The sequence below is a fragment of the Indicator indicator genome, chromosome 33 (genome assembly GCF_027791375.1).
Source record: "Indicator indicator isolate 239-I01 chromosome 33, UM_Iind_1.1, whole genome shotgun sequence".
In the NCBI taxonomy this organism is placed as follows: Eukaryota; Metazoa; Chordata; class Aves; order Piciformes; family Indicatoridae; genus Indicator; species Indicator indicator.
The window spans coordinates 7,097,155-7,368,458 of record NC_072042.1 but is presented as its reverse complement, the minus strand read 5'-3'; the positions used below and the strand labels follow the sequence as shown (position 1 = coordinate 7,368,458).

Genomic DNA, 271,304 nt, shown 5'->3' with positions numbered 1-271,304 from the left:
ACATCTCTCTTGAATTGAGGAGCCCCGAACTGGACACAGAACTCAAGGTGTGGCCTGACCAGTGCTGAGTACAGGGGAAGAATAACCTCCCTTGTCCTGCTGGCCACACTATTCCTGATCCAGGCCAGGATGCCATTGGCTTTCCTGGCCGCCTGCGCACATTGCTGGCTCATGTTCAGCCTCCTATCAACCAGCACCCCCAGGTCCCCCTCTGTCTGGCTGCTCTTCAGAGATTCCAAGGGATGGAATAGAGTGATCCTCAAAAACACCCATTTGGAAGGGAAGCACACAACACAATGACCATGGCCACACAATGAGCCATGGACCTCGCTCACTGACAGAAACACCCCCCAGAGCTGCTCCTCCTCCTACATCCTCCTAGCTCTGCATTGAGAGAGGGGAGATAGAAAATGCTTGGTCCTCTCCAAAAAATCACCAGAGTTCAAGTGCTGTGCATCTTAATAAATTATAAATCACAAGCCACTGCTGTAGATGTTTGCCCTGAGCAGAGAAGCTAAAGCGAGCTGGCATGGGAATTTGGTTCAAAAGCCCCTATCAGAAAGGCAGTGGGGTCTGAAGAAGGATGCCCTGGAAGGGCATCGATGGCTTCAAACACATCCCAATCCCCCCCCCCTGTTTTCCTCCCTGTGGAACTGCTTCATTAAAAAACAGATTTGCTCTGTCTACACAGCTGAGTTAGAAGTATCTGCTTTTGGTACAGAAGGTTAGCAGCATTACACAAGCAAAAACTCACATGACAGCAAGCACGCATAAACAACCGACCCAGTGTAAAGAAACTAATAATATTAATCTCGATTAAGTACAAGCCATGAACATTCTAACCTAATCCATCCGATGCACAAAGATAAATCCCTGCTATGCCACATTCTACAGTTCGTTGCAACTTAAGGAAACACAGCACTCATCAAAACAGCAGAGCAGATGAGAAGTATCAAGTAAAATCTTTATGTATAGCTGTCTGCTTAATCTACACAAGATTACAGCGGAAGCCAAGCACCCCAAAAGCAGAACAACCATTGCAAAACATCACCAAGCCCAGAGTGCAATTTCCACTTGAGATGCAAAGCTTCACACTGAGCTTCCCCAGAGAGATGTACAACAGCAGCAAAACACAGCTCTGAGACTGAACAGTTTGGGTATCTGCCATTCCTTAAAGCTCCAGAAAAGTTGCAGGGGTGGAACTGTGGTTAGGAAGAAGCCAAGAGATATGCAGTGGAGTTTAAAAGCTCAAAACAAGGTTTATGATAGGAAATTATTTGCATACATAGGGCTGCTGCAGACCCCTCAACCTTATTAAAGCAACACCTCTGATTCATGACAGCTCCATGAATGTAAAAGCAGCTTCAGCAAGCAGAGCAAGTCCAGACAGACCCACCGGAGCACACAAATGCAGCCCAGCCTGAGCTCCTCGTCTGCAGACTTACACAGTGGGGTGGGAAGCACCTGCTCTGCTTCCCATCTGCCCAGGTTTCTCTGGTGATCCCTGACCTGGATATCTGGAGAAAGCCCAGAGCTCACTAGCGTCTCTGAGCTGCACTAACTCCTCCAGCTTTTTCCCAGAAATGATACAATATGGCAGCAAGAGCCTGAAGAAAACCCCGCTCTGCTGCTAAAGGGGTACAGTCAAGGTCCCTCCCCAAAGGAAGAGGCTCTCATCAGACACCCCTCCTTAGAGAACCCATCAATGGAAGGTGTTTGACTCACCAGCTCCTGGCCAGGTGCTGTGGACATGCAGCCTATACCTCCATGGACTGCCCTGAGATGAAGAGCTGAAGGTTTACTCAGTGATCCCAAAAATCCAAGATTCATCAGAAATGCTAAATAACTCCTGATGAACACCCAGTACACAGCCACTGCCTCCCATTTGTATGTACAGTTCCCTCCCAGCACATTACACGTCACCTTCCCAGCATCAACACATCAAAGCACTCGAAGCATCTCGACATCCTGTGGCTGGAAGCCTGCAAGATACCCTGGCACAGCAAGGCTTTGATTGCTTAATGAATGAATTTGCAATCGTGGTTGCTTACCAGAGAAGCAACACATCCACCAGGCTGCTTCCCATCAATCCCAATATTTGCTCAACAAGCAGTAAATGGGGCATCAGAAGAGATCTGTTCTGCCACGTTCCAAAAAATCAAGCGCTGTCAAGTGAAAACATCGCAGCTGCTCAGGTGGAGCAGCGGAGAGCTGGCAGCTCACTACTGGAGACAGAAGCTGTGCCTTTGGAGCATCATTGGTCTAAAGTACTGCCGGGCTCTGGGAGCAGACGGTGTGCTGGAACAGGCTGTGCAGAGTCCTTCCTCCCCTCGCCCCAGCTAGCAGTGCCCAGGAGTCTGCCACTGCCTTCCCAACAAATGCTCCCCTGAGAAAGGTTGGTTTCAAATTGCATCGAGACCATCAGAGCAGAACACAGGCAACTCCTGTTCCTCTGATCTGACACAACTGATGTCTTTTTTAGGAGGTGGGGGGAACAACCATGGTCTACTTGAGTTTTAAAGGCAAGGAGCACTATGTTTATGCTGATGTTTAGCTTCTGCAGCAGATGATGTTTGTCCACGGGAATCCCAGAAAATCCTCACCTTCTTTACTAAGGCCATGTCAGCAGAGATACTCAAAGGGCCCTACTGCCTTTTACATCACACCCAGCACTCCAAATTGTCACCTTTTGGAACTAAATATGCCAGAGGCTGGCAACATGATGTGGAAAAACAAACACCAAGTCCACAAACAGGATGGCCACTGGACATGCACCGAAAGCAGAACACCCCCATCAATGACCCCACAGTTCCATTAACAACTATCACATCCCCATCAACAGCCACCACAACACTGCAGGAAAACCTTCAATGAACTAGGATACACTTTTGTCAGCCATTACCAAAACCCCAACCTTTCACTGCACCTCCACAAAGCAACCTCTCCAGCCAAGGGAACAACACATATAGCAGCAACATTGCACATCGGCTAATTGGGAAAGAAATTGCACTAGTAGCAACAGCAGCAGGCTCAGAGCCCCTCCATCCACACAGAGCCTCCTTCCAATGCCTCACAGAATTATTTTTACCTCCAGCAACTCACTGTGAAATAAGAATCAACTCATCAAAAGACCATCTCTTCAGATCTATCCAAGTTAGGCAAACAAACCCCAGCACGTTTGGAATGCCTTCTAAAGAGCAAAGTAAAGCAAAAAGTTGGTTTGTGCTGTTGCTCAGAAGTAAGATTTTCTTTTGTTTCTCCATATCTTAATTAATTTATAACACAGGGAATTGAATTATAACTGAGCTATCATTTCCAGCACAACACCTGTCTCAGAAATTGGAGTCCCAGACAAATTTTCCTTTTACCGCTGGGCATGCAACACTTAAATAAACATTCACACTCCCAGAGCTGGGAGAGCTGCTGGTTCCTGCCCAAAATCAGCCTCCTCCAACCCCCTATCACCTCAGAGCACAAAGCGGGAGCAGCTCTTCGTCCCCAAGAAACGCTCAAGGCACAGGACTCCAGCTTGTGGACACTCACGGATGGCTCAAGGTGCAATTTTAATTCCTTTCTGTATCAAACTGCCTCGCTGGATACAAAATAAAAACACAGCGTGGTGGCAAACCCCTTTAACTGGAGAACACTGAGTCCCAGCAAACTGGGATCTCTCTTCAGCTGAAATTTGGAGGGAAGCAGGAGAAGAGCCTTGACAGCACCTACATTCAATCCATGGGTGGGCAAGCGCAGTCCCAGTGTTTTACCAAGCGCAGAGCTTTTCCTTCTCATGTCTCCTTCCTTCTCCTCCTGCACAATGGACTCCATGCAAAGCTGGGAATCCTGGTTTGGCCAGTGGCAGCACCAGGCACCTATGGCCCCAGCAAGGAGGGGACATTGAGTGCCAGCTCCCTGGTGTTGTGTCCCCCATCCCGCTATTCCCTTCTGTTTCTGGCCTCCTCCACAACCTGCCTCCAGCCAAGCCTCAGCATTTCAGCTTCTAGTCCTCCATGACACTGCCACAGAGAGCTCACACACCCTGTGCACACACACAGGCTGCATGCATGCAGAGAGCACGTCTGGGACACACCATGCAGCCCCGATACACCACACCTATCACGTACCCCAAATATGCCACGCACACCATGCACCCCAGATACACAATAGTGTGTGTAGACCACACATGTACACTCACACCCTTCGCATGCACACAGGAACACATGTAGCATGTATGTACGGACAGACTGTGAACAGCCCGTGTACACACAAACGTGTGTGTGCGCTCACTGTGCAGACCATGTACACATGAACACAGTGTGCAGATACACTGTGCACACTGTAAACACACACAAACTGGGCACATATGCACGTGTGCACACACCAGACCACACACATGAACACTTGCAGGGGCAGACACATCATGCACAGACTGTACAGATTAACACCATGCACAGACTATGTACAGACGAACACGTGTGCAGACCATGCACATGTGAACATATGCATGTGCTTGTAAAGATGCATAGATGATGTACACATGAACACATGTGTGCACAGACACATTGTGCACAGGCTATGTGCACGTGAACACCTGCATGTGCACGCAGATACACCTTGCACAGACTATGAGTATGTGAACACAGGTGTGCATGCAGACACACCTTGTACACATGAACACGAGCATGTGCACAGACAATATGCACACAGACCGTGCACACACAAGCACACGCACGTGCATGCACACATGAACACACGTAGCCCGTGCGTGCGGACATAACGTGCACACACACGGTTCAAAGACGCCGCACACGCACACCCCGCGCACACAAACCCCTACACATGCCCAGGCTGCCCGATAACGCCGGTTGCACACACGCACACACCGAGCAAGGACCGTGCGCGCAGATAACGCTCTTCACTCAAACACACGCACCGGGTGCACACACAGTGGACACACGGTGCACACACAACCGGTGCACATATACCCGCGCCCTCTAGCATTTACCCACCCGCCAAGAGCGCACTCAAGGCCTCCTCCGCTCCCGGTGCCGCCGCCCTCTCGCCGGGACGCGCTGAGCCGCTCTCCCCCTCCCCGGTGTAGCTGCCTCGGAGTCGTGCAGCTCCTCTCCTGAGCCCTGCCGGACGGGCTCGGCTAGGCTCCGCTCCGCTCCGCGCCCGCTGCGTCGCACCCCGCCCGCTCCCCTCCGCCCGCCGCCACCGTTGCCGCTCTGGCCCCCGCGCGCCGCACCGCCCGGTCCCGCCCCCGCCCATAACACTGTAGTAAGCTCCTATTGGCTGAGAGCAACGGGCGGGGCGCCAGAACTGCTTCTCTATTGGTGGAGGGGAAACGGCGGCTGGAAGGGAGGGGGGAAGGGGGGGCGTGAGAGCGCTCCCCCTCAACGCTTCTCGCCCCCTCAGCTCCCTGCTCCCTCCCCCAGGGCTGCCCGCGGGCGCCGAACCCTGGCCCTAAGAAACCGCGGCCCTTCCCCGCCTCGGCCGCTTCCCTCAGCCCGGCAGAAAAACACCCGGGAGTGGGCGGTGCGGGGAGATTGAACGGACAGGATTTCTAGCGGCCCCCCCGCTAAACCGATGTTGAGGGGAGAAACGAAGGGGCCGGAGTTATTTGGTGCGGCCTGGATTCGGTGCAAAGGAGGCAGGAGAGGCCTTGCCCGCAGGCAACGGCGAGATGCAGCGGGCCGCGCTGTCCTCCCGCCGTGACCTAGATTTTAAATACAGGTCGCTGTTTCCCGGAGAAAGTCGTGGCCCAGCTCCGAAGGAAAGACCCAGGGCAGGGGGGGTGGGGGAGTGTGTTTGGGTTCTCCTAATATTTTTTTGAACACAAGGGCATCATCAGCCGACCAGGGCCTGGCTCAGATGATGTGACAATCATACAAACATAGTCTCATGTGGGTTACCGAGATGGTAGGTACTTGGTCAACAAGAAACCCCCACATCCATACTGGTGAAGGTGCAAGAGGAGCACCAGCACAACCCCACCAAGATCAACCTGACCCCCCATGCTGAAACCAGGCCTATAACAGCATGAACTGGCTTCTCCTCACCTACAGCCCAATTATAACGAGCTGTCCAGCGGCATAAACGAGAGCAAAATGCTCCCCAGCTTCTTGTCAGCCCTTCCAAGGTTGATGCCACAGCCTGACCATCTCAGGGGGGAGGAGGTGTACCAAATCCCACCTAAATATATACACAGCCCCAAAAGACACACAGCACTGAAGCTTCTCTGTTTGCCTCCCAAGGAGAATTAAGTTATCGGGCACATTATTCTGCTCCCATTAAGAGCAACCATCCTTCAGCAGCAGATAATACCCTGGGCTGATGGGCAGCCTGGATGGAATGACTTCATCCTGCCCTCACTAGTACTGGCCTAGCAATGGCCAGTCACACACTAAGGGTATTTGTGCTAAATGGCAGCCCAACAAACCGCATCTTCCAGAAAAATTAACATGCCTCGCACAGCTATGACACTCAGTTCTGCCCACACACGCTGAACTGGGCAGCTCCCTCCTTGTTTCAGTCTTGGGATCACTCACAAAAATGCTCCTTAACGGGAGCAAAGAGGGGTATTTTCCCCTGAAATCTGGACTGTCTGGTGATTTCCTTGGACTCAGATGAGCACATTTGATTCAAAGACACAAGCTGGTGGCTGGAAGTCACTGTTCTTACACCAGAGACAGGCAGCTCCCACAGAACCCTGGCTTCACTCCCCACAGCATTAAATTACCACATTTTAATAGCCCAGGCTGTGAATTGAAGGAGGCTCAGCTGTTTGGTGCTGACCCACCACAATACACTGCTGCCTTTGCTGCTGCTCACCCACAGATGGGCTGGAAGGAGACTGTCAGAAGAGAATCCAAAGGCCTTTGAGGACAAAACCACTGAGCAAAGAAGCCACAATTTTTGGATGCAAGGGGTTGGCAACAGCTTTTTGCAGTTAGGTCAAACAAGCAAACAAAACCACACTGCTTCATTGTAACACAAACACAGGCTAACCAGGCAGACTGCAGATTACAAGAAGAGACCAGGGCAAGAAAAACTTCACATCAAAACACTGATTTAAGACCATGCAGCATGTGACCCACCCTGCTCAGATCACCAGATGATCCCCAACCCCATCTGCCAGCGCAGAGTATTTTGAGTCATTATTTCCCAGGTGAAGCATTTATCCACAGGGAACACCAGTCCAAGCTGCTCTACGTGCAGGAAAAGGGCACTGTTACTCTTCAAACACCAAACAAACCACTGAGAGCTCAAATGGCAGGAAAAAGGAGCAGTAGAGTCACCAGACATGGTCTGTGCTGTGAGAGTGCCTTGAAAATGCCCTTCTAAGCCAGAGAGTTTAAACCTAGCCCAAAACAATCCTTTGTAGGGAGAAAAAAAAATAAAGAAAACAAACCAAAACAACACTCTTCTGTACATGGAAATGACAGAATCATCAACTGGTTTGGGTTAGAAGGGACATTAAAGATAATCCAGTTCCAACCTCCTACCACATGCAGAGACACCTTCCACTAGTCCAGGTTGCTCAAGACCTCATCCAGCCTGGCTTTGAACACTTCCAGGCTGTGAGTCTCCACAAGTTCTCTGGGCAACCTGTTCCACTGCCTCACCGCCCTCATGGGGAAGAATTTCTAATCTAAATTTATTTTATTCCAGTTAGAAGCCATTACCCCTCATCCTGTCCCTACAACCACACCACCACACCTCTGTTGTAAATTACTGGCTTAGCTTCTAACCTTTTCCTTCTTACACAGCTCCAAAGTGACCTCTGAAATCCCATAGCAAGCAATGGAAATTTCTTACATTCTTCACTATAAAACCGGTTTGCCCCATGCCAAGCTGGGATTGCACGTATTTAAAGAACTCTCCCAGATATAGCTGGTTTAAGTCACTTTATAGGAGTCAATTAGAGACTAAGAATTATTTTAGTAAGTCAGGATTTCTTGGTATTCAGCAGCTGGATATAGAAATAAGGAGAGGAATTATATTCATTTCAGGCATGTGATTGTGGTCTCTGAGGCAGAACCTTCTCCTTGAGAGCTGAAAGGCTACTTGGCAACTGCTCAGAGCCTGATGGACACAGCCAGGGCAAATCAAGAGGGTCACAGGGAACACCACCAAACCCTACCCTCTGCCCATTTAATGTGCACACAGCCAGCAAGAGGCTCAGACATACACGCTCTAGCATCTTAAGAGCATCTAGACAGTAGATTAAATCCAGCTCAAGTAAATTCTTCATTAAAAAAATCCTTTGTAATGTGGTCCAGTGCTCTGCAGGCCTCACAGGATATACTGCTGGTAGGACCTGTTGTAAAACAAGGCTCACAGTTTATACCAGTGCTGGTGAATGCTGTGCCTAACTGGCACACAATAAACTGCACAGAGCTCTCTTCACCCCAAGGAGCTTCTCTATGTGAGGAATTCCCAGTTTAAACAAAGGAATTGTGCATCACATTGGTATCAGTGCTCCCTCCCCCAAAGCAAACAGGATTTAAGGTGAAGAGAAATAGGATTATGTCAAGTTCTAGGAAAACAAAGAAATTAAGCTCGTCAACTGAGTCGTTTATCCACTTCTGCCTCCATAAACTGGTTGTGTCTATCTCACACACAAATATGTGCACATACAATGGGCACAGGCATTTACATGCCACGTTCAAGTGCTTGGCTAAGGTGTGAGAGCCTCTGGAGCAGCAGCAGCCATTTCACAAGAGCAAACAAGGTGGGAGGAGAGCAGGTGGCTCAGTTTTGCCAGCTCCTGGCCCTCTGCCCTTGGCTCTTCTTCCTAGAGCTCCTGTCAGCATTAGCAATGCTGATTTGGCTGAGAGCAGGCAGCTAGAATCTCCCTCTGACTTCACAAGCATCATTTCACTGTAAAACACTGATCCAGAACAAAGATCTTTCAGGTAAATGATTTACCTTCTAGGAAGGAGTGCTCCACCCAAAGTTGCACTTGTCCCATGCTCACGCCTCCACTTAGCCCAGGAAGCAGCAGGCACAGCAGCGCTTGCTGCCAGGAAGAACCTGAGAGGCTGAACTGCCAGCTTAGCATATTTTCATGAAGACCTAGAACATGCTGCACTGCATCACTGCAGGAAGGACATTGAGGGGCTGGAGTAGGCCCAGAGAAGGGCAACAAAGCTGGTGAAGGGTCTGGAGAGCAGGGCTGGGGAGGAGCAGCTGAGGAAGCTGGGGGGGTTCAGTCAGAGAAAAGAAAGCTGAGAGGAGACCTTCTGGTTCTCTACAACTCGCTAGAAGAAGGTTGCAGGCAGGTGGGGGTTGGTCTCTTCTCCAAAGGAACTGGCAGCAGGACAAGTGGAAACAGCCTCAAGTTGTGTCAGGGAAGGTTTAGGCTGGACATGAAGAACAATTTCTTCCCACAAAGGATTGTCAAGGCCTGGCACAGGGCAGTGGTAGAGTCCCAATTCCTGGAGGGATTGAAAAGCTGTGTAGATGTGGTGCTGAGGGACATGGTTTAGCAGTGGACTTGTTAATGCCAGGTTAATGGTAACACTCTGATGATCCTAAAGGCCTCTTGCAGCCTAAATGATTCTGTGGTTCTGTGTGTGTGTGCAGCAGCACATCCACACTCAGCAGTCTCAGTGTCAAGTATTTAACCATAGATTACGTCTGCAGACCAGCCCATCAAAGCACTCTCCAAGACCAACAATTGATTCATTGTGGAGCCAGTTATTAAAGTGCCAAGCAGCTCCCTCCATAGTTAAACAGACAGAGAGACTGTGCTGCTGTAATCACAGCCTCATGGCAGTTAGTTTCAGGTTCTGCCAAATCCAAGCTGCTTCTCCACAGGAGAAGCACCTCTCCTATGAGGACAGGCTGAGGGAGCTGAGGTCATTCATGCTGGAGAAGACTCCAGGGAGACCTTAGAGCTGTCTTCCAATTCCTGAAGGGATCCTATGGGAAGGCTGGAAAGGGACATTCCATGAGTGTGTAAAGAGACAGGTCAAGGGGGAATGGTTTGAAACTGAGAGAAAGCAGGGTTAGACTGGAACTGAGAAAGAATTTCTTCAGTACCAGAGTGGTGAGACTCTGGAATGGGTTTCCTAGGGAGGCTGTGGATGCCTCCTGCCTGGGGGTGTTCAAGGCCAGGTTAGATGAGGGCTTGAGCAACCAAGTCTAGTTGAGAGACATCCCATGGCAGGGAAGCTGGAGTAGATGACCCCTAAGGTCCCTTCCAACCTAAGCCATTCTGGGATTCCATGATGTGGTTTCTTACTGGGAAGTTTTCCTTTGTTAGTTGTTTTAACAGCAGAGGTTGTGCCCTTTAAGGGCCATTATTGCCAAAGTAAAACTGCATGTTCTTTCCCATGGGTAGAAGAATCCCATTTTCAAGCTAATACAGCCTTTTGGTACTGGGAAAGAGATGGAAAGGTAGAGGGGATGGCTGGGCAACTATGCCTCTATACCAGGAAGTATCACCACAAAAAAACAATAAATTTATGCAAAAGAGCTCCCACTGTGGGTTTTCTCCATTTGCGTGAAGCTGATGTCCACTTGAGTCGGTGTCTTGCAGCACAGCAGACTGGCTCCAAGAAGAAAAAGGAATAAAACAGATGAAGAGATGCATCGGCTCTCCAGGATGCATGCCAGCACAGGGAAGAACAAGCTCCCTGGAAAGTCAGCTTTGTTCCAGGGCTCAGAAACAGCGCATGAAGCACATTTCTGCCAAGATGCACCATTTAAAGATTAGAGAAGGTTAGCTTCAGACTGCAGGACCGAGTTTTGACACGAGGAGTGTTTCTACACTGAGAGATAAATACTCTTCCCCTTCTGTATGGGTAGGAATTATTAAATATACAAGTGGCTGCACTTAAAGGATCTAGAAAGTGCTTAAACAAGCCTGGAGAAGAGATCACAGTGATGCTGTAAATGCAAGCAGTACAGGCTCTGCAAGAGGCAAAATCATTGTGGCGTGAGCCTGAGCCCCAGAAAGAGCTTGAGAGAGGGACTGAGCCAAACAAAGAGGCCTCAGAAGAGAGACAACCAGCCAAGAGTCATGAGCTCTCCCTCACTTCAAGAATTTCCCAGTTTTTCATTCCACAGCAGCCTTAGTGCAACGAAGACACAACTACAAACAGAGATGTGTACACACGAAGAGCACCTGACCACCTGCTCCTTGTTCATGAATTCCAGGAGATGCTGCTGGAAACCTCTCCCTTTGGGCAGGAGGAGGAAGTTCAAGTCATTGCACCAGCCTCCTAAACTAAACACGAACAGCCAGCTTGGCCAGAGACACAACTGTGGCTTCAGCAGGGGACAAGCTCAGCCTTTGTTGAGATCAACCCAAAAATAGCAGTTAGTGCCACCTAGGGATCAGCGCTAGGGCAGAGAGGCAGAGGAGCCAGACCACAGACAAAGGATGTCAGTGGCTGATTTTCTCCTCACGTGGATGAGGAGCCAAACTGCAGAGAGGACAGGCTCTGGTGTATTTAAATAACACCAGGGAGTTTTGAACTGCAGCTTCTCCCCAGTAAAGCACCAGTTAGGTGAAGCTTTCACAAGGGGCTGCTGAAGCACAGATCTGACTCCGTGCTGTTAGGCTTTCAATCTGGTCAAAGAGCATCCCTTGGCTGCAAAATGCTCAGAGCTCTTTGTTTCAGGGAAGGGAAGTTTTAAGACCACAGTTTACTTCTGAGCAATGAGTACCCTGCAGTAAGTCATGGTGTGGAGCCCTCCAGTCCATACCAACATATAACTTCACACGCAAAGGCCAGGCAGCAAAGCCACCCAAACCATGAACTGAGTGCTAGACAACTGAGAGCAGTTTGTTATTGTTCTTCTCAACGCTGATCAATGTCTAAAGGGTGAGGGGCAAGAGGATGGGGGCAGATTCTTTTCAGAGGTGCCCAGCAACAAGACAAGGGCCAATGGGCTCAAACTGGAACACAAGAAGTTCCACTTAAACAAGGAAAAGCTTCTTTGATGTGTGAGTGCCAGGCCCCGGACCAGGCAGAGGTTGTGGAGTATCGTCTGGAGAGCTTCCAACCCCACCTGGCCACTGTGATCCTGGGCAAACTGCTGTGAGTGCCCCTGCTTGAGCAGTGGGCTTGTACTGGATAAGCTCCAGAGGCCTCTTCCACCCCCTACCATGCTGGGATTCTGCGTGTGAGTCCCAGCCAGACCCGAACATCTGAGTGACAAATGTCCACACCTGACAATTATTTAATTAATTTTCTACACAGAGCAAATACAACTTCTAACCAGAGCATGGGCTACCTCATTTCTTCCAGAACTCAGAGCTGAAGCTCTGCACCACATTGTTCCATGCAGTTTCCCATACTGCCATTTGCTTGGACCTTGCAGGGCATGTCTTAAGCTATGAACTGCATCAGACTCAATACCCCAAGTCCTTTCTCCAGATGATACCACCACCTAATGCAGCACAGCCAAAGTCTGCTGAGAGCAGCATTTCTGCAGGTGCTCAGTGATTAACTGGTGCACATTTCCATATCAGAAATTAAAAAAAAAAAGGCTTCTCAGCTTGGTTGAACTGCAGTATATTAACTGTTGAAACCAGCAGTCATGAAGACCAGCTTCGAAAATATTAATACCCATAGGACACAATCCTGGAGGAAAGTGTCATGTTCTGCCAGTTTTTCTGGAACTTTACAAAATAAACTATTTTGAGGCTTTATTTCAGTTTGTATCTTTCCATGCTCATAAAGAAAACCCAAAGCAGTTCAGATTTATAGACAAGAATTCAGAGAAGGGAGGGGGGTGAAACCAGCAGTTGTATCAGGAAGCTGTGGGGATGAATGGAGAGACAAGAGAAGGGAGGAAGCTTCACCCAAACTACCATTGTTACAGTTAACTGCTAAGAATCATCCTCTCTGAAAAACATTTGTTACTGAAATAACGTAACTCCGTGAGTTTGATGTATTCTGCAGGTCCATGGAGGCTGCAAGTCCTCATGGTCTACATAGGCAATCTTCTAAGCAAGAGCTGCAGCAACAGCCCTGAGATGCACACTGGCCAGATCTCACCCATGCACTCACCAAGGACAGCGTCAGAAAGCAGCTAATAATCATTAAGCTGCCATCTTTTATTTCTCATCATTTGTCTCCACAGCAGGGTTCATCCAGCCACCCAGCCAAAGGAGGCTCAAAGGAAGAGCTGTTTTGAAGAGGGCTCACAGCTGCCTCCACGTGAATGGCCTTCCAAGAACAGTAGCAACTACTGCCCCTGCCCATGGAGCCCAGAGGAAAGCCTCTCTCCTCAGCCTGGCTTTCAGTGTTGCTTTTTAGGTCAACTAAAACAGCTTTTCTTATGCAACAAGAGATGCAGAAAGCTCACTTGCTTTTGAGTTTTTGCTTTCATTTAATTAGATGGCAATTCAGAAGGCAGCACTGCTATTTTAAACACCACAATGAGAAGCATTTCACTGCCTTACAAAGAGCTGAAGTGAAACACCCAGCTAAGCCAGCCCCAGAACTTGACAGCATGTCAAATCCTGATGGTCTTCTCCTAACGGATGGGATGAGCAGGAGAAACACCATGTTACTGCATTTCTAGAAGAGGTTCAAAGCAGAAAATGTCACTGAAAAGTGGAAAGGCAGGAGACATTTGTTCTTCCTCTCTGAGCTACATGTAAATAAACAATCTGGAACACAGGAGGTTCCACAGAAACATTAGGAAAAACTTCTTCGCATGGAGGGAGGCAGAGCAGTGGACCAGGCTGCCCAGGGAGGTTGTGGAGTCTGTCTCTGAGGCATTCAAAACCCACCTGGAACATGTTCCTGCATGATTTACTCTAGGTGATCCTGCTTTGAAGGGGGGTTGGACTCAATTTCCAGAGGTTCCTTCCAAACCTCACCATGTTGGGATTCTCTGAATATGAATCAAGAGAATACCCAAGTTCAAACCACATCTGCTGCTCAACAGCTTCACAATGCAAAGCCCTTCTGGGTGACCCATGAACTACAGGACAGAAAGAAACAGTTTCAGGTACAGGTGAACTTAAAGACCATGCTGCTTGGCTCCCAGCAGCACCAGCACAGGAAAAGACACAGCCCAAGGCAGCCCATTATCAGACACACTGTGCCTGCCACCTCCTCTGCACAAACCCAGAGAGCATGCACAACCTCACCTTGGATTTCTTGAAATGCTTCAATAATGGCAGCATATATGAATGCTAGCTCAAAGGTCAAAAGCACAGCCCCAAACATCATGGGCTCCTCTTGCTCCACTTGAATCTTCAGCATTTTCCTTCATGGCTTCTGCCCTCAGCTTCTTGCAGAACATCCCTCCACAGAGCTGCTGGTGTGTTACTTTCAGGACAGATGCCCAACTCTCTTATCAGGCCAGAAGAGATTCACTTACTACGGCTCCTATTATGTATTTTATGGTTACCTAAGAGGTAAACCAGGCATAAAGATGGAAAGGCAACCTGAGCCCGCTGATTTCTTTGTTGAGTGAAGGTCAGGGCTGACCCTGATCCACTGAAACTGTACCACACAACCTTTATCTTTACCATTGCTAACAAGGTTCCACTGAGCTGCCCTTTCTGCTGACGAAGATTAATACCAAGTATTCAGCAAGCAGCAAATTTTATCTCATATCAGGATGTCAAGCAATTCCCTGTTCAAAGGAGGCAGGGAACTACTGGAGAGAGTCCAGCAGAGGCTATGAAGATGCTGAAGGTATTGAAACATCTTTGTGAGGAAGAAAGGCTGAGAGCCCTGGGGCTGAGAGCCTGGAGAAGAGCAGCCCAGAGGGGATCTGATCAATACTCAGCAAGAGGATGGGGCCAGACTCTGCTCAGTAGTGCCCAGGGAAAGGGCAATGGGCACAAACTGGAACCCAGGAGGTTCCATCTGACCAGGAGGAAAAACTTTTTTTGGTGTGAGGGTGCTGGGCCCTGGAACAGGCTGCCCAGAGAGGCTGTGGAGTCTCCTTCTCTGGAGAGCTTCCAACACCCCCTGGCCATTGTGATCCCGGGCAAGCTGCTGTGGGCACCCTGCTGGAGCAGGGTGGGGTGGATTGGATGATTCCCAGAGGTCACTTCCACCCACTCACCATGCTAGGATTCTGGGACTCTGTGATCAAACCCCCAAAAGCAGGAGGATTAAAATGCAAGTTTCTACCCTCTGTGTAGTACCTGAAAAACAACAGAGCATTCACACACACAGAAGCCACAGCAAAACTGCTCTGGGAATAGCAAACCAGAGGTTGTTCAGGGGACCAGCTTTCCCCAAGAAGAAAATTCACCCTTGACCAGAGACTTGTCATGCAGCAACAACCAGATGGGTGACTGTGTCCTAAAGGTCCACTCAAGCGCAATGGTGGAAGATCCGGTTCCTGCTCACCTGGGCCAGGCCACCCTGGCCAGCCTGACAGTTACAGCTGCTGAACGTGCCTCTTGCTAACCCAATCCAACCATCGTCTGAGTGAGCATTTGCCTTTTGCTCCAAACACAATCCTGGCCAGCACACTGCCAGTCAGAGCTTCTTGCAGCTACCGCTTCTGTGTGGAGTTTTCTTCTGCATTCAAATGACTGGGGGGTGTGGAGCTGGGAGCTCAGCACCTCTGCTCAAGGCAGGTTCTCTGGTTAATTAATGATCCTTCTTTGAGAGACTTGGTAGCAAAGAACAGTTCATTCAGAACGGGAGACAGCTGCTCAGCTTCTAAATATAGTGCTTCACTTCTGTCTAAGAACAACAGGTTTATGCTCAGATTTGATTCGTGCCTCCTGCCCTCCCCTGTGAGGCACCATGTAATAACGCTGAGTTTCAGAATAAAGCAATCTGCTCCCAGCACCTTCCTCTGCCTTCCCTTCAAGTCTTTCATTAGGGACTGGAAGTACATTGAACACTCGGGTCATGGAGCAGAGCAGCTCCAAATATAAGCTCAGTCCTCCCCATTACTGGGAGAGGAGAGGGTATTACTGGTGATGGACAGAGAAAAGCTTAAGCAGGAGGATAGTTGAAATTTGACAAAAAAGTCAATTAAAAACTTCTGAAGTTTCCAGAGATAGCAGCCTCAATGCAAAGGCACATTCGCACCCAGCTTTACCAGGCAGAGACTCCTTCCTTTGCTGCTCCCTGAGCACACACACACCTTATTGCAGTGGCTTTACAAAACACAAACAGCACCTCGCAGCCAGGCTGAGGCACCACACCTCTGCTGGCAAACCATGAGAATCCACCCCACCAGGACAATTTCCCCCCAGTGCGAAGCAGGATCTCCATGAACATGAGCTGGAAATATCAGTGCTGCTGCATTTCTCCAAACTGAACAAACATTTCTCTACCTCTCCTGCCAGAAGGACCTCAGGCTCCTCTCCATGCCCCACAAAGGCCCTGGCAGAGAGGAAGTCAACCCAGTGCTGTACTCCGGCCTTCAGAGAGTCCCTTACACAACCACAGCCCTGATTTACCATCAACAGCTGTCAGGAGGCATGTGGGGAGACATAGGCAGTATTGCTTTCTGCTATTTTCACTTCCACTTGTTCACTCACTGGCACTTAATGTGCTTTTATTGCTGGGTCAGTGCTCCACAGCCCAGGCTGGCAAGAGAAACTACTGCTGGGGGCTTTTTATCTTATAAACTTGGCCTAGAAATTGCTATATTAAGTGCTTTTCAGTATGTAAACTCTTCACACACACACAAACACATCCTGCTATTTGATAACAATCAATGCTCCAGAGCTTAAGACAGAATAAACAAGTCAGCTCATTATTTAAGTCCAAGCAAAGGTCTCAGCTTTCCTCTCCCCAATCTAATGGAGCAGACACTTACCCAGAGATGAGCCAGTCAGATGAACCACACAGGTGAGCCACCAAAATCCATCATGGGGACATAGAAGAGAAAGGAGAAGATACTCTGGTTAATAATCAGCTCCAGCTAAACATGAAACCCCCCACAAAAACCCCTGCTCACATTTGAGTCCCACATGAGCACTGCAAGTTGAGCTCACCCAAGCGAGCCTCAGTGTCTGACCCTTCCCAGAAGTGATGGTGGAACCAGACGTTCACGTTGAGCCACTTCTTAGAAGCGTAAACACCAAGCAGGGAAGGGGGGGAAAAAGCCAACAACCATCAGCCTGACATCACTGCCTGCTGATAACAGTGAACGGTGACGCAGGCGCCCCGTGCCTGCCAGCCAGCGCAGGCTCCGGAGCCGGCGAGAGCAGCGGGTGGCGCAGGCTGCAGCCCGGTCCCCTCTGCTGCTGTGGCAGTCCTGCTCTTCCAGCCTTACATAACTTCTGTAAACTTCGAGAGAGGATGGCCGCAGCCCAGCGCCTGCAGCCCTAGCTCCACAGGGCTCCAACTGAGCCCGCTAGTGGGCTTGAAAACCACAACACCCAGAGACTTAATTTAATTAACACTGTGCCAGAGACTTCTAAACTCTAATCCTCTCAACAAAGGGATCATTAATGAAATGAAGAGATTCAAGGGAGCAGCGGTGCCCTCAGCCGCAGCGGTGCCCTCAGCCGCAGTGGTGCCAGCTGTGAGACCCAGCAGCCACACATCAGGGCCCAAAATCCAGCCAGATCCTTGGCCCATGGCACAGCCCCATCGGGAGTGCGGGATCTGCTCCACACAAGCACTCAGAGCATGCAGGAGAATCATAGAATTGCCTGATTGGAGAAGACCTTAAGATCATCAAGTCCAACCATAACCTAACATCTCCCTATAGACAACTCTTAGACTGTGTCCTTAAGATCCTCATCCAAATATCTTTGAAATGCCTCCAGGGATGATAACTCCACCACTTCCCTGGGCAGCCTGTACCAGTGACTGATGACCCTTTCAGTGAAGAAATTTTTCCTAATATCCAACCTGCATCTCCCCTGGTGCAATTTGAGTCCATTTCCTCTCATCCTATCACACGTTACCTGGGAGAAGAGCCCAACCCCCTCTTGTCTCCAGCCTCCTCTCAGGGAGTGGTAGAGAGCAATGAGGTCTGTCCTCAGCCTCCTTTTCTCCAGGCTGAACAACCCCAGGTCCCTCAGCTCCAGCATGATGCTTCTGCACTGAGCACAGAACTACACACCTCTTCTGCAGCCACCCTGCCACATCACAGAGGTGGGAACGAGCCCACAGGCATCCTTTGGGATGTACCACTCAACTGCAGCAATGGTTGGTTTTAAGTGTTATTAACCACTGATGTAAAGAGGCTGGCAAGCAGGTGAAGGAGAGCTCTCCTTTCGAGAGGCAGTCTCAGTCCTTCAATCAACGGCTGGTAAAACATCTCCATCTCACCCAGCCCTGCTGGCATGAATGTCTGGAAGGTGTTTCCTCACTTAGGAGATTAGGATGTAGGGTGGCAAATGAATTTACAGCACATGGGGTGCAGTCAGGGAAAAGCCTTCACAAAGGTTCCCCACACATGCTTTTCACTCCAGTGAGACAGGGATGGAGATTTGAGATTGTCCTTTGTGAGTGGCTCTTTTCTTGGGAAATCACCTTCAGCTTTTGAGCCACACAGGAGGATCCAGAGCACGGAGCACATCCATGAGACTACTCAGTATGGTGAAGAGAAGCAGAAAAGAGCTTAATTACAGGGCAGGACCATTCCCTCTGGGTTGGGTTGTCAGCAGCAGCCTCGGCCCCTGTGGGATGGGTGTTCCTCGACAGAGCCCTCAGCAGGTGGTACCTGAGCCTGTGCCACATGCAGAACCTGTAGTCAGCAGGATCCTGGCTGTGTGAGGAGCTGCAGAGCATCAGGCTCACAAAGGTGAGAACCCAAACCTGTTAAGACTTCAAGATGTTGCCTGCAGAAAAGCTTTTCTCTGCCAGCAGCAGCCTGCACAGGTCTCTATGGAGATGCTACCGCAGCCCTTCTATAGGTGCTGCTCCCCTGAATTAGGTGCTGTATGTGAGAACCTCAGTCCCATCAGCAGCTTCTGAAATTCAAATCCAAGCTCCAGCCACAGCTTTCAGGAGGGCAGACACTGCAGGAACTACTGGTGGGGCAGGCTCATACCCTAGAGGCTGCCACAACCTGGGGCAGGGCTTTTAGGGTGCTTCAGCACACTACCTCACCCCAGACCAACACAGCCTTTCTTGGAGGGACCTCAGCCCTCCAAGGTACCAGCCAAGCCCACCACAGACAGGTTTGGTTTTGGATGTTGGAAAGCAGTTAGAGGTCTCCATTTTCCGTCAGTGCCTTTTGCCCCTGCTCTCTCCCTGCAGCTTTTTGGGATGTGCCTTCAGGACACCATCAAGCCTCCTTGGCTGAAGATGCAGGAACGCTGCTCCCAGAGCTAACAAGGCTGCCCTGCTCTGACCCAAGTCAGTTTTCACCAGGCATAGAATAAAGTCCTCTCTATGTTCACCTCCTGGAATAAATCCCATGAGCTCTTATTTCCCCGGGCCAGGCAAGAACACAGATGGTCACAGAGATTAAAACATGCAGAGAATTAACCACCCCGTGCAAATGAGCTGCTTCATCCAGCCCAGGGCTGCTAGGTGGCTTGAGATGCAGCACTTGGATGGGATCATCACAGTTTGCTGAGCTCAGATAACAGCCTCCTATCATCCAGAACAGTCTGAAGGCAGCTCATAGTGGAGGCAAGACACAAACTGCCAGAGCCAGGCAGCTGCTGGAACTACATCTGCCTCCTGCTACAGCTGGAGAAGGCAAAATAGCAGCACCAGGAAACAGCCTGGCCAGTTCTGCACTTGGACATCTGTATTGCCACCGCCAGGCAGTTCAGACAGACCAAGCAGAGCTGCAGCCCCAATATGAGCCATCTGCATGTTGAGATGGGAGACCAGAAGGTCTCCCCTCAGCCTCCTCTTCTCCAGGCTGAACAACCCCAGTTCCCTTAGCTGCTCCTCACTAGCCCTGTTCTCCAGAGCCTGCCCCAGCTTTGTTGACCTCTGGCCCTACTCCAGCCCCTCAATGTCCTTGTTGGAGTGAGGGGCCCAAACCTGACCCCAGTATTTGAGGTGTGGCCTCACCAGTGCTCACCCTTTCCTGGTACTGCTGGTCACACTATTGCTCACCCAGGCAAGGTTGCTGTTGGCCTTCTTGGCCACCTGGGCACACACTGGCTTATCTTCAGCTGGTTGTCAACCTTTTCCACCAGGCAGTTTCCAGCCACTCTGCCCCAAGCCTGAAGCGTTGCAGGGGGTTGTTTCAACCCATGTGTTAGACCCAGAACTTGGTCCTGGCTACAGTTATCCTTCAAGGTATTGGTCCATCCCAACTCCCAGCCATGCCAAGTAGTGCTCAGCACCAACATCAGGCTCTCCAGGCTGTAAGCAAGTTCAGAGATTACCAGCATCTTCCACCCCACCACTGCAACACACTGGCCTGTTTGCAACACCTACGAGATTGCTTTAACTCTGATGCAGTTGGAGGTTGGGCACTCTGCAGACTCCCAGCACACATCAAGCCTCACACCCCCTTGCTCAAAAGCCAGCTCAGGTCAACCGTAGCCAGATGTAATTACCTACATGGAAGGAGCTGGAAGCTGCCTCTAATAAGAGGATGTATTTGTGCTGTCAGGCCAGGGTTCTTCCTCCTCCTCTTTTGCTGCTTCCCATGGTGCCAAAACTTGCTCGCATTAAGAATACCAGCAAGAACTTAACCTCATTCCTTGCTTCTAAACACATCTTTACCAGGAGTGGCAGGAAAAGGCCAGTTTCTCAGTCACCTATTTATGAGGAGGAGTGGAGAACATTAACAGGATTCACTCATTTAATTGAGTAGTGCAGAGGGCATCAGTGGCTTTGGTTGCATTGATAAAGGTCTTTGGGGTGAGCAAATGGAGGAGCATAGGCCTTACACCAAAATACTTCCCTGGCCACGCAACCCACTGATGTTGAGACCCCAGGCTGGTGTGGGGCAGGGGGGTCCTGACAATCTCAGCACCCTCCCAGCTGCCTCTGAGTCACCAAGCTGCTAGAAGAAGCCACAATCGCCTCCACAGAATCCCAGCACAGTGGGGGTTGGAAAGACCCCTGAAGATCATCCAGTCCAAGCCTCCTGCTCCAGCAGGGCACCCACAGCAGCTTGTCCAGGATCACAATGGCCAGGGGGCATTGGAAGCTCTCCAGAGAGGGAGACTCCACAACCTCTGTGGACAGCCTGCTCCAGGGCTCCACCACCTTCACACCAAGGAAGTTTTCCCTCACGTTTAAGTGAAAACCAAGAGGCGAAGCAAAAAAGACACCTAAGTTCCCTTCCAGCCTGTCCTTCTAAAATCCATGAGCCAGAGGCAGCTTTGGAGCCTCCCCACAGCAGCAGGGTTCAGCACACAGGAAGCTTAGGCAACACAAAGCTGTTTTGACCCAGTGCTCTCTGCCCTAGAGCAGACTCTGCAGCAGGAGTCCAACTGGTGCTGGGGTGAGCATGACCCAGGGCACCCCAGTTTTGCACTGCTGATAGCTCAGGATTTTCTCAGGAGGCATAGGGAAGAGACTAGAGACAAACCATGTTAATTTGACAGATTAAGAGTCTTCTACAGCCCTACAAAGCTGCAAGCAGCTGCTCAAAACTTCTTGTGAACCACAAAAAGTAGTATGGTCTAAGGAGCAGGCATGGATTAGAGGCCACAAACACCCATTTCTTTGCTCTGTGCAAAGTGTGTTTCCCTCCATTGTGGTCCCAAAACAAAACACAAGCCTGTCAGGTCAAACCAGGAAATTCAGCAAACTTTGAGAACCAGCAGTAGCAGGAGGATTTTCCAGACCTTCCAGCTTGTTTTGCAAGTCCCAGATTATGTAAAGCTCTGCTCTGCCGTTGTTAGGGAAGCCACCGTGTTGACAGTCAGTGATGGAGCCAGCTGGAACCATGCTGCTCTCCCAGAGGGACCGTACCCAGCCAGGGCAGCAGGGTCTTGTGCAACACTACAGACTCCTTCCCAGGCACCCTCTGCTGTGGCTGTCACCATGCAGAAGCAACTGTTTTTCACAGAATCATAGAATTGGATAGGACCTCTAAGGTCATCAAGTCCAACCGTCAACCCACCACCACTACAGCCATTCAACCATGTCCCCAGGTGTCGTGGCCACAAGTTTCTTGAACACCTCCCTGGGCAGCTGTTCCAATGCCTGACCACTCTGACAGGAAAGAAATTTTCCCTAATATCCAACTTAAATCTATCCTGCATTTTGTGGCCATTTTCTTTCATCCTATCACTTGTTACTAGAGAGAAAAGAGACCCAACACTCACCTTAGCATCTCTCAGGGACTTGTGGTATGCCTAATTGTTGCATGATTAATCATCTTCTCAGGGTCTGGGTGTGTTTTCCAAACTCTCACCCTGCCCAGGTGCTCAGTACGAAACCATCTGTCCTTGCAGTCTTTGTGTCTACAGGGTGGCTTTGCTGTGCCCAGTGGTGAAGGATCTCTTCTAGCTCTGACCTAATGCTTGGATTTTCTGCCAGTTGGGATTTGCTGGAGGGGTGAAGCAGTTATTGCTGCATACATGTCCTCCAGGAACACAATGCGAGAGCCTGAGCTCACCCGGCATTCAGCACCCAGCTGGAAAAGCCCCAAGGCAAGTGGGATGGGAGCCAGCACCCCTGGGGCCCCGCTCTGAGCATGATCCCTGTCCCATGGCAGTGGCCTCACACACAGTCCTGGTGCATTTGCCTAATTAAGAGCTAATGAAGCAGGGAACTCTATTGAGGGGCTGACAGGGGAGCAGATGTGCCCCCTGAACCCAGCCACTGCTGGGGGGAAACTGCTGCCGTCTCCAGGGTGAATCAGCAGGAAAAGCTCAGGCCAGCATGCTCAGCACTTCCAGTTCAAGTCCCCGCTGCTCTGTCAGAGCCAGGGAAGGAGAAATCCCTGTTCATCAGCAGCCTCTAGTGGGAAGAAGCACAAAGACCAGCGACCACTATACATGAACCCCACTAGCCCGGGGACACACAGCCCAGCAGCCCACCCTGACTGTCCCCATAAGCTCAACTGGGGCCAGCCCAACATGGTGCAGCAAAGGGACTCTGACAGACACTAACCAAACCCCATGGCCTTGGCAGAGTGTGGACTTGGTAGCGTTAATAGTTGGACTCAACAATCCATGGTTTTCTCCATTCCAAACAGTTCTATGCTTCTATGATCCAGCATGTGATGCTGCTCAAAGGGGCCACCCCTACCACAAAACATGGTCCTACAGTACTGGTCCTGGGCTAAGCATGGAGAGCTAGCTGACTGCAGCACCTCCTAGCAAAGCCTGACTCAGCCTTGTACAAATCACTAGAAGAAAAAAAAAAATCCATAAAAGGGACAATAAAAATATCCAAATCCCTCCCGGGCTGCTCACCAAGAATCTCCAAGATGATGGTTGAGTGAGCCCCTGCTACCTGAACTATACCTCAGACAGCTCCCACATCTCCACCCCACAGCATCCAGTGTGGCCAGGAGCCAGTGCTGACCCCAGACTTCCAGGCACCACAGTCTTGAGCTTCTTCCTGCAGCTGGGAACAGGCACAGAGGCAAAACAGCGCTGGGCACAGAGGGAGGGGATCTGCCCTGCCAGGCAGGGACTGCCTGCTGCCGGCTGTCATCCGGTGCCGATGGAGCTCAACAAAAGCTTTGTTACATATTAAATCAGTGACATACCTTCAGGCCCCAGTTTAGAGAACAACCGATATTTTTTTACCCTCCAAGTGATCTTCACCCATCAGGCAGCTCTGAAAGGATAGTGCCAGCCTTGGGGCAGGGGGAACACGGCAGGAAGAGGTGTGGCTGCTGATTCTGGAGGCTGCCATGAGAAGAGCAGCTCCACCACCGATGAGCAGGCACTTTCTCTCCTCGGCAGGAATTCAAATCCTCCTGAGGAGGCCTGAAGTTTCTCCTGAGCATGAGGCAAAGCCCAGTGAAAGGATGGGGGAGGCCCCCACCACCCACACAACAGCTCAAGCACAAGCACAGGGAAGCAGCTGGATGCATGGAGGAACTTCTTGCTGCCACTGACTCATCACTGCCATCACACTACACAGATGTAGCATGTGCCCCACTTACGGCAAGGAACAAGAGGACCTGCCAGAGCCATGACAATCTTGGGGAGACCCATGTCTACATACACACTGGCACTCAAGGGGAGCCACAAACTGCTCCACAAGTTTTCACTGCCTCCTTTCAGGGACAGGCATGGCCAAGTTGTGTCACTCAGGGGCACATTCGGCATGAGCAGGGCAACAACTGCAGAGGCAGAAAAGGGAACCTCAGCACACAAAGCTCTGGCACAGGTGCAAGTTACTCCCACACCTAACCAGGTGACTCTGGTAGGCTGAGGACACAGAGGGGAGAGAGCACACTGCCGCCAGCAGCCCTGATCCCGGCTGTCCTGGAGTCATGCCCAAACCTTCAGTAAAGCCTTTGGAAGGAAGCAGCGGAGAGCTTGGGGTGAACCTAACTTGCTCCTGTGCCCCAAGGCAGCTCCTCTCCAACAGGAGCCAAGAATTATCACACCCTCAGCTTTCCCCATTTACCTGCTCCCACTGCTAGGCAGTGGCAGAGCACGTGTGACAGTGCCAAGGGGCCACTGGTGCACCCCACACGGAACTTCGTCTCCATGCACTTTTGCCCAATCTGACCTGGCACAGGGCAGACGTTGCCTGAAGTCAGCCCCTGCCCACCACTCACCCGTGCTGGCAGGGCCATGCAGCAACCATGGGAGTGACCCTGCTGCAGCAAACATCAACACTGCCCAACCCCAGGCTTCAGCCCCACAGCCTCACTGTGTGCCCCAGAGAGGACAGGGCACCCCAACTCCTGCTCCCACAGCAAATGTTGATTTTTCTCACGCAGGAGCCTCGGCATAAGTCAATCCTCGGGCGAGGACGCGGCTGCTGGCAGCGCTGAGCCAAGGCACGCCCCTCGTTGCAATACAGCCCCAAAGATAGCCACTGTCCCCGGTGACTCTGGCCAGCAGCTCGCACACTGAGCCAACCAGGAAGTGGAGAAGGCAGAAGCCCCCAGCAGAGGGGGCACAACACAAGAAGGTTCACCAAGCCCTCATCCCTCTACAGCTACAGGAGTGTGCAATTCATCCCACCGCACGCTCCTCTGGTTGCAACATAATATCAGGGCAAAGCATCCCCGTCTGCAAGGGGGCATGGCGAGAGGACCCTCAGCTCCCGCAGCCATGCAGAAAGGCCGAAGGTGAGGTTTGAGCTCTGCCCAGTTGAGCGCGGCATCGATCCGCAACCAGGACAGGTATAGATGGCAGGAGGAGGCCACCGGCTTTGAGAAGCGTCTCAGCGGGTGCAGATGCTGTCTTGGAGAGGGTACAATGTGGCCAACCCAAAGTCCCGGGGCTCAGGTGCAACCCCATAAGCACCAAACACCACCAGGAAACCAGAGTCAGACTCAGATGCCAACACAGGAGCTGCCGTGACCACGAGGTGCAGGGGGGACCCGACTAACCAGGGCTGCACCAGTAAGAACACCACTACGGGGGGCAAAACAGCCCAGTCCCGGGGCAGGGCCCCTGAACCCCATCTACCTCTAGAGCCTGAGTCCACTGCGAGTTGCCATCATGAGCCCACAAGAAAACCTCAGCCCTCCCCACCCCATGTCCTCCCCACAGCCACACTCAGGGTCCCTGCTACAGCCCCAGTGCACCTCATTCTCTTCACCCTCACCCTGCCGCCAGCCTGACCCCATTGGTCCCTCCTCCCTCCCCTGCAGAGCACCCCACATCCCCCCCTTCTGTCCCACACACTTCATGACCCCACTGCAGGTCTTTGGTCTCCCCCAGACAGAAGACACACAATCCCCTTGCCCCACACCTCACACATTGTGGGTCTGCCACATCCACTCTGACCTCCTGCCCAGTATCCTAAAGCATGTGAGATCTACCATGACCTCTATGGGTGCCCCCAACCCAAATCACTCCACACCCAGTCTGACTACACTTTGGCTCCCCTCACCCCACAGCACTCCATGTTCCCTCACAACCCCCTGGCTCCATAACCAGCCTGACCCTCCACGTGCTCCCAGAGCATCCCGCATCCTCCTGCAACCCACATCCCAAAACCAGCCTGACCTATCACAGGTCCCCAGGGAGACCCAAATATCCCCAACCCATAACCTGCCTGACCCCCACCGTGTACCCCTCAGACCTCCTATAACCCACCGCCCCATAAGCAGCCTGACCCCACTATGACCCCCCTGAGCACCACAGGTCCCTCTATAACCCCCTCAATCCCACCACCGGCCTGATCCCTCTGCGGGCGCCCCCGGGCCCTGCTGTGCTCCCCCGGCACCCCCACCTTACCCGGCCCAGGGCCGCTCCGCTGCGCACCGCACCGCCTCCACCTGTACTGCAGGCCCCACCCCCGCAGACGTCAGCGCGCGCATCGCCCCCTCCACGCCGCTACCCTCCGCCCATTGGCTGCCGCCGCCACCTCCCGTCAAGCGGCGCGACGAGGGGCGGGGCCAGCGGCGGCACGGCTCTGCAGTGGGCGGGGCCATTAGGGAGCGGTGTAACCGGGGGCGTGGTAACGAGAACCCCTGGGGGTCTTTAGGCCCCGCCCCGCCTCCTGTGACGTCACTTACCCACATAAGGAGAAAATCCTTAGCCAGGACCTCCGGGGCGGCTGGTAGCCCCTGGGCATGGCTGGGGGCTCAGCTGTCATGGGGCTGCCCTGAGTACCCTCCCTCACTCCGAAACCAGCAGGGTCGGGGCTTGTGGAGGTTTTTCTGCTCAGTGGCACCAGTGCCCTTTTTTCACCTTTTTTAAGAGAAAAAAAAACCTCAGCCTGCTCCGTAGGGGTGACTGGGGGGCTCCATCCTGTCCCAGGGGCCAAGGAAAACTGGAAGACTGCTGTCCTGCCCCAGGGGGATGGAGGAGATGGGGGGGAAGTCCCACCCTGCCCAGGGGACTCAGACAGCCCCATCCTGTCCTGGAGGGCTGAAGGAGCCAGGGAAGCCCCATCCTACCTTGGAGAGGTTGTGGAATGGCTGAGGCTGATAAGGAGCAAAGGCAGGGCCAGATCCCCCACACACCCCTTATCTCAAGGACGCGCCCGGGCAATCGGTGCCGTGCAGAAGGTGGCTGTGGGTGATAGTGGAGGGACTGGGATGGCCACCCAGGTGGGAGCAAGCAGGAGTCTGGCCCCTCACCAGCATCAGGGACCTCACTGCTCTCCCTCCAGCCTGGCCATGATGGTTGCCTGGTGGTTATGGTGGTGACATTGGGTGCCCAGGGCTGGGCTGCAGGAGTTGGATGTTGCCTTGCAGCCATGCTGAACAGCTGGGTGCACCCAGCACCCACTCAGCTCTCCCAGGCCCCACAGCCCACGGCACCCTACCTTGGAGACAGCATGTTCCCTGGGGAGGTACCTGGTGCCACCTAATGGCCACCACCCTGGGGACATTGGCAAGGACCATGTCCCCTCCTGCTGCCACCCTCAGAGCACTGGGCAGAGCTACTTCCCCAGTACCAGGTAAAAATCCCTCCAGTGTCCAGGGAGCAACAGGACAGATCCTGCTCCAGGGTCAGAGCCTCAACGATTGTGTCCCGCCCTCCACTGCCTCTCTCCAAGGAGCCCCCAGCCTTCTCCAGGGGAGGAGAAAGAGTCTCTCACCCTCACCACAGTGCCACGGGGGAGGAGAGCACGGAAGGGGATGAATCCATAAGCTGTTAAGCCACAGCAAAGCCCCTCACATTCTGTCCCTGTTATCACCGACTTCTGCTCACATCTGCTCCCAGGAGTATTTTTAACCAGGAATTAAGGGCTGCTGGGGCCTTCAGTAGAAGGGGAGGGATGCTTTGCTTGTCCCCAGCAAAGCAGAAGCCAGAGTTTTTGGGCTGCAAAGGTACTCATCAGACACAAACACCACTTCTGGTGCTGTTTGGAGAGGGGACAGGATCTCTTGGGGATTTCTCTCCCCTCTATACCCAGCTATCAGCTTTGAAAAGGATCCCAGCATCCTGGTGCCACTGGAAAACGGCTGGAGGGGAAGCCAGGCAGGAGCCTTGCACGGAGGGATGCTGCCAGGGCTATAAAAAATAAAAGCAATTTATTAGCATTGGGTCAAGTGTAGTCTTAGCCTGGATTGACACCCCAGAGCTGAGTTAAGGGCAGGAGAAAAGCTCAGAGCAAACCTGGAGGGCAAGGGGAGGAATGGTCCCAGCAAGAATGTGACATAAAGACACACGAACTCTGCAAAGGCCTTGACCAAAAACAGCGACATCATCAGAACAAATTGTTTACAGTTCCAATTGATTACAGGAGGCTGAAGGCTCATGAGCTTCTGCAGGCTGAGAGGGCAAGAAGAGAAGGGCCAGGAGGAGACATAGGCCCTGAGCTGACATCTCAGCAGTGCTAGGGGCTCAGGGCAGCATTTGGTGATGTCTGGGATCATTCTCCAGCAGCAGGTTCTGCTTTGGGGTGGGACATGTGGTAAGGTGAAGCCCCTGTTCCGACCCATCTGGGACAGGAATTCATCCCAGTTCCCAGTACGGAAAGGCTGGGAAGGTTTACCATTACTGGGATGTTGCTTCTAAAAATTAGCAGAGTCTGAACACAGCTAATAAGACTTCAGAGACACCATGGACCTGCTGAGGTGGCCTCTCCTGGAGCTACAGGCCAGCAATCAGCATGTCCTTAATGGCGAAGAGACTGCACAGGCCCGGCAAGAAGGGAATTCCCACTGATGGAGAGCCAGCTCCATACAGCTCTCCATGTCCCTGTCCCAGTAGCTCCAGCAGGGACATACTTCGTTTACAAACACCAGTGGTTTTCTCACCCCCACCTTGACCTCCCAAGGGAGGCCCAAGCTGACCCTCCAACCTATGACCTACCAGCAGACCCAGGAGCTGAATTGTAGCTGCAGCTCAATTTTGGGTGTGTGAGATGGAGAAGTCCAGTCCATCTCCCACCCTGCAGCCATTTCTGAAAGAGGTTAAGGAAAGGGACACATGGTCATCCTGGTACTAAAAGCTGCCAGGAGCAGCATCCATGGGAGATGTGTTTTAGCCTGGCTCATACCCACTGCTTCTCAGGTCTAGGACATCACTGCAGACAAAGCTACTGCTTGGCCAGATCCCTTCTGCTATGAAGAAACCCTTTCCTGGGCTCAGATCATCTGGAGGAAGCCCTGAGTCATGCTCTGTCTCCTGCAGTGACACCACACAACTTGCTCTTTCCTTCTCCTAGCTGCCACCTTTGCTGGCACTCAAGAGTAAAAGGAATTTAACAGGGAAAAGTCACCCTACCACCCCAGAGCTACCCAGGGAAGGGATCATCCAGCAGATGACCTGGCCTGTCTGGGAGCAAATCAATCCAGAACAAAGCTGCTGACAGGGACACATGTGGAATGGTGAAAGGCAGACAGGATGGGGAAGAGCATTTGCAAGCCTGTTGGCTCCAATTAGCTAAAACAATAGAAAAGCTATGGAGGAGCTGAGCATGGGGCCAGGACCCAAGAAGCTCCTCACCGAGCAGCTCTGCAGCAATGCACAGCAGAGCCCCACTCTGCTGGGAAGCAGCTCCAGAGCTTGGCCTTAGCTCAGGCCTCCTGGGCTTCCCTCATCCCATGCTCTGGGTTTGCCACAGGGTTTGGTAGCCAGTGGCCATGGGGAGTCAACAACGCTGTGCTCTGAGCTGGGGCCAGGTGCCTTTGATCCACTCTCCTATCTGGTCAGTGAGAACAGGGATCAAGTTTACAGCTCAAGCCTGTTTGTGGTTCCTTCACTGATTTTTGCACCACTATGAGTGAAGGTCAGGAGACTGGAGCAAATGGAGCTGCTCCCCCACACACCTTGGAAAGCCACTGGGACTACTGGTGAGGAATGGTGCTCTTCTGAAGGGCACAGCCCCTCACAGAGGGGGAAGAGGCTGCATTTTCCTGGGATAGAGCCACAAAAGCACTGCAGAGCCCTCTTGACACAGTGGCCTGTGGATCTGGCATGGAGAGGGCTACGGCCTCTCAGTCTTGACATGGTCTCCAACCATCCTCCTGAGATGTGTGACCAAGAAGATGTCGTTGTCTCGGGGGCAGTCGTAGTGGCAGGAGCACATCTTGATGAACATCATCTTGCGCTGGAAGAAGTCCCCTTCAGGGCAGCGGAACTCCACCTCCAGGGTGCTGGTGGTGTAGGGGGTGCAGCAGCGTCCATCTGTGCAGCTGCCGCAGAACTTGGGCCGGTAGGAGCGGGCACTGGTGCAGCCCGAGAGCTCAAAGCGGAGGCTTTGCTGTGGCTTTGGGGTCCGCACGCACTTCTTCCCCTTCTGGGGAGAAAGCAGATGAGCAGATGGCAATCAGACAGAAGGTCCGCGTGCGCCTGTGCTCTGTCTCCATCGCCAGGTGACAGTACACACACCCAGCAAGTCCCTAACTGGGTTGTCCCAGGCACTCAAGAGTGTTGTGCCCCCTCTCCCTGAGCCCAGTACCTTGGTTTTCTCCATGGGGAAGTCACAGGGCCGGACCATGCAGAGCCGAGTCTCCTTCTCCAGGCGGCACTGGAGGTTGTTGTTGGTCACTCGGGCAGAGATGCCCATTCCACAGCTCTTGGAGCAGGCACTCCACTCGGTGGTCTGCACCAAGCAGTTCTCCTGAAGGTTATTCAACTCTGGCTTCTGTGCTGGATCCTCACTGAAAACTGAGTCACACAGAAGAGACACAAGGCAGTTTTGCATAGAAAAGACAAGGACCTGTTGGAATGGGGCCAGATGAGGCCACAGCAATGCTGGGAGGGCTCGAAGCCTTCTGCTGCATGGCCAGGCTGAGAGTCGTGGTTGTTCAGCCTGGAGAAGAGAAGGCTCCAGGGAGAACTTCTGGTGGCCTCTCATTACTGAAAAGGGACAATCAGAATGCTGGGAACAGACTTTTGAGCAGGGCCTGTTATGATAGGACGAGGCGTGATGGTTTGAACTGAAAAAGCAAGATTCAGACTGGAGAGAAGGGAGAAATGTTTGACACTTGAGGATGTTGAAACCCTGTCACAGGTTGCCCAGAGAGGTGGGACATGCCCCATCCATGGTGCCATTCCAGGTCAGGTTGTTTGGGACTCTGAGCAACCTGCTCTAGCTGGGGGTGTCCCCACTTGACTGCAGGGGATTGGACTGGAGGACCTTAAAAGGTCCATTTCAACCCAAACCATTCCATGATTCAGGGCCTGCAACAAAGTGTGGCAGCTCTGTGGCTGCTCCCAACTTGATGTGACTCCTGTGGACAGTAGCAAAGATCTGATCCATCCCATGAGCTCTTAGTGTCTCACCACATGGAGAACACAGGCAAGCACAGGGCCATTTCCCACATCAGCTCAGTTCTGCTGCAACATCAGAGGATCTGTGAGATTCACCCCAGCATCACTAAGATCTCCCCTCAATGGGTCTGGAGTTGAACCACATTCAACCAAGCTCAACACTTGTTCACCACAGCATGAAGTGAGAAGTCACCGGTTCCAAACGAGATGTGACTCAAGGCCTCAGGCCAAAGGCAGTTTGCATCCAGCCCTGTCCCCCAAAGAGCTGCCAGCCCCCTGCTCACCCGCCATGACTGTTTCCAAGTGGTTTTCCTTGCTACCCTCCTCACAGACCCACTCCTCACAGCACTTATTGTGGACCTTCACATGCCGAGGGTTGGGGCACTCAGGGGACGGCAGCCGCAGGTCTTCGGAGCAGAGAGGGATGCATCCAATGGCTCCATCCATGCAGATGCACTGCAGCTTGCAGGTGGGCTGGAAGCTCTCCCCATTGTGGTAGATCCTGCCCAGCAAGTCACAAGTGGCACCTTCATGAGCTGTAGGAAGCAGGGAAGAGAAGCTGGGGAGATGGCAGGGGTCTGGCAGCATGGCCCCTGACTCAGGGCATCACAAGGCTCCTGGTGATGGAAAAGTGTTCCCTGAGCTGCCATCACAGTGCAGAATGCAACAGAAGCTGGTACAGTTAATAGTTGTCTCCCTAGACCCAAGGCTGTTCCTGACATCGAGGCTGGCTCTAGCTGTCCAGCTCTGCCAGACCTCCCAAAGTTCTCTGGAAAAATCTCTTCTCCACCTTTATGAGCTACAAAAGGGGACTTTGTATCACAGCCTTTCTCCAGTCAGAGATCTTCCCTGCCAGCTCAGAAGGTGCCCCCAGTCAGTGGTGCTGTGCAAGATCCATTCCTCACACCACACATGAGCCAACAGCTTTACTCTTCATCACTCCTGGAAGACCAAAATGCAACATCCTTCTAAGAAGCACCTCAGATAAGTTGGTTCCCCACATCTCTAAAGGTACCTACAAAAGGAAAATAAAACTTTGGAGGTTTGACATTTTTTGCTCTGCTGTGATAGATGAGACACATGAATCTCTTCTTCCATCCAGCCCATACTGTTTCTATTTCTCCCTGTTCTGATCTCCAGATCTCTCATCTCCAGCCCCCTACAAGTCTTTCACTCCCTCCTGATAAAACCTAAGTGAGCAAAAAAAAAAGAAACCACAGCAATATCTGACACACAAGAGCAATCTTCAGTCCTTAACAGCTGTGTGAGCCAAAATGTTTCCAGTGGGAGGTTTCCAGCAGAAAGCTCTTATTTGATGAAGAGTTCTGCAGGCAGGAATCAGTGTTGGGAATGTTTTCAGTGAGGAACTGAAGTGTTTCAGTCGGATATCAAAGATACTCAAAGATATCATGCTCCTACAATAGCTCAACCAAAATACTTGTTGGACAGGATCCATGGAGGTGAGCATTCAGCTCAGGTAGTTATTTTTGATAGCATAAAGATCAAAATGAAGCATTTTGGAAGTTTTGACACAGGCCAGCAAGTATTCGAAGGAGCTCCTGGGAAGTCCTGAGAAAGGTTTTTCTTTTTTTTTTTTCCCCAACCAGCTGCAATCTCTGATCTTTGAAATTCCCAAGGGGTTCCCAGAACAGCAGTCCTGCTTTTGGACAGTTCTTGTCTCAGCTACTGCTTTCAACAATCCTGACCCTTCAAAACCAAAATAATTCATGCCAACCTCTTTGGGAAGTTACCAAAATGAAGGATTCTTGGCTGCTTGCAGGGGCTCACCAAGAAACTTGATCTATTTCCCCCTTAGTCCTGCTCACCTGTGGAACATTATCCCAGGCAGAAATTGTTTGGACCAAACAATGCATGAGAGCCTTTTTCTATCCCACCTAGTCCTTGAGGGGGTGCAAATCTTTCCGGGCTCCTGCTGCCTTGTTCCTAACAAGAGCTGAATTTCAACTTGCAACTCTTTTCAGTGTAATGGTTATAAAAATACTCCTGTGCTCCCACTTGGACCTTTCAAAATCCTCACTTTTTCCACCCAAGTGGACGCCATCTGCATTCCCTCACACAACCATTCAGACTTATTTTTAGACCCTCTTGCGCTGTGTTCAGCCCATCCCAATGAACTGCTCATGCTGTTCCCTCAGCACCACTCCTCCCCATCCTGCTCAGGGCTTTATTATATTTTCAAACCTCAATCATTCTGTGAGGTCCTTCATTAACCCTCCATGACCTCCCTTTCCTATTGACCGGATCCAACTCAAACACCCAAATGGATCGTGCCAGCAGACTGAGCTGTTTCTTTATTTACCAGCTCTGCCTGGCACCACTGCCACCTCCTGCCTTCAGCCACCAGATCCAGCCAGGGAGACTTTTGCGCTTTTCCACAGGGAATATGACAGAGCTCAAGAGAGCTGCTCCAATCCTGCAGCTGTGCCAGCTCCCTGCACCCACCCAAGCCACCCCACCACCCTCAGGTTCTCCTACTCTAGAGTCACTACAGGATCATCTCTGCTTTTCTGATATCCAAAGATCTCTGCAGGTAGGGGTGAATCAGAGAAACACTGAATCACAGAATGGTTTGGGTTGGAAGGGAGCTTTAAAGGTCATCTAGTCCAACCTCCTGTAGTGAGCAGAGACATCTGCAACTAGGGCAGGTTGCTCGCAGCACCAAACAACTTGACCTTGGTTGGCTCCAGGGGTGGGGCATCTCCCACCTCTTTGGGACAGGTTGGACTTGATGATCTTGAAGCTCTCTTCCAATCAAAACAATTCTGTGGTTCTATGTCACAGGAACAGAGTCCCAAACCCCAACTTGTGCCTTCAGAAACATCCTTCCCTGCAGGAGGAAGCAGGTTATGTCAGTAGCAGTGAAAGTGAGGGCTCACAGAGCTGGCACAGCTCTCATACCATGCTGCTGGATGAAGCTCCAAGCCCTGAAGGCAATTCGGTCAATGCTGGGGGAGTTCTGGGAGGTCTGCAAGCAGAAGGGGCCACAAGAAAACCACATGACAGAACAGAGCTCTCACCTAAGCAGATCCCACTGCCTCTGCGGATTTTGGAGAAGTCACAGTAGAGTCCCTTGTGATGGTCACAGGGTTTCTGCAGTGAGCAGAGCTCACCCAGCTGCCTGGCACACACCTTGCAGCAACCACAGGCATCCAACATGTGGCTGGTGCCAGCAGGGCACTGCAGAGGCTGGGAGGGACACTGGCATGGATACGTGCAGGCCTGTGATTCTACCTGGAGGACAAAAAAAACATGGAGAAAATGTTTCCTGCAAGCTAGCAAGGCAGAAAGATAAAACCACAACTTGCTTCAAGCACAGACACCCCACCAAGAGGAGAGATCAGCTCCGCTTTCCACCTCAGAGCCCTGCTGCCTAAGGACATGCGTGCAGCTTCCAGGGGCTCATGGGACTGTTTTTTTCCTCATCCCTAACTCCTCTGAAGCATGAGGGAATAAAAAGCTACCTCTGGAAAGAAGAGCCAAACCAAACATGACGAGGAGGAGCTTGGCATCCCATGCACAGCTCAGCCCATAACTTCCCTGCAAGCAACAGCAGAGTTGTGATGAACAGTGAGCAGCTCCCAACCCTCAAAGAGCTCTACTCAAGAGAAAACATCCCAGTGTTCTGCAGCAGCAGCAGCCAGAACCCAGAGATGGAAAACTCAAGACACAGCAAGAGGACTTGCCCAAAGTCAGACAGCCCCAAGTACTGACCCAAAAGCTCCTGGATCCCACTTTGTCCCCTGGATCTCTTATTTGTTTTGTAATTCCCAGAGATGTGGGAATTGTCAGAGATGAAGCCACAGAGGTGTGTCCTCTCTTCTCCCCTTTCCAGAGAATGCAGTGTAAGTAGCCCTCCTTGGGACTTTCTGACCCTACAGCTGCCTGCTTGGTGGCATTTCAGAAGTGCTGGCCACTCTTGGCTTTGAGCCCCTTCACATGCTAAACAAAGATCAGGCCATGTCTGAAGGAAGGTCACCTTCTCTGGGAAAACCAGGATGCTTCAGACACTCCCTTTGCTCAATCTGTGGTAGCCTTCTCCTAATCGAGCTTGGTGCAGGCAGACTCAGCTCTGTATGTGCCCAGGTGTAAAACCACCACTGTGTAAGGTGCAGAGCACATGGTCTCTAAAGATCCTCTTCCACTTCCTCAGAAACGTCGTGCATCAACTCTAGCCTGCATTTTGGTCAATTTCTGCCCAATGAAATTCTCCAGGTGGTTCAGAGGGGTGCCAGAGCACTACTACAGAGCTGCTGGACATGGCTCAGCCCAAACCCCAGGGGAAGCTGCTGCTGCAGGGCTGACACAACCCTTGCATGCAGATCACAGAATCATGGAATGGTTTGGGTGGGAAGGGACCTTTAAAGCTCACCCAGTCCAACCTCCCTACAGTCAGCAGGGACACTCCCAACTACAGCAGGTTGCTCAGAGCCCCATACAACCTGACCTGGGATGGTTGCAGGGACAGGGCATCTTCCACCTCTCTGGGCAACCTGGGGCAGGCCTCACAGCAGAGGTCTTCCAGCCCTCCCAGCATTGCTGTGGCCTCCTCTGGACCTGCTCCAGCAGGTCCCTGTCTGTGCTATGCTGAGGACTCCAAAGTTGGCCCCAGCATTGCAGAGGGGATCTCAGCACTGAAACCAGCAGAATATTGTAGGCTCCTGTATTGCTGTGAGCTGGGTGAAGAGGGAAGTACTGGACAGGGCAGACCCCTCACAGGTCCACGGCCAGGCCACTGCCACCCAGTGAGAGGGGCTGCAACAGCTGGGAAGAGCCTGGGGGCAGGTGGGAGGGGAAGACATCTGGAAGAGAGATAAAAAAAAAATAAAAAAATCTCTGGTGCTGCACTTGCTATATCCCATCCAGCCCCAGCTTGTGAAACAGCTTCCTTGAGTGTTGGGTTTGTCACCAGTAACAGCTGTAAAACTTTTCCAGCTGTTTTGACTATTGTGCAAAACAGCTGCTGTGCCTCTGGCTCATGTGGGGACAGAAGATGCCAACTGCTTTGTCCTTCTGTAACAACCAGCACAGCATGTTTTAGCACAGGGATCAGCCTCAACCTTAACTCACGCATCCTCTGAGTCTCACCCTGCTCAGCAAGAATCATAGAATCAACGAGGTTGGAAGAGACCTCCAAGATCATCCAGTCCAACCGATCACCCAGCCCTTATCCAATCAACTAGACCATGGCACTAAGTCTGCCTCATCCAGTCTTCTCTTGAACATCTCCAGGAACAGCAACTCTGCTTGAAAATTCCCAGCACAAAGACATTTGGAACAAGCCTCTGCTGCCTGTAGCCCAGCTGCTTTATGGCCCAACCCCTTGCTGGGAGCTGCCATGTCTCAGGGATCTCTCCCTGCCTTCTGAAGTGCATTAAAAGACACACAAAAAAACCCATAAACCCTTTCCTACTGGTTTTGTGGTGGTTGTTGTTGTTGTTCATGCTGTGGCTGCCAAAAGGAGATGTTATTCAACGAGGGATGAGTGGGTGGGGGGACATGAGATCATAAGAGGCAAAGCACTCCCAACATAGGGCCTATATTAAGATGCAATCCATGCACTTAAGAAGTATAACGACAACAAGCATTTTCTAATGCAGTGTCAGCCACAGGCCATATAAAGAAACACTCCCAAAATAGCTCTTTACTGGAAAACAAACCAAAACAGCCTCTTTCTGGGTAACAGAGAATGTAACAGAACTAAACCCAAGTGAGTTTTCTTCCTCATCTCCATTAATCACTGCTGGAGCTGTTTATTTCCTTTAATAACTCACCCAAAGAAACCAGACCACCCAATTTTACCTTCTGCTCTCAATCAACTTCACTTCCTCACTATGCTACAGCTGCTTTTCAGCACAATAACACCTGGGTTCAGACCTTCAATGTATTGGAGACCTGCTGAGTGACTCTGCGCCCCTGCCTCTGCTGTGCCTCATTCACCTCAACCCAGGAACAGCTTAAAAAGCCAAATTCATCCATATTCACTGGGGTCTTCAAGCCTTGGTGATGTTCCCATCAGTCAGTTCATACCTCTCTCTATCACCCTGTCCTCCTGGCCCTGGGGTGTGCTGGGGCTCCTGTTTGGTTTATTATTGAGCAGAGACAGATTGTGCTATTTATATCTCCTGCTCCTTTCATGGGCTCAGGAGAGGAGTTGAAATATTTTTTGGCTCATGCATATCCAAGAGTGAGCAGTGAATAATGGGCTGGGGAGGGGAACACCTGGAGTTGAGAACAGCTGGTAGAATGGTATCATTGAACCAACTTCCTCAAGTTCTTAATTTGCTTTCATGGTAGTTTGAAAGGGGTTAAAGGACAGGTTGCATTGCACTTGCACAGAGCAGCCACCCTGCAATACTGTGAAGGATTTGCTTCAGCGCAGCATAGAACCTGCCCAAACCATGCCAAAGAACTGCAAGGACTCACACTCTTTGTTTCAGACCCATACAAAAGACCAGCATTTCCACCTACCATGCCACCAACCTGAGTACAGAGGAATTTGACTTAGAGAATGTTTCATTTTCTTCCCTCTGCAGAAGGGAACTATGCTTTTACCTCCACTGAGCAGGATCCTAACTTCAAGTTCACAATAGCCTTGACCTTCTTTCTGCTGGGATTAGCAGTGGGAATTTTGAGAGCAGCAGAACAGAAGCAATGTTGGAGGTCATGGCTACAGATAAAAGAAGGTGCTAAAGCCTAGAGTATCAGCTCTCCCCACTCCTGGCTTTGCTGGCAGCTCTTGTATCAACCACAAACACCACATCCCAGGATCCCTGAGCGATGGCCAAGCCACAGCAGCAGTGCAAATAACCTGACTTGAGGAGTCCCTGTGCTCATGCATCTTCTCCACCACTGAATCACTGGTCCCATCTGCTTGACTAGAAAAAGTTTCCTTCCAACTGCCAGCACCAAACCCAGTTACCTGGGGGGGAAGAAGGAGAATGCCCTTTCTGCTTCATAGTCACACAAAACCTCTTCCTTGCACCCTTGTGAAGGACATGAGCTCACACCATTGCAGCATTGGGGCATCATCAGGACTTCTCATTCCTGACCAGTCAATGTTCACATGAGCCCAGGGCACCAGCCAAGAGGGCCAAACCAAAGAGGATATTTAATGTGTTTGGGCTCATGACTGCATTCAAAGGGCTGGGAAAGGTGCACTTTGAAGCCAAGCTAGGTGTCTGCAAGGTGCTTTGAGAGCTGCAAAGGAGAAGTGATGTAAAAAAGATGAAACTGGTTCTCTTTTGAGCTCTAAAACTGGCAGTAGATAAAGCAGTCAAAACACAGCTATTCACATACTCCTAACACTGGGATATCCTGCAAAATACCTGCTGCAGCTATCCATGTACTTCCAGCACTGATACATCCTGGAAAATACTCACTCTGCCTCCATCACAGACTCTCAGGGCACCTTCCCCAAATTGCTGGAGAAGGTTACTGATTGTTATTGTGAGAGCCAAGAACCAGTACCCCAATTTCACAAAGGGAATAGAGACATAGAGACATGCCCAGGCTGAGCCTGGCAGAGATCATGGGTTCTACTCTCACCTGCTCTTGTTTCCTTGCTCAATCTACTGAAAATCACTCCTAGAGCTTAAAGTCAAAACTCACATCTGGGAGGCAGTCAGAAGGTTTAAGTCAAGTGATGTCATCTCAGAGTGATAATAAAGGGCTGCAGTGTGTTCAATGCAAGGAACAAGATGACCATCCCACCCCCCAGAATCTCCCCTTAGATCGCAGCAGTGTTAGGTGCACAGGACACTGGCAGGAAAGGGGCTGGCACACACTGGGTGCTGCCAGCAGTGATCAAACAGACCTTTTCAGCCAGGAGTCGTGGCATCTGTCAGAAAAATTTGCTGGTAGAGGCTCTGTGAAACTGACTTCTGCACTGATCCCAAAGTCACTTTCTGCAGTGAGGAACACTCCTGACTGCAGCAGCATCCCTGCTCTTGCTGGCACTGTAAAGAAGCACAGCAAAGTCCTGAGCAGACTCAGCTGCTCTGTCAAGCACTGGGATCAACCCAAACTAGGCACAAATCCTGCTCTGGAGAGGCTGCTGTCTAATTCCCACCTTGAGATTGCCATTCTTGGGGAACAATGGCAGCAAGAGAAGGACTGGTGATGGTAAGGAACTGGGATACAGGAGTTTTATTCCTTGCAGTGCCATAAACTCAGTGATTTCACCTCTCTCCGTTCTCTTTTCCTCCTGAAACAAAATCCATTCCCGTTTGCAAGAACTCTGAGCTCCACAGGTGACAGCACTTCACGGGGCACACCTCCCAACCTGGTTTCGTTCCACCGAGTGCTGGCACGCAGCCGGACTCGGACCCCTTCGGAAGCAGGTGGCAGCTGCGGGAGTTAGCCCAAAGCTCTCACATGCTGCAAAGCAAAAAGCTGCGGTGCCCAGCAGCAAAGGGAGCTGATGTGGTGCAATACGTACCCAGCCTGGAGCGAGGAGGAGGAGGAACAGGGTCCAGGGCACTGCCCCCCAATTGCCAGACATCCCGAATAGAAGGAGAAGAAGTAATTCCAGCTGCCGGCCTACTCGGTCCTGCAGAGCTCCTCCGCTCTGCTGCGGAGCACCGCAGACTATCTCCTTGTTAAACAGCCTCCCGGAGGGGGCGTGCCCCGCCCCTGAGTGACGATCTGAGACTCAGATGAGATGGGTGCAACAAAAAATGCCCAAATTCCAGGGAACACGAGCAAGATTCCTGCGGCTCCGGCGGTTACAGGGCTGCCGGCGCAGGCTGCAGCCCGGTCACTTCCCATGTGAATAAATCAAATCCCAGTAAAAGCAGGATTATTATTTTTAACATATTTCTTCTTTTTAACTCCAGCAGTCCGAAGCTGGGACAGTTTACTTGACATAACACACATACCCCCCCATCCATTCCTGTTTAGCTGCAAGAGCTGAGGATTTAACTGAGCAGAGCTTTGTGGTGCTCAATGTTTCCCCTCTGAAAAGGAGGCAGAGATGGGAAGGTCAGCACTGGTTGGTACGAAACAGATCATGCACCACCATCACTTGCTTCTGCCAGCTCTGAGGAGTGGAAGTTTCATGCCTATAAAGACTCCTGCAATGAGGAGTGCTTGTTAGATGAAGCAATGAAGGGTAAAGGTTATTGGTAAAAGATAGCATTGGGATGTTTCCCCCCAGTTCAAGAGAGACAGGGATCTATTGGAGAGAATCCAGTGGAGGCTGCAAAGATGCTGAGGAGCCTGGAGCATCGTCATCTGATCAATGCTCAGCAAGGGCTAAGGAGTGGGGGGCAAGAGGATGGCACCAGACTGCTCAGTAGTACCCAGGGACAGGACAAGGGGCAAGGAGCACAAACTGTAACCCAGGAGGTTCCATTTGAACAGGAGGAAACAATTCTTTGGTGTGAGGGTGCTGGAGGCCTGGAACAGGCTGCCCAGAGAGGTTGTGGAGTCTCTGGAGAGCTTCCAACCCCCCGGGCCATTGTGATCCTGGGCAAGCTGCTGTGGGTGCCTTGCTGGAACAGGGGATATTGGACTGGATAAGCTCCACAGGTCCCTTCCAGCCCCACCATGCTGGAATACAGCGATTCACTGGTTCTGTGGTGCTTTATTTGTGCTTTGGGATTAATGCAGGATATCACAGCTTCAGGGCGTGATCCTTTCTGTTTGCTGATGAAATCCAAACCCTGGCTTCTGCACAAAAAGAGCTTTAAAATATGAAATCATTTGTGTATTAAGGAGCTGTTTTGTTTATTCCCAAACAGCAAGTGGAACACTGACACGGAAAGATAAGGAGAAGTGCGAGGAGTGCAGCAGAGGGCACTCTTAGTCCTCACCGCCCTGGAGTGTGACAGCAGTTTGGGTACTGGGCAGGAATCCTTTGTGCCTTCAAAAGACAGAGTCAGGGACCTTTCCAGGGCAGAAGCAGTGCAAGATCTCTATGCTGACTTTGGGCCAACATGAAGCAAGGGGTAGGAGGAACACATGCAGGATGTGCTGTGCCATACAGCCCCTATCACATCCAAGCAGAGTGTGCTGGGAAGTAGGACAGAAGAATAAGAAAAATATAAGGAGTGGGTCATTTAGATTCAGCCTCCTTTCCTTCTTGCCTCCAAGTGTAGGACATGCCAGGAATCAAGCCCTGCATGTTTCTCAGGTCCCTATGCAACACCAACTCAGCCTCCACACTCCCTGTGTTGCTGTTTGGCCACTACTGGAAGCAGACAACTCCAACTCTTAACTAATCAGCACTTGGAAAGCCCCTTAGGATCTGGGGCTGAAGAGCAGCAGCAGGGTGCAAACTGCCTTAGATGCACCTCCTCCTTTTCCTCTTCCATAAGATGAGGGATGTCACAATCTTATCCATAACAGCCACCTCTGCTAATGTCATGGTGAAGGATTAAGTCTCCACACCAAAGATTTAATGTACTGGAGGTGGCACAAACATCCCGTGCCCTGGAGCAGCTGGAAGCTGCAGGCAGTCTGGCTGGATGTTCATTCCTTGGCACCTTCAATGATGTTGTCACCTAAAATTAGCTGCTCACATTTCATAGGATGTTCTCCCACTGCTCCTAAATAAGACAGGGATAAAGGGCTACACATCTCTGTTCTCATGTTCTCATGTTCTCACACATCAAGAATATGAAGCACAGCTGAATTCCAAGCCCTGTGAGACATCTGAAGGTGGTTTATTTGTGCCTTTTTAGTGCATGTGTGGCTTGATCCATGCATTGCTCCTTGGTCCAAGAAGCAGCAGCTGCACCTTGAGGCAACATCTTCCAAATTCTGCTTTCAGAATTTCTTTTCGTCTGCTGCATGACCTCAAATGAACTGTTCAGTCAGGAGCAGAACACTCCCTCACCTGTCAGGAGTTTCATGGGGAATGTTCAGCACTAAACCAGCATTATGATGGCTGATTAAGTTTTCAACTTCCAACAAAACTAAAGAGTAATACGATTATAAAACTTCTTCACTGAGTTGCTCATCATCATCCACCTGAATCACAGAATCATTTAGGCTGGAAAACCTCTGCTCCTGTGAGACCAGCACCTGGAGTTCTGTGTTCAGCTCTGGAGTCCCCAACAAAAGAAGGATATGGATCTGTTGGAGAGGGTTCAGAGGAGGACTACAAAGATGATCAGAGGACTGGAGCACCTCTCCTACAAGGGCAGGCTGAGAGAGTTGCATTTGTTCAGCCTGGAGAAGGTTCCAGGGAGACCTTAGAGCAGCCTTCCAGTACCTGAAGGGGCTACAGTAGAGCTGGGGAGAGACTTTTGACAAAGGCTTGCAGTGACAGGATGAGGGACAAAGGCTTTAAGCTGGAGCAGTGTGGATTTAAATTGGGCTTAGGAAGTTCTTTACCATGAGGGTGGTGAGACACTGGAACGGAGTGCCCAAAGAAGTTGTGGATTTCTTGTCCCTGGAAGTGTTCAAGGCCAGGCTGGATGAGGCCTTGAGCAGCCTGGACTGGTGGGAAGTGTCTCTGCCCATGGTAGGGGGTTGGAACTGGATGATCTTTAAGGTCCCTTCCAACTCAAGCTATTCTGTAAATCTGTGATCATCAAGACTCAGACTCACAGAACACATCTGGTTGGAAGAGACCTCAACAATCATCCAGTCCAACCCTCAACCCAGCACTGAAGGATTGACACTAAATTCCAAAGCCTTCATCTTCCCAGAACAGCAGTATAAGCAGAATGTCCTCACTGCAATCCTGTCATCCTCCAAGCCCCCTTAGCTCTGCCATAGCCAGGCAACTGTCTCCTCTGCCTTGTTAAAAGATAAGCCTCTGGATCCACTCTAGCTCCTGGAGAGCAGAATCTGGATAACTCCTGGATAACCTTTGGATTGTAGAACCCTTTGCACCAGTCTCTTCACTGCAAAGCACTAGGAGCCCTCCAGATGAGGGCTGTGGGGGACAGAGGAGCCCAATTTGCCTCCGGGAGCAAGTCTGCCACAAAGGCAGAGTTTAATGAAAGCTGATTAAAAAGGTAGAGGAGCATCTGGACATGAAAGACAGCATCAGCTGGAGAGCTTCAGCTTTTGGGCACTCCCTACATACAATGGCCCAAGATATTCCTAGGGCACTGAGTCAATAAAATCTACCCTGATGCTTGCAGCTGAACTGCTCACCCCACTGGATGTGCCACTTGCCAAGAAGCAAGAAGAGAACATGAAGGTTGAGTGACTCAGAATGATCAAAGGAAGGAAACACCCAAGTTAACATTAATTTTCACCTCTTTTTTGCCCAAGCTGCCTCAAGTGAAGGGATGAAGATGTCAGCCTTGCTTAAAATCTCCCATGAGCAAAGAACAGTGAGTGTCTAATTCACCTTGCTGCTGCCTTTTGGGCTCACTCACTGCCCGACCCAGCATTCCTGAGTCTGTAGGAACTGAAACCAGACATTTATTTAGTTGCTGAAAATCACATCTGGCAAAGGCAAGCACACAGGGAGGCTGGAGCCTCACTCTGATCTCTGCCTCTCGCACTCTGTCTGCAGAAGCCGAAACAAGAAGTTGGTACAAGCAGCATGGCAGAGCGAATCTTGTCCACCCAGATCTCAAAGGCTTCAGTGCTATGCCTGGACTCAAAGCTGCTCAGTTGCCCACAGGATATGCTGGTGCCTCTCAGGACTGCTCCTTATGGGAAGGTTTCCGTTCTCACAGCTGGCAAGTCATGGCTGGAACAGATCACAGGCAGCCATTCTGACTTGGGCCAGCAAAGATGGTGAGGTTCATCCAGCAAGATGGTCTGAAACACAGGAATTCCATTTTGTTGTTCATTACCCAAATCCTGATGCTTGCTTGATGCATCCTGCTCACATGCTCAGGCTAAGCTGACTGCCAGATTTGGGGCCAGGAAGGAATTCTGTCCATCTTTTTGCCTTTGTAGCCAGCAGTTGGAGGGAGGAGATTCTGCCCCTCTGCTGCATTCCACTGAGACCCTCCCTGCAGTGCTGGGGCAGCTCTGGAGACCTCGGTACAGCACAGACAGTGACCTGTTGGAGAGGGGTCAGAGGAGGCCACAGCAATGCTGGCAGGGCTGGAAACCCTCTGCTGTGAGGCCAGGCTGAGAGAGTTGGGGATGTTTCAGCCTATTTTTTCCTTTTCTACCCCGCTGTTGGTGAAGCAACCACTGCCAGGCTGCCAAAGCTTGGACACATTGGGCCATTTTACCCCAGAGATGCAGGATCAGAGCTTCTCAATCCTGTTCTACACAGCCTCAGTCTGTTGTTGTCACTGTTTGAAGGAAGTTTTTGCACCCCTAATTCTCACCTATATAGTTTAAGTCATTTCACCCTCAGAAGCATGATCTTATTTGGCAGCAGAAGTGCACAGAGATGGGGTGGATTTAGGTGAATAATAATCACTTGTTTTTCTCCTGCAATATATCCATGAGCCAGGTAAAGGAAAAGCTGTGTCTGGTTCAAATTCTTTGCCAGGCAAATAGCCCCAAATCATCTTTACTCTGCTGCATCTTTCACAATGTTCTCCCTTGTGCAGTAGACTGGAAATTAATGACCTGCCTGGCAGAGACAGGCCAGCCTCTGAGCTCACAAAGCTTTGTTAAAAAACAGTTATTGGGAATTCTCAAATTATTACAGTTTTGAGCCCAACGTGTCCTGACCTCAATAAAGGGGGTAGGTGAAATGAAAACTGTGCAGCCTGGCTCAGTTTCAAGGAGATGTGGAAAAAAAGCTTTTCCTGGCAGGGCACCTCTTGGTCACTTGGCACTCAACACCTCCAAAACCCACAGAAATGCTCTGGACTGTGGCATCAACTGTTAGAGCTCAGCATGTGCTTGCTGTTCTGTGTGGGGCGTATCAAACCTGCTGCAGACTCGCCACTGCCATTGCCTTTGCTCTGCGACAGCAAAACCCATACTCTCCATACTCAAGCCCTCCGGACTGGTGAAGTTCCTTCTCTGCTCTTCCCATCTCAGATGCATTCACAGATTGCATCATGTTGGCCTCCCCTGGTCCTGCTCCAACAGGTTCCTGCCTGTGCTGTGCTGAGGACTCCAGAGCTGGCCCCAGCACTTCGGGGGGGGGGGGTCTCAGCAGGAAGGTTGGCTCTGGGCTGGCAGCACTTGGTGCCAGCTCATGTCCAACTCTTCACCCACCAGCACCCTGAAGTCCTACTCCTCAGGGCTGCTCTTCAGCTCTCATCCCCAGCCTGTCTTGATACTGAGGGCTGCACTGACCCATACACAGCACCTTGCCATCGTCCCTGTTGAACCTCATGAGGGTCACACTTCATTTCTCCTGTCCTTTCCTTTTAAACACTGAATGGAGAAGCAGCCAGGACCTGGCCCTGCTATTCCAGTTCCAGATAAATTAAATAGTCATAAAATGCTCTGTATGAGAGGATGAGAGGGGGCTGGGGGCTTTGCAGCAGTGGTATTATCATTCCATATCCTTTTCAGGAAGGTATTTACTCCATAGATATGGGTTAGGCTGGGCCCAGGCTTCACGCTGAGTTTAATGGACTGTGCTAAGCAAACAGTGTGCCCAGGGATGTCCATCTGTGTTTCTTCTCCCTCACTGGAGGGAAGCTGCTCTGGGTGCTCCCTACCTGACTGTCAGCTCCTGAGCCAGGGAGCTCTTCAGCTCTGCTGAGGCTACCTTAGCATTTCAAACCAGTGCTGGTGTGTCTGTGGAGGGGAAGGAACACAAAACCGTCCATTGCCAGCTAGCATGGAGTTTCTTCATGACAGCTATGGGAATTTGAGACCTGGTGAGAGATAAAAAATATTGATTAGAGGCAGAGCCTGGGAGGACTCACACCAGTTTATACCAGTTGAGCTTCGGAACTCAATTCCCTTTGGCTTTTTGACACTCAGACTGTTCAGAGACTCTTGAAAATCATTCTAAACCTTTGTCTGGATTTGTAGACCCTCAATTACCTTCAGGTCAGCTCTATATCTCAACTTCGTCAGGCAGTTGGGGTTGTTTTGATCAAGGTTTTGGCCTGCCTGAGGGCTCAGAGCCAGTAGAGCAGTTGCTGTCAGCATCCCCAAAACTCAACCCCCCTCTCTCAGAGCATCCTGTTCCTCCACATCCCATGCCATCTACCTGGAACAGCTGTGCCAGTGGCAGGATGAATCCCCAGCAGCAGGACCTGTCCCTCTGCAGCCCCTGGGGACATTAATCACCATGCTCCCTCCAAGGGCTCCTTCTTTGTTTACAAACTAAAGAAACCCAAATTCTTGCATTACTGAGAATTTCCACTCAGCTGTGGGTCAGATTTGAAGCCTTCTCTGTTTGTCTTTCCAAAGAGCAAATATTTGTTTTGCTGAGGAAAAAGGGAGTGATCCTGATCCACTCAAAGGGCTGTAAATCAGCAGTAATTCCAGTGAATCCAAGAGGCCAGGAGCAGGGAGAAGCAAGAAGAGTGTACCCTGCCCATTTCTGTGTGCATGTGAAGGCCAGATTCCCAAATTCCCTTACCCCCCACTGCTCCGGTTCTCTTCCCACCCTTGCCCTGTCTCCCTGCCTGGGAGAATGTCATAACTGGGATGTCACAGAGCAGTTATCACTCAGTGTTTGCTTGGGTGGGTTTTAATGAATTTATGATGTTCTCCAGATGCTGAAGAACTGAACTTGAGATGATCACCTCTGCTGTCATTTACACAGCCATAAATCCTCGGTCACTCCTCTTACTTCAACAGTCCAGTGCCAGATGCAAGCTGAGGAATTAAGATCAGCATCCAACCCTGAGCTAGCAATGGCAAAGTGGCCAACTACACTTCTTAGAGGAAGACTTCTACAGTGATTAGTGATGGACACAACAGAAGAGGGCCCTGGGACAGATTTCTCTAAGTCACAGCAATTTTCACTTAAGCAACTGGGATATCTGTAAAGCCCAAAACAGGAGACAAACTATTTACTGTGCTTAATTGACTTTTTTTTTTTTTAAAGCAGATTCATGCTTACTGGGAACATGAATGAAAAGGTCCTGCTCACAACTATGCCTTGACATTGCCTGAACTAAGAGTCATTTGGGTTAAAGCCAACATGAGTCATGCATCAGGCAAACAGAGTGGTTCCCACAGCCCCAGAATAATGAAGTGGTGCCCTTCAATACAACTGCTTCTTCTCTCAGAAGTGCAGGCCAGAAAGAACCAAAGCAGCTTTTGCCCCATCCCTGAACCATTCCAGGTCAGATTGTCTGGTGCAAAAGAGCCCTAAACAACATGACCTGCAATGATTCCAAGGATGGGGCATCTCCCATCTCTCTGGGCAACCTAGGATAGGCTCTCACTACCATCACTGTAAAAAAAAAAAAAAAAAAAAAAAAAAAACCACCTTTCTCTCCAGTCTTGAATCTCTCTCTTTCAGTTCAAACCATCCCCCCTTGTCCTGTCACAACAGGCCCTGCTCAAAAGTCTATCCCCAACTTTCTGGTCAGCTCTTGAAGCACTGAGAGTCCACCAGACGGTCTCCCTGCAGCCTTCTCATCTCCAGGCTGAACAACCCCGACTCTCTCCAAAGAAGGGCTCAGAAGCAGAGATTTCTATGCAAAAATCACTGCACCCCCATCCAGCTTCTCACAAATGCAAGATCACCTGCAGACTTTTTCTGCCCAGTTGGAATTTGACACACACACTCCTGCTGATGTCACTTCTGAAGTCAGTTGTAGACATTTGTGTTGGTACAAATTTACAGACAAAGTTCTGTGATTCTTCAAATCCTTCTCAGATCCTGTTTACAAATTCCTTCATACTTCATATCAGATAAGGCATCCTGAGCCAGGACACCTCTCACTGTCCTGTAGCGCAGCCGTCAGCCAGTCCAAGTGGATTTACTGCTGCTGTGGATGTGAAGCTGCTCAGCCAGCAGCTGCATCTGGCACATAGGCTTCTTAAAAAAACAGCTTCTCCTTCCTAGGAGATGTTTGTGACCCTTTCTGCTCTCTCCCTTCTGTAAATAGGGTGCGTTCTGTACCAGGCTCAGAGAGGTATGGACTGTGCTGGTCTTGTCCAACTCGGTCAGTAAAGAACTTTTTCCTCTGAAAGTACAAAATGGATGTGGCAAGAAAGCTGCAGTGTAGACATCTGTACACAACCTTCTCTCTCAGCGTGTCTGGGCATGTTAAAATCTTTCTCACATGGCTCAGTGTTTACTGGTGTCAAAGTAGACAGCCTGGGAGCAGCTGCTTGGCTCATTAGCTCTGACAAGGAGAATGTTTGTGCTCAGAACAGTATTTATAACCTTCCTGGGCAACCAGGAGCCAAGAGGTTTTTGAAACATGGTTTGTATTGGAGGGTTGTCTCTCTTCCCAAATACCCCACTGCAGAAGGTTCTGATCCATTCCTGGGATTACCAAAACAGCAGGAAATCCAGTGGCTATTCCAGATTTTGTAGGCCAATCCTACTTGTAGTCAGGGCAAAGAAGGAATAACTTACTTGAACTGACAGATCTGAGGTATTACCTGGCCAAAGCACATTAAGAAAGACTCAGTTCCCATTCCTCTCATATGAGAGGAAAATCTGTGCAGTGAGAGAGGTGGAAGGGGCTGGTTGCAAAGGCAACTTTCATGAAAAGGGTCAAAGAAGCACAGAAGCTTTCTGCAAGGTTTAAGTGATGCAGGAACCTATTTGCACCACTGAAGTCATTCAGACCTCATCACTAAAATAGGAAATTTCTTACACTGAGGGTGGTGAGACCCTGTACCAGCTTGTCCAGAGAGGTGGGAGATATCCCATTCCACGTCAGGTTGCCTGGGGCTCTGAGCAGCCTGCTCTAACTGGGGATGTCCCTGCTGGCTGCAGGGGATTGAATGGGATGAGCTTTACAGGTCAGTTTTAAGGGTCCTTTCCAATACCAGCAAGTCTGGGATCCTGTAATTCTGAGATTAATAAAAACAAGACAGAGAAGAAAATTGTTCTTTCTAGTGGCTCCCCTGTATTTCCCTTGCCTTCTTTAAGATTGGGGCATTTAAAACCTTAGAGCCCAAAGGAGAGCTAATTTCACATTAACTGATAATTTTCTCATTGGATATCCTCTGGCAAGTTTTACTTTATCACAGGGCTTCTTAAGGAGCTTTTCCAGTGCCTGAGAGCACAAATTTTCTTCCCCTGCAGAAAAGCAACAGCTGTTTGACATTCCACTGCTCAAAGTGCCCAGCTCCTGCTGCACTGACACCAGGTCTCCAAGTGACGGATTTCTATGACCAGCACTGTCCAAGCAAAATGATTCTTTGACTCTGACCTTTCAGCTGAGCTTCACAGCCCCTCCTCGTCTTACAATCACATGTAAATAATTATATTAACACCAAACATTTATCTATTCTGAACACAGTCCCTTCCAGCCACAAAGCACCTTGCAAAGTTTAAAGGCTTGGCCACAAATCCCCAAGGAAGCAGCTTCCTATCCCTGACCTCAGTGCACAACAGGGGGATCTCTGGTGCAGAGCAGAGGGTGACCTATTGAGGCCACACAGCAAGGCTGAGGCAAGCCAAGAGCAGGAGGCAGCTCTGTTCACCCCCTGCTCTGGGCTTCACCCAGCACTGCAGACAGACACTGCAGTGATCCAAGGGAACAAAGGGGCCCTCTCTGAGCTGTCCGCTGCCATGTGCTTCCCTGCTGTCAATGATTATCCCAACAAGGACCTACAGTCACTGACAACATCTGCCTTGGGGTTTCTCAAGGGACTGAGGATGGGATGCTTTTAGCCTTTTGTTTATTTGGACAAGTTCATTGCATGCCAGGAGCATTTCCCTCCATATACTCCCCACATACTCTGTGGAACCAGAAAGCAGGGACCTTCCATCCCACACAGGCTGCTATGTATATGCCAGGTTCCACAGGAGGCCGTTCCTCCCTTCTCCCTGGAGTCAGCTGATAAAACCAAGGCTGTAATCAGACAGATGTCACCCATCTGTCAATGGGCAGTACGGGGTTGCTGTCCCAAGCCAGTGCGCTGGACAAACCCAGCACCCAGCGTTGGCACCAGCTGTCCACCCTTGGCACGATGGAGGAAGGAGGTTTTCCTGCCATAGATCACAGGGTCACAGAATGGCAGGGGTTGGAAGAAACCTGCAGAGACCATCCAGTCCAGCCCCAGCTCTAAGCCTTAGGTCCAACTGGGTTGGACCTTAGCTGATACTGATTTGAGCTAAGTAACCAAAAGCTGGATACAAATTTTTCCCTCTCATTTGCTGCTGGATTTGATGATGCCAGTTTACTACCAGCAGCCTCCCCAGACACTCTTAGCAACTTCTGCAGCCATGCTGCAAGGTCAGGGCACACTGCAGGGCTGTCAAGTTGATGCAGCACTTAAGAGTGAAAGAGGGTGAGCAGAGACATCAACAGAAAGGAAGCCTTGTTATGGGTTGAGTGTGGTCCCAAGAGGAAGCTGCAGTTGCTCTCCCAGGCATTATGGAATCAACAAAAAAAAAAAGAGATTGAGCCTGGTCACAGGAAAAGAAGGTCTCTGATCTCTGCCTCCTGGGCCACTCCACACAGCAGAGTAGAGGATGAGTAAAGCAAGCTCCCAGTCCAGGCACCCAGTAAAGGGACCAAGAAAGCCACCTGAGTTCACACTGTTCAGGGACACTGGCTCCTGCTCTGGCTCTGCACTGCAAACGCTGCTGGCTTATGATTCTCTGATTCTGTAAGTGTGCTGTTGCTGCTGCTGAAGAAAAATACTTGTGAACAAAACCCTTCATGGTGCTAACAGTCCCAGTTTGGAGCTATTTTGCACTGGAGATTGCCCACTTCTGACCAAGAGTGTTCCATGAAGCAAAATCCCTGCCTGGCTGCCCATTAGCTCAGATGGATTATTGTGCTGCAACACCACCTCATCCTTGGAACCATCTCTGCCTCCTTTGAATAAAAACAACCAAAAAAATCTCAACTGAAGAAAGAACGCAATTGACAGAAGAAGAAAAACACAAACCTGTTAATTCAACTATTGCTATTAATAATCTTTAAATACCCAGTCTGAAGCTGGGGTAAGGCCTACAGGAAGGCAAGAGGCAAGCCCCGGGTCCTTGTAGTTCAGGAGAATTTCCTGCCCTGTGAGCACAGTTTCCTCTGCTCCAGAGAGGGATGGTGGCCAAGGCCAGCAACATTCCTTGGACTGCCCCAGCACAGCACCATCTGAGGGAAGGGGCGGCAGAGCTGCTCCACCACTGATAGTGATTTAGAAAGGAAACCACTGGGAGACCCAAGCCAAATGAGATATGCAGCCTCAGGGATGCTGGTAGTAACCCCAGTAGGGATGTGAAGCCATTCCTCATATCAGTCCTGACTGCTGCTTTCCCAAGGAGCTGTGTCTAGCAGGGCAAGGAGTGATTCTACACCCCCAGAGACCCCCCCTTGCATGTAGGAATGGAGCTGAGCATTGCCCAGCTGCCTCTTTGGAGCACTACAATGAGAAGCCTGTAGGGTTGCCTGCCCAGTCCCGCTGGGGAGCAGGAGGGGATGTGAAACCAGCCAAGCTCAAGGAGAGGATCCCAGCTGGGGAAATCTTGTGATCCCTGCTTTCACAGTCCAGCGAAGAAATGCTCCCCAGCATTTTGTTTTTCACAGATTGCATCAGGTTGGAAGGGACCTTCTGAGGGCATTTGCCCAACCCCCCTGCAAGCAGCAGGGACAACTCCAGCTAGAGCAGGCTGCCCAGGGACACATCCAGTCTGATTTTGAATGTCTCCAGGGATGGAGCCTCAACCACATCCCTGGGCAACCTGTTCCAGTGTCTCATCACTCTCACTGTGAAGAACTCCCTAAATCTGCCCTGTTCCAGTTTCAAACCATTGTCCCCCACCCTATCACCACAAGTCCTTGGAAACAGCCCCTGCCCAGCCTTCCTGTATGTCCCCTTCAGATAATGAAATGTTGCTATAATCCCAGAGCCTTCTCTTCTCCAGGCTGAACAGCCCCAGCTCCCTCAGTCTGTCCATACAGAGAGAGGTTCTCCAGCCCTCTGATCATCTTTGTGATCCTCCTCTGGATCCTCTCCAGCAGGTCCATGTCTCTCTTTTGTTGGGAGCCCCATAGCTGGTCACAGCACTGCAACTGAAGCCTCACCAGAGCAGAGCAGAGAGGCAGAATCTCCTCTCATCAGCAGACAAACTTCTGGACCTCAGCCCCTTTTCAATTAGATGTCCACACTTGGTCTCAGGAATCTGGGCAATCAGGTGTGGGAAGGAAGCAGGTTTGAAGCATATGCTGGTAAAAGTCCATCCTCGAGCAGCAAAGCCCATGAGGTGCTGTGGAAATGTTCTTTAATTAGTGCAGGCAGTTTGTGCGATCAAATTATTTCCTCAGCCCCATTTTATAGCTGGGAAAAGCCAAGGTCCAAATGAGGCAGCACGTTTCCCAAGGCTACATAGTGTGCTACTGCCCGAGCCAGAAAGAGACCCTACTGCTTCTGACTCCCAAATTCCTCCTCTAATTACCAGAAAATTCCTCTCCTCTATGGCGCAGCCAACTGGTTCCAATAATAAATCCAAGCTGCTGCAAAGATCAAGTGTGTCCCCCCCCCTTTTTTTTTTCACTGCTTAACCCAAAAAAAATTTCATTTTCAGAACACAGGTTTGGCTTTTCACCAGAGGAAAGGATTTGGTTTTCATTATTCTTCTGGGTTTGGAGGGGGTTTTTTTCTCTCTCTTTTGAAAAGCCAACATTCAATCACCCTGTCCAATACTGAGTTCCTAGGCTGGGAGCACTGCAGCTATGGGTATCCCGTAAATCTCCATTACTCTTGTTATAAATACACTTCTGTATTCTTCAGTTTGTTGTTTTGATGACTGAACATGGCACCTTGAGCAAACCTCAAAATGCTTTACAAACTAAAGAATTCTGAAACTAATCCCGTTGTCCTTACTGCAGAGAAGCAACACCCCTTAAAATTATAACATTCCTTGGTACACATCCCAAGCACTGATGTTAACCTGTGGCTTTTCAGCACCATTTTAATTATTTCAGGCCATGGTGGTAAAGAGAATCCTGCCCTAGGCACACTCTGAGTGCTACAGCAGGACCTTGTGTTACTTATTCTTTTGTGGCAACAAGCTAAATCATGATTAAATATATAGAGCTTTAAATTCTGCCCATTCTAGGTGGGGCAGAACAAAGGCTACTGCAACAAAGGAGCATTTGCATCGAGTCATTGGCTGAACTGCTTTTGGAGTTACACAGGGTGCCCATTTATTTATTTTACCTTAAAACATCATTGGCATAACATCTCACAGCTAGCTTTGTGTGGACTAGAGTGATCCTGGAAGACAGGCCCAAAGCTACTCTCAATCAAATCTGCAAGCCCAGGATTAAGCCTGTCCTGCAGGATCCTTGTGGATGGTGTAAGCAAAGGAGCCCTGCCAGCCAGTGAATGATTGCTGTGAACATCTGGAACCCTCTGGGGTGACCTACTCACATTTTCATCAGTACTCAGAGGGTGAATTCCCTGGAGTACCAAGAAAGAAAATAAGAAACAGGCTGCTTCTTTTTTGACCCCATTCCTGGAAAATGACATCCACAAGCCAAGATGGCTGTGATGGTTTGAAACTGTCTTTTTAATTTTTCCTTGCAAAGTTCAGAACAAGTGAAAAAGTATAAATAAGTCACTATTGGGTGTAAGAAAGCAAAATACTGATTGTTCTAAACACTTCCATTGGATAGATAGAAATGTTTAAGAACTATTACCCAAAACAAAGTGGGGCACTCTGCACATTCTGCATTCTGCAGTCAGGGCAGTTGCTGGGCTGTCTGGCTGCTGTTTCTTCTTCTCTTCTGGCTGAAGACAACACACACTGACCTTGGCAGCTAAGTTAACAACATTCTGCTCTAACTAACTCTGCTTTCTGTCCAAGGGGGCTCTGGGGGGGAAGCTCCTGGGAGAGGGAGGCCCCTTTGGGAAGGGTCCCCTTTGGGGGGAAGCAAAGGGAGATTGATTGTGCTTTTCTGTTGATTGTACATATTTGTAAATGTTATGAATTTTGTATATTTGTACATATTCATTGCATTTCATCATAGATTGTAGATTCTGCTTTGTAAATACAGCTTTCATTTGCTTCCAGACTGGGCTAGCCTGGTTATTGTCAGGGGGGGGAGGAATTTCAGCTCACACTGACACATTTTTATTTTTAGCGCCCAACATGGGGCTCGATTGCTTGTATGATTTATTTCTGCTCAGATTAGGAAGCAAAATGAAGCTGGTTTGGATTTTGAGTCATTCTATTTCATCTGTTATCGGTGCAATTGTCTACAGATGGGCCATTTCTTGCATGATAGACAAGATTGTGAGATATGTGGCATATAAGTCATTTCTCTGGGTTAAGAACAAGTTACTAGATGTTGTTGAATTCTGTTGTGGTCTTCTTGGCCTAAGAAGATATGGTAACTCAACTATGAATCTGCTAGCAGACACATTTGAGTTTGTTACTCCTCTTACAACTACAGAGGATTTTTGGAACCAGTGGTACTCTAGATATCTTGTGCTAACCTTAATTTTGTTGCTTCTTGGAATAATCATATGGCTGCTGATAGCACTGTGTCAAGAAAGACATAAGGCTACTTGCTCTTCCAACCTGCATAGATGTAAGAGGAAATATAGTAAAGCTCAGAGAGGTTCAGAATTGGTTTCTGATTCTGATTACGGTGACCAGGAAATCACAGTTCAGGTTTGTGAGAACGATGCCGACAGCCTTGACTCAGAGCCAGCAGCAGTAGCTGCAGGACCTTTGCCAGAATCTGAGATAACAGAAATGGCTGCGCAGGCAGACATAGTTACACAGACAGAAATGGTTGCACAGGCAGACATAGTTACACAGACAGAAATGGCTGCACAGGCAGACATAGTTACACAGACAGAAATGGTTGCGCAGACAGACATAGCTGTGCAGGTAGACGCCATTAACGAGGCACAGTCTCCTCCTCCTCCCTCTGCTGCCCAGACAGACGCAGCAGTGGCTGCAGGATCTCAAAGCACACCTCCTGCCAACCCTGCACAGACCCCCTCTGCTCCTGCTAACCCTGCACAAAATTCCTCTACTCCTTCCAACTCTGCTGTGAATGTGAAAGCTCAACCAGTGAATTTGATTGCCACTATCACCAGAAAGCGTAAAGGAGCTGCAGGAGGAGATGCAGATGCTGCAGGAAATGGTGCAGATGGAGATGAGGGTCCTTCTACTCAGGGTCCCTCTGTTAAGAAAGATCCTTCTGGTGAGGAAGAGAAGGTTAGCCTTAAAACTCTGGCAGACCTCTTGAGACCCCACATGGATGATGGAGATGTAGGTCAGAACGTAGACCCTGGTAAATTAGCAACTGCTGGCAGTGCCTCTGAACTCAAGGAAATTCAGCGGAGGATTACAATAGGAATATGGGGGCAGCGACCTCAAGATGATGATGATGATGATGATGAGGATGACATACAGTCAGCTAATGCACCCAGACAGGAAATTAGACATGTGAGGAAGGATTACATCAGAGGAGATAATGAGCCAGTCCTGTCTTGGCTAGCCAGGTGTTTTGATACGGGAGCCCCAGCATTGGTGGTAGGTGACAAGTCGGCCTCTCAGTTGGGGATGCTCTCAAAGGATACAGGCATAGACAGGCACCTAGGCAAGTGCATTGGTAAAGTTTCTCTGTGGGCACGCCTCCTACTGGCAGTCTTGCTGAGGTACTCCAGCAGAGATGATTTACCATGGAACCCTAAGCCTTGGACCACAATAGATGAGGGAATCAAGCACCTGAGAGAGTTTGCTGTGAGAGAAGTAATGGATGGAGATCATAAGACTCTGAATCCTGATGAAATTCCTGTTGGAACAGGCCTTGCAAAAAAGCTCATTAAGCTTGCTCCTCCTAATTATGCTACTATTCTGGCAAGCAGAATTGTGGCAAGAAATTATGGTGGAGTGCCTCCTACTGTTGGCCATTTCACTGACCAGATGAGGCAACTGGAGGATAGTCTCGCACATACTTCTTTGGTTTCAGCCATTGAAACTCTGTCTGGAGAAATAAAGAATTGCATGAAAGAGCTGAAGGAGGAACTTAAAACCTCCATATCCAGCTTGATGAAGGGAGATGATTCTGATTCCTCTTCCTCCAGATGGATACAAGTTTCAGCTGTCAGAAACAAACGTGCTCTAAGGAGGCCATTCCAGAATAGGTCAAACCAAAACAGCAGAAGCAATCACGTGGCAGTATCTGGATAACTCTGCGTGATCAGTTTGGTGAGAACATGAACAGATGGGATGGTCAACCAACTTCTGATCTTTTCAAGAGGTTACGGGAGCTGCAGAGTGGCAGATCCCGAAGTAGCAATACCAGAAGTGTAGCTGTCACTTCCTCGGTTTCCCAGAACAACTCTGATAGCTCCAACAGTGATCCTAATTCTGGTGCTGGACGTTGTGCCAGCTGTACATGTGGAGGTAATCCCCACCATTAGGGGTGCCCTGCCTTCCGCCAGGGGGAGGTAAGGGATAATGGAGATAAGAGAATCTACTGGGATGTGTACATCCAGTGGCCTGGCACTTCAAAATTTCAGAAGTACAGGGCCTTGGTTGACACAGGAGCTCAGTGCACCATAATACCATCAAATTATCAAGGGGGAGAATCTATAACTATTCAGGGAGTCACTGGTGGATCTCAAGAGTTGTTTAAGATAGAGGTTGATACAAGTTTAACTGGGAAGCAGTGGAAGAAACATACTATTGTAACAGGACCTAATGCACCTTGTATTTTGGGAACTGATTTTCTGAGAGAAGGGCGTTTTAAAGACCCTAAGGGTTACAAATGGGCTTTTGGAATAGCAACTGTAGAAATTGATGGAGAAAAATTGAAGTTGTCTATTAGACCTGAGCTTTCAGATGAATCTGCAGTTGTGGGACAACATGAGACAGAGGATGTAAAGCTGCCGGTTGCTTCTCAAACTGTGCATCACAGACAATACAGAACCAACCGTGACGCTTTGGTGCCCGTTCAAAACTTGATTCATCAGCTGGAGAGTCAGAGAGTCATCAGCAAAACTCACTCACCTTTCAACAGTCCAGTCTGGCCTGTGAGAAAGCAGAATGGAGAGTGGTGTCTGACAGTTGATTTCCGTGCCTTGAATGAAGTAACTCCACCCATGAGTGCAGCTGTACCAGACATGATGGAACTCCAATATGAGCTGGAATCCAAGCAGGCCAAATGGTATGCTACCATAGACATTGCTAATGCTTTCTTCTCTATTCCCATAGCAGAGGAATGCAGGCCTCAGTTTTCTTTCACCTGGAAAGGCATTCAGTACACATTCAATCATTTACCCCAGGGGTGGATTCACAGTTCAGCCATCTGCCATGCAGTGATCCATGATCCTTTGGAGAAAGGTGGAGCTCCAGAACACATTCAGTTCATCGATGACATCATCGTCTGGGGTGAGACTGCTGAAGAAGTCTTCGAGAAAGGTAACAAAATCATTGACATTCTCTTGCAAGCTGGTTTCGCTATCAAGCGAGACAAGGTGAAAGGACCTGCCAGAGAAATCCAGTTTCTGGGAGTGTGGTGGCAAGACGGTCGCCGTCACATCCCAATGGATGTGATAAACAGAGTCTCCACCATGGCAAATCCCATCAACAAGAAAGAAACTCTGTGTTTCTTAGGCATAGTGATATTTTGGAGACTGCACATTCCTGGATACAGTCAGATTGTGAAACCTCTATATGATGTGACTCGAAAGAGAAACAGTTTCCAATGGGGTCCTGAGCAACAAGCAGCCTTTGACCAGATCAAGCGAGAGGTAGTCCAAGCGATGGGTCTGGGACCTGTCCGAACTGGTCCAGACATTAAGAACATTCTGTACATGGCCGCGAGTGACAATGGTCCAGCCTGGTGCTTATGGCAAAGAGCTCCAGGGGAGACACGAGGACGTCCTCTTGGTTTCTGGGGTCGTGGCTACAGAGGCTCAGAGGCAAATTACACTCCAACAGAGAAAGAGATTTTAGCTGCTTATGAAGGAGTGAAAGCTGCTTCTGAAGTGATTGGAACTGAGTCACAACTTCTCCTAGCTCCTAGATTGCCAGTTCTGAATTGGATGTCCAAAGGCAAAGGTTCTTCACCACATCATGCAACAGATGGTACCTGGTCTAAGTGGATGGCTCTGATAACACAGAGAGCTCGAATGGGAAATCTCGAAAGGCCTGGTTTGGTGGAGGTGATCACAAACTGGCCAGAAGGCACAAGCTGTGCAAAACCTCCAGAGGAGAGAGTACCTCGCGCTGAGGAAGCTCCTCCTTACAGTGATCTGTCTGATGATGAAAAGAGATATGCTTTGTTCACAGACGGTTCCTGTCGTCTTTTTGGAAACAAGCGAAGGTGGAAATCTGCAGTGTGGAGAACAACGCACAGAGTTGCAGAAGCAAGAGATAGAGAAGGAGAATCCAGTCAATTCACAGAGGTAAAAGCTGTCCAGCTAGCTCTTAACGTAGCTGAATGTGGGAGACGGCCAAAGCTTTATCTCTATACCTACTCGTGGATGGTAGCCAATGCCTTGTGGGGTTGGCTGAAAGACTGGAAAAAGAATGGCTGGCAGAGAAAAGGAAAGCCAATCTGGGCTGCAGATCTGTGGCAAGACATTGCTACTCATATTGAAAGAATCCCAGTGAAAGTGAGATACATTGATGCTCACATTCCTAAGAGCAAAGCCACTGAGGAACAACAACACAACCATCAGGCAGATCTAGCTGCAAGAGTTTCCCAGGTGAGCACAAACTCTGATCCTGATCCTGATCTTAACTGGAAACACCGAGGTGAGCTGTTCTTAGCTCGGTGGGCCCATGACTCGTCAGGACATCAAGGCAGAGATGCAACCTACCAATGGGCTCGTGACAGATCCATTGACATTTCCATGGATGCTATCACACAAGTCATCCATGACTGTGACATTTGTGCTGCTATTAAGCAGGCAAAGCGGATCAAGCCCTTGTGGTACGGTGACCGATGGTCCAAGTACAAGTATGGTGAAGCCTGGCAGATTGACTACATCACTCTACCTCGTTCTCCATCTGGTAAGCAGTATGTGCTGACTATGGTAGAGGCAAGCACTGGATGGCTGGAAACTTATCCAGTTCCTCATGCAACTGCACGTAACACCATTCTTGGTCTGGAAAGACAAATCCTGTGGAGACACGGAACTCCAGAGAGGATTGAGTCAGACAACGGAACTCATTTCAAGAACCTTGTAAAAAACTGGGCCAAAGAGCACGGCATCGAGTGGATATTCCACATTCCCTACTATGCACCAGCTGCAGGGAAGATCGAACACTACAACGGTTTGCTGAAAACCACTCTCAAAGCCATGGGGGGTGGATCCTTGAAAAACTGGGAGAAACATTTAGCGGAAGCAACCTGGTTAGTGAATAGTAGAGGTTCAGTGAATTGAGCTGGACCTGCCCAATCAGATTTGTTGCAAAAGGAGGAAGGTGATAGAGTTCCTGTTATCAGAGAAAAGAATCTGTTAGGCAAAACTGTTTGGGTATTTTCTCCTTCAGGAGTGGCCAAACCTGTCCGAGGGGTGGTTTCTGCTGAAGGTCCTGATCACACCTATTGGGTGATGCAAGAAAATGGTGAAATTCAGTGCATTCCACAAAGAAATCTAACTTTGGCTGAGAGAAGTTAAATTCAGAGTGTTGTGCAGATACAGCATCGCGCCCAAGAGGAGAGTCCATGAGATCTACGGTGCACGAACCCTGAGAGCCCTGAGTCACCTGAGAGTCCCTGTTCCTTCCTTCGCTCCATCTGCGAGGAAACAAGCTGTTTGCTGTTTTTCCTGTGATTTGACTCTTTTGAATCATCTACATCTGAGATAGCCGGAATGGACTATGGTCTTTATTCACCTATTGTTGTAGATATTATTTTAAATTAGATAAATGGTAGTATCAGCCAATGGAATTGTTTAGAAGGGGTGGACTGTGATGGTTTGAAACTGTCTTTTTAATTTTTCCTTGCAAAGTTCAGAACAGAAAAAGTGAAAGAGTGTAAATAAGTCACTATTGGGTGTAAGAAAGCAAAATACTGATTGTTCTAAACACTTCCATTGGATAGGTAGAAATGTTTAAGAACTATTACCCAAAACAAAGTGGGGCACTCTGCACATTCTACGTTCTGCAGTCAGGGCAGTTGCTGGGCTGTCTGGCTGCTGTTTTCTTCTTCGTCTCTTCTGGCTGAAGACAACACACACTGACCTTGGCAGCTAAGTTAACAACTTTCTGCTCTAACTAACTCTGCTTTCTGTCCAAGGGGGCTCTGGGGGGGAAGCTCCTGGGAGAGGGAGGCCCCTTTGGGAAGGGTCCCCTTTGGGGGGAAGCAAAGGGAGATTGATTGTGCTTTTCTGTTGATTGTATATATTTGTAAATGTTGTGAATTTTGTATATTTGTACATATTCATTGCATTTCATCATAGATTGTAGATTCTGCTTTGTAAATACAGCTTTCATTTGCTTCCAGACTGGGCTAGCCTGGTTACTGGCGGGGGTGGGGGGGGGGTGGGGTGGTGGTGAATTTCAGCTCACACTGACACAATGGCCCTTGGTGAATCCTAGCTTGGTGAGTCACAACAGTGTGTTGTTATTTGATCCCTGTGAGGATAGCTGAGGCCTCCAAAGAAATTCCCTCAGAGAGGTGAGTAAGGACATCCCTCAGTGAAGATATGAAGTGGATAAAAACTACATAGGAACAGGGACCAGCAGATGGTGTGGGAACAGAAGAGCAAAGCCAGCACAAGGAGCATGTGTGCTCACAGAGCAGAAAGCTGACAGCACTGAGAATAAATCCCTGCAGCCCTGCCGGCTTAGTGATGTGCGTGGGTGTCCTCCACACTTGAACTCTGGATGTTATTCCTCACAGTCATTCAGCTCAGAAGCCACTCAAGCTTGAAAGATAGTCCTTTAAAGGAACAGGAGTGGAGTGTCCTTATCCTGTTGGATCCTGTCTTTGTTGAGGAATCTTACAAAAGCCACAGTACCAAAGAAATACCAACATGGGACTGAGCACTGTTGCCTTTTCTTCAATACAAGGCAAGAGAGAACATCAGGGCTCTCCCACTGTACTGTGCTGATTTACAGCACACTAGGTCTGGATAAAAATAGTAGGCACAGACCTACTGATAACAGGCTTTTATTGCCACTGCCTGCAAAAATATCACAGGTTAGAAATTGTTTTCTCTTGCTGCAAGACCACGATAAGAATGGCAAACTTCAATAAATAAATGAGAATGTCAAGCCTAGAATCATTTGTAAATACAACATGGAAAAAGATCCCAGATCTCTACATCACTTTAATCTGTGTAATCTCCATCACACAAGAAATGGTTCTGATCACATTTTAAGACACCCTCATGTTAGTAGTGGAAAGCAGATTCCAGCACCTGTTTTCCCCTGTATTACTTCAATTACTTTCAGAATCTCAGAAGTCATTCCAAGCTCAAAGTTTTGCTTTATATATATCTTTATTTTATGTGTTATTTCAATTATCCCTGGCCAAATTCATCCCTGATCTCAATCCGTTTGCTCAGTTGTTGAAGACAGAGGATGGACTGACACCAACAATAGGGAAGGCTCCAGCCCAGTAACACACAGTACTGAAGGCAGAAAACCTCTTGGAGTCAGTTTTAAGCTCAAGTTAAAATAGAAAATTGCAATTAAAATCTCTCAGGCCAGATTCTCATGCTCTAAACGATTAATTTTCAAAGCTAAGACCACTCAGGGTCCCCTCCTGTGAGGTACTGAGTGACCTTTAGCTCCAGTGAAAGTTCCTGAGAGTTGCAAGAGCTCATGGGATCAGGCTGAGCTCCTAGCGACCAGCTAGGGACAGCCTGCCAGCACTACCCGGTCCTGCAAGGGGCTCAGGGATCACCCCTCCAGTGGCTTCCAGTAAATGCCAACTGGAATTTATTCAGCAGTTTTCAGGACCAAGATCCCAAACCAAGAAATCACTCCTGTCCCAGCAGAGGTGACAAGATGTTCTGGCTGCAGACTGCAGACACCCAGGACAGAGCAATCCCCACATCTTTCTTCTGCCTCCTTGCCAGCTCACAAATGTTTAAGAGGGAATAGTCAGTTTTTCAGGTACTAATGTTCCTCTGGCAGTGTTTTTGCTCTGTCATAATCTTAGGTGCATAAACAGCAGTCACCTCAGATACAACACTGAATATAGCACTTACAGTCTCCTGGCCCAACACAGCCACATAATCCTGGCTTCCTTTTGCATTTTCAGTGCCCAACATCCATCTCTATGGATTATCCCAGGAAAAGCAAGTTCCGCACTGCTCAGCAGGAAGGAAGAGTGGAAAAGAGTTATTAAAGATGCTGGGACTCACTTCATCAAATGACAAGGAACAAAGTGCTGGCTTTGGGTAGTTGTAAGGTAGCAACAGAATGAGGGACAACTTTGTGGGCTCAGCAAACAGAGCTCAGTGCTGTCAGCGGAGGAGCTACCATGCTACAAAATAAACCTCCTGCCTGATAGCTGCCGCTTGCAAGGAGTCTCAGCAGAGACTTCAAAGAAGGTGAATTTGCAAAATGATAGTGATAGTGAGGCACTGCCATGCAGCATGACCCTGTCTACTCTGCCATGGTGAGGCAACATCTGGAATAATGTGTCTAGTTCTGGGCTCTCTGGTTCAAGAAGGACAGGGATTTGATGGCAAGGGTAGAGCAAAGGGCTACAGAGATGCTAAGGGGATTGGAACACCTCTGTGATGAGGAAAGGCTAAGAGAATTGGGGCTGTTTAGTCTGGAGAAGGGCAGCCCAAGGGGGAATCTGATCAGTGCTGATCAATACTTAAAGGGTGGATGCCAGGAGAATGGGACCAGGTTTTTTTTCAGTGGTACCTAACAACAGGGCAAGGGGTGATAGGCACAAACGAACATCAGAAGTTCCATCTAAACATGAGGAGGAACTTCTTTAATTTAAGGGTGCTGGAGCACTGGAGCAGGCTGCCCAGAGAGGTGGTGGAGTCCGCATCTCTGGAGACTTTCCAAACCCACCAAGACATTGTGATCCCGTATGACCTTCTGTAGGTGACTGCCTTGGCAGGGGTGTTGGACTCAATGATCTCCAGAGGTCCCTTCCAACGCCTGCTATTCTGTGAGTCTGTGAAAAGTGCTGCTTGACAAGGGAATGTCTTTATACAAGAGTTACCAGCCTTGGGTGCTGGCTGTATTGGTTTTATGCCAAATTTTGCAATGTTGTAGGGAAAAATGGCTTGAGGGTACCCTAGGGATTCAAAACCCAGAAAATAAATAAATAAATCAAACTGTAAACATGTTTTTACTCTTGTGATTCTTGCACATCTGTGATTGCTGAGGAGGTGATGTTCTAGAGCAATCACTGCTAGCCATGCTGCAGAATGATGGTGACACACTCAGAGCCTGTCCAGGATGAAGAGGAAGGATGCCCAGCCTGAAGAGGAAGGATGTCCAAGATGAAGAGGAGCATTTCCAGTCTCTTGCAGAAAGGGTCCATGTTCATTACACTTTTCAACCGCAAGGAAAAAGAGAATAAACAACTTCTTCTTCTCCTGCTCGGTTTCGCACTTTAGTCGCTGCAGCAAGGGTGCTCCGGAGCAAGACTCAGGTGAGCATTCACCAGTTGCTGCAGGAGGAGCTGCAAGGGATCAGCTCCGTCGCCTGGCGCCGCTCCCAGCGCGCTCTCCCCCTGCTCCATTTCAGCACCCGAAGCAAATCCCGCGCCCGGCAGCCCAGTGCTGCCCTCTCGCGGGCTGCGAGCGGCAGAGCAGCAGCACCTCTACTCGCCCAGCACCAGCGGCCACGCAGGGGATAAATAAACAGCGCGGAGCGTTTGGAGCGGCCCTGTCCTCGTCGGCGGGATTTATGGCGTGCTGTAGCAACTGCACAACCACAGCCAGGACCTGAGCAGCTCTACTCCGTGCCTGTGTTTCCACAAGTGGGCACAGGGCTCCTGCCCCCAAATCCCATCCCCTCATGCCTTCGCCCAGGCTTGACTTACCTTTTTCACCTGGCTAATCATAGCATCATAGAATGGTTTGAGTGAAAAGGGACCCACCTCCATCTCTGCACGCCCCCGAGTCGCTGGTGCTCCTCCCGCCGGTAGGGGGCGCTGCCGTGGCGCGGGGCGCCGGTGGCGGCGGCGGGGGCGCCGTTCTGTCCGCCCGCCGGGCGCCGCGGAGGAGGCGGTGGCGGCGCAGAGGGGAGCGGACCGCGGGCTCGGCGTGAGGCGGCGCTGGCGGCGGGGCCGAGCCCAGCCCAGCCGAGCCCGGGAGGTGAAAGTCTTGGTCCCGGCTAAACTCGCTCCGGGGCCTGCAGGAGCAGTATGGCCGCCAGCCTGTGGATGGGGGACGTGAGTGTCCGGCCGGGACTCGCGCGGGGCTTTGTGAGGCGGGCGGCAGGGCGGCCGCGCCGGAGGGAGGTTGGAGGGCAGCGGCGGGGCGGCCGACCCCGGGGCCACCGCGGGCTGGTGTGTGTTGACTGACTGACTGACACCCTCACACCGACTGGCACCCTCACACCGACACACTAATACCCTCACAACAGCTGCTGTCTGACACCCTCACCCTCGGCCTCAGGGCCCCTCACATGCTCTGACACCTACAGGAACTCCCGCGCTGATGGACACACTCATGCACACTCCGTTGCACACTGGCAGGCTCACCATGTGTGTCTGATACACCCTCGCACAGCCTGACACACAAACACACGGACACTAACCCCAGCCCACCACGCACGTGTGTGAGTAGTTACACACTCACTGACACAGACATACACACACCCCAGAGTCACCCTGCCTGCCCAGTGGTCACACACACACTGGTGGCACTTAAAGCAGTGTCCCAAGCTCACTGTGCTCTCGCACACTTGTAGGCGCTCACACTTCCATGCTCATGCTGTTAGGCACTTACACACTCACAAGCCTACACAGTCACAAGCCTGCACACTCCCAGGGTTTATTTGCTGGCTGATGTGCTCCCATGCTCACAGCTGTATGCTCTAAGGCATTTACCCTCATGATGGTGCTACTAGGCTCACACTCACTAGCAGGCACTCTCATGCTCGTATGCCCCTTACCCCCCTCTCCAAGGCATCCCTCGCTGCCTGCCCACACACACCCACTACACCTATCAGGATTTGCACTCTCCTACATGCACACACATAAACTCCTAAGTGCTTACCCCAATGTTTCCCTCGTTCCTGCCTGCATGTGCAACTGGCACCACAGTCACAGCTGCTTCCTCACCCTCTGCTGTCTCTCACTGCTGTGGGCACACTCACAGTGACACACACGTCCCTTGTCTGCTTTTCACACACCCCTCCCACTCATGCACCTTAGTCCCTCACTGCTTGCCCCTGTACACACATACACGCACTCACATATGTACTCACAGCATGGTGTAGTGCTCTGCCAACCCCCATGCCTGTGGCTCTGCTCACATGGTGCCATAGTTGCTTCACTACCTGCCAGATGGAGTCCCACTGCTCTGTTGCCATGTCCTTGCCTCCACCACACACTCACACGCATCTGCACCTACAGATTGGGGCCTCTCACTACAATGACATTGAGGACTGGAGCAGGCCCAGAGAAGCCAACAAAGCTGGAGAAAGGTCTGGAGAACAGGGCTGAGGAGGAGCAGCTGAGAGACCTGGGGATGTTCAGCCTGGAGAAAAGAAGGCTGAAAGGAAACCTCATTGCTCTCTATAGCTCCTTGAGAGGAGGCTGGAGCCAGGTTGGAGTTGGGCTCTTCTCCCAAGGAACAAGTGACTGGATGAGAGGAAATGGCCTCAAGTTTCCCCAGTGGAGGTTTAGGTTGGACATTAGGAACAATTTCTGTCCTGCAAGAGTGGCCAGGCGTTGGAACAGGCTACCCAGAGAGGTGGTGGAGTCACCATCCCTGGAGATGCTCAAGAAACTTGGTGACATGGTTTAATGGCCATGGTGGTGTTGGGTTGATGGTTGGACTGGATGCTCTTGGGGGGCTTTTCCAACCCAAAACATTCTGTGATTCTGTGCAGATGAGTGTGTGCAGTTCCTCCAGGGAGTCACCACTTCCCTGTCTCCTGTGTTGCACACACAGCTTTCCCCAGCCCCTTCGTTGCAGGCTGACACCAGCATATGGCACAGCCCTGCCTGCAATCACACCCCACAGTCTCCTTCAGTGTCTCAGGTGTGTGTGTGCCAATGGTCCCACAAATGGGTTCCCCTCACTCACACACACAAGTTTGCTGTTCCATTGCACACATCCGAACACATCAGGATGGCTTCCACTGCCTGACATTTGTTCAGGCAGACCCCACAGACCCTGCTGTGGTTTTCATTTACCCACACAAAGGGTTATCTACCACTCCTCCACCATAAAACCATCTTCTTTTTCAGCCACCTCTCTCAAAGCAGGCCACACCCCCACACACACCCAAGCAGCAGCCACCTGTTGCCTCCAGGAGCCTGACTTCCCTCTGCACCCCCCAGCTCACTCTCTGCATGCTGTCTGTCTGTTCATGGCAGTGCTGACTCCTGTTTCTGGCACCCTAACAGAGTCCTTTCTGCTCTGCATTATGCCTCCACAGGGCATCTGCCACCTTTTGCACATGGAAGTGCAATATGGTCACCCACTGCCAGCCACTGCAGGAGTCTGCACCTTCTGTCACACACACAAGTGACAGAGCTGCCTGGTACCTGACACACACCAACACACTGGATGACACTTGGCTCAGGCCATATGACTCACTCACACAGGTGTGTGTATACAGGGAGCTCTATTTATGCTTCCCACACACCTTGGGGCCATGTTAACTGCCACACAGAATCATAGAACACCAGAGGTTGGACTGGATCTCTGGAGCTCACCCAGTCCAACCCCCTGTTCCGGCAGGGCACCCACAGCAGCTTGCCCAGGATCACAGTGGCTGGGGACGGGGGGTGGAAACTCTGCAGAGGAGACTCCACAGCCTCTCTGGGAAGCCTGCTCCAGGGCTCCAGCACCCTCCCACAAGGAAGTTTCTCCCCCTGTTCAGCTGGAACTTGCTGTGTTGCAGTCTCTAGGTGCAGCCCTCCCCAGCAGTGTGCACTGTACGAAGCCTTCACTTCAGTGAGTGCCCTCCTGCACTCTGCAAACACAGACATCAGATGCCTGCCTGCAGCTTCAGCCCCATCTGATGCTTTTCACTCCCTCACACTGCACAGCGGCATCCACTCAGTGCCCAGCACCCCCTGACTCGCCCAGGACATGGACACAGTCGGTGCCCCATGTGTGGTGCCAGTCCCAGCCCTTCCGCGGTGGCTGGAGGTGGGGGTGGCTCTGCAGCCCCCGAGCTCTGCTGGCTGGGGGCTGTCTTGCCTGGCACGAGTTCGCTGTGGGCCCCTGGCCGGAGCTCCCCTGCACAGGGTGCAGAGCCCCCCTGCACCTCTGTGCCCCTTGGCATGCAGAGCAGGGTTCTCCCCCTGCTCGTCCCCTGCTCCCCGTAGCGAGCACTGCCATTTGTTGCTGTATGTTTCTGAGTGGCTTTTGTCCTTCTGTGAAGCTCCCTGTTCTCTCAATTCATGCTGTCTCTTGGGTTCCACTTTGCAGACTGTTGAGCCTGGTTCATGCATGCCTGCTGGTTTTGAGTGGCATCGACCCTCTTAAATGAGTCTTCTTTTTGAAGTGTAAGGGTAAAATACTTCTCAATAATGTTTTAACTGCTTAGGGTGGCATTGACACTTATATTCTCCTTTTTGTAAATGCCCTGATCTAACTTTTTTGTTTTGCTTTTGTAGCTGGAGCCATATATGGACGAAAACTTTGTTTCAAGAGCCTTTGCCACCATGGGAGAGTTTGTTCTGAGTGTAAAAATCATTCGAAACAGGTTGACAGGGTAACTGTTTCTGCTTGTTCTCAGTTTGTGCTACCAGCGCCTTGGGACTGACTCCTTTGCCCTCTGCATGGCCTCGCTCAGCTCCTGCCCACCTCTGGGGAAGCTTCCACTTCAGCCTTTCCCCCTTGCTGCCTACAATAGGAATGTATTGATGGCAGCAATGGAGAGGACAGTTGCTGCCTCTAACCTCCCATCAACAGCCCAAGGGCTGGCCCCCACCCCGCAGTGCTTCAGTGCTCACCCAGATTGGCATATAGGTGCCATGCTGCAGCAAAAGTGTAACACAGCAGCATATGGGTGGTGTACAGATGCCACAGACTTCCTCCAGGAATGACACTCTGTGGGCTCTGGAGTTTGGTGACTAGTCCATGTTACTTGTTGCACTGCCGGCGGAGGTGGGCAGCCTGACTTAGGGCAGTATGAGAGCCCTTGGAGTTGAGAGGAGGGGGAGGGACTGCAGGCAGCGCAAAGCACTTTGGTGTTCCTGTGAATGTTTCATTTCAGTTTGTAATTGTTTAAACTTGGGTGGGAATGTTTCTGGTCCATGAAAGTAGGAAGTAAACTGATAACTAATTGTGAGCAAAGCTGTTCTCTGTGTGTTCGTATTGACTTACCGGTAAGTAGGGGCTATCACTTTGCTAGAGATTCAAGGCTCCTTTATGGCTTCTTTGTGCTAACTCACGTTTGTATTTTGAAAAACAAATTGTTCTGAGTCTTGCAACTCTAGCAGGTTTCCTACCAGTTGTCTATAATTGTAATACCCCCTCCTCCAATGTGTTTTAAACCTGGAATCTTTCTCTCCTCTCCTGTGTCGTGTGTTCAGAATTCCAGCAGGCTATTGCTTTGTAGAATTTGCAGATCTAGCTACTGCAGAGAAATGTTTACACAAAATCAATGGGAAACCACTTCCTGGTGCGACACCGGTGAGTAAATAAAAACAACCAGCTGGGGACCAGAACTGGGAAGGAAAAGATGGTGTGGAATATGTACTTTCAATGCTTACAGACCAAATCTACAGTTAGCAAAGTGGGGTTTATCTCTTCTTCAAAGTCATGAGCATAAAACTATTAATGTTCTTGCTCAGAAAATTGTTGGAAACCCACTGATGTCTCTGTGAGTGTCTGGATAAAGTCCAGGTGTAGAACTGCTGTGGTGTGAGTTTTATTTCTGAGCCTTTCCACTATTTCCAAGGTTGGACTATTGAGAAAGCAGAGAACAATAAGGAGAAAGTGATGATGTTTTCTCCCGCAGTCCTGTCCCGCTCCATTTTTGCTCTGTGTTAATTCATTACAAGGCATGTGTTGTTACAGATGTACAGGGTGAACCTGCAGGTTCACACGGAGCTCTGGATAACTTGAATTTGCAAGAGAAACAGAGTTGGAAGCCTTGCATTATGCTGGTCCTTAGCACACAGAAGTCACTCAAAATTATTTACAGTGGAGAAGGAGCTAACAACTGTGTAATTGCAATACACAGCAAACACCTCGGGTATCTCAGGGTGAGGTAGGTAGGAAGAAGAGGAGGAATAGTCCTGAAGGCTAATTTTAGGCTGTTGACTCAAGTGCATAGTGGATTAAAAGTGAGTCGGCTGACAGCTGTCAGTGTACCCACAGAAGTTGGCTGCAGTAGCTGTGGTGTCCTGATTCACAAAGCAGCTCCAGAATCACCTCTGTTGGAGTCAGGTAAATCGGTGCCTGTTTCAGTCCTTAATGCCCCAAGGAGGAAACCGGGAAATTCAGACTGAAGTGGGTCCAGAGGAGGCCACCAAGATGTTCTGGGGGCTGGAGAACTTCCCTTATGGGGACAAGTTGACAGTTGGGGCTGTTCAGCCTGGAGAAGAAAAGGCTCCAGGGAGACTTTAGAGCAGCCTTCCAGTACCTGAAAGGGGCTATAAGAAAGGTCAGGAGGGACTTTTGACAAGGACAGGATGAGAGGGAATAGATTGAAACCTGAGGGGAAATTGAAACTGGAGATTAGGAAGACATTCTTGACAGGGAGGGTGGTGAGACACTGGAACAGGTTGCCCAGGGAGGCTGTGGATGCCACCTCCCTGGAGGTGTTCAAGGCCAGGCTGGATGAGGCCTTGAGCAGCCTGGGCTGGTGGGAGGTGTCTTTGCCCATGGCAGGGGGATGGAACTGGATGACCTTTAAGGTCCCTTCCAACCCGACCCAATCTATGAACTCTTTGGTCAATCTTTGGTGTCCCCCATGAAAAGGAGTAGGTGAGAGGCCTGGAGGTGCCTGTTTCACCTGTCCTCTTTAATATACAAGTGAGAGCCTGTGATTAAGAGAAGCTCATCTTCTTAGATGCCTTCTACAGTCACTAGAGAGACAAAGAGAGCAGCTCCTGCAAGGAGTAGTGGAATCATCAGAGTTTGGTTTGGGAAACACCCATCCTTACAGTTCAGTTCAGAACAGGGTGCTGTGCTGAGGGGAGATTTACAGAGCACGTGGAGAGAATTACAGATGTCAGACAGATCCAGCATGGGTAGCCTAAATCAGTGCATTCAGAAGGCAACTGTCCAGCTCTCCTCTTGCGTTTAGAGACTTTTTCTCTTGTTTACAGCAAAGTGAGTGTGGCTCACTCTTCTCTTTATTTTTAAACACTGAATCAGCCACAGGGACAGCAGCCACGGTGCTGTACTGTTTCTGTTACAGAACAAATGTCTCCAGCTCCCATCTGACTGGAAGGCCTTGCAGGTCTCATTGCCTTTAAATCCAAAATTGTGCAACGAAGGGCAAATGATAAAAGTGCTTCATAGTAGAATCTAAATGTTTGGTTAACTTTTAAGTAGTCCACAGAGAGATTTGTGTACCCCTGTGCACCAGGGAGTGCAAGTGTGCAAGGAACAAGACCACAGCCTGGAGTGAAGCCTTTGCTCTATTTCCCAATGAAATACCTCAGCAGGTACAAGAGCATGCTGGGCTCTCCACTACACTGCCAGATGTCCTGATCTGTAGGTTAGGAGCTCAGAGTAGGCTGCTAGCTTTGCCCAAATTCCCTTGGATTCTCATCACTGTGCCCCTGTGGAGTGCAGAGTGAGATCTGCTTTAGAAGCCTGTTAGGAGATAAAAAAAAAAATACTTTGAAGCCACTCTAGCTGAGAAGGGGACATCCAGCATTGTCTTGTGCTGGCTGGGTGAGTTAGGACACCAGTGGTCTGGTGAAGGAGTGCAACCCTGTGCTTGCTCCTCTGACAGAAATATTTCAGAAAGAAACAGCACTGCAGTGAGCTTGCTTGGGTCGTTCTGTGCCAGGCATCATGTAGGAATGCCTCTGGGATCAAGACCCTTGGAGGTGGGAGGCAGAAGGTCAGCTGCAGCTCACATTTTGCTCACATTTGAGTTGGGCACAAGTTGCTGAATGCTGATAAGATGGAAATGAAGGGAGGGAGAGGAGGAAGGCTGCGCTTGGCTGAGGTGATTTGAAAAAGCTATAAACCAAAATTATTTGTACAGTCAAACACTTTTCCATTAAAATGGCAGCAGCCGCCATTCACCTTTGGCCACCTTCTCCCTGCAAAAGGAAATGGAAATTTGTTCCTAGCAATTTAAATAATTTCACTGCTTGATAAAGATGACTAACCAGTTTCCGAAACAGCACTGCATGTCTGTCAGCATTGGGAAGGTTGTGTGAAATCAGCTTATTGTCTTTTCTTCACAAAAACATTTGATGTTTGGATTCATTTTTGCCTCGTTTCAGGCAAAGCGATTTAAGTTGAATTATGCAACGTATGGGAAGCAGCCAGACACCAGGTAAATGCTCCTGAGCCACAGAGCAGCTTTGCTGCTTCAGCTCTTGATCAACTGCCTTTTGATGAACATTCAAAACATATAAAGCCACAAACTGAACAATGCCCATTGTTAGCAGAGGGAGGATAAATGTCAGCTTTATGCTTTGCCTTTTGTGGGACAGAGTGGATTGATCAGGAGTGGCTTTGTGAAGGATGTAAGCTTCACAGCTTCCCAGCATCTCATCCTTGCAGTGTAAGTTAAGATCAAAACACCAAAAATAGCAAATCTATAAATAAGGCATTAGCATTTTCTTGACATGTTAGAAATCTGGAGATATCCTGCAAGATCTGAGAGGATCTTAGAACTGCATTTCAGTGTCTGAAGGGGACTACAGAAAGGCTGGGGAGGGACTGTTCAGAAGAGCCTGTGGGGATAGGATGAGGGGCAGTGGTTTGAAACTGGAACAGGGCAGATTAGGTTGGACATCAGGAGGAAGTTCTGCACAGTGAGGGTGGGGAGACACTGGAACAGGCTGCCCAGGGAGGTGGTTGAGGCCCTGTCCCTGAGACATTTCAAGACCTTGGAGGGTCCCTTTCAACCCAATGTAGTCTGTGAATCTGTGAACTAAGCAATGAAATGATCTTGAATAAAATGTTTAAGAGTGGTATCAAGTAGGTTGTGCTGCTGGATTAACTTGGAGAAGCAGTACCACTGAAAATTTGTCACCTACATAATTTGAAAGTATCCATGAGATGCTCTTTTAATATCACTCCTCTGAAATCAAACATTTAGGCTCAATATTACCTGTCACTCAGCACGCCTCTTGCGTTGTGTGTTTGTGCTTAAAGAGTTTTCTTCTGATTTCTTCAGCCCAGAATATTCTCTCTTCGTGGGAGACCTGACCCCTGATGTGGATGATGGCATGCTGTACGAATTCTTTGTCAAAGTTTATCCATCCTGCAGGGGTGGAAAAGTTGTTTTGGACCAGGCAGGAGTATCCAAGTAAGTAATCTCTTCCTCATTCTTTCCTTTCCTTTCAAGTATTAGTGCACTTCTGAAATGCTGAAAAAGCTCTAAGGAACCTGTAAACGCATTTTGCAGGACTCTCAGGTGGGTTTGGGCTCTAGCACTCGTGAGGCTGCTGAATCTATTTTCCTATGTTTTGTTTCAGATAGGGTAGGGCAAACAACAGTGTGAGTCGTTGTGCTTAGGTGCTTAGTAGCCACCTTCTTCATCTTCACTGCAAAAATATTGCCAAAAAAGATATCCAAAAGTTGAATTTCTTGATGTTATTGAAGCATCTTCTGAGCAGAAAAAAGAAATTATTTTCCTAGAAGAGGGACCACCTGGTGAGCATCCTTGTGTTCTATACAGAGCATGGTTTCAGTGAGAGTCAGTATTCTGATGAAACGCCTATGAGAATGTTGGGATAAAACTTTAAATGTGGCTGTAGATCTCCCCTCATTCTCACATAAGATTTCTCAGCCTTAGACATGCTGTTTTGAAGGAACCTCTGGAAGTCTCCAAGTCCAGCTTCCCACTGAGCAGGACTGCTGCTGCACTAGGTCTGGTCAGCCATGAGTTGTGTAGCCTGGAAAAGCTCCCAGGATGGAGATAATTCAACCTGTCTGGGCAGTCTGTTCCAGAGCTGCACTACCTCCCTGGTGATGAAGTTCTTCGTGTGCAACCTCAGCCTCTTGCAGAGCTGCTCAGTGAGCCTCTGGCTGTTAAGGACTCAGGCTGTAGCTGCCACTTCATCTGGGACTGACACTGCTGGGGTGGGTTCTGAGTGCAGTGCCAGGCTGTTGCTGCCAGGGACTTTGTTGTGACTTGTGCAGTTACTCAAAAGCTGAGGCAACTGCAAGTGTTGATGTGAAGCAAGAGAGGAACCTGGGGCTTGTGGATGTGCCTAGTGAAGGCTTGGCCCTTCCAGCCAGGGCTGGCAGATCAGGAAAGCCTCCTCCTCCCACCACTTCTTGTTTAGGCTAGAGAGGAGCTAGAACTCTGATGCCATAGTGCTGTGCCTGCTGCTTTGCTTTCTGCTAAGGGTGCAGGCTTGGGGGCTTATGGCTGCAGAGCCAGTACGGAATTCTGCAGGGGAGGTGCTGACCATTGAGAAATTATTTCTTGGTGTGAAAAAATTAAGCATCTTGAAAAGTCAGGAGCACTCGGGTCTGTATCTCTTCCAGTACACTGCATCCAGCTCTTAGCTGTCCACTTCTGGTTTGGAGCTGCCAATATTCCTGAAAGGCTGCTCCCATCTGAAAGGCTTCAGGAGACTTTCTAGCAGCTTAGACACTTTTGTGTGCAAACACATAAAATTGAATTAAACCCACTTAAAATTTTACTTAGAATCATAGAATCATTTTGGTTGGAAGAGGCCTTTAAGACCATCAAGTCCAAGATCATCACGTCAGGACTGGGGATGGTTTGATTTGCCATGGTTCTTTCACAGAGGGCAAGTTCAGCAGTGTGTCCCCACACAGTTTTGGTTTTGATTTGAGCTTTGATTTGATCTTTGATGTGTGAGGAGCACATACACACAGGTGTGAAGCAGACATTTGGGCTTGGATGTAAAGTTCCTTGTGCTAGGTGCTGGGTCTCATGGGGCACTGGTTGCTCTGGAACAGGTTCCAGCGTGGCCCTACTACAAGAACTAGGGTAATGCCACTTTCCAGTTAGTGTGTGGCTTGATGCTTAGGAGTTCCCACAGAGCAGCTGATATGCTGTGAATTGACACCCTTGATTAGGGCTGGTTCTTGTCCCCAGGGGAACAAACCTTTTCCCTCCCCATATCCTTTCCTTCACCCTGGTGGGTTCTTCCTTAACCTCCCACACCTAAGTCTTTGATCTTTCTGCTGTGTGAGGCAGCCCATCCCATCATGGGCTCTCAGCACTGGCCTCCTGGATGCTGTTGCATGGCTTCTGACTCACCACAGCATGAGAATTTCACACAGAGGACTGCTGGGGCTGGAGGGGAGTCCTGGTTGCTGCCTGGCTGATGTCGAGTGCTGCCAACAGCGCAGCAGAGGATTGCTGCAGAGCCCAGGGGGGCCACTGCGTGCTCGCCCTCTTCCAGTTGTGCTGTCAGGGCAAGTTTTAGGAGCTTGAAGTTAAGAGCTAGGTTTCAGGCCCACTGTTGAGGGTGCTGCTGGGCTGGGCCCTTGTTAGGAGTGACAGAAAGCCTGGCTGAATATTTTCATGTCAAGAAAAGGACTTGATGGGAAGGTGCATCCCAGGCACTCCTACAGCAAAGTGACTCTGTCCTTCAGAGGGTGGCAGTGCCCACAGCCTGCTAGTCCTGTGCTGACTCGCAGATGGTTGGATTATCTGCAGTGCGCCCTCAGCAAGTTTGCAGATGGCATCGAGCTGAGTGGGGTGGTTGGCATGCCTGAGGTACAGGATCCACCAGAGGGATCTGGACAAGCACAAGAAATAGGCTTATGTGGACCTCATGAGGTTCAACAAGGGCAAGGTGCTGCACATAGGTTGGGGCAACCCCAGTACACTCTAGTCTGGGGGATGAAGGGCTGGAAAGCAGCCCTCCAAAGAAGGACTTGGGGTACTGCTGGGTGAAAGCCAGACAAGAGCTGGCACCAAGCGCTGCCAGTCCAGCCCCAGCCTGTCCTGGGCTGATCCCCAGCAGTGTGGGCAGCAGGGGCAGGGAAGGGATTCTGCCTCTCTGCTGCACTCTGCTGAGGTACCCCCTGCAGTGCTGGGACAGTTCTGGAGTCCTCAGCACAGCACAGATAGGGACCTGGTGGAGCAGGGCCAGAGGAGGCCACAGCAATGCTAGCAGGGCTGGAAGCCCTCTGCTGTGAGGCCAGGCTGAAAGAGTTGGGATTGTTCAGCCTGGAGAAGAGAAGGCTCCAGGGACACCTTCTGGTGGCCTCTCAGTGCTTCAAGGGTGAGCAGAAAGCTGGGGACAGAATTTTGAGCAGGGCCTGTTGTGACAGGACAAGGGGGGGTGGTTTTAACTGAAAGAGGGAGATTGAGACTGGAGAGAAGGGAGAAATGTTTGACACTGAGGGTGGTGAGACCCTGGGAGACCTCAGGTCACCCAGAGAAGGTGGGAGATGCCCCAGCCCTGCCACCATTGCAGGTCATATTGTCAGGGGTTCTGACCTTTCAAGATCCCTTCCAACCCAAAATGTTTTGTGATTCTGTGATCTGCATCCTCCCAGTATGGATTTGAGGCTTTGCTGCTATCCATGCATTGTCCTGTCCTGCCTCAGCTCACTTCCAGTTCTCCAGTGTCCCCTGGCACAAGAAGTACTTCACTTTGGTGAAGGGCTGACCACCACTGCCGCATCTGGGTGAAGGGCTGACCACCACTGCCTGTGGGTTCAGTCACTTTTCAAAAGCTGTCACTAGATCTCTTCTCAGAGCAGGGCCAGCCCCAGCCAAAGTATTGGGGGCAGTCAGAACAAATTCTGACTTCACCATAAATATTTGAACAGTAAAGTGGGGGTGCTCTTTTGTGTGTTTGATGTGATTTCTTCTGTATCTCCACAGAGGTTACGGGTTTGTGAAATTCACAGATGAACTGGAACAGAAAAGAGCGCTGTCAGAGTGCCAGGGAGCTGTGGGTTTGGGCTCCAAGCCTGTGCGCTTGAGTGTGGCTATACCCAAAGCGTGAGTATGAGAGCAGCCAGGTGGGAGATCAGCTCTGCTTTCAGATGTCTCTTACTGCTTTGGTACATCTGGATGTTTCCATCACAAAGTGAAGGAATGTAATAAATAGATAGAATAGCAGAATGCAGAGGGAATCCAAAGGGTTCTAAGACTGGATCAGGAGAGAGCATATTGAGCACTGCTTTTAATTGTTGTTCAACAGCCACAGAGACCCCACGCTGGGTTTAAACAGAATTCTTTTTAATGTCTGTGTTCTTCGCATTGAAATGAAATGGTCTGAATCTGCTTTTTGATTTCTGGATGGGCAAAGCACAATTACCTTGCTAATTCTGTTGTGATGTCTACTAAATCTAAGTCTTTTGGGGCAGGGATTAACTTTTTTTTCTGTGTTTGTTCAGAACCTGATACAGTGAGATCCTGATCTGACTTGGGGCTCGTAGCACTAGGGTAATACGAATCATAGTAATTGCTCCCTGTTTGAATACTATTGAGATTTTCAGTGACCTCAAAAGTCTTGGGGGGAAAAGGAAGAGAAAAGCAGCCCAAGGGGGGGTGTACCGTGGTGAGAAGATTGACGTTTCCCTCTCCCCACTATTTCCATCACTGGCCACACCTTTACGTGTGACATATTTTCATTTTCAAACAATATTTGTCATCTCATTAATTCAAACCTCAGTGAGCAGGTGGGGTTCCCAGTTCCTTGGCAAGGGGAGTTTTAGTCAGCTTACAGGCTACTAAATTTGTGTTGCTTGTAGTCGTCTTTAATGCACAAGCTCTTCCAGCTCTGCGCAGTGAAGGTCTCCCAGTTTGGTGGGAATGCGGCCAACGAGCTCAGGCTTTGTTACAGTGACAGAAAGGAGAGAGGTTTGTCAGTCTTAGCAACAAACCCCCAGGTTTTTTACAAGGCTTCAAGTCTTGAACTCATGTAAAGCACAATTCAGTATCTTGTCTCAGGAAGCTTCCCATTTATCAGAATGGAAAAGAGCCTGGATCATGGTTCAGGATTGTTTTAAACTCGAGGCTCATAGTCCTGAACTTTTCCCCTCCCTCAAAGCTGGGAGGTGAGACTAAATTAACTCCCAGAATGACAGCAGTGTTAATTAGTGAAGATCACTATGAATGCAGGAGAGGCTGTTTCATTTCAACCACTTCTTTCTCTTTGTGAATGTATGCAAATGATAAACCCTGCTGCAAGAAACAGCCTGGTTTGAAAGACTGCAGTTTGCATGTTAGACTGAGCCTAGGCTGTGCCATGCTGCACCTTAAGATGTCTCACTGCTTGCTTTCCCACTTGTTCTGCACTATTTGTGTCTTACTGCTGCTTTGTTCTTTTCAAGTAATCGTGTGAAGTCACTGGAGTACAGCCAGCTGTACAGCTACAACTACAACCAGTACTACCAGCAGTACCACAGCTACTATGCGCAGTGGGGGTACGATCAGAACACTGGCAGCTACAGCTACAGCTACCCGCAGTACGGCTACACGCAGAGCACCATGCAGGTAGGCAGCACCACGCAGGTAGCAGCATGGGGCCCACGGCCTGCTGACAGACACAGGGGGCTGCCAGCTCTAGAGACCCTGGCCCAGGTTGCCTAGAGTGGTGGGAGATGCCCCATCCGTGGAACCATTCCAGGTCAGGTTGTTTGGAGCTCTGAGCAACCTGCTCTAGTTGCAGATGTCCCCACTGACTGCAGGGGGTCGGACTGGATGAGCTTGAAAGGCCCCTTCCCACCCAAACTATTCCATGATTCTATGGAGACATTGCCTCCTGAGATCAGCACAGCCACGCAGCTTCACCACAGGAGATTCAGAAGCTAAGTGTGGAATCTTCCCTGTGGAGTCTGCTGGGAGTGGAACACAGGGTTCAGGTGTGCAGAGTTCTGCTGTAGTCAGTCTGGGACAGCAGGAATTCAAGGTGATGCTTGTAAAAGGCTAGATCAGTATCTGCTGTCCTAAGGGCTTTGTTTCTCCTTGCAGACATATGAAGAGGTTGGTGAGGATGCACTGGAAGGTAGGTTTCTCATGCTCTGCTGAAGTTGTCTGTTACGCACTGATCAGAGAGTGTCTCTCAAGTTGGCCCTTCATTTCCGTGTGTGACACCCCTTTATCTGTCAGTAAATCTGCGTTTTGAGAGGAGTTGTTGGTCACTGTCACCAAGCACAGCTGCAGCCCTATTTTACCATTGTTTTTTCTACTCTGAACCTTGTCAAGACTGAAACTGATTCCAGCAGCAGTGAAATTTTCATCTTCTGTCTAAGACCAGGCTGGATGAGCCTTTGAGCAACCTGGGCTAGTGGGAGGTGACCCTGCCCATGGCAGGGGGTTGGAACTGGATGATCAAGGTCCCTTCTAACCCAAACCATTCTGTGATTTATGGGCTGTGGGGTTTTTCCTAACACCTTTGGTGTGCAACCTCTTTATCTGTCTGTCTTTCCCCCCGTAGATCCCACACCTCAGTTAGACGTCCACGAAGCAAATAAACAGTTTATGGAGCAAAGTGAAGAGCTCTATGATGCCTTGATGAACTGTCATTGGCAGCCTTTGGACACTGTCTCCTCAGAGATCCCAGCCGTGCTATAGCCTCGTGGCTGAGGCGCTGTGTCTGTCTGAGGAGCCTGCAGGGCACTCCGGACTCTGCCTCTGCACTCAGATCCTGCAGTGGTCAGGGGTGGCCCTTTCTCCACCCAGGTCTGGTACTCAAGGTACAGGACGGCTGTGGCCTTCCCTGTACAGAATGAGTATCATAGGAGCATCATGGTAACCTTTATTCATGGTGAAAAACTAGAACTGCAACAGTTTTAGTTCCTTTGTCTTGAAATGAACTCTTACTTCTTGTTGGGAATTGTAATTTATAAACTTCCAACCAGCTGGCACAGGGCAAAGACTCTTCTCCAACGTACAATAAAGAAGTTGGTCTTTTCAGTAAATTTACCCTTGGCATTCTGGTTCCTGCCCATCTTTCTACTTTGCTGCCCATTCACTGTCTTCAGTCCTTCAATCCAACTCTCATGAACATGAGCTTCTAAGAAAATCACTGTTGGATGCCACTAAAGCATCTCAAAAGCTTTCTAGTGACTGTGTGAGGTTGACCTGAGCCTGGGAAAGAGCCATATAGTTGGAAGCTGATGTTCTGTTTAAGCTAAGCTGTTATCATGAGCTAGCAAGCTGATAGCTCTATGTTCTTCAGCAATCTTCCTGAAGAGCATTTTGGAGAATAAAGACACAAAGGAGCATTGTAAAACTGCTGCAGACCGATGCCTTCTGCCTGGTGATCTCCACCTATGTCTGAGGAAATAATTCCCCATCAGTTTAGAACACCTTTATCAGCAGCCTTGTTTCAATGGCATTTTGTGTATCATGCCTTTCTTCTCATCATGGACACACCCTGCTGCTGTTAACATCTCATTAGGATGTTAAGATTTCGTAGCATCTTCCACTGTCCTGTCAATGACTATGGTAGAGCTGAAGATCTGTTAGCAGAACCAGGCCAGAGTGATCTAATTGAGATAATGGTGCAACAAATCGCTGCTGCCCTGGCAAAGTTTCCTGCTGGATGGACAAGCAATACACTTAAGCTGACATTATGTTGTGTTAGAGGTGAAAGCAAAACAAATAGCACTTCTGTACCTGTTCTGAGCCCTTCTCAGGCTTTTGTGCCTTAAACTCTTGGAGAAGTAGCAGATAAAAACTACCTGTAACAAATGTCTATTCAAGGAGTAGTTTGGGAACTGAAGCTGCTGCTAAGCATTTCCTTGCCTCCCTGCCCATGTGGATGTGGAGATTTGACACAAGATTGAAATACTTTCATAAAGCCGCCTTCTGCTCACCTTTGTGTCCCTAAATGTGACCTCTGACAGTCTGTGGTATTCCACCAACCGCAACAGGAGGCGCTCCATGAGCCTGAGGGGAGTAGTGGCATATCCTGGATTTAGTGTTGGCTCTGCGTGGTCTAGAGCACAGCTCTGGTGAGGAGGGACTGAGGGAACTGGGCTTTTTCAGGCCTATAGAAGAGGAGGCTGAGGGGGAGACCTTCTGGCTCTCTACAACTCCCTGAAAGGAGGCTGGAGCCAGGTTGGAGTGAGGTCTCTTCTCCCAAAGAACAAATGATAGGACAAGAGGAAACAGCCCCAAGTTGCCCCAGGGGAGGTTTAGGTTGGACACAAAGAACAATGTCTTCCCCCAAAGGGTTGTCAAGCCCTAATCCAGGCTGTCCAGGGCAGTGATGGAATCCTCATTCGTTAGAGAAGTTTCAAAGCCATGGAGATGTGGTGCTGAGGGCCATGCTTTGGTAGTGCCCTGGTAGTGCTGGGTTAGGTGTTGGACTTGGTGGTCTCGGAGGTCTTTTCCAACCCTAAGGATTCTGTGACTCTGTTCTCTGGTTCTGTGATTACTGAATGAGTGGATCTAGGGGACTGCTGGGCCTCTGCATTCTTATCTGTGATTTTCTCCCTCCTGCTGTGCACCTGGCTGTGCTGTGGGCTGGTAGCAGTCTCCTAACCCTCAGTTACTCTGAATTTAAGGAAATGAGAGCCTTGGGCCCTGACGTGGGGAGGGATTTGAGGGTATGAAGGCCAGCAAAGCTTCCCCACCAAAGCCTGTTCATGGGTGCTAAGCCTGTTTCCTAGGGCCAAACTTCAGGAAGGTAAAGCTGAGAGGTAAAAAGTCCTAGGGGACAGCTGGTATGTTGTTATCCTCTTAAGGAGGAGAGGAGTCAAGGAGTTGCTTTGAAAGTACAAACTGTGGTTTCTTGACTAATGTGAGAGATTGTTTAACTTCAGCCTAGACCAGTGAGGTATCCTGCAAGAATGTTGGAGTGGTCTCTTCTCCCTAGTATCAGGTGATAGAAGGAGAGGAACTCGCCTGAAATTGTGCCAGGGGAGGGTTAGGTTGGAGATGAGGAAAGATTTCTTTGCTGGAGAAGTGGTCAGGGATTGGAACAGGCTGCCCAGGAAGTCCCCATCCCTGGAGGTGTTCAAGAAACCTGCGGACATGGCACTTGAGTCCATGGTTTAGTGGCCATGGTGGTGTTGGGCTGATGGCTGGACTCAATGGTCTTGGAGGGCTTTTCCAGCCAAACAATTCCTGAATTCTTTACTGGCGCTGCAGAGCTCAAAATGCTCACGTTTCCTTTTAGGAGAGAGGTAGATGTGACGCTTTGAGCCACGTCCCCACAATGTGTGAGCCACCATTCTGGGGTTGTTTGTGAGAATCTGAACCAATGTTCTTTGGAGCTGTGTGTCACTTACTCATCTTCATGTTTGTTTTCAGCTTCTGGCCAGTATTGCAGCACCTGAAGCAGAGAGGAGACTTTCACATGGAGCTACAAAACAGCTATCCCCTGGATTGTGTAGGGTTTGTATTTTGGAATCCAAATTAAACAAAGTGTGGGATTCTTTTTCTCATGGACAGCTACAGGAGTAGCCCTGCTTAATTACCACGTAAGAGAAGATGAAAGCTGAGGACTCCACCTGGCAAGGTTAAATCTGCTTTTATCTTCAGGTGCTAAAGGCGAGACATCCAAGGCAGGTGGTACCACAGCTCACCAGCGTTATGTAAGTCTGGAAAAATGCAGCAAGCTCCACAGATGGGAGGAGGAAGTTTTCTGGCCCTGAGCCTGCTGTGTTTGTGGTACCTGCAGAAATGTTTCCAGCGTCCTTTCTAAGAGGATGAAGATGTGGTGATGGCCCAGCTTGGGTTACTCTGAACTGCAGGGACTCTGGGATTGCTGTTTGTGTCACAGAGACTGAAAGAGCTTTGCAGGCTGCAGAGCTGGAAGGACGTGGGTGTTGGGCATGAATTGGTGGTTTCCACAGCCTAAGCTGGTGGCCCCTTGCCATTAATGGGTGGTAAATTAAAAGCTTGACAGTTAGCGTGGGGGTGGCCAAGGAGAAATTCCAGCTGGCTCCCAGCAGGATGGAGAGGCTGAAAGCTTTTCTCTAGCAGATGTGGGGCAGTAGCAGGGTCGAGGGGCCTGACAATGATGTTTTCTGTGTGTTAAACTCCTGTTACTTGGGCTGGTTTCAGCAGATGGGTTCCTGTGCTGCATATCAAAAACCGTGAGGTGTTTCCCCAAATCCCTTTGAGGAACAGAGATCTTTGCCTCTGATCTTGTGTCTCTGGTTACCTGCTTCCTAATCCCCAGCTTCTGCTGAACAAGGTCTGAGAGGAATTTTTACCTTCCAGCTTTGCTATCTCCCAGTACATCTTGTAAAGTTTTCTGGATACACCAGTTCCTGGGTTTGACTTGGGATTTGCTTAGACATGAAATGAATTTGGTGGCAGGAGAAGGTTTGAATGCTGAGTGTGACAGCTCCGGTTAGAGATGAGCAGAGCCAGCTCAGGACGTGGCACTTGGCACAGCTTGCTTTCACTTTGGCCTTGGCTGGAGCATTTCCTCAGGTAATCCCTTTTGCTTTTCCAGTTACTCTGCTCTTTGTCCTTCCCAGTTACTCCCAGTCACAATAGTTTTGCTGAGTACAGTAAGAAGGGTTTGGGGGTGCTGCTTGATACACACTCTTATTTCATAGTATCATAGAATCGGTCAGGGTTGGAAGGGACCACAAGGATCATCCAGTTCCAACCCCCCTGCCATGGGCAGGGACACCTCACACTAGATCAGGCTGGCCAGAGCCTCATCCAGCCTGGCTGCAAACACCTCCAGGGATGGGGCCTCAACCACCTCCCTGGACAACCCATCCCAGGGTCTCACCACTCTCATGGGGAAGAACTTCTTCCTCACGTCCAGCCTGAATCTCCCCACTTCCAGCTTTATTCCATTTCCCCTAGTCCTATCACTACCTGATATCCTAAAAAGTCCCTCCCCAGCTTTCTTGTAGGCCCCCTTCAGATACTGGAAGGCCTGTATCAGTATTCAGCCTGAATTTATACATTTATATATTTATACAGCCTGTATTCAGTCTGTCCTCATAGGAGAGGTGCTCCAGCCCTCTGATCATCCTCGTGGCCCTTCTCTGAACACCTTCCAGCATGTCTGTATCCCTTTTGTAATAGGGGCTCCAGAACTGGATGCAGTACTCCAGGTGTGGTCTCACCAGAGCTGAGCAGAGGGGGAGAATCACCTCCCTTGACCTGCTGGCCACACTTCTCTTGATGCAGCCCAGGATCTGGTTGACTTTCTGGGCTCCAAGTGCACACTGACAGCTCATGTTGAGCTTCTCGTCCACTAGCACTCCCAAGTCCCTCTCCTCGGGGCTGCTTTCCAGCCAGTCCCTGCCCAGCCTGGATTTGTGCTTGGGATTGCCTCGACCCAGATGCAGGACCTTGCACTTGGTCTTGTTGAACCTCATGAGGTTGGCTTGTGCACACCTCTCCAGCCTGTCCAGGTCCCTCTGGATGGCATCCCTTCCCTCCAGCCTGTCTGCTGCACCGCACAGCTTGATGTCATCAGCAAACTTGCTGAGGATGCACTCAATGCCTCTGTCCATGGCACTGGCAAAGATGTTGAACAAGACTGGTCCCAGGACTGAGCCCTGAGGGACTCCGCTTGTCCCTGGCCTCCACTGGGACATGGAGCCATTGACAGCTACTCTTTGGGTGCGGTCATCAAGCCAGTTCTTTATCCATCTTGTGGTCCACCCATCAAATCCATGTGTCACCAGTTTGGAGACCAGGATGTGGTGTGGGACAGTGTCGAAGGCTTTGCTCAGGTCCAGGTAAATGACATCAGTTGCTCACCCCTCAGCTATTAATGTTGTCACCTGGTCATAGAAGGCCACCAGGTTTGTCAGGCAGGATTTGCCCTTGGTAAACCCATGCTGACTGTACCCAATCAGCTCTTCACTATTCTTCTGTCTCAGTAGTGCCTCCAGGAGAATCTTACCAGGCACAGAGGTGAGACTGCCTGGCCTGTAGTTCCCTGGTTCTTCCTTCTTACCCTTTTTGAAAATGGGAGTAATGTTTCCTCTTTTCCAGTCAGTGGGGACTTCCCCAGACTGCCAGGACTTTTGGAATATAATAGAGAGGGGTTTAGCAACCTCCTCTGCCAGTTCTCTCAGTACCTTTGGGTGTATCCCGTCGGGTCCCATGGACTTGAACACTTTCAGGTTCTTCAGGTGACCACGAACCTGATCTTCACTTATGATGGGCAGTTCTTCCTTCTGGTTCTTGCCAATAGCTTCCATGACTATTCCAGGAGTGTGGCTGGAGGCCCTTGCAGTGAAGACTGAGGTAAAGAAGTCATTGAGAACCTCAGCCTTTTCCAGGTCACCTGTGACCATTTCACCTGTTTCCTTTCTGAGGGGGCCCACACCTTCCCTAGTTGTCTTTTTACCATTAATATACCTGTAGAAATTCTTAGTGTTCCCTTTGACCTCCCTGGCTAGATTCAATTCAAACTGTGCTTTGGCTTTCCTAACCAGGCTCTTGCTGCTTGGGCAGCTTCCTTATATCTCCCCATTCCAGCTGTCCTTTCCTCCACTCCTTGTAGAGCTTCCTTTTAAGTGATAGTGTGTCCAGCAGCTCCTTGCTCGTCCAGGCAGGCCTCCTAGCATTCTTCCCTGCTTTTCTCTTTGTTGGTATACATTGCTCCTGGACACAGAGGAGGTGGTCCTTGAATACTGACCCGCTGTCCTGGGCCCCTCTTCCCTCTAGGGCTTTTTCCCACAACACTTTGACCAGCAGATCCCTGAAGCGATCAAAGTCTGCACGCCTGAAGTCTAGGGTCATAAGCTTAGAATACATACTCCTGGTTGCCCTGAGGATCTTAAATTCAACTGCTTCATGGTCACTGCAGCCAAGGCTGTCTCTGAACCTCACATTGGTTACCAGCCCTTCCTTGTTGGTGAGAACAAGGTCCAGCATAGCACCTTTTCTTGTTGGTTCCTCTACCATTTGGAGGAGGAAGTTGTCATCTATGTATTTCCTCAGCTAATAGAAGAGGAGACTGGGGAAGGATCTCATTAATGCCTATAATTACATTAATTACCATTAATGCTTAAAGGGCAGGTGTCAGGAGGATGGAGACAGACTCTTCTCAGTAGTATCCAGTAACAGAACAAGGGGCAATGGATGCAAACTGGAGCCCAGGTTCCATCTGAACAGAAGGAGAAACTTCTTTGGTGTGAGGGTGCTGGAGCCCTGGAGTAGGCTGCCTGGAGAGGCTGTGGAATCTCCTTCTCTGGAGGCATTCCAAACCCACCTGAACATGTTTCTGTGTGACTGACTCTAGGTGATCCTGCTCTAGCAGAGGACTTAGACTCAATGATCTTCAGAGGTTCTTCAGAGGTTCCTTCCAACCCTCACAATGCTGGGATTCTGTGGCTCTGTGACATTGTGCTGCTCCTGTTGGAGAATTTCCAGGACTAAAGCCATGGTAGACAGCTCGGTTAGGTGATGGAGAGCTGTATGTGGCCAAGGCCACATACAGGCAGGGTCCCTGGGGAGCCACTGACACAGCAACCTGCCTGGATCCCCAGTACCTGCCTGCTTTCCCTCACTGGTAGTGAGCTTTTCCTGGGCACTTCCATGTGGATTGTCTGCTCCCACCTGTCTGGTGGTGGCAACTGCAGCCTCTTTCAGCCCTTGCTCTTCTCCCTCTGCTGGCTCCCCAACCTGTGCTACAGAGGAGGCTGATGTGAGGACCCCAACCATGCCAGATGGTTTCCTCAGAGCTTCATGGACCTTGTGGTCAAGTACCACAGACACGCAGTGGGATTTTCCCTGCTTCTCTGTGGATCTCCATCCATCTTCTTGTCTCCTGAGCACCCATTGTGTCACTCTCTGGGATTCTCCCCTTTCAGCATTTGGAAGATTCTCATCCCAAACACTTGGTGTTTACCAAAGGTTGAATTTTTGGGGTGCTTTGTTGTTTGTTTGTTGGGTTTTTTTGTTTGTTGGGTTTTTTTGTTTGTTTGATTGTTTGTTTTTTGCTACAGTGAGCTCCCGGTCTCTGTCCTGCCCTCAGACTGGGCAGGGAGGTCTCTAGGTTCACTCTGCACACATGGCTGTGCCAGGGAGCACTCTGGCTGCTCGGGGAATGCCTCGTGACTCAGCACAGCAGCTGCAAGATCCATGGAGGAGGTGGAGGACAGGCCCACCTGCTTGTAAGCTGTCCACACCAGCTTTGACGGGCTGTTTTTAGAAGAGCTTTGGTCACACAAGTTTTGGGGCTCACTTCCAGACTTCCTTCTGCTTTTAACAGGTTGTCAGGCTTGTTTTGTTGGTCATCTGGCATATTTGTGGTCAGGCTACCAGCTTGAAAGGATGAGTCAGAGAATCACAGAATCATCTAGGTTGGAGAAGATCTTTGAGATCATCAAGCCCAAGCATTAACACAGCACTGTGGGGATTTTCATCTGTGAACTTTTCTCAGAACAGATTGAAAAGTCACTACTGTTCTCCCTCATCCTTTTGCGCTTTCATCAGCAGTCTCAGGCTTTTCAACCTGATGTCTCATGGTGACTTCACCATCAGTACCCCCAGAACTGTCAGCAGTCTCTTACTAGCAGCTGTAGGTCTTCTGAAATCCCTCCTGCTGCTTCTGGATGACAGAGCCTGACAGAGGAGTTGTTTTGGCAGAATGACTTCTGTTTCCAAGAAATTTCCCTTCCATTGCCTGAGGGTTGGGTGTTCCCTCCTCTGCCTTCCAAAAGGCAGGACAGAGGAGGAAAACTGTGGCTGATGCTTTCACCTTTTGGAGAAACAACCCTGATTTTGTGAGGAGGAGGAGAGAGAGATTGTCTTTATGCCACCAGACTGGAAAGTGGTGGAGGCAGAGCTGGGAGTGCAGCTCACCCACAGTGCCAGTCAGGGGGTTGTTGATGGCGGTCTTGCTGCCTGGGGGTCGCAAGTGGCATGGGAAGGCATGGCACAGACTGGGGTGGCACAGCACAGACATAGCACAACATGGAATGGCATAACCCAACAAGGCCATGGCATTGAGGATTGGGTGTTGATCAACAGCAGCTGAATATGAGCCAGCAGTATGCCCAGGTGGACAAGAAGGCCAGTGGCATCCTGGCTTGGATCAGGAATAGTGTGACAAGCAAGGCTAGGGCACGGATTGTTTCCCAGTGTATTGGGCACTGATGAGGCCACACCTTGAGTACTGGATTCAGTTTTGGGACCCTCACTCCAAGAAGGACATTGAGGGGCTGGAGGAGGTTCAGAGAAAGGCAACAAAGGGGAGAGGTCTGGAGAACAGGGCTGGGGAGCAGCAGCTGAGGGAGCTGGGGGTCTTGAGGCTGTAGAAAAGGAGGCTGAGGAGAGACCTCCTTGCTCTCTACAAGGAACAAGCAACAGGACAAAAGGAAATGGCCTCAAGCCTTGGTAGAGTTAGAGAATGGTTGGACTGGAGGATCTTGAAGGGCTTTCCAACCAAAACGATTTAGTGGTTCTTTGAAGTGGGGTGGTGGGGGTGCGCGGCCATTGCGGGCTGGGCGGGGCTGTGCGCACTACACCTCCCATAAGGCTCCGTAATAGGGCCAGGCCCCAGCAGCCAATCAACACCCGCGCTGCCCCTGTATAAAGGGGCGGACGCAGGCGGTGCTCGCTCTCTTTCCGTGATGGCGGTTGTAGTTGTGTGATGTTTGCGGAGTAAGGACAATCCGCTGCCATCCGCCGTGCCCGGGGCTCTGGCGCCGCTCGGCCCCACTGTATCGTTCTTTCTGTCCAGGCTCTGCGCTGCGGGCCGCTCCGATGAGCCGAGAAGGGCTGTGCGGCTGCGGCAGCGCTTTTCTCCTTCTGTTCCTCCGTAACCGGGCCTGGCATGGGTAAGTGACGGCCTCCGCCGTGGGCCGAGCCAAAATCCACCCTGGGAGAGGCGGCTGTCGGGCGGGGTAGCCCCGCAGGCCTGCCCGGCCCTATCGAAGCTGTGTCTGCCTCGGTGCTGTGGCTGATGCAGTCAAAAAGGAGCCGAGAGCGAAGAGATTTTCCTCGACGGTCGCCGCTCAGTTTGAGCTTCGGTAACTGTCCGGCAACATCTCGGGAAAATACAAAGCTCGGGAAGCGGGAGGCTGAGGGGTTCACCGGTCCTGGCTGGAGGTCGAGGTGGTGTCTGGGAAGGGAAGCACTACCCCAGGTTCCTGCTTCTGGGGTCCGGATTGGTGTGGGGAGAGGCGGGAGGTGCCGGCTTTTCTGTTGTTCAAGATACTATATCATGTCCTCGAAGCTCAAGACTTTGTTCTTCCCCAGCAGCATCCCAGCATGGAAGGCGACCCCGGTGCGTGGTGACAGCCATGTCTTGGCAGCGTTGAGCAGGTTAGAGGTGTGGTCCAGGCTGTGGAATCAACCTGTGTCCTGGGGATTTGGTGGCCTCCATGGCTGGAGCAGCAGATCCTGGTCCGCTGCTCATAGATCCTGTCAGTGTGGCGCTTGTCCAGGGCACTGCGGATCCTCTGTGGATTAGAGGAGCTTTAAAAGCCCTCTGCAGGCAGGTTTCATGAAGAGCTTCAGACTCCCCCTTACTTCTTCCTCTGTCAAGGTCATTTATGGGTGGAACAAGGGGATTTTCAGCTACACTAGGCCCAGCCAGTAGCAGAGCTGGGAATCTGCTCTGATCCAGAGCTGCCCTAACACCATGTGACCCTGTAACAGCCGTTGCTGGGTGAGCTCTGGGCATGTTAATCCAAGAGCTGTGGCTCTGTGCAGTAGCTCCAGCTCTCCAATGACATGCAAGAGCAACGGGAAGGTCTTTGACTGCTGGGCCTCTTCCTGCCCATTGCTGTCACTCGCCCCTCCTATATATTTTCAGGAATTGGGGTGTGCTGTCCTGGAGGGTGTCGGTGGTTTCTGAGTGGGGAGTGTCCATGATGCACTCGCTGATGATGATGTTCCGGGGGGTGTTCTGGTGTGTTCCAGGCTTCCTTGGTGCTGACTAGCTCACTGAGCTGATGGTGAGCCTACAGGATAGACCTGAGGTGAGAACGTGGCTCGCTATCCTGAGCTCTGCAGCCTGTCCCTCCAGATCCCTTTCCCATCAGATCTGAATACCGATCTTATGGTCAAAAAAGGAGGAAAAACAAAGTTCAGACTGGTCTTGGGCTCCATACTGGTGGTGTCCAGCTCTGAGAGGGGCCAGTGGGAAGACATTTTGTGTTGATGCTGCTCCTGTGGGAGGGCTGGGGTGGGACTGAGCTCCCCTAGTCAAGGAGAAGGTTGAGTGTTGGGAATGTGTGGAGAGTGGCTTGCTGTGGAGGTCTGCAGGCTGGGGCTGGATCTGATGCCTCCATTCCCTGTGCACAGTGACCTGTTAGCTGCAGATCCTCACCCCTGGCTCTCTGCTTTCAGGAATGGCAGCATGGAAAAGGGCAGGAGCACGTGAGGCCCTGTCCCAGGCAGGGAACTGGGCTTGCTTTCCTAAGGGCCTGAGTTGGAACAGCTGTGACGTGGAGCTATGTGAGTGTCCTTTGTGGGCTGTAACCAGCTGCTGGGGTTTGGAGTGGGATCCTGCTGGTCCTGGAAGACAAAGGACAGATCCAGCCAACTGTGCCCATGCTGGAAGGAGCCAGTCCTTAGTCTGGGCTGTGCTGGTGGGGATGATGGACTTCATTTATACCTGGAACCATTCCAGGTCAGGTTGGTTTGGGCTCTGAGCAACCTGCTCTAGTTGCAGATGTCCCTGCTGACTGCAGAGGGGATTGGCTAGAGGAGCTTTAAAAATCCCCACCAAAACCACTCCATGATTACCATTTTTTAACTGGGCAGGTTGTTCGCTGCAGAGCAGTGCCCACGAGATGGTCACACCACAGGAGCCTGGTCAGTGATGACTCCCTTGCTTTGGAGACTGATGGATGAGTCTTGCGGATATGGGGCTGAGGCCAGGCATGATCTAACCAAACACTCCTCATGGTGTGGGGAGAGGAAGAGGGAGTGTCAGGGAGGTATGGGGCAGGGAGTGGTAGTGAGATCCAGGTAGGCCCAGCTGCTCTTACTCAGGCTGCTTTATTTCTTTATCACCCCTCCAGGTCTCTGCAGTGTGTGGATCTTAGGTAAGCTGGTCCCAAAGGGCTTCGGTGCTGCAGAGCAAGACTTGGTTTTTCTCTAGCTTTCCTCGAGAAGTGGGAGTTTGGTGTAGCGAGATCCAGCCCCTTCCCAAGCCATGATGTAACAGCTGGGTGGTGTAACAGCTGCTCCTGGGCTCAGTGCACCTGCACCATGGGGAGAGGGAACTGGTTTCGCTCCAGGTGCTGCTCAGAGTCCCATTTAAATGCTTAGTCCCTCCTGTTTCTCAGAAGAGCTTGGGGAAGGGTCCAGATGGGAAATACTTTGAATAAACTCTGCCCCATGGAATTCTCACTGTCTGCTGCAGGTGTTGGAGTGGGGTGGCACCTGACTGCTGAGCCAGGGCTGGGACCTCTGGGTGGGTGGTGGGAGTAGTCCTAGCTGATGTCCTGAGTGCTGGGGATGAGACAACTGAAATCTGAGCACCTGGTTCTGCCAGAGATAATGGATCCTGCCAGGTAGGTTCTGTCAGTTCTGCCATGGCTGTACCAGGCAGCTGGTGCGGGCTCAGATGTGATTTTGTCTCACTGGTCTGTCTGCAGAGTTGGCGCTTCCCATAGTGTTGAGCCACCTGAGTAAGCTGAGGAGGATCCCTTTGCACTCCAGAGCTGGGCTAACCAGGAGCTGCTCTTTCCCTTTCTTCAGACATGGGAGCTGGGGCAGTATCCACCACTGGCGGTTCCTCCTTGGCCCCCTGGGTGGTGGGTCCCTGTGTGTGGAGGAGGGTTGCAGAGGTGAGTGGAGCACCCCAGCTCCTGCCCAGGGACAGTTGCGTTGCCCTGGTGAGTCGTTGCCCATTTTCTCAGGTGGGGACCAAGTGCAGTGGAAGCTGCCCCAGAGGTGCTGCAGCCTTTGTGGTGTTTCTGTCTGACAGCTATCGTGAGGGGCAGGGCCAGGTGGTGTCAGAGTCCGCATGCCTCTGTGGGTGCCCCGGGCTGTTTGCAGAGAGCACCTTTGTCCTGGGGACTCTGAGACAGTGCCTCTGACCCCTCTTCCTGTCTCCTCATGGGGACTTGGGTGCCCCTTTCCCGCAGAGCTTGTCCCTCTCGGCTCCCCCAGGATTTTGGCTTCTTTGGTGGCTCCAGCGCCTCTGTTGGGACATCACAGCCTGGCCCCTTCCAGCAAAGCCGGGCAGCGGAACAATGCCAAACATCCTGGATGTTTGGATGGCAGGATGAGGACGGAGCCGGTGGCTACTCCCTCGTCCCTGGGACACTTTGTCTGCCTGGGTGCCTGTGAGGCCAGAACTGTCCCCAGGGAAGGTGCTGCAGGGTGGGGCAGGGGTGGAAACCTGTTGCCAGTCCCACCAGCACAGCACAACCAGCTGGGCCAGGACCTGGCCAGTCTGGAGCTGGTGAGTCAAACTGCCTCGGGCATAGCAGCCAAGATGGGAACAATGAGAGGTCCCCCCCAAGACTCTGACCCTGAGGGACACTACCAGTTCCGTGTCCAGGAGGGGGAGAGCAGCCCCCAGCCCTACCATCGGCGTGGAGTTCTACAGCCGAACCGTGGTGTTGCCACCCACCAGCAAGACGAAGCTGCAGCTATGGGACACTGCCGGCCAGGAGCGGTTCACATGAGCTGGGGACAGGGACACAGCCCCCATGTGGGACCCCAGCACTCAGCTGACCCTTTGCCCTGACACTGGGGTGGGCGTGTGGGGACCAGCAGTGACAGCCGCTGATATGTTCGGGGTTGATGAAACTGCTGAGCTTGGAGCGAAGCTGGAGCTGATTTTGGGGGGTGGCCAAGAGGGCAGAGCTGGATGCAGGTCCTGGGGTCTTGGAGGGCTGGAGGATTTCCTTCCTGATTGGATCAGGCTGGAGTCAGGAGCTTCTGAGAGCATGAACGAAGCTCAAATGGGGTGTGAAGGGCTGAAGATCTGGAGGCTGTGGATGGAGGAGGGTGCCAGCACTGCCTCCATACCTGGGAGCCTTTTGGGAGCCCGGGGACTGATCTAGGGGTGCTCCATTTCTGCCTAGCACTGAGACCCCCACCCATTGGTGTTGCCCCTGTCCACTGCGGCTCAGGTTGGGGTGGAGGGGGTGGAGGGATCCTGAAGCCCCTGCAAAGACCCCAAGCCGCCTTTGGACCTCCCCCCCCCCCCAGTCTGGGGCTGGGGGGATGCTGAGCAGAAAAGGGAGAGTGCAAGTCGACCAGTCAAGTCTCCCCTTCCTAATACCGAGGTCCTAGCTGGGACCCAACAATCCCCCCAAGCCTCATCCTATGGATTTAGATGCCGAGGTTCGCCCCCAAATTTACCATGGTGTGCCCAGGTCCTTCTACCGAAGTGCAGCAGAGGCGCTGCTGTTTTTTGATCTCACCAATTGAGCATCCTTCGAGCACGTTCCTGGACGGTACTGGGAAGCAGCTGAGGACAGCCCCCTCCTTCATCTTGGTGGGGCACAAGAGTGACCTGGTGGTGTGGCAGTTTAGGCTGGGTGCCCCCTGCCACTGCTACATGAGATACACCTCTGGTGTCCTGGGTGCCCACCCAGAGGGGTGGACACAGGAAATGGCGTATTTCTACCCATAAATCCTGCGCCCTATAAGGCCATCTGCAGAGTCATTCTCTTCCTCTTTCTTCCCTCTGCTCCCATGGGAGATGTCCTCTCTTATCGGGTAATGCCGGGGGAGTATCCTCAAGGCCTCTTAGGCCTGTCTAGGCCTAATGCCAGGAGGAGAATGGAGGGGGGGCAGTCTCAGACCTGGCCAGCCTGAGACTTGCCTAGCAGTAGGAGGGGGGGGAAGGAAGAGCCCTGAGGGGTTGGGTAGACCCTCAGGTGGGAGGAAGGGAGGACTGGGAAGCTTTTGGGAATTCTGTGAGGGGTTCTGTATGCTTTGGGATACTCTTTGTCACTATGCTTTGTAGCTTGTAGTTCTCTGTAGCTTCACCAATTCGTTTTTCCATTTTAACTTTTTCCACCACTCTCCAATCCGTTTGCATGTGTCATTCTTTTGTCCCTTTCGGGGCAAGAGATGTTCTGGCTGGCCTCAAACCAGCACAGGTGGCCAAGCACATGGTGTCAGCGGAGGAGGCCTGGCACCTGGCTGCCACCCTGGGCATCACCTTCATGAAGACCTCAGCCTGCACCAACCTCAACGTGGAGTTGGCCTTTCAGATGCTGGCAGGGGGCATCCAGTGAGCTCTGGGGGAGCAGAAGGGGCTCTCCCCTCACAGTGGCTGTAGTGGTATCAGGCTCATCCCCAAACAGAGCCACCACCGGACCCTGGTGCAGGGGGAGCCCCGGGAGTGCTGCCAGTGCTGATGGGGACCCTCCACCCATGGGGCTGCTTCCCTCCCACCCCAGCACCCTGCAGTCTCCCACCCTTGGGTGATGTACAGGGCTGCAGTCCCCACCCTGGGTTATTTCAGGCCCTTAACTGGGGGGGCTCTGAGAACCTGACACTCCCCTGCAGGGGTGGTTTGAATAAACCTGAGGCATTTCCACACCAGATTAAGATTGGGCTGAGCACTGGGCCCCGGGGAGGGAGGTTTAAAAGCCCTGGAGCTGTGGTGCTGAAAGACACTTGGTGGTGCTGGGTTCATGGTCGGACTGGATGATCTTCAAGGTCTTCTCCAACCCAAAAGGTTCTGTGACACATTTGCTCTGCTATGGGAGGGTCGGTGATGGTGTGGCCACATCACTTGATGGCCCTCCTGTTCCAGGGCCACTGGGAAAATGGGACCAGGCCCAGCTTGGGTGCTTCCAGTTGGATGGAGCCAAGATAAAGGAAGCGAGGAGGCTGCGCAGGAGCCACCCAGCACCCATGGTGTTGGGAACGCCTCCTGGGTGGAGGAGCAGAGGCCTCGGTGCTGCCTGCCTGAGCATGCTCCTGGCACTGGAGCCAGCAGAGTGTGGCAGTGCTGATGGAACCTCGGTGGCAGTACCAGTTCAGGGTCATCATGCTGGGGGACTCCACGGTGGGCAAGTCCTCGCTGCTGCGGCGCTACACCGAGGGTGTCTTCCTGGACGCCATCAACCAGACTGTGGGGGTGGACTTCCATGTGCAGTATGTGGAGCTGGAGCCAGGGCTGAGGGTGAAGCTGCAGTTCTGGGACACAGCTGGGCAGGAGCGGTTCAGGTGGGTCTGGCTCCAGCCATGATGTGGGGAGGGGTGACAGGGCCAGGTGTTCCCCTGGCTTTAGACTGCTGGTGGGATGTCGATCCCAAGCCTGTGGAGGGCCTGGATGTAGCCATATCATCCCCACCATGGCCCCCTTGCTGGGGGAGCCCTGTGGGAGCCCCTGCAGGCTGCAGGGGCCCTGAGGGTCAGGCTTTGAGGCACCCAAAGCCAAGGGTGTCCCAGAGAGAGGAGCCCTTGGGATTGTTTTGCAAGCCCTGGCTCCAGCTCCAGAGCAGGTACAGGGCACCCCACACAGACACTCCTAGCACCCCTCTGCCCCACCAGCTGCACAGTGATGGGGCAGAGGCTGGGAGCCCACTGGGAGCTAGACAAAGTGGTTTGCCCAGCTCAACTGCCAGGAGCCTTCACACCTCACTGCTGGGGCTGCCTTCCATAGGCTAGGCTGGCTGCTGGCAACAAGGGAGCTCAGGGAATGTGGCTGCAGAGGATGGGCCAGTTTGAAGCATATGGCTGCAGGGGACAGGAGAGCTTGAGTGGCACAGCTACAGGAGATGAGGGCACTCCAGGATGTGCCTTCAGAAGATGTGGGAGCTCCAAGACATGACTGTAGGACACTGGATAGCTCCAGGGATGTGGCTCCAGTGGGTGGGGGAACTTGGATCGCTGTGCAGGGCCATGTCTGCCTGCAGCCCTTGCAGGTACAGCAGAAGGGGCCAGGGCTCCTCACTCTCATGGGGTCTTAGGAGCAAGATGTGGGTTGCAGGAGTCAGGATGTGGCTGAGGCTGCCCTTCGGACAGGGAAGATGCTGCCTGAGGTGAGCCCAGGCAGCCCTGGATCTGCTGACGCTGGTCCTCTCTGCGCCCAGGTCTGTGACTCGCTCCTACTACCGCAGCTCAGCTGGGGGGATGCTGCTCTTCGACCTCACCAACCGCGCATCCTTCGAGAGCGTGCGGCGCTGGCACCAGGAGGTGACGGACACCCTGCAGCCCTCCCACATCATCTTCCTGCTGGTGGGGCACAAAAGCGACCTGGTTGGGCAGCGGCAGGTGGGCAGGAAGGAGGCAGAGAAGCTGGCAGCCTCACTGGGGATGCAGTATGTGGAGACCTCGGCCAAGGATGCCAGCAACGTGGCACAGGCCTTCCAGATGCTGACCCGGGGCATCTACCAGGCACTGCAGACAGGGTGGCTGGCACCCGGTAAGGCGTGGGAGGGAGTGAGGAGCAGCATCCCACTGCCAGCACAGCACAGGGCACAGGTGCCTGAGAAGGAAGAGAAGAGGAACAGATGCTCCTGCTAGAGCTGGGGATACTGGGACTTGCTGGGCTCTGCCCGCTGCAGTGCACAGGAGGTGAGGTGGGGATGGAGCAGCTGAGGTGCAGCAGGAGCAGTGGGCAAGGGCACATTAAACACCCACCCAGCTCACCTCTCTGCCTGCCTGTGTTTTCCTGGGGAAGGGGAAGCAGCTGGTGCCAAGGCTGCCCACGGGCAGGGTGGGGCAGTGATCTGCAGAGGTGGGTGTCATCCCCCCCATATTCCCTCCCCCCTTCTCTTTCCACATCCCTTTCTACAAGGCTGTCCCCAGCCTCTGGCACAGCACCACAGCTGCTCCCAGCACCCCAGGTCCCACAGCAGGTCCATGGTGATTGAAACTCCCTTCAATCACCCAACCTTCTCACCCAGAGCTGGTCTCCTCCATGCTCAGGAGGGGCTGAGGAGCAGCTCCTCTTGGGCACACCAAGCTGGAGCAGTCAGGGAACAACTCCTTGTTCCTGCAAGCTGTGGTGCAGGAGCAGCTCTGCCCCAGCAGCCCCCAGCCTGGTGTTGCCTACACTGCCAGGGCTCCTCAGCAGCTGAGGGGAGCCTGTCCTGGGTGTCAAATGATGTCAGCCGGGGCTGTTCCCCTCCCTGCAAGCACCGTGAGGCCCAGGGCCCAGCAGCAAACCAAGCAGGAGGCCAGGCAGGGCCTCCCTGTTTTGCAGGAGTTCACAGAGCTGCCACCTCCCTCCTCACCACCAAAAACACACCTCGGGCTTCTCTGCTGAAGGCTGTGCAGAGCAGGCAGGGACAGGCATGGGGCATGGCCTCTCCTGTGTGCCAGGCAATCAGAGAAGCAGCATCACCTCAATGCCTTGGCCTCAGCCACTACACCCTGCTCCTCATGGTTCAGGTGATGCGGAATCTCCTCACCCTGGGCTGGATGTGAGGAGGTGAAGCACCTGCCCAGCCCCACCAGCACAGCAGAGCCAGACTAAAGCCTCCCACTGGCTCCAAAGCCCAGGGCAGAGGTCTCCCCAGGATGCCAACCAGAGAAAGCAGCAGTGTGGAAGCTGCCTGAAGAGCACAAGGCTGTGCCATGGCCTTAGAGCAATAATTTCTTTATTCATGTAAAACAAAGGCAAGTATTTGTATAAACACTGACATTACAAAGTACTGGAGCAGGTAGGGGCAGGAGGGAGGAAACAAAAACCTCTACAGGTGCTTCTAATACTGTCCCATACAAAGGCTCTGTCCCTTGGGTAACCACTGATACGAGAAACCACTTTCAAGTCACAAAGAAAAAGTCTCTGGGCTGAGACACACTGTGCCTGTGGGGGAAAGGAGGAAGGGGGAGGAGAATGTTTTTGGCAGAACTCCTCGTAAAGTCAAGATATTGCTGCACCATTCATAAAAAATATATGCTTCTCTGTAAAGCATTAGAAAAAACATCCCACGGATGGTGGTGGAGGCTACAGCTGTCCCAAACGTGCTGGGTCTGCTCCTGGTTCCTCCCAGGGGCTATTTCTTGGTAGTTTTCCGGATCAGAGCCATCCTCTGTGGGAGGAAAGAGAACACAGGAGGCTGAGAAGCTCAAAGTTAGAGCAGAACAAACCTGTCACTGTGCAGCTACAAAGTGTCTTGTGTTCCTCAGAACACGGCTGACTTGTTCCCACACAGGACTTTCAGGTCTGTTTGAATCTTAATGGGGTCTCAAGCTGGAGGCAGACGGAGAGCAAGGACCTGGGCTCCTCCCCTCGAGGGGTGGAACCTCAAAGCTAGTGCACAGATCAAACCCCATTGCAAGGCCTCTCTGAGTTCAGAAGCTGCTGCAGGAGGGGAGATGCAACAACTTCCATGAACTGCAACAGCTCCCGGGGCAGCTTCTCCCTGTCTCTAACCACCCACCCAAAAGGCCACTGCTGGTGACCAGGACAGCTGCAACCAGAGCAGGCTGCTCATGAGCCCCAGACAACCTGACCTGCAATGGTGCCAGACATGGGGCAACTCCTACCTCTCTGGGCAACCTGAGACAGACTCTCACCACTCTCAGCATCAAAAGTTCTTCCTTCTCTCCACTCTGTCTCCCTCTTTCAGTCCAAACCATCCCCCCCTTGTCCTGTCACAACAGGCCCTGCTCACAAGTCTATCACCAGCTGTCTGCTCAGCCCTTGAAGCACTGAGAGGTCCTCTCTGCACAAACCAGTGAAGAGACTCTGAAGTCATTTGAAGTTCAAACCACTTGGAAGAGGCTACAAATTCACACTGCCAGGAGTCAAAGACCATTCCCCTTATGGCTCCTTACCTGTTTGTGAGCTTCTGTAGTGCAGGCTTTTTTGTAGGGCCTGATCTCTTCAGAACCAAAGCCTGGGATCCACATGTTCCACTGACGCTCTGGAAGGGAGTACAGGTCAGCAGCTTTGCCCCAGCCACCCCTCACAGCAGTGTCCTTGTCACCACTGGCAGCAGACTGTCTGGAGCTGGTGATCCACACACCAGCTAGGAAAGCTTCCCAAAAGCAGAGCAGTGGAGGGCTGCACAGTAGGAAATGTGGGAAAGACGTAGCCCCTGTGCTGGAGAGCTTCCAAGACAGGTTACAAACTGCATAGATGAAGGGTAGGTGTCAGGAAGGTGCCAGCCTCTTGTCAGTGGTGCCCAGCAACGGGACAAGGGACAATGGACACAAACTGGTGCTGAAGGCCTGAAGCAGGCTGCCCAGAGAGGTTGGGGGTCTCCCTCTCTGGAGGCTTTCAAGCCATGTCTGGATGTGTTCCTGTGTGACCTGCCCTGGGTGACCCTGCTCTGATAGGGGGTTGGACTCGATCTCTGGAAGTCCCTTCTAACCCCTCCCATCTGTGATTCTGTGATCTGAAGAGGGGGTGGTTAGAGGCAGACACCTCCTTCAGCCCCTTGCTGTTATTAAGAGGCAACAAGGCTGCAGCTACTCACAGGTTTCCAGCCTGACACCAGGGCCATGCCCTGACTTCAGCTGAGAGGAAAACGGGCAAAAGGGAAGCACTCACCAAGGTGCAGCTGCACATCTTTGACCTCCAGGGTGTTGGACTTGCGGTGCCGCGCGAGCTGACAGGCTGCAGTCACCACACTCTCGATGAAATCATCGGCGATCTGCAGCAGCATCTGGGGCAGAACAAGGACAACCACCAAGCTGCTCACATCACATGGGAAGTATGAAAAAAGCCCTCAGGAGATGGTGTTTCAAAGGTGTTTGCTGCTGTTTTAAACTCTTTCAGACACCAGGATGCAGCAGCAGATGGCTGAAGGATGCAGGGAACAGAAGACTCCCGAGGTGTAAAATGAACCAACCCAGCCTCCCTCCCTCACACACAGGGCCACTGGTCCCTAAAAAAAGCCTACATTAGGTCTTTTTGCAGCCCCTGCCATGGGTACCTACTTCCTCCACATCTTCATCCAGCTGCTCATTTGGATCCACCTCACGCACCAGATCCTGCAATTTCTTCTTGGTTAAAACCTGAGCATGGAGGAGAAGGAGAAGGATTTACTTCTTGAGCTTTGGCAGCTGCCTATGCAACACAGCCACAAGAGACCTCCTCTCTCCCATCTCCCAGCTGAGGTGTTGACACAGCTCAGAACTGGCAGAGATAGGAACCATCTGAGACAAGAACCATCGGGTATAAGGAGGCATTTTGCAGCCCCAGGGGTTGCTCTGAACAGGAAGTAGAATGCAGCAGGGCCAGGACAAAGAGGTCTCTTGCACTAAACTGGCCCTAAAATGCCACTGGCTAGAGCAAGGCTGGTGGCAGGGGGGGGGGCAAGGCAGAAGCAAAGGGTTTAAGAGGCAAACAGAATTGCAGGCACCTTGTTGGTGACTGCGTTTGTGCTCAGGGGACAAGGGAGGCATTTCCAGGGCTCTGGTGCTTATCAGCTTTAGTGTTTCAAATGGAGACCAGACCTGGGAGTCCTGGGTTATTCTAGGGCAGAAGGCAGCCCTCTCTCACCCCCAACAGGGCAGGGAGCAGAAATTCTGCTGCTGTTGAGCAACACCAGGACACTCGGGCTTACAGGACAGGGATGAAGTTATCATCCTGATCTGCTAGCCCGGCCAGAGAAACCAGACACACATGGGAAATTCATAAAATCATGGAATGGTTTGTAAGGGAGCTTTAAAGCTCATCTAAGTCCAGCCCACTGCACTCAGCAGGGACATCTGCAACTGGAGCAGGTTGCTCAGAGTCCCAAACAACCTGACCTGGAATCTTCCCCCTGCTCTCTGGGCAACCTGAGGTAGGTTAAGGAAACAGAGAACTAAGCCCCAGGCAAGTCTGAAGGCCTCCCTCATTGTCCTGAGGCAAGGGAGGGAGGTACCTGGTTGCTCTCAGGGCTGAGCCGACCTCCTCCACTGGGCGTCCCAGGCACCTTCGCCACCACAGTGCTGTTGGCCATGGAGCTCTGCGGGGGAGTGCTGGCTGGTTCTGGCTTTATGGAGGAGAAGTTGGAGAGGTTGATCAAGGTAGAAGGGCCAAACTGGTTCATAATCTGTTGGGCTTTAGCTTTGAGATCATAAAGCTTATCCAGGTCCTGTTTCTTCTTGGGGTTGTGGGGACCCAAACCAATCAACTGCCAAAGGAAAGGAAATGCAGAGTTAGCAAACAGAACCCCACAGGCTGATCCTGCTTTTGCCCAGGGTAACAGTGTCCTGAGTAGTCCCAGAGCTTTACAGAGGATCTGGTCTCTCTGGGCGCAGCAAGAGGACAGAAGTGAAGGTCAGGAGAAAACCTTCCCTGGTGCATGGAACATGAAGCTCTCCACAAGGAGCACAGCAGCCAAGCGCTGACAAGAGGCAGAAACTCTGCAGTGGTGCTGACCTGCTTGCTCTGGGGGTGAATCCCACCCGAGGGAGCCACCCCTCAGTCCCCAGCCAGGGACTTCTGAATCCACTGCACCTGGACCACAAAGAGCTTTGAAGACACAGCTTGCTCCTGCAGCAGCACAGCAGAGCAGCAGCAGGCAGTGTCTGAGTCCTCATCTCCTGAGAAGGGGTCGGGGTTCAGGCTCTCCTGGGAGTATGCAGGTGGAGGTTTCCTTCTCAGCAACACCCCACTGCAAGCCCAGCCTGCAGCAATCCCTCAGTGCAGGCTCAGCAATGTAGGGGTTGTTTCCAGTGTTGGGTGCTCAGAGCTAATGCCAGAGCCACAGCGCCAGATTTACTGAGCTGTTAGTACTGAACCAGAGGTGGTTTGTGGCAGCACAGTGATTACTCAGTCCTTCAGCGCCTGAAGCTACCCAGGTTATTTGCCACTGGCTGCCACACAGACAGACTGGCAGCTACTCTGTCATGGCTGGAAGTTTGTTCTGTCCTTACTGCTCCACAAGGAGTCTGGAATCTGCTCCCTGAGCTGCAGAGGCTGCCCCTCATCAGGGTACACTTGGTTAGTTTGGATTAATTCACACCAAACACAAAGGAGACATCACAGAGGAGCACTGGCAAGTGGCTGCTTTAGGGCTTAACTCCACAGCACACTCATGCACTGCCACACCCACCCACACAGAGTGCCTTCAGGACAATTCAGACCCAGGACACTTCTGCAGAGCCCTCAGCAAGTTTCTAGCTCCGTTTGAACTGAATTAACAATGGAAAACCGTTACACTCACACCCATAAACTCCTCAAATGGACCAGAAGCTCAGCACGAGATCAGGAAGGACTTTACAGTCTTGATTTTAGTTCTCAGGCTGTTCACAAACCCACAAAGCAGGAATTCTTAGCCACCATGCAGGGGAGAAAGCCCTAAAATCCTTGGGCAGGAAGCACTTAGGCAGCAGAAAGTAATTTGATTGATTTCTGGATCTTATTGCACTCTTCACGTGCTGTTAAGATCCCCACACAGAAATTCAGGGGAATGTGAAGATCCCACATGCCAGTCCCATGCTTTACTTACAGCTATCTGAGTGTCTAGATCTTTAATAACATCAGCGACCGCTGTGGGGCCAGCGAACGCAGCGGCCATGGTCTCCAAACCTTCCCAGGGCAGGAGGCAGCAGAACCCTACTCTCGCTTCCGCCTCTTCCACACAACTCCCACTCCTACAGGAACACCAGACAGGTCTCATCCCACCCATTCCAGCAGAGCAGCATGAGAGGATGCAGTTTCATGCAGGAGATCACCTGTGGCCCTCACTGCAGCACCAGAGGGTTTACTTATCAGAAGATAACACAGAATCACTGCTGCAGAGGATGAGGATTCACAGACTCACAGAATGGGTTGGGCTGGAAGGGACCTTAAAGCTCATCCAGTTCCAACCCCCTGCCATGGGCAGGGACATCTCCACCAGCCCAGACTGCTCAAGGCCTCATCCAGTCTGGCCTTGAACATCTCCAGAGAGGGGGCATCCATGGCCTCCCTGGGCAACCTGTTCTAGTCTCTCACCACCTTCACTGTAAAGAATTTTTTCCCCAATATCTAGTCCTGAAATGGCAGTAGAACTTGGGCCAAATTCCACTCTTCTGTCAGAAAACAGAGTATCTTGGGATCTGCTGTCAGCAGCGATGTGCAGACGAGCCCGGACCTTCCCTCAGCTTCCCTCTGTGGCAGGATTAGGTTTGACAGCCACAATTAGCACTGCTGTAACTCACTAAGCACTGGTACCACTGCACAGGGTTACAAATGCAATTAAAATCTATGTCAAGGCCAAACAAACCTTCAGCATGTTCTCTGGAGGGATACAAGGCTACAAGGCTCCCTCTTCTGTCAAGACATAACAATTTTTGCCATTATTTAGATGCACAGTCTGGGTGTTCCTTTATTATTAATCACAGGATCACAGGATGTCAGGGGTTGGAAGGGACCCAAATAGATCATCAAGTCCAATCCCCCTGCCAGAGCAGGACCATACAATCTAGCTCAGGTCATAGAGAAACACATCCAGACAGGCCTTGAAAGTCTCCAGAGAAGGAGACTCTACAACCCCTCTGGGCAGCCTGGTCCAGTGCTCTGTCACCCTTATAGTAAAGAAGTTCCCCCTTGTGTTGAGGTGGAATCTCCTGTGCTGCAGCTTACATCCATTGCTCCTTGTCCTATCACAGGGAGCAAGTGAGAAGAGCCTGTCCCCTCCCTCCTGACACCCAGCCCTCAGATATTTATAAACATTTATTAAATCCCCTCTAAGTCTTCTCTTTTTCCAAACGGGGGAAGTTGTTTTCTGCTTTAGTTATAAGAACTGTGAAGTAGAGCATTCCCTTACACTGCTCAGTGAAGGGTCCGTCCCCAGCATTTATCCATGGGCTCCACCAGCTAAAAGGGAACAAATCCCCCCGAGCTGCTGTCAGATGCTGATAGGTAACTCAAACCTCCTCACTCACTTTACCCCCAAACACTAACACTTGGCACCTGGGGAGGCCACAGCTCTGCACTCACAGAGGTTTTCATCCAGCATCTTCCCAGACACCATTTTACGGAGATCACCAGCCCCACGCCTGCCCATGAGGAACGCCATTATAGGACTGAACGATACATTCCCGTGCAAAAGGTCTCCGCCGGCTGCGGGGGTCGAAGCCGTCGGGAAAAAAACTCCGAACTCGCCTCGCCCTGCCTGTCAAGGGGTCACCTCTCCGACTCCAGGGCCTCCCTCCCGATCTCCTGACGTTCGCACAGACGACGGTTTGAATACCGGCGCCAGGCCCGGCTCGTTCCGGTGAGCGGCGGGACACGGCCCGCCGCCCCCGCGCTCCTTCCTTATTTTAGGCAGTAGAAGCTGCTGTAAAGGATCTAGAGCCTTTCGCCAGCGGGGAAAGGACCCCCTCGATCCCCACCCTGCCCCTCCACCGACCCGTACCTCCCCATGACCCGCAGGCGGACCGAAGCTCCGCCACCAGGTGCGCTCCTTCCGCCGCGCAGCCCCGAGCCCTTCCGGGGCACCGCCCACCGCCACCCGGAAGCGCTCCGCGGCGCCAGCAAATCACTAAGGGATCCTGGCTGCGCGTGCGTACCGCCCCGCCCACCGCCAGGCACCTCCCCTGGCGGAGAGGACCCAGCATGCTCTACGCGATTTGCATATCCCTATGTGGACAACGAGGCTGGAAAACAGCAGGTAAAGAAGGAATGGCAGAAATAGGTAAGAGTGGACGAAACAGAGGTTAAATCGAAGAGGAACAGGACTGCGGCGCTGCTGGTGGGAGAAAAACGAAAGGGCAACTCGCCCTACACTAAGTAGAGCTCTACCGGTTTCCCGTATTGGTGCGCGTAATGTGCTGTTTAAAAAGGGTTTCTGCCGTGTGTGGCACGGGGGCGGTCGCGCGGCCGCCTTCGCGGAATCGACATCAAGAGATTTCGGAAGCACAATTTTTGTACGGGGGGTGCCGGTAACCGCTTGTTCCGGCGCCCCGAGGATTTGTAGTCGAAGTGAGAGAGGGAAGAGGGTTGGGTTTTGGGGCTGACGGTGCTTGCAGAGCTCGTGAGGTGGCGGCATCAGAGCGCTCAGCAGCGGCTGTATTAGAGATGTGTATTAAAGTAGAACTGTTCTTCAAAAAACTCCCTAGGGCCTCTCACCCTGAGCGCGGCGCCTCCCGGGCCACCGCTGCCGGGCTCTCCCGCGCAGCTCCATTCCTCCAGCCCTCATAAGGCTTCGTGGTAAACGTGTGAGAGGGGACAGTCCCCCGGCGAGCCTTCCGCAGAGGGATCATCGATGCTGCCGGGGCTGGCAGTCCGGGCGCCACCGGGCAGCTCGGCAAGCCGCAGGGTAGGCGCATCGTACCGCAGCGGGGAGCAGCCAGGCAGCCCGGCCGGGCAGGGGCTGCAGTGAATACGGGCAGGCTCAGGCTCGCAGAACGGCGTGGCGTACTCGGGCTCGGGCGGCAGCGGCTCGGCATACTCGTGGTATTTTCCTGGTACATCGTAGTGGCTCACAACCAGCGGCAGCGTGTAGCCCTCATCTGGGAAGGGCTTGAAGGTGGAAGGCCCTGGATGGCTGCTGGGGCTCACCTGCAGCAGGTCTGGCTCGGCGTACTCTGGAATGGGGACACCGAGCTGTGAGCTGGGGAACAGCAGGGTGGCGGTCACTGCGCCGTTCCACATGCAGGTGGATTGGAGGCACCCGTGGGTGCAAAACCCGAGCACATCTGGATGCCCTGGGCCGGGAAACGGTGGGCAGATGTGTGCCAAAACCATCCAGGGCAGGACAACCACCCATGGGGATGTGTCCATCCCTCTGCCCCAGCATGGAGCAGGGCCCTTTGTGCCCTGCAGCCACCTTCTGATGCCCAAGCCTGGGCTGAGGCAGAATAACAAAATAATGATTATCATATTCAAATATTATTACTGGCCATGTCAGGGGCTGCCTTTTACCCAGGACCATGGTGCAGGACAGGGGTTGGACCAGACTGGTACTGGAGACGCGGGCAATGGGCAGCCCACGGTGCAGCTGCAGGACCTGTTCACACCCCGATGGCCTTACCTGATAAATGGGTCTGGCTGAGGTCTTCCAGTGTCGGTGGGGTGGGGAAGGAGGTGAGCATGGAGCCAGGGGGTTGCAGGCTCTGCAGGGAGCACACCTGGCTCGACTCCACTTCAGGGTACCCTGAGTGAGAACAGAAACCCCCCCATTGTCACATGATGTCCCTTGGGGACAGACTGGTGTCCCCAGGGGTCAGACAGCTCAAGGTTCAGCAGCAGCACCCTCTGAACCATCTGTAACCCTCCTGAAGCCCAGCAGAACCCCCAGGGAAGGGTTGGGGACCCTTTACCTTTCATGATCCCACAGTTCAGCTCTGCTGTTGGTTTCCTGCCAGGGGCAGAGCAATATGGAGGTGAAGAGTCTCAGCCACTCTGTGCCCACCACCCCCCACCTTCTTGCACCCGCTGCAAAGGGGGTTGCACCCCTCAGTACCCAGGGAGCAGCCAGAGCTGCCAGGCTTTGGGGAGGTGATGCCTGAGATGAAGCAGAGTGCAGGATGGGACCCACCTCTTCCTGTGGCAGAAGAAAGCCAGCAGCAGGAGGCTGGAGCAGAGGAGGATGAAGCCACCAATGAGCAGCATCACCAGCAGCATGGAGCCTGGGGAGTGAGGGCAGCATCAGGCCCCCATATGCCCCATCCCACCCCTCTGCACCCATGGGTGCCAGGAGCCCACTCAGGCCACCAAAGAAGGAAAATTAAAGTGGCATCTTAAAGCCTGAGTGGGTCTACTGGTGCCTGTAGCACAAGACAATGCTGGACCCCAGAAACAGCCCCCCCATGGCACCTACCTGCCTTCTGTGGGTCCAGGGTGACACCAGGGATGGGTGTATGGCTGGCTGGGTGGCTGGTGGGGACAGGGACCTCCTCGGGGACTCTGGGCACTGTGAGATGGAACATGGACTGTGAGACCACCACAGGTAAGTGGAGGTGCCCAGGGGACATTTGGGATATCAAGGCGTGTGGGGTGAGACACCTCACCGTAGGGCCGGGGCGCACGGACCCGTGCCAGCTGGCAGCCCACCAGGGCCAGCTTGAAGGCCACGCGCTGGTGCCAGCTCTGGGGCGTGACACGGATGTAGCGGGCAGCGATGGGGGGGATGAAGGCATTGAAGACCTCCCCGTGGCTGTCAGAGTTTCCTTCAAAGACCTGCCCGAGAGGGTGAAGAGGGAGCTGATGGCTGAATGCCCGTGGGCAGGGGGTCTGCAGCCCCTCCCATAGTCCCCTCCCCATGTCCACCTTGTCCTCCTGGCCACTGCTGCCTCTGTAGGGTTTCCAGTTCTTCCCGTCGCGGCTGAAGGACACCCGGTAGGACCTCACATAGTAGTCATGATGGTTGGAGGAGCCCTTGGTGATGATGCCTGGGGGAGCAGGAGCGAGCCCGGGGCAGGGGGGGGCTTGCTGTCAGTCGGGGGGTGCAGGGCTGGGGAAGGGCTTGGGCTGTGCTCTGGGCCCCGCCATGTCCCCTAGAGCTTTCCCAGCTGTAGTAACCTACACCTCTGAGATACCCAGAGCCCTGCGGGGAGGTGATCAGGCACAGGACTTGTCACCCCCCTGGGAACCCACATCCCTAGGAGGAGGTTTGGGTGGCAGATTCAAGTGCTGGACCCCCTGCTCTGCCCCCAGGAGCCGATAACCTCCAGCCCCAGCTGCCAGCCTTGCATTCCTCCCTCCTCCAGTCTCCTTCTGCACAATGTCTCCATTTTCCCAGCCGCAGTCACCAGCCACCACACAAAGCCCCCACTTTGGGCAGGCTCTGGACGAACAAAAGCTGCTGGCTGGCACCAGAGGCAGGAGCATGACATGAACTTGTCCAGCCCAGGAACGGCTGCGGGTGAGGCAGGGGGAAGGGACAGTTGCGGGGATTGGTGCTGTCTGCAGCCCAGCTTGCACCAGTAAAACCATGGCACAGGTTGTTCTGAGGGGCTTGCTCTGGACAGTTGTTTTGGGGGTCAGTGAGGCCGGCACACATCACCATGTGGAGGACAGCAGTCAGGGCAGCACGGGGCCAAGGACAGCTGTTGCTCCCCCTTCAATGGCCAATGCTCACCTGTGACGTTTCTGCGGGTGCCCAGGTCCAGCTCCAGCCAGGCGGCCTCAGAGCTGGGGTCAGCTGCCCAGGAGTGGCCAGCGCTGGCCAGCGCTGCCCGCTCGGCCACCCAGGCTCGGTCTTGGCCCAGCACATCCACCTCATGCCACCATGATGAGGCATTGAAGGCAGCCACCTCCAGCGTGTCATCACAGGCTGGCAATGGGAGATGGCAGGCTAGAAGCTCACAGCCTCCAGCCAGGCATGGCATGGGGGATGGCACCAGGTTTGGCAGCCAAAATTAGGGCTTAATTTCAGGGGAATCAGGACAAAAAAATACCTCTGTGGAATAGGAGCCGCTTCTCAGAGAGGGATCCCCTGAGAGGAGAAAAGAAGGGAGAGCATCAGGTGGGGTCCCTGCAATTTAGGGGTGGCAGGTACCCAGTGTCAGTCTGGAGGGGTTACACAGCCGGGTGTGGGGTGCAGTTGGGGGTCCTCAGTGCACCCCTCACCTACCTTTTGGAGTGCAGCCCGTTGGCAAAGGCCGACTCATAGAGCGTGATGCCCTTCTCCCGGGACAGGCTGACCTGTCCCCCCAGCTCGTCTGCGACCACCCCAGCGTGAACAGCTGCCTTGCACAGCACTGAGGTCTGCAGGAAGTGGGGCAGGGCTGAGAGCAGCCCCCTGCGGGGGGCATGCACCCCACGGGACACCAAGTGGCCAGACCCAGCCCGTGCCCTCTACTGGGCAGGGACAAGCAGCAACCACTGCTGGTGAGCATTCCCGGGGAGCACTCCTGTGGCATGAGCTGAGCTGTGCACTTACGTCACGGTAGCCTTGGCTTGGGTTGCCCCAGATGTCCCCCTCAATGTCCTTGCAGCCCGCGGGGCAGTACACACTGAAACACACAGCAGGGGGGCCAGGGCTTGCTCCTACCCCAGTCCCCTCTGTGCACCTCCTTTGCTCCCCACCACAATGCAGCTGCACCCCAAGAGACCCAGGGCAAGCACACTGCGAGCATCCAGGAAAGGGATGAGGAGAAAGCAGGGCTGACAGGGACCAGCAGCAAAGCCAGGGTAGGGGACACCAAAGCAGGGACCACTGACATCCCCTGGCCACTCACCTGATGTGCTCCTGGGTGTAGTGGGTGCCTCGAACCAGGCAGGAGACCAGGTCTGCAAGGTAGGGACACACCAGGGTGAGGAACCATCTACAGCCCCACAGCACCCATGTCTTCCCAGGACACCCCAAGGATGGCTCCTTGGTCCCTGCTGCCAGCAGCCCCATGCCAGCAGCACTGCCCCAAGGTGCTGGGAGGGGTCCTGGGTAACCTGGAGGTCTCCCACATTGTGCCCCCAAGCCAGGGAAAACTTGAGTCTTCAGGGAGCTTTGGGCAACAGAAGCCCACCCCGGGGTCAGCAAGGAGCTTCCCCCACCCCCAGCCATGCCCCCCCACCCCATAGGCTGAGGCACAGGGGTGTCTCTAGGGTACAGTCCCCCCTACCTGGGTGCTGCGAGGTGGCATAGGAGAGGAGGAGGCCTCGTCCTGAGCGGTGGCTGCTGCTGTTGAACAGGACGGTGACGGAGCTGGAGTTTGTCACCAGGAGCGGGGTGGCAGGAACAGCGTTCCTGCAGTAGGGCCCTGACGGCAGGCATGGGGTCATGGACACAACTGGGAGTCCCGAGGGACAGGGGCACCCCAACCCTGCAGTGTCACTTCCCTTGGCTTAGCTCTTGACAGGACCAGAGAGGCTCAGGCATTTGGGCTGTGCTTAGGGTGGTACTAGCCCCAGAGTGGTCTCATGCCAAGGTGGTCCCAACCTCAGGGTGGTCTAAACCCCAGGGTAACCTCATCTCAGGATGGCCCCATGTCAGAGTGGTCACAAGCCCAGGGTGGTCTCAGCCCCAGGATGGCTCCATCCCCAGAGCACTTACATCATGACCATGGGCACAGTTCACTGCAGCTCACCCTGTCCCTAGTCCCCCACCTTCTCTCCCCAGTCATTAGCAGCACCAGGGAAGATGCAGCCCCCAGGCACAGGGAGAGGACCTGGACCAGACTCCCAGGGGGCACCCTGAGATGTCCTCACCTCCCCAAGTGGGAACAGGCAGAGCACTGGCTGGGCAGGGACCCCCCCACCACTTCCCAGAAACCCTTCCATCCAGGGCCTCTTCATTCCACACCAGCTGGGATGATGCAAGTGGCCACCAGCCCTGATCTGGTGTGTGCCACCGTGTATCCTGCTGCAGGGACAGTCACACGTGGCACGGCCCCATTAGACCCCAAAACAGAGGCTTCCCTCATCTCCCCTTTCACAGCACTGCGGAGGCTGCCTCTTAAATCCTCCCTCTTTAATTAATTTGCAGTCTCCATCTCCCTGATTAAAACCAGCTGAGCAGGCAGGTAGGCAGGTTCCTTGGGGACATCTCTAGTCCCAAACGGGAACAAGAGGTGGCCTCAGTCCCTGGAGTGCCATCACTGACAGATCCCTTCCCCATGTCTCTGCTCTGCTTCACGGCCACCACTGGGGTCCCGGGGTGCCCAGAGATGCTTTGAGCAGAGGCATCACTGGCCAGGGACAAGGAGCTGTGTCTCTGTGTCCCTATGATGAAAGTCCTCATGGGGTCGGGCTGTGCCTCTCTTTCCCCTGGGCCTGGGCAAGTGAGGGGCCAAGCCCAGGGGCTGTGTGACATGCAGGGATGTTACAGGATCAGCAGAGTGATGGGATGGGAGCTCTGCACGGTGCACAGATGAGCTGCAGATGACACCCGGCAGACACTGCCGTGCCGGGCACCGTGCCCACCCAGCTGGAGGCTCTGGAAACCCCCTGGATGTTGGGGACCCCTCGGCCAAGCCAGCAGCTGGAGGCTGCCACCCCTGCAGGGACCCCAGGCAGGATGAGGCTGGATGCCAGAGCCCGGGGCTGAGTCAGCAGGATGGAGCCCACAACCTCCGCCTGCTCCGGCCGCTTCCCGACAAACATCTGGGACTGCTCAAGGGCCGGCGTCAGCCGCGGGACCCCGTCCGGGCCACGGCCACCTCCCGCCCGCCAGCACGCACGGCGCTTTTGGGTGTCCAGCCACCTCCTCCCAGCACCCCTACCTCCCACCCCGTCCCGTCCACCAGCTTCCCCTCAGGACTCCCGCACTTACCATAGGCAGTGCCAACCTGGGGGTCAGCAAGCAGAACGGAGCTGCGGGCGCAGCGCTCCGAGGGCTCCAGATCCACGTCCCCGAAGGCCAGGAGCAAGGAGGTGCCGGGGGGGGCCCGCAGCCTCCAGCGACAGGCGGTGTGGTTGGGGTACGTGCCCGGGTAGTTCTTGGAGCTGAGGGTGCCACTGTGGGGTGTCAGCAGCGTGTGGCCACAGCCGTCCCCTGCAGAGAGACCAGGGAGCAGGTGGGACATCAGCCAGGCTACTCCCTGCTTCAGATTCCCCATTTGACATAGTCCCAGGAGACACTCCACAGGCACCTTCAACCCCTTCAAACGTTTTATTCATCTGAAAAATCTTTTTTTGGGGGGCTTTGGCCACTCCCCACATCGAGGACAGTCCCCAAGAGGATGAAGGTGCCTCAGTTTCCCCTGACCCTGCACGGACCTTCTCTCCATTCTCCAGGCCAGGAGCACCCCAAGTTTAGATGATACAAAACGATGCAAGGAGGAAATGCCCCCCACTATGGGGCTGTATGGGACCAAGGAGCCCGTGGGAGCCCCCAGCTGTAGCCTTGAACTTGAGCATGACTTTGGGCAGCTACACCCCCATCTCCTCATGCCAGCACCCACTATGGAAAGGGCTTTTCTCCAGGCTTGTCACCCCTGGGAATGAGGGAATATCCTGGACACTTGAGCGTCAGGGATCAGACAGGATTTCTGGGCAGAACTGGGGTGCAAGGACTGGCAGGGAGTTGGGGGGAAGCACTGCTCAGCCCCTCCACATGGGCTGAGGGGGATGTGGGGGTCTGTCATTACAACAACCCCACCCCCAGAAAGTTGCTGCCAAGCATCATCACACACAAGTGATGGCAGGCATGGCCTCGCCCCTGCCTTGGCTCCCCTCCCTGTCACCAGGAGACAGCACAAAGCACCAACCAGGAAAAACCCTGCAGGGATGAAAAAAAAAGGAAGGGGAGCCGGAGGTGGAAGATGCCAACCTCCCCAAAGGCCTGTGGGAAGGGCTGGTGGCCAAACTGAGGGGATTCATCCTGTGAACATCCTCTGCACAGGGATGCAGGACTGGGGGAAATCCTGAGTTTCCCCATCCTGGCTGGGCAGTGTCCTCCATCATGGAAGGATCTGGGGCAGTGGGGGGGCACCAGGGGCAGGTTGGATGGGGGTAACAGTACAAGGAACCCTAGGGTGTCAAGAAAGCAGTTCCCAGAGGTGGGGAGACAAATTTAGGATATTTGGGGGAAGTATCTTTCAAGGAAAGTTGGAGTCATTGGGATCTACATGGAAAACTCTGTTTTGGCCAGGACAGCCTGGTGTGTGTGCCTAAGCTGGGGGTCTTGGATAGACCCTGCCAGCTCCAACCCCACACCAGGTTGCAGGAGGAGCTGCAGACACCCATCCCAGGAAACTCTTGGGAAAAGCATCCCAAGTGTGGCCAGCACATGCCAGAGATAAGGGAAGAGCTGCAGGCATATGCAGGGATCTGACTCCGAGGAAAGGCTGGAAATGGCAAAGGCAGATCCCGGGGTGGGGGCAGGAGGGAGCTGTGCATGTGTACCCCCCAAGCCCCCAAGAAAAAAGAATAAAGATCAATTAAAAAAAAAGAAAATAAAAGAAAAAAGAAAGAAAAAGGAAAAACTGGGGAAAACTGGGGACAAATGGGGAAAACTGGGATTTCCGAGGGTGAGGTGGTGGCCGTGTCATCCCTGCCAGGGATTTGTTTGTTTTCTCACAGGATGCAGGAAAGACACAACAGAGTGATGCTCCGGGAAGAGCCCGGCACGCTGCCGGCCCCAGGAGAGCTCCCTGTGTCCACCGACAGGTTTGGGATCCGATGAAATTCTCTGTGGGAAGTTCTCCCGCATCCCGCGTGGAGAAGGCATAGGGAGTTTGCTCCCACGCATCCGTTTCCCCTCGCTGGGGGCGATAGTCGGGACGTCCCCGTTCTTTTCTCTTCACTCCTCGTTCTTGTGCCCAGTGCCTTCGGAATGAGGTTGGGCTGAATGTCCCCGAGGGGCTTTCCCGGACTCCAGCAGGTGCAAATCCCTCCGGAGAGACGCTGCCGGAGACTGCGACAGCCCCAGGATGGAGCCTGCTGCACGGCTTTCCAGGCCGTTACTGTCAGATACTCTTAAACTGGGGCAGAACTGGGGACGTCGAGATTAGCAGTTCCCGGAGAAAGCCCTGCCGGAGGGATGGAGCCCATCCGGGGCTCCCGGGGCAGGCGGCACCTCGGCGTCGGGAGCAGAGCGGGACAGAGGCAGCGCGGGCGGGAGCTGCGAGGAGACCAGGCGGATGCGGCATTGAGGGCATGCGGGAGTGGTGGAGGTAGCGGGCGGCTCGTCTCGTCCGGTACCGGAACAGAGAGATGGCGAAGATTCCGTCCCGGATCGGTACTGGGACAAGCGGACCGCCAGGGCCCCCTTCGTGGTGTGGTCCCGATCTCGGGACCGCGGGAGCCCCGTCCTGCGTCAGTACTAGGACAGACAGACCGCGAGGGCTCCGTCACGGTGTGGCGTCAGCGGGAACCGGTCCCGGCTCGGTACTGGAAAGCCAATCCTGGTCTAATCCCAGTCCAGACACAGTGAGGAGTCCGTTCCGGCTCGGAACCGGGATGCCCATCCAAGATCGGTAACGGGACAGGGGGAATCCTGTCTGATCCTTTTCCCTGTCCCGGTCCCCATCTTGGATCCAGTCCCGCTCTCGGTCCCTGTTCTGGTCCCCATCTCCTACTCACTCGCAGTCCCTTGAACCTGTCACGGTCCCCATCCCAGACACGGCCCCAGTCTCGGAACCGGTGTCGGTCTCCATCCCGGACCTAGATTCAGTCTCGGTCTGAGTTCCGTGCGCGGCTCACGGCCCATCCCAGCAAGGGGAGTGGACCCCGGGGGTGCCGGTGGGAGCAGAGATCCTGATGTCGTCTCCCGGTGCCCCGCAACCCACACTCACCGTCCTGTCCGCCGGCCGGGCGCAGCCCCAGAGAGCCCATCAGAAAGTAGCGGCGGAGCAACGCCAGCACCAGCGCCCCCCGGGCCGCCCCGCCGCCCGTCCGCATCCCGCCGCCGCCACCGCCGTCGTCGTCGTCGGCCCCGCCGCGGCCCCACCGCCCCCAACCCGCACCCGTGCCACCCCGCCGCGCCCATTGGCTACTGCTGCCTGGCCCCACGTCGCCATTGGGTCACCTTGCTGTCAGTCAGACGGCACAGCAGGCAGCGTGGGGCTCGGCCGGACCGGCGGGAGGGGGAGAAGTGGAGGGGTGTCAAGGCACCGCGAGGGGGGCCCCGACCGTGCTCTGGGTTGCGGGATAAGGATCCCCAAAGCCGGGCTGGGGACGGCCCCAGGTACCCCCTGGGGATGGGGGTGGGAGAGCAATCACCCCATGATCAAGGCAGGGATTGTCCCCCGTGCTGGGCACTGCTGAGGCCACTCCTCAAATCTTGGGGTCAGGTTTGGAACCCTCACTGCAGGAAGGACATTGACAGGCTGGAGCGAAGCCAGAGAAAGGCAAGGAGACAGGTCTGGAGAACAGGGCTGGGGAGGAGCAGCTGAAGGACCTGGGGGTGTTCAGCCTAGAGAAGAGGAGGCTGAGAGGAGACCTCTTTGCTCTCTACAACTCTCTGAAATGAGGCTAGAGCCAGGTGCGGCTTGGTCTCTTCTCCCTAGGAACAAGTGACAAAAGGAGAGGAAATGGCCTCAAGTTGCCCCACGACAGATTTAGGCTGGATATCAGAAGAAACTTCTTGACTTGAAAGGGTTCTCAAAGGGGGAATCCACATCCCTGGAGGTGTTTCAATGAAGCAGAGATGTGATGCTGAGGGCTATGGTTTAGCACCAGCCTTGGCAGAGTTAGAGAATGATCGGACTCAATGATCTTGAAGTTCTTTTCCAACCAAACATTCCACCACTCTCTGCGCCCTCCTCGCCGCCGCCGTCACTCATGAGCTGGCCTGACGGGGCTGTGCCTCTGGCCGCCGCCAGGGGGAAGCAGAGCGCCGCCGGCCCCTCAAAGCAGGCGGCGGCCGGAAGTGCTGGCGGCAGAGGCCTCGGCGGTTACTGCGCACGCTCGCTGCTGCCCGGCCCGCTTCAGCTCCCCCCCTTCTCCCCTCCTCCTCCTCCCCCTTCTCTCAACCCGCGGACTCTGCCGCTCGGCGACGGTAAGCGCCGGCCGGCGCCGCGCTACGGGAGCCGGGAGGGGCCAGGCGGCGGCGGCGCGGAGCGCCGCGACGGGGCGGGGCGGGAGGGGGCCCAGCCTGGCCTGGCCCGGCCCGCCGGGAAGGGGAGGGGAGGGGGCGCCCCAGCGCGCGTCGCCGTACGTGCCGCCGCCGCGAGGGCGGACGTCGCGCGCCGCGGGGGGGAAGGGGAAGAGGGGGAGCGGGGGGGCCACACCCCTCCCCCGGGCAGCCCCGCCCCGCCGCCGCGCGCCGCCGGGGGGGCCCCGTCGCCGTCCCCCCGCCCTTGACCTCCGACCCCCGGGGGGGTGGTGGTGGCCTCTGACCCCTGGGCTTCGTGTCTGCCGCGGGGATCGCGATCTTCCGGAGGCCTAGCGAGGGACTAGGGGGCTTCCAGCGGGGCCTCGGGGTTCTTGGGGTGGAGGGGAGACTCTCCAGGGGTTCCACCGGCCCCTCATCCTGCTCCTATGAGCGGTCTGGGCTCCGATGCGGCCGGAGCCGGTCACTGTTGGGGTTCTTCCATCCACCCATGCCGGAAATCCTGAGGAAGCATCAGTCCTGCCATTCCACGGTCGGGTCCTGAGGGAGCAGCACCGTGGAGGGGTGACCCAGGCCGGGTCTGGCCTGCCCGGGGTGTCAGAAGCCCTGAGCGGCTCAGAACACGGCCGACGTGAGAGGCGATCCCCGGAGGGGCGTGGCCTGGACCCTCTGTGCCACCGCCTCATTTGTCCCGCTGTGACCCAGCCGTGGGCCACGGTCCCTGCTGTCACCTGCCCTGGGGTCTTCCTGACACAAGTGCTTTCCCAGAAGATTTAATCCCCATGGAGGGGATCCTGGCCCACAGCAGTAGCAAAGCCACCTGGGTGGCTCCCTGCACAGCAGCAGGCGCATCCCGAGTGGGAGCAGCGCAGCTCCCTGATCCCTGCTCAGGTCTGCTCTGGCACACCTCCTCTGCCACCGCGAGTGTGGCTGCTCCGCACCCCTGTGTGGTGGGAAGGGTTAGTCCCTGGCATGTGCCTGGTAGCAAGGGAATTAGAGCATCCCAAGGGCAGCTGGAGGTGCTGCCACCTCTGGGCAGAAGTTCTCTGGGAAATGGTCTTGCGAAAACCCAGCTTGAGGCTTTGTGGGGTTTGGGAGCTGTGGACCCAGGGAAGTTAGGAGTGGGATGGCACTGGGGGGTTCTGCCTCTGTTGGGTTTGTGTCATCAGATAAGATTTTCCCAGCTCTTGTGATCAGCAGGGGAGGACAAGCCCTCGTGTGTGTTGGCAGGCTCTTGCCGTCCCCGGTGGTGAATTTGAAATGGTCGGTCCCCGCTTTGGGGCTGGAGCTTTGCTCAGCCGGCCCCGCAGCCTTGGCTGGCCCGGCCTGTGCTGCAGCTGCACTGGGCGATGATGCTTAGCCTGCTGCTGTCCCTCTGCCCGCACAGGCAGCGGTGCAGCCGCGGCACTGACCTGCCTCCTCCTTGCCCTCTGCAGCACCGCGGCACCGCCGGCGCCGGTCTTCATGTGAGAGATGGCGAACGCCGAGGTGAGCGTCCCTGTGGGCGATGTGGTGGTTGTACCAAGTGACGGCAACGAAGGGGAGAACCCGGAGGATACCAAAACCCAAGTGATCTTGCAGCTCCAGCCGGTGCAGCAGGGGTGAGTTGGATGGTGTTGCGGGGTGTGGGAGATACGGGGTGGGACTGGGGAGTGTGGGGGTGTCCCTGTAGGTTTCTGTGGTGCAGAGACTGAGCATCACTGCATGTCCCAGGTGCTTATCCATTCTGTGCCACACACGGTAGGGAGAAAAATACAAGGCAAAAAAGCTTTTGTGTGTGTCTGTTGTGGGGACTCCGAGGACTGAAACTGCCCTGTGGGGACGTGTCCACAGGGCGCTGTCTCTGGACCACAATGGCTGTGTCAGTGGGGTAGCAGTGTGGTGCTGCCCCAACCATGCATCCTCCCACTCCCCCTCTTCCCTCTTTGGCCCTGGGGTAGGATTTTGCCACACTGCAGCTGCTGTGGGTGGTGGTCTGTGCCTGTAAAGCAAAATGAAGCTGGAATTTCAGAGGCAATTTTGTGGCAGCACTGGCAGCTGCTGTGCAGAACTGGTTGCCACCAGACACTTCATCTTCACCCTCGATCAATCAGGATGTAACTCTGCTGGCTCCAGTTTGATCATATTCACAGAGCAGAGTGGCTGCAGACCTGACCGTGACCCTGAGTGCTGCAGTGTCACACAGGGCTGGAAGGGAAGGTCTGGGACACTGAGCTCTGCTTCCTGTGGTAGTCGGTAACTGTTAGAAACCAGAGGAGAAGGAACCACAGCAGAGCAGCTTCAGTGGCACTCCAGCATGGGGGGCACAGTGACAGGGCTGGGAACGCCTCTGCCTGTTTCAGTCGTTGGGATTTGTATCCTGTTTGGTCAACAGCAGCTGAACATCAGCCAGCCTGTGCCCAGGTGGCCAAGAAGGCTGACAGCATCTTGGCTTGGATCAGCAAGAGTGTGGCCAGTGGGACCAGGGCAGGGATTGTGCCCCTCTGCTCAGCAGTGTTGAGGCTACACCTCAAATACTGGGTTCAGTTTTGGGCTTCTCACTCCCAGAAGGACATTGAGGGGCTGGAGCAGGTCCAGAAAAGGGCAACGAAGCTGGGGAAGGGTCTGGAGAACAGGGCTGGGAAGGAGCAGCTGAGTGGGCTGGGGGTGTTCAGTCTGGAGAAGAGGAGGCTGAGGGAGACCTCACTGCTCTCTATAGCTCCCTGAGAGGAGGCTGGAGTCAGGTGGGGCTTGGTCTCTTCTCCTTAGTAACAAGTGATAGGACAAGAGGAAATAGCCTCAAGTTGCCCCAAGGGAGGTTAAGATTGGACATGGAGAACAATTTCTTCCTCTTGAGGGTTGTCAAGGCCTGGCCCAGGCTGCCCAGGGCAGTGGTGGAGTTTCAGAGCTGTGGAGATGTGGTGCTGAGGGCCATGGGTTGGTGGTGCCCTGGCAGTGCTGGCTTCATGGTTGGATTCAATCTTTAAAGTCCTTTCCAACCTAAATGATTCTCTATTCCATGTGCCAAAAAAAAAAATGCCTGTGATTGAAACTATCAAACAAACACCAGATGGCTGAGGAAAGGCAAGAGAGAAACAGCCCACAGCTGTAACCCTCTGCCGTGATCCCTGTGGTCTGCTCATGGGTGGCCACTTTCCCGACAGGATTTACCAGGAGGGCTCGGAGGCTGGGGCTGCCGTGGTGGCTGTTGAGACCCACACCCTGCACAAGCTGGAGGAAGGGCTGGGTGAGTTTTTGCTGGCATGGGCAGGGTCCCCTCTGCAGGGCTGGGCACCGCTCCGCTGGGCTCTCCCCTTCGCTGGGCTTCCTTCTGGCTCTGCCCCTGCAGATGCTGTTTCCCAGGCATGGATGTGGGTGCAGGGTCTGGGCATACTCTGGAATAAGAGTCTGCTGGTACTGCTTGAGCCCAAAGTGCTGGAACTGAGATCCTGGCTCTCCTGCAGTCACTGGTAAGGGCTCCCATGGGGTGCAGGGGAGCCGAGGCTTCACCCTGGTCATGCTATGTGACACCAGCAGGCAGGAGTGAGGGTGATGAGGATGTGGTTGTGTCTCTCCTGGCTGAGGCATCCAACTCTGAATCTGGTTCTTTGCTGAACAAACAGCCTGGCAGTTTGGGCTGGATGTGCAGGAGAACCCAGCAGAGCTCTGCGTGATCCCTGCCATTCTAAGGAATGTGTGGGAACAGGCTCCTGTCCTTGGGTGCTGTCAGTAGGTGGTAACTGGTGTTATTCCTCCTGAGTGGGTGTGGGTCTTCTGGTAGTACCAGAGAAACTCTCATAACCTTCTTATCAGAGGTTATCAGTAAATATCTGATAGTGCTGCTAAAGAGCTACCAGAGCTCTTTGTGCTTTCTGCAGAGGCTGTTCTCACTGCCCCCACTGCAGCTCTGGTGGGTTTCTGATTCCATTTCTCATAGATGAGCTTGCTCTTGAGTGTTGCTCTATGAAAAAGCAAATGCCACTTGCTGCCAGAGCTAGCAATTGGAGAAGATCAAGAGAGAACTGATCCTGAGCTGGGAATGGCCCAGAGTGTAGGTCTCACAACCTGTGAGCTTCCAGCTCCCACCTTGTGGGATTTGAGCTTCCTGGGTGAAAGTTTCATTTTCAGCCATTCCTCCCTCAGACCCCAGCACCATTGAAACAAACGAGGAGATTGAGATTGCCTATCCCATCACCTGTGGGGAGAGCAAAGCCATCTTGCTCTGGAAGAAGTTTGTTTGTCCAGGAATTAATGTCAAGTGTGTAAAGGTAAGGGAATTTTCACAGCTGATTCTTCCTCTGCTCTCAAGGTCTGGTGCTTAACCTTCACAGGACTTTCTTTTTGCTTTTCCTGGAGCTGAGTGGCTTTGCCTTTGCAGTGTGCTGGATCGTTAGTGCTGCAGTTGGTTTTGGCATGGGGTGGAGTGGGTTAGGACTGAAGTTCTATCACCTCCGTTAGATTTCAGCACTGCTCTTTATTATTGTTCAGAGTTGTGTTTGGCACTCGAAGCTGAGGCCAGGCAGGGGATGTGGACTGAGATCTGCCAGAGCTCTTCTTCCTTGTCTCTTTCCCTTGGTATCCTGATGCTCTGCTGCTGTCACCTCCTCAGTGAGCAGGCTGCACTGAGAAGAGAAATCTTGCTGTCACGTTTTCCACTTGGCAGTGTTCATGAATCAATGGATGTGCTGAGGCTGAGCCCCTTGTGCTGCTGCATTCCTGCTGCCCCTCAGCAAGAGCTGTCTTGGTCACTGGAGCAGGGCAGGGCAGATGCCCAAGTGAATGCCTGTGTCAGCGAGCTGTTTGTTGGCTGTTTGATGGCACAGGAGTCTTTCATAAGGTCTCCAAGATGATTGTTGGTGTTCAGAGAAGGAGCTCATTTGGATCATTGCATTGTACAAAAGCCTTCAGGGCTGCTCCTGGCTGGCGCTGTGTGGTTTGGGTGCTAGTGGCTGCCAGGTCATCCCTGCAGGCAGATCCACTCTGGAGTTAGAAGCATTGCTGAGGGATTCAAAGATGTTTGGGAAGCAGCTCCTCTCTCTGGGTAGAAGTGGGGGCTTAGCTGAGCTGTGGACAGGCTGTGTTGCATGCCCCTGATAGCCTGTATGTTACCCTGTGTTTGCTGAGCCCTTCTTTATCTCCTTGTCAGTTCAATGACCAACTGATCAGTCCCAAGCATTTTGTTCACCTGGCTGGGAAGTCTACCCTGAAGGACTGGAAGAGAGCCATTCGCCTGGGAGGAATCATGCTGAGGTATTTGTCTTGCCTCCTGCTGTGTTCAGCTTCAAGGTGTCATGGCTGCAGCTGCAGGGTCCCAAGCAGGGTTTTGTCTGCTTTGTAGTTCCCAGGGGACCTCCTGGAAGCTCACATTACCTGGCCAGCAGCCTGCAGAGGTCTCAGGGGCAGAATTCTTTGTTCTGGCCTTGCATGGGGGACCTGCTGCTGGGTGTGGCTGGAACACTTTGTATATGAGGCTGGGGGTGTCTTTACCATTTGGAAGCCCTGCAGGAGATGTTTTGTGTGCAGAGCAATGCTGGTTCTCCCTTTCTCCACCCCTTCCATGGTTGTAGCAGCCCTACCTGGAACACTGCCTTTTGTCTCCAGGCTGATTTGAGTTGAGCCTGGTTCTCTCCCCACTCCCTGCACAGGAAGATGATGGACTCAGGGCAAATCGACTTCTACCAGCACGACAAGGTTTGCACCAATACCTGCAGAAGCACCAAGTTTGATCTCCTCATCAGCAGTGCCAGGGCGCCAGTGCCAGGCCAGCAGAGTGTGGTGCAGACTCCTACATCTGCTGATGGTAGGAAACCAGTTGGCAATGCCAAGGGAGCTTCCCTCTGGCACTGATCTCCCCTCCCTGAGCTGACCAGACCTGATGAGCTCTGCACACACCTTGCACCTTCTGCCAGGGGCAGTGAGGGGCTCACAGGATGGTTTGGGTGGGAAGGGACCTTTAAAGCTGATCCAGCCTACCCCCCTGCAGGCAGCAGGGACATCCCCAACCAGAGCAGGTTGCTCAGAGTCCCAAACAATCTGACCTGCAATGGTGCCAGACATGGCGCATCTCCCTCCTCTCTGGGCAACCTAGGCCAGGCTCTCCCCATCCTCGGTGTTAAACATTTCTCCCTTCTCTCCAGTCTCAATCTCCCTGTTTCAGTTCAGACCATTCCCCTTTGTCCTGGTCACAACAGGCTCTGCTCAAAAGTCTGTCCCCAGCTTTCTGATCAGCCCTTGAAGCACTGAAAGGCCACCAGAAGGTCTCCTTGGAGCCTTCTTTTCTCCATGCTGAACCGCCCCAACTCTCTCAGCATGGCCTCATAGCAGAGGACTTCCAGCCTGCAGTGCCCCTGTTGGAGACCACTCTGGTTTCTGGAAAGGAAAATGCTAAAACGCTTCTGATGTGCGCTCAGAGAGGTTTCAGCAGCAATGGTCAGGGAGGTCTGCTCCACAGTAACATGAGAGCTGGAAAGTATCCATGACTGAGAACAGCCTTGGGAGCTGGGGAAGGCTCACCTTGAAGAAATCCCTGTGCTGGAGTCATCATGGGAGGAAACACCTGAGAGAACTCATCTCCATCCTATTGGAGGGTCTATTCCAAAGGCAGGAGATGGGCTGATGCTCAGGAATGGATTTAAGGATGCCAGCCTTCTCTGGAGCAGCCTACTCCATGTCACCCGGACAGCCATGAGCAGGATAGGATGGCTGGACATGATTTGATTGTCACTCCAGCTGCAAATTCTCAGTGAATGCTGTGCAGAAAGCGACCTCTCTGCTGAAGTCCGGTGGCAAGACTTCTCCCAACCAAACTGCATTGTTCCCCTGGGCAGGTTACATTTCCCTGAGGCCCCAGGTGGCTGAGGTGCCAGAGTTGTCCACTCAGTTGGCTGAGGAAACTCCAGGAAAGCACATGATGAAATCTTACAGTGCCTACAGCTTGGCTTCATCCCAAATCTGACCCAGAAATTTAGGATTGAGTCAGATCCATTTCCCTTCTATAAACCCTCTGGGACCTTGGCCCTGTCATTTCCTGAGAGATTTGGCCATCTCTGGGGTGCAGAGCTCCCTGCTGCTGATGCCCTTCTGCCCCTTTTGTGCCCAAGACCCCAGTCTGCTGAAGTTTTTCCTTCCAGAAGCCCCAAAGCTTTCCATAGTCATAGCTCTAGTGAGCAGCAGCAATGTTTGCCAGACACAAACAACCTGACCATGAGAGGGTTAAAAAGAGCCGGGGAGGGAAAACAAAGCAGGGATCCAGGGCTGGCACTCTGGGTGCCACAGCAGGAGCTGAGGTTGCCTCTCTGGCAGGGAGCATCACCCAGATAGCACTGTCGGAGGAGAGCATGGAGGAGGGCATTGAGTGGAACTCAGCCCTGACAGCTGCGGTCACTGTGGCCACTGAGGAGGGCATGAAGAAGGACATGGAGGAGATCTCAGGTGAGCTCAGGCTGCTTCTTGGCTCTTTTCTTCCCCTCTCCTTTGCATCTTACACAGTGACTTATTCCTGAAAGGCTGAGGGTAGCCTTGTGGGAAAGATGCCAAATGCTTGTGTGTGGTGGTGACTTCTCCTTCCCTCTTCGGTGCCAGAGGACACGCTGATGTTCTGGAAAGGAATAGCTGATGTGGGGCTGATGGAAGAGGTAGTGTGCAACATCCAGAAGGAGATTGAAGAGGTCCTGAGAGGTGTCCAGCAGAGGCTGGGTCAGTCTCCCTTCCAGATGACAGGTAGGTGGTGAGCCACAGCCTGTGCCTCTGCAGTGGGAAGGATGCTCAGAAGAGCAGCTGCAGGCAGAAGTGACAAGGATCTGTCCCCAGCCTTTAAAGCTGTTGAGTCAGGATGGGGAGCAAGTTGCTGCTCATTAGCTGAGGCTGGGTGTGAGCTCAACCTGCCCAGCTGTGAAATGCTTTTGCTTGAAGGCACAAGGACTCAACATGCCACCCTGTGCCCCTGAGCAAAGGGACCCTGGCAGTTTGCTGAGACCATTGGGTAACTCTCCTCAGCTCCCAGCCCATGTGGAGGCCTGCCCAGATTCACTCCTCAGACCAGACTTAGCCAAACACTTTCCTCTGTGATAGTGCAGGCTCCAACAGGTCCTGGCCCCCTCACTTCTCCTTCTGTCTTCACTAGTACCAAAAGACCTGTTTTAGGGGCTGCACCAGCTGGGGGAACTAATCTGGGTTAAAAATAACTCTTTTAGGGTTATTTATATTCCCTAATCCAGTTCAGCACATGCCCCAGTGAGCACAGGGTTTGAGAACACCTCTTGCTGAGAGAACACCCTTTCAGCCAAAGCCTCCATTTCCCCCAGGATTACTTTGGATTCTTTTCCAGTTTGCCTTGGGGATGGTGAATCTTTCTCTCTGGTAGGTGGCAGCTTTTGGAAGCTGTGATTGAAGTCAGTGCAATAGAACAGACGTTCTGCACAGCTCTCAGTGGAGCTGGCAGGTTAATGCCACTGTCAGCAGCAGGAGGAGATGATTTGTAGGTGGAGAGCTCGTTTGTATCTCTGATTGCAGATGATGCTTTTACCTGCAGCAATTTGACACAGCTCTGTTTTCCTTTCTCCTGTGAATGGGATCTTTTCTTCCGTGAATGTCAGAAGGGTGCAGGAGCTGGGTCTGCCCTTGTCAGCCAGCCCTTGTGAAAGAGCTGAGAAAGAATCACAGAACCATTTGGTTGGCAAAGCCCTTTAAGATCTTTCAGTGAAACCATTCTCTAACTCTACCAAGGCTGGGGCTAACCCTTGGCCTTCAGTACCACATCTCTACCCCTTTTAAACTCCTCCAGGGATGGGGATTCAGCCACCTCCCTGGGCAGCCTGCAGACAGTTTTACCAAAAACAACAGAAAGTTTTGGTGTCACAGGAGCATCTTCTGAGCTCTCACCCATGGGACAAAGGCATTCAGCCCTATGCCTTTTCCTTGCAGATGCTGCAGTCTTGAACAATGTTGCCCACACTTTTGGCCTGATGGATACAGTCAAGAAGGTTCTGGACAACAGGAAAAACCAGACAGAGCAAGGAGAGGAGCAGTTTCTTTACACACTGGCAGGTACAGTCAGCACCTGGTAAGGCTTCTCATGCTGCTGCTGCTCTTGGGAGCTGATGTGACTTTCTTTCAGCACACAAACCAGATGGAGGTTAGTGTTCAATACACCTGCCCCAAAGCAAAGCCGTCCTGGTCCCTTTTTATCCCAGGCCTTCTGTGGAATTTCTTCTCTCCCTTATCTCACAGTGAGCAGCTGCTTGAGGCATTCGGCAGCTCAAAGGCAACACTTTGCTTCAGCCGGGGTGCTGGATGCATCTCCCTCCTCACTGTGTCCTGTAGGACCTGTTGTTATCTGGGGTGTCCTAGACCCCTACTGCCCTGGGTAACAGAGGTTACTGTGCTGCACCTGGCTGCCAGCGTGTTCCACTGACCTGAGCAAGTCCGACACCCTGTCCCTGCTGAGGAGGGGACCCAGCCAAGCTCAGGAAGCAGTTCCTCCTGCCCAGGGAGGGCTGTCCACTCTCCCTTGTAGGTGGGTCTAGCTTGGGGAGCAGAAATACATCGGCTGCTGTTTATGCTTGCACTCACAACCAGACAAAGCAGGAGGAGTGGGTGCAAAACATGGACCAGGTCTGTGTGGGTGGCAGGAGAGGAGAAACTTCTTTGGTGTGAGGGTGCTGGAGGCCTGGAGCAGGCTGCCCAGAGAGGTTGTGGAGCCTTCTTCTCTGGAGAGCTTCCAGCCCCCCCTGGCCATTGCGATCCTGGGTAGGCTGCTGTGGGTGCCTTGCTGGAGCAGGAGCTTGGACTGGGTGAGCTCCAGAGGTCCCTTCCAACCGCCCTGTGCTGGGGCTCTGTAAGAATCCAGCCTTTTCCTTCAGTGCAGTCTGACCTTGAGTGAAATGTTAAGATCATGCTCAAGTGGGTGGTTAGAAGCCCTCCTGTTGCAAACCTGGAGTTTAATGGAGTCCTCATGAGCTCCAGCCCAACATGCTGCTGCACTTCTCTTTGCAGACCTGGAGCGGCAGCTGGAAGAGCAGAAGAAACTGGCCAAGGACCAGAAGACAAAGTCCCAAACCATCCAGAACGTGGTGCTGATGCCAGTCAGCGCCCCCAAGCCCCCCAAGCGACCCCGCCTGCAGCGCCCAGCCTCCGCCACTGTCCTCAGCCCCTCCACTCCCATCCAGCAGCCGCAGTTCACTGTCATCTCCCCCATCGCCATTGCCCCTGTTGGCCAGCAGTTCTCCATGGGCAACATCCCTGTGGCAACCATTAGCCAGGGCTCCAGCCCAGTGACTGTTCACACCTTGCCCTCTGGCTCCCAGCTCTTCCGGTATGCCACAGTGGTGTCCTCTTCGAAGACCAGCTCCTCTGACACTGTCACCCTGCACCCATCCTCCAGCCTGGCACTGCTGAGCTCGGCAGCCATGCAGGACAGCAGTGCCCTGGCAAACATGGCCACCGTGGTCAACCCTGTGGAACTGGTGGCCATGGAGTCTGGCCTGACTTCCACCATCCAGGCTGTGGAGGGCACATCAGAGGATGGGCAGACCATCATCGAGATTGACCCTGCGCCGGACCCTGAAGTAGACACGGACGAGGCAGAGGGCAAAGCTGTGATCCTGGAGACAGAGCTGAGGACTGAGGAGAAAGTGGTGGGGGACATGGAGGACCATCAGCACCAGGTCCATAACGTGGAGATTGTGGTCTTGGAGGACTAGTGGGGAAGGCAAGCATTGGTTTGGGGAAGAGTTGAGAAGTTACTTTATTTTGGGCTTTTTTGTTAAGCATCTTTTCCAGCCACCCAATTTGTTCCCATGGATATTCTTATTGGACTGCACAGAACAGAGAGAGAATTTGGAGTTTTGAACAAACAAAGCTGGATAAACGTGGGAGACCTGGAAAAGACTCCAGCTCCGTGGAGCACTGAACAATACCACCTGTTGGCAGGGGCATGGAGATTGGATGTCTGCTAACAGCCTAGCTGGGAGGAACTGGAGGAGGGCTCCCAGCATGAGTCCTCCCGGTGCTTCTGCTCCTCCCTTCCCTGGCCCTCATCGCTGATTTCAGAGGGACAGTCAGCAGTGGCTGGAGCGTTGGTGTCACTGTGAGAGAGGTGATGGCTTGGGGTGGAACAGGTACCTCACTTGTGTTGTTTTCCCCCAGGAAGGGGCTTCTGTCGACTCTTCACTGTCACCTCAACCAGGATTTTTTAATGCTGATTATTCTAGTTTTGGGGAAGGCAACAGTAACCCTGCCTTTACTGTTCCTATTCTCCTCCTCCACACACATTGGGTTTATATATTGTTCTTTGGGGGGTTGTTTGTGTTTTTTGTGTGTGTTTTTGTTTGTTTGTTTGTTTGTTTTTAATTTGTTTGCTCTCACCCTTCCCAGATTTCCCAGCTGCAAAGCCCTGGAACTCCTCTACCCAGTCTCAGGGTCACTCTATCCCAATCCCACCTTTGCCTGTGGCACTTTTCCCCCATCCCTTTCCCCACCCAGCCGAGGTCAGTGCTGCAGCCTTGGCTTGGAGCCTCCGAGATCACTTCTGAGCTTTTTGCATAAAGGCAAAATCTTCCCTGGAGCTGCAGCTCCAGCAGCTGCCCTGGGGCTGGGCACCATGGGACTGCACAGAGCATGTTGTGCTGCTGCTGGCCAGGAGAGCTGTGCTCCAGATCAGGGCAGCTCCTGTTTACACGGTGTGCTGGGGCTGCTCCCTGCTTGTTGCTACTTGTTTGGTGGCTTAAGTTTTGCAATTTTGGTTTATTTCTTTTTTCTTCCTGTAATCTCTTAGCAGGATTAGAACTGGCACGTCACTGAAATGCCTGCCCTGTGATTTGCTGCCTTTCCCTCTTTTTGGTTTGGTTTGGTTTGTGCCCTGTGGCTGGGGGTCCCTTGGGTTTGGCCATGGTGGGAAGATGGCAGGAGGGAAGCAGCAGGGGCCATTAGAGGTTTGGGAGGGCTGGGAGGGCGGAAGCTGCTTGGCTGGAAACATGCAGCAGAACAACAGCAAAGGAAACACACCTGGGGAGGGTGGATGGGGAGGGGGACAGAGGACGTGTTTGGCTAATTTTTTGCATTAAAAGTTAAAATCCATCTACACTTGAATGGTTTATTTGTGAGGTGAAAGGAGGTGGCAGCTTGGATGGGGCAGGCACCCTTCTGTCCTCAGCTGTGAAGGGTTGGATCCCCACCTTGCCAGGTGTTCTGATGATGTTCCACTGGCAGTCTGGGAATGTTGGAGCTATGGAGCAGAGCTGGCCCATGGCAGCAGCTTGTAGCAAGTTGGACCCAGCTCGTGCAGATGTTGGGAAGCAGCCATGGAAGCCAGACTGCATGGATTTTCGATCAGGGATCCATCACTCCATGCCCAGCAGCCTTCATTCTGTTCCCCCTTGGCCTGCTCCAGGCAAGCAGCCCCTGGACTGGGAAGGGACAGGGTCCTTCTGGGGACCCTCCCCACTCTGGGCTTACTACAGGCCCTTCTCTGCACCATCCCTGCCTGAGCTGAGCCCCTGTCTTGGCTGGAAAAAGGGCAGGAGTTGGACAGGCTCTGCTTTCCCCTCACGTTTTGGGTTTGGCGTTCAGGAAGCCTGTGTCTGGGGGGTCTCAGAGTGCTGTGATGGCCCCTGGTCCTACTCTACGTGGGGCTGGAGGCTGTTCCCAGGGGACGGAAGGAGCTCAAGTATCGGGATGCGACACAGCAGAGTTCTGGAAGCTGCAGCCTTGCCTCGAATTTGCCATGTTTTGACTATGAAAGTGAAGCCGGGCAATAGGGGCGCCTGGCCCTTTAAGGGCAGCCTCTCCACCACCACCCTCAACCCTGCCTGCAATGCAGCGCTCACCGAGCGAGGGCGCTAATCCCTCGCGGTCCTCCACCGGCCCGGCATGCACCGCGCCTTCTCTCCCATTTCCCCGCCATTGTGCTTGGGAGCGCGGGGCGCGCGCGCCGTGCCGCGTGACGCCCGGGGAGCGCGGATGTGTGTGTGGGCGCGAGGCGGCGGGCCTGGGCCATAGACGCTGGGCCGGAAGGAGAGGCGAGAGGGGCTTGGCTAGAGCGTCGCCCCGGCAGCGGACGAGCGAGACCGAGTCCGCCAGGCAGCCGCAGCCGCACCCGCGCCTGGACAAAGCCGCCGCCGCTGCTCCGCCCTGCCCCGCCCCGCCAGCAGCCCCGCCGCGGAGCCATGTCGGCCAGCAGCCTCCTGGAGCAGGTAGGAAACTCGCCGTTCAGCGCTCGGCCTGTTCTTCCTAGCCGTGCCGAACCCGGCCCCCTAAGCGAGGCCGAGGCTCAGGGCCTAGTGGCGGGCGCGCGGGCCGGGCCAGGCGGCGACTGCGGCCTTCCCCTACCGCCACCCCCGTTCCCCTCTTTCAGGGCCGCGCCTCCATTGTGCTGCGGCGCGGCCGGGTAGGGCCTTCCCCAGCTGGGCTGGGCCTTCACCCTCCGGGCCGCGCCTCGCCGGGCTCCCCGCCCGCGCCGGGGCCGCCTCGCCCCCCTGACTCACCGCTTTCCCTCTTTCTTTCCATGCCGCGCCAGAGACCCAAAGGCCAAGGCAACAAAGGTGAGAGCTCCGGAGGAGGGCTGGGAAATATGGGATCCTGTGGCGGAGCGGCTGGGGACCGGGGATCCAGTGGGGAGGGACGGGAAAAGTCGTCTCCGAGATCTGCTGGGCATGTTCTGGGGTCTCTGCGCCTTTACGCAGCAGAGTGGCTGGGAGAAAAACAAACCCTGGGCTGTGGTTTCTAGGGCTGGGGAAAGTTTGCGGTTCAAGAGCGTATGGTGGTGAAGCGTCTTTCTGTTGGGTTAAGTGTGGTATAATGCAAGTAGTGAGGAGTAGTTATGTGCTAAGGTTTGTCCTGAAGTAGTTTAAGTCAGCAAATGTTCATCAGCAGAGTTTCTTCTAACGCTCTGCATCCCTTCCTCAGTGCAAAATGGATCTGTGCACCAGAAGGATGGGTTAAATGATGATGACTTTGAACCGTACTTGAGTCCTCAGGCCCGGCCGGTGAGTAACAACCTGCAGAGAGCCCCAGGGGCTTCCTGCTGCTCTCTAGCAAAGGCGAATTTGTCATCTTGGTGTTTCCCCATTCCTACAGATTGGATTTTGATGTTTGGCTTCCTTGCCATGTTGCTTTATTTCATGTATTTGTTTCTCCAGGCAGAAAGCAGTGAATGCCATTAGGTTGTGGTAGGCCAAGGTATCAAGCTTTTAGCAGCTTTTTGAGGGTGTAAGGATTTCCTACAGTTGGTGTTGAGCTCATTTTCAATAGGGAACTGCCTGAAGTTAACCAGCTCTGCTCTTTCAGTTTTACTGCTCTGACTTCTCTCTGGCCCTTCACAGCATCTGAGGGGATGTGCTGCCTTGCCTCCTGCAATCACTTCACAGTTATGCTCTGGGGGCTTCTGGAGGGTACTCAACATTCTTATCTCTCCCCCATGTACACTGAAAATGCCTCTCGTGGGGTTTTCTTCTACATTTCACTCCACCTCCCCACAGAACACAGATGTGATGAAGGCTTGTGAGACCTTTGAAGACTTGAGGTAGAAGTGGAGCTGCTGATCAGCTCTTGGAAGTCAAGACTTCCCCAATACTTTTCCTCTTGGCTCTCTCTTTAAGATTGGCTTTGTTGTTAACTGGGGTTTGTTTGTTTTTCCTGATGAGTGGTAGGAGAGTAACACAGAATAGATGGAGTTCAGCTGATTAGATGGGGTGATCAAGCCTTGCAGATAAACATCTGGAGTAGCACTGCAGCAGTTAGTTCACTCTCCTGCCTTCTCCTTCCCTTCCAGTTGTGATTAGTAAAAAGTAGCTGAGGCTTCTTCCCCCTGTATTTTTTGGTCATTTTTACTGGCAATGCTGATGCATGTTTTATTGGAACACAAGGAGAGGTTTCTGTCTCAGTTACATTTTCAACAAGTATGTCCTAGCTTGAGCTAAATGAGGTTAAATACCATTTCAGATCCTGGCAGTTGTTATTACTCCTCAGGATTTAGCCTGTTAAAATCTCAATGCTCAGCTGCATTGGAAGTTACAAGCCTAAATTCAGCCTGCACAGGTGAGAGTGTGATGCTCACTCAAGTCTTGAGTAGCACCAGTTGCTACTTGAGTAGCATTTGATGGTGGTGTGTCCCAGAAAAAAACATCACCAATTTCCAGCTTTCTTCTGAGTGTGGAGCCCTGCAAAGTGTAGTTGTATTTAAATTTCTTCAAGATACTGAAGAGTCCACCATCATGGCAGAAGCACCATAAGATTTTGCCCTATTTTGCATCTTTTCTGAACTGAATATTTTAGCTTTTTTTTTTTGTATGTGGTAAAAATGTGTTTAAAAACAAGGAAGTGATGGGAGCATGTCCTAGGAGGTGGAGTAGAGCTGCTGCTCTAGAAATGCAGGAGCTGTGAGGTACAGCCACCATGGCACCTTTGGGGAGAGCTGATCTTTGTTTCTTACCACTTTGTGTTGCTCACCAGCTCTCCTTTGTGACACTTGGTAGAATAGAAAACAGCCTCCTGGAGCCTAGTCTGGAGAGGGCCATGGCTCTGCTGACCCACCCAGCCAGCCTCAAAATACGAAAGTATCAGAGTGGGCAACTTTTTTTGAAGATGGGAAGGGGAGTTATGGGTGTGGCTCTGAAAAATGACCTGAACACAGCCCTCTGCCAGAGGGGAACACGAGTGGCTCTCAAAGTCACCTTCTGAGTGCTCTACACAAGTGTGAGAGAACCAGGCTGTGAAGTTTCGTGGATCTTCATTCAGGAGCTGCTATTTCAGTGTGGCTCCCTGGCTTGTCAGCCTGATGGAGGAAGATCCTGGGTGTTTAAAGCTCTCAGTGATTCTTCCTTAAGAACCAAAAGTTCAACAGCAGCAATAAGTCATCTTCAGCCCTACTGAGCTTTTGTGAGGAGAGGTGGTGTATTTGAGGAACTTAACAGTGCAAGAAGCCTGAGTCATGAGAGAAGTAGGAGCTGGTGGAGTTTTATTTGTATACTAATGAGGAACTGTCAGTTGTAGGAGTGCAGGGCAGCAGAGCAAGGTGGGGTGTTGGGGAGCAGGGAGTAGTTGTGGATGTTATGGTAGTGAACAGGGGTGAGCCTGGCTTAAATCTGCTCTGAGCCAGCAGTGCTTCACTGCTGCTGAACTCCTGTGCTCCCTCCTTGCTGTGTGAGTATGGCTGGTAAGAGCTGAATGCAGGTTAAGTTAAAATATCTCAAGTTTAACGTAAGTAAGGAAACGTTTTGAGGGGACAAGGGGAGAGGTTTAATCCAGCAACGATGTGCTTCATGGACTTTGAGGAAGAGGCCTGCAGAGTGGGAATGACTGCTCTGCCTGCTGGACTCAGGTTTTAGCTGTGTTTGTGTTGCATTAAGGCTAATTTCCAGGAGAGTTCCTTGTTAGTCCTATAACTGAGGGGACTAGCTCTTGAAGAGCCTTTGGTGGTTCAAAATGATGTATTTTAAAAGTTCATTTGATCACAAATTGTCATTGTTTGTGCTTCTGCACAGCTTGAGCCCTCAAGACTCTTCCTTGGCTTGGGTTTATCAGCGCTAAGCTGCTCCATTAGTAAAGTTTCTCTGTACAGGAGTTAGTGGTGTGAATCACTTGCTTTTGGGACCCTTATCTGGTGAGACCAAGGTGGAGGGTGTGTGTCAGAGCCATGACACCATGAAATACCACAGAAGGCTTCTTGGTGGTACACAGCAAACCAAACCTCAAGCACCTGGTGTTAAATAATTCCTCTTGATTTCTGTGAAGTTGGGGCTGGCTCATCCCCAAACTTGTTGCTTTTCTTTAACTCAGCAGAAGGTGCAGAGGCAAACCAGCTATTTCTGTAGGGTGCCAGAACCATCTTGAGAACCTCCATAGTTTGCAGTGTGGCCTGAAGTCCTCTGGGAGCTTTGCTTGGTACATGAAGAACATGATTCAACAAAAAATGAAGTCGAGCCTGCTGCAAGCCAAGTTTTTAAAAGGGAGCTGAGCCTGGCTTTCATCTGGTGTGTGCCAGGCTCTCCAGCTTCCAGTTCCTGGGTGATGGTGTCTGTTAGCCAGGCTTCAGTGGTGCCCCGCATTGCAGGGGTGCTGGGAGTGCTCAGGGACAGTTGTTTTTCAGCAAACCCTGGTGATGCCTGAGAGGTCCCAGGCATCATGTAAAACGAGGCCTTTGTGGAACCTGAAGGCTGCTTGGGTGATAAAAGGGAGACCGAGACATGGAGCAGCTGCTATTGGTTTTCTTCCCTGGATTTGAAGCCTGCTTTCTTATGCTGTGCTGTCACCATCCTGTAGAAGGCTTCTCCTTCAAACCCTGTTGATGACTCCTCATTTTCAGTACCTGCCCACAACACTGAAGCAGTTTTGTGGATGAGGCTTTAAATCCTCTTTGTGTGCAGGTTCTTGGAATATTACAAGCTCGGAAACTTCAGAGGGTGAGCATGAAGCTGTTTTCCTGGGTGATAAGTTTAAAGAAGGTAATTAGGGACATTGATTTTTGGCAGTGCACTTCCACTGAACCTCTTGCCTTTTCTCCATATGCCACTTCTCTCTGCATCCTTCCTCCAGCCCCTCCCTCAGACACCAGAATAGGGGCTGAAAAAGGCAAGAGAAGCCCTCTGTGGTAATAGCTAAAAAAGTGGCTGACTGCTTAGGGTAAGACCCTGTGCCCAGGCCTACATCAGGAGCTCAGTGGGCTCCCACCTGAGCATGGGGAGCTTGCTGGGCCTTTGTGTTTCATCTTCCTGGCACCCAAGCAGTTCCCAGAGCAGTTCCTTCTCTAACAAAGGAGGTGTTTGAAGGCCTCTTTATCTGCCCAGCCCTAAGATAGGGAGGGGTGAGGCACAGGCCACCCCAGTGGCTCTTTCTTCCTGCTCCGCTGGCCCAGCTGCTGGCTGCTCACACTGTGGTTTGTGTCTTTCAGAACAATGCCTACACTGCCATGTCTGACTCCTACCTGCCCAACTACTACAGCCCCTCCATCGGCTTCTCCTACTCCTTGGGGGAAGCTGCCTGGTCTACAGGGGGGGATCCCCCCATGCCCTACCTAACCTCCTACGGACAGCTGAGTAACGGAGAGCCTCACTTCCTCCCTGACGCCATGTTTGGGCAGCCAGGGGCCCTTGGCAGCACTCCCTTCCTTGGGCAGCACGGCTTCAACTTCTTTCCCAGTGGGATCGACTTCTCGGCCTGGGGCAGCAGCAGCTCTCAGGGACAGTCCACCCAAAGCTCAGGCTACAGCAGCAGCTACGCCTATGCCCCCAGCTCACTGGGGGGGGCCATGATCGATGGGCAGTCTGCCTTCGCCAGTGAGACTCTGAACAAGGCTCCTGGCATGAACACCATCGACCAGGGCATGGCTGCCCTCAAGCTGGGCAGCACGGACGTGGCTGGCAGCATGCCGAAGGTTGTGGGGTCAGCTGTGGGGAGTGGATCCATCACCAGTAACATGGTGGCCTCCAGCAGCTTGGCCCCGGCCACCATCGCTCCTCCGAAGCCAACCTCCTGGGCAGACATCGCCAGCAAGCCTGCCAAGCAGCAGCCCAAGCTGAAGACCAAGAACGGCCTGGCTGGCTCGGTGCTGCCGCCACCCCCCATCAAGCACAACATGGACATCGGAACCTGGGACAACAAGGGGCCCGTGGCCAAGGCCCCGGCGCAGGCCCTGGTCCCCAGCGTGGGGCAGCAGCCGGCCCAGGTGTCCCCCCAGCCTGTGGGGCAGCAGATCAACAGCAGCTCACCAGTGGCACAGACCCCGAGTGGGCAGCAGCCCCAGGTGCTGCCGCCACCACAGCCAAGCCAGCTGCCGGTGCCCCCAGCCCAGCCCTCACGCTGGGTCGCTCCCCGCAACCGTGGCAGCGGCTTCAGCCCAGGCACGGTGGATGGTGGCACCGCAGGACAGGCCCAGGCCGCACCTGGGGCTGTGCCCACTGAGCCACACCCAGTGCTGGAGAAGCTGAGGTCCATCAACAACTACAACCCCAAGGATTTTGACTGGAACCCCAAGCACGGCCGCGTCTTCATCATCAAGAGCTACTCGGAGGACGACATCCACCGCTCCATCAAGTACAACATCTGGTGCAGCACTGAGCACGGCAACAAGAGACTGGACGCTGCCTACCGCTCGCTGGGTGCCAAGGGCCCTGTCTACCTGCTCTTTAGCGTCAACGGCAGCGGCCACTTCTGCGGCGTGGCAGAGATGAGGTCTGCCGTGGACTACAACACGTGCGCAGGGGTCTGGTCCCAGGACAAGTGGAAGGGGAGGTTTGATGTCAGGTGGATTTTTGTGAAGGACGTTCCCAACAGCCAGCTGCGGCATATCCGCCTAGAGAACAACGAGAACAAACCAGTGACCAACTCCAGGGACACTCAGGAGGTGCCTCTGGAAAAGGCTAAGCAGGTGTTGAAAATCATTGCCACCTACAAGCACACCACCTCCATCTTCGACGACTTCTCACACTATGAGAAACGCCAAGAGGAGGAGGAAAATGTTAAAAAGGTAAAACTTGTTTGGTTGGGTGAGGTCCTGTGGGGCAGGAGAGGAGGAAATAATTAGGAAAATCATTATCAGAAGTTGTTATTATTAGAAGTTACTGGGAAACAAATCATTAGGAAGAAATTCTTTACCAGGAGAATGGGCAGCTGCTGGAACAGGTTGCCCAGGGAGGTCATGGATGCCTCCTCCTTGGAGGTGTTGAAGGCCAGGCTGGATGAGGCCTTCCCTGAGCAAAATTTATTTTCAGCTCCTGGGCTGGAGCAGTTTGAAGTAGGAGCCAGGCTTTTGAATGGCCACCCCCTGCCCAGAGCGGGGTCAGTGACAGATGTTAGCCACCACCTGTAAAACCTTGAAGAGCAGCAGTTCCTGTCCCTTTCGAGGCGATCCTTTCCTGCACTTAATTGTTCTTCCTCTTAGGCTTTGTCTGATGCCCAACCCAAATCTCCCTCACAGTGCTTGGTGACTCCTTGTCTCCCAGGTGGCCATGGAGCATGTTGTTCTCTTCCTCTTTGCTGGGTGTGAAGCTGGTGGGTGGGCAGTGCCCAGCAGCCTGGCTCTTGAGCTGTGCTCGCTGCCTCCTGGCTCACTGCTCAGAGCTGTGGCTCAGAGCCTGTGGCAGTATTGATTCGTTAACAGGAGCATTGCTAATTAGCAGATCTGCCCAAAGATCTGTCACACCTCGAATCCTGGGGTCAGTTTTGGGGCTGGAGTCCGTCCTGAGAAGGGCAGCAAAGTTGGGGAGGGGTCTGGAGAACAGGGCTGGGAAAGAGCAGCTGAGGGACCTGGGGATGTTCAGCCTGGAAAAAGGAGGCTTAGGGGAGACCTCATTGCTCTCTACAGCTCGCTGAGAGGAGGCTGGAGCCAGGTGGGGGTTGGGCTCTTCTCCCAGGGAACAAGGGACAGGATGAGAGGGAATAGCCTCAAGTTGCCCCAGGGGAGGCTTAGGTTGGACATCAGAAGAAACTTCTTGACGGAAAGGATTTTCAAAGTCTGGTACAGGCTGGAGGTGTTTCAAAGAGGCAGAGATGTGGTGCTGAGGGCCGTGGTTTAGCCCCAGCCTTGGTAGAATTAGAGAATGGTTGGACCTGATGATCTTAAAGAGCTTTTCCAACCAACGTAATTCGATGGTTCTTTGAAAATTCAGTGACCAGTGGCTTTGAATCGTTCTTGTCTCCGGCTGGGTTTGTCACCTGGGGCTGACCTTCCCCACAGCAGGGCTCTGGCTTCTCTCTGATCCAACCAGTAATTACAAATAAGCATTAGCACCAATTTCGGGGTGGGGGTTGCCAAATCTTCTGCTGATCTCTTTAGTCTCAGCCATGGGAAATTTTCCACCTAGCAGCTGAAGAGCAGGATCAGAAGCTGCAGCTGCTCAGCATGGCAGTGGATGCAGCTTGCTTTTATCTGTTTGACTTAGAGCATTGTCTGCAAATGGCATCACCTGCACACAGGGGTGAGCAGCCAGCGCTTGGAGTGCTGGAGGGAAATCTCTCGGGAAGGAAATGCTCTGCAGGTTGTGGAGCTGTGAGCTTGGCTTGTGTGAGAGCCAGAAGAGTTTCTGTAACTTCACATCCTGAAACTATTCTACCTGGTACCCAGCCTGTGCTGAAGTGCTGATCTCTGCTAATCAAGGTTTTAAATGCCATCAGCAATCCAATCTGTGCAGGGCATCTTAGGAAGTGGGTATTCTCCAGAGCTGACTTCAGGGAGCAGCAGTTCATGGTGTGAGTGGGACAGACCTTGGCAGAGTGGGGAAAGGTGGGGGGGGGAGGGGTGTTGCTGAAAGGCAGGTGGGAGATGGATGGGAAGAGTTAATGCTGGGAGAGTGTAGGCAGGGAGTGAGCAGAAGGAAGAGCAGCAGAGAAGGAAAGGCTGGCAGAGAAGTGGCATCCAGGGATGCCCCATCCTGGAACCATTCCAGGTCAGGTTGCTTGGGGCTCTGAGCAACCTGCTCTAGCTGCAGATGTCCCTGCTGACTGCAGAGGGGGTGGACTGGATGAGCTTTAGAGGTCCTTTCCCACCCAGAACACTTGATGATTCTGTGGGCAGAATCTCCCTTGCTTTCCAGTCTCTGCCTCTGCTCTACTAATCCAATTCTTCAAAAGCTTTGAATGTTCTCCTGACCCAGAATGATAAAGCTGACTCCCAGTGTGATCATAGCTGAAGCAGTTTGGGGACTTCTTGAAGGCCCTAGCAGCTGCTTTTGTGGTTGAGCAGGTCCCCAACTTCTTCCATGTAAGAATTTTGACCAGAACTACAAAACAAACTCCTGAGCCACAGCAGTTCCCTGCTTTTGCTAGGAGTGCTGCAGTGACTTCAGGACAGCAATCTGCCTGCACAGAACCCAGCATGGGGGGGTGGGGGGTTTTGGAAGGGACCTCTGGAGCTCACCCAGTCCAAGCTCCTGCTCCAGCAGGGCATCCGCAGCAACCTGCCCAAAATCACAATAGCCAGGGGGGTTGGAAGCTCTCCAGAGAAGGAGACTCCACAATCTCTCTGGGCAGACTGCTCCAGGCCTCCAGTACCCTCACACTGAAGAAGCTTCTCCTGTTCAGGTGGCACCTCCTGGTTTCCAGTTTGTGCCCTCTGCCCCTTGTCTTGTCCTTGGGCATCACTGAACAGAGTCAGGCCCCAGCCTCTTGCCCCCCACCCTTTATCTCTCACTGAGCATTGCTCAGATCCCCTCTGGGGCTGTTCTTCAGGCTCTCAGCCCCAGGGCTCTCAGTCTTTGCTCCTCACAAAGCTGCTTCAGGCTCCTCAACATTCTGTGTGGCCTCTGCTTGACTCTCTCCAGTGGTTCCTTATCTCTTGAACTGGGGAGCCCAGAGCTGGACCCAGCACCCCAGGTGTGACCTCACTGGGGCAGGATGAGAGGTTTCTTTTCTGGAAAGGCAACAAATGGCAGCCCTACAGGAAGCTGCTTTTGGTTCTTTCTCCCACTGCCTGGCCCAGGGTCTCAATCTCGGCTGCTTGCAGGTTCCAGGATTTTAGGAAAGCAAACCAGCTCTGTGCTGTGCCCTCCAGGACCAGAGTGTTCAGCTGCCAGGTTTGTGGGTGCCAGTCAGGGTAAGGTGGGGTTTTGTGGGTCTGAAAGGTGTCAGGTTGGAGCTACTCTCTCTGCAAACCTACTGCTGTCTGCATTGGTGACAGGCTGCTGCTTCAGGGGTTATTGATGGTGGCAATGTCACTGCCCCCTGCAGAAGATGATGTGATTGAAGGGCAGACAAGCCCTGTCCTGTGAGGCTGTTGGAGCCCTGCAGGCAGTTTCACAGCCCCTGTGACAGCCATGCTGCACTGCTCTGGGTTGCAGCTTGCAAACCCTTCTTTCTCCCCAGTTGCAGTCTCAGAAGGGAGGATGCAGAGCCTGTTTCCCACAGGGTGGGCTGACGCTTTTTGCTGTTGGAGTCATCCTAGCTGGTGCTGTGTCTGCTCTGGCTTTACCACATCTGCCAAAACACTGTTCTGGCTATGCTTCAGCTCCTGGTTGTGCCATGCCCAGGCACAGCCAGCTGCTCCCTGTGAGAGCCAGGGGACCCAGCTCCTTCTCATGCACTTCCCCTCCCTGGCCTTGCTTTAGGCAGCTGTTGAGGTGCACTGTTTAAAATTGTTGCAGAGCCCTGAACTGATCGCTTTATCAGTATGCTGATTGCCTTCATGATGAGCATCCTAATGACTCCACTCAGCAGGCAGAGTTCTTTAGCAGCAGAGTTGCAGTGTGTGGCTGGCAGGTTCCCTGGGAACAGCACCAGGGTTTGGAGTGTGAGGTAACCACAGACTGCAAAGGTTGGAAGGGACCCCCAAAGGCTGCCTTGTCCAAGCCCCCTGCAGTTAGCAGAGGCACCTCCAGCTGATGTGTGCAAGGTGTCAGCAGTGGGGGCTTCTTGCTTCCTAGGTGCTCTGGTGACACTGAGGTTAGTAGCTCTTGACACAGATGTTGTTTCAGGTGATAATTTTATTATTAACAACCACCCATCCAGAGGGCAGATGAGCATTTGCTAGCCCCTTTGTTCAGGGGAAGCACAAGGGCATGCTTGTGTCCAGGTCTGGATTTCTCTCTGGTGCAGAAGGGCAGGGGGTCACAAGATGCTGCTGGAAGCTGATTGGGATCCCAAGAAAGCTGCTGAAGTGCTGCGGTGTGAGCCTGGTCTGTGCAGTGTATGCAGAGCTCCCTGTGCCTTAGTGAGGATTCTCCAAAGGGCTTTGTCTGAAGGAAGTCACTTTGTCTGCTGTGAGGTGTGATGTGACAGGTCTGCACTCCCCTGTTCTGTCTTCTGATCACTTTCACCACAGTTCCTGGAGTCCTCTCATTTCCCAGGGTGCTCCTGTTTGTACCTGGCACGAACTGCTCTGTCTTAGGGCCTCAGGAGTTAATAAACCAGTTCCTTAGTGGTGCAGAACTGGATTCTTGCCAGGCAGAGCAGTGCCACCCTGCTTGCACTGCATCAAAGTCACCCAGCAAAGCAACAAGCACTGACATTATCTATGCGGCAGGCTGGGATGGGGCAGGGATTGCTGCTCCTTCAGGGACTGGCTGCCTGGGGTGAGGCTTCTGCTTTGGGCTGGTAGTGGTGCAGCAGTGACTGGGAGCAGCTGGCAGGGAAGGGTCTGCATTTTGAGTTTTCTTCAGCAGGAGCCTGGAAGTGAAGATTTTCTGTTTCCATCTCATTAGAGCTTTATTGAAACAAGGACACTGAGCTGCCTTTTTCTGTAGTTAACTCAGAGCCATTTCTTGCAAGACCAGTTTAGAAGGCCCAGATAAATTCTCTTGTTTCTAACTAGGGGTGGGGGGAAGAAACCACCCAAGTTTCCTTATGTGCATCTGCACAGCTGGGGAATGCTCTGGCCTCTCAGCTCTGCTGTTTGTGAGGTGATTATCTCCTGGAAAATGGCTCCTGAGACTTTCCCATCCTCAGCTGCAGATTCATAGGAAATCCTGGAGTCCTGATGGTCACCTGCAAGCTAGCCCAAGTTAGGATTCAGCTGAAGCAGCTGCTGTGAGCTTGATACATTTAAAGGAGGGGGAAAAAAGAGCTGAAATGGAAACCTGTGCCCTAGTGAATGCTGCTTTGTGTTGCCTTTCATGTGGCAGTAAACTGAGGGTGCACACAGCAGCTTTAGGGAGTGCTGCCTCTTTCTCTTGAATCTCTGATTTCAGCTCTTCATGGTTGGCAGAAGGAGGTAAATGGACCTCTTGTCCCCTCAGAACACAGAATGTTGTCTGGTTTGCTTGGAGCATTTCTTCTGCCTTACTTGGGATAGAGATGGTACTTCAGCCTCAGACACAACTGCAGTGTGGCTCTTCTCCATGCCCTGCCTGTGGTGACAGCCCTGTGCTTCCCCCTTTGCAGTGTGGCAGCAGCACCCCTGCCTCTGGAGAGCTGAGCCTTGGCTGTTCGTGGGGGTGACCCCATCATGCCCCTCAGGCAGGAGACTGCAGGGCCTTGCCTGTGCTGGGAGGAGCATCAGCCAAGAGCCCTTGAGCTGTGGAAGGGTTTTGTTTTGGATCTGGAAACGGTCCTTTGAGCCTGGGCTGGGCAGTAACCCCTGGGGACAGTCCAGAGCTGCCTGTGTGCAGAGCAGCCTGGCCTTGGGCTTACCAAGGAGCCTGGCATGGGGTGCTTGGCACAGGAGAGGGCGTTGTAGCCCTCAGTGCCTGCCTGTGTTTGGTGCTGTGCTTCCTCTTCAGCTTGCTGCAGATGTTTGCCTGACAATTTTATGCCCTGGGTGCTGGAGGGCAGTGGCACTAACTGCTGGGAAGCCCCTGTGAACCTGTTGGCTCTTGAGTGTGAAGCCCTCAGTAGGTTTCAGAGTTGGTAGAGTTTTGCTGGTAGCTGTGGGCTGTGCCAGTCCCTGCAGACCAAGGCAGACATCAAGGTGTGAGCTGCAGGCTCCTTGGATGCCTACAGGGAGCTCAGATGAGGCCCATAGGTCTGCAGTGCCTGGGCAGGCAGAGCTGTGTCATGGCCACGCACTTGGTTCCTTGCCTCCTCCCTGATGCAAGAACTCCCTGATGCAAGAACTGCCTGACCCCTGCAGCACTGCTCCCAGAACCCCCCCAGGCTTCTGCAGCCCAGAGCTCTGCCTGGATGGACAAGGGACAGGACAAGGGGCAGAGGGCACAATCTGGAACCCAGGAGGCTCTATCTGAACAAGAGAAGAAACTTCTTTGGTGTGAGGGTGCTGGAGGCCTGGAGCAGGCTGCCCAGAGAGGTTGTGGAGTCTCCCTCTCTCGAGAGCTTTCACACACCCCCCCCGGCCATTGTGCCCCTGGCCAAGCTGCTGTGGGTGCCCTGCTGGGGCAGGGGGTTGGACTGGGTGAGCTCCAGAGGTTCCTTCCAGCCCCTCTGTGCTGGGTTCTGGGAGATGTGCTGAGCTGGTGCACCAGGTGGTATAACACCATGATGCCATGCACCACTGCAGGACCTCCTATGCCAGGAGCCATTGCTCAGGTGGGACAAGCCCCCACCAGAGCCCCAGGTGTGCCTGCGGTGTGTGGGTCTGCTCTGGCCTGACTACTACTTCTCTCTCTTGCAGGAGCGCCAGGGCCGTGTCAAGTAAAAGGCCTCTCCTGCCCCAGAGACTGCAGCAGTGATTGCATCCCAGCTGTCCTTCAGAGAGAGAAGGGAAGAGCAAAAGCATCCCAGAGAGAATTAGGACTTTCTTCCTTAATTTCATTGACTTCAGAAAGACTCTGGCAAGCCTACAGTTAAAAAAAAGGAAAGGAAAACCCAAAACCAACCCAAGAACCAACCAAGTATTGGAATGTCACAAGGCATAGGACTGAAGAAAACAAGCAACAAAAACCCAGAAAAGAAATCCCTTCTAGGTAGAGTAGAGGTAAAGCTGTCCCCTTCCTTTTGGCTTTGGTTGTGGTTTCAGAGCAGAGCTTTGGTTTGTCTCTTTATTAAGTTCTTTGGATTTCCAGGTCCATATGTGGCAGATGCCTTCATTTTTTGTTGTTTTTTTTTTTCCTCTCTAATTTTTAAACCCTGCTGCTCCCCTCCCTGCCCCCTGATCCTCCTCCCCCTGGTTCTGACATTTGCGCTTGGGAGACACAGAGTTGTAACATCCCCACGGAGAGTGGGGCATCTTCTGGATTTTCTTTCCCTCCCTGCTTCCCACCCACCCCTGGCCTGGAAGAGGAGGAATTCCATGAGGAAAGTGGGGGGTTGGCCTAAGGAGAATTGAACAGAAATTGTCCACCAGTTATGTCTAAAGGTGGTTATTTTTCTCTAACCTTTTTGTTACTCAGCAGTTGAGTCCCTGGTTTGCTCCTGTGCGTCATGCAGGGGAGCTCTGGGTTCAGTGGAGTTGTGGAAGCTGAGAGCAGAGGTTAAACTTTGGTTTGTTTACAGGAAAACGAATTTTGGACATGAGAAAAAAAAAAAGAGCTCTTGTAAGCTGTGTAGTGAATCTGTTCTTCAGTTTCTTGTTCAGCCAGTGAGGACTGGGCCTTGCCTTTCTTTTCACCATTAATCACTCTTGGTAATAAACGTGAGATCCTGTTGAGCATCACTGGTCTCTGCCACTCCCTTCCCAGGCCTGCCCTGCAGCAAGCACAGGAGGGCATCCTGGGGGGCCAGCAGGGCTAGGGAGGTTCTCCTGGTCCCCTACTCTGCCCTGGTGAGACACCTCTCATCTGAGGAAAGGCTGAGAGACCTGGGGGCTGTTTAGTCTTGAGAAGGCTTGAGAGGTCTGTAAATGAGGGGTGGGTGTCAGGGTGAAGGGACCAGGCTCTTCTGGGTGGTGCCCAGTGACAGGACAAGGACTGACAAGTGCAAGCTGGAACACAGGAGGTGGCACCTCAACATGAGGAGAAACTTCTTTGGTATGAGGGTGCTGGAGCCCTGCAGCAACTACCCAGAGAGGCTGTGGAGCCTCCTCTGGAGACTTTCGTGATCCATCTGGATGTGTTCCTGGGTGACCCTGCCCTGGCAGGGGCTTGGACTGGATGGTCTCCAGAGGTCCCTTGTGCCACCCCTCATCGTTTCTCCTCTGGAGTAGCTCTGGGCTTCACTGCCCTGTTAACGCTGGCTGAGTGGGGACTCTCCCTGGGCCTGGAGGAGGCTACTGTGGGCTGTCTGCAGCATCCCCAGCTCAGCTCTTTCAGTACCAGGATTTGTTCCCATCCTATTGGGGTTGGGTTTCCTCCTGACTGCTATGTGTCCTGGGCTGATCCCCAGCAGCAGGGGCAGGGAGGGATTCTGCCCCTCTGCTCTGCTGAGACCCCCCCCTGCAGTGCTGGGGCAACCAGCTCACCTCCCAGGTAAGTTGGGGATTATCCATCCTCTGCCAGGTGCATGGGGAATGCCAAGCCCCACAAATCCCATGTAGCTCCCTGGGAACACTGCTTCAGATCAAGGAATAAGAAATGCAGAGCTTCCTGTTCTGGCAATTCAAGTGAAGGGGAGAGCCAGGGGGTGTTCACTGGCAGAGGCAGTGGCACTGCCAGCTGCTGTCACTGTCAGCACTGAGCAGGTCCTGCCAGGGAGAACTGGGCTGGGTGAAATATCCTAGTTGGGAAACCTGGAACCAGCCAGCTGCTGGCTCTGCTCTTCTCGCCTTGACTGGAAGAGCAGCCTGGTGAGTCACTGCCTCCATGTCCACAGCTCCCTCAGCCTGGGGAGCAGTGGAGCAGGGGTATCCAGAACCCTGCTCCAGGGGGAATTTGGTGGGACTCAGCCATGGGAATGCTGGATGGGTCCTGGGGTGACCTTGGGCCCGGTGCCCATTAATGATTGACAGGGAGGTGACACACCAGGATTCTGCCTGTGCTGTGGGGTCACCTCTTGTCACTCCAGTCGAGGTTCATTGCCCTGGCCTCATCCTGCCCCCAGGGGTCCCATGGCAGGGGATTTTTTCACCCTCCTGGGGCTGAGTGTCTTGTCTCTGTGTCACCCTGTTGTGGGTGCTGTCCCCTCCTATGTGTCCTGCTCTGGAGCCAGGCCCTGCCTCTTTTCGGTCCTCCCTCCCAGCACCTGCAGTTCTCTCCTCCCAGTCCAGAGGGGTGCTGGGGCTCGGCTGCACTTCCTATCTCTGCAGGGCCATGCTGGGTGCCAGGGGGCTGCCCAGCCCCACCGAGGCTCTGCCAGGCAGGGCCAGAGGATGACAGTGGCAGGTACTGGCACTGGGCATCGGGCTGGGGGCAGCCAGGGGATCCCTGGGGACAAAGAGAGGCATGGGACCCTGCTGACCCCCACTGAGCACCTTTAGGGGTGTTGGGGGGTATTTGAGTGGCCCTGTCCCCAGAGTGAGGTGACAGGGAAAGGTCTGGGACAGAGTGCTCCAGGCACCAGAGCAGTCCTGGGGAAGGTGATAGCACTTGGGCCAGGTTAGGGTCAGGGTGACCAAGAGAACACAGGCCAGAGGCCAGGTGGACAAAGGCGCTGGAGGGGATGGGGATAGGGTCAGTGGCCACTTCTGGTGGGGGGAGATAGGGCAGAGGTGCCATGAGGGGTCCTCACTTTGTGTCCCCCCACAGCCACCCATGCTGTCAGTGGAAACCCCACAGTCCCACCGTTCCCAGCGGAGATGCAGGCAGCAATCTTTGCTGAGTGGTGCCAGGGAGTCCTGGCAGCCCAGCTCACCCCTTCCAGGGGCAAGGATAACCCACAGCCCCCTGCCCTCCTGTGCCCCCCAGGTATGGGCTGTTTCTGGGGAGTGAAGCAACTCTTCTGGGAGCTGCCAGGGGTCTTCTCCACCCAGGTGGGCTATGCAGGAGGCTTCACCCCCAACCCCAACTATGAAGAAATGTGCACAGGTAATGGGGGGCTGTGATCCTAGTGCCCCCTGTACCCCATCCAGCTTGGGCTCCCATGGGATCTTCTCTGTCGTATGCTTGGATGCTGAACCCCCCCAACCCCCCCCAGCCCAGACAGACTGCCCAGCTTAGCTGGGAGCCTGTTTGTGGAGGATTATCCTGTCTGCAGGAAAGACCCCGTCTGCTGTCACCAGACAGGGATTTATCCCAGAGCAGGGGGAGCAGGAGCATCCCCTCCAGGCACCTGGGCAAGGGGTTTGGGGGATCCAGCTCCCTCCCTCTAGCTCTGCCAGTGCTTCTACTTTGCGCAAGTGCCACAAATCTGCTAGATGTCAGCTCTTTGTGCATCTGTCAATGATTGCCCCCCACCCCAGTATGGTGGGAGGCTGGGGGGCTGGAGGCCATGGTGAGGGGCTGCTCTGGGTAGTGCTGCCAGGTTGGGTCTCATGCAGGGCTGACAGGACATGCTGAGGTGGTGAGGGTCATCTTTGACCCCCAGAAGATCAGCTCTGAGAAGCTGTTCAAGGTCTTCTGGGAGTACCATGGTCCCACACAAGGTAGGGGTGAGCTACAGGGGCTGTGGTCTTGCTGCAGCTGTGGGGCAGTTCCAGTCTGGGGCACTAACCCCAAAATGGCCCTGTCAGGTGTTCTTGGCATCTCCATCCCTTGGTGTGGGGTGGGGGCTCATAGTCTTCCCTCAGAGACCCCTTTAATAGGACACACAACCCCCTGACCCTGCACCCTCCCTGGGTGCAGGCAGTGCCCAGTGGGACCAGGGATATCCCATAACCCCCTTCTGGGTGCTGTCCTGCCCTAGGCATGCAGCAGCAGGAGGACGTTGGCACCCAGTACCGCTCTGTCATCTGCACACTGGGGCCCCAGCAGCAGGCAGCTGCCCTCTGCAGCAGGGACGCATACCAGCAGGTAGGTGGGGACACCAGGACCCTCCCACCCTGGGGACAGCAAACCCCTCTGGGAACACTGACCACCTTTGCCGGGAATGGGGCAAACCCCTGCTCTGGCTATGGCAAGCCAAGGGGCACTGGGTTGGAAGTATCCATCCAAGGCTGCCCCTCCCCATGGGACTGTCCTAGGAGCTAAGAGAGCAGCAGCATGGGGATACCACCACTGTCATTGAGCCAGCTGCTGCCTTCTACTACACCGAGGGCTACCACCAGCAGTACCTGCACAAGGTGCCCAGAGGCTACTGTGGCCTGAAGGGCACTGGTGTCACTTGCCCCCTCGCCTCTGGAGAGGCCACCTCCTGTCCCTTGACTTGTCCTCATGTCCCTGGCATTGCAGGCAGGTACCCACATGTCACAGGCCAGCCCCACACACTGCAGCTCCCCACTTCTCATTGACCTGCAGGATTAAAGCCATGTACCCCCCACCTGTCGCATCCCCACCTGTCGCATCCCCACCTGTCGCATCCCCACCTGTCGCATCCCCACCTGTCTTTGGGCTGGAAGTGGCTCACTGGGATGGAGAGGGACCCCCATGGGCCCTGTCTGGGGGTAACTCTGTCCCATGGGGGAGGCTTAGGGGGCAGCACTGTGGCCAGAAGTGGGCTGCAGGGTCCACTGGACAAAGAGGAGCTGATGGTGCGAGGCGGAGAGGGTGGTCAGGGACTGTGGGGCTCGGTAGTCCGTGGGGTCGTGCCCGTAGGGCTGTGCAGCCTCTGGGGGTCCGTGGGTCCGTGTCCTTGGGTCCGCAGTCCAGTGAGGGCTGCAGTCCTGCACTCTCCCGCCAGGGGGCAGTGCCGGGCCGCGGTAGCTCTCATCCGCCAGAGGGCAGCAGCGATGCAGGCAGGTGGGCCCCGGTGCTGCGCTTAGGCCAGGTGCGGCGCCTCACCCCTGGCATCCTCCTTATCCCAAGGCAGGCTGTGGGCAGCCACAGTGCAGGGAGAGAGCTGGGATGGGGTTGCTCAAACCTAAGGAGCTGCCAGGTGGTCATTTTTGTGTCCATAAACCACCAGCTGCTGGAGCCAGGGGCTGGGCCACAGGATGGGCAATATCCACAGCAGGATGTCCCTTGAGATGATGTGATCCCCCTCCCCCCGCCCCTGCCCACCTCTGCTGCCAGGACACCCTGCCCAGGGGACAAGAGGTAACAGCCACATCTCCCCAGGGTTTATCGCTTACAGTGTGGCAGGGTTGGGGTGTCCCATGTCCTCAACCCCATTGGTGGAGGGTGGGTACAAAGCAAGGATGGCACCCACCAGCTGCTGCTTCACCCCCAGGTTCTGCCACACCACCCCAGGATTTATTTCCCCTCTTAAGCCCTGGGGCAGGACTGGGGTGAGGAGATGGGGGGAGAGGAGGGGGCACTCCTCATCCCCTCCAGCTGCCCCTCACCTGGCACCTGTTCCAGGTGGGCAGAAACTCTGTCAGAGGGAGTGGGAAGGGGACATGCTCTCATCTGTCCCCCCAACCACTGCCTGTGCCACAGGGCTCAGCTGCCCTGACACCCCCCACCCCAACCCCAGCACAGCTGTGAAGAGCTGGACAGGTCTCAGGCCACCCCTATGGGGGGGTTCTCAGCAGGTGAATACAAACCTGACTCTTCATTCCCTCCCCCAGCTTTGCTGCCTGAACATCTCACCTCCTGCTTAGACCCAGCCTGGCCACTGAAGCTAAGAACGCCCACAGGGGCTGCGCTGGGACTCCAATCCCCAGACCCCAGCATTGAACCTATTCCTGCCTCAGTTTCTCCATTCAGTGTCTGAAAAACAGCTGTTTCCCATTGCTGGGGCTGGAAAGCTGGGATCCAGGGATGGAAAGTGTTGGGAAAGGGATGGAAGGAGGTGGAATAGGGCTGGATAAAGATGGAACAAAGCTGGGAAGACATGGACCAGGGCTGGAAAGAGGTGGAATAGGGCTGGAAAATGCGGTCCAGCCCCAAACCTTCAGCAGCATCCACATCCTATGGGGATGCTCAGATCCTACTCAGAGAAATCAGAGTGCTGGGGGGGCAGATGAGCAGGGAGGCCGAGCAGGGGACGCTCCAGCATCAGTTATACCTGGTGGGGGTTGAGGTGTCTGCAGGCCCCTTCACTGAGCCAACAAAACAACAATTCTGCCAGGGCTGAGAAGCATCAAAACCACCACAGGAAACCCAAATTGTGCAAATGCAGATGTGAGTGGAAAAAGCTCCTGAGCTGCCTGCCCTGGCTTTCACCTGTGCTAAAAATAAAGCTGCCTCTTTAGGGCACGATGGGGCCGAGATAAAGCAGCACCCTCCCTGCCCCCCCGCCGTGTTTTTCCGGAGGGGGTGGGGGTTGTTCTGCACGGTACTGTGGGATGTGGATTTCTGGCTGCGTCAGGGGTGATGACTGGGCTGGGGGTTTGTGGTGCTTTGAGAGGAGGATCTGGCGGGGTTAGGATGATGGGGGCCTGCTGTCAGGTTTTCTACTAGGGGGTTAGTGTGATTCGAGCTGGGCAGTGCAGGGTGGGGGCTGTGATGAGTTGCAACGATCTCTCTGGGTGTAATGAGGCAGCCTGGCAAAGCCACATCCTGCAGCGAGGCAGGAGCTGGGGGGAGGAATTTGGGGGGGCTGAGGAGGGATTTGGGGGAGGCTGGAGGGGAGCTGCAAAACCCCTCCTGGGACCTACCCAATCCCACAAAATCTAGGCTGGGCTCCCCTTCCCCATGCCTTAGTTTCCCCTCTCCAGACCATTCTAGAGCTGGAGCACCCCAGCTCTGGGGGGTGTGGTGAAGGCAGTAACACCTTTGAGTGCCTTTCATCCCCTCCCCCCCTTGCCACCACACCTCGGCCCTGGGAGGATATCGTGGGAGGTGGGAGGCCCTTTGCTTGCCACCAGGGCGATGGTGGCAGTGGGGTGCAGGCTCCTCTGAGTCACCAGAGTGCCCACACCTGCAGGGGCTGGGGAGAGGGATGCTCACACCTGCGGCCTTTGTGCCCCTCCCCAGCTCCATCCTCCTCCTCCTTCTTCAGGGATGATGAATTCAGTGTGGGGAGAATCAAAGGGATGGAGGAAGAATGAGGAAAAACGAGGCAGGAGCTGAGTGCCAAATTGTGGGGGCCCCCACAGCAGTGACACAGCACCTTGGCACCCACCCTGCTGAGGGCACCCACAAGAGCTCATGGACTGCCCCGCCCCCTGCCCTGACTGTGTAGGTGGGGGGGGGGGGGGTCGTATGGCACATGCCAGCCTTACCCCATGGTTGGCCTTGGCCCTGCTGGGATGAGGTAGAGGTGTGATGCTCCAGCCCCTCCCTAGAACGGGGGTGCCCCAAAATCGTTGAGGGTGGAGGATTAAGGACCTTCCAGGGGTACAGATGGGACATGGTGACTGCTGTGGAGTCAGGCTTAGGGTGGATATTGTGGTTGGGGGCTCCAGCTGGCCCTGGGGGAAGGTCATGAGAACAGTTACTGGGGGGAGGGGGGGACAATGCAGGAAGTGCTGGGGGGGGGGGGGGCCGCCACTCCCAGCTCCCCCAGATGTGCCTGTGAGATAGGGCAGCAGGAAGCAGCTGCAGGGAATCCCGGTGCTGGGAATAGCTGCTGCCTGCCTGACGTCCTCAGGCCTGTGGGACCCACTGCCTCCCCCCATGGCTGGGGACCATCCAAGGATGTTCCAAGTTTCCCAGCCTGCTCCCTCCAGGGGGCTGAGGATGCCCAGGATTTGCCCTGGAGATGGGGCTCTGCTTCCCTGTGGGAAGCCTTGGTTCCTTCAGATCATGCTGGTGCTCCAGGCTTTGGAGATGGAACCATAGCCCTGCCCCCAGCTGGGTTTGGAGGGGAGAAGGGGGGTTTGGGTAAACTGAGGCACAGCTGCTGGCTACTGACCAGCCTGGGCAGCTGGCCAAGGCTGGGGTCATGGACCCCCATGGGGAGATGTGTTTGCTCCTCTCTCTCCCTCAGGTGCTCTGGAACAAGCTAATGCCTCCCAGTGTTCACTCTGGCCCCTAACGACAGCAGCAGGGGGTGCCTGTGCTGGGCACTGACTGCAGGCTCAGGCCAGGCTCCTCCCAGGCGGCTGAGGGATGGGAGGTTCAGTCCCTGCCTTGGGCATGGGGGCTGAGGGGAGTCCCTGGGGATAATCCCGTGCACAAACAGCTGCACATACCCCAGGGCTGGATCCAGTCTCCTAGTGACAGGCCCGGAGCTGGGGCTTGCTGCCCCTTTTTGGGTGCCTGCTCCCAACAGTGCTGCTCTTTCGTGCCCCACCCAGCTTTCCCCTCCTTTCCCTGCACATCCAGTCCCGTGCAGGGCCCAGCCCGGAGCCTCGCCCAGCCCGGAGCCTCCAGCGCTGCCAGGCTCTGCCAGCAGGTCCCTGCGGTGGGTGAAGGGTAAGACTGAAGCATGGGCAAGGCAGGGGCCAAGGCCAGGCTCCTTCGTGCATGGGCTCTTGTCACCCTCATGTCACTGTACATCTATCCCAGCTGTGCAGCTCCAATTTGTAATCTCCAAATACCCCCAAATATGGAACATCATGGCCCAGGATGGGGCTGACACTGGGCCCCCAAATGAGGCTGGGTGTGCCAACCTGTGCTGGAGCCTTTTGGCACGTCCTTGGTGAGACAACAGCTGGAGTGGGGCCATGGTGCCCATCCCTGCCCGTCCTGGACCTGCTGCCCATTTGGGAGCACTCAGGCCTGGTACAAATTGGGGAACTGGGAGAGCTGGCACCTCGGGGAGAAGCACGCATGGCACAGCCCATCGTGGCACTGGGTATAGCCCTGGGGACCAAGTGAGAAGAGATCTCAGAGCTGGTAAGAGAAGTCAGAATCCATTTTCCCCTTGGGCAGACATCTGGATTTCTTCTCCAGAACTAAAACTCCCTTGGATCGCTGCCATGCCATGCTGTGCCACGCCAGGTGGGTGCCCAGGCTGGGTGGTGGGCACCCAGGCTGGGTGGTGGGCTTGAAGCATCTCCAAAAATCAACGAATTCAAGTGCTCTGAGTGCTCACTTGCACTTTGTGAGGAGCAGGAGTGGGCTGGCTGTGTCCCCCAGCTTCCCTGGTTCCCAAAGGATTGTGAGGGTCTTCAGAGACCCCCAGGTGATGGGATTCATACCCTGGCCCCATCCCGAAAGTGAAGCCAAAGGACCCCCGGGGCGAGCCTGTCCTTTTGTAGCTGCCCTGGGCGCTCTGCCACTGCTCTGTCCCTCCCTTCTCCCATTCAAATTCCTTCTCTGCAGCCAGCGCTTCCAGGCAGCCTCTCACTTCCAAAAGAGAGAAATTACCCTCAAACCACCAATGCTGTGTTCTTCTCCGCCCCACCCTCCCCCCTCGCCCCCCCTCAGGAACACCGGGACCCCCATGCTCACCCTCGCTGCCCCGCGGCAGCCAGGGCTGAATCCGGCCCTTTCCACCCCACGTTCCGTCCTTCATATCCTGCCACCTGTACCGACTTATTTAAGGAAAAAAAAAAATATATATATCTAGCCAAGCCCAGGCCTGAGGAGGGTGTTGATTAGGGGGGGGGGGTGTCAGCTGCTTGTGAACCCCCCCCCCCGGAGCAAGACCTCCGTAGACATTTGCAGTGTGAACAAATCGCTTGGGATCAGCAATTCACCCCCGGGAAGGTTCTGGGGAGAGATGCTGAGCTGTACCATGGGGACACAATGACCCCTCCCCGGGGACATGGGGAGCTTTGTGTGCTTCTGGGGGGCTTGCTGAGCTGGGTACCCCCCAGCTCTGGCTCCTTCTCCTCCTTTTTGTCTTTTTTTCTTCTAACAAACCCCCAGCATGGGCCCTTTTCCCCATGAACTCATTGCACTCCGCAGCATTCCTGCTCCCCTCCTCCCCCCCTTCTTCCCTCTCCACGCCAACAAATCCATTCCCCCGTCTCCGAGGACACCCCGAATACAGAGCTGGCGACGGAACGGCACCCTAACGACACTCACCCCCCACACCTGAAACTCCTGAGAGGTGACACAGTGACGGGGTGACACCTGGATAAGGCCACCCCCATACCTCCCCTTTACTCACACACTCAGGAACCCCCAACCATTCCCCCCAAAATCCCAACGATTCTCCCCCCCAACAAGAATGGGGTGACCGCTGGACAGGGCTCCCACTTTGCTCACACTCAGGAGCCCCCCAAGCCCAAACTTTCCCCTCCACACCCCGGGAAATGCCGCAGCGGCCGGTGCGGGGCGGTGGGCGCAGGGCCGGTGGGGGCTGCCGGGGGGGGCTGCCGGAGGGGTGCCGGGGCGGGGGGGGGCTGCCGGGGGTGCGGCCGGGGGTGCCGGGGCGGGGGGGTTGCCGAGGCCACGCCGCGCTGTGTGAATGCAGTGACGTGCGCGGCGCTGGCGCCGAGCTGTCTGGGGCCGGCAGTTAGATCAACACAGCTGGAGGGCCCGCGCCACAGCTGGGCAAAGGCAGCGGGACCCGCCGCCCAGGCAGCGCCTGTGGGAACCAGCAACCCCCCCTGCGAACAAAAGCTTCAGGCCCCCCCTTGTTCTCCTCCTCCCCTCCCTGCGCTACACCCCCCTGAGCCAGGCTTTCAGCCCCCCCCAGCTCCCATCCCTCTCCTCGGGAAATGAGGGTGACGGAGCGTATGGGAAGGAGGGGAGAGGGTGTAAAGGGGGAGATTTGAGGCGGGGGGTGCTGAATTTGGGAGAAAAGGCGGTTTGGGGTGGGGGAAAAGAGGTTTAGTGGTTTGTTGGCTTAGAATGTTTTGTTAGGGGTTTTTAATTTTTCTTTATTTGGGTTTCAGTTTTTTTTTCTTGGGTTTTTAACTCCTTTTACGTTTTTAAATTTTTTTTTTAGGTTTCTTAATATTTCTTCTTAGCTTAATTTTTTTTTGTGGGTAGGGTTTTTTAATTTATTTATTTTACGGTTTAATTTTTTGTTGTTTTAACTCTTGAAAGTTTGAGAGCTGGTTTAACTTTTTAATTTTAAATTGTTTATTTTTTTCTTTTACAGCTTTTATTCTTTTATTTTTCCGTATTTTTCTTGGGTATTTACTACCTTATTCTTTTAACTTTTTTCTCCTTGTTTTTAATTAAACTTTTTTCTTCTCATTTTAAAATTACTTATTTTTCCTTTTTTTCTTCTCGTTTTTTATTATTTTACTTTTTTTTCTCCCCTTTAAAAAATATTTTACTTTGAACTTTTTTCTTCTCCTTTTAAATTATTTTCTTATTCTTCCCTTTTTTCTTCTCATTTTTTATGGGGGGTGTTCCCTGTTATCACCCCCAGAACAGGTTACCGAGGGTCATGACACCTTCCTTCATACGGAGGCGACTTCCCAGGACACTGGGGGGATGGAGGGGGTAGTGTAAAAAAAAGACAGGACAGAAAAATAATCCACCCTCACCCCCCAACGGCTGGATGCTGCTTTAAGGGGCCTTGGGGGGGGGGGGGGTGAGGCATGAAACAGCTCCCGGGCTGGGGGAGAAAATGGGCTGCCCCCAGTCCTACGGCCCCCAGATCCCCGGGCTGGGGGGGAGGGGGGGGACGGGAGAGGCTAAAGGAGAAGAACCAAACCCCAGCGTCACCGAACTGGGATTTGGGCAGCTCTGGAATAAATCGCGGTTGTGGGCAGGAGTATTTCGGTCCAGGTGCCTCTGCCCACCCCGCCTTGCACCCCACATTAACAGCGACCCTCAGGCCTGAATGGAGTCGTGGGGTGCCGCCACCCTCTCGTCTGTCTTATCTCCTTCCTGCACTTGCCTCCCGCAACCAAAATCTTATGGAAATGTCCCCAAAACGAGACGGGGATGTGGTGTGGTGCTGTATTTTAACGGGGCGGGGGGGGAGGGGAAGGGGCATTATCCCTGGATTTTAACGGGGTGAAAGGCCTTACCCCTGGAATTCCACGAGGAATATGGGGCGACGTTACCCCTGGATTTTAAGGGCAGGGGAGGAGCACGACACTACCCCTGTATTTAACAGGGATTCACCATGTGGGGGTGTTGCGGGATTGTCACACAGACCACCCCCCCGACCGCACCCGGGACTCCTCCACGTGCCGGTGACACTCGTGGACCCAGATCCCTCCAGCTTTGGGCTTTTCCAGGCAGCAATGGTTTGGGGAGGCAGGGGGGGAGATGTGTTACCTTCACCCCGCCCCCCCTTACTTCACTTCAATACCCCTTTTTTGCCTATAAATCTCCTCACCCCTCTCTCCCCAAAAGCCACATACTCCTCCTTACCCGTCCCCCCCGCAGCCTCTCGCAGGCGCTGACCTAAATCTGGTTTCTCCATCGTAACCTCAGTTTTACCGCAATTAATTTTTTTTCTGCTGGTCACAAGATAATTCCTGACGCCAGGAAGTCTGGAGGTCAGCTGGGGAGGGACTGGGGAGCGGGCGGCACTGGTTCCATACGGGATCACCCGGTAAAACCCGAGGGGAGTGAGAAAACACACCCTAGTCCCCTGCTAAAAATAGGGGGGAATCCCACTGGGATGAATGAAACCCACCGGCATGGTGGAGAGGCAGTTTGGGGGCAAAGCTGCGACTGGGGTGTTTGGAGGGTTTAGGAGGACCCCTTTGGGGGGGTCGAAGGGAACAGCGCGGTTTTATGTGTGTGTGTCCCGACCATTCCTTGCTATGAGGCCACCAAGGGTCATTTTTTGGGGGTGTGAGGGCGTGTGGGGGGTGTCTAGCGCTACACTGAGATGCAGGGGTGGGGTTTAACGATAAATTTGCATTACAAGGGGTGGGGGCAGGAGCTCGTTAGCATTCAGGGGGTGGGGTCGCCGCGCTGCCGCTATAAGCGGTGGTGCGAAAGGGAGCTTTTCCTCAGAGCACCAGCGAGCTGCAAGGGTTTCGGGTCTGTGGTAAGGGGTAGTGCCAATCCGAGCGCTCCAGGACACTCGGACTCTGGTGGTCGCGGTGCCCGGACGTGCCAGCCGTCACAATACCCACCGAGAACCCCAGGCTTCCACCACCACAATGAAAGCCATCAGCCCGGTGCGGTCCGTCCGGAGCTGCTACGAGGCCGTGTGCTGTCTCTCGGAGCAGAGTTTGGCCATCGCCCGGGGGGGCAACAACAAGAGCCCCGCCCTGGAGGAGCCCATGAACTTGCTGTACGATATGAATGATTGTTATTCCAAACTTCGGGAGCTGGTGCCGGGCATCCCGCAGGGCACCAAGGTGAGCCAAGTGGAGATCCTCCAGCATGTCATCGACTACATCTTCGATCTCCAGATCGTGCTGGAGGAGGGGGGGGGCAAGGGTCGCGACCATTCCTCGGAAGCCACCTTGTTGTCCTTAAAGGTAAGGGCTGTTTTGACGTCGGAGTGTGTGTGTATGTAATGGAGATACTGGGTGGGGGTGAGGGGGGTGCCGATGTCTGGGTCGGGATGGTTGGGGGATTGCCCTGGTGCGGTGGGGAAGGTGGAAGGACAGATGGAGAGGCCCCCCAGCCCCACTGCCGGGGTGACCCTGAGCCTTGTTCCACTGTGTCCGCAGGCGGCCGGGCTGGCATCGGATCTCTGCTCCAAAGACGAGAGAAGTTTGTGTCACTGATGGCTGCTCCTGCAGGTGAGTGTTCTCCCAGCCCCCACCTCCTCCGATCTCTAATCCCTGCGAGGATCCGCACCCCAATCCACCATCACTCGCCTCCAGCGTCACGAAGGGACTCCTACTGCCCCGATGCAACCCGATCAGTTCCCCAGTCCCGGGAGTTACACCAGGACTAATGAATATTTTTTTTTTGTCTCTCCATTCTTTATTCTCTTCCTCCTTGGCTTTTTTTTTCCACGCCTTTCTCCTTTTTTTTTCTCTTTACCTCTCCCCGTTCTCCTTCATTGTTTCCCCTCTCTTTTCTTACCCTCCTCCCTGTTTCTCCCCCCCGCCGTTTTTTTCCTCTCCTTCCCCCACCCTCTCTGCTCTGCCCTCCCGGTGCCAATTAGCAAACAGCAGCGAGCGGCGGTTCCTGGTTCGTTATCAGCCGGAGATAAATAGCAGCTTCCTCCGCGGCGCCGGGCTGTCTGCGACCTACCGGCCCCGGCATCGCCTCCCCCGGGCGCGGGGAGCGGCTGGTCCCGACCCCCCCGCATCCCTCCAACCGCCAGCATCTCCTCCTCCTCCCCTCCACGGAGAGCAGCGTCTCTGCTTGAGCAGGGCTTTGGATCCGAAGCTGCAGGAGCTCTCTCTGACAGACTGATGAAGAGGCAGCTGTCTGTATATGTTTGGATTATATAAGATGTTTGAAGGGGATCTGGGGAGGGGTGGGTGGATTGATTTTAGGGGGGTTTTGGGGAGGGGGTGGGTCCATCCTCGAGTATGAATGAAACTGGGGCCACGGCCTCGTTGTATTGTGGAGCTCTATACTAGAGTATGAGTTTTTGTACCTTTGTGCAGGAAGGTGAATTTCTGCGACCATGTCCTTGTACTTGCTTATAAACTTTTTATAAAAGTTACCATTTTTACAGAAGAACAATAAAATCTGTCTTGTTTGGATTGTTTTTCCTTGGGATGGAAGGGGCTGGGAGTTGGATCCATGGGTTGGGAGAACAGCACCCTAAGGGGGTGGTGGGAGCCCCCCAAAAACACCCTTCTGGATGGTAACTTCCAGGGTTATGGTAGGAATCTCATTAATTGATTAATGGCTTTGAAATGTTGGCTCAGGTATGGGAGGAATTAACCCTGGGCAGCTGGCTCCTAGCCTAGGTGTCTGCCAGCTGTTTTGGGTGCTGCTCTTCCGTATCAGAGAAGGTGGAAAGATGGTGCTGAGGGCTGGGGACTAGCTGGAGATGAAGCTGCAGTGCTTGAAGGGGAGGGGAAAAAAGGATGCTTTTAATGGCTTCCACTCTGCCAACCAAGCAAAAAACCGCCAACAAAACAACTACCACCAAAACATATTTACATATAATAAAAGGCTGCCTGCTGCTTTGGGGCTGGATTTGGGTTTCTGGTGGGCTGCTAAGGGAGATGCTGCTTCCCTGGGGATCCTTCCTGCCAAGAGAAGTGGAGTTTCTGGGCTGCAGCTGCCCTGGGCTTTGCAATCCTCCAGGTGCTATCCACACTCAATGCAATGGCCTGGATTCCTCCTGAGGGAGGGAAGGGGTGTTGGGAGCAGAAATGCCTTTCCCTTCCCTTGGATGAATGCTGCAGTCTCCCTTTGGCCTTGCAGCAGATGGGACCTGTGGCTGCAGCACAGCTGGGAAGGATCCTGCTCCCTTGGAAGGGTGCTGGCCTCTGCCTGTGAGCAGGGTCAGGCCTGTTTGCTCTCCTCAGGGTTGAAATCCCCCACCTGTAAAACCATCTCAGTGCCATGGGCTTGGCCAGGCACCCTGGGTACTCACTATATGGCATCAGGGTGTCCTCAAGGTGCTGTACTCCCCAGGTGAGTTCAGGGGTTTCATGATGGGAAGAGGAGGAGCAGGAGGAAGGCAGGAAGGATTTTGGAGCACAAGGTCATGCAAACCTTCCCCCACATGCAATGACTTTAGCCTCCATCTCTGTGAATCATGAACCCCTGGGAACATCCCTCCCTGCCTTCTTCCAAACTCCTGTCCCTGTGCTCCCTGAGGGTAGACTACCCTCCGTTAGCCTGGGATGGGTGACGGGGTAGGACAGGGTGACACCCCAGTGTGGTGGGAGGTAGGTGAGGGTGTCGGGCTGGAAACCACTGCTGCTGGGAATGGAGCTGCTGTTATTTTAATGGCTATAAATAGGCTTTTGCCATCTCTGCTGCTTTTAGCCAGGGAGGAAAAGCCAAATGGGGGGTGTTCAGGGTGAGCGTCCCCATGCTCACCCTGCTGTTGTTGTCCTCCAGCTGTGCACTGCTGAAGTGCCAAAGGGATTTAATTGGGATGGGTGGGAAAAGCACCCTGGGATTGAGCCAGGGGACAGGGATGGAGTTTGGTAGCTAAAAAATGGTCTCCTTGTGGTGTGAGCACCCGAACTTGTCCTGGGTCCCTCAGCTGGGATGATGGTGCTGCAGATCCTGGCCCTGGGGAAGCAGCTACTGAGCGTAGTTTGGGACTGGGGTGACAGGGAGCGGTGAGAACAGGCACTGTGGTGGTGGTGGTGGAGAAACCAGTCCTGGAGTGGCTTTGGGGATAGTCGCAGTGCTGGGGAGCTGGATGGGGACTTCCAGCCTGTGGGAGAAGAGGTGGCTCCTGTACTGTCCCTCATCGGGGAGTCAGGGTAGGGGATTCCCTCAGCCAAGACTGGGGGGCTCACGGCTCTCCTGAGGGCTGCCCCGGGTTTGGCAGGGTGAGGGCTTGGCGCTGGCTCCTGGGAAGCCTTCCAAGGGCCATCACCTCGTCCCAGGTGGTGGTCGGATCCCGATGCCTTTCCCGGAACAGCCTTTCCCAGGCCCTGGAGATGGTCGGAGGACTGGGAGGTGGGGACTGCGAACCGTGCCTGCAACCCCTCACAGCCTGGGCTATGGTGTGATGCTGAGGCTTTCCTTGGAAAAATAAAGAAAAAGGGGGGGAAAGGGGGAAAAAAAGGCGAAAAATAGCCCCAGTTGCCCTGCTGGGGCTGGGATTTCCCTGGGGCGTGGCTCTAGCGCAAGAAATAAACCCGGCCCCCACCCTATGCTGGGCTTCCCAGGGCTTTGCTGTTCCCTGCCCGGTTTATGGGTGCAAAAACCAGAGGAGGAGGAAAGCAAACCCAAACCCCAAAGAGGTGAAGGCCAAGCAGGGGCCCAGGCCAGTGGCCAGGTGGGCCGCTGGCCAACGGGGCCGGTTCGTTGGCCAAGATTTTGGCAAGCGCTGGGCTGATGCAATCGCTGCGCTGCCGGCAGCCGATCCCCACCTGTATTTGCCATTGTGTGCCCGGAGCTGTTTGCAGGTGTTTGCTGGCGCCGCACTGTCTGAGCCGCACTTCCCTCCTCCTCCTGCTGCTTCCCCGGCCAAGGCCTGCCCCCTCCCCGGCCCCCCCGGCTCACACGCCTGGCCTTGGACGGCCGTGTTCGTCTGCGGGAGCGGGGACACGCATGTGTGAGAGGGACACGCGTGCGGGAGAGGGGACACACGTGTGTGCTTGGGGGATGTGGGGTGGGAGCTCAGCCTGGATGCACATGAACTGTGTCGTGTGCACACGTATCTGTGTGCGCTTAGACACCCGTGTGTGCTCACACTCCTGTGTGTGCTCATGCTCGTGTCTGTGGGCAGTGACCTCTGTGCTCTTACATGTGCCTGCGTGCACTTCGATAGCTGTGTGCCCTTGCACACGGACTTACACACACAGGTCTGTGTGCCCTCACCTGCCTGCCGACACCCAAACGTGTGCCTACGCACAGTTACACACACACACACACACACACACACACACACACAGAGTTATCCACCCCTCCATCCCACGCTCCCTCAGCGACTCCGGCTGTCGCGGCCGCGGGATGCCGGCGCCGGGGGTGCCGAGGACTCCCGGGGCCGTACAGGCCCCTGCTCCACGGCTCGCTGCTGCCATCTCCAGGGCAGAGGAGGGAGAGCCCCGGGAGGGACCAGGACCTCCTCCGGGGTCCCACTCACACGCTCACATCGCCGTGCCAGCGAAGCCTTCCAGCTGGAAAATGGTGAAGCCAACAGGGACCCTCAGCTCAGCCCGGAGGTGGTGAGGAGTGGGGGGGCTCCACATACATCTCCCAGGACTTCTTCACGTACAGCAAGTTGGGCGAGCAGAGGGAGGAAACCTTGCATGGAGTCCAACACCTCTTGGAAGGCAACAAGAATGTCAGGGAGTACAAACAGCTCGACCTGTAAGACCTACTTCAAACCTTCTCCCTCTTTGCTGCCTCAGTTGTTGGGTGGATGTGGAGGGATCAGCCAAGGCAACACCCCCCCCCCCCCCCCCCCCCCAGCAAGCTGTCCCTTTTGGGTTGTGGTGTGGAAGCTGGTGCCTGTCATCCATCCAGAGGCATTGGCGACACAGGGAGATACCAGCCTGCAGCTTCTGGTACGGGAGAGAACACTGCTGGTGGAGAGCCATGGCTGGAAAGCCTGTAGAAGTCCTCCTGAAGAAGGATTAGATGGGTGTGGGTGTGCGTGTGTGTGTGTGTGTGTGTGAAGAATGCTCCTAACTCCTCCCTTGGCTGTGCAGGAGCATGAGCTGACTCAGAAGCTTTTCTGCAACACCTTCTTGGACAGCCCTTACCTCAGCAAGGGCACATTGATGACGTGTGGGGACATCATCTCCATTGTGTCCAAACTGCAGGAGGTAGGGCCACCTGCCAGCCTGAGCTCCCAGAAACTGGGTAGTTCCCTTCCTTCAATGTTCCTGTCCCATGTCACCCAGCTGAAGGCAGCCCAAGGCAGACAGGTGACAGGGGAGTCTGCACCCTGCCATGCACAGCATTGGCTTTGTGAGCTGAAATCCAGACAGTGGTTGCCTCCTCCTTCTAGGGAGGAAGATGAAGGTCTGAGTGGGTTGGGCTGCCAAGCTCAGCTGTGCTCCTGGCACAAGGAAATGGTGCCCAGCTGTGTGGTTGCTTTACTGCTGCCAGGGGTTTTGTTCTGCCTCAAAGCCCTCACAGGGTGAGAGGTAAATGTCTGGAGGCTCCTGGAAAAGCTGAGCTGGAATTTGGTATCCAGGCTCATCGGTAGCAGAGGGCACGGTGCTGGGTGTGTCCACGCCTGTCAGCCTTCAAAGGAGGATTCTCTGCAAGGAAGTCCATCTGAACATTCCCAGCCCTGGGCATGAAGTTGCCTCACGCTGGAGTGGACAACGATGGAGAGAAGAACACTGGAGAGGAAGGAACAGAGGTAGGTGAGAGAATGGATGGAGGGCAGCCAGGTGCTGGAGAGAAATCAACTGCAGTGGCTTGCTGGGCTCCCCTTTCTTTGAGAGGAAACCTGATGTCCCCCCCAGGTCATGTGATGGGTAGCCAATGGCTGTGCTGGGGACAGCGGGTGACAGGTTGGGTGAACTGCTGTGAGCGAACCTGAGGGTCTCATCTGCTCCCGATGAGTCCTGCTGGGGTTCCTGCTCCCCAAAACAGTGCTGACCCCTGCCCAAGGTGGCTTCTAGCTGAAGGACCCCAAAATGTTTTATTTCTCAAACAGAAGCAAACCACCCTGTACCCCAGGTAGCTGGGGATGGAAGTGCGTGAGGAAGGGGAGTCAAGGGGGAGGAAGGGGTGATGGGCATGGGGGTGTGATGGGGACAGGGGTGAGATGGGGGTAGGGTGGGAGCAACGGGAATGGGGGCAATGGAGACGGAGGGGCAGTGAGGATGGGGGAGTGATGGGGAGAGGGGGACAATGAGGATGGAAGTGAAGTGGGGCCAAGGAGGCACCAAGAATAGGAAGATGATGGAGACAAGGGGAGCAACAAGGATGTGGGGGAGCAACGGGTGTGGGGAGGGATGTGAAGATGACAGGGGGGCAGTGGGTACAGGGCAGGAGGGATCACTTCCCTCCAGGCTGAAACCCAAAAGAGCTGGGCTTGGGTTCGTTCTTTAATTAATAATTAATAACGCCCAAGGCCAGTGCCCTCCCCAGTCACGGCCCCCAGAGGTGGTCCCATCCGGACCACGCCCTACTGATTTGCATTACACCCCCTCTCCCCCCTCCCGCTGCCCCTTCGAGGCCCCTCCCGGGGCGGTGCCGTCAGCTGGGGCGGGAGGGTGAAGGGGGGCATGGCCTTGACGGCACCAGCAGCCAATCAAAGCGCGGCATTTTCCGCGGGAAATCCGAATTTCGCGGGAGGGCGGTTGGCGCTTAAAAAAAAAAAAAAAAAAAAAAAAACACAACAAGGGGTGGGGTGGCGGAAAGAAGAAGAAAAAAGAACCGACGCGAAAGGAGTGAGCGGGGCCGGGCAGAACGGGTGAGAGTGTAGCTGGCATGGGGAGGGCAGGGGGCTCTTCGTAAGCCCGAGTACCCCGGGGATCATTCTGGGGGCGCTTTTTTCATTCCCCCGCCTGGTTCGTGGTGGCGCTGCCTCCGCGTTGCTTCTCTGCATTTTTTTTTTTTGCATGGGGGGGTTGTGGTGGTTCGGAGCCCGGCTGATGTCAGAGCCCGGCAGGTCCCCCCCAACTCCGTCCCCTGCTCCCCAAAAATGCCACAGCTGAGATTGTGACACCCCCCTCCCCACCTCTTGCTGTAAAATCGCGGGGTGCTCCTATTCCGCCTCCCCCCGGCTTCTCGGAAAGGACTTTGCAATGCTGCGGCTCCCCAGGGGAGTGTCCCCCGCCCCGGGGAGAGGGGGCACCACCTTCCCGCACCCCCCTCCTCCCCATCACCCGAAGAAGGTCATGTCGGTGATGGGCTCCGTGGAGCAGGGGACTTCCAGCCTTGGTAGCCCCCTGTTATCCACCGGCTGCATCACCCAGACCTATGCACTGGGGGCTGTCAGCGTCCCCCCTTTCAGGGGTGGGGGTCTTTATGCCACCCCCCAAGGACCCCAGCTCAGGACTCTCTGCTCGGCCTCGGCGGGACGGCTACCGGTAAGGTGTCTGTACCCCCTCCCATCTTTGGGAATCGCTTCGGTCGGGTCTGGGGGGAGCAGCGAGTGGGTGCACAGCATACATCCCCCCCACCTTCCAAACTGTGCAGCTGCTCTTGGGGTGTGCACCCCCCGGGATGTCCCCTCGGGGCAAGGGGGTGGCAGTCGAGGGCCCTGAAGTGGCTCTGCTCTTGCTCAACTTCCCTCGGCTCCGCCTTCCGCTTGTCGGCGGCTTTCGGCCTTTTCCTTGTCCCCTCCGGGTCACGGTTCGGGTCCTGGTGCCGAGTCCGGTGTCAGCCACGGTGTGACAGCAGGAGCGGGACAGGGACTGTCCCCCTGTGCTGGGCACTGCTGAGGCCACACCTTGAGTCCTGGGGTCAGTTTTGGGGCCCTCACTCCAAGGACATTGAGAGGCTGGAGCAGGTCCAGAGAAGGGCAACAAAGCTGGGGCAGGGTCTGGAGAACAGAGCTGGGGAGGGGGAGCTGGGGGTGTTGAGGCTGGAGAAAAGGAGGCTGATGGAGACCTCATTGCTCTCTACAGCTCCCTGAGAGAAGGCTGGAGCCAGATGGGGGTTGGGCTCTTCTCCCTAGGAACAAGTGACAGGATAGGAGGAAATGTCCTCAGGTTACCCCAGGGGAGGTTTCTGCCCCTTGAAGGTTGTCAAACCCATCCCCGGAGGGCTTTCAAAACCGTGGACATGTGCTGAGGGCCATTGTTTGGCGGTGCCCTGGCAGTGCTGGGCTCCTGCTTGGTTGGACTCAATGCTCTGAGCTTCTTTCCCAACCTAAACTATTCCGTAACTCTATGAACCCTCTTTCATGTGAAGAAGGGAGGGCTGGGTGCTGCTGTGTGTTTTTGGGGCACCCAACCTGCCCAGTGACTCTCCCTGCTTTGGGACCAGGACCCCCGAGGTGACACAATGACTTGTCACCCAGGGAGGTGTGGGCACATGGGGCCGGGGTGGCTCAGCAGCCCTGCCCCCAGCTGGGTTCCTGCCTGTGGTCACAGCAGGGTTTGCAATGTGGTTTTTTTGGGTGTGTGTGAATTTGAGGCAATCTCCGTCCTCCATGGGACACCCCAAGGCTCTGAGGCAGGGACCCTGGTGGGGGTTACCATGGGGAGGGGGATTCTGGCCCTGCCTGTGTCTCTCTCACCCATCCTGGGGTCAGGGCTTGCAAAGCTCAGCACCCACTGCCCTAAACAGGAACCTAAGACCCAGGCTGAGTGCTGGTCCCATGCCCACCATTGGGGTGCATGGCTGCCCATCCCGGCTCTCCTTCAGGATGGCCCCCAGTGAGCCCCTGGCTGCTCAGCCTTGCTGGCAGCTGGCATTTAATTCCTGCCCGGGCACCTGTCCAGCCCTCACTGTGAGCCTCTGTTCTCCCCCAGATCCTGGGAGAGATCCCAGACCCTGCTAACTCCCATTCCAATTTTTTTCAAGCCTTTATTTATTTATTTATTTATTCCTCCCCTTCCCCCAGTCCCTGATGCTTGGTGCCAGCTGGGGGTGTTGCCATGGCTGGAGGAAAAGTGTGTGGGGGGGTGTCTTTGCTTCCTGATTCATGCCATGCTGGCTGGCACTGTTGCAAACGCTGTCCCTCGGGGCTCTGGGGCCACCTGTCTCCTCTTTGGCCGCTTTGTCTTCAAACCATGTGTGATGCTGCATCCTCTGCTGCAGGGGCTGCTCTTACGGAGAGACACCCTTTGCTGCTTCCTCCCCCAGTGACACCCCAGAAATTCACAGTCCCATTTCCACTGCGGATCTGGATTTGGGCTAACAGCCTCTTTGGCATTACCACCATCATCACCCATGCCAGGAGATGCTCAGGGTGCTCCTGCCCTGAGTGAGGTGTGGGGAGGCTCATCGTACCCTCGGGGATGTGAAGCGCTTATCCCCAAGTGATGCTTGGGGTTAGAGGATTTTGGCTAATGACCTCTGTGTCATCACCATCATCACTCACTCCAGGAGATGCTCAGGGTGCTGTCACCCACGACTGTCCCCTAAATGGGATCTGGGGGAGGCTCATGGAACGCTTGGGGACACAAAGTGCTCTGACTATTCTCTGAGCAGGATCTGAGAGGGGCTCGTGTGGCACTTGCGGACATGAGGTGCTCCTGTGTCTCCCCGGGTAGCTTGCAGGTGGCATTGACCTCTGCCCCCACCCTGTTCCCTGATGCTGTGACCCCATTCCCAGTCCCAGTACGATGGTGGCAGCTGCAGCAGCTGGGGTGCCCCACACCCTGTGTCTGGGCACAGCCTCTGTGTGAAGATCTGGGCTGATAGGTGAGGAGCGCTTCCCAGCAGGGCGACCGTGGCTGCTCCCAGCTGCTTTATGGCTTTGTGACCTGTAAATGATCTTGGATCTCCTGGTCCAGCTGGAGGGAGCGGGAGAGCAGGAAGAGTTGTTTCTCGTGGTCCAAAACAGACTTCCTTTAGCCTCTCCTTTGAGGGTTCTGCAGCAGGGAAATGTGTTTGCCCCCATGAAAAGCTGAATATTTTGGAGCAATACCAATCCCACCCTCAGCAGACCCCTACAGAATCTCCATAGGGCTACCAGGATCCCTGCTGCTGGCCCTAGAGGATCTCTGTAGGGGTCATGGGATGTCTATATGGGCTCAGGGCTGGAGAGAGCCCTGTGGGCTCCAGGCTGTCCCTGCCTGCTCCATGCTAGGACGAGGTGTCCAGAGTCTGCCGTTGTTTCGGTTCCAGCTGGCAGGGCTGAGCCACCTGTGCAAAGAGCACCCAGGGTGGCAGCCCCTGTGGGTGCTGGGCTGGAGCCCAGCCCTGGGGTGGGGAACTGCTTGGCAGCACCCCAGATTCTTCTGGGGTGATGCAGGGTGATCCTGTTCCCCCTCAATCCCATCAGTTTTTTTCTGCATGGGCAGGAGAAGGGCATTTGAGGGGTGCAGGGAGCTGGGGAGGGTCCTTTTATCCTTTGAGGGGCTTTTTCCAGCTCCCCTGACCTGGGCAATGTCTCCAGCCAGGCCTTCCCTCTCCATCTGTGCTGGGACTGCTGGGATGAGACTCTTGTGGGGGGGGGGGGCGGAGCATGGCCTTCCTCCCCACTGTAGGGTGGTCTCCCCATCCTGGGGCCTGAGCTGGGGTCAGCCACCCTCCTCTGCCCATGGTGGGCAGAAAGCTCCATGATTGCCCCAAATGTGGGTGTTCTGCATCCTCCTGGCCCTGCCTCCCTGCCCCACTAGTCCTCAGCCATCCCAAAGTGGGGGGTGGGGGGGCTGATCCAGCAGCCCTTTGGCATGAGCAGTGTCCCTGGCATGGGGGCATGATCCCTGAGTGCTCCACGCACCCCCCCTGCCAGCTCATCCCTGGGCACTGTGTTCTCACACCCAGGGGCAGGCAGCAGGGCTGTGGCACAGGGTGGGAGTAAGGGAGATCCTGGGCAAACCCAGAGAAGGCAGTGGGTGCTGTTGAAAGGCAGTGCTGGCAGTAGGAGCCTGCCATGCCCCCCCCGGAGAAAAGGGGTGTTCTGATGCTTGGGCTGGGCAGGGTGTAGCTGCTTGGCAGGCAGAGCTGGCAGGAGGCCCAGCCTGCCCCCCCCCAGTGCCTTACCCCCTCCCCAGCCAGCTTCTGCCCTTGCCCAGGGCACAGTCAAGCCTCCTCTCCCACCCCCAGCATCGTACTGGAGTGTAACAGCTGTGTCCCCATCCTGGGAATGGTGGCTGGTGAGTGGAGTTGCAGGGGTCTTGAGGTTTGGTCCCTGACCCCCTCCCTCGTCTGCTCTGGTTCATCCCAACCTCCCCAGCTCTGGCAGGGTGCTGGCAGCCCCTCGCTGTGCCCCGCTCAACTGTTGTGTGCCTAATCCTACCTGGCTGGGGGGTGGGCAGCAGCTGGGACACAGGAGGGACCCTCTTGTCCATTGTCCTTCTGGTGTGTCCCAGCAATGCCTGAGCCCACCGAAGTGTACCCCCAACCCCAAATTGCATGTGGGGGAGCAGAGGGTCCCATTTTACCCCCTCCTGCACATGAGGAGGGGAGAGACCACCTTAGTGACTGTGGTTCTTGGGGGTCAGAGGTGACTGGAGACACCACATTGCTTCTGTGCCTCAGTCTCCCCATTGCTTGGGCAGGTGGGGTGCAGCTGACACCCCCTCCCCCCCAGATCTGCCACGGGAACACACGAGTGGGCACAGCCATGGGTGTCTGGAGAAGCAAAGGTTTGGGTGCCAGCAGAATGGGGGGAGGAGGGGGAGCGCTCAGGTCGATGCCCCACCCCCGCCCCTCCATCCCAAATGGTGCTGGCAGATGTGTGGGGTCTGATCCGGGGCAGGTGGTTCCCATGGGCTCGGCGGGAGCCGTCGGGGTGCCGGCAGCTCGGGGGCAGATCCGGGGGCGCGGGGGCCGGGGATAGGGGATAGGGGAGCGTTGGCTGGGGAAAACCTGCTTGGGGAAGGGAGGGAGGGAGGGAGCAGATTCCCACAGGAGCTTGGGATCAAGCCGGCTCCCTGGGGGGGAGGAAAACAGCCCCCGGCACCTCTTCCGCCGGCCTCCTCGGGTGGGAACAAAGCCGAGGTGCCCAACCCTTCCCTTCCCCAAAAAGTGGGGGTGTGCCCAACCTTTCCCCAAAACGTGGGGTGTGCCCCATGGAGCTGCTGTGAGAGCTGGTGCCGGGAGCTGGGCACCATGCGGGACGCGCTGGGGGGGGCTCTGTGGGACAGCCCAGCCTGGGAGCAGGTACTGGGGGAATGGGGCTGGGGGGCTGCTCCTGGCTGCTGAGCCAAAGTGTCCCCCCTAAGTCCTACTTGTATTTGGAGGTGTGGGGGGGTCCTGGGGCATGCGCATGTGTTGGAGGGGGTGGTTCTGTGACACCCCCCAGCTCCTCTCTGCACCCGCTCTGCTGCTTCCCTTTTCCTGGCTTTCTTCTCCCCAGGTGATGCTGGCAGGTCAGTTGGGGTTGATTTCAAGGAGCTGCTTGCCCTGGTGAGGGGCGGCTTGTGCGGGGAGGTGTCTCTGCACCCAGAAACCAGTACCTCCCCACCTCACACACCCGCCCCCCCCCCCCCCCCCCACCCCAGTTTTCCTCCAGCTGGGTGCAGGTGTCCAGGGCACCCACGGGTCCCTGGGGAGGGCTGAGCCTCGCTGGTCCCAGGTGTGTCAGTGGCAGCTGGGTGCCCTCGGCTACCTCCAGCTGTGGTGGGGGTGGGGACTGTTGGGTGAAACCCTGCACCCCAAAGAGCCAGCTGGCAGGGTGAGATCCAGCCTTGGAGCTGCCACTGTTCCCAGGGGTCAGCCTCCTGTGCCAGGAGCTGGGGATGAGAGGAAAGCCCAGTGGGTGTCCTGCAGCTGCTGGGGGGGCTGGGGTGCTGTATAGGAAGCAGGCAGGAAGCCATGGTGAGGTGCTTGCTGGGACCCCCCCATCTCCTCACCCAGCTCTCAGTGGGTGCTGCAGAAGCCCATCCCAGAAGGGGTTTTGCAACTGAAGAGTCTCTTGCAAGATCCTCCCTCCCCCAGGCTGTGGTACCCAGGGCTCAGCTGATGGCCTGGGGGGAGCTTGGGAGTCTCTTTGCCCTGACGTGAGGTTTTCTCTCCTGCTCCAGGCCAAGAGGAAGCTGGACCTGGAGGGCCCTGAATTTCGCACACCAAAGGGGAAGGGCAGGACACTGGTGCAGGTCCCCAGCCCCAGGAGTAAGTGGTGCTGGGTGAGACTGGGAGGAGGGGACAGACCCTGTTTTCCCTCTCAGAGCTGCATCAGGGTCCTCTCTGACCCCACCCAGAGTGACTCGAGGTGGCACCATGGGAGCAGCACCCAGCCCTCAGCCCCTCCTTGCCTGGGAGCCGATTCAGTTCCCTGGGCTGGCAGAGACCCCTGTGGGCCCTTTCTGGGTTATTCTTCTGCCAGGTTAGGGTTCTACAGGGCTCAATGTCCCCAGTGTGTCCAGCACACTGTCACCTCTGTCCCACACTAAGGAGGGGACAGGGGTATATCGGGTTCAGTATTGTCACCTCCACCCCACGCCCCACCCTGCGGAGGGGATGGAGCAGTGTCCTGTATGCAGCACTCTGTCACCTCCATCCCACGCTAAGGAGATGGTGGCCGGGGGGCGTTTACTTGCAGCCCCCAGGTCTCCCGGGGAGAGGAGTCGCTACCACACGTCCCTGGGGCTGCTCACCAAGAAGTTCCTGCGCCTGCTGAGCGACTCCCCCGAGGGCGTGGTGGACCTGAATGGCGCGGCCGAGGTGCTGGGCGTGCAGAAGCGCCGCATCTACGACATCACCAACGTGCTGGAGGGCATCCAGCTGATCTGCAAGAAGTCCAAGAACCACATTCAGTGGATGTGAGTTGCGCTGGGGTTGGGCATGGCACCTGGGACAGGCTAAGGCATGGCTGGCCTGGCAAGGTGCAGGCTGGGCTGTGGCTCAGGTGTCCTCTCCCCCCACAGGGGCACAGGCATGTTCCAGGATGCGGCGGTGGCGGCCAAGCAGCAGGCACTGCAGGGAGAGCTGGCACAGCTGGGCAGGGGCGAGAGGAGCCTGGACCAGCTCCTGCAGAATGCCAGCTGGCACCTCCGGCAGCTGATTGACAACGAAGCCAACCAGAGATATCCTTGTGGGGGGGAGATGGGGGGGACGGTGCCTTGGGGACAGGGAAGACGGCCTTGGGGGACCCTTCAGAGTCCGTCTCCTCCACTTGTCTTCTCCTGCCAGGGAGGTGGATGCTGGGGGGTTATTGAGCCATCCCAGTCACAGCCCCTCCTTTTCCTATACCTTGTCTGTGCCCACGCTGGCCTATGTCACCTACCAGGACCTCCGTGCCATCAGCCACTTCCAGGAGCAGACGCTGATTGCTGTGAAGGCTCCTCCAAAGACACAACTGGAGGTGCCAGATTTCAGCCAGGTGTGTGTGGGGCAGGCACTGGGGCCAGGAGCCACTGCCCTCCTTGCAACAGGGTAGTGGTGTGGGGGCTGCTGTATCTGCACCATCCTTGGGTTTATCTGGAGCCTCTCAAGGGTGCAGCCCAGCATGACCCTGGGTAGTTTTGGGGTGTCTCCAAGGGTCTGTTTGACCCTGAGCTGGTCCTTTTGCAGTTACAATGCCCTACTTGGGCCCCACATGGGTTGGGGACAGTGGGGTGTGATATGTGTGACCTCCTTGGTGCCCCCACTGAGCCTTGATTTCCCCACCCAGGACAACTTCCAGCTCTACCTGAAGAGCACCAATGGCCCCATCGAGGTGTACCTCTGCCCGCAGGAGATCACAGAGGAGAGCCACACCAAGAATCGTGGTGTCCCCTCCACTGACACCCCACCATGGGACCATGCCTCGCCCCCTTCCCTGCCAAATAGCCTTGGTCCAGCCCCACAGACACCCTACAACTGGGGGGGCACAGGAACCCCTTCCTCACCTTCCTCTCTGCCTCTCACCATCCCAGGGGTGTCCAGCTCACTGCTGGAGGTGGAAGCTGGGCTGCTGGGCTCCCCCCAGCCCCTCCTGCAGCAGACGGAGGACCAGCTGCCCCGCACCCCTCCACACCTGGACTCAGGCTCCTTTGTCACCTTCTCACCTCCCCTGGAGCAGGATGACTTTCTCTGGGGGCTGGAGGGGGAGGGCATCAGTGACCTCTTTGAGGCATATGACCTGGGAGACCTCCTGAATGCCTGAGCCCCCCCACCAGTGCCTTTGTCCCCTCCAGTCACTTGTGTCCTGAGTGCATGGGGTCTCTGCAGGGCAGCTGGAGAGTGGGAGGTGGGTTGGGGAGTATTGGCTTGTCAGAGGGGGAGTGGGGGGTGGTGGCAGCTTGTGTTGGCCACCCTGTGTGGCTTCTCCTCACTCTTCTGGGTTGGTTGTCACCTGAGGGCTGTGTTTGTCACCTTGCTGGGCTCTGGCAGTGTCCCAGGGAGGTATAAGCCTGTGGGAAGGATCCAGCCAAGTCCAGTCCCAGCACTGCTGCAAAACCAGGGGGTGCTCCCCACCATAACCCCCCACACACACCCTGCAGCTGCAGGGGGGACCGGTGGTGTCTTTGGGTGCACAGGGTGGGTGAGGGGTGCCTTTGGGTGGAAGAGAAGCCCTTGCCCAGTATGGGTTGTGCTGGGGGTGTATCATGTTTTAGGAGCCCTCCAGTTGCTCCCAAGCTGGGTTTGTTTCTTTGGGGTCACACTGGGTTGCTGTGAGTGGCAAATTTTGCCCTCAATGTTGATGTCACCTTTAGGTGATGAATTTGAAGCTCAGGTGTGGACACTGCACCTGCAGTCTCTGAAATCCATGGCTCCAGCAAATCCCTGGTCAGGACAGGGAGCCATATTTCCTGGAGGGGAGGAGGGGGCGGGGCTGTGATACCTCTTCCCCAGACCCTACCAGCTCCTTCCAACCTCTTGAAGCTACTGGTGCTGGAAAGACCAAGGCTGGAGCATAGCAAGGAGTGGAGGGACGCTGCCAACTGATGGCTGTAGCAGAGAGGGGCATGGGATGTGGTGTGGGATGAGCCCCAGGACACGGGTGAGAGGCTGTCTTTGCTCAATATGTGTTTATTGCACTCTATTTATAGGGGACCCCCCCTCCCCTCAGCATGGCGCTGGCATGGGGGGGGAGGGTGGGGAAGCTGGAGTGAGTCTATTTAAGTTGTCCTGCCTCGGCGTGGTTCTCCTTGGGAGTGTCCTAGGTCAGAGTGGGGTTTAGTTTGTATTTTGGTTTTGGCATGGCAAAACTTGTGGCATTTGATGTTTTCTGCCCGGGAGAGGGTGGAATTAAATAAAAGGTTGGAGTTGTGAGGGGCTGGTTTTCTGTGAACAGTGAAATGGGGGTGGGTCATACATCCGCCTCCCGCAGTCCCGGGGCTGGCCAGTAGGTGGCAGAGCAACCCCAGCAAAGGGGTTCCTGAGCCGCTCTCCGGGCTTGGGAAGGGGACCGGGCTGTGACCCCTCAGCCCCCGCATCGGCCGTGGGTGAAGGGGTCTTGGTGTGCGGGGACTGGAGCGAGAGGCGTGGGCACCCATGGTGTCCTCTCGTGGCAAATCAGTCTCGCAGAGCACAGCTGAGGCTTTTTGGCCCCTTTTTTTTGCCCTCAGCCTCATGGAGGGATGAGCTCAGTGCCCCGGGGACTCTGAGCGACCTGGGTTGCTGGAAGATGTCCCTGCCCGTGGCAGGAGGGTTGGAACTTGATGGCCTTGTCCCTTCCAACCCAAATCAGTCTGTGATTCTGTGTGCCCAGCCACAGATACCTGCTGTAGGGCATCCACGCTCCCTCATCCGCTGGGAAGAGCAAATAACCAGGGAATGGGACACCAAAAAGTCCAGCTCCTCGGACCTGCAGTGCCCGAGACGAGGTGCAGGGATGTGTGGCTTCAGAGGTCCCCTCCAAAGGGACAAAGAACACCCTGGGAAGAGGGCTTCAGGAATCACTCTCTGCCCAAAGAGGGACTGGAGCAGGGTGAAAGTGGCCTCCAGTTCAACCAGTGGTAGGGGTAGGCTGGGCTTAACCCCAAGACATCCCTATGAGGTGGGTGCTGGGGTGTCAGGGTAAAGGGGGTACTGAGGTGCTGGGGTGCAGTGAGGGGCAAGGTGCCGGAGCAAAGCGGGTGCTGGGGTGGGGTAGATGCAGGGGTAAGGTGGGTGCTGAGGTGCCTGGGTGAGGTGTGTGCCGGGGCAAGGCTGGGGGGTGCCAGTCCAGCAACACCCCGGAGCTTTTCCCTTCCTCAGTCTGCTTCATCCCGGGACCCCGCACTCCCCCAGCTGCCGGTGCCCGCATCAGGGGTGCCAGGACGGGGGCCCGGGGCCTCTTCGCCTTTAACGGGTGAGCGGGCGGGGCCACCCACGTGACGGCGGCGGGAAGCGGGGGAGGGTGCGAGCGAGGGGGCGGGGCCGGGGAGAAACCGCCCGGTACCGAGCGGAGCTCCGGGGCTGGGCATGGGGCGCTGAGCTGGGCCTCCGGCACGCCGGGATTCTCCCGGTGCGCTCCAAGTGCGGAATTGGTACCACCCCCCGGTGCCACCCGCACCATGCCCGAGCAGCTCAGCGTGGCCGAGTTCTTGGCCGTCACCGGTGAAGACCTCAGCTCCCCGGCCTCCGTCTTCGCCTCCAAGATGCAAAAGTGCCGGGGGGCGGTGGGGGCTCTGGAGGAGGTGAGAGGGGCTGGAGTGGGGGGATCGCGTTGGGCTCCCACCCTCGGAACACCCCGCACCCCGGGGCAGCAGCTCCTGGCATCCACAGGTGCTGCTCCAACGCCCCGCGGGGGGCACGTCCCTTTCTTGGGTTCCTGTTTATTGAGGTCCCGCCTTCATACCGAGACCCCTGGGAAGGGGGCTTGTGCCGATGGTCACCCTAATGTGGGTACTCTGGGACACTCGGGCTGGCTGTATGCATCTCAATGGCCTCAGTTTGAACTTTTGGAGGGCATGGCTGCAGAAATGACAAAACTCCTTTTTAAAGATTCAGTCTCCATCTCCAGGTGCCAGCTTGGAGCCATTAGGGGTTAGGGCATCTCTCTAGGGCTGGCCATGGAATCCCAGCTGGTGCCAGGACGTCCCTGGTGGTGTCAGAGCATTCCCCCCCCAGGGCCGAAGGACCTCCCTGGGGCCTAGCATCAGGGCCTTAAGTGATGAATTCTTAGGCTGCACCCAGCCCTGATGTGATGTAGAGACCCTGGTGGTGGTAGAGCCCCGGGAGAGGGTGGGGGGGAGTCGCACCGCGGGGGTCCCCCCCCAAGCCAGGGCAGTGGTTTTTAGCAGTATTTTTCAGCCTCCCCTCAAGATCCCCAGCAGCATGCACAGGAAGGGCAGAGGTGGGGAGGATCTCCTGCCTGGAATAAAGGCGGTTCCCAGCTGGTCCTGCGGCGCTGCTGGCTCCTCCTGGGGCAGGAATAGCTTTGAAGGGCAGCCAGGGCTGGCGGGGACATGGGGCCCCAGGTGCCAGGAGCCCCCAGCTGGGTGTCCTTGGGCTGGAAACTGGGGAAACACCATGGAGTGTCCTGCTCCCCACCATCATCTGTTGGGCACTGCCATGGCTCTGCCACTCAGCTGGGCAGAGGGAGGCAGCTCCAGCCAGGAAGCAGCAGCAAGAATTTTGTTTGGCTGCTTGGAGAAGCTGCAGGTAAAGGGGGTGGGGGGAGAGGCATTCCCCAGAAATGGGGGAGTGGGAAGTGTCTGTGTGGGGTTTGCTTAGTGAAGCTGTGGAGTGTCACTGCAAGCTGGCAGTTGTGACCACTGTCATGTGTGCCTTGGGGGGCATGGGGCTGAGTCCCCCCATCCTACCAGAGGTTGCAGGGAGCCCTCAGTGGGGAGCAAACTGCTGCCAGGCCTTTGGCACTCCTTGCATGAGGGGAAGAGAGAAAGGCACCCAAAGCAGTCCCAGCCCCACACCTCCCCAATGATGGGCGTAGGACTGATGTGGGGGGAGTGGGCTGAGGGCCAGAGGTTGGTGCTTGCATGCTGCTGTTGGCTGGAGCCACTGTGTGCCTCAGTTTCCCTCCTGGGATTCATAGAATCATGGAATTTTTGGGTTGGAAAAGCCCCCTAAGATTGAGTTCAACCTTCAGCCCAACAACACCATGGCCACGTCCCAAAATGCCATAGCCACACATCGTGATTACCTTCAGAGCAGAGGACTCCACAGCTCCCTGGGCAGAGGGCTGTCCCCTGTCCCCTCCTGGGGCTCCTGTGGCTCGGAGGTCCCTGGAGCTGCTGGCAGAACCTGATGTCCCTGGAGTGAGTTGGAAGGTTGGATCCAGCCCTTGGGGGTTAGGGCTGGGTGTTGTGTGCATGTCACTGGACACCTCTGGGCCAGGGCAGGGTGACCTGATAGAGCCTGCTGACACATTTGGTGGCAGAGTTGGCACCCAGGCTCCCAGATCACCCCATCACTGGCCCAGTAACCCCGGGTCCCTGCTATGTGCTGCCCTTTGTACCCAGGGCAGTGCCACATGCTGATCCCAGCCTGGCATTGCTGCCAGTCCAGCCCCTGGTACCCACGGTGGATCCTTCCCTGGGTGGCACGAGCTGGTGGCAGGGGGGAGGCAGAAGAATGACCTCCATTGAGCATCCTGCTGGGGTGGTGCTCGGGAGCCCCAGGCTGTGAGCCTGGGTGGCTGCTGAGCAGGTGGAGATCTGTCCTTTCCTCCATGCCCGCGGGGTACCCCTTGTGCTCCTGTCACTGCTGTGCCAAGGTCCTCAGCTCCCCCTGAGTGGTCCCGGAGCTGGGCTGGGGGTGATGGGTGCTGCAGGGGCTCCAAGACATTCCTGTCCCCTGCTCTTCAGGGCTGTCCCCATGCCCCTCCCTGGGCAGCCTGTGCCAATCCCTGACCACTCTTGCAGCACAGAAATTGTTCCTCATGTCCAACCTAACCCTCCCCAGCCCAATTCCAGGCCATTTCCACTCCTCCTATCACCTGAGACTAGGCAGAAGAGCCCAACCCTCACCTGACTCCAGCCTCCCTCAGGGAGCTGTAGAGAGCAATGTCTCTCCTCAGCCTCCTTTTCTCCAGGCTGAACGACCCCTGGTCCCTCAGCCCCTCCTCACCAGCCCTGTTTTCCAGACCCTTCCCCAGCTTCGATGCATCGCAAGACCCATCCGGGTGGGGGGGTCTGGCTCTTTCCTTGACCCTGGTCCCCTGCCAGCCGGCTCGTCCTGGCCAAAACTGGTCCCCAGCCTCTCGTCCAATGAGGAGGGCTTTGGAGAGTGGCACCGAAGCCAGGCTGACCCCGCAGCCAGGAAATCAGCCCCAAACCCTTCGGGGAGAGCCTTAGAGAGCCGCAGAGCTTCTCCATTGTAGCTGCCAGGTGGGCTCCTCCCTGCCCCTCTGCCGCTCACACCCTCCGAATATTTGCAGCCTGTTCTCACGCCTCTGGTACCTGCAGCCAAGCCTTCCTTAACCCTTTCCTGATGGCTGCAGCCGATGTGTCTTTGGCTCTGATGCCCTGCGGGCAGTGCCACAGGTGGCTTGATGTTGGCATGGTCTTGGGTTGGCCTTGGATTGGCACTGGATTAGTCTTGGGTTCAGTTTGTCCTGGTCCTTGGTGTGGGTGAGTAGGGGCAGCCTGAGCAGGGAGGGATGGAGGGACCAGCCTGGGGATGGGAAGTGCTTTGAGTCCGTGCAGGATGCAGCTGCTGGGGGCTGTGGGGAGCTCCACAGTGCTGGGAGCCACCACCAAGATCCTGTGTGAGCTGGCAGGGGACAGGAGGTGTTTGTGGACAGCTGTTTGTGGGGTTTCTGTGATTTAGGTCCCTGTTGGATGTCGGTGGAAGGTGGATCCTGTTTCTGGCTCTGCTCTGGACCCCTGCATGGAGCTGGGCAGGTCCCTCCCAGCACTCCTGGCCTCAAGCCATGGGGATATGTGCTGGGGTGCTGGGGACAGGCTGTTGTGTCCATGCTCGTGGTGCTTCATCAAACAGCCCTGTGAGAGCCAAGGAGGCATTTTCCATGGCTGCTGGAAGGTGCTGGGATCTGAAGCGGCATTGGGTGTGCTGGCCAAGCCCCTCACCCCCTGCCACCCGTCAGATCCAGGCTTCGTGAGCAGCCGTAGCTCTGCCTGGCAGCCACAGCCATGGGGACCATGGGCCTGGCAGGGTCCAGGCTGGACGTTGAGCTTCTGGTGTCTTCGGGATGCCTGCAGCTCCTTTCCCAGCCCTGAGAGCTTGGCTGCTGCCCAGCACATCTGCAGGGTAGAGCAGCCTCCCCCCGGGGCAGCTGGGCTGGGGGAGCTGCGGCCGCGCTTGGCACCGCCCCTGAGCGCCGCTTGTGTTCTGTCCTTGCCTTTGCAGAGCCTGGACGGGGACCAAGCCGTGCTCCAGAGGATCAGGAAATATGTGAAAGCCATTCACAGCTCTGGGCTCAGTGAGTTCTGCTCCCAGAGACCATCCCCAGGTCACCAGGGTCTGTGATGGCCCCGTCCACCGCCAGTGCTGGTCCTGAGCAGTGAGGTGGCCATGGGTGCTGGCCACCCTGAGGGGATGTGTGTGATTGCTTGCTGCCAGCCAGCCTGGCAACATGGTAGGGTGCCCTAAAACATCTTAAAAAGATGTAAAAAGGGAAACTGGGAAATTCTGGAAGGTTGTTTGCAGCACTTTCCTGCCCTAGAAGCAGGATCAGCCCAGCTCTGCCATGGCAGGGTGAGGATATGGGTGCTGGGGGTCCTCATGATGTGGCCACCTCCAGGGACAGGATGCTGCAGGGTCACCCTGTGTCCCTCACTGGTGTCTCTCTGCACAGCCCATGTAGAGAACGAGGAGCAGTACAGTGAGGCCCTGGAAACCTTTGGCAACAGCCACCTGTCCCAGAATAACCATGAGCTCTCCACAGGCTTCCTCAACCTGGCAGTCTTCACCCGTGAGGTCACTGCACTCTTCAAGAACCTGGTGAGCTGCTAGGACTGGGGAGGCGCTAACCCCCTGGGGTGGGATCCTGGGGTTCATGGTGCCTCCAGTGCAGCCTCAGCTGTTCTCTGATTCTGGCTGTTGCCAAGCCAGGAAAAATCTCTGTGATCCATCAGGATTTGGAAAAACCGCCTAGTGTGCAGCCCCCCTGCCAGCAGCGGTCCCCAGCTCCCAGCCTGGACTGAGGGACATGGTCCCAGTGCTCCCAGTCTGCGCAGATCCCTGGTTGCTGGAACTGCAGCCCCTTCCCCGCTCTGCTGGGACTCCATGGGAGGCTGGGGCTGCTGTTTGCTTTCCCTTTCTTTCTTCCTGCCTTTCTTCTCACATAGTTCCCTCTCTCATCTCGCTTGCCAAGAAGTAAATCAAAGCCACTTGGAGCTGTATGGTGGGGCCTTGGGGAACCCTGGAAGTGGGCAGAGGTGGCTACTAGCCCTGCCAGCAGCACTTTCTCTCCCCTGGGAATGGCTCTGAAGAAGGAATTACTTCCCATGGGGAGCTGGATCCATGCACACCCAGTGGTGAAGCTCTCTGGTGGGGTGCTGTGCTGCTGGTCCCCTTCAGATCTTCCCTCCCCCCCAGCAAGGGATTTTTTTGGCTGCTTTTTTTTTTTTGGCTGCTTAAGAGATTTGTTTCTGCTGCCCCTCCCCCAGCAAGAATTCCAGATTTCGGCGTCTTCCTCTCTCATTTACCCCAGCCTGGGCCTCCCTGCTCCTCCCCTTCCCCATGTCCCTGCCTGGCTGGACCCCTGTGCTCTGGGGGGAGTCAGGCTGTTTCCCCACCTCCCACCCTGCATAGTGCTGGTGGGAGCAGCCACCACTGCTAGCATGTTCAGAGCAGGGGGAGGTGCCAGGACCCTTGGCTGGATCCAAAAAGTCAGGTTCCTGCTCGCCACAGCTGTCAGAATTGGGGTGCCCTGCCCCTGCTGTGACTAATGGAAGGGGGATGCCTTGTCCCCTCTCATTTGGGGCTGGTTCTGTGCCCCAGAGCTGGGTTCCTCCCCAGAACCAAAACCCTCAAGAGCTTCTGGAAGAAATGTGGGTGCACAGAGAGGTCCCACCTGGGTGCTGGAGCTGCACTCACAGCACTGTGTGGGCTGCTGCCCCATGGGTGCATGGAGGGACACTGGGACCGTCCCCCCCACAGTCCCCTGCATGGCACCAGTGGGAATGGTGGTTGCCATCCCCAGACCCCAGGAAAGGGGAACATTTTGGGAAGCCCTTTTGACACTGGGGGGCTCTTTGCCATGGAGGGGCTGGTGGCATCACCAGGTGCTGTGCCATGGTGGGATGGGGATGGGGGTGGCGATGGAGTGGAACAGCTTTGTTTTGGCAGCCATAGTGCCAGTGTGGTTTGTGGGAAGGGCCCCACGTCAGACATCTTGCAGCCAGCTCCAACAAGCCCCAGCCTGCCCTGAGCCTGGATCCACTCCTGCTTTCAGCCTCTTTAACCCTTCCTTGGGCAGTGAGGAAGCTGGGGGAGGAAGCTGGCAGTGGGAAGGAGCTGGGTCTCCAGCTCCTCAACCTGCCCATGGTGGGGATCTCCTTGGGATAATCCCACCTGTACCCTTTGCAGGTGCAGAACCTCAACAACATTGTCTCTTTCCCCCTGGACAGCCTGCTGAAGGGACAGCTGAAGGATGGCCGCCTGGTGAGTCCCCTTCATCTGTGTCCCCAAGGCTGCAGGGCACCCATTTGGCGTTACCCCTGTAAAAAGCTCTGCTCATGCCTGGGGCCAGGAGAAGGAAGGAACAAATGTCTGGGGCTGGAAGGGACTGGAGCAAGGCTGCCTAGGGATGTGCTTGTGGCCCCATCCCTGGACACATCCAAGATCAGGCTCGGTGTGGCCCTGGGCAGCCTGATCCAGCTGGAGGTGTCCCTGCTGGACAAGATGCCCTTGCAGGGTCCCTTCCTTCAGCTGTAGGATGCTCCTTTGGTGCCCCCAGGCCTTTCACCTTCCCTGACTTCTGCTGTCCCCTCTCTGCTTTTGTCACAGGAATCCAAGAAGCAGCTCGAAAGGGCCTGGAAGGATTATGAGACCAAAGTGTAAGGAGCCTGCTGCCTCCAGCAATGCCCTAGTCCCAGTCCACACAGAGCTGGTTTGTCCCTGGGCTGCAGCTGGGCACCTGTCAATGCCACTTTGCCATCAGGATGGCTCCATCCCTGCCCAGCTGCAGGGACTGGAGATGTTGTTCCTTATGCAATCCCCACCACAGCCTGCCCCCATGGGACATCTCCTGGGGTAGGGTTGTCCCCAGTCTGCCACCATCCTATCCCATCCCTTAGGGGGAAGATGGAGAAGGAGCGAGGCCGCGGGGCTGGGGTCAGCCAGGCGGAGACAGAGGCAGCCGAGGACGTGCAGAGGGAGAGGAGACTTCTGCAGCTCCACATGTGTGAGGTGGGGGCTGTGCTGGGGACAGGGCGGGACACAGGGAACTGCTCTGCTCAGAGCTGCATGGGGACAGCAGCCCTGTCCCTATCCCCACCACCAGGGCAGCCCTGCATGGGTGCAGTGTGGGACCCTTGGCTGTCCCCATCCCATTTGGTCCCTCCGTGGCCCTGGCTCAGGGACCTCCACATGGGGAGACGTTGCGGTCCTTGTGGGATGCAGCAGTGAATGGCACCTGTGAGTTACCCTGCAGTTAGGCACCCACATCCTCCCAGCCCCACTCCTACCCCTCCTCTGCCAAGCCAGACGCTGGCATCTGGGGCTAAAAGGAAGCGTTTTGGTTAACAGCCTCAAGCCTGACCGTGGCTCAGGGCAGGAGGAGGCTGGGGCCATGGAGCTGGGCATAGGGTCATGACACTGGGCCGTGGCCAAATGAGTCACTGCCTCATCACAGCAGCTCTGTGGAGCATGGAGCAGCACCTGGGGTGGCTGCGAGCTCCAGGGCCTGGCGTGCACTGGAGCTGCTCTGCTTTCCCAGGGAGCCTGCCTGCAGCTGGGGGTGGGGGCAGCTCTCCTCTGGCGCTGGCTGGGGCTGGGGTGGGTGTGTTGTGTGTGGGTTCATCAGCGGATGCTGTTTGCTTCTTTCTGGGGTGGTTGCATCTTCCCATCATGGGCCAGTTTGCATCCCCAGCAGCCATGGGGTTGTAGGTGGATCTGGACCCAGGTGCTGCTGGGGGCATCCTGGTCTCAGCCACTGCTGGTCAAGACCTTCCCCAGCCCAGGAGAACCCTCCCTGGGCAGGGGGCTCCATGCTGGAGGCTCTGTCCTGCCAAGGTCCTTCTCCACCATGGAAAGTCCCTGGACTTCAGGGCTGCCTTCCCCTCCTGCTCCAAACTACTCCCCAGCTGCAGAGGAGCTCACAGGGGTCAAATCTCTTCCTCGTCCTCGTTTTTGTGGGGTCTCTGCTTCCTGCAGCTGATGGATGGGTTTGATGCATCAAGCCAAAGTTCCCTGTCTCAGGCGACTCCTCCTTGCAGGGCTCCAGGGCCGGTGCACCGCTGGCTGCCTCGGGGGCCGATCTTGGCTGCGCCGAGGTCAGGGCTCCACAGGCACTGCGGCTGCTGGGACTCATTTCTCTCTCCTCGTGAGCTGCTTTGGCTTTTGGTTGTTTATTAACTCCAGAAGTAATGAGCAGCAGGAGAAGCCTGCTCAGCTGGAAACCCCGGGGGCCTGCCTTGGTCCTTGAACTTTTCAGGGCTTGGAGGACTTCCAGAGCCAGGTTTTCAGAGGGTGGTCTCCAGCGAGCTGCCTGCAAATCACAGCATCGTGACTTGACTTCCTGAAACCCAGCCAGCCTTAACCCTTCCCCCTGTGCAGGGAAGGGAGATGAGGGCTGGGCAAGTTCCTGCTTTTCCATCCAGGATGTCTTCAGCTGGTCCTCATCTCTGTCACTTAGCTGAGTGTCTTCTCTTCTTCCAGTACCTGCTGAAAGCCAGCGAGTCTCAGATGAAGCAGGGCCCAGATTTCCTCCAGAGCCTCATCAAGTTTTTCCATGCTCAGCACAAGTAGGTTGCCACCTGGGTCACAGTGCTTCATCCCTGGAGTCTGTCAGCAGCCCTGGGACATCCCACAAGGGTCTGGGGGCACTTATCCCATCCTGGCTCCGTGAAGCTGTTGATGAAGATGCTGGGCAGAGCCTATCATGCTTTGCTTGAAAGCAGGGAGCTGAAACCTGCTTTGTTGGCTGCAGGATCTGCAGACGTGGCTGTGAGGGCTGGGGGGAGGGTGGTGGCTCGGGACGGGTCCCGTGATTGGGTTCTGGGTAGATTTCCAGGGATGAATTCAGCTGAGTGGCTGCACCAGGAGCCCATGGGGCTTGTGAGGAGGGTGTTTGGAGCAAGGGTTCACAGCCCCTTGCCTTTCCCTTGCTCCGTGGGGCTGGAAAATGCAGCCTGTGGGGGTCGTGTGGTTGCTTCCAGCTCCTGAGTGGGGAAACTGAGGCAGGGGTGGGGCAGTTGTGTTGGCTGAGAGCATGTCCTCAGCTGGGACTGTGAGCCAGAGGCCCCCAGGATCTGGCCTCCTGCAGGGCTGGTCCCCAGTGAGCTTGGATTGAACAAGAGGACAATCCTGAATCTAAACCCACTCCACATGTTGTGGGCATCAGACCCCATGGCCTGGCCTTGTTCTCTGGTGGGGTCTCTCCAGCTTCCAGTAGCAGGGAAACCATGAAGCAAGAGCAGCTTCCCAGGGGGGTTGCTATGTTCTTCTTTGCTCTAACCCCCCTCTTTTTTCCCCTCCATCCTCCCCATCTGCATCTCAATCACATGAAAAAAATATTCAGTTTCTTCCAAGATGGGTGGAAGGCTGCCCAGAACCTCTCCCCCTTTATCGAGAAGCTGGCCATGTCCCTCCACGCAGTAAGTCCCACATCTGCCATCCACCACCACTCCAGAATGTCCCCTGAGATGCCCCCCAAGAATGCAGCACTAAGGGCAGCTCCCTCCCTTTCCAGCTCCACCAATCCCAAGAGGAGGAGGTGAAGCAGCTCACCCAGACCCGGGATTCCCTCCGCAGCATTCTCCAGCTGGAGAACAAGGAGGTGAGAGCCTGGGATGGGCATGGGAGAGCTGAGAGGGTGCTAAGGAAGGGGTGAGTGCCCTGGGGTTAGCTTGGGGATAGGGAACAGCAGTATAAAAGGGAGCTGGGGACCAAAGGGGACATCTGTGGGAGCAGAGCAGGAGACATGGGAGATGCAGGAGGGGATGAGGGTCTCTTGGAATCCTGGTGGACACTGCCACTCATGTAAGGATGAGGTCATGTGGGGCAGCAGCCAGCCCTGCACCTCTCACCGAGCTTTTTAATGTTTCTTTTACCCCTGGTGAGCTCAGGAAAACCTGAGCAGGAAGAACTCTGGCAGTGGCTACAGCATCCACCAGCACCAGGGGAACAAGCAGCACGGCACTGAGAAGTCTGGGTTCCTGTACAAGAAGAGCGATGGGTAAGGATGGGCCCTGCCCAGGGAGCTGCCAGCCCCCACCCCTGCTGCTGTGGGCTGAGGGCACCATGCTCCTGGGTTCCAGAGCTGGGGCACCCTGAGCTGGAACTGTTTGGGTGAGGGTTTGGGTTGGACAGGTCTTCAGGTGCAGTTGGTTCTGTTTGGTGCTAAGCATCCATCAGAGCTTGGAGAAAGGGATTTTTTTCCACGAGCTGGAGAAGACCTGGGAGGTGGTGGTCAGGAGGAAGTTGGGAGGTGGTGCAGGGGACCTTCCCCCCTGATGGTTTGGCATCATCAGCCCATTTCTTATGTGAAGGCCCTCAGCAGACTCTGATGTCCAGGATGCTTCTCCATTGGCTGGGTACAGTGGTTGCTGCTGTGTGGCTGTGGTGTCCTTGGATGAGGGTCTCCAGGGGCAGCTGCCCAGTGCCAAGTTCACCCTGAAGAGCTGTGAGCTGTGGCAGAGGGGAGAAGAAGAAATTCCTTGTTTGTTGGGTTTGGAGGGAGAAAGAATCATGATGGGATCACCTAGGGTGAAAAATAAAGTCCTCAGAGGCCTGAAGAGGTCTTCATCTTCTTAGTGAACCTCTAGGTGATAAGCACCACGTTCTGAGTGAGTGGTTATGCGCTGGCAAATCTGTGGTGCTGCTGCCCAGCATGACCAGTGGGCAGCCTTTTCTGCAGGACACTTCAGGCCTCTGCTGAGGGCTGCTGGGGTGGTTGGGAGGTGGATGGATGTGGGTGGTCAGCATTGGACAACATTTCCTGATGCCTCCTCTTCCTCCTGCTCCTCAGGCTCCGCAAAGTCTGGCAGAAGAGGAAGTGTGGGGTGAAGTATGGCTGCCTGACCATCTCCCACAGCACAGTGAGCAGCAGCCTGGGGCTGCAGCCCTGACCCTTCGCTGCACCCCTGGGGATTTTGGGTTTAGTTTGATCAAAGTAGTCACAAATCTGCCTCGCTTAAAATGCCATGGAATCATTTGGGTTGGAAGACACCTTTGAGATCATCCAGTCCAACTAACCATGGAGTCAGCTCTGCCAGGGCATGACCAACCCGTGGCCCTCAGCACCACATCTCCACAGCTTTGAAACCCCTGCAGGGGTGGGGGCTCCACCACTGCCCTGGGCAGCCTGGACCAGGCCTTGACAACCCTCAAGGGGCAGAAATTGTTCCTCATGTCCAACCTGAGCCTGCCCTGGGACAACCTGAGGTCATTTCCTCCTGTCCTATTGCTTGTTCCTTGGGAGAAGAGACCAAGCCCCGCCTGGCTCCAGCCTCCTCTCAGGGAGCTGCAGAGGGGGGTCCAGTGAGGTCTCCCCTCAGCCTCTTTTTCTCCAGGCTGAACATCCCCACTCCCACTGGGCAATTTCCAGCCACTCTGCCCCAGCCTGGAGCATTCTTGGGGTTGTTGTGCCCCAAGGGCAGGACCCAGCTCTCAGACTTGTGGAACCTCAGCCCATTGACCTCAGCCACGGATCCAAGCTGGCCTAAGGGTGCCTCCATCCTCTTGTGCCGATGATAGATGTGCTGAGCGGGGTCTCCTGTGTCTGGGTGTCAGAGGGAGGGGGCGAAGGGCTCGGGGCAGCCAGATGGCCCTGGAGGGACCCGACAGGACCGAAGGGGTGCGCGTGTGTGCTGGGGATATGCTGCCACCCGGTGGTGGAAGCCGCGAACTGCACCGGGGACAGAGGCCACCGCTCAGGGCTGTCCCTGAGCTTCCGTTCCGCTGCCAAGGGTCAGGGAAGGTCCCACTCGCCTGTTTGTCCCAGGAGGGACCACCTGGGGGGTGGCTGCTGCCCCACCGGAGTTGCTGTTGGGGGTGAGGCACGTCCCACCCCTTCCCCATCCCTTGACCAGCCACCTGCCCTCACACCATGCAGATCAACCGTCCCCCTGTCAAGCTGAACCTCCTCACCTGCCAGGTGCGGCCCCACGCCGAAGAGAAGAAGTGCTTTGACCTGGTGACCCGTGAGTGCCTGCAACAGGGTACTGGGGCTGGGGGGGTTCTTTGACCTGGGGGGGTATCAGAACTGTGGGCAGAAGCCTGTTCTCCTCCCCTGTTTGGAGGAGAACATCCCAGGCCATGGCACCTGGGCACCATTTGCCCTTTTATTCTGGCTCTGAGTGTCCTTTGCAGAGGAGTGGACCAACCTCTGCATGGAGAGCCAGCAAGCTAAAGACAAGAAGAGTCTGCAGCAGGGCTCTGGTGATGGAAGAGTGATGAGCAGTGATTTAATTGTAGCTTAAAAGGACCCCTTTGGACTAGTGTCAGCTCCTCCCATCTGTCCTGGACATCCCCAAATCCTTATCTTCACTCTCCCCTCTCCCCATCTCTGCAGACAACAGGACCTATCACTTCCAAGCAGAGGACGAGCAGGAGTGTCTTGTGTAAGTGCCACCACCCATCCCCACTCCTGCTCTATTTTCCCTGCCTTCCTCCTCCTGATGTGGGTCTTCCCTGTGCACAGGTGGGTCTCAGTGCTGCAGAACAGCAAGGACGAAGCCCTGAGCAATGCCTTCAAGGGGGACCCCAGTGGTGGGGCGGCATGCGGTGTGCAGGAGCTGACCAAGGTGGTGATCAGCGAGGTGAAGAACATGCCAGGAAACAAGCAGTGCTGTGACTGTGGGGCCCTGGGTAGGTTGGGGCCTGGGGGTTAGAGTCACAGAATGGTTTGGGTTGGAAGAGACCTTTCAGATCATCCAGTTCAAACCTTAACCCAGCACTGCCAGGGCACCACCAACCCATGGCCCTCAGCACCACATCGTGGACATTCTGTGACACTATGCTGATCCAGGCCAGGATGCTGGGGGCCTTCTTGGCTGCCTGGGCACTGCTGGCTCATGGTTGGCTGCTGTCTTCCAACCCCCCCCAGGCCCTTGTCTGCTGGGCAGTTTCCAGCCACTCTGCCCCTAGTCTGGGGGGGTTTTAGCCACTCTGTCCCTTCATGGGGTTGTTGTGACCCAAGATCAGGACCCAGCCCTTGGCCTTGCTAAACCTCAGCCAAATGATCCCTCTGTAGAGCCTCAAGACCCCTCTGCAGAGCCTTTAGGATTGCAGCATCCCATGGATGGTGATGCTGAGCCCCAGGTCACTCCTCACGCAGACCCCACATGGCTCTCCACCAACCTGGGCATCCTGACCTGCATCGAGTGCTCTGGGATTCACCGGGAGCTGGGTGTGCACTACTCCCGCATCCAGTCCCTCACCCTGGACGTCCTCAGCACCTCCGAGCTGCTGGTATGCTGCTCCCCAAGCCTGGAGATCTCATGGCTCCCAGAAATTGCCCTCTGCAGCTCCCAAGCCTCCTGGGACATGGAATTCATCCCACCTCCCACAACCCATCTGTGCCCACTTTGCTCCACTACTTGCAGCCTTGCCTCAGTTTCCCCAGCTGCACTTTGCAGATCCCAGTGTGGTCATCTGGGGGAGTGGGAGGGAATCTGACACAGCCACTGTGGGGTGGGTGAAGATGCTGGTGGCCCCCCAGGATTTGCTCCCTTTCCAAACAGACTTCCCCTGCCCTGAAAGAGCAACATCCCTGGGGGAGAGGTTGCTGTGGGAAGGCCCCAGGTGAATCCAGTGGATTGCTTCTCTCCAGGATGGGGCTGTGGCTGGGGCGGGGGCGGGTGTCTGCCAGCACCATCTCTTGCTGCAGCTGGCGGTCAGCGTCGGGAACAGTCGCTTCAATGAGATCATGGAGGCCACGCTGCCCACACAGGACTGCCCCAAGCCCTCGGCCAGCAGTGACATGTGAGTCAGGCACTGCCCAGGGGTGGGCTGGCAGGAGCAGGACAAGTGCCTGGTGCCTGATCTGTCCCTGTGTCACTGCCCGTCAGCTCTGAGACAGCCCAGGGATGGGGGCAGGGGCATCCTGGTGTCACTGCCTGGGTTTTGTGGGGATCTGCACCTTTTTTGGAGGTTACCCCCTGGTCCCGAGGCCTCAGGAGGAGGCAGGAGCCCAGGCTGGCTCTGACTATGGTGGGACAGGGTGGGTCTGGTCTCCATGCCCACCTGAGCTGATGCCATGGCATCCTTCCTGCAGGGCTGCCCGCAAGGAGTTCATTGTGGCCAAGTACATGGAGCGGCGCTACGTGCAGAGGGGGTCCCGCGAGGACCCTCACCGCCTCTGGGAGGCCATTCATGCCCGCGACCTCCTGGGCCTGCTCCAGGCCTTTGCAGAGGGTCATGACCTGGCCAAGCCGTTGTCCAGCCCTGAGGGCCAGGTGAGCCCCATATCACCACCCAGCTTCCTCTGCTGGCAGCGTGAAGGGACTTTCTCCTTTGGGTGTCCATGCTTAGAGCTTTCCTGACCTTTGGGTGGAGATGTGCCCTCGGGGTAGATGAAACACCCTTGGGTCCACCTCTTTCCCCTTCTGCTGGAGATGAGCACCCTGAGGTTCAGCTCTGCTTTGCCGTCCCACGTGCTGGCAGGACCTTGGCGAGCTGGCACTGCACATGGCCGTGCGCCATGCTGACAGATCCTCCCTTCCTCTGGTGGACTTCATCATCCAGAACGGGTGCGTGCCTGGGTGCCCAGGGTGTCCCCTGCCTGGGGGGCTGATGCCTGTGTGCTCCTGAGCCTTGAACCTTTCGCTGGTGGCCCTGGCAGGGGGACACTGGACCGGGCGGCGCAGGACGGGAACACAGCCCTGCACTACGGAGCTCTTTACAACCAGCCCAACTGCCTCAAACTGCTTCTGAAGGGCAAAGCTACCTTCACCACGGGTATGGGGCTGAGAGGAATATTTGGGGGCTCTCTGGTGGGAGCAGGGTGGTTTGAGGGTGTCACCTGCATCTGGCCCCTTGTGTCCCTTGAGCAGTGAATGCAGCAGGCGAGACGGCTTTGGATGTGGCACGGAGGCTCAAGCACAGCGAGTGTGAAGAGCTGGTAGGAGGGATGTAAGGGTGCAGGAGGTGCTTGGGGTGGGGAGAGGGGACCAAAGCTCTGGGAGAGGACTGGCATGAGGGTAGGGGACTCCTGAGACCTGTCCTTACCATGCTGAGGCCTCTCTGCCCTGCCCAATCCTGCAGTTGGAGCAGGCACAGGCAGGGAAGCTCTCCTTGCAGATCCACGTCGACTTCGACTGGGAGCCCCCTCAGGAGTTCCCCTATGATAGTGAGGACGAGCTGGAGGAGAAGGTACTTTGGGGTGATGATGACCCCAGGACAGTGTTGGGGGAGCAGCCTTTGGAGGGGGCAGGCCTGAACTGGGTGTGTGTCCCCAGGTGAGCCCCCTCCAGCGCTCCTTCAAGGGCACATCCCCATTGGCCACCAGCCCCCTGCCCACCTGCCCCCAGAGCCGCTGGAGCTGCATGGGGATGGACATCACCAACAAGACCTACGAGAGCATCCTGGTGCCCTCCCGCCCCATTCCCCGCCGGGCCTACAGCGAGGAGATCCCCCCCCCACTGCCCCTCAAGAACCCCACACGGGGTAACTCCCGTCCCAGAGCCAGCCACAGCCCCACTGGTGAGCCGGGGTTGGGGGTGGTCACCCATGGTGGGGCTGTCTGGACAATGGGTGATGGGGACGATTCTTTTAGGATGGGGACAGACTTCAGAGCAGGGCCTATTGTGCCAGGACAAGGGGGAATGGTCTGAACTGAAAGAGGAAGAGTCAGAGTGGAGAGAAGGGAGAAATGTTTGACATGGAGCATGGGGAGAGCCTGGCCCAGAGTGCCCAGGGAGGTGGGAGATGCCCCAGGGCTAGTATCATTGCAGGTCAGATTGTTTGTGGCTCTGAGCAGCCTGCTCTACCTGGGGATGTCTGTCCTGGGTGCAGGGGGTCGGACTGGATAGGCTCTTAAGGTCCCTTCCCAGCCACACCAGTCTGCAACTGTGATTCGATGACACCAGGTTGGGTTTGTTGTCCCCATAATGTGTCCTCCCCAGAGCGCCCAGAGCTCCCCCGGCAGGCATCAGAGCCTCAGTTCTCCAGTCCGGTGGAGGCTCCAGCACTCCGCAGCCTTCCCTCCACCCTGGACGCTCCCCTCGGCCCCCCAGCCGCTGGCGCCCGCAGCCCCCCCGAGAGCCGTCGGGCAGCATACTGGGAGACTCGCTCTGAGGCGGAGAGCGGCGGCGGCCGGCGCGGGGCGGAGCTGAGCCCCCCTCCCGGGCAGCCCCCGCCCGGCAGCACCGCCCCCGACATCCCCCCTGTCAAATTCGGGTAGGACCCCTCTGCAGCTCGGGGGTGCGGGGTGTTGGGGGGGTCATTGCATGGTGCTGGTGGCTTGAACCTGTGCTGGGTCCCCTCCAGGCATGGAGAACCCCAAATTGTCCTTGGGGGTTGTAAAGCAAAGGAGTTCCTAGCTTGATCTGGAGTCCCCAAAGGCGTTGGAGGACCCTGGGACACAGGAGGGCACAAGGGCAGTGTGTGGGGGGTGGTTGTGCCTGGAGAAGGTGGCACACAGTGTTTGAGGGTGACACCAACATTTCCTCTTCGGAGCCTGTGGTGGGATGGACTCGTTTGGGGCACGATGGGGCTGGGCACTTCTCCAGCTGCGGGTGGGACCCTAGGCCCTTGGGTGGTCCCATGGGGGAGCCCACTGAGACCTTGCAGAGAGGGGAAGGAGCCAGGAGAGAGGAGGTGACACTGTCCCCGATGTCCCCAGCAGCTCGGAGAGCACTCGCTCCTACCGGCGCATCAGCGGCGCCGTGAGCAAGGCAGGGCTGGCCCCACAGAGCCCTGCGGGCCCCGAGGACCCCGCCTTGAGCAAGGTGCCCCCCGTGCCCATGCCCAGGAGATTTGCTCCGGTAGGTGCCACCCTCAGGGGGTCTCAGATGGGCTGTGATGACAGGTCAGGGCCCACCCTCTGCATCCCCAAGCACTCTGTTTTCTTTTCCTGGGGTGGGCAGAGGGGTCAGGGCTGTAACATCCCTGCGCCCATCTGAGGGGTGGCCTGGGCAGGGTCTGTCACCCTCTGTGCACCCCTGTGCAGGCCAAGGGGAGGCAGAAGCGAGTGAAGGCAGTGGCTGACTGCAAGGGGGACAAGGCTCGGGAGCTGACGTTCTGCAAAGGGGAGGTGATCGTGGTGACGCGGGAGGAGGACGAGCAGAGCTGGGTGAGTGGCAGCCTGGCAGCGGCGCCTGCTGCGGTCCCAGCCCTGCTCCCTTCCCCCTGCCCAGTCCTCCTCTGGGTGTTCACGAGGGGCAGGGATGGATGCCCCATCTGGGAGTGCTCTGCTGTGTCACCATGGCTTTGCCTCTGAACCCCCTTGGGAATGGGAACGACCCCCTGACCTGCCCGTCTCTGCACCCCCAGGTTGGCTTCATCGAGGGTGACGGCTCCCGCACCGGGGTCTTCCCAGCCAGTTGTGTTCACCTCTTGCAGGACTGACTGGGTGGCAGTTGTCCTCCTGTCCCTGTCCCCTGGGCCGGGGCAGAGGCAGTTCCCCACTGGCCAGAGAGGGCCCAGCAGAATCAGAACAGGACGGATGTGCCCAGGACCATGTTGTGGGACCACTCAGCTGGGCTGGACACTGCCCTCCATGGGGGTTCAGAGATACTCCCCCGCCCGGGGGAACAGTCCATGGCTGTGGGGGCAGGGGACAGACACTGCCCTGCTGGGCTGAGCTTTCTGTGTCCCCTGGTCCTGCTTGCTCCCCTGTCCCTCCTGTGGGCTCTGCCCATCGACAGGGCTTGTGCCCTGTCTGCAAGGACTTGGGGAGGGGGCAGCTGCACTTGATGCCCTCCACCCTCCTTTACCAAGGAGGCATGGACCCCTCCTCCCTGTCTTGGGGAGAGCAGGGCTGGGGAGCAGCCAGGTACCCCCCCACTTTCTTCTCAACCCCAACTGTGAAGCCTTTGGGAGGGGCAGGGAAGAGGGAAGGGCTTTTAGGGACCTTGTGGTAGGGGCTGGAGGGTCTCTAGGGTCTCTAGGATCCCCATGCTCTGGTTGCTAGTGGGGTTTGGGGTTGCTCTGAAGCCTCCTCCTGGCTGGCAGTGAAATACCGTTCCTAGATCCAGGGGGTTTCAGGTGCCCGTACACAGCCCCTGCCACATGTCCCTGGCTGGGGTGGGTGCTGGATCACTGCCCTGGCCCTGGGGGTCTCCCCAAGGGGATTTTGCAGCTTTCTGTAGGACCAATGTATACCCCATGCTGGTCCCCACCCCTTCCAGCCCCCCAGCTGACCCTTCCCCTTTGTTGTTTGTGTGTCAAATGTTTCATCTCAAAAGTGACCTTTTGGGTTTTTTTAAAAGGTTTTCTGTCTCATTTCTAATAAAGCCACCAGGGTTGGAAGTGCCTGGGTGGGGGTGGGGGCACAGCATCTGCCCCAGGGGCTCCCAGTCCCCACCCTAGGTGATGCTGGTGGTGTAACCTGGAGGCACTGGGGTCTCTGTGACATGCTGGTACTCATCAGGGACATGACCCTAGGCTTTGGTGTGGGGGGATGGTGTTTAGGGGACCACTGTTCTGGAGGGTACTGTGTATGGGGTTGGGTGCACCAGGATGGGTTTTGGGCAACCGTGGGGAGCAAGGCTGGGGCATGAACATCCTCCCTGTGAGCCCAGATGAATCCAGCTCCAAGTAGTGTGCTCAACCTCCAGCCACTCCTTGTGGCCACTCCAGAGTGGCACACTGGCTGCCATCTACCCATCCCAACCATCTGTGCCACTCAAGCCTAGGGACAGCACCTCCACCACGGTGCCCCCAACTGCTCCCCCATTCTGGGGAGCTGCTGGCACCCACCACAGGCTGGCATGTCATGTACTGACTGCTCCCAGTTGGCAGATACTGGTGTAGCCTTGGCATCTGCCAGGCTTGATGGGCTATGGGGGGAGGCTGGGGTGTCATTATCACCACAGCTTGGTTTGGAAGGAGCAGCCCTGTGCCCACAGGGCTCACATCAGGCTGTGCTGCCCCCCTTGGGACTGCCTGCCTGAGCCATTCCCGTGCCAAAGCCACATTCCTGCTGAGCCATGCCGGTGTCGAAGCCACGTCCCGAGCTTGCTCCATGCCAACCCCACCCCCCGGCAGGCAGCTCCCGGGCACACTGGCACCGCCGGGCTGCCCTGGGCCTGGGCCTGGCACAGAGGTGTCCCGGTGCCCCTCGGTAGGCGCCTCCCCCGGCTCCCGCCGCCGGTCCCGTCCCGGTGCTCTCGGCTATATTTAGCCCTGCCCTGCCTGGCACAGTTTGTAACTGGCCAGCACAGCTCCACCTTCTCTCTGCTTTCCCTTTCCTTCCTTCTCTTTCCCAGCCCGGACACCGCTTCACACCCAACCGCCCCCCAGCCCCTGCCCAAGCCCCCCTGATGTCAACAGGTCCCAGCTCTGCCCTTTGCCGCCCTCGTCCTGCTCTAGACCTCGGAGCCGGCAGCCGCCAGCATGGGGCCCGCTGAGGAGCTGGTCCGGATCGCCAAGAAACTGGAGAAGATGGTGGCCAGGAAGAGCACGGTGAGGCCGAGCCCCGCGAGGAGATGCACGGCGGGCGCTAACACGCGTGTGCTCTGTGACACGCGTGTGCGTGCGTGTTTGTGTGCTGCACGGCTCAGGACAGGGAAGGGAGGGGATTGCGGTTTGTTCTTCGGCTCCCTTCCTGTTGCTTGTGGTCTGAGCAACTCCAAGGGGTGCTGAGCACCCACAGGTGACGCCATCACCCAGGGCTGCTACCAGTTCGGGGCTCCCCCGCACCCCATTTCTCCTGGCTGTTGGGATCTGAGGACAAGGCGGGGGGGGGTGTGGGGGGGTGTCTATCCCTGGGGTGGTGGCCACAGTCACCCTCCGTGGTGCAGGACCATGGGCAGCTGTGGGTGACAGGTGCTTGGCCATCAGCCTGCTGCCGACACCCGATCGGGGTCAGGGCTGGTGCCAGGACCTCAGCTGGCTGCACGGCAAAACCCCGCGGAGGGGCACAGCTCCTGCCCCTCCCCGTCCCCTCTTCCCGGAGCCCGCCTGTTGCACGAGCTCGTGCAAGCGTACAAGGGGAGGGGGCTCCCGGGGGCCTTCGGCAATGGGGTGCCAGGGGGCAGGCAAGATCTGTCCCTTCTAGCCTTCGTGCCCGGTGAGGATCCGTGCGGGGATCGCGGGGATCCGGTTACGCGTGCGCAGGGCGGGGCCCGGCCCTCCCGGTTAATATTTGACCGCTCCCGAGGCCTTTGACCCGCCACGGTGCCGGCTCCCGTGAAGGGGTGGGGGCAGCACTGCCACTCCCCCGGATCTGGGGGCTTTTTGAGGTGTCAGTGCTTGGGACCAAGTCTAACTCCCGTGGAAGCCACACAGATCCTGTGGGAACTGTCCCGCGGTCAAGGGACTGATCCTGCCAAGCGCTCCTGCCCCACAGCCCTGTGCCTGCACTCTGGGGACTGGGACAGGGTCCGGGGCTGACCGCAGCATGAGGACTTCCCCTGCGCCAGTCACAGAGGAGGGCCTGAGCCAGCCCTCATGGTGCATGGGGTCCAGCCCAGGGTGAGGCTGTGCCTCCTGCCAGGAGGACTCCTGTGAGCTGCTGCCTGCTGCTGGGGCTCCAAAAATACCCCAGGAGAGCGGGAGCAGGAGGAGGGCTCCATGCCGAGGTTATCTTTAGCCCTGCAGGCACCGTGAGCCTGGGATCAGGTTGAAATCCTGGGGCTGTGCCCCCCACAGACCCTCACACCCTCACACCCTCATGTGGGGACACTCAGGTGCCCCTCAGCTGTGCCCAGTTCCTGGCAGGCAGCCCAGGGTTTCCTCACCATGGGGTTTTCCCAGGCTTGATGGGAAGCTGCTGCTTCCCAGCCCCAAGAGGTGACCCCACAGCAGGATGTTTCCACGATCCAGCAGGATTTGGAGGTGTTCCTATGGATGTGTGGCTGAAGAGGGTCTGGAGTTCCCTGGCAACTGGCCCAGGGCTGCTTTGTGTCTCCTTGGGGTGCCATCCCCTGTGCTGCCTGGTGCCAATGAGAGGAAGGGGGACACAGGAGCTACCTCTACACCCCCACTCCCCCCAATTCTCCCTGGGTCCTCAAAGGTCCCCACGACCTCTCCCCACTCTAGGAAGGGGTTCTGGATTTGCTCAAGTCCCTCACGGGCTACACCATGACCATCCAGCTGCTCCAGGTGAGGGGGTCTGGGTGGGTGGGCAGCAGGTGCTGGCAGGGTGGCACCCCATGGGGTGGCTTGTGCTGTCCCCATGGTGGCAGCTGGCACCTCCCTAAGGACCATCCCTGCCCTGTGCCCCCCAGGCCACGCGCATCGGGGTGGCTGTGAACTCGGTGAGGAAGCACTGTGAGGATGAGGAGGTGGTGGCCTCGGCCAAAATCCTCATCAGGAACTGGAAGCGACTGCTGGGTGAGCAACATTGCGAAGCCCCCCCCAAGTCCCAACCCTCCCCGACCACCCTGGCACCCCAAACACCTGATGGTCTCCAGGGGAGTAGAGGTGGGGTCGGCCCCAAGCTGGGACTTGCTGCAGCACAGTCACCGTACCCTGGTGCTGGCAGGGAGTGCAGGGACCTCGTGGCTTTTCTTGGATGATGTAAACCAGTGTGACCCTGCCAAGGGCTGAGCATCTCCCCAGCCACCCCCACCCTGAGACAGAGCTCCACAGGTGCTGTCTTGGGCCACACCTGTGACACCCAGCTCCTTCCCCTAGAGCCTTCTGCCACCCCAAGGAAGGAAAAGGATGTCGATGGGAAGAAAGAGAAGGACACAGATGGGGAGAAGGAGAAGGTGCTGGATCTGCCCAGCTGCCCCAGTGAAGGGGTGAAGCACCCCAAGAACCCATCTGAGAAGCACAAAGAGAAGCACAAGGAGAGGTAGGGGATGCTGCCTGCTGTTTGTTCCCTGGGCAGGGGCTGCTGGGATAGTGCCCGTCTGACCCTGCCCTGCTCTCTCTGTTCCCAGGAAGCTCAGCAAGTCCAGCACTCCCCGGGGCCATCCTGCCGACTCCATCCTGGAGAGGTACCAGCCAAGGGGCACCCTGAGCCGTACAGGCTTCTGCTGGGCACTGGGAGATGCTTTGTCCCCAGTCTGGGGGCTGGTGGGGCGTGGGGGTGGTGTGACTGGGGTGTGTGGATGGGCAGGCAGCACCCAGCTCCTGCTGGGCACTGGAGCCAGGCTGAGAGCATCTCCCCCTCCCTTTGGGCACTGCGATGAAGGAAGCCCAGCGGTGGCTGCGCTGCATCCCCAAAGTTCCCTCTGGATGGCAAGAAAGAGAGGTGGGTGCCTGGGCCAGGTGGACGGAAGAGTTCAGACCACAGCCCCTTCCTGGGCTGGGGGTGGGGTCCTGGACCCTCTGCCTGCTCCCTGTCACCATCCTCTGACCTGGGGCTGGTCCTGCCAGGAGAGAATCTGCTGATTTGAGGTCCTCCAGCACCTCAGCTGCTTCCTCCCTGTGGAAGAGACCATCAGGGGATGGGTGAGGAAGGGGCACGCTTTGGGGATCCTCTTTGGTGATGCTTGGACCACGGGACCCCCATCTGGGGTGGGTGGTGATGGCTGGGAGCCCTGATCCTGCCACAGGCACTGGGACACTGCCCATGAGGAGCTAATCTCCTCCAGGGAGATTCCTGCTGGCTTCCAAGCACTCACACTGATATGCTGGTGCCTGAGGTCCTGCCACCAGCCTTCACTCCATGTCTTGCCTGCTCCATTCTCATGTCACCTCCACTGTCCCTTTGTGCTATCCCCAGAAGAGCCTCTGTGGGCACCAGTCCCTCACCAGCTTCCTCTGGCTCCAGGAGAAACTCCAGTGACAGCAAGGAGGACAGGTAGGAGATGGCCATGGGAGATAGCCATGGGAGATAGCCCCTGGGAGATACCCATCCCACTGTCCTGGCACAACTGGCAGGTCCCTTGGGGCTGTGCTAGGACCCTGGCACCTGTCTGTCTTCTGCATGGGCCCCTGCAGAGCCAAGGGCAGCAAGGCCAAGCCGGAGGCACCACAGACCCCTACCAGCCCCAGCTTCTCCCCTGGCCCCTGCCTCCTGGCCCCCTGCTACCTGACAGGGGACTCGGTGAGGGATAAATGCATCGAGATGCTGGCAGCTGCCCTGCGCGTGGACGGTGAGTGGGGCTGGGGGACTGGGGCCTGGGGGTGCTGGAGCTCTTGGGGGGTGCTGGAGCTCTGAGGGTGCCTGAGCCAACAGATGCTGGAGCCCCAAAATGAAAGCAAAGGAAGTTGGTTTGGTCTCTGGGCAGGAGCTGAGTGTGGGGATGGGGTCCAGGGTGGGGTCCAGGATAGGCAAAAATTTGGGTTAGAGCTGAGTTTGGGCTGGGACAAGCTGAGAGGGACACTGGGGACTCTTTGGGGGCTCTCAGTGCAGGATGAGACCTGCCTGGTTCCACAGCCAACAGTTACCCCTTGGCCTTTCTGCCCTTTAGATGACTACAAGGAGTTTGGTGTTAACTGCGAGAAGATGGCATCAGAGATCGAAGACCATATCCTTTACGGGGAGCTGGGGGTGCCCAGGCCCCACCGGGTGCAGGGCACATGCATGGGTGGGACCGCATGGAGGGTGCTGGGGACAAGGCTAGGGAGGGACAGCGACAAGGTCAGGGAGGGACAGGCTCTGCTGTCTCTGTTGCCTGCAGAGGGAGCCCAGACCCCGGCTAGAGGCTGAGGCTGATGTGAGCAGGGCATCTCCTGGGCACCTGCCTTAGTCCAGGAGTCTGTGTCCACCCCAAGTCCCTCTGATCCCCTCTGTCCCTGGGGAAATAAAGCCAGTCCCAGTCGAGGTCTCTTCTCTGAGCCTGCTGTGCATGTCCAGCCCTCTCCCTAGCCCTATCTATGGCAGTGCCCAGGCTGTGCATGTCCAGCCCTCTCCCTAGCCCTATCTATGGCAGTGCCCAGGCTGTGCCACGCTGGCAGGGATGGACCCTCCATTCACTCCCAGCTGAAGCTTGGGGTGTCCTGGCAGTCCACAAGACCAGGACCAGCCCCATGGTGATGCCTCCTTCTGGGTAGGATTCAGTTTTTGGTGCACCCCAAACCCTGGCTGTGTGCCTGGGGCCTCATGGGACCCCAAAGCTGCCAGCTCAGCCTTGTCACCTCCCATCCATGAGGACAGCTGGTGGCTTCTTGCCCAGCCTGGGAGGAGGAGAACAGGATGATTCTCCTGCACCATGAACTCATGGCCCAGCACAGGGCTTGTTTAGGTCCCTGTGCCCTGATAACCTTTGGGGGTCACAGCAGAGGGAGACCATCCCCACACATGGCCCCCCAGGAGATTGGCCACCCCTGTGAATGCATGGCACTGGCCCTGGTGGCAATTAGCATCACCAAGCCCAGGGCAGCAGCAGGTGCCCTTGGGGCTGGCATCCCCCAAGCTTCCCCCTGGCTCCTTGACAGACCCTCACATATCTTCCAGGAGCTGAAGAGCACAGACATGAAGTATCGCAACCGTGTGCGGAGCAGGATCAGCAACCTGAAGGACCCTAAGAACCCCAGCCTGAGGAGGGGGGTCCTGTGTGGGGCCACCCAGCCCAGCCTCATTGCCCGCATGACCGCCGAGGTGGGGGGCACAGTGCTGGCTCCTGGGCCGTGCCCATGCTGCCTCTGCTGGGGGTGAGGCCCCCTCCAGCCTCTGCTCTTGGAGGCTGTGTTGGTGCCCAGGGGCTGGCTGGGTCTGGGCTTGGTGTGGGCCACACCGTTCCTGGTGCTGGCTGGGACACAGCATTAGGCACAGGGATGAAGTGGGGGAGCACTATCTGGTCCCCCAGGGCCCCACAGCTCCCGCCCATCAGAGAACTGGCAGGACTCAGACTTGAGGGTCCCTGCTGCACCTCCTCAAGTGTCAGGAGCCAAAGGGAGCCCTGGGAGGTGCCTCCATGGTGAGCCAGGTCCATGAAGGGGCAGTTTGGGCATGGGCTGATTCTTTTCACCTGGATGGGCCAAGACCTCCAGCCAGCACAGGGAGCAGGATCAGTCCTGATCCTGGAGAGGATGGGGAAGGTGCAGTACCATGGTTGCTTGCACCCTGTGCTGGCTTGCACCCTATGCTGTCTGGGCTGCCAGCCCCTGGGCAGAGCTGTGGCAGTGCTGCCCTTGCCAAGCTGGTGGTGTTGGCAGGAGATGGCCAGTGATGAGCTGAAGAGGCTGCGGAGTGCCATGACCCAGGAGGCCATCCGGGAGCACCAGATGGCCAAGACCGGTGGCACTGTCACCGACCTCTTCCAGTGCGGCAAGTGCCGGAAGAAGAACTGCACCTACAACCAGGTCAGCCCTGTGGGCCCTGTCCCTGGGGACCCCCTGTCCCTTGGGTGCCCCTGTCCCTGGAGTCCCAGCTTGGGGACAGTGGGGGCTGTGCTGACCCTGGGCCACCCACAGGTGCAGACACGCAGTGCCGATGAGCCTATGACCACCTTTGTGCTGTGCAATGAGTGTGGCAACCGCTGGAAGGTTTGTGCCAGGGGGCTCTGGGCACCAAGACCCAGCACCGGCACCGGGGGCTGGCAAAGTCCCCCCCCGAACGGTGCCAATGGGGCTGGGTGAGGGCTCAGCACCCACCCTGGGCTCTGCTTCTCTTGCAGTTCTGCTGATGGTGCCTGGCAGTGGGGCTGGAGGGGACGTGGGGCAAGAGGAGATGCCGTGATGGCCACCATGGGTGGAGAAGGAGGGTGATGGGGCAGTACTGGTCCCTGCATCCTGCATCCTGCACCCCAGGTCCCTGCACCCCAGGTCCCAGTCTCCTTGCGCTGGGCTCCCTTGAACACCCCAGAGCTGGGCTCTGGTGAGAGCTGGCTTTGCTGGAGGTGAATTCAAGCGCCTCCTCCCTGTGAGGACCTCCCCTTGGCTTGGGGTGAACTGGGAGCCCACATGGAATGGACCTGAGCAGCTTGCCCTTCCTTGGGGAAAACCTGGATGTGGATGACTGGAGAACAGGAGGGACTTTGCCCCATGGAGGTGGGGCTGTGGCACTGTCCCTGGGGGCTGAGGGTGGGAAAGGAGCAGGTGTGAACTCCAACATCTTCCTCAGCTAAGTGCACACTGTGGGAGGACACACAGGGAGGTGGGGGGTGCTGGGGTCCTTCTGCGCTGTGACACAAGGCCATCCACCCTGCCCTGGAAGCAGTGTTCCCAGGAGAGAAGGGATGAGGGGGCAGGAGTGAGGGAACCCTCCAGCTGGAACAATAAAGGTGTGAAGGTCTCTGTCACAGGCTGCTTCTGGGGGGGGGGGGGGCTGGCATCTGTCTGGGTTCACACACCCTGAGCTCGAGCCCTGGGGTCCTCCAAGAGCCCACAGCCAGCTCCAGCAAGTCTTGAATCTGCCAGCTTGGGATGCAGTGGTGCCTTGATGCCCATCCATCTCCTGCCTGGTGATTAAAGACCTTTAATGAAGCCTGGAGCAGCTCCCTGCTTGGGTTTGGATGCTGAAGGCTATCCCGTGGCAGGGCAGCTCCTCCACAGCTGGGAGAGGTTTTCCAGGGAAAGGGAATTGGGGGCCAGCCAGGAGACCACACCTTTGGCTACAGGCGGTGTGGGATGGAGCCACACAGCACCAAGCCCTTCCCGTGCTGCCATCAGCCTTTCCCAGAGGCTCCCTTCAGAGGCAGCAACAGGTGAGAGGGACACAGGTAAGGGCCTGGCGACTGTGAGTGACCACGGCTGGTGAGGGTGCCGCTGCGACCCCTGTGTGAGCTGAGGAGCAGCTTAAAACTCTCTTCCAAAGGGCTCTGCGGTTCTCTGATTCTGAGAAGCTAAACTGTTCCGAGGGGTGGAGCTGCTACTTCAGTCTTCGTGGCTTGCCCCTCCCCATGCCACTGGTGGTGAGGACAGCCACCCCGCCTGCCACCAGACCCATCCCCTCCCGGAGCCTGCACCAGGCTCCATCCTGCAGATGCAGAATCCAGCAGACAGAGCCCTCAGCACCCACCTCGTCCTTTGCCGTCCCAGCTTGCCCGGGGTCCTGACCCTTGGTCTGCAGCCCCCTGGGCTCGTCCTCGCCGAGGGGCTTTGCTGCTGCCCTTCTCTCTCCCTCTTCTCCTCCCGCGATTTTTCCAGCCCTGACAAAAAAAAATCAGTCCTCATCCCTTTACCGTTCCCTGGTTTCCTTGGCAACTTCATTTCCCCAGCCTCTCACTCCTGACTCGTTAACCCCCAGGCCCAGCTGCGGGCCCCCAAAGCAGGGACCCAGCGAGTCTTGGCGTGCAGGGATGGAGCAGGTGAGGGTTGGGCCTCCGTGGAGCCCCCACCTCCAGGGAAGGGCTGGACCTGGGGGGAGATCCTCAGCCAGGACTCACCCAGCACTTGGTTTTCTTGGGTAGGGCATGGAGGGACTGGTGGTGAATGCTGTTTGAACTGAACCCAAGTGATGCAGTTCTGGAGCTGGCTTGGTCCCTCCAGGCAGTTTCTCATCTTCCCTCTGCCCTGGGAAGCAGCACCAAGGAGGAGTCAGACCCCTCCAGACCCTCTCTGTGGTGACGTCAATTCTGCACAGCCCCCCAGGAGCATGGCAGTGTTTGCGGGGGCTGCTTCTGGACCATCTCTGGAGCTTCCAGTGAAGCCCAGTCCTGGGCTGTGCCATCACAGCCTGGTGTGTGTCGGGATGCTCCTCACCAGCAAATCCCAGAACTGCCATTTCCAGTCTGTAGCAAGGAACTGGAGGACAGCAGAGGGTGGTGGGGCTCACACTGATGCTGGAACATCCAGTCTGGTGCTGGGCTCACCCTGAAACATCAGGGCTTGGAGGTGAGCCCTGGACCCAGGACAGGGCAGAACCCTCAGCACAAAGGTGCACCCAAAGAACTGTGTTTGGAGGGAGCATGACCCTCATTAGTGCTGCCCCATAATTAGCAATCAAGGCCTGGCATCCCCAGTGCCACCCCAGGCTGCCAGTGCCTGGAAGCTCTGCTGATATTTACCCAGAGCTTCATCATCTCTTCTCTTTTCCCTCTTCTTAAATGTTAGGAGGCTCTGCCTGCTGCTCCCGCTGCAGAGCCATGGGGATTGTCCTCCCTGGTCACCAGCAGCAGAGCAGAGCAGCCTGTCCAGGTGACAGCTCTTACTCCAGCCTGATGGGAGCCAACCAGGAGCTCAGCTTATAGCCCTGTACATGATCCTGCTTCGTCCTCCTGCACTTTAGGGCTGCTCCAGTTTGTGGTGGGGAAAGAAATCACAGAGGAGCTGCCCCAGCAGCCACCTGGCCATTGTGGTCCTTGGCAAGCTGCTGTGGGTGCCCAGCTGGAGCAGGGGGCTTGGACTGGGTGATCCCTTCAACCCCACACCAGGCTGGGATGCTGCAATTCTCCCCCAGGCTTCTTCTTGCCAGACCTCAAACCGCACATGCAGGTGCAGGTTCTCCACATGTCCCACTTTGCTGGATGACAGCAAAAGAGGCCCCAATTTCTTTTGGGGGGACCATGTCTGCTGTATCCTCTTGAAGCCTTGGCTCAGCCAGAGTCCTTTGGATGCTGTGCTGCTGAGCTTTTTGATTTTGTTTTAATTAACCCCAAATTCTGTTTTTCCTGAGCACAAGTAGCAGGGGAGGATGGGATGTGCAGGGATTTGGAGCTGAATTCCATGGGAACCAGCTGTTGAAGGATGTGGAGAGGTAATGGGTCCCTAAATGCCCCCAGCCTGGTGTGGGGTGTAAAGGGCAATGCCAGGCCCTGGGCAGTGCCACAGCCATCACTGAATGACATAGGGGGGAAACTGCTGAGCCTCTCAGCTCCGGGCTGGGATCTGAGCTGAGCAATTTTCTGTCTCCTTCATTGGTCTGGCTGCTGTGAGCTGCTTCAGAGCTGCTCTGAAAACAAGGTGATTGCCCAGCCCAGCCCCAGCCAAGACTAAAAGCTTGGAGCAAAGCCATGGCTTCGGCCTGGCTGTGTTCAGGGCTTTGCTCCTGCAAAACAAGGGGGGAAATCCCTGTGTCAGCAGCAACATTTGCAATTGATCAAAGGGAAAAGAAAATCACTCCCCAGCCTCACCCAGGGTTTTGGATGATTAAATGCATCCAAGGATCCCACACTGGACCCAAACCTTCCTATGTTGAAATGAAAATTACAGACCAGACTTTTCCTGCAGGAACCCCCCTGTCATGCCCTTTCATTTCTGGGCTGAAGAGGTTTGCTGAGTCTGCAGAGCACTTTGAGCTCAGCCTTCCTGAAATCATGGCACTTGGGAGAGACTTTTCATTCCCCCTCCTGCCTTGGCTAAGCAAAGGTCCCCTTTAAACCAAACCAACCCCCCCACAAATCCCAGTCTCCCTGGATTCCCATGGGAGCCACATGTGCTTTTCCCTGCTGGGGCCAGGATGGAAGGAGGCACCAGGCACAGCACCCCAAGAAATGCTATAAACCTTCACCCTTCTTTCCCAGACAACAGGAATTTCCATCCCACAGCTCCCACTGCAATGTCAACCTAAATATTGTGAAGGAAAAAAATCCCAAACCCCATCTTGGCTGCTTCTGCTGGCTGCTGCTTCCCCTCCCTGCCAGGAGCTCAGGGGCACTCAGCAATTAGGAGCAGCAAATTAATCTTGAGTGAGATAATGAAGAGCCAAGAGGCTGGAGCCTGGCAGGGCAGCTTTGGGGCACTGCTGCAGCACCCTGCAGGGCAGCTCTGGGTGCAGGCAGAGCACCCAGGGTGGGATGGAGGTGAGAAAGGGGAGGGGTATGAGCTGGGCTGGGCAGCAGGGCTGAGTTCAAGGCTTGTGCCCCCCATTCCCTGGATCAGGCAGGGTTTGTGCTGCAGAGGAGGAATGGTCTCTGCACATTCTCTAACCCTGCCCTACTTGTCTGCAGTATCCCCAAAGGATCTTTCCACCGTTTTGCACCACCCCAACACATGCTGGCCACATGCAGCCCTTGACTTCCTCAATCAAAAATCAGAGAATCACAGATTTGTGGAGTCCTTTGGGTTGGAAGAGACCTTTCAGGTCACTCAGATCACCCAGTCCTGCCAGACTGAACCGTGTCCCTCAGCATCACATCTCCACGTAGGTCAGGCTCAATGATCTTAGAGGTTTTTTCTAGCTGAAAGAATTCTGTGACTTTTCAGCTCTGTGGATACCTCCAGGGATGGTGACAGAGGTGAGACACTGCAACAGGTTGTGCAGGGAGGCTGTGGATGTCTCCTCCCTGAAGGTGTTCAAGGCCAGGCTGGATAAGCCTGGGCCAGTGGGAAGTGTCCCTGCCTATGGCAGGGAGCTTTAAGGACCCTTCCAACCCACTGCATCCTATGAACCTATAAAGTCCTTCCCTGGGCCGAGTGCCCCAGGGTGACAGGCTGGGGTCGTTCCCAAGCTCTGGTTCACTGCAGCCATCTCTGCACCTCCTTTCTCCAAGGTCCCTCAAGCCTGAAGGCTGAGCACAGCTGGTGCCCAAGGCCATGTCCTTCCAAAGAGCCTCCTCTGCAAAGGGGAAACAAAAAGAGCTGTTTCTGTGAGGAAGCTCTTACCTGGAGCCCTGTCACCACCACCAGCCCTCTCAGCAAACCCACTACCCGCAGCAGCCAATTTGCTCCTGAGGCTGGCAGGGTCAGGAACGTCAGGGAAGCAAATTGTTCTCCGCAGCACGGCAGCCTGGCTGGTGATTAGCGAGGCAGCGGCAGCCGGGGCCGGGCTAGCGGGGAGGGAGAGCTGCAGGCGGCTGGGCTGGGGAGGGATCCACTTTTTGGAGAGGAATCTATTCGGTGTGGAGGGATCCGCTTGGTGGGGAGGGATGTGCTTCAGCTCTGGAGCAGCAGCTCAGGCTGGAGTCCACGTCGGGGACACGCGTGTCATGCTGCAGTTGTGAGCGTGGCCAGGCCACCCTCACCCCATTGGTCCCTGCAGCCCGCAGCACCACCGTGGGCTGTGCCCTCTGTCGCTGGGCCCTGCCCTCTCTGTCGAGCCCGTTGCAGATATCTCCTTGGGGCAAGAGCGCTTCTCTGCACGGAGGAGCTGCTGGTAATGGGAGATGTGGAGCCCCAGGAGGGATGAGGAGCTGCTGCCCTTCCAGCCGTGACTCATCCTGGCTGCGCTTGGATACGGAGGAAGGTAGAAGTGTGAGGAGAGGAGAAACGTTGCTTGGCTCCTGAGAGACCCTGGCTGCAGCAAGGAAAAAACAATACTAAATGTCCCCTTGCCACCCACCCACAGCTCTGGTTCCCAGGCCACAGGGAGGAGGGGGCTCAGTGATTGCCGTTGGGTGGTCGAGGTGAGGATCGTTCAGCAACACCGCGGGAGCGCCTTCCCTGGGGCCGTTCCTGGCCATTAACAGCGCAACTAGCTGCGGGGTTCTTCCCCCTGGTACCTGAGGTCTCTCTGCTGGAGGGAGAGTGCCTGGAAACTGCCCAGTGGAAAAGGTGACAGCAGCAGAAGACGAGGCAGGAATATACCCAGGTGGGCAAGAAGGCCACCAGCATCCTGGCCTGGGTCAGCAGGAGCAGGGCAGGGATCGACCCCCTGGACTGGGCACCTCAAATCCGTGACATACCATGGGAGATGCACAGCCACCTTTCCGTGGGAAGGGTGAGTTAAAAGCCCAAAATCCCCCCAGAATCTCTTAAATCAACATCACTGTCACTGAGCCAACTCCTCCTGCAGACAAGGCTGCTCCAGACCTGGCTCTGCCTCCATGAGCCACAGAGCGAGCAGGGATTTACACATGAAACACAGCCTGCCCCCCAACCTGCTGCAGCCAGAACCTTGGGAGGGGGGAGCAAAGGCTCTTTCCAGACTGCTTTCCTCTCCTTCAAGAGTAAACATCTCCTGCCAGCAGAGCTCTTCCTCCAGCCCAAGGGTTTCTCCAGGCACTGACTGCTTCATGTGGCTTTTAACCACTTGTCTGTGGCTCTCAGCTGCTTCACCTGGCTGGGAGCAGGGATGCTGGCATTAGTGTTTTGAAAATAAATCTCTATATTTAGCTGGGCAGCCAGGGGGCCAGAGCTCTTCCTGATCATTAAACCACTGCTTTCAATTTGCCCTTATTGCTCTTCTTTATTTAACCACAGGCTCGGCTGGCCAAACACTCCCTGGGGACAGGCCAGCTGAGACCTGCAGGTTTGCAGCCCTAAAAGACTTCTCCAGAAGAAAAACTCAGCCCTGCAAACATCTTTTCCAGAAGAAAGAACTCAATCCCACAGTCAGAGAAGAAATTAGCCCTGAAAATATCTTCTCAAGAACAAGGACGTGGCTGGAGGGATGAGCCGGGTGGCCCAGAGCTGAGGAGGTGGCTTCAGGGAGGAAGAGTGGGAGAGGGTGAGAGGAAGATGCTGCACACTTGGGAGATGTAGAAGCTGGGGGTAAAGGGTGGTGGTGGTGTTGTGCCTTTCAGGAGAAGAAAGAAAAGGGGGAGAAAGATCCATTTCTGTGATCAGCTGTGGCAGCTTTCACAGGCTGGAGGAGGGGAAGCTGCCTTTGAAGCTGGGAGAAGCACGAACTGGAACACAGCAGCCTTCTCCAGCACTGCTCTTCTTCCTCCCACCCCTGCCTTCACCTAGCCTTGGACCAGTGCCATGGTGCTGGCAGCCCACCCTTGGGATGGCCAAATTCAGTGGTGCCCAGCATCCTGCCAGGGCCCCAGGGGTGCTCCCATGTTGGGCTTACACATTTCCTAGGAGGAAATCCCTTGGAGGAGATTCTTCCAAGAGCCATCTCTGATGGGATTCAACTCAGAGTTTAAGCCACGCCAGCTGGGACCAGGCTTGGTGTCTCCTCTCTGTGAGTAAAGACCAAAACACAGCTTCCAGCACCCCCCAGGTACGGGCAGCCCAGCCCTCACTGTCATTCCCACTCCTTTCCCCAGTGCCCCTTGCTTGTCCCTCGGTATCACCTTGACCAGGTCCATGCCATCCCCCCAGTCTCCAGAGGCTTTTAGTGCTCACTGACAGGCCAGTACCACCAATGACATCACCAGTAACACCAGCAACACCACCAGTAACACCAGCAGTGACACCAGCAGCAGCTCTGCCCAACGGCTCAGCATGGCTCCCAGCAGGGCGCAGGAAGCAGGTGGCTGTCTTGGACAAACATGGCATCGGGCAGCCACCATCTGTGTCCCTTTGGATGGAGGAGGTTCTGACCTCCCCAGGAGCTCTCCTGAGGCCACTGGACAGATGGCAGCAGGTACCTGATGCTATCATGCTGGGAACTGAAGAAAAGGAAAATCCCCAGCACTGCAAAGAGACAAAGGAGGAACCCACCCATGGCAGGGGTGGCATCACTGCGAGCACTGACATGTACCTTCTGCAGCTCTCTGGGGAGGGTGGGGAGGTCCAGCCCTTTATCTGAGGCTTTGAGGACAGGGCCTTGCCCTCCTGCTCCTCTCCAGGTGCTCACACACCCAGGAAGATGCACAGCTGCCACCAGGAGAAATGGGGCAGGACCTCACCTTGGGGCTGTGGCTGACATCCAGTGGGGCTGGAGGGACCAGCACCATGCACATGGAGCTTCTCATACATCCCACTGGTAGCTGTAGACCCCAAGGAAGTGGCTGGGCACCTCCAAAGCCCTGACCTGCAGCAATTGGCTCGAAGGCAGAGGTAGGATTGGCAGCCACAGCCAGGTGCTTTCAGCCCCCTGCAGCCAGCAGGGAGATGTGGGTGGGACACAGAAGGACCTGTACCTGCAGTGCCCAAGGCAGCCTGGGGCTGAGATGCCTCTTGATGCAGAGGGTGTGTTGCAACCCCAGCCAACAAGGGATGTTGGAGGCTCTGCTGCTGCAGACCCAGCTTGGACATACTGGGCATGAGCTGGGTGGAAAGTGGGTGGCTGGTGACCAAAAGGCTTTTCTTGGGCTGTGGCCAAGCCACATTCAGCCTGGCTCTGGCTGCTCCCTTGACCTCCACAGTGCCCTGCACAGACAAACTGCCACAAAAGCAAAGTGCTGGTGGGAGCCAGATGCTGCTTCTGCAACTCTTGGTGCTCTCCATGTCCAGGCCACCCAAATCTCCTTTAGCCCAAACTCAATCTTGCCAAACCCTCCTGTGCTTTCTCAACAAGTTTCCACCAAGAGAAGGATCTCTCTCTTCCCCCAGACCCAAACTGTCTCATCCCACGGACATCTGGAGGAGAATGAACAAGTGAAGGGCAGAGCTCAGCTTTGTGCCCAGCACACCAAAGCAGTGCCAGGGAAGAGGAGCCTGGCACAGTTTGGGAGTGGCAGGATTGCAGCTGGTTTGGTGCTGACCTGGATTCCCAATGTCAAAGACAGCTCCCATTTCCTCCCAGCAGCTCTGGAGCCCTCAGAAGAGGTGGATCCATGGGCTCAGTGCCCAGGCATCCACCCCAGCACCAGCCCATGGTGGCTGTGCCCACAGAGGCTCAGCTGTGGGTCATGGCAGGAGCAGCTCCCCTGCCCCAGGGGCTGCAGCAGATAGAGGAAGAGCTGCAGAAAAAGATTTTTTTTTCCTGTGTTGAGAAAGCAAATCTCCTGCTTTACGATCAAGGGTTGGAGGGGGGGGGGTCAGAGGCAGCCCAGGGGGTCTAACCTGACTCCTGTCCTGCTGGAACAGCAGTAGGTGCTGGCAAATCCCGTCAGATCCGTGGGAGATGGCCAAATGGACCTGATTCCCTTGGGAAACCGAGCATGAGGCTCCCTCCTGTGCCTTGGGGTGCAGCACCTGTGTCTGTGCGTGCACCCACCCTGTGCAAGGGCCCTTGTGCCCCCACTGTGTCACAGCTGGCACAGGCACCAGGACCCACGGTCCCCATGTCACAGACAAGTTTCCCCCAGCACACAGGGTCTGTGTGTCCTGGTTCCTGTGCAGGCATCAGGACACATGGTCCCCACGTCCCAGAGGAGAGCCCAGCCCCATCGGGCCGCCCGGGATCCACATGCCCATCATCTCCGTTCGCCAGCAGCTCAAAGCTTTATTTTCCCACAGCAGCTCGGGCTGGAAGCAGCACCGCAGCCTCGATCCCCGCCTTCCAAAGATGGTTCACTGAGGAGATGACTCAGAGGTCGTGAACGCTGTCGACACGAAGCGGCAGCGATGCCACCTCCGAAAGCCAGTCGGGGAGGGGGCGCAGCCTGGGCTCACAGCTCCCCGGCACCCCGGGAGACGCTGCCCATTCCCAATCAGTGCTCCATTGCCAGCCAAAAGCAGCTGGGGGGGGGGGGGGGGGGGGGGGGGAGGGGACGGGGGGGGGGGGGAGCTGGGCCGGGGGGAGAGTTGGAAAGACCGAAATAAACATCAGGGGAAAAAAGGTTCCTACCGGGATTGAGTCCTCCGGGGATGGGCTACGGCGCAGGGTCTTCTCTGCCACTACGACTCGAGCAGGCTGGCAGTGCCCTTGAGCCCTGTCCTTGTCCCTGCTACAGGGCCAGGCATGATCCTGGCTGAAGGAGAAGGGTTTGGTGACCCCTCAGATAAAGCCTTCAGTTTGGAGACATTTTTTGAGGGCTCAGGATGAAGCAGGAACCCACCCTGTGTGCGAGCAGCCTCAGTGCACCCAGCCCTGGGTGGGAACAAGGTGCTCAGAACAGGCCTGCATCAGCACCAGCACCACCCCAGAGAGGGAACAGTCTCCTTTGTGTCCTGAGAACACTGAGAACACCTTGGGGACACCAGAGGCATCACTCCTGTGGACAGCATCGGTCTTCAGGAACGGATTTGATGCCTGCAAAGTTCCGAGCTGCGATTTCCGTCCCGCCTCCTGCCGCAGCTCCAAGTGCGGCCATCTGACAGCGGCACGTCCGGCTATGCAAATGTCCTGCCCTGGGAGACAGGCTCCCTGCACACAATGCCAAGGAAAGAACACTGCAAGAAGTCCCCGTCACCACCCCCCCACCCCCCCATCCCCCCCCGCCCACCCAGCCAGGCAGAATGGCGAGGCAGGGAAGAATCTCATCTAATTTTAACTCCCCTGACGATGGGCTTTGTTCTTTCCCAGCAGCTGCCCCGCAAGGTATGAAAACACTCAGCTCTGTTGACGTGGGAAAACAAAACACACAAATCAGCCTATTTTCTTCTTCAAGGCCAATTTATCTGGAGCTGTCACCACAGGCAGGGGAAGTGATGAGCTCCAGGGAATCGAGGGGGAGCAGCTTGGACCCACAGTTCTGTGGGTACTGGTGTGGTTGGGCTGATGCTCATGGAGCATGTGATCCATGCACTCCCTGTCCTGCAAGCCCCCAAAACCTCTCAGACTTACAGAACATTTCCTGCTGCACTCCCCCAAGCTGTGACGCTGGACATGGGCCCAAGTTAGACCTCTAAACAAAACAGCATCCCCAAAGAGTGGCTCACCACAAGCCGAGCTCCAACCAGGGTGCAGACACCAGCCTGCTCCTTTTCCAGGCAGCTTTCAGGTTGCTGCAGCACCCACCTGGCAATCTCTCAGGCTGCCCAGAGAGGTGGGTGCTGCCCCATCCCTGAACCATTGCAGGTCAGCTTGTGCGGGGCTCTGAGCAACCTGCTCTGGTTGGGGATGTCCCTGCTGAGTACAGGGGGCTGGCCTGGATGGGCTTTGAAGGTCCCTTCCCACTCAAAGCATTCCATGATCTCTATTGGTATGGCTACAGCTCTCCCCTGTCTCCCTAGCTCACACCTCATCCCTGTGAGCAGCAAGAGCAGCAGCCACCCTGACATTGCTGGAGCCCCAGTGCAAGGCTCTCTCCAACAGGACCATGGCAAGAGAAGATGGGCAGCAAGCACAGCTCAGGGGGCAGGGACATCCCAGCTACCTGGGACCTACATGTGTGGCCCTGGCCCAGCTCATCAGCAGCCAGAGTGGGCAGGCAGATGATCAGTGAAGCCTTTTAAACGTTTTCCATTTGCTTTGTGCTTCCCTGGGTTTATTTTTAACATCCCAGCTGAAGCGAGCAGCAAGCGGAACTGAGCGGCTGCAGCAACCTGCCAGCACAGTGAGCCCTTCGCACATAACCCCCTGGAAAAGGGTTGGTGTGGGGGCTCTGGCCGTGCTGGGAGCCACGGGAAGGGATGAGCTCTCTTCTAAAGAGCTCCTCAGCCACGATGGGAGCTGTTTTGCACTCCCTGACCAGAGGTTTCCCCCCTGCCAGGAGCCACTGGCAGCAGGGCTGTGTCAGAGCCCTGTGCAGCACAGCCTCAGACCTTGTGCCCAGCAGGCTCTTTTCACCAGGGGAGGAGTTTAAGCCTCCTGTCCCCGAGGACAAGCACATGTGGGACTTGCTGGGACAAAGCCTTCTGCTCTGCCATGGCTTTTGGTGCCTCTTTGCAAAACCATCACAGCACTGGGAAGAGCCTGCGGGCAGCAGGCTGGAGCATGGCCCGATGACCAAAGTGCAGGACCCAAGGCAGCTATAGTCCACTAAAGCCGTCCCTGTGCTCCCAGTTTCTGCCCACATCCATCCCACCAGCCCTCTGGGGCACTGCCAGAGCCGCTGAAACCCTCCTTGCATGATGGCAGAAACCTACCACATGTCCTTGGTCAATGGCCCAGGAGCTGTTTGCACCAGAAGCAGAGGATGGATGAGGAGCTGCTAACTCCCTGCTCAGCTCTTAATGAGGTATCTGGATGCTTCCACACTGCAGGGGTTGGATGCTGGAAGTGCTGTGCGGGCTGAAACCCTCATCTGCAGGGCTGAAACAGCTCCTGGCCTGTCCTCCAGGTCCTCTGCCTCCTGCTCTGTCCCTCCTGAGCCAAAAGCACCCCAAACCGCAGCAAACCATCCCCACTCTGTCCCGGGGCACAGAGCAGTGACTGAATCCATCCTCAAAGTGAAGAGGTGATGGACACCCCCAAAATGGGTCCCTGCAGCCCCCACACCTACTGGGAATCCAGCAAAAATAAAGCTCCTGCTTTGTAGACCCTGAAGAGGGGGGAGGCCTGCAAAGGGGGGAGGAAGGCAGGCTGCCCTAAGGAGGGTGAGGATGACCTTCAGCAACCCACAAGCCCAGCTCTGCCAAGCAGATGGTGCTGATGGGCACCACTGTTTGCACCCCCACACAGAATCTCCCCCAGCCTCCCACCACCCCTCCTGAGTCACCCTGCAACACTCCCCAAAACCTCCCCAGCATCGTCCAAATCCATTCAGTGTATGGTGTGGGGAGAGAAGGAGGGGGAGAAGAAGCACAGGGTGGTGGTGGACAGCAGGTGGTGGTTTTGTTTTGGGGACAAAGGAGTTGTTTGCCCCCTCCCCCCCCGCCCCCGCTTCTTCCAGACAAAGGAAAACCAAAGCAGCCATCGCAGCCCCCCTGAAGCTGGCTCCTCCCGGGGTGCTCAGGGCTGGCCCCCCATCCCTCAATGGCTCCAGAGGAAGGTGACAGGCAGCGATGAGGACAGGCAGGGGTGGGCAGCAGGTGGGGAGCGCGGAGAGCAGGCAAGAGAAGACAGCTCGGTGCTGGCGGGCGGTGGGAGGCGGGCGGTGAGGGGGGCCGCCCCCAGCCCCACGTGGCTCCGGGGACCCGCCGGGTTTATAAAGCGGCTCCGGTGGCGGCGCGGATAAGGGAGGCGGCGGCTGCGGTGACCGGCAGCGGGGCTCGAACCGCGGGGCTCGGATGCTCCCGGCGGGGCCACGGGCGGCCACGGGCCATGGAGCTGCCCACGGAGCTGGTCACGGCTGCTGCGACCACCTGGGGCAACAGCACCGCCTGGCCCCCCATGCTCGGCCATGGGGGCAACGAGACAGGGTCAGCGCGGGCCAAGAACGCCACGTCCATCCTCATCGCCGTCGTCATCACCGCGCTCTACTCCGTGGTATGCGTGGTGGGTCTGCTGGGCAACGTCCTGGTCATGTACGGCATCGTCAGGTGAGGGCAAGGTGGCCCCGGCGTGTCCCCACACACACTGGTCCGGGCCGTGGGGAAGGTGTGAGAGGGGCGTGGGGACAGCTGGGGGATGAGGGTGCACCGTGGGTGGGTGTGTGTCAAGTGAGGGGTGGCAGCTGGAGATGGTGAGCATGAGATGAGGGAGAGGTGAGGGGGAAGGAGGGAAAGCGACCCAGGAGCGTGAACCACGTGTGGCATGGGCACAGAAGTGACCAAGTGCCAGCACTTGTGACCAAGACCCAGTGTGCACCAGGGCCGAGTGTGCTCTCGGTGTGAGCAGCAGCAGCAGCAGTGAGGGCGGTGTGCAGCAGTAGCACTTTTAAGCAGGTAGCCCCGGGGTGCGTGTGAGGTGTGATGTGTGTGTGCGTGGGGGGGTCTCCAGGTGCTGCGTGAGAGGAAGACGCCAAGATGTGGGAGCATGGAGCACGGGGGGAGCTGAGGTGGGGGGAAGTTGGGGGGCACAGCCCAAGCCCTGTGTGGGGACAGGGTGGGGGCAGAAGGCACAGGACTGGGCATGATGTGCTTTGAGAGGCACCACAAAGAGCTATCCCCCATGCACCCACCCCACAGCTGGGGCAGAGGGGCTGGTGGGCTCCCACTGGTACCTGCCCACCCCATCTGTGGGACCTGGGCTGCAGAGGCTGTGGTTTGCCCACCCCCAGCCCTGCCCTGGGCTCCTGCAGCCACCTGGCTCCTGCTTTTCTCTAACAAAGAGCAGGAGCCTGCACTGCCCAGCCCCAGCTTGTTCCACAGTCCAGCTGGCCCCTGCCCCCCATGAGCTCAGCCACCCACTCGTGTCCTGGGGGCCCTGAACCCTGATTTGGTTCTGTCCAGTGTGGTGGTGGCAAAGCAGGTGCCAGGGTAGGATCTTAGTTGCTGGGAGCATCTCCACTGTGGCTTTTGCTGGGTAGAGAAGGGGTCTGCAGGATCTCTGCACCCCAGGACAAGCAGCAGGACCCCGGTATCCTCCTTGTCAGCAGACCTGGCACAGTGAGACACTGCAGTACCCAGCCTTGGGGTGCAAAATTCCCTGCCCATGCCAGCCCCTTTGACCACGGCTGATCCCATCTGTGGAAGGGGGGGCAGCACCTTGGCCAAGGCTGCTGTTAAGAGGGGACAGTAAAGCCAAGACTTGCAGACCACAGGACCACCAGTGGCAGTGGGGGCTGGCAGACCCCACCGTGGCCCCCAGCCCCCTGACAGCAGAAGCAGGAGTTGTGCTGGTGGTCACAGTGCAGGGACTTCAGCCATGCAGCCTGGGTGGAGGGAGCAGAGGCCTCACAGCGTGCCCAGGTTCCCACCACCCCATGCCATGCTGGGCAGGGCTTGTCCCGAGGGAGCTCCAGATCCATAGGGCTGACCCCAACTGCCCTCACCCCAGCTGAAGCCAAAAGCCAGGGGCCAAAACAGAGCTTGTGGCTGGATTTAGGCAAAGCCCCAAAATGCTAGTTTTTAACCATTTCCATTCCACACCACCCAGCACCACGGCGTGAGGCTGGCACAGCCTGGCACTGCCTGTGCACGAAATAAAGGTAGTGACTCACTGAGAGGGGAAGGAACTCAGCCCGAAACATGCCCAGGAGCTAGCAGGGCTGCCTGTCACCCTCGTGCCTGTCACCTCGCAGTTTTGGGTAGCTGTGCTGTGTGTTTTTACCCACCCCCCCCAGGAGGATGGGCAGGTGGGTACTGGGCTGGGGGTGCCACTCCCTGGCCCTGCCCACCCTGGGATGGGATTTTTCATCACCTTGAAACAGCTTTGAAAGCCTCCTGCCCAGCCTGCAAAAGCACCTGAAGGTGCAGGGAGGATGCCAGGCTTAGGCTGAGGGTTATCAGACACCCCCACCCCCCCCAGCTGCTGTTGCTTGGCCACAAAAGGGAAGGCATTTCAGAGAAGCAGCAACACTGTGCCAGCAGCTCCTCACTGCTTACCCAACCTTACACATCCTTTGGCCTGACTCCATGCCACCCACAGGTCCCAGCCCTGTGCTTTCCACCCCCCCCCATTACCCAACCCATTGCTAGATGCCCCCCCCCCCCCCCCCAAGGCTGGGAGCACAGAGCCCAGCACTGAACCTGCCTGGAGCTCCGTGGGAGGTTTGTGAGCAGAGCTGCTCTACACCAGCAGGGCTGAGGCCAGCTCTAGGCAGGTTCCACCAGAGAGAGCCAGGATGGAATCAGCTCCAGGATGAGACCTTGCTGCTGGAGAGATGCTGGACACTGTAGCCCTGGGGACACCTCCCCACATCACCTCCTGCCACCCTTGGGACCTGGGCATGGTACCTGAGCAGTACATCCTATGGGGCTTGGGGACCTGCAGCTGAGGTTCACAGAATCACGGAAGGGTGGAAAATACTGCACCAGACAGCACCAGGCAGCAGAGCCCCGCACCACAGAGCCTGTGAGTGCCAGGGAGCAGGGGCACACTGGACCCTGCTGCACAGCCCCCATCTGAGCTTCCCAAAATGGGCACCCAGCAGCCCAGAGAGCCAAACACAGCTGAACCCCAAAGCAGTCCTTGCACTGGGCAGCCAAATCCAGCAGTGTGCCTGGAGGGAGCTCAGCCTCCCCAGCAGCCTCTGGCTGCAGCCAGTGACAGCTCTGCCATTGCCACTGCGTCACTGGCAGCTTTTAACCCCCCCCAAAAGCAATTTGCAGCTGCAAGCTCAGGCCTGCGTGTGGCCAGGTCCCTGCAGAGCCCATCAACCCCCTGCCAGCTCCAGCATGGGCATTACTGTGCTGGGCATGGGATTTGCTCAGCCAGGCTCTTTAACTGGGTGGCTCTGAGCAGCTCCAGGGGCCTGGCACCTGGGTTACTTCACCTCTTTATCTTCTGAGTGTCCTGGGGAGCTGAGGGGTCCCTGCCTGGGGGTCCAGGGCTGCTGGAACACGGAGCTGCCCCACGCTTGCTCCATCTCCTCCAGCCTCATCTCTGCCCCCACCTCCTTCTAGACTTCCAGACTGGCTCCTTCAAGTGGGGAGGTTCCATTCAAGGCAGTACCTTAACTGTGAGACTCTGCCAGCCCAGGGAGCTCCACAGCACAGGCTGCCAGCTTGCAGGCCAGGACCTGCCCTGCAGCCCCTTCCAGGCTCTTCCCTGGAGCAGCTGCGCTGGTTGCAGCTCAGGTCACCAAGATGAGCTCCCCCTGCCCTGTGCAGAGGGTTTGACCCTCGGTCTGCTCCTGGAGGAGGTTGAATCCTGCCCCAAACCCCCAGCTCTGGGGGCTTATTTGTCAACCCCATCATCCCAACCATCCCAGCATCATCTCCACCATCCCAGGCACCCTCATCATTCCAACCATTCCCATCATGGCTTTGCCTCCTCCCTGGCCTCAGCACATGCAGCAGGGGGTTGGAGAAACCCTCACCCAGCACAGCTGGGCACATCTGGCAGAGCACAGCATCAGTGCCTGGTTTTGTTGTACTGCACTGGAAAAGCTGAGCTCAGAGAAGTCTGAATTTACCCAAAAGGACAATTTTCTGCCCTGGGTGAGGCACAAGCTGACAACAGGAGGAATTCTCAGCTTTTGGTCTAACCTGCAATGAAACAGCTCCAAGAGCTGCATTTGCAGAGGAGCCTGGGAGGTGACACTGAGGAGAGTTGAAAAGGACTCCCCAAGGAAAGGACTCTTTTTTTTTTTTTTTTAATGCCTTATTTCCTATAAAACCTCTCAAATATTCCCATCTTGGGCAAGCAGCTGCAGCTTGCAGCCGAGATGAGCAGGACAGGAACGCTGCTGGGGCTGGGCTGGGCTGAGCTGAGCTGCTGCTTTCCCTCAGAGAGAAATGGAATCAGGGAATGGTTTGGGTGGGAAGGGACCTCTAAGGGTCACCTGGTGCACCCCTCAGTCAGAGGGACATCCCCAACCAGAGCCCCAAACAACCTGACCTGGACCAGGCTTCCTCAAAGGCTCTGGAGCTCCAGCCTGGCTCATTGGGCTGCTTCCAGATGGCCTCTTTCCAAGGGTAATCGATCCAAGTTCTGCAGGGAGAGTCAGGAGGCAGGTTGGATAATCAGGATTTACTGAGTGGAAAATCAGATAATGGAGACCTGGGGAGGGGAAGGAGCTGGTGCAGCTGGTCAGGGCACTGGAGGAAATCGACTGAGATGGAAAAATGACTTCTCCAGAGCTGTCTTCAGATGTCCTTTCAGTCTTTACTCCTAGGTGTGGGAGCAGGGACGCCCTGCCTGGGCATCTGAGGGACCATGGCAGGGTCCAACCATGGTCTGCAGGTCCAAGCTCAGCACCCTGTGCCCAGCACACACCCAGACAAAACCTTCTTCACCTTCTACCCCATGAGTCTATGAAGTTGTGCCCCCTCCTCACTGTGCTGAGCGTGCAGACACATCCTGGGCCATGGGGGTTGGACTGGATGACCTTCAAAGGTCCCTTCCATCCTCAACCACTCTGTGACTCAAAGTCTTCTGTGATAAGCCAGCCCTGACCACCTGCCACGGTCTCCTTCTCTGCCACCCCCAGGTACACCAAGATGAAGACAGCCACCAACATCTACATCTTCAACCTGGCCCTGGCAGACGCTCTGGCCACCAGCACTCTGCCCTTCCAGAGTGCCAAGTACCTGATGGAGACGTGGCCCTTTGGGGAGCTGCTCTGCAAGGTGGTGCTGTCCATTGACTACTACAATATGTTCAGCAGCATCCTCACCCTCACCATGATGAGCGTCGATCGCTACATCGCCGTCTGCCACCCTGTCAGGGCCCTGGACTTCCGCACCCCAGCCAAGGCCAAGGTCATCAATGTCTGCATCTGGCTGCTCTCCTCCCTCATTGGGGTGCCCATCATGGTCATGGCAGTCACCAAGTCAAAAGGCAAGTGGCTTCTAGGCAAGGGTCCCCTCCTGTCCCATCTGTGCCCCCCAGCAAACCCAAGCCACCTGGCCCTGTGGCAGGTTGGAGCTTGGCGGTGGGCCATAAACCTGCCCTGGCACGGAAAAGTCATTGTCCCACAAAATGTCCTCCCCCTTCCCCATCTCCAGTCCAAGCAGTGCCTCTGCTCAGCTCCTGGGGTGCAAATCAGGTGCCTGAAAACACCCCCAATGCCACTGCAAAGTGCCCAGCTGGCCCACACCGAGATCTACAGCCCCTGCTAATAAGGCCCTGGGCATCCTGAGAAAGAGGACAGGTTTCAGTGGAAGGTGGCATGGGGACATGTCCACCATGGGGGCTGGGAGGACACAGTGTGGGGGTGGCTCAGGAGGCTCTATGGGGAACAAGTCCCTGGGGTGCTGCACCCACAACATCTCCTCAGCACCCTGTGGGCAGGGGGTTGGTGGCACAAAGCTGCTGGGGAATCTGCCAAGAGCTGGCAAGTGGGCACCTGTCTCCTAGAGCTTTCGGCAAGCATGGAGGTGCCCAGGCCTGGCCGAGCAGAGCCAGCTGTCACCCACAGCAGGCAGCCAGCAGCTGCCTCTGTGCTCTCTCTCCTGCAGATGGGGTGGTGCTGTGCACGCTGCAGTTCCCTGACCCTGCCCTCTACTGGGACACTGTCACCAAGATCTGCGTCTTCATCTTCGCCTTCCTGGTGCCCATCTTGGTGATCACCATCTGCTATGGGCTGATGATCCTGCGGCTGCGCAGCGTCCGCCTGCTCTCAGGCTCCAGGGAGAAGGATCGCAGTCTGCGGCGCATCACGCGCATGGTGCTGGTGGTGGTGGCAGCCTTCATCGTCTGCTGGGCACCCATCCACATCTTTGTCATTGTCTGGACGCTGGTGGACATAGACAAGAGGAACCCCTACGTGCTGGCCAGCCTGCACTTCTGCATCGCCCTGGGCTACACCAACAGCAGCCTCAACCCTGTGCTCTACGCCTTCCTGGACGAGAACTTCAAGAGATGCTTCCGGGATTTCTGTGTCCCCTGGGGGGCCCGTGGCAGAGCCATCCCTGGCCAGCCTGGCACCGCCCATGGCACCGCCCACACCCCAGCCCAGCCCCACTGCCAACCTGCATGACTAGAGGTGGGCAGCCTCCAGCAGGGCTGCCGGCGCCGGGCAGGGGATGACCTGCGCTCGGAAGTGACCCAGGTCACCAGCATGGAGCTCTAGCAGTGTCCTGGCCTGGCTCTGCCCATGGCACTGCTGGGTTCATGTCAGCCTGGCAGCAAGGGACTACCCAGACTCTTTGCCCTGGAGAAGCAGGGACAGGGGAACCAGGACCCACCAAGCCTGGGCAGAGCTGCTCTGTTGCTGCTCCCACATAGCTGGGCACAGCTGGCAGCCCCATGCGCCCAGCAAGGGCCACTGGCAAAGCCTAGGCTTCTGCCTCTGAAGTCATTAAGCCTGAGGAGCTCATTAAGGGAGCAATTAGCGGGGACCTGAGCAGCTGCTGAAGCAATCAGGATGGACTGGGCGTCACTGCCAGGGCTCTGCCCAGGGGCTGGTAGGTGAAGGATGAGCAGCACCCGGCCCACAGCAAAGCCAAGAAGGACGCCAAGGGTTTGGTGCTCGTCTGTTAGTAGAAGATGGAAAACCACCACCACCATTCCATCATTCCCCAGACAGGGAATGCAGAGACTGAGGGACACATAGCCCGTGGCAGAGCAGCTTTTGTGCCCCTCATGGGGATGGAGCCAGCACCCTCTGGAGAGGGAGCTGATGCTGGAGACCATCCTGCAGGAGCCACCCAGGGACCTCTGCACCACATCAAATGCTGCTGACATGGACTCATGGAATGCTTCTGGTTGGAAAAGACCTTCAAGATCATGGAGTCCAACCACTCTTTAACTCTGCCCAAGCTGGGGCTAACCATGGCCCTCAGCACCACAGTTCTGCAGAGGTGGGCATTCAGCCACCTCCCTGGGCAGCCTGTGCCAGGCTCTGAGAACCCTTTCAGGGAAAAAGTTTCTTCTGATGTCCAACCTAAACCTGCCCTGGGGCAACTTGAGGCCATTTCCTCATCTCCTATCCCTTGTTCCTTGGTAGAAGAGCCCAACCCCACCTGGCTTCAGCCTTTCAGGGAGCTGCAGAGAGCAATGAGGTCTTCTCTCAGCCTCCTTTTCTCCAGCTGAACACCCCCAGCTCCCTCAGCTGCTCCTCCCCAGCCATGAGTGATGTCTTCCCCTGGCCTCCCACTCCCTGGATCCCATCTCCCTGCTCCGTGCTGGCTGTGAGCAGCATCCAGGAGCTGTGACTTTTCCTTCCTCTCACCTTCTCTCTACCAGAGCTGCAGCCAGGAGGTCCAACATCAGGAGAAGGAGAAGGAGAAGGAGAAGGAGAAGGAGAAGGAGAAGGAAGTCTGGGAGGGAGCAGTAACAGCATTTAGTGAACAAATTGCTGCAGCTGGAGGAAGCAGGCAGCTGCTGGACCCACCTGGGGCTTGGGGCGTGGGAACTGGCTGCAGTCTGGGCTGTCTCTGGTTTTCCAGTTGCATCAATTTAGCCTAATCAGGGCCATTACTTCTCCTTCCCAGCCTCTGCCTCCTCCAGAGCCTGTGAAAGTTGTAGCCTCCCTGTCAGGAGGGCAGAGCCCTGGAGGCAGCTGCAGCATTTCTCTGTCAGAGGAAGCAAAAGGGGCTTGAGGCCCCATCCTGATCTCTGCTCAGTCACTGCTGGAGCAGCCAGTGATGCTCCTCCTCTGCCTGCTCCCTGTCCACCCCCACTATGACCAAAAGCCTCCTGCTCAGCCTTGCATATCTCCAGCTCCTGCCCAAGGATCCTGAGGAGCCCCTTGCAGGCTTGGAGGGAGCCCTGGGCCACCAACAGAGCCATGCCTGCTCTCCTCACCAGCCCCCACAAGCCTGGCTGACTGTAGAGCATCTGGTGTGGGATGGGGATCCAGCTTCTCCCCACCCAAACCATCTCCACCAGTCCCTTGTTTGGGTTGGGAATCCCAGGGGTCAAATCTTAGCCCAGGGAATCACAGAATGGTAGGGGTTGGAAGGGACCTCTGGAGATCACCCAGTGCAACCCTCCTGCCAGAGCATGGTCACCCAGGGCAGGGCACACAGGAACACATCCAGGTGGGGCTTGAAAGTTTCCAGAGGAGACTCCACAACCTCCCTGGGCAGCCTGCTCCAGGGACATGCCTCTGGCAGCTGCCCATGAGGAGCCATGACACATCTGGGACAGGTGGAGGCCACCTTTGTGCTTCTGTAGATAGCTCTGTGTGCATCTCTGTAGCTGTGTGGAACCCCAGTGAGCAGCTCACCCCCTCTCTACAGCAGCCCCAGATGCCTGGTGTCTAATGGAGCTCAGACTCCTGCTGAACCTGCTGGGGCCACAGCAGCAGGCAGGACCTCACCAAGGGCTTCAGCCAACACCTCCAGCTCCAGCCCTGGGCCTGGGGCTTTGCTGGTGCTGCTGCAGAGGATCTTTGCTTTCTACTACAATAAACAAAATAAAAGCAGAGACACCAACCAGATCCCAGCTCTCCTTTGACTCTTGAGCACTGAAAGTCACAGAATCATTGAATCCCATCTGGTCCAACCTTTCATAGATTCATAGAATAGGTTGGGTTGGAAGGGACCTTGAAGACCATTCAGTTCCAAGCCCCTGCCATGGGCAGGAACACCTCCCACCAGCCCAGGTCGCTCAGGGCCTCATCCAGCCTGGACTCTCTCCAGTACATCCCCATTTCAACCCAGTTCCCATCCCAAGAGTCCCAACGTACCAGGAGCCACACCAGACCACTGCACCCCACAGTCAGATTTCCAGCCTTAATGACAGAGCTCAGGGAGGTGACACCACCTGATGACCAAACCTTCATCAAGGACCTGTGGGACCCCACACTCCACAGCAGCCTCTTTAATTAGCCCAGGGAAAACCACCCGGCCCTGGCAGCAGCCAGCTCTGCAATAATTAAACCTCATTTCCTCTTTTAGGCAGGAAAAGGAGGACAAGAAATTAGCTCAGCATCCCCCAAACCCTCTGAAGATGCAATTCCCTCCTGGCAGAGCCTGCACAGGTGGAGTTCAGTGTCCAAAAAAAAAGAAACAGAATCAGAGAATTGGTCTGGCTGGAAGAGATCCCCAAGGTCCTCGAGTCCAACCTTCAACCACAGCCACTAAACCAGCTTCAGATGTTAAAGATGGTAAAGAGAAAGGGGAACAAATCTCCTAATAAAAACCCCATGAAATGCTTTGATTTGGGAGGCACAAAGAGCCTGGCACCACCAGAGCTCATCCTCCATGGCTGCTCGAAGCCCCAGATCCCACATTCCCATGTTTTGTCTGGGAATTAAAACCATTTTAGACACTTTAAATAGCAACCGATGGAGACTGGGAGCTGAGGACACACCCCCAGCAGTGGGAAAGCCTCTGGTTGTGCTGCTGGTGGAAAACCTGCCCCTGGCACAGCCAAGTGTACCCCCAAAGCCACCACAGGATCCAGATTGCTCCTCCTCACCGCCAAGCCCCCGCTGCCGCCTTGCACGGAGCAAGCTCTCCTTAATGAGTCGTTTCCCGTCTCAAACAAAGCTCTTTGCCCTCGCCCACCCTCGGCCCCGGCGCGGGGGCTCAGCCTCCCCCGGCTCCCATCCAGGTGCCACCGCAGCTCCCGGGGCTGATTCATCAGCGCCGAGCATTCCCAGCTCTGTCGTTGTTCTCCTCAGCCCTTTTTTCTCTCCTCTTTCGTGACGGTATCAGCCTGCCCCCTCCTGCCAGTGGGATCCGCTCCCGTTCCCGGGAGCAGTCCCAGGGACTGGTGGCTGGGAACCAGCGCAGCACGGCCGGGAGCCGCTGCGCTCCCGCCCCGGCCGGGTCCCAGCAGCTGCTGCGAGCGCCCAGGGCATAGCAGGACCTGCCCAGGCCCTTTCCAGCCATGCCAGCGGCCTCAGCTGTATCTGGAGGCCTAAGTATGGCAGGAACAGGAGTCTCACAAGGGCGGGGGGGGGGGTCTCACAGGAACAGGGGAAGTCCCGTCGGGACCTGTCCAACTTCCCCGCGCCCAGGGGCCCAGCGGTTCCCAGCGCCTCCTCCTGCTGCCACCGCGTGGCCATGTCCCGCAACTGCACCTGGCATACGGGCTGGCTGTGGCCAGGCGGGCATCAAGGCAGCACCCAGGAGTGGCCTCGCACCCTTACCGAGCAGGCACCCGCCGCACCCCGTCCCCAGGCACCATGGCCGCAAAGGGCTGGCCTCACGCTGTGGTCCACAGCAGCCCCCTGCCCAGGGGTGGCAGGAGGACCACCTCAAGTCCACCTCAATCTCCCTGAGCAGGGGTTGAAGGATGTTGAGCCCTCCTCAGGGCCACCTTGGTGCAGATGCCAAAGTTCAGCTGGCAGCACAGCTTTGGTTGCAGCCTGGGGAGAGAACTGATGAAGAGGTGGCAGGAGGGGTCAGGGTGAGCCCAGAGCAGGGAGGAAGGAACTGCCCACCCCTGCAAACCATAGGACACCCCCAGGCTTTATCAAAACTCTATTCTAAAGGTTAAAAGCTTACAGGTTCTCTTCCTCTGGGTCTTCATTCCAACAAAATACATTTTCTTTTATAAAATTCCACCTATTCTGGGGCATTGGCCAAGTCCCAACCCCCTACTCCTCCCTATTGCTATAACACAAAAGTCACCCTTCAAAACCTCCCCTCTCAGCCCAGGCACCTGGAAAGAGAAGAGGGGGCAGGCTGGGAGCAGGGAGCAAGCCCAGTTGGCCCAAGCCTGAAGGTGATAGGGAAGGAGCTCTGCTGTTCAGAGGGGTCTGATGCAGAGCTGGGTGCTGGATGTCCTCTCAGCAAGACCCCAGCAGCACCTGAAGCTCCTTCCTCAGCAAAGGCAAAGCAATGAAACCAGCCAAGCCCTCCCCCCACCCGGGGTGGCTTGTGTTGGGGTTCTGCAGGTGAAGGGAAGAGGGGAAGTGGCTGGGACTGCAAAAACCAGCTCTGGAAGGGCTGCTGCAGGCAGCAGGGAGTTGGGGAACGTGCTCCTGGCCTGGCTGCTAGGGGGATTTTGTCTCAGATCCCAAAGTGGTGAGGGGTGGGAGGCAGAAGGCCCTTTTTCCACTAGCTGCAGTGCAGTGCCCAGGTATGTGCCCCCTTGCAGGCTCCTGGCAGCATCTCCCCCCTGCACCCATGAGTGTTGGGTGGGAAGAGAGCTCCCCAGAAGGGGTCCTGCTGCAGAGATGTCCCAGGCAGCAGGCACAGCCAAGTTGGAGAGAGAAAAGGATATTTAGGTGAGGGGGATGGAGGAGCACCCAGAGATGGGCACTGTGGGGACATCAGAAAGTTCTTGGCCCAAACTCTTTTGCATAGCAAAGAACAAAGCTGCCCTGCTTTGCCCAGCCATGAAAGATTAAAACCAACCAAGAAGAGAGGAAAAACCCTTCCAGCCTCAGTGTGGAGATCAGTTTAGGCTTGAACCAACCTGGGGCAGCCAGCAGAGCACCGTGGAAGATGGACACAGGGAGGAAATCCCTGAGGAGCCCTGCTCCAGCCACAGACATTGCCAGGCCCAGCTCCAGGAGCCTCCTGCCCATCCTGCCACTGCTGGTGACAGAGCAGAGCTGGGCAGTGGTGTCCTGGCATGGGTGGAGGCCAGGGGTGGGCACAGGTCCTGCCACCCTGCAGGGCTGGGCTGCTGCATCAGCTCTGCTGCCTGTCCCTGACTAGCAGCACCGTGTGCTGTCCTCCGCTCGACACTGCCAGCACCCAGCGGTTCTCCAGCTGCTTGCCTGTCATCTCCACTGGGCTCCAGACGTCCTCCTCCTCCCCTGTGCCCAGCTGATAGTTGGTGCCCATGCCCCAGGCAAAGGCTCGTCCTGCAGCAGAGGTGATTCAGGTTTGGAGTTCAAAGTGGCTGAGCAATGGGGTGGGAAAGGGACTCAAAGCCAAAGCCAAACCCGAGGGGATGTTACACCTGGGCAGGGGGAGATGAGTGCCCGAAACAAGCAGGGGACAGAAGCAGTGCTGGGCAACTCAAAGAGCCAGGTCAGGGGAATTGGAATCCTGTAGGTTGGAAGAGACCTCTAAGGTCATCCAGTCCAACCCTTAACCCAGCACTGCCAGAGCACCACCACCCCATGGCCCTCCGCACCACAGCTACACGGCTTTGATACCGCCCCAGGGATGGAGACTCCACCACTGCCCTGGGCAGCCTGGGCCAGGCCTGGACAACCCTCAAGGGGAAGAAATTGTTCCTCATGGCCAACCCAAACCTCCTTTGGGGCAGCTCTCATTCAGTCACTTGTTCCTTGGGAGAAGAGCCCAACCCGTACCCAGCTCCAGCCTCCTCTCAGAACCTTAGGGTGCCAATGAGGTCTCCCCTCAGCCTCCTCTTTTCCAGGCTGAGCACCCCTGGCTCCCTCAACTATTAGGAAACAGCCCCTGGGGAACAGTGCCAGGACCTGGCTCCCATGCTGACCCAGCTGGCTGGATGCAGGGGGTCAGGGTGGAGGGATGAGGGGTGGAAGGTTGATGGGGTGGCCCCCAGCCCTGGGGAGCCCCCCAGCACTCACCGTCAGTGCTGACAGCGTAGCCAACTGATGCGCCGCAGGCCACGGAGGCGACGCTGGGCAGCTCCGCGATGGCCGTGGGGCTGCTGCGCTCCTGTGCCCCCGTGCCCAGCCCCAGCCGCCCATACTCAGCCCTGCCCAGGCTGTAGGCCCTGCCTGCAGCATGACACAGGTGACCCCAAGATGGGGGAAGCCCACGGTGGGCCACCTCCAGACCCTCCACAGCCTGATCATTGCTCCCACCTGCCCCCCCAACTAGATCCCAGGAGGTGAGGGGTGGGACAGGGACCCTGGAGGTGGGTGGGTGCCTGCACAGAGCAGAGGGTACCAGGCACCTGTGCCCCCATGCTCCTGCCATGCTCCCTGCCCTCCTATAGATTCAGGCTGCCCTGGTTGCCTTGAATCCCCAGCACTTGGTGGGATCCAGCACATTGCCCTCACCCCAGCACCTCCCCCGCTGGGACAGGCTCTATGCAGCCCCCAGCCCACCAGTGCTCACCCTCGGAGTCAACGCAGACTGTGTGGTGCTGCCCACCAGAGAAGGCCACCCAGGACTTGGTGGAGTTCTTGAAGCAGGTCAGGTTCTGTGGGGAGAAGCAGGGCTCGGTGCCCTGGGTACCTGCAGGGTAGGACACAAACCAGGCAGATCAGGTCTGTGGGCATGGACAGCCCATGCCAGGCACTGGCACTGAGCCACCCACCCTGGGGCTCACCCAACCTGACTAACCCAAGCTCCCCCCAGGCTCCCAAATCAAGTTTGTACTCAAACCCAGCAGCTGCAGGGGCTGAGACCTAAGCCCAGAGCTCTGCAGGGCGACCCCCAGCCTCCAGCCCTAGTGGGTGTCTGATGGGTACCATTCAGGGTGTGGGGTGCCCAGCATCACCCACCCAGAGGCCAGGGGGAGCAGGGAGCCCCAGGCAGAGCAGGCAGCAGTGCAGGGCTGTGGAGCTCACCCAGCTGGTGGTAGTTGGAGAGGCCGAAGCCATAGACCTGCCCCTGGCGCGAGACGGCGAAGGTGAAGTAGGCTCCGCAGAAGGCATCCTGGAAGCGCATCCGGCCCCGGCCGCCCCTGCCCTGCACTGGCACTCGCTGCGGCTGCAGCAGGCGCTCTGCGGGCACAGAGCAGCGTCGGTGCCAGGGTGACACTGCAGGGTCAGTGCCCAGGGTGCCACTGCAGGGTCACGCCAGCACCTGGGGGCGCCACCCTCTCCTTCCCGCCTCCACCCAGCCCAGCAGCCAGTTCACCACCAGGCCCCATGCAGGGGGCGATGTGCCCCTCTGCTCAGGGCAGAGCTGGGGCTGAAGGCCAGGCCACGAGCACCACTGCAACTCACGCAGCCCTTTCCTTCCCCCTCGGTTGGCAAACACCTCTGGCACCCTGCCCAGCTGGCCCTGCTCGCCACAGCCGCACGTGAAGAGGTCACCATCCACTGTCAGCATCACCAAGTGGTCATTCCCTGGGAGGACAGCAGAACAGTAAAGCAGGAATCCAGCAATAGCCAGAAGGTGAGATCAGAGTAGTTGAAAGGAACTTTAAAGTCATCCAGTTCCAATCCCCTGCCATGGGCAGGGACACCTCCCACCAGCCCAGATTGCTCAAGGCCTCATCCATTCTGCGTCTTGAACACCTCCAGGGACGAGTGGCCCACAACTTCCCTGGGTGACCTGTTCCAGTGTCTCACAGGGCACCCTTGTGGGGCACTGGGCATGACTGGTGAAACATCAGCAGCATGGCTGGGGCCAGGGCAGATGCGAGGCCCGTCCTCAGCAGCCAGACGAAAAGGACCTGGACCTTCTAGACCTCCACCTTCTGGAGCTGCCCCAGGCTGTGCCAGTGCAGTGCAGTGCCAGGGCCTGGCTCACCTGAGGCAACCTTAACGACAGGTGCAGGGAGCTGCAGCGGCACAGGCATGGAGCTGGTCTGCATGGGCTCCAGCAGCCCAATGACTCCATTGTTGTCCTGCAGAGACAGACAGACACTGAATGGCAGCAGCACCCAGCAGCAGCAGAGCTGGCAGTGCCCCGGCAGCCTCCGTACCCTGAAGGAGCCCCAGACAAAGACTCTGCCGTCCTCTGTCAGTGCTGCCGTGTGGCTGTCCCCTGCAGACACCTGCACCACCTTCTCCTGCAGCTCCACCAGCCCCGGACGCATCTCCGACCCTTCTGCGGAGGTGTCTCGGCCCAGGGCACCTTCATCATTGCAGCCAAAAGTGTAGATCTGCAAAGAGCCATCCTGAGGAGCTGCCTGCAAAGGGCTGCTAAGATAGAGCCCCACCAGCAGCCCCACTGCGACCCAAGCAGTGAGGAAGACCTCAAGAGAACACAAGGAGAGCTTCCAGCCCTCCCTTCATGCCTGTGGCCTCCTCTGGCCTCACTCCAGCAGGTCCTGTGCTGAAAACTTGAGAGATGGACCCAGCACTGCAGGGGAGGTCCCAGGATGGGACCTAGGGAGCCATCATGTCACGTATAGAGCCAGGGACCCTCCACGCTGAATTATCCCTTTGACCCCCAAAAATTCTGTGGCCCATGGCATGGAGACCCCAGAGCTGGAGCAAACAACACGTGGGCAGAACAGGGTCCTGACTCAACCCCCTAGTCTGCACTCCCCCTGCCTGGCACTGCCCGCCCTTGCCCTGTGCTCACCTTGCCCTGCCTGGCACTGCCCCTGCCCTGTGCTCACCTTGCCCTGCCCGGCACTGCCCCTGCCCCGCACTCACCTTGCCGCTCTGGCTCAGGCACACAGTGTGCATCCCTCCTGCTTCTGCCTGCACCGTCAGCTCCGGCAGTGACACCAGGGCTGGCTTCTTCCTCTCCATCACATCCTCACCCAGGCCCAGCTGGCCGACATCGCCCTGCCCCAGCGTCAGCACCAGCCCGGGCTGTGTGCGGTGGGAGGGGTGGCAGACTGGCGGCACAAAGGAGAAGAACCTCTGTGCCGTGCTGGGGAAAAGCCCTGCCGCAGAGCTGCTCCCCGGGAGCTGGGAGGGAGAACTCCCAAGGGGTTCTCACCTTTAATCTTCTTACTCCCCAGAGGATCTTCCTCTGGCTCTGGGCTCTTCACTGCTCGCTTCCTTGGCATGGTGCCCTGGGTGCAAACAACAAACGCATGCTGTCAGGCGGGCACCGCGGCCCCGTTCTCACGGGTTGAACCTCATCCCCCTTCGGGTCCCGGCAGCCCAGGAGATGACGCCAGACAAGGCAAAGAAGGGCTCGGGCCCTTCCCTGTTCTCCCCAAGGCTGAGGCCCACGTTTCGCACCCCACGCATCCCCTGACAGCCCCTCCCCGCACCAAGCCGAGTCCTAACCCCAGGACCACCGTGCCCCAGCCTTACGCTCCGGACCGAGCCGTGTCTCGGCCACTGGACCCCTAGTCCCGGCGCCCATCTCCGGACCGAGCCGAGCGTGTCCCAGCCCCAGGACCCCCACGTCTCGGGCTCATGGCCCCAGCTGGCATCCTGGGACCCAGCCGTGCCGCGTCCCGGCGCCAGGACCCGCATGTCCCGATCTCACCGCCCCGGACCGAGTTGTTCCGTGTCCCGGCCGCAGGACTTCCGTGTGTCAGGCTCATGGTCCCGGGCCGAGTTGTCCGTGTGCCGGGGCCAGGACCCCCGTGCCCCAATATCTTCGCCCCGGCGGATCTTCCCAGCCCCTTCCCGCCGTTTGAATCCCCCGCGCTGCCCCACGTGGAGCCACGCAGGCCCGCGGCCCGGCTCGGCCTCTCCTCCCGTCGGCTGCTGCTCGCCGTGCCGGGCCGGGCCGGACATTCTGAAGTCAGCTCATTGCTCAGCTGTCCCGGTCCCCGTCCTCTGCCACCCCCGCACCCTGTTCCTCTCCTTACCGCCGACCACGGGCCCCACCGCGCCCCCACCTGCGCTCCGCCGCCGGCGGCTACCGCCACAGCTCAGGGCGCATGCGCGGGGCAGAACGCACCCTGCCCGTGGGGCACGGCGCCCTCTGCTGGCCGGCGGCCTGACATTGCAGGGCAGGGAGGGAGAAAGGGAGGCCCTGCAGCGTGGGCAGCGCGAACAAGAGAGGGCAGGACAGGCAGGGCACAACGATGTCACTAATGAAGCAGCACTTACACGACCCTGGTGCATGCTCCCAGGCCACCGGACAGCGGTCCTGGATAGAAAGACAAACTTGCGAGACATGAGGAATGATTTTTTTCCCCAGAAAGGCTGCCCAGGCCCGGCCCAGGCTAGTGGTGGAGGGGGTTTCAGAGCCATGGAGATGGGAACAGCATGTTTTGGTGCTGCCCTGATGGCTGATTTAGGACACCCACAGCTCATCTCCACACACTCCATCCTCATCTGTAGTTAGTGACAACTCCACCTTCTCCACCACTCCAGAGGGCAAAACCCACTTCAGATCTTGCAGACCCTTTTCTCTACTGCAAAGATGTCAGTTCCAGTCCCTGCTGGGAGCCTTGTCCTGACCCAAGGGGCTGAGGTCTCCACCTTCTGCTCTCTGCACAGCTGCAGAGACCTAGGGCAGGACATGCAGCCAGCTGCTGTAGGGTAACAGCAGGCAGGTCAGCAACTGCTTTGCTCCTTAACCCTTTAAGCCCAACCCTCACAAATACCTCTTGATGAAAGGAGTCAAGAGCAGCCTTAACCCTCCCCCTCCCCGAGCAGACAAGCCCTGGGACAGGCTCAAACCCTCCTGGATTTAGCCTGCTGTGAAGGTTGGGGATGATCCAAAGCTGGAGGTACCCCCAGTTCCCAACCCAGCCCTTGTAGTAGCAATCACTCCACACAAGAACATAAAAGCAAGTACAGTTTATTCAGCTCTCCACACAACTTCACACCTTTATTCAGGTTACACAGATGCAGAAATTGCTGCTCACCCACAGCCTCTGAGCCACTCCTCCAGGATCAGCTCCCCACCACACCGGGTCAAGTCACATCTTCCGCAGCAGCTGGGATCAAGGATGGCCCCCCTGATGGGGGCTGTTGGGCAGGGCCCAGCTGATGCCCACACACAGCATGTGGCCTTTGTCTTGCTCTCCTCTGCCACCCAGAGCACTGCCAGCCACTGGTGCCTCTTAGGGGCCTGCATACTAATTCCACCATGTGCTCTCCTGGGGTGTATCCCACCACTCCCAGCCGTGGTTTGCAGGCAGAGGCCATTTACCAGGCAATCCCCAGCACTCAGCAGGTGCCATCAGGCCATAAATGCTGGAATCTTCCCCTGCTTCCAGCCCCTTTTGACTGCAAGCACTGAACCTCAGCTATCCCCTCTACTGATGGGGCTGCTGCACTCCATACTCACCCTGCTAGACAGGAAGATTCTTTTATCTCCTTATCAGCCACCATCTGCAACAGAATAAAATCCAGAGCTAAGAAATCTTTAGATCTTTCTACTTAGCAAGCAGCACAAAAACTTGGGAGCCATGGGAGGATCAGGTCAATCCCAGGCACGTGTTCCCAGCCCTGTGCAAGCCTGACCTCTGCTCCTCACCCGTATTATCCCAGCGCACCCACCCTAGCTTTCTCAAGAAAAAAAAAAAAAAAAAACCACTCTGGGATCGCTTACGAAGGTGGTCAGGAGTCTAAACCAGGGCCTTTGTCACGTTGCAGTTTCTCCTCTTTCCTTGATTCCCACACCTCCCAAAGCTGGCCTCAGACTAATCAAGTCATCTTTCACACAAGACCTTCACCTCCTTCTAGGATTCAGGAATCGACCCCTTTTCCCCCATCCATCCCAAAGTCAGCATCTTAGAAGCCAGCAAAGCTTTCGCTGTTCAGCAACACCAATAAATCCCACACTGGGATTCCAGCACTTTAACCCGATCCAGTTATTCTGTAAGGCATTTAGAAACAGTTCAAGCTTATCGAAACTGTTAACGCACAGAGCTATGCATAGCCAACATCACATCGTCAGAGCATTACCTTCCGACTTCAACGGCACTCCGAAGTCTGGATGCTTGTATCTGCCAACAGAAAAACGGCGTTTAAAGAGGTGCTGTAAGGGATGCCTCAAGAGCTCCTCCCGTTCCTTTCCACCCCTGTCCCTACCCCCTGCGCCATGCCGAGTGGCAGAGCTGTTTCCTGCATGGTTTCTCTCCTCTGTAACCGCCCGGAGGCTCAGAGAAGCAGTAGGAATATGCAGGCTGCAGACTCGAGGCCCAGCTTGATCTCCAACGTCGTGGAACGGGACTGTACGTCACGAGCCCGGAGGCCTACGCTCCCCTGCGCCACACGGACAGAGCCGAGAGAGAGCAACTTCTCCGGATGTCCACGTTGGGTGGGCACCTTCCCCCCAGACCCACCCACGTTCCCCCGCGCCCCCAGCGCCTCGCAGCCGAGACCCCGCGGCGGACACTCATGCTGGGAGGGGAAGTAAGAGAAAAGAAAGGGGGAGAAAAGCCTAATTAAAAAAAAAAAAAAAAAAAATAAAGAACAGACGAGACAAAAAAACCCCCACACACAACAAAACCAAACGACAAAAGCAGAAAGAGAACGAAGAAAGGGTAAGAAAAAAAATAAAAATAAGTCAAGGAAGATATCTACAGTCATCTCGCACCCCAGCTGCTGGCAGACAAAGAGGCCGGCTGCTAGCGCGCGCCGCTATTTATGGAGGGCGAATGGGCGGGGCTAATCGCGCATGCGCTCCGCGCACGGGGCGGTGTGGAGCAAGGAGGTGGAACAAGGAGGGGGAACAAGGAGGGGCGGAGCAAGAGGAGCGGCGCAGCTGGCGCATGCGCGGGGCGGAGACGGGAAAGTGGCTGTTTCCCCGCCGCCGCCATCTTGTGACTGTCTGTTCACCTCGCATCCCTATTTCCCCCGGTCCAGGCGTTTAAAATAGCACCACAACAGCACTTACAAAAAATCCTAAAATACTTTTATTCAATAATTAAAATCTGTTGCTGAGGAGACCGATATACATTGCAATCATTTAGTTTACAGGAGTACTGCACAGGGGGAAGCTGTGAGGGAAGGCTCCTCTGCCATCTCCCTCATGAGGCCAAGGCCATGGAGTGCTGGCAGCCCGGGGTGCTGAGCCTCGGCATTGGCACAGGGCTGAAGGCCCGGCAGCAGAGCCACAGAGGAGGCAGGTTTGCGAACAAGGCAAATCCTTCACTCCCACACCCTTGTTCTGCTTCGCCTTCAGTGGCATCTCCCACGTGGGTTGGGCTTTGTGCACGATGCAAGTGGCCAACACCAGATTTGTGTTTTTAACCCCCCCCCCCCCATTTAGGAAGAACCAATATGAGATCATTCTCAGAAGAGCATCTTCTTAAGGTCACTTTTTAAACCTTATCTTCCCCTCCCTTCCACCCACACAGTGAAATGCTCAAGTTTCCAATAGGTGTAGCTGTAAAAATGAGCATAGGCAAGATTCACCCTGGTTTGGGAGAGCAAAAAAGCTCTGAGAGGAAGCCACACTAAAGAGAATTCACCGCTCCTTGTAGCTCCCCAAGGACAAAGCTGTTCAAAGGCAGCAGGCACTGCTGCTGGCTGTGTTCCTTGACCCTAGGAGCCCCAGGACCTGTGGCAGTGAGCCAGCGGTGAGGGAATGTTCTGCACAGCTCAGCTGTGGCTTTCCTGGTTTGCTTTACACAAGGATGCAGCATTTGTTGATTTCTGTACAGTTCCCTTCCAGCACAACAAACCATTGGTCAGTAGTGATTCAGGACGTGGAGGACACCACAGAGACACAGCAAAGCCCAAACCACTCTGAGCCCAGGCTGGTGGCTGCCAGGCTCTGTGTGCACAGGCTGCCCCCCAGCACTGCCACTCTGCACTCCTCAGCCTCCCCACACTAGAGCTGCCTTTGTGTTTTCTTCTGAACCCCTCCCTTTGAGGAGGAAATGAAGGAGTTGCATCCCCAGAAGGAGAAGGTAGAGCTGAGAGCTGGGCTGGGAGCTGGGGCAGGCCCAGGCCGTGCCCTTGTGCAGGGCTCCTGGCAGGGTGCAGAGCAGAGTTGTGCCAGGCAGAGTCAGTCCCAGCCTGATGGCACTCGAGAAGTGTTTGTTCCAGTGAAATGCTACATTCAGACAGGATTCCCCTTCCCTGGCCAAAAGCCCTTTTCTGGATATGTTTTGAAGGCAAATCTTGGAAGAGCAGAGGGCTCAGCCTTGCTGTACTGCCTGGGAGAGGGACGCAGAGAACCTCCAGTGCCCTCAGGTCTCTTGGCTTCCTCCCTTGGAAGGTTATGGTCGATGGTACCTAAAAGCCAAGGGAAAAAGCTGAGTGTCAGCCTTGGAACTCAGGGTAAAAGGTTACTCAGGCACTAGAGGTGACAAAAATAAAAAAGTAAAATGAGTTCTTTTGAACTCTCAGCCCTCAGCAGAGCTGCTACCATCCAACAGGTTCCCCTTTGCCTTCAAAAGCTCTTCTGCTATGCAAACCAAACTCTTCAAGGTCCTGCCAAACTAAACGACTCTGAGAAGCACTCAGCTACACACAGCAACTGCTGGGGGAAACCATCACCTGGGCATGATCCACTTCACAGATAATTAATATCTGAACTAATTACTGAAGAGCTTGGCACCTTGTCTGCAGACCCAGACCTTCAGCTGTGAGGTCACACTGGGTCCAGGTACAGCTAAACCAGTCCCTGGTCACCTTGAGTTTCCAGGATCAAGGTTCCAGTTTCCCCCAGTGCCCAGCACACGCAGGGACAGGAAGCCCCCAGGGCTGTGAAGTTTCCCCCTCAGCACAGCTCTCCCAAGGGGGCTCAGGCTCACCTGGTGAACTGTTTGCTGTCCTCATGCACTTCCATTTCACAGCTCTTGAACTCGTTCAGCTCCTTCCGGATGGCAGCCTGCAAACAGGGTTCCAGTTCTGCCTCATCTCCTCCAGGGCACACATCCAGCACCCTGTCTGCCATCCTGCTCAGGGCTCATCCTGCACTGCCCCTCGGTGCTTGAGCACCTTTGGTATGCAGGGCTCACAGCTCCTCTGCTGAAGGCAGCAGCTCAGATGGCAGCAGCCAGCCCAGCTTACGCAGGCAGTTCACACCATCCTGAGTCTCCCCTGCTCCTCTTTCTCCACTCCAAGGGCTGCTGTCCCCTCAGGGGGCCAGGGAAGGTAGCAGAGATGGCTGCGGGGCAAGCTCCTTGCCCAGGCCTGCCCCAGCCGGCCAGCAGCAGCGCTGCCCAGCGCCCTGCACCTCCCACCCTCTGCGTGTGCCCAGTTCAGCCTGTGCCCAGCTCCTCTCCCACCCTGGGCCAGGCCCCAGCTGTCACCTTGTCTGCCGGTGTCAGCTTGGTCCAGGGTTTGTCTGCTCGCCGGTCGTAGTCCTGAGCGTCTGTCACCTCCACGTACTCGTTGAACCGCAGGATCTTCCTGGCCTGCAGCTCGGCCACTGTCGGCCTCTGGCTCAGCTGCACCACAGCAGGGTCACAGCAACGTCACAGCAGGGACACAGCAGGGTCACAGCAGGGACACAGCAGGGTCACAGCAAGGTCACTCTGAGTTTTGCCCAACAGCTCCAGGCTGAGCACCCCCAGCAGGGCTGAGCCCAGCTCCCTGTGCTACAGACACTGCTGAGTGCTGCTGGCAGCCCGCAGGGGCAGAGGGGAAGCCTCTCTCAGGCTGATCCCTGCAGGCCACATGGCCAAGGAAGGCACTGAGGGGCCTGGCAACAGCCAGTACCCAGAAGAGCTCCAAGTGCCAGCCCTAAGCCAAGGCCGTTGCCCACATTGGCAGTGGCACCTCTCACACTGCACACCCACAGCTAAGGGCAGCTACTGCCAGCTCAGAAATGGGCTCTGAGTAGCCTGCTGTGGAAGCTGTGGCCATGGAAGGTCCACACTGCACCAGCCCAGCCAGCTCCAGCAAACCTCCCTGGTGCCAAGGGCCAAATTTAGTCCTCATCCAGCTTGCCACCCTTGATGCCAGCTCTGATCCCTCACTGCCAAGCATGGCCATGGTGCCAAGGCTCACCCTTGGTGACAGCCCAAGTCCCAAAGGCACTGCAGTCAGAGGGCAGTGGAGACACTAACACAAGAGTCCAGCTTGGCAGCCACAGGGTACAGAGCCACCCCCAGCCTTGCCAGGCAGCCCTGCCAGCAGGGGCCCAGTGCTACCTTTCTGGTCAGCCTGCGCTTGATCTCCCTCTTCTCCGCCTGCCTCAGCTCCTCGTTCTTGGCTGCAGGGGAGAGAGCAGGGATCAGCTGTGAGCACGGGATCTGCTGTGAGTGAGTGATCAGCTGTGAGCGAGGGATTTGCTGTGAGTGAGGGATCAGCTGTGAGCGAGGGATCAGCTGTGAGGGAGGGATCAGCTGTGAGGGAGGAATCAGCTGTGACTGAGGGATCAGCTGTGACTGAGGGATCAGGTGTGAGAGAGGGATCTGCTGTGAGTGAGGGATCTGCTGTGAGGGAGGGATCAGCTGTGAGTGAGGGATCAGCTGTGAGCGAGGGATCTGCTGTGAGGGAGGAATCAGCTGTGAGGGAGGAATCAGCTGTGAGGGAGGGATCAGCTGTGAGTGAGGGATCAGCTGTGAGTGAGGGATCTGCTGTGAGGGAGGAATCAGCTGTGACTGAGGGATTAGCTGTGAGCGAGGGATTAGCTGTGAGCGAGGGATCTGCTGTGAGGGCAGGGACCAGCACAACACAACCCCAGGAGCCCTGCAGCAGCCTTCAGGCACCCCTGGACCAGGACGCTGAAGGCGAAGTCCCTGCCCCAGCCCCCCCGGTGCCCCCAGCCCCACTCACGCTGCAGGATGTTCCTCTGCTCCAGCTCCTCTGCTGTGGGCCTCTGGCTCAGCCTCCTGCACACAAGAGTCACAGAGCTGTCACCTCAGGGCTGCTCCTGCAGCAGCAGCAAGCAATGACACAGCTGGAGCCAGCTCACTGGAGCCTCCTCCACAGCCCTCCCTGGAGCTTGCTGCTGCCTTGCTCTGCCCTCTGCTCCCCTCCAGCAGCTACCCATGGCTGTGGAAAGTGCCAGTCCCTGCAACCCCCAGCCCCGACAGCCCCAGCCCCCATACCTGATCAGGGTGGTGCCGATTTGCTGCCGGATCTCGTTCCACTCCTCCCTGCTCTTGTGGGGGAAGGGTTTCTCCTCCTGCAGCGTGCCCGTGCTGCCCAGCTTCATGGCCAGGGTGTCCTTCCTCTTCACCCTGTTGGCCAAGGTGCCTACAGGGGGGCAGTGGAGGATGGCACCCAGTCTGTGGTGCCCCAGTGCCTGCCGCGTGCCCCTGCCATCTGTGCCCTATCCAGGGCACAGCACCGCAGCTCCGCTGGCCAGAGCGGCGACAGCAGCCAGCACTGCTGTGCCATGCCCCCCATGTGCCATTCCAGCAGCTGCTGCAGGAGCCCCCTGCAGCTGGGGGTGCACCTCAGCAGAGGAGGGCACAGCACTGCTGCAGGGCCTCTGACAGAGTGAGGAAAAGGACCTGGCATGCACCACGAGCCCAGGAGCCAGCTGCTGAGGCGTGACACAGGCCAGAGCCTTGACCTCACACAGCCTGGCACGAGCTCAGCAGAGCAGCAGAGGCAGCTGCAGTCCAGAGCCTTACTGTTGTGGCTTTCATCTTCCTCCTCATCCTCATCATCTCTGTACAGGATGGGTCCCTCTGAGTCTGAGTCGCTCATCCCTGTGTCCCCTTCCTGCTCCTCGGGCAGGGCCTGGACTGCCAGCGTAGGTATGACAGTGATAGCTGGCACCTCTCCGATGTACACACAGGGGCCCGAGCTCTGCTCCTCCTCCTCCTCCTCCTCATCATCTGGACTAACAAGAAGCAACAGTCACAGCCCTGAACAGCCACAGCAGCCCAGGGACCAAGAGAGCCAAGAGCCACCCCAGCACCCTGCATTGCCTGGCCCAGCCCACCCCATCCCATCCCATCCCATCCCATCCCATCCCACTCCATCCCATTCCATCCCATCCCCCCCATCCCATCCATCCCATCCCGTCCCATCCCGTCCCATCCCATCCCGTCCCATCCCACCCCTTCCCACCCCACCCCACCCCACCCCACTCCATCCCATCCCACCCCTTCCCACCCCACCCCACTCCATCCCACCCCACTCCATCCCATCCCATCCCATCCCATCCCATCCCACCCCACCCCATCCCACCCCACCCCATCCCATCCCGTCCCATCCCACCCCACTCTGCTCCACCCCACCCCATCCCTGGAGGCACTCACACTTTGAGCAGCTCTATGGTGACCGGCAGGGACCTGGCCCTGCCCAGGCTGGCATTGTCCTGGGCACCGTCGCTGTCGAAGAGCAGGGAGTGTGCCCGATGGGCACCGTCGGGCAGGGGCGTGGTGAGCAGGGGGCTGGCCAGAGCCTGCTGGATACGGATGTGCAGCGGCACTGGGGGCAGGCAAGGCAGCACCAGGGGGTCCCCAGGGCCTTGCTCTGCTGTCTTCCTGGGCAGCTCCAAGGACCTGAGGTCTTCAGGAGTCTCTCTGGGCAGGTCCAGGGAGCGTGGAGGGTCTGCGGCAGCGCCAGCGGCAGGCAGGGGCAGGTGGGGAGGCTCGGGGGGCACGTGGGTGGGCAGCGGCGGTGAGGGTGGGGGGTAGGCAGGGGGGCTGTGCACGGGCACCAGCAGGGGGCGGCTGCCTGGCACCGTCCTCTCCTGAGGGGGCTTGGCAGCGAGGGCTACCTCTGAGGTGTTGCTGGGCAGGAGGCTTCTCTTTGGTGGCAGAGGAGGGGAAGGCTTGGACAGGCCTGGAGCAGTGCCCATGGCTTGGGAGAGCTCTGCTGGAGAGAGAACCACAGGAGGCACTCAGTGAGCAGGGAAGGGTCTGGGGGGAAAGACCTTCAAAACTCACCCAGTGCCACCCCCTGCACTCAGCAGTGACATCCCCAGCCAGAGCAATTTGCTCAGAGCCCCAAACAGCCTGACCGGGGATGGTGCCAGCCATGGGGCAGCTCCCACCTCTCTGGGCAGCCTGGGCCAGGCTCTCCCCACCCACAGCACCACCAGAAACCCTTCAGCAGCCTGGACTGGGCAGAGCCAATCACTCAGTGCTCAGAGCAGTCCCTGCTAGAGCAAGGAGCCAGCAGTAACCAGGTGGAAGCTGCTGGAGTTTGTCCCTCCTGCAGCAAAGGCGTGGGAGAGCAGCCAGAAGGAAGCAGGCGAGGAGGGGTCTGGGCATCCTCTGCTGCTCCAGAGAGACACAGAGCAGCAGCCTGCAGTGAGAGCAGATGGAGCTCCCCAGAGCCAGGGAGCACAGCCGTGGAGGGACTGTGTCACAGCACTGGCTACAGCCTGAGGCACCTAGCACATGCCAGGCTCCAGCGGTGGCAGCAGCTGCCCTGCACATGGACTCCAACCTCTGGGGATCTCTCACCCCACAGCACAGGTCAGGAGTGCAGGCAGCAGGGTGGTGGAGGTGTCCCTGCCCATGGCAGAGGCTGGAACTGGCTGCTCTTTAGGGTCCCTTCCAGCCCAGCCCATTCTGTCATCCCATGCACTTGGGGACACAGTACCCTTGGGCACCAGCTCCAGCTGCCTGGAGCCTCTCATCCTTCCATGCCAGTGGCTGCCTGGGCTCAGGGGGCCTCTGCCCACAGGGCTGCTGTGGGTCAGGGCTGCTGCATCCCCCCTGGGATCAGCTGGGGGTGCAGCCAGGAGGGCTCAGCAGAGCTGGGCATCAGCAGAGAGGGCAGGAAGCACTGAGCCTGGGGACAGCTGCAGAGCTGCAGGGACGTGGGGACGTGTTTGGGATGTTTGGCATTTTTAGACTTCCCCTTGCAGATTAAGGGAGAGATTTGTGCAGGGCAGCCAGAGGGACTCCAGCACCTCCTCAGCAGGGCAGGCACCAGGCACCTTTGGGCAGTAACAGGCTCTGAAAGGGACCAAGGAGCTGGCAGAAGGGACAAGAAAGGAAAGGGCTGGGTGCTGCTATCAGCATCCTCCCGAGCCAGTCTTGGTCACACCTCTGCTGAGCCAGGCCAGGCTGCTGGTGGCCACCCAGGCACACAGTGGCACAGCCACTGCTGCCCACCACCCCCAGGTCCTGCACCACACCACAAAGCCTCATCAGAGGGGCAGGCTCCAAGCCAGGGCTGCAGCATCCCCTGGCAAAGGCACTCACCTAGCACTGAGCTGTTCCTGTTGACAGGCTTGGGAGGAGGGACAGGAGGCTGCTTGGCAGGGGCTGTGCTTGTGGCAGCAGCTGTGTTGGCACTGGCAAGAGCTGGGGGCAGAGTCCTGGGGGCTGGGGAAGGGGCAGTGGTGGCACTGGGAGTCTTTGCTGCCATGGGGGCTGTGCTGCAGGGTGCAGGCTTTGCAGTGCTGCTGGCAGGTGCTGGCTCCTTGCCCTGTGCTTCGTTTGTCTCCTGGCCAGTGGAGGGAGGCCTCTTGGGAGGGAGCAGAGGCTGCCTGGACACCTGGAGCTCCTGGGGTGGCTCCAGCTCAGGCCCAGAGTGGTTGCTGGAGGAGCCTGCAAAGGGAGATGCTCAGCATGAGAGGCTGCAGGGGTGGGAAGGGTCTGGTGGGATTCAGAGCTGGAAGTATCAGCAGCCACAGTCTCTGCACACAGTTGGGGCCTTACCCTGCCTCTTCTTGGATTCCTCAGCTGGAGCAGGCTTCCTGAGCCCAAGGGGCTTGGTGGCCTCCTCCTCCTGGTTACAAACCCCTGGCCCACCGATGGGCACCGTGTGGCCGTTCTTCAGGGCAGGCGGGTTCAGCTTCTCGGGGTCCTCACCATCTGCAGGGCACAGGGGGGAAGAGGGCAAACAGCGCACACTCAGAGAGCGGGAGATGGAGAAGACGTGGCTGAGCTGCCTGAAGCTCCAGCAGTCCACATCAGCTTCTCTCTGGCCTCTGGAGCAGATGAGGTCACAGGGCAGAGGGCAATGCCGGCAGGAACCAGGGCAGCAGAGAGCCCTGGAATGCAGCTCCCCAAAGGAAGAAGGGCTGCAGGGGTGAGGTTTGGCAGAAGAGGATCAGCCACACACACCACAGGCAGGAGGAAGATGAGGAGGAGGAGCAGGCTGTTGCAGACTCACCCTGCTCAGGCTCCTCCAGCAGCACTCCTCTCTTCACCAGCTCTTCCCTCGGCTTCCGCATGGAAATCTTTCTCTCTAGAACTGACAGCAGAGCGAGAAAAGCACTGAGCAGGGGGCTGGGCTGGGGGCTGCAGCAGGGGACCCTCTGCAGGGGGGAGAAGGGCTTCAGAAGGCCCTGGGCTTGTGAGGAGGGAGGAGGCAGGGCACGTCCAGGCCTGCATTCTGCTCTCGATGGGGGTGGTGCAGTGAAGCCTCCCTCCCCAGGACTGCACGAAAGGAATCCACTTGTCTGAGTCCTGCTCCATGGCAGCTCTGCAGGCACTGCAGCTGCCAGCCCACAGCCATTCTGCTTCCCACTCGAGTCACACTCAGGCTTGTGGCACCAAGTCCTTGCTAGCCAGATGGCTACTGGCACGTTCCCCAGGCTGAGGAGGGGTCTCCCACCCAGTGCCCATGAGATTACCTTCTGAAGTCTCCTTAAATTTGTCACTGCTTTTCTTTTTCCTCCACTTCCAGGGTTTGAAGATCTTCCCGAAGCTGGGGAACTTGCTTTTCCTCTTGGTGGGAGGGGTGGTGTCACCCGACTCCAGCACATCTACCCCCACGCCATCGGCCGGGGGCTGCTCCACCTCTTCTGCTGCATGGACGAGAACAAAGCTGTCACCACCGTGCTGCAGAGAAGCTGCAGCTCCCAGCAGCCCAGGGAAGGTGCTGCAGGTCCACGTAGGAAGGCAGCAGGCTCCAAGCCCTCAGGAGCCCAGCAGCACCTCACAGCTTGGGGAGACACGAGTGGGGCCCTAGGTTAAGAGTGCAAACTGAGTGTCCATCTGCAGGGTCACAGCGTGGCTCAGCTTGGAAGGGGCCTCAGGGATCATCTGCTCCCAACCCCAGCCATGCCCAGGGACACCTCTCAACTAGACTCAGCTGCTCAAGGCCTCATCCAGCTTGGCCTTGAACATCCCTAGGGAGAAGGCATCCACAGCCTCCCTGGGCAGCCTGTGCGAGTCTTACCACCCTCCTACTGAAGAACTTCTTCCTCAGCTCCAGCCAACCCTGCTCTGCCTCAGCTTCAAACCATTCCCCCTTGGCCTGTCTCAGACACCCTCATGAAAAGTCCCTCTGCAGCCTTCCTGGAGGATCCCTTCAGGTACTGGAAGGCAGCTCCGAGGTCCCTCTGGAGTCTCCTCCGGGCTGCTCCCTCAGCCTGTGCCCACAGCAGAGGTGCTCCAGCCCTTGGGTCACCTGGCTGCAGGCATCTCCATCTGGAAGCCACTGGTGCTAGCCACAGGTTCCTGCATGGCCACAGTCCCCTTCCAGCTGCAGCTCCCAAGCCAGGAGCAGCTGCAGGCAGGGCTCAGCCTCGCAGGGTTTTTTCCTCTATAAATAAGAGCAAAGTTGGCCAAGAGCAACAGAGCACAGGAAAGCAGCACAATGCAGGCCTGAGCCCCACCTACTGCACTCCAGTGCAGACCTAGAGCTGGGATCAGATTCCTGTCAGTATAGAATCAGAAAGGTTGAAAGAGACCTCCGAGATCACCCAGTCCAAGCACTGTCAGGGCACAACTGGCCCTCAGCACATCTCCATGGCTCTGAAGGAGCCACAGTACCATGCTCAGGGACAGCACTGGCGCACCAAAGACAAACTGGAGGGGCAGAGGAGGGGCAGGAGCACCAAGAAGCTGATGCCTCATCCAGCCTGGTACTTGCTCAGCACCATGGCCAAGGTCCTGCATGGCAAGTCTGTGCTCAAGCCTCACCCTCACTGTGGTGCCAGGCTGCAAGCCCCATTTCAAATGTATGTAAAGGGTTAAACGAGGTCATGGAGGTGACCCCAGGATGTCCTCATTAGGTCAAGAGGTTCCTGAGGTGCCCCATGCCAGAGCTTGGCCTTGTTCAACCCGACCAGAGGAGAAACTTCTGTGGTGTGAGGGTGCTGGAGTCCTGGAGCAGGCTGCCCAGAGAGACTCTGGAGTCTCCTTCTCTGGAGAGCTTCCAACCCCCTCAGCCAGGCTGCCGTGGGTACCCTGCTGGAGCAGGGAGGTTGGACTGGGTGAGCTCCAGAGGTCCCTTCCCCCCAGCCCCTGCTGGGGCCGCCATCTCCCCACCAGAGCCTGCAACTGTGCAGCGCTTGGCTCTGAAACACCTCCTGGTCCTGTCCAACTGAGAGGCAGGGAGTGGAGCTGTGTGGACAGCAGGTCTGTGTGAATGCAAAGTGTTGGGACTGAAGTAGTCTGGGGAAACGTCACCCACTTGGCACAGCCTGGAGACAAGGTGGCAGAAGGCTGCAGCAGTGCCAGGCAGCACAGGATGCCCTCCCCCAGCAGCCAGCTGGCCCTTCAGAGCCTCTGCTGTGCTCACCAGGTCCTGCTCCTCCTGCTGCACCTGGCCTCAGGTGCAGAGCACTGGGCAAGGCCACGGGAGGTGCTGAGCCACCAGGCTGCTGCTTGCTTCCAGAGAGCAGAAACCACTGCAGGGCAAGGAGCTGCAGCCCCCCAGGTGGGGTCTGAGCTCAGCAGGCAGGCAGCAAGGGGCTGAGCAGAGCCTGGCTCCTGCCCTGCACATCTTTATCACCAACCCTCAGGCTGCTGGGCTCCAGGCTCCAAGCCCCAGCAGCTCCCTCAGCCTGGCCTCACAGGAGAGGTTCCACTGCCTGCAGCAGCTCTGTGCCTCTGGGATGGATTCTCTCAAGCAGTTCCCTGAGGTCCTTCTGGAGCTGAGGGGCCTAGAACTGGACACGAGATTCCAGATGTGGCCTCAGCAAGGCACAGGAGAGGTCCACCAAGAGCCTTTGCTGAGGAGGTGTCTGCTCCTTGCAGCCCCCCCCCCCCGCCCTGCACCCCAGGAGCAGGTCATGCAGCACAGCCTGGCAGCCCCAGCACACGGAGCCTGCATGGAGCCTGGCACTGAGGGACCACAACCGACCCTGCCGCTGCCAGCAGCACCGGAGCCTGGGCTGGGGACTGTCAGCTCCAGCCGCAGCTGTGTTGTGCCAGGCTCAGCAGATCGGGATCCAAAAAGCTTTCAAGCAAACAGCTACAACCCAAACCCCCCGGCAGACAAAGGCTCTTTTGAGGGAAATGCTGCTAAGGTTAAAGCAGCAGCAAAGCACCAGAGGGAAATGTTCCCAAGCTTCCTACAGCAGCCTGAAAACCTTCCTCTGCATTTCCTGAATGGCTCCAGCAAGAGGTGGATCCTGACCTTCAACAAAGGGTTGTGGCCACAAAACAGCCTCAGATAGCCCGAGCCCTCAGCCTCCCTCTCCTTTGTCCACACTCTTCAGGAGACAGCATCCTGCCCAGGTTAGGACAAGAGCCATCTCCTCTGGCTCCCAACTCAGTCAGCAGAACCCTGCAAGCTGTGAGGTGAGAAAAGCCTTCCGACACAAACACCCAGCAGAGGAAACCGCAGGTCTGCTGGTCCCCAGGAAAGGACAATATCACCACCAAGTGAGCCCAGCCACCCTGAAAGCTGCCATCACCTCTGGTGCTCCAGGGGAGAAAGAGCCCCAGACTGGCATCCACCAGAAATCCAAGGAGAAGCTGTTGATGCCCACCCACAGCACACACAGATTTGACTTCTCCCTTCCACTCTCTCATGCCACTCACTTTTAGCAGCTCTTGAGCCAGATGAGCTGGAGTGAAGTGGGGGTGTGGAGGTTTAACCTGAGCCCCCCCCCCCAGGACTTGGGAGGTTCAAAGTTACAAAAGTGAAAAAAATATAGAGGAAAACTTCCAGTGTCTGGAGGAGCCCTCCCCGTGCAGGCACTGAGGGGGCTCTGAACCTCAGGCAATGCCCCTGGACAGCTTAGGAAAGGACCTGAGCCCAGGCAGCTGAGTCTCTGGGAAGTAAATGGGAGCAGCAGGGTGTGCAGAGTCTCCTCTCAGTCAGAGCATCTCCATCCCAGCTGAGAACAGCTCCCAGGACACAGGCTGGGAGCAGCAGTGAGCTGCCCACAGCGCTCTCAGCTCCTGCGGCTTGCAGGGCTTGGCTGTCTTTGGTACAGCCTGAAATCCCCAGCACCCCGCAGAGCAGAGATACAAAACAAGCTGGAAGGTGCCTACCAAGCCCCTTCTGCCCCAGACCCCAGGCCGGGTGATGCTGCACCACAGGAGACAGTCCCGGGCAGCTCGGGGCTGTCTCCCACTCCACGCAGGGGGATTCTACCACTTTGCAAAGCTGCTGTCCCTGAACCCGGCCAGGTAAGGCAGAGACCATCCCCAGCCCCAGCAGCCTGAGGGTCGCCAGCAGCTGCCGTGGTGGTGTAGGGTCGGTGGCTGGTGCCGATGCCCTCGGACGTCTTCCCCCAGCCCAGGCGGCAGGCAGGCAGGCAGCGCCGGGGCCGTTCCCGGTCGGGCGCAGGTTACACAAGCGCCGCATTCCAGCGCTTCCAGAGCCACCACCTGCAGCCCTGCCCAGCCCCGCGCCGTGCCCGGCCCCTACCCCCCGCACTCACCAGACGCGGCGGGGTTCAGCGCTCTGGAGAAGTGCGGCTGCCCCATCGGGTCCCTGCGAGCAGCGCTCCGGGAAGGGGCGGGAGGGGGAGAGGCGGAGAAAAAAGTCCCCCGAGAGCACTCCGGTCCTGGAGTCCTTGGGACCGAGAACCCCCCGCAAGGACCGGCAGGGAGCCCGGGAGCGGCGGCCGCCGGCCCTCAGGCAGCGCTGCGGGAAGGTCCCGCACGGGTCGGTCCCTGCCCGTGTGCCATGGCCGGGCACCCGCGGCGCGCTCCCGGTGCCAGCTCCCTCGCACGGATGCCGCTCATTCCACAGCCCGGCGCCGCGGCTCAGGAAGGGGAGGAGACAGCGAAGGAGCCGCAGCCTCTCAGCTACGGGATCCCAGCACCGCCACCCCCCGCGCCCGCCGCGGCCACGGGCGGAGAGCGCCCGGCGGGGACGGAGCAGTTTCGCTGAAGGTAGGGCTCGGAGGAGTCTCGCAGAAACCTCGAGAGAGCATGGAGTCCACCCCCCCGCAGAGCAGGGGCACTGAGGGTAGGTCGCGCAGGAACACATCCAAGGAGACTTGAAAGTGACCAGAGGAGACTCCACAGCCTCTCCGGGCAGCCTGCTCCAGGCTCAGCACCCTCACACCAAAGAAGTTTCTCCTGCTACTGAGGATTCCCTGGGACTGAGTTCGCAGCTGAAAGGGTTTCACCCCCGAAAGGGACTGAGGAGGCAGCAGTGCCCAGGTCCACGGAGCACAAAGCAGGGGGGGCAGGGATGAATGAGCCTGGTGGTACCCCAGCTGCTGCAGGAGCTGCACAGGCCTGAGAGCAGAGCAAGTTCCTTTGTCAGGGGTGCCCAGGGACAGCACAGGGGGCGAGGGACACAAACTGGAGCATCAGAAGCTCCACCTGAACATGAGGAGGGACTTCTGTGATTGAAAGGTGGCAGAGCTCTGGAGCAGGCTGCCCAGGGAGGTGGTGGAGTAGCCATCTCTGGAGACTTTCAAGCTCACATGAAGATCATGACCCTGTTAGACTTTCTCCTGTGACCCTGCTCTGGCAGGGGTTTGGACTGGATGGTCTCCAGAGGTCCCTTCCAACCCCTGCCAGTATGAATCTGTGAATTTCAAACTGCCTGAGTTGATGCAGTGCCAGGAGCAGGGGCAATGGCTTTGAGCTGGAGGAAGGCAGCTTGAGACTGGAGATGAAGAAGAAAGTCTTGGCAGTGAGGGTGGGGAGACACTGGAACAGGTTGCCCAGAGAGTTTGTGGCTGTCCCCTCCCTGGAGGTGTTCAAGGCCAGGCTAGATGAGGCCTTGAGCAAGCTGGGCTGGTGGAGGTGTCCCTGCCCACGGCAGGGGGGTGGAACTGGATAAGCTTTCAGGCCCCTTCCAACCCAACCCATTCCACGATTCTCTGAGATCCAGCAGATGCCAAATCAAACCCCAGCCCCAGCACAGGTGCTCTGCACTGGAGGCAGCAGCAGGAGCAGGGCACGTGGCTGCCTGCCTCATGCAAATGCCAGAGCAGGATTTGCATGGAACAAGCCAGGGATCCCTTCTGACTCCTGGGTCACAGCTGCTGCCAGGGCACAAATTTCCTCCTCCAGATCTGCATCACAACAACAAAGTTCACCAGAATTCAAATGTCCACCTGGATTCTCCATCTTCTCACTAAGGTTTGTGGTAGGGCTCCAGCAAACCCAGAGCAGTCCCAGCCCTGTCGTCACACCACGGAAGAGAAGGAAAACCCTTGCACACCCACGTCCCTGCACACTCACACCCCTGCACACCCACGTCCCTGCACACCCATGCCCTTGCACACTCATGCCCCTGCACACCCACGCCCCTGCACACCCACGCCTCTCACACCCAAGTCCTTGCACACTCACACCCCTGCACACCCATGACCCTGCACACCCACGTCCTTGCACACTCATGCCCCTGCACACCCAAGTCCTTGCACACTCACGCCCCTGCACACCCATGACCCTGCACACCCACGTCCTTGCACACTCACGCCCCTCACACCCACGCCCCTCACACCCATGTCCTTGCACACCCACGCCCCTGCACACCCACACATTTTCAAAACCATGCAGGAACTTGCTGCAGTCCCAGCAGTGACTCCCCAGGAATCTGATGCCCTCCAGCCTCGCCATGCTGGGACCCTGGCACCCAGGCTCCAGCCAGCCAAGCTGCCCAGCCACAGGCAGCAAATGCCCAGCAGTGGGAACCTTGCTCTGCTCTGAGGTTTCACTTCCTCCCCCTCCCATCAGCAGCCCTGGCACATTAATGCTGTTTATAAACACTGACAGAGGAGCTCTGCTGGGTTGCTTCACTGGGGACCCAGTGCAGGCCAGAGGAGCACCAAGCCCAGCTCCTCTAATCAAGGCTCTGTTGTTCACAGCTCAGCTCACACCAACGGGCACCACCACATTCAGCTCTGGTGACTCAGACCTTGGTGCTCCATGATTCAGCCCCAGGAACAGGAAAAAGGCCTCCTGCCTTCTCCCACCCTGCAGCCTGAGCTGCCTGCTTCTAGCCAGTGGTCCTGGCCCTTTGCCTCCAGAGCCCAGCAGAGCAGGAGGCATCAAGAGGAGGTTTAAGGCTCCTTCCCTGCTGGAGAGTACCCACTTGAAATCCTGGCACAGGTCCATGGCACCATCTCACCAGAGGGTAGGCAAAGAGAAGGAACTGTGGCAGAAGCAAGGTTCTGGGTGCATGTCCCCAGCTGCAGGCGTCAGCAGCTGGCAGGACAAGGAGAGCCTGAGCAAGGATGGTGTTAGACAGACATGGAGCTGCTCTGGCCACCTGCTCCACAGAGCTGGGCACAGGACAAGAGGAAATGGCCTCAAGATGCAGCAAGGGAGGTTTAGGTTGGACATCAGAGTCATAGAAGAGCTCTCTGAGATCATCCGGTCTGACACCAGCCCAGCACCACCATGGCCACCAAACCATGGCCCCAGGTGCCATGACCACAGGATTCTTGAGCACCTTCAGGGCTGGGGACTCCACCACCTCCCTGGGCAGCCTGTGCCAGTCCCTGTGAGCTCTGCTGAGAGGGCCTGGCTGGGCTGAGCCACAGCTGAGCTCACTGCTCTTCAGCCCTGTGACTTCCTCCCTGCTTCCTCTGGCATTTCCAAGAGGGAAACTCCTATTTCCCAGAGCATTCCAGGGCCGTTGTCTCCACCCATCAGCAAGCACAGGGATGGTGCCTGCTGCAGCTCAGATGGCAAAAGGCAGCAGACTCAGGATGCCAGGGCTGACCTGGTGCTGCCATGTGTTCAGAGAAGGGCAAGGAAGCTGCTGAAGGGTCTGGAGAACAGGGCTGGGGAGCAGCAGCTGATTGCCAGTACCTGCAGGAAAGCCAAGCTGGGGACACAGTCCTGGAGCCTGGGGGCTGCAGGGGGTGGCTGGAACCCACAGAGTCACTTTGCTGTCACAGGGACCAGGCTTGCAGAGACTCCTCCAGCAGGTCGTGGGCAAGAGGAGCACCTCCCAGCCCTCTTTTGCAGGAGGGAAGAGCAGCTCCATGAGGGCTTGTTCTAGGCAGTGCTGGGAAGGTGCCACCTCTGGTGCCACCTCAGCACGCATTGCCATCACAGCTCAGCTTGATGCTGCTGAGCAGGGAGGGGAAGCTGAAGAATGCAAACCCTGACAGCAGGAGAGAGGCACCCACAGCCGGGCTTACCTGGGTGACTCATGGCTGTGCCATCCTGACAGAGGGGAACCTCCAAAGCTGACAAACCACTCTGTGCAGCGCCTTGAAGCAGCACCAGAAGGAACTCTGGTCAGAGGCCAAAAGCAAGCACAGGGACAGGGCCCACAGGACCCATTCCAGCACAGCAGAGCCAGCAGCAAGGCATCAGCTTCCTGCCCACAGGGAAGCACTGGGAGGCAGGATGCCCACCTGCCACTGCCAGCTGTGCCATGGGGAACAGGCTAAGCTGAAGGCCATCAAGGACTGCATGGCTCAGGGGAGAAGAGGCCCAGCTCTGAGCTCAGCTCTGCTCTGACCCTCTCCAGCAGCAAAAACTAAAGGCACCAGAGCAGAACCTATGAAGTGGCATCACCATGGTAGGCAAAACACTGGAGACAGGGAATGGCAAAGCCAGGAGAGCTGCAGCACAGACCAGGCCCAGGCTCTTCTCTCAGCCCTGTGAGCCATCAGTGGGTGGCTCTGGTACAGCCCTGTGACACGCTGGGGAGAGACCCCCAGATGCAGGAACTGAGGACAGCAGCAGCCAGGTTTGGTCTGAGGCACTGAAATGCAGCAAGGAAAACTCCTCCTGCTCCCTGCTGCTGGACCTGCCCCAAAGCCCCCTCCTGACTCTCACCCAAGTGCCAGCTCCTGAAGGCTTCCCTTCAGACCTGCTGGGTGCTCACAAGCCATTTCCATCAGGTAATTACAGGTCTGACCTCCTCCTGTTGCACAAATCAACCTTTGGGAACAATGCTGATAAATATTTGCCCAGCAGAAGACAGCTCCAAAGGGCCCATTCCAGTCTGTCAGCTTTGCCCTTCGTGTTGCTGCAAGCTCCAGCCTCTGCTTCAGGAGCAGCTGCACCTCTGCAGGGAGCTCTGACAGATCCACACAGATCACCCTCAGCAGTGGCACAGCCACACCAGGGCTCACACCCAGCCAGGAGCCATCAGCCACTGAGTGAACCTCAGCCCTCAAATATTTGCTCTTGCTCAACCTCTGAGGAGTCTCCAAGCAGCTGCCAGGCTGGAGAAACAGTAAGGGAAGGACCAGTGCCAGCATGTGCACAGCAGCTCAGCCTGTGTGGACCCCCCTCTTCCTCACTGGGGAGGAACTGAGAGCCTGCACCCTCTGCCTTCTCTGAGGCAGCCTGGACAGGGATGTCCCCAGCAACACCACAGCTCGTTTCTCCTCCTCAGAGCTTCCAAAGCAACTCTCACCTTCATCAGAGGGGTAGGCAAACAGCAAACCCTCTCCAGATACCTGCAGCTCTTCATGAGATTGACAGCAGCCCTCAGAACCCAAAACGGAAGTCACAGCCTGGAGGGCAAAAGCTGATCCTGCACAGGAACCTTCCCACCTGTGTGGCTCTCTGGCACAAACCTTCTCTGTTCTTGGCCTTACCTACACCTTGCACTTAGAATTATAGAATCAACCAGGTTGGAAGAGACCTCCAAGAGCCTCCAGTCCAACCAATCACCCAGCCCTATCCAATCAACTAGACCACAGCACTAAGTGCCTCATCCAGGCTTCTCTTGAACATCTCCAGGGATGATGACTCCACCACCTTGCTGGGCAGCACATTCCAATGGGCAATCACTCTCTCTGTGAAGAACTTCCTCCTAATATCCAGCCCAGACCTCCCCTGGCACAGTTTGAGACTGTCCCCTCGTTCTGCTGCTGGTTGCCTGGAAGAAGAGACCAACCCCCACCTGGCTACAACCTCCCCTCAGGTAGCTGTAGACAGCAATGAGGTCTCCCCTGAGCCTCCTCTTCTCCAGGCTAAACATCCCCAGCTCCCTCAGCCTCTCCTCACAGGCCTGTGCTCCGGACCCCTCACCAGCTTTGTTGCCTCTGGACACGTTCCACTACCTCAACATCTCTCTTGAATTGAGGAGCCCAGAACTGGACACAGGACTCAAGGTGTGGCCTGACCAGTGCTGAGCACAGGGGAAAGAAGAACCTCCCTTGTCCTGCTGGCCACACTATTCCTGATCCAGGCCAGGATGCCATTGGCTCCCCTGGCCACCTGGGCACACTGCTGGCTCATGTTCAGCCTACTATCAACCAGCACCCCCAGGTCCCTTTCTGTCTGGCTTCTCTTCAGCCACTCTGTCCCCAGCCTGTAGCGCTGCTTGGGGTTGTTGCGGCCAAAGTGTAGAACCCTGCACTTAGCCTTGTTCAATCTCATCCCATTGGCCTCTGCCCACCCACCCAGCCTGACAAGGTCCCTCTGCAGGGCCCTCCTACTCTCCAACAGATCGACACCTGCTCCTAACTTGGTGTCATCTGCAAACTTACTGATGATGGACTCGATTCCTTCATCCACGTCATCAATAAAGATATTGAACAGGATGGGGCCCAGCACTGATCCCTGGGGGACACCACTAGTGACAGGCTGCCAGCTGGATGTGGCACCATTCACCACCACTCTCTGGGCTCGGCCCTCCAGCCAGTTCTTGACCCATTTCAGAATGAATCTTTCCAAACCATGAGCTGCCAGCTTTGCCAGGAGCTTCTTGTGGCAGACAGTGTCAAAGGCTTTGCTGAAGTCCAGGAAGACTACATCCACAGCCTGCCCTGCATTCACCAGGCAGTGACCTGATCATAAAAGCAGATCAGGTTGGTCAGGCAGGACCTGCCCCTCCTGAATCCATGCTGGCTGAGCCTGATCCCTTGACCATCCTGTAGGTTCTGTGTGATTGCACTCCAGATGACCTGTTCCATAACCTTGCCTGCACTGAGGTCAGGCTGACAGGTCTGGAATTTCCTGGTTCCTCCTTCAGGCCCTTCTTGTGGATGGGCATCACATTGGCCAGCCTCCAGTCATCAGGGACCTCACCTGTGAGCCATGGACTGCTGATAAATGATGGAGAGTGGCTTGGCCAGCTCATCTGCCAGCTCCCTCAGCACCCTAGGATCATCAGGTCCACGGACTTGTGAGGATCCAAGTGGCTCAGCAGGTCCCTGACTGCTTCCTCCTGGATTACAGGGGGACTGTACTGGCTCCTTCTCCCAGTTCAGGAGGCCACTTGTCCTGAAGACAACCTGTCCCACTATTGAAGATTGAGGCTTCATCAGCTGTAGGGAAACAATCCTTTTGAAGGCCCCACCAGTGGTGTGACCAACTGCCATGGGCTGCCAGGGAGCAAAAGGAGACTTCAAAGCAGAACTGATCCTGCTCTGCAGAGCTGGTGGCCTGTGGACAGTCCCCAGCACAGGAACTCAGCTGCAGCTTCTCGGTGCCAGGAAGCCATGACAAAGGGAAGTCTCTTTTTGTCCTTGTCCTTGTTCTTCACTTCTTGTCCTAAACACTCCTTTAGGGGTGGGCTCAGGGGATCTTTGCTGTGCAGGAAGGAATGGCTTCAGGAGGCAACAGACTCCTTGTTAGCCAGCTTCTTGGTTTAAGAGAAACCAACCCAGCACCCTGTAAAGCAGTGCCTCAGGCACTGCCTCCAGATCGGCTCTAGGAAGGCTGATCAATTCATCCTGTGGAGGAAGAGGAGGAAGAGGAGGAGACAGTGTGGAGGGTGCCAGCCTGTCTGCTGTAATCCCATTAGAGGCAGGCAGGAGCAGGCAGGCAGCTCGGTATCTGGCAGCTCACAGGATTAACTCCATGCTCAGCAGCACCTCAGCCCCACAACTGCAGCATCACCCCCGAGGCCCTCCAGCCACTGATTCAGCAGGGGGATTCTCACCACCCGCTCCTAGCAGCCCCAGCCCTGGGAGTCTCTTCATTAGGTCAGCATCTTAACTTAATTACTTAGAGAGATTTTCCTTTCCTCCCAAAGCAAACTGCAGCTTAACCCCTGCAGTGCAGGATGCTTGGGCAGGGCCAACTCCTGCCTGCCCTCCAGCAAGGGAAAACCTCTGCTTCCCAGTCCCTGCTAACAGCTCCAAGGTGTCCTGAGAAGCTCAAAGGGCTGGGGGTGGAAGCAGCTTTTTCAACATTTTGGTTTAATTTCAACGGAACTCCTCATAGAGGCTGGCTGCAGGCCCCTGGCTGATCAAAGGTCAGGCTTCGGTCCAGCTCTGCCCTCCGGAGGTGGCCAGAGGGTGCTCACTGCGCTCCCAGCAGAACTACGCCCGGACCATCTGCCCCGGACACTGCTCAGGCTTTGGGACCTAGGTCCCTTCCCAAGCCATGGCTCAGTGCTCTCCCAGCCTTGGGAACGAATCCCTGACTGCAGCAGCTCAGGGAAGGCAAAGGAAAACCCACAACGCCAGCAGAGTATGCCCCAGCCGCGGGGCAGAGCTGGGCAGAGCCACGGGCACAGGCCGGGGACCGTTCCCGGTCCGCCCGGGGACTGCCGCCGCCGCCTGGTGCCGGGCGCCCCCTGGCGGCCACCGTTGCCCACTGCTGGGCGCCCCCTGGCGGCTACCGCTGCCCACTGCCGGGCGTTCCCTGAGGACCACCGCGCAGTGCCGCGGGTCTCGCCCATCGCATGGCGGCGGCCCCGGCCCGGCCTGCACCGGAGGCGCGGCTGCTCTCTGGCCCCGGGGCTGCGTCCAGGCTCTGAGCAGACAAAAGGCAGCTCTAGAGCCAGCGCTTGGCTCCTCTCCACCACAGGTGAGAAACCAACCGACAAAGTGCTGCCGTCAGCAATGGGAGCAGAGGCGGCGGGCAGCCCCGCGGGACCCCGGGGCAGCTTTGCTCAGCACCGGTAGAAATCAGCTCACGGAGACCAACCCCTCTTGCCCCTGCCCCACAGCCTGCACTGCCCGGGCCAGCAGCAGGCACAGCCCAGAGCCAGGTCTCAGCATTAGTGCAGAGCTCAACTGCTGCCCTCCCCACGGCACACCAAGGTCCCATCTCCTGCCGTGTGCTCACTCCAGCTACAGCCACGGCCATAGGGCCACATCCCAGGCCCTGCAGTAATTTGTGTCCTCTTCACTTAAAGACCCCAGAGCAGGGCTGGCAGCAGCCCTGTAGCTGCATGCCTGTTCTAAACCAGGCTGGGAAGCTCTGCAGCATCCCTGCAGCTGCCTGCAGACCACTCTCCCCCCTCAGACTCAGAGAAGAGCAGGAATTCAAAACGTGAAGACAAACAGCAAATTTCATTTGTAATTAACCAGGGCAGGCAGCCAAGGAGGGCTCCCCACCCACCCACGGCCACTGAAGCCTGACAGCTCCAAAGGCTCTCTGTGTGGCTGTGCAGCCCCAGTGGGCACTGCAGACAGCCCCTCTGGGCACTGCCAGTGCAGCTGCAGCAGGCAGCTGTGCAGAGCTGAGTGGTTAATGAGCAGCCAGGCACCAAGGGGTGAGGGGACAAAGGCCATGGGCTGCAGCTCAGCTCCTGCATGCAGCAGATCCACCTTACCTCACCTCCAGCCCCAGTGCCAGAACCCCTAAGAGGCTTGAGCCTAGCAGTGGCTGGAGGAGGATCCCTAAAAGCCAAGCAGTTTGAAGGAGATAATCAATAGATCTGCCCCTCCTGCCCTGGGTGCAGGGCTCAGCCCCTCAGCCCAAGGAGGCAGCACAGCAGGGGGGGCTCTGTGCATGCAGAGTTCAAGTCCAGGTGCTCCATCCCAGCCCTGCACTGCCAGCCTTGCCTTGCTAAAGGGAATTCTTCAGCTGGCAAAATGCTAACAGAAGATGAGACCCTCCACAGCCACTTGAGGCCAGCTCCCAGCACAGGTTCAGCCTGCCAGGACCGAGCTTGTTTGTCCCAGAGCCTGCAGCAAGAGCTTTGGAGCCAACAAGCCTCCTGTGTGTGCTGCAAGGCAGAGCAGCCAACAGCAACAGGCACAAAGAGAGGGCAGAGGAACTGCCAGGAGCTGCCCCAAGGCTTGCCAACATGCCCTGCTCCATCACACACCAGCTCAGTGCCTCTCTCCCAGGTAGAAAGGAGCTGCCCCCTGCTCTCCAGAGCTTGGGGTGGCTAACTGAGAGGAATTCCAGGTGGGAGACTCAAAGAGCAGCTCCCAGCTGCACAAGAGCTTTATCCAGGCCTGGTCCCTGCAGCATAGCAGTGCAGTTGACATCCCTGCCAAGCTCACTTCTGTTCTGTTGTGAACTCAGACACAAACCTCAGTGACCAGGGAGGGAAGCACAGGTTGTCCAGCCCCTGCAGCAAACCCCCAGGAGGGTACTCACCAGAGTTCTCTTCCATCCCTCTTGCACTCTGGCTCCCCAAGGAATTCCTGCAAACACAGCAAACATAAATCCCAATATTTCGTGGCTCCAGCAGCAGTGCTCAGCCTGCACACAACCAGGAACAGGAGTACTCCCCCAGCACCCTGGCACTGAGCCTGGCAGCTTCGCTTCTCCTTGAGGACATCCCCAGCTGCTGCTCACAGAGGCTGAGGTGGAAAGAAAAGGGAAAGGAAATCCAGGAGAATCATCACAAAGCATCAAATGTTGGCTCCCAGGGCACTCATCCCATGCCTCTGCAGGAGTCATGGAAGGATGGAAAGGTTTGGGGAGTAAGGGACCCTCCAAGCTCCTCCAGTTCAGCCCCCTGCAGCCAGCAGGGACATCCCCAGCCAGATCAGGCTGCTCAGACCCTAAACAACCTGACCTGGTACCAGGCATGGGGCAGCTCCCCCCTCTCTGGGCAGCCTGGGACAGAATTTGACCAGGAGAACTTCTCCCTAGCACCCAGAGCCAGGGCCACAGGAACCTTTCCAAGCAGAGCAGCCCAGAACACTGCTCTGCCAGCCCCGAGACAGAGGAGCCCAGCTCAGAGCAGGGCACAGCAGGAGCTGAGAGCACCAAAGTGTCTCGGACACAGCTGAGGGCACAGAAGCTGAGGTGCCCCCGGAGGGAGCTCTCAGCTCTCCTCTGCTGACTCTCCAGACACGGCAGGCTGAGCACCGGGATCTGGGACAGCAGCGCTGGGGCTCTGTCCTGCCACAGCCCTCGGCAGCAGGCACCCCGGGGGGCACAGGTCAACTGGCTCAGGGGCACCCTCAGCAAACCCACCTGGGGGTAAGGGAGGGTCAGAGCCACCTCAGGAGAGGGGGTGAGGGAAGCCCAGCATGAGAAAGAGCCTGAGGAGCTTCAGGGGGAACTGAAATGCAGTACGGAAAAGGTCCTTAGGACCTGAGCTGCTGGAGCTGCAAGCTCTGACCTCCTGCAGACCTCCCAGAGCAGCTCCAACCGCCGTGCCCCCGGGCATCAGCGCAGGGTCGTTAGCACTGCCTGACCCCCACACCCCCAGGGGCCAGAGGCTGCCTTTGCTCAGCAAACAAAGAGCTGTTGATAGGTGCCAGAAATGTATGACAGTGAGGGTGGGGAGAGCCTGGCCCTGGCTGCCCAGAGGGATGGGAGATGCCCCACGGCTGGCATCATCCCTGGTCTGGCTGGGGATGTCCCTGCTGGCTGCAGGGGTTGGGCTGGATGGGCTCTGAAGGTCCCTCCCAGCCCAGTGTGGTCTGAGGCTCTGTGACACCAATCTGCAGGCCCTGCTCACTCCTCCATTCCTCTCTGCCAAGGTGCCAGCCTGACCTCTCCACTGCCTGAGCAGTCAGAGCCCCAAGCCAGGGCATCTCTGCTGGGTGCTGAGTGTCTGATGGTGACAGCCCAGGCCTTGCTTACTCGTTCCTAAGGTACCAGAGGTCTGCTGCAGGGCTGTGCCCAGAGCCCTCCCATGCACTCAGGAGCACTCAGCAGAGATGCCAAGCAGGTCCCAGAGCACCAGGAGCTGCCAGCCCCAGGTTTTGAGACAAGCAGGACCTTGCTGCTCATGACCCAAGGCCAAGCACGACCTGGGAATTCCAGTTCAACCAGTTCCAACCCCTTCTGCCCCCATGCCTCCCACTCTCCTGGAACCACAGAAAGCAACAAAGCCCTTCCCCAGTGCCCCTGGCACAGCTCCCCAGGAAGCCCGTGGCTGAGAGGCCTCCTGCTGCCCAGCACCACCAGAAGCTTTTGCAGATGCCAGGGCAGGCAGCAGGGCAGGACAGGCACGGGCAGCCCCAGATCAAGCCTGATGGCAGCCTGCAGAGCTGTGTGAAGGGAGCCCAGCAGAGCCCAGCAATGCCCAGCCCAGACCCACACAGAGCCCACCCAGCCCCCAGCCCACTGCAACCTCCCTAAGCTCCCCCTGACTGCTCCTGTCCTGGCACTCCAGGTCCTGCAGGCCAGCTGGGGTCTGAGCTGCCCCAGGCAGGAGGAGAAGAAATGGCCTCAGGTTGCCCCAGGGCAGGCTCAAGTTGGCCATGAGGAACAATTTCTGCCCCTTGAGGGTTGGCCAAGCCTGGCCAAGGCTGCCCAGGGCAGTGGTGGAATTTTCATCCCTGGAGGGGTTTCAGAGCCCTGGAGCTGTAGTGCTGAGGGCCATGGGGTGGTGGTGCCCTGGCAGTGCTGGGTTAGGGCTGGGCTGGACGATCTCAAAGGTCTCCTCCAGCCCAAGGGACTCTGTGACTCCAGGCCAGGGACTGGGACTCCAGCCCAAGCACAGAGGACGCTGTCACTGTCTTGCACACCCTGCTCTGAGTCCTGCCCCACAGGACACCAAGGAAGCCACATCCACTGTGCTCAGCATGCAAACCAAAGCCCTCATTGCTGGCAGTGCCAGGGATGGCTCCAGCAGCGTCCTGCAGCAAAGTCACCTTGCAGAGAGCTCCTGATCTGAGCCTGCAGCTGCAAGGAGTGTCCCAGTAACTGAGGAGCTGGCAGATAACATCAGCCCTGGGGGAATGCTTTGTGGAGGGCACAGCAGCAGCTGGGACCAGATGGCTCTGCTGCCTCGGCAGGGAGCTGAGCACCTTCACAATCTCAGCACAGAGGGGCTGGAAGGGACCTCTGGAGATCATCCAACCCCCTGCTCCATCAGGGCACCCACAGCCCAGGGGCACAATGGCCACGGGGGTGGAAGCTCTGCAGAGAAGGAGACTCCACAACCTCTCTGGGCAGCCTGCTCCAGGCCTCCAGCACCCTCACACCAAAGAAGCTTCTCCTCCTGTTCAGGTGGCACCTCCTGGGTTTGTTTGTGCCCCGGCCCCTTGTCCTGTCCCTGGGCACCACTGAGCAGAGTCTGGCCCCAGCCTCTTGCCCCCCACCCTTACACTATTGCTCAGCACTGATCAGATCCCACTCAGCCCTCTCTTCTCCAGGCTCTCAGCCATTCTTCATGAGAGATGTTCCAGGCCCCTCAGCACCTTCCCAGCCCTTTGCTGTGCCCTCCCAAGCTGTTCTTCAGCACAGGCCCCTGAGAAAGTACTGATGCCAGTGAAGCTGTCCTAGGGCTCACTCCATGCCCCACAAACTCCCTTCAGCCCCTCTGCCCAGCAGGACCAGGAGTGGCCCTGGGCAAGCAGCTGCAGAGCACTGGAGGTGAGCTCCACCCTGCCGGTCAGCACTTCCCTGCCATAGAAACTGTGACTCACAGCCAGGGATCACCTCCTGCCAGGGCACACTGCGCCATGGCAGCAGCACCCACCCAGGGCACACTGCGCCATGGCAGCAGCACCCACCCAGGGCACACTGCGCCATGGCAGCAGCACCCACCCAGGGCACACTGGGCCCCACAATATCCCCTCCAGCACTCCCAGACCACAGCAGGGGACACCTCACAGCTCCCACCAGCATCTCTCCTTTCTCACCTCCTGGGGGGCTGCTCTGGAGGCTCTCTGGTCCCCTGTGAGCATTTCACAGATTCATGGAATGGTCTGGAAGGGACCTTGAAGCTCATCCAGTTCCAACCCCCTGCCATGGGCAAGGACACCTCCACCAGCCCAGGTTGTTCAAGGCCTCATCCAGCCTGGCCTTGAACACCTCCAGGGAGGGGACAACCTGTGCCAGTGTCTCACCACCCTCAGTCCTCATCTCCAGTCTCACTCTGCCCTCGTTTAGCTCAAATCCATTCCCTTCCATTCCTCTTCCTTACCTTTTGGGTTGCTTTAGCAGCTGCCTGGCTTTTGGCAGTGCTCACAGCTGCAGGCAGGCAGTGACAGAGCAAAGGGCTCCAAACCCATTTGGCCACAACTGGATCAGGCACCTTAAACCCCAGCCCAGATGCCTCTGGACCAGCTGGGTTTCTGCACTTCCTTCCAATCAGGGCACAGCAGAGCTGGAGGTGGGGGGGGGGGGGGGGGGGGGGGGGGGGGAGGGCTGGGCTCAGCAGCGGCCCCCAGGCTACAGGCTGAACAAAGTGGATTTAGAAGAGGTTTAATATTGCCAGGGCCTAATGCTGCCAGATCACAGCAAATCCCCCAAGAGAGAAGATTATCCAGAAATTTCCTCATTAGAAATGAGGATATCTGCAGGAGGTACAGGAGGAGCACCCACAGAATCCCAGCTCAAAGCAGGGACAGAACCCTGCTGCCTTCTCCTCCCTCCAGATGGAAATGGAGCACAGCAGCTCTGCAGCCACACCTGCAGCCCAGCAGCTGACTGAAGGGCCCAGGGCAGCCTTGTGCCCAGCACAGCAGCAGAGCTCTGACAAACTCCTCTGCAAAGGGCCTCAGCAAGAGCCATGGGTAGGAAGGTCCAGGGTGAGATCTGGAGTCATCAAACAGCTGAAAGCAGAACAGCAGGGCACAGGGAATGGCTGTCCTGGAAGACCTGGAAGGGCTTTTCCAGCCCAAAGGATTCTGTGCAAGCAGGGAACAGCCTGAGCCCTGCTGAGGCAGCTCAGCACTGCACAGTGCCCAGCTCACAGCTTCAGTGCCAACTGCCATGGAGAGGCTGCCCAGAGAAGCTGTGGAGGCTCCAGGCCTCGCCAAGGGGGGGGAAGTTAATCTATTCCACCACCTCCACACCTCCAGCTGCTGCTGCAGGCCAGCAGAGGGGAAAACCCTAACTCCCCAACCTGCAGGGCTCAGCAGGGCATCACCTGGCTGCTCTGCAGCCTCCTCCCTGCCACCCCTGCCTCCTGCCTGCACAGCTCCCGGCCCAGGCTAACAGCTTCAAAAGCCTCTCTGCAGATAATTGGAGCTCCCTCCCCACCCCCTCCCAGCACACAGCCACCAGCAAACAAAGAGCCCCAAAGAGTGACAGCCAGGGTGGGGCTGGGGACCAGAGCTGCCTCCAGCCTTCCAGAACTGATCACCAAACCCGAGTGGACAGCAGAAGAGTAACACAAGAGCAGTGTCCACAGAGCCAGAGGAGCTGAGTCTCCTCCTTGGCACCGAGCAGGAATCCCAGAGTGAGTCATCCCCAGAGGCTCTGCAGGGTCACCTTCCAATCCCAGACTCACAGAACCATTGCTGCTGGAAAGGCCTCAAAGATGCTCCAGGCCAATCACCCTCCAGCAAGGCTGGGGCTGACCCATGGCCCTCAGCACCACAACTCTGCCTCTTGGACACCCCCAAAGGGATGGGGATTCAGCCTCCTCCCTGGGCAGCCTGGGCCAGGCTCTGAGAACCCAAAGTTTCTTCTGATATCCAACCTAAACCTGCCCTGGGGCAGCCTGAGGCCATTTCCTCTCATCCTGTTCCTTGGGAGCAGAGCCTAACCCTCACCTGGCTCCAGCCTCCTCGCAGGGAGCTGTAGAGAGCAATGAGGTCTTCCCCCCTCAACCTTCTCTTCTCCAGACTGACCACCCCCACCTCCCTCAGCTGCTCCTCCCCAGCCCTGTTCTCCAGACCCTTCCCCAGCAGACAGGAGTCACAATCTGCAGCCTTTGCCCTCCAGCCCAAGCCTGGCCACCAGCAGACCACACCAACCTCCCCTCCCTGCTTGCTCCCCTGAGCTCCAAGGCCTCTGGGACAGTCACCAGGTGGGATGCACCTTGGGACTCTCAGTTGAGGGCTCTCAGCCTTCTCTCTCCCAGATGCTCATTCCTCACCTGGGATGTGCTCCTGGATTTGGGGGGCAGTGTGGAAGGAGTTAACCCTCCCCAGGCAAGGGTCTGGCTGCAGGCTGTGCAGTACCTGAGCCCAGGGCAATGCTGGAGCAGCTCTCAGCACAGCATTGACAGCTCAGCAAGAGCCACTAATTAAATGATAAAAATAGGCCTCTGCCAGGGCTGCCTTCTCCCCCTGGACACAGAGCTGAGGCCCTCACACAGCTCTGCCAGGGCCCTCAGCCTGCCAGCAAAGCAGGACCCAAACATCCTCACACCGAAAGCACCCAGAGCTGCAGAGATAAGGGAAGGGATCAGGTGGGGCAGGAGCATCTCTGCACTGCACAGGCTCCAGGAAGCAGGTACAGGAAGCCCTCCTACTTTGGTTCTGTGATTCCACATTTTGAGGGTACCCAGATGAGCCCAAGGACTTCAGCAACCTGCACCAGGCACAGCATCCCTGAGAGCAGGGACAAACCAGACCCAACACACCTCCCAGCAGCTCAGGGGCTTCACTTTCAGCTTCCCCACTCCCACTCCAGGTTTTGAACAGCTTGTAGCTGAGTCTCCACCACCACCCAATGGAGCTGCAGTGCCAGCAACACAGAGAATGCCCAGCACAGGCCACAGGCAGTGCAGTGAGATCAAACTGGGATCCCCGTGTTCAGGCACAAGTGATTTGGCTCTCAACCTGTCACCAGATTAAACTGGGAATCAAATTAAGCAGTGATGGAGTGGAGCAGCAAGTGCAGAGCCACAGAGCAGAGACCCAGCCACAGGAAGCAGGGACACAGCCACCCTCATGCTGGTGGCAGCCCCTTGGCACTGCCCCCTTCTCTGCCCCCCATCTGCCAGGGCTGGAGATGATCTGAGTACCTCAGGAGGCCAAAGAGCTCCTCTGGAAGCAGCTGGTGACAAAGGCAGCCCTGGAAAGGACAAGGTGACAGACCTGAAACCACACTGAGGACAGGACAGCACTGCTGGCTCCAGTTTAGACCCCGTCTGAAAGGGAGAAGGGGCTTGGTGCCCTCAGCACCCAAGCTGTGCCAGCCAGCTGCACTCAGAAGTGGCCTCATTTTGGCTTCATTTCCCCTTCTCTCTTTTGCACTCTTATTCAAAGGAATTTAAACCAGGTGAGGCAACACTTATCTGCTCCAGGAGGCAATTTGGATTCATTTAGTCTGTGTGAGAAGCAGCAGGAGGCTTCTCTCCTGATAGGGCTGAGCCACACTCCTGTGCAGCTGCTACAGCAGCAGCACACCAAGGGAGCCCAGCTCAGTCCATCCTTTACCCACCACAAAGGCACCACAGAAAACTTCACTGTCCCCTTCCTTTGCCAGCAAACCAGACCCTGGCCAGGGCCTGCTGATGGCCACACTTTTAAAGTTAGTAACAAGTGACAGGAGAAGAGGAAATGGCCTCAAGTGGCACCAGGGGAGGTTTAGGCTGGACACCAGGAGAAACTTCTCCACTGGAAGAGTTCTCAAACACTGGCCCAGGCTGCCCAGGGAGATGGCTGAATCCCCATCCCTGGAGGGTTTTCCAGTCTGTGCAGATGTGGTGCTGAGGGCCATGGTTAGCTCCAGCCTGGGCAGAGTTAGAGAATGATTGGACTGGAGGCTCTCAAAGAGCTTTTAAAGGTGTTTTCCAACTGAAAAGATTCCACGATTCTTAGTTTAAACCTCAGGCTTTCTGCCCACATGCATCCCCCCCTTCTCTTTCCAGGCTGTTGAAAGCAACATTTAAACATCCTGACGTTTGAGAGAAAGATCTTTTGCCTTCATTTCAAGTTCCATTAAGTACCTCCTCACCTCACTCCCTGGAAAGGGACACCCAGCCCTCACCTGCCTCCACCTGGCCAAACACAACCTACTGCAAGCAAAGAAGTAAATAATTCATCTGCAGGCAAACAGAGGCGAGAACAATTGAACGGCAAAGCACAGCAGGGACGGTTCGGATTTCAGTCAACAGCAAGAGGGAACAGATCAAACAAAGAAATACCAAAGGGGCTGCCTCAGAAAGAGCCTAAGGAGAGGCGAAAGCGCTGCCATGGAGCCCACGACCACGGACCGGGCTGCAGACCTGCAGGCTTCACTCTCGGCCCCGGCCCCTTCCCAGGGCAGCAACCGAAGCCCGGGCCAGCGGCTGCCGCTGATTTGCTTTAAAGCAGGTTTATATCCCGGGTTTAAACCGAGCGCCGGCTCCCGGGAGAGCTTCCCACGGGGCCAGACGCGCGGGCAGAGCCCCAGTCGCCGGGGAGCTCCGGGGACCGGTACCGGGCAGAGCACGGCCCGGAGTGACCCCTCGGCGCGTCCAGCTCCCTGCTTCCCCTCACCGAGCCCCCCAGTCACCCCACAATGGCCCCCAACATCCCTCAACACCCCTCACAGGCCCTTTTCACCCCCAGACCCTCTCGTTTAAACCCAGCTGACCCCTCGCCGCCCCTCGCCCGCACACCGCCTCCCACCCACAGCGCCGCCGCTGAGGAGCCAGGGACCGAGCCGAGGCTGGCTTGGCCCCGCCTGGCCATCCGCAGCAGGGCTGCCCTGCACCGCCCGCCTGCCCTCACCCGTGACCCGCTGCCCGCCGCCGCCAGCTCCTCCGTCGCTCCCGGGCCGGCCCCGCCGGAAGCCTCGGGGGAAAGCAGGGCGCGGAGCATGCCGGGAGGTGTAGTCTGGGGGCAGGGGAGGGCCCCGCGTACAGGACACGCCCCTTGTGCAGAGACCACGCCCCCTCCAGGGGACACGCCACCTGTCAGATCCACGCGCCCTCGCAGGGGGGAGGGCCGGGAACGGGGGCGCCGAGGGGCGTGGGGAGGTTGCGGCGGGTGGGGCGGGGGTGCGGCTTTCCTTTCCTGTGGGGCAGGTGCCCTAAACCCCTCCTGATGCACAAATCCACCCCCCTCATAGCGAATCCCAGACTTTTGGTGTCACAGCTTCAGCTAAGACCCTCTGGAAGCACCCAGAGCTCCCTCTTCCCGTTTCCAAGATGACTCAATGTCCTGCAGCTGGCTCTGGGCACTGGCACTCATCCTTCAGTCTGGTTCCTGCTGTGAGTCTGCACCAGACTGACTCCAGCATGGGGAGAGGGTGAACAGGGTGGGCTGGGGGGCTCATGCTGACTCCAGAGGAGCAGGAGCCAAGGGCAGCCTTGCCTGGGATGGAGCCAGCAGTGATGGTCAAGCTGCAGAGCATCCTCATTAAAACTGTGGGATGATGATGCAGCTCCTGGTGGAGTCCTGCTGACTGCAGCTGAGCCAGGCCTGAGCCGAGATGCTGCATCCCGGCAGGAGCAGCCAAAGACATCCTACCAGCACCCTCCACACCTCTGCTCCCTCCTCCCGCAGCAGCTCCTCCTGCTCCAGGGCCTCTGAACGCTGGAGACAGCACCTTGGAGAGCTGGCCAGGCGCAGCCAGAGCTCGGGAGGAGCTTCCTCTCTCTACTCACCCAGGAGCAAGGATTTTTATCGGCCAGAGAAGCCACTGCAGGGCCCTGTGCCTTGCCCAGCAGCAGCCAGTGGCACGCGGCTGGCAGCAATGCCAACCTGGTCTGTCACAGGACAAGCCCCTCTGTGGGGTGTGCAGAGTGAGCTGCCTGCCCCAGCAAGGATGATGGAGGGGGCAGGGGAGGAGTCTACCTCAGGTGCTGTGTTTGGAGCCACCAACGTCCTCAGTCGTGCCAGGGGCTGGTACCAGCAGCTCAGGACCATCGGGATTTGATGTGTGGTGCTGGGAGCCCTGCCATGGGTGATGGGACTGGGGAGGGCCGAGGGGAACACAGCATGGACCCCCCGACAGCTGGGGAGCTTTGCAGGAGGGATGTGGAGAAGGTCTGGAGTGAGCGAGGTTTGCAGGGGGGCTGCGTTGAGGCTGGGTTGGGACAGGGCTGGGGCTGGGCTGCGCTGGGGCTGCGTTGCAGTGGGGCTGGGTGGGGCTGGACTGCGTTGGGGCTCGGTTGCAGTGGGGCTGGGCTGCCGCGGGCGGCTCTCGGCGCTGCTGCCGGTTCCCAGCGAGTGTCGCTGCCGACCCGGGAAAACCAGGAGCGCCTGGGAGCCACCGGCGTGGCTGGGAGCCCCCAGCCCCGCGTCCCACCAGCCCCGCTCCTGAAAGGCTGCAAATGTGATGCCAGGTAAAGAAAAAGGGAGCGAGAGGTGAGCAGCAGTAGGGACTGTGGGGATGATTTGTTCCCCTCTCTTGCTCAGGCACGCGAGGGGCACCCATCATCAGCACCCATCAAGGTGCTGGTCCCTCGGCTGGCACAGAGCTAGGGTTGCAGTATGGCACCCCGGAGCCCAGGCCAGCTCAGGGACACCCTCAGCTTGCAGACACCCTGCTGGGTGGCTGTGTTGATCTGCTGGAGGGTGGGGTCCCTACAGAGGGAATTGGCCAGGCTGGACCCATGGGTCAAGGTCACTTGGCTGAGGTTCAACAAGGCCAAGGGCTGAGTCCTGTCCTTGGGTCACAACAACCCCAGGAATGCCCCAGGCTGGGGGCAGAGTGGCTGGGAACTGCCTGGCAGAAAAGGACCTGGGGGGCATTGCTGGAGATGAGCCAGAGAAGGCCCAGGTGGGCAAGAAGAGCACCAGCAGCCTGGTCTGGATCATCAATGGTGGCACAGCAGGAGCAGGGCAGGGATTGTGCCCCTGCAAGCACCACAGTGTGTGCCCTGTTGGCAGGGTCTGTCCCAGGGCAGTGACAGTGGCAGGGCCATGGGCTGGCAGCCCTGGGCACGGTGTGGGTTACAGGAGGAAGCAGGACTGGTGCTGGGCACTTGGTACCAGGGGATATTTTGGGCTCCATGGGCAGGACACATTCTGTTCCCATGAGCTAAGGCAGTGAGTGGGGGCTGGTCCCTTCCCACCCACCCCCCCAGAACTCTCACTGAGGACCCTGGGAGGCTCCACTGCTGGGGAGGGGCTGGGAGCAGTGGGAACTGAGCTCCATTGCAGTCTGGGGTGACCATGGCAGAGGCTTTGTTGAGGCTGCTGCTCACTGGGGACCACCCACAGCCATGTGGACACGGGCATGGCCCTGGGCAAAGCTGGGGCAGAGACCTGCAGCCACCACCCCTCCTTGCTTGTGTTGAACCTCCACCTCCCATGCACACCTGGCCATGGCAGAGTTGCTTTGCCTCCAGCTGGATTTCCTTCCCCAGCAGAATTTCATCCCCAGCCCACGCAGCAGGTCCAGGTGCCTGCTCCCTGCCATGGGGCAATGAGCTGCCAAGGCTCAGAGCAACTGGCATGAAGCAGCTCCTGGAGCACAGCCCAGGGAGGCGGGCAGGGGCTTTGCTCAACCTTCTTGGCCAGGACTGGAAAACATCCTGGGAAATGTTTGGAGGCCAGCAGAAAAACTCAGCCCCAGCTGCTACCTGGTAGGAGCCCAGCAAGTGCAGACAGGACCTCTCCACAACCCCAGGGTCTTCTCTGGCGTCTTGTAAGCATTAGGTGCCCCCAGCTGTGTTCTGCAGCCATGCACAGGGGACCTGGATAGGGACCTGAGCCCCAGGACTTCAGCACCCCTAGCAAAGCCAGGGGAGACCCAACCCTCCTGCCTCAGCTCCCCCATGCCCCATGGCTGCCCCAGGATCACCTTTGCCCTATGAGTGGTACCAAGCCCTCTCCAACAAGCTCTGAGCCTGCTGAAGCCCCACACAGCCTCACTGCCCCAGCCCCACGCAGCACCGTGGGTCCTACCTGCCTGCGGGGCTGGAGGATGCAGACAGTCCCTGAGCCTGCATCCAGCTCCTTGCTGCTTCTCCAGCACATGGTGGTGGTTGCTCAGACTGCAGGGCTGGGGCTGGAGCAGCCCAGGTCAGGTCCTTCTCAGGAATCTTATCAGCAGCTGCCAGTGGCTCCTGCCTGCACCGATAGGTGCTGAGCTGCACAGCACCTGGCTGGGATGTTCCCAGTGCTGCTGCACCACCTCCCAGCTCCACTGCGGCCTGTGCAGAATCAGTAAGGTCCTCTGAGATCACCCAGCCCAGCGACCCACCCAGCACTACCAAATCCACCACCAAACCCCCACCCAAAGTGCCAAACCCTGGGTGCTTTTGCAGAACACCTCTATAGGGACTCCACCACTGCCCCACCTCAAGCTCCCCCTGTTTGCCCCCTTGGACAACCCAGGGCTGCTCTGCTGCAGTGAGGAAAGAAGGAAAAAAAGAAAGGAAAGAAAACAGGGAAAAAACCCAAGAACAACTTTATTTGTCCAAACAAGATCTGCAGCAGAGCCACAGCCACACTTCTGTGCCCACTCAAGGGTAAATGCCCCCCAGACCCACAGAAATAACTTAGCTGGAGCTGTGGTTGGCATAGACAGGCCAGGAGTGGCTGCTGCCTGTTCTCCAGCCATGCAGAACCCTGTGTGGGGTCTCAGCTCCAAGGTGAGTGGCACCAGTGCTGCTCAGATCCTTTCCACCACCCCTGGGATGACATCCCTGGATATGAGAGAGGTGGGCAGGGGGCTGCCAAGGCAGCATCTCGCCGGCAGCTGCATCTCCTCCAGCACAATGAGACCCCACAAAGCAGAGATGAAGCCCACGGTACCTTCTGGTGATCTGTTCACAAGGAGAGCCCTTGGTGGTGGCAGTCTTGGTGCCAGGACGTGGCATAGAGGTGTGACACCAGCACTGCACGGTGAGGACAGCACCCACGGACACCTCAGCCTGGCTTTGTTGGGGCTTATCCCGAGGCAGACAGAGAGCAATGGAGCTCTGCCAAGCCCAGGGCAGCAGTCTAGGGTCTCCCCAACACCAACAGCTTCTTGAGGGGTTCCCTCTCCTGGGATGAGGTGCACAGGGACCCCAATTTTCCTTTCACAGCTCCAAGCCCCATAAGGGGTGAGACAAGACTCCAGCCAAGTCTTTAAGGTGCCAGCTCCCCCCTGGCCTTTCCCCCAGCCCCGGGACAGGAGGAGGAGGAAGGAGCAGGGTCTGGTCAGGTCATGTAGTGAGTGACAGCCCTCAGGGCGTAGAGCAGAGCTGCCTGCATCCGAGCTTCCAGCAGCAGCAGGTTGACGTGGACCTGCAGATGGGGAGCAGGGTGAGGGTGTGAGGGTCTCAGCACCCCCACACCCTGCCAGCTGGGGAAGGGAGGGGGCAGCACCTTCTCAGAGTGCTTGAAGTGTCTCCAGAACTGGGTGTAAGTCCTCCTGGTGGTCTTCTCTGGGTAGCAGGCAACTGTCTTGATGTAGACCTTCAGGCTGCGCTCCAGCAGCTGATTCACCTCCCCATAGTCGTAGTCGTCATAGCTGGGGAAAGCAAGGGGGACCTTACCCCAGGCACACCTCAAGGTGACCCCCCCAGCAGCAGTACTTTGCTCTCTCTGAGCCATCTGGGCAGGCCCAAGCCCCTGGAGGCAGGTTGGGGTAGGGCAGGGGCAGGGCAGGGGTGGGGGCAGGGCAGGAGCAAACCGGATGCCGAAGACGCAGTGGACATAGTTCCAGATGGCTCTGCGCAGCACGGAGGTGTCTACCCCGCGGTGCATGGCCATGGTGTTGTAGGTCAGGTTGTAGACCACCTGGAACTTCTCGTCCAGCAGCTGCCCCACCTCCGGGTACAGGCGGTTGATCAGCGAGTAGCCGTGGTCCTCCCAGGTGTAATCCTGAGGAGCAAGGGGGCTGGAGCATGATGGGGAAATGTGGGGTCCCTTCAAAATCAGGGACACAAGCCGGGGTCTCCCCAGCATGTTGAACCTCTCACCCCCACCTCCCCAGCTACTGGCATTTGGTTGCACTGCTCAGACAAGGACTGGCCTCAGGGCAGGTTCAGATTGGGCATGAGGAACAATTTCTGTCCCCCTGAGGGTTGTCCAGGCTGCCTAGGGCAGTGGTGGAGTCCCCATCCCTGGGGGGGTTCAAAGCCCTGGAGCTGTGGTGCTGAGGCCCATGGGGTGGTGGTGCCCTGGCACTGCTGGGTTGAAGCTAGGGTTGGGTGATCCTGAAGGTCTCTTCCAACCTAAACAATTCCAGGACTCTGTGGCAGCTCCAGCCTGGCCCTAGCCCTTCTCTCTCTGCACCCACACTGTCCACAACCATGGGAAGGGCTCCCCTGTCCCCCAGGCAGGCCAGCAGGACCAGTGCCAGGCAGCGCCCAGCCCCCACCTGTGCTCGGAAGGTGGGGGGGGCCTGCTGGCCCCTCCGGTTGAAGTCCTTGTAGCCGAACTCGGGGTCCTCCACAAAGCAGAGCACGCTGGAGCGCCGGGACTCCTCTGCCACCTCTGGGGACAGCACCACAGCCACATCAGCCACAGCCTGGCACGGGGCACAGCCAACCCTGCAGCTGGGGGCCTGCCCCTGCCTTCCCTAGGCAGGTGCTGGCTCCGTGACACCTTCTCTGCCTTCCCCAGCCCCCAGCACCCCTGCGCCCCTCACCTGAGGGAGCAACCAGCAAACTCTCTGTCTTCTCCAGCTCGAAGCGAGTCTCCAGCTCCTCCTGTGTGATGCCCTCCTCCTCCAGCTGGCTGTCCTGCAGCAGCTTCATCCTCTCCATCAGCACCTCCACTTCCTGCATGGCATCTCTGCCCTGGCCAAGCAGAGCCCACACTCAGAGGCTGCAGAGGGACTGCAAGCCCAGAGCAGCTGGAGCCACTTCTCAGCTCTGCTGCCACTTCTGCCTCAGGGTTTGGGTAACTTCTGTGCAGCTTCCCCCGCAGGAGGGGGAAGCCCTGTGGAAGCCACAGCACAGCCCCTGGCTGCACCCCAGCAGCTTCTGCAGGACCCAGACCCTGCTGCTGTGCACGGCTGGGCTCCTGCCCTGCTGCATCCACTGCTCCCGCAGGGAGGTCTGGGAGCAATTCCCAGGGGGAGCATCCCAGGGCAGCATCCCACCCTGCTTGCCCCACACGGCCAAGCCCCCCTGCCCCCTTACCCCAGAGCCCCCCAGGCTGTCATCCGTGGCAGGGCTGCCATCGCTGTGGGGCGAGGCGGGGCGGCAGCCCTGCACCCCGTCCTGCTCCCCCTCGGGGTGGATGCCACAGCCGAAGACGAAGGAGGCCAAGGAGTGGTAGTGGGTGAGGAGCACCAGGGCCTGCACCAGCTCTGCCAGCGACCAGCTGTCCTCCCCTGGCTTCAGCAGCGCCTGCAAGGGACTCCCCAGCTTGCTGTGCTGTGCCTCACACACACCCCAGGGCCCAGGGCCAGGAGGATGCTGGGGGGGTCCCTCCCCATAAACCAGACCCCTCCCCATAAACCAGACCCCTCCAGCCCAGGGGGACATCACACCTGCAGAGACAGCCTGGCCCTGACAGGGTTAAAGCAAGGGGGGTGCAAGCAGGAAGGTGGCCTCTGGGGTCAAGCCTCCCCACCCCAGAGTGTTCTGGGGGAGCTGTAGGGCAGCAGCAGCTCTCACCTCAATATGCTCCTTGGTGATGAGCCAGGGCCGGTGTGCCAGCAGCTTGTTGATCTCATTGAGGTTCCTCAGTTTTGGGGGGGCACAGTGCAGGCCCTGCAGCCATGATGGGTTGCCCCCCACTTGCAGAAACTCCTCCGTGTGCAGACTCACCAGGTAGGTGCACTGGTGCCGGGCTGCTGCCTGTGGGGGGAGCCTGGCAGTCAGGCCCCCAGCACCAGCTGGGGCCTCCCAACCCTGCTGAACCCTCGGAGAAGCCAAGGCAGGGAACCACCTCCTACCCATCACTCTTGGAGAGTCCAGACAGGGGTCTCTGCCCACCACCCTCCAGCAGTGTGGGTCCCCAGGAGCCTTGGATGGGAGGGGTGCTGAGGTACTCTGGGTGGGCACCACAGGATCAAACCGTAAGGGCCTCTAGGACTACAGATCCAAAGGGGACACACCTGGGGGGGTCCCAAATGCCTCCTCGCCTCTGGACAAAAACCCAGCAGAGGTGCTGGGACCACACACACCCCAGGGGACCCCCCACTGGGACCCTGCCCAGCCCAGCGCCCCCAGCTCAGGCCCCCCACTGACCATGATGGCGATGTAGTGGCGCTTGTGGTAGGGCAAGGGTCCGTCCATGTGCAGCAGCAGGCGCTGGGTCTTCCAGAAGCTGCTGAGGTACTGGGGGTGCAGCCCCATCACCATGGTGACATTGTCCACCCTGCCCGCAGACACCAGGGTGTCGATCAGGAGCTGGCGCAGGCTGCCCTCTGCTCCCTCCTGCGGGATCTGCCAGGAGGGGCAGCAAGGTGGTGAGGGGCTGCGTGCTGCAGCCCCCTGCTCTTCCCAGCAACTCCCCCTAGCCTAGGAAACCTTCCCCACCCCGCGCTGGTGCCAGCAGGGCCCAGGAGCACCCACCCCCCCATAGGCTCACCCCGGACAGCCTCCTCCCTGCCCGGTATGGGCACCGCCGGCTGCTGCCGCTGCCCGCCTGCCCACTCCCGGGGGGCTGGGAGGTATCGGGGGGCTCCATGCTGGACCCCACGCAGCGCAGGCAGCTCAGCCCACAGCAGGCTGCGTTGTTTGTTTGGCTGCCGTGTGCCGTGGGGAGCAGATGGGGTTCTGCCCCCCCACAGGGCAGTGACGAAAGCAGGACACTATCAGTGCCACCGGGGAACTATCTGGGACATCACCGCTGGGTGCTGAGATAAGGCTGAGGGTGCCTCGGCAGGGCAGCCCGCGGATTGCAGGGGTCTGGGTTTGTTTGGGAGGGGCAGGCAAAGGGCAGCTGTGTTTGGGTGCACAGGGAAACTGAGGCATGGGCAGGGCAGGGAGGTGGGTCAGGAAAAGACTGGGGTGAAACAACACAGCTGCTGCCCAGTGCCACAGGGACACTCCTGGCCTGGCTGACACTTCCCCACCCCTTCCTCCTCAGCATCCCATCCCCCGAGGAACTCCATGCTGGCCTTCGGGGTGGGGGTCCTTCCTCCACAGCCCATTGGTCCCCCCCCCAGCAGCTAGGGACTCACCCACTCAGGACATCACTCACCTCTTGCAGGGGGATGAAGGCACTGGGACCCTTCCCCAGCTCCTGGGTGACTTCGATTCCCCTGTGCTGGAAGGCAAAAGCACTTCAGGCGGCAGCCACCGAGTGCCAACGGGGGCAAAACGCAGGCGATGGTGGCACAGGAAGGGGTGACTCAGGAGCCAGCCCATGGGGGCCACGCTGCACTCGCCCCCGCAGCCTGAGTCAGGCCGGGCAGCACCTGATGGAATGGGGCAGGGCTGCTGCCGTACGCCCCGGGAGGCCACACGGCGGGGACAGTCCCCAGCGCGGGACAGGACGATGGAGAGTCCCTCGGCTGCAACTCGGCCACCCCCGGCAGCCTGCGGGTCCTGCGGGGTGGGGGAGCTGGCAGCAATGGCTTGGCCGCAGCTGTGGTTTGCAGTCACAGCTCAGTCTGTCACCAGGGTTCCCCTTACCCACGATGGGCACCACGCGTGGGTAAAGTTCTGCGTGGGGCTGGGCTTCCCCTCCCCACATCCCTCAAGCAGCTTCACACAGGAACGACCTCCCCCCGCGGCTGCTGGTCTCCCCAGCCCAGGTCTTGGCTCCTTTCTGCCTGCCCTGTTGCCCTGGGGCAGAAAGAGCCTTCCCATGCCACCTGCAGGATGCCCACAGGGGTGGGATGGGGATGCCACAGGCTGCCCCCCCCCCATCCAGAGCTCTCCTGCCAGCACCAAATGTGCAGGCAGGATGTGAGCCCCAGGGACAATTGAAAGGAGAGGAAATGTCCTTGAGTGGCACTAGGGCAGGTTTAGGTTGGACATCAGAAGAAACTTCACTGAAAAGGTTCTCAGAGCCTGGCACAGCCTGCCCTTGGAAAAGGCTGAATGCCCATCCCTGGAGGGGTTTCCAAGGGGCAGAGCTGTGGTGCTGATGGCCATGGGTTAGCCCCAGCCTGGGCAGTTCGAGAATGGTTGCACTGGAGGCTCTCAAAGAGCTTTGTCCACCCAAAGGATTCTGTGATTCACCAGGAGAGAGAGCAGAGAGCTGGCTGGGCACAGCAGGTACCTCATGCCAGCTGCTTCTAAATTATTCCCGAGGTGGCAGGCACAGCCTGGCACCCTCACACCAAGTGGGACAGCAGCAGGTGACCACGCAGCAGCTGTCAGGGTGGCCATGCACCCCTCCATGTGTCAGGCAGCAGGTCAGGGCACAGTTCAGGCTCCTGCAGCCACCCTGGCAGAGGGGGCAGTGCCCATGGCCAGTGGCTCCCAGCACACAGAGTGCTACTGCCCTGAGTCACCATGAAGGAGAGACCAAGGTGACAGCAGGAGCAGGCTCATGCCAAGCTCATGCCATCACTGCTGAGCTGGCTCGTGCTGACTCATGGTCTAGGGAGAAACTCCACAGCTTGGGGTGGATCAGAAACTTCCTTGGTGCTCCAGGAGGCTCCCTGGGAGGGGACACCACAGACGCAGGACTGCCAGCCCAGATGGCAGCCATGGGTGCCCAACTTGCCTCCTTGCTTGCAGGTGACAGCTCAGGGTGACCTTTGAAGGTTCTGCTGCATGATGCAATCCCCAGGGGTGCTGCTGCTAACCCTCACCGTGGCACTACCACCAGGTACCACCTCCTGCTTCTTCTGGTGGGGAAACTGAGGCACAGAGGCAATGCCACGACCTGTGTCAGCCACACAACCTGCTCCCAGGTGGCACAGGGCAGGTGAAAGTCTCAGTGGACACACAGGGGGAAGGAGATAACCCCCCAGGAGTGGGAAGATGGTGTGCCCAGCAGCAAGTGCCCCCAGCACCGGTGCCAGTGCTTAGTCAGGTGCTGGAAGCTCATTCCCAGTGTGGAGGTTAAGGAAACACCACTGCAGGCAGCTGTCAGAGCAGGTTTGCCCCTTGTAGCCAGGCTCCTGCAAATCCCTGGGCAGGAGGCTGCCCCTGGGCTGTACCAAGGGGAGTGAGCCCAGTGCCAGGGCTCAGCCCCACTGACGCACAGAGTCGACGTGCAGGAAGCAGCCCCCTTGGCACAGCCCCAGCCCAGCCAGCTCCTGGAAAGCAAACCCAGCTGCCACTAACGCTCCAGCACAGAGGTCAAAGGGATCCCCAAATCCTTCCAGGCCTCAGTCTGGTCACCTAAGGAAGCTTCCTGGCAAGGAGGAAGAGCAGAACCTTGCAGTCCTCCACCACCGCTGCACGCAGGAACTAACCTGAGGAGCTTCCACGGTGGGTGTGAAGGTCTCAGCCCACGGAGTTTCAGTGGGACCTGCCAGACGTCAGTGCAATCCCCACCAATGCCGTCCTTCCTCCCCCAGTCTGCTCCAAAGCACCAGCTGCAGCTGGCTCATGGTGGGGCAGCTGCTGGAGGCTCCCCAGCATCAAGCCACCCCCTGCCAGGGTAGAGTCACCTCATCCCCAGGAGCCCTGGGCTGGCTTCCAGCGCCTCAGCCTGTCCCCAGCGCCCCGCGGCTTTAGATTCGTTGCGAAGGAGCAAGAGACCACGGCATGGCCCTGCCTGTTGCCTCCCTGCCACCGGTACGGGGAGGATGGCTCCCGGGGTAGGACGGACGGCACACAGCGGCCACGGAGGCGAGCACGGGGACACGAGCCAGGGAGACACAGCGGTCCCGGATGGGGGATGGACGGACAGGACGGGGGACACAGTGGCACCGGTGTGGGGGACAGCGGTTCCCGAGTGGGAGGAAAACGACAGAGGGGCGGAGACAGCGGTGCCGGGCGGGGGGGACACAGACAGGGGACAGAGAGGCGTAGGGGAGAACCCCGAGCCCAGCGCTTACCTGGCCAGCTCCGCAGCCGCGGTACTCGCGGCACTCCTGCAGCCTCCCGGGACAGCACGGCGAGGCCGGCGGCAGCATGGCTCACGACCCTCCTGCAGACACCCCCAAACCCCCCACCTCGTCCTGCCGCCGCGGCCGCATTCATAGCACGGAGACACACACCCCGGAAGTATTGACCAATGGTAACGTGGAGGCGGGGCCAAGGCACAGCCGCAGCCAATAGAGGGGGGTGGGGCGGGGCCGCTGGGGCGCTGTAGTTCCAGGTGGGCTTTGGGGCTCCGCCGGGGTGAGGGGGCCAGGGACTGGTTTGGATGGGAAGGGACCTGAAATGTCACCTTGTCCGGCAGCCAGCAGGGACATCCCCGACTGGAGCAGGCTGCTCATAGCCCCAAACAACCTGACCTGGGGTGGTTCCATCTCCCACCTCTCTGGGCAGCCTGGGCCAGGGTCTCACCGCCCTTTCAGTTCAAACCATCCCCCCTTGTCCTGTCCCCATCCCTGCAGGTGGTCAAGAAAGGTGTTGGCCATGCCAGCAGGGGTTAGTGGCCGCCGTGGTGCTGGGTTGATGTTTGGGCTGGATGATCTCGGAGGGCTTCTCCAACCCAAACCATTCCATGGTGCTGTGATCAGAACAGATCAGGAGCAGTGCTGAGTACCTGGCTCCAGCCAGCTGAGATGGGGCTGTAGAGCAGGCAGGACATGGGGTGCTGGGGAGCGCTCAGCCATGCTTGGCTGCTCATGCCCCTGCTCTGCAGCCAGTGCCCTGGCAGTGCCCATCTGCTGCAGGGCAGATGTCCTCCTGGCACAGCCCTTGATGTCTTCTGCTGGGATATTTTTGTATGAAATGCTTGGCTGCATCCCCAGCCCCTCCCTGCAGCTGCCCCACTGCCTGGCACACCCACACAGCCCTGGGGTGATAGGGGCTGAAACACCACCTCTAGTGCCAGGGGAGCATGGGGCTGGGTGCCCCTCAAAGCAGGCACCACCCAGACCTTGCAGCAGATAGAATCAGTCCCCACATTGTTCCTCTCAGATGACCCAAGTGCAAAGAAAGCCACCTCGGGGTGACCAGATGTCACCCAGACCCCCCCACCCTCATTGCAGAGCTGAGCTTGACAAACATCCCTAAAAATAGCCCAGGCTGAGCGCAGGCTACAGGGCCCCAGGAAGGGGACAGGGACAAGGAATAGAGGAC

General features: G+C 56.2%; 16 protein-coding genes, 2 long non-coding RNA genes and 5 other non-coding genes across 30 annotated transcripts; 15 read left to right on the top strand and 8 right to left on the bottom strand.

Annotated features, from left to right (window-relative positions):
• Window positions 1–29,821: 29,821 nt before the first annotated feature.
• Window positions 29,822–39,709, bottom strand: LOC128977803 (CCN family member 2-like). The gene is made up of 5 exons (XM_054395488.1): window positions 39,612–39,709; window positions 34,192–34,405; window positions 31,438–31,689; window positions 30,339–30,547; window positions 29,822–30,176 (listed from the first exon to the last, which is right to left on the bottom strand). Exons 1-5 carry the CDS (start codon window positions 39,672–39,674, stop codon window positions 29,865–29,867), a joined length of 1,050 nt encoding a protein of 349 aa, XP_054251463.1. The 5' UTR covers window positions 39,675–39,709; the 3' UTR covers window positions 29,822–29,864.
• A 24,719-nt stretch (window positions 39,710–64,428) lies between these two features.
• On the top strand, window positions 64,429–79,231 carry TRNAU1AP (tRNA selenocysteine 1 associated protein 1). Its single transcript, XM_054395321.1, has 9 exons — window positions 64,429–64,455; window positions 67,864–67,961; window positions 68,785–68,884; window positions 71,665–71,717; window positions 72,567–72,698; window positions 76,212–76,331; window positions 77,669–77,831; window positions 78,309–78,342; window positions 78,775–79,231. Exons 1-9 carry the CDS (start codon window positions 64,429–64,431, stop codon window positions 78,909–78,911), a joined length of 864 nt encoding a protein of 287 aa, XP_054251296.1. The 3' UTR covers window positions 78,912–79,231.
• Window positions 79,232–87,861: 8,630 nt separating this feature from the next.
• On the top strand, window positions 87,862–90,567 carry LOC128977736 (uncharacterized). Of its 2 annotated transcripts, none has more exons than XR_008489426.1 (5): window positions 87,862–88,060; window positions 88,485–88,547; window positions 89,148–89,206; window positions 89,577–89,684; window positions 90,254–90,567. It is a non-coding gene; the product is annotated as an uncharacterized LOC128977736 (long non-coding RNA). The 2 variants fall into 2 exon arrangements; XR_008489425.1 differs by having other exon boundaries at window positions 88,482–88,547.
• LOC128977824 (small nucleolar RNA SNORA16B/SNORA16A family) lies at window positions 88,143–88,287 on the top strand. Its single transcript, XR_008489436.1, has one exon. It is a non-coding gene; the product is annotated as a small nucleolar RNA SNORA16B/SNORA16A family (small nucleolar RNA).
• Window positions 88,903–89,034, top strand: LOC128977825 (small nucleolar RNA SNORA44). The gene has a single exon (XR_008489437.1). It is a non-coding gene; the product is annotated as a small nucleolar RNA SNORA44 (small nucleolar RNA).
• Window positions 90,041–90,112, top strand: LOC128977820 (small nucleolar RNA SNORD99). The gene has a single exon (XR_008489433.1). It is a non-coding gene; the product is annotated as a small nucleolar RNA SNORD99 (small nucleolar RNA).
• Window positions 90,568–91,464: 897 nt separating the features above from the next.
• On the top strand, window positions 91,465–95,740 carry RAB42 (RAB42, member RAS oncogene family). Its single transcript, XM_054395217.1, is given in 5 exon segments — window positions 91,465–91,870; window positions 93,961–94,008; window positions 94,011–94,120; window positions 94,123–94,376; window positions 95,246–95,740. Coding segments are annotated over 5 exon segments (1,251 nt in total). The 3' UTR covers window positions 95,679–95,740.
• Window positions 95,741–96,759: 1,019 nt separating this feature from the next.
• TAF12 (TATA-box binding protein associated factor 12) lies at window positions 96,760–103,491 on the bottom strand. Of its 2 annotated transcripts, none has more exons than XM_054395377.1 (6): window positions 103,445–103,491; window positions 99,980–100,231; window positions 99,048–99,125; window positions 98,659–98,773; window positions 97,941–98,029; window positions 96,760–97,192 (listed from the first exon to the last, which is right to left on the bottom strand). In XM_054395377.1, exons 2-6 carry the CDS (start codon window positions 100,145–100,147, stop codon window positions 97,157–97,159), a joined length of 486 nt encoding a protein of 161 aa, XP_054251352.1. In that variant the 5' UTR covers window positions 100,148–100,231; window positions 103,445–103,491; the 3' UTR covers window positions 96,760–97,156. The 2 variants fall into 2 exon arrangements, with proteins under 2 accessions (XP_054251352.1, XP_054251351.1); XM_054395376.1 differs by lacking the exon at window positions 103,445–103,491 and adding an exon at window positions 101,552–101,620.
• Window positions 103,492–103,865: 374 nt separating this feature from the next.
• On the top strand, window positions 103,866–103,994 carry LOC128977818 (U11 spliceosomal RNA). The gene has a single exon (XR_008489431.1). It is a non-coding gene; the product is annotated as a U11 spliceosomal RNA (small nuclear RNA).
• A 229-nt stretch (window positions 103,995–104,223) lies between these two features.
• LOC128977627 (discoidin, CUB and LCCL domain-containing protein 1-like) lies at window positions 104,224–112,123 on the bottom strand. Its single transcript, XM_054395216.1, has 15 exons — window positions 112,042–112,123; window positions 110,243–110,464; window positions 108,594–108,731; window positions 108,213–108,264; window positions 107,915–107,987; window positions 107,606–107,739; window positions 107,430–107,467; window positions 107,111–107,305; window positions 106,300–106,421; window positions 106,041–106,209; window positions 105,851–105,943; window positions 105,569–105,659; window positions 105,351–105,388; window positions 105,062–105,184; window positions 104,224–104,615 (listed from the first exon to the last, which is right to left on the bottom strand). Exons 1-15 carry the CDS (start codon window positions 112,121–112,123, stop codon window positions 104,224–104,226), a joined length of 1,962 nt encoding a protein of 653 aa, XP_054251191.1.
• Window positions 112,124–115,939: 3,816 nt separating this feature from the next.
• On the top strand, window positions 115,940–126,359 carry GMEB1 (glucocorticoid modulatory element binding protein 1). 2 transcript variants are annotated; one of them, XM_054395237.1, is made up of 9 exons: window positions 115,940–116,065; window positions 117,578–117,692; window positions 118,589–118,713; window positions 119,592–119,695; window positions 120,091–120,245; window positions 121,748–121,876; window positions 122,027–122,164; window positions 123,368–123,490; window positions 124,439–126,359. In XM_054395237.1, exons 1-9 carry the CDS (start codon window positions 115,940–115,942, stop codon window positions 125,143–125,145), a joined length of 1,722 nt encoding a protein of 573 aa, XP_054251212.1. In that variant the 3' UTR covers window positions 125,146–126,359. The 2 variants fall into 2 exon arrangements, with proteins under 2 accessions (XP_054251212.1, XP_054251213.1); XM_054395238.1 differs by having other exon boundaries at window positions 115,940–116,067; window positions 117,610–117,692.
• A 1,249-nt stretch (window positions 126,360–127,608) lies between these two features.
• On the top strand, window positions 127,609–141,400 carry YTHDF2 (YTH N6-methyladenosine RNA binding protein F2). 2 transcript variants are annotated; one of them, XM_054395233.1, is made up of 5 exons: window positions 127,609–127,635; window positions 127,959–127,983; window positions 128,348–128,427; window positions 132,330–133,904; window positions 140,436–141,400. In XM_054395233.1, the coding sequence occupies exons 1-5, from the start codon at window positions 127,609–127,611 to the stop codon at window positions 140,457–140,459; spliced, it is 1,731 nt and encodes a 576-aa protein (XP_054251208.1). In that variant the 3' UTR covers window positions 140,460–141,400. The 2 variants fall into 2 exon arrangements, with proteins under 2 accessions (XP_054251208.1, XP_054251207.1); XM_054395232.1 differs by lacking the exon at window positions 127,609–127,635 and having other exon boundaries at window positions 127,947–127,983.
• A 1,547-nt stretch (window positions 141,401–142,947) lies between these two features.
• On the top strand, window positions 142,948–145,022 carry LOC128977626 (peptide methionine sulfoxide reductase MsrA-like). The gene is made up of 7 exons (XM_054395215.1): window positions 142,948–142,998; window positions 143,151–143,232; window positions 143,383–143,450; window positions 143,541–143,661; window positions 144,114–144,218; window positions 144,479–144,585; window positions 144,756–145,022. Exons 1-7 carry the CDS (start codon window positions 142,948–142,950, stop codon window positions 145,020–145,022), a joined length of 801 nt encoding a protein of 266 aa, XP_054251190.1.
• Window positions 145,023–153,405: 8,383 nt separating this feature from the next.
• ID3 (inhibitor of DNA binding 3) lies at window positions 153,406–154,581 on the top strand. The gene is made up of 3 exons (XM_054395387.1): window positions 153,406–153,857; window positions 154,053–154,124; window positions 154,496–154,581. The coding sequence occupies exons 1-2, from the start codon at window positions 153,534–153,536 to the stop codon at window positions 154,107–154,109; spliced, it is 381 nt and encodes a 126-aa protein (XP_054251362.1). The 5' UTR covers window positions 153,406–153,533; the 3' UTR covers window positions 154,110–154,124; window positions 154,496–154,581.
• Window positions 154,582–160,694: 6,113 nt separating this feature from the next.
• E2F2 (E2F transcription factor 2) lies at window positions 160,695–168,598 on the top strand. Its single transcript, XM_054395214.1, has 6 exons — window positions 160,695–160,979; window positions 166,536–166,623; window positions 167,054–167,273; window positions 167,379–167,537; window positions 167,719–167,833; window positions 168,125–168,598. The coding sequence occupies exons 1-6, from the start codon at window positions 160,695–160,697 to the stop codon at window positions 168,596–168,598; spliced, it is 1,341 nt and encodes a 446-aa protein (XP_054251189.1).
• A 2,335-nt stretch (window positions 168,599–170,933) lies between these two features.
• Window positions 170,934–188,019, top strand: ASAP3 (ArfGAP with SH3 domain, ankyrin repeat and PH domain 3). Its single transcript, XM_054395345.1, has 26 exons — window positions 170,934–171,056; window positions 174,691–174,763; window positions 175,139–175,284; window positions 176,875–176,949; window positions 177,295–177,344; window positions 177,585–177,696; window positions 179,167–179,252; window positions 180,029–180,104; window positions 180,200–180,286; window positions 180,576–180,685; window positions 181,478–181,547; window positions 182,564–182,651; window positions 183,023–183,071; window positions 183,152–183,318; window positions 183,788–183,921; window positions 184,340–184,434; window positions 184,727–184,907; window positions 185,116–185,201; window positions 185,294–185,409; window positions 185,505–185,572; window positions 185,716–185,823; window positions 185,910–186,153; window positions 186,576–186,849; window positions 187,298–187,436; window positions 187,622–187,744; window positions 187,945–188,019. The coding sequence occupies exons 1-26, from the start codon at window positions 170,934–170,936 to the stop codon at window positions 188,017–188,019; spliced, it is 2,955 nt and encodes a 984-aa protein (XP_054251320.1).
• Window positions 188,020–189,959: 1,940 nt separating this feature from the next.
• TCEA3 (transcription elongation factor A3) lies at window positions 189,960–196,738 on the top strand. Its single transcript, XM_054395351.1, has 14 exons — window positions 189,960–190,077; window positions 191,656–191,718; window positions 191,844–191,949; window positions 192,253–192,415; window positions 192,504–192,560; window positions 192,758–192,817; window positions 192,943–193,017; window positions 193,292–193,369; window positions 193,510–193,664; window positions 193,983–194,039; window positions 194,958–195,112; window positions 195,670–195,816; window positions 195,928–195,999; window positions 196,131–196,738. Exons 1-14 carry the CDS (start codon window positions 190,009–190,011, stop codon window positions 196,137–196,139), a joined length of 1,266 nt encoding a protein of 421 aa, XP_054251326.1. The 5' UTR covers window positions 189,960–190,008; the 3' UTR covers window positions 196,140–196,738.
• Window positions 196,739–209,038: 12,300 nt separating this feature from the next.
• On the top strand, window positions 209,039–215,243 carry OPRD1 (opioid receptor delta 1). Its single transcript, XM_054395212.1, has 3 exons — window positions 209,039–209,256; window positions 213,753–214,102; window positions 214,723–215,243. Exons 1-3 carry the CDS (start codon window positions 209,039–209,041, stop codon window positions 215,241–215,243), a joined length of 1,089 nt encoding a protein of 362 aa, XP_054251187.1.
• A 5,557-nt stretch (window positions 215,244–220,800) lies between these two features.
• On the bottom strand, window positions 220,801–224,749 carry RCC1 (regulator of chromosome condensation 1). The gene is made up of 9 exons (XM_054395352.1): window positions 224,680–224,749; window positions 224,388–224,575; window positions 223,709–223,888; window positions 223,534–223,630; window positions 223,005–223,127; window positions 222,624–222,779; window positions 222,169–222,288; window positions 221,673–221,825; window positions 220,801–220,976 (listed from the first exon to the last, which is right to left on the bottom strand). Exons 1-9 carry the CDS (start codon window positions 224,747–224,749, stop codon window positions 220,801–220,803), a joined length of 1,263 nt encoding a protein of 420 aa, XP_054251327.1.
• A 1,699-nt stretch (window positions 224,750–226,448) lies between these two features.
• On the bottom strand, window positions 226,449–228,200 carry LOC128977715 (uncharacterized). 4 transcript variants are annotated; one of them, XR_008489424.1, is made up of 4 exons: window positions 228,183–228,200; window positions 227,562–227,602; window positions 227,206–227,472; window positions 226,449–226,985 (listed from the first exon to the last, which is right to left on the bottom strand). It is a non-coding gene; the product is annotated as an uncharacterized LOC128977715 (long non-coding RNA). The 4 variants fall into 4 exon arrangements; XR_008489422.1 differs by lacking the exon at window positions 228,183–228,200 and adding an exon at window positions 227,688–227,917; XR_008489421.1 differs by lacking the exon at window positions 228,183–228,200 and having other exon boundaries at window positions 227,562–227,917.
• LOC128977814 (small nucleolar RNA SNORA73 family) lies at window positions 227,712–227,916 on the bottom strand. Its single transcript, XR_008489427.1, has one exon. It is a non-coding gene; the product is annotated as a small nucleolar RNA SNORA73 family (small nucleolar RNA).
• Window positions 228,201–228,540: 340 nt separating the features above from the next.
• Window positions 228,541–241,090, bottom strand: PHACTR4 (phosphatase and actin regulator 4). Its single transcript, XM_054395346.1, has 13 exons — window positions 241,045–241,090; window positions 237,055–237,228; window positions 236,592–236,672; window positions 236,135–236,290; window positions 235,676–236,023; window positions 233,774–234,335; window positions 233,141–233,352; window positions 232,610–232,757; window positions 232,335–232,390; window positions 231,707–231,768; window positions 230,864–231,001; window positions 230,363–230,439; window positions 228,541–229,841 (listed from the first exon to the last, which is right to left on the bottom strand). The coding sequence occupies exons 1-13, from the start codon at window positions 241,088–241,090 to the stop codon at window positions 229,826–229,828; spliced, it is 2,076 nt and encodes a 691-aa protein (XP_054251321.1). The 3' UTR covers window positions 228,541–229,825.
• Window positions 241,091–262,660: 21,570 nt separating this feature from the next.
• Window positions 262,661–266,545, bottom strand: SESN2 (sestrin 2). Its single transcript, XM_054395353.1, has 7 exons — window positions 266,391–266,545; window positions 265,309–265,544; window positions 264,824–264,984; window positions 264,569–264,675; window positions 263,879–264,069; window positions 263,572–263,716; window positions 262,661–263,490 (listed from the first exon to the last, which is right to left on the bottom strand). The coding sequence occupies exons 1-7, from the start codon at window positions 266,502–266,504 to the stop codon at window positions 263,404–263,406; spliced, it is 1,041 nt and encodes a 346-aa protein (XP_054251328.1). The 5' UTR covers window positions 266,505–266,545; the 3' UTR covers window positions 262,661–263,403.
• Window positions 266,546–271,304: the final 4,759 nt, after the last annotated feature.

What these genes read in the sequence shown, in the direction of transcription:
- SESN2 (XM_054395353.1), bottom strand. Translation starts at nt 266,504, where the DNA reads ATGGTGATGGGGCTGCACCCCCAGTACCTCAGCAGCTTCTGGAAGACC. An exon ending in GGGCAGGGGGGCTTGGCCGT is followed by an intron (nt 264,985 to 265,308) that starts GTGGGGCAAGCA and finishes TGGCCAGGGCAG; the next exon opens with AGATGCCATGCAGGAAGTGG. An exon ending in ACTTCAAGCACTCTGAGAAG is followed by an intron (nt 263,491 to 263,571) that starts GTGCTGCCCCCT and finishes CCCCATCTGCAG; the next exon opens with GTCCACGTCAACCTGCTGCT.
- ASAP3 (XM_054395345.1), top strand. Translation starts at nt 170,934, where the DNA reads ATGCCCGAGCAGCTCAGCGTGGCCGAGTTCTTGGCCGTCACCGGTGAA. An exon ending in ACAGCGAGTGTGAAGAGCTG is followed by an intron (nt 185,573 to 185,715) that starts GTAGGAGGGATG and finishes CCAATCCTGCAG; the next exon opens with TTGGAGCAGGCACAGGCAGG. An exon ending in AGGAGGACGAGCAGAGCTGG is followed by an intron (nt 187,745 to 187,944) that starts GTGAGTGGCAGC and finishes CTGCACCCCCAG; the next exon opens with GTTGGCTTCATCGAGGGTGA.
- E2F2 (XM_054395214.1), top strand. Translation starts at nt 160,695, where the DNA reads ATGCTGCGGCTCCCCAGGGGAGTGTCCCCCGCCCCGGGGAGAGGGGGC. An exon ending in CCTCGGCGGGACGGCTACCG is followed by an intron (nt 160,980 to 166,535) that starts GTAAGGTGTCTG and finishes CTCCTGCTCCAG; the next exon opens with GCCAAGAGGAAGCTGGACCT. An exon ending in AGGTGCCAGATTTCAGCCAG is followed by an intron (nt 167,834 to 168,124) that starts GTGTGTGTGGGG and finishes TTCCCCACCCAG; the next exon opens with GACAACTTCCAGCTCTACCT.
- OPRD1 (XM_054395212.1), top strand. Translation starts at nt 209,039, where the DNA reads ATGGAGCTGCCCACGGAGCTGGTCACGGCTGCTGCGACCACCTGGGGC. An exon ending in GTCATGTACGGCATCGTCAG is followed by an intron (nt 209,257 to 213,752) that starts GTGAGGGCAAGG and finishes TGCCACCCCCAG; the next exon opens with GTACACCAAGATGAAGACAG. An exon ending in GGCAGTCACCAAGTCAAAAG is followed by an intron (nt 214,103 to 214,722) that starts GCAAGTGGCTTC and finishes TCTCTCCTGCAG; the next exon opens with ATGGGGTGGTGCTGTGCACG.
- LOC128977803 (XM_054395488.1), bottom strand. Translation starts at nt 39,674, where the DNA reads ATGTCTGGCAATTGGGGGGCAGTGCCCTGGACCCTGTTCCTCCTCCTC. An exon ending in AGGCAGTGGGATCTGCTTAG is followed by an intron (nt 31,690 to 34,191) that starts GTGAGAGCTCTG and finishes TGCTTCCTACAG; the next exon opens with CTCATGAAGGTGCCACTTGT. An exon ending in TCCCCATGGAGAAAACCAAG is followed by an intron (nt 30,177 to 30,338) that starts GTACTGGGCTCA and finishes CTTTCTCCCCAG; the next exon opens with AAGGGGAAGAAGTGCGTGCG.
- TCEA3 (XM_054395351.1), top strand. Translation starts at nt 190,009, where the DNA reads ATGGGGCCCGCTGAGGAGCTGGTCCGGATCGCCAAGAAACTGGAGAAG. An exon ending in GCCGACTCCATCCTGGAGAG is followed by an intron (nt 192,561 to 192,757) that starts GTACCAGCCAAG and finishes ACTGCGATGAAG; the next exon opens with GAAGCCCAGCGGTGGCTGCG. An exon ending in AGTGACAGCAAGGAGGACAG is followed by an intron (nt 193,370 to 193,509) that starts GTAGGAGATGGC and finishes GGGCCCCTGCAG; the next exon opens with AGCCAAGGGCAGCAAGGCCA.
- TAF12 (XM_054395376.1), bottom strand. Translation starts at nt 101,620, where the DNA reads ATGGCCGCTGCGTTCGCTGGCCCCACAGCGGTCGCTGATGTTATTAAA. An exon ending in TCAGCCCTGAGAGCAACCAG is followed by an intron (nt 99,126 to 99,979) that starts GTACCTCCCTCC and finishes CTCCATGCTCAG; the next exon opens with GTTTTAACCAAGAAGAAATT. An exon ending in TGGATGAAGATGTGGAGGAA is followed by an intron (nt 98,774 to 99,047) that starts GTAGGTACCCAT and finishes GTTCTGCCCCAG; the next exon opens with ATGCTGCTGCAGATCGCCGA.
- YTHDF2 (XM_054395233.1), top strand. Translation starts at nt 127,609, where the DNA reads ATGTCGGCCAGCAGCCTCCTGGAGCAG. An exon ending in CCAGCAGCCTCCTGGAGCAG is followed by an intron (nt 127,636 to 127,958) that starts GTAGGAAACTCG and finishes ATGCCGCGCCAG; the next exon opens with AGACCCAAAGGCCAAGGCAA. An exon ending in TGAGTCCTCAGGCCCGGCCG is followed by an intron (nt 128,428 to 132,329) that starts GTGAGTAACAAC and finishes TGTGTCTTTCAG; the next exon opens with AACAATGCCTACACTGCCAT.
- PHACTR4 (XM_054395346.1), bottom strand. Translation starts at nt 241,090, where the DNA reads ATGGGGCAGCCGCACTTCTCCAGAGCGCTGAACCCCGCCGCGTCTG. An exon ending in ATCGGCACCACCCTGATCAG is followed by an intron (nt 232,391 to 232,609) that starts GTATGGGGGCTG and finishes TCTTGTGTGCAG; the next exon opens with GAGGCTGAGCCAGAGGCCCA. An exon ending in GCAGAGGAACATCCTGCAGC is followed by an intron (nt 231,769 to 232,334) that starts GTGAGTGGGGCT and finishes TCTCCCCTGCAG; the next exon opens with CCAAGAACGAGGAGCTGAGG.
- TRNAU1AP (XM_054395321.1), top strand. Translation starts at nt 64,429, where the DNA reads ATGGCCGCCAGCCTGTGGATGGGGGAC. An exon ending in ATTCGAAACAGGTTGACAGG is followed by an intron (nt 67,962 to 68,784) that starts GTAACTGTTTCT and finishes TCGTGTGTTCAG; the next exon opens with AATTCCAGCAGGCTATTGCT. An exon ending in ACACGCAGAGCACCATGCAG is followed by an intron (nt 77,832 to 78,308) that starts GTAGGCAGCACC and finishes TTCTCCTTGCAG; the next exon opens with ACATATGAAGAGGTTGGTGA.
- LOC128977626 (XM_054395215.1), top strand. Translation starts at nt 142,948, where the DNA reads ATGCTGGGTGCCAGGGGGCTGCCCAGCCCCACCGAGGCTCTGCCAGGC. An exon ending in AGATGCAGGCAGCAATCTTT is followed by an intron (nt 143,451 to 143,540) that starts GCTGAGTGGTGC and finishes CTGTGCCCCCCA; the next exon opens with GGTATGGGCTGTTTCTGGGG. An exon ending in CTATGAAGAAATGTGCACAG is followed by an intron (nt 143,662 to 144,113) that starts GTAATGGGGGGC and finishes GGTCTCATGCAG; the next exon opens with GGCTGACAGGACATGCTGAG.
- GMEB1 (XM_054395237.1), top strand. Translation starts at nt 115,940, where the DNA reads ATGGCGAACGCCGAGGTGAGCGTCCCTGTGGGCGATGTGGTGGTTGTA. An exon ending in CAAGCTGGAGGAAGGGCTGG is followed by an intron (nt 117,693 to 118,588) that starts GTGAGTTTTTGC and finishes TTCCTCCCTCAG; the next exon opens with ACCCCAGCACCATTGAAACA. An exon ending in GTCTCCCTTCCAGATGACAG is followed by an intron (nt 122,165 to 123,367) that starts GTAGGTGGTGAG and finishes TTTTCCTTGCAG; the next exon opens with ATGCTGCAGTCTTGAACAAT.
- RCC1 (XM_054395352.1), bottom strand. Translation starts at nt 224,749, where the DNA reads ATGCCAAGGAAGCGAGCAGTGAAGAGCCCAGAGCCAGAGGAAGATCCT. An exon ending in GCCTGAGCCAGAGCGGCAAG is followed by an intron (nt 223,889 to 224,387) that starts GTGAGTGCGGGG and finishes GGCTCTTTGCAG; the next exon opens with ATCTACACTTTTGGCTGCAA. An exon ending in CTACGCTGTCAGCACTGACG is followed by an intron (nt 220,977 to 221,672) that starts GTGAGTGCTGGG and finishes CCTCTGCTGCAG; the next exon opens with GACGAGCCTTTGCCTGGGGC.
- ID3 (XM_054395387.1), top strand. Translation starts at nt 153,534, where the DNA reads ATGAAAGCCATCAGCCCGGTGCGGTCCGTCCGGAGCTGCTACGAGGCC. An exon ending in CCACCTTGTTGTCCTTAAAG is followed by an intron (nt 153,858 to 154,052) that starts GTAAGGGCTGTT and finishes CTGTGTCCGCAG; the next exon opens with GCGGCCGGGCTGGCATCGGA.
- LOC128977627 (XM_054395216.1), bottom strand. Translation starts at nt 112,123, where the DNA reads ATGCGGGAGAACTTCCCACAGAGAATTTCATCGGATCCCAAACCTGTC. An exon ending in CCGTGCGCCCCGGCCCTACG is followed by an intron (nt 105,944 to 106,040) that starts GTGAGGTGTCTC and finishes TCCATCTCACAG; the next exon opens with TGCCCAGAGTCCCCGAGGAG. An exon ending in TTCTTCTGCCACAGGAAGAG is followed by an intron (nt 105,389 to 105,568) that starts GTGGGTCCCATC and finishes TGCCCCTGGCAG; the next exon opens with GAAACCAACAGCAGAGCTGA.